Consider the following 288,358-nt stretch of genomic DNA (forward strand, 5'->3'; position numbering starts at 1 on the left):
AATACACAACAAACGCACCCAGGAAACTACGAATAGAAGCAAGGATTTGTACACTGAATTCCCCTTAAATACATTTAAATCTCGCGCCATTGCGTGATGACGTAATCACGCCAGCGTCATTGCGCACCGAAAACCAGGAAGTGCTTGCCGCGCACCCTAAGGCAGAGCATCGCTGACAGCCAAGGAGGGAACACCACTAGGCAGGCGTCCCCGTTGGAGGCGCGGCGGGCATCCCCTCCGACTACCAGGGTGAGTGTTTGTTACAGTAACTATCGAGAATCCTGAAGGTAAAAAACATGTTCCCATTGGTAATGGGACCATCTGCCATTGACTTCTACATGATTTTGACAGGTTTAAGCTTGAGTATTTTTGGATTTTTTGCCTCTAAAAATTAAAGTTTATTCCCTTTAAAACCTCAACCAGAAACATTTGAGCTTTAATAAATAGGCCCCTAAGTAAGATGATCCAGGTGCACCAGCCCAGCTAGGGGAGCTTTAATGTGTAGAAAAAGTAAGAGATAGGTGAGCACAAGGATTCACAAAGACCACATAAATAATTTAAAAAGAAGGTGAGGGTTGGGAAGTGCTCTAATCCAATTGGTTGATATAAAGGTAAACACTGCATAATAATATAATTTTTCTGTATTTTTTCTCGCACATAAGATTGCTTTTTTTACTGGTAATGCAAAATGCATGGCAACATTTCCTGGCAAATGCATGGCATGTTTTGCTGCAAAACCTTAACAGGGAAAAAGTTTGCTCATCCCTAGCTATAAGTCCACAAGATAGTCGGGTCCTTTAGCTCAGGACGCATTGGCACAACATAATAAATAGCCATGGGCCCTAAATAAACAAGGGGTGCAAAGAATAGTAGCTATTGTCAGTAGATACACCGTCCAGCACTATTTACAAAACGTGGATTTGAGCCCAGTGGGTAAATTTAATTTGATTCTTCAAGTCCATTGAGTTTTTAAAAAAAGTAATCAAGTTCAGAAGCAGTAATTATATAAAGTAATTACAGAATGCCAGGCCCGGATTTGTGGCAAGGCCACAAAAGCTACAAAGGGCCTGGCCTAGGGTGGCATGCCAGCCACATTCTAAGGAGTACTAAAGAACTCTCCAAAGATTTGATGAAAGTGAAAGGTGTGCATGCAAAGGCAGGTGGCTGGGGGCCATGAAGACCATGAGACCTAGGGGTGCTTTAGAAGTAACTCTGGCCTTGCAGAAAGCAGTGGTACACAAACAAAAGGGCCCATAATGTATGGCTTAGATAAACAAAGGGCTATATTATGATTAGGTATTGCTGTAACATAAATTAGGCACTATCAAACCAGAAAAGTACAGTAGCTCTCCAAAGATTTGATGAAAGCAAGGGGTGTGCGCGAAAAGGCACGTGGCTGGGGGCAAGAACCATGAGCCCTAGAGGTGCTTTAGAAGTAAATCTGGCCTTGCAGAAAGCAGTAGTACACAAACAAAAGGGTCCATGATGTATGGCTTAGATAAACAAGAGGCTATATTCAGGGTCGGACGAATTTTTCTTCTACGACCTCTGACAAAGGGGGTCGCGGCATTAAGAGCCACAAGAGCCGGCCCAATCAGACACTGGCTATATTATAATTAGGTGTTGGTGTAACATAAATTATGCACTCATCGAAGCAGAAAAGTACAGTCATAGTTGTTGCTTCTATTTTTACATCTAAAGGGAGAATCACTTGGGGTATTGGAATACACCAGACAGAGATTGTTCCAGTGCATGTAATTTAATGCAGGGAGGGTCTGTTGTTGCTTAGCAATGTGATGTCATGTTTGACCTGTAACCTTGTATGATTTTCCTCTTCCTGTGTGTTCTATGAAAGTTCCTGTTGCAGACGGTTATTCTGAAGTGTTTATGCTGAGTTCTATAAAGCAACCAAGTTACTGTTCACACAGAAGTTGGTGTGTCTGTCCTCACTTACAGAGAAGCTGCACATGCAGTTCAGCTCAGCTCTCTACTAACGTGGGGATCAGCAATAGTCATCATATTAGCTTGGGCTGAAAGTTAAAGAATAAAACATTTAAAAAAAAATGAATGTAAAATGGTTCAGGGTGCTCTTCTAAGTACCTTTACAATTTATATTAATGATATAATTATGTTTTAGTTTCATATGTATTAAACTGTTAGGATTTAAAAAAAACTGCCATATATTGTACATACTGTTGTACAACTGTAAAATGTTTTTTAAAAATATTCATCACCCTAAATCAATTCTCCAATTTTACTTTGAAATTCAGTGATATTTTCATTTCAAAGCACTGAAGCTCTCATCTACCTGGATACAAACACTGGTTTATCTGTTTTCTTCCATAACATTCAGTACTGTCTTATCTGCCATCTGCACTGACCTTGTCCTGGATATTGAGTTGGATTTGAATTTTTCTTGCCTTGACATTGACGTAGATACAACCCTGCCAACAAACAATGCTATTGAAATGGAAATACTCTAACCATTATTATTATTATTATTATTATTAACATGGATTTTTAGAGTCCCAACATATTCCACAGTGCTGTAAAATAAATGGGTTTATACAAAGAACATGCAGAAGTACATACATAGCGGCCAGTAACCAAAGTTGAAGAGGGCCCTGCCCAAAAGAGCTTGCAGTCTAACCATTAGTATATTTTTGTTACAGAAGTTGAGTTTTTCAGCATGAGAGAGGAAGCATTTGCTGTACATTACAATATCCAACTGCTATTACTGGGGATATTGGATGTTGCTACAGTGCTAACGAGAAGTTACTGGGCAATATACCATGATTTTTAAGGTCACCATTCCCAACTTCTTTAAGGCCACTACAACATTTCCCATGCTACTAGGCAATAGATTGTGCCAACTAACTGTATTCTGTCTACACTAGAAATCTCGATAATGGACAGCACCTTTTTATGAGAATAAAAAGCCTTTATTGTTACATGGCTACGACCAACGATACAGTAATGTTTCGAGCCACATCCTGGCTCTTTGTCAAAAGAGCCAGGATGTAGCTCGAAATGTTACTGTATCGTTGGTCGTAGCCATGTAACAATAAAGGCTTTTAGTTCTCATAAAAAGGTGCTGTCCATTATCGAGATTTTTGCTGTACTGAGTGGATTGTGGCCACTATCGGAGCGTGCACCTACGGAGTGGAGGAGTGTGTGCTGACTTGTATATCCTTCTGTCTACACTAGTCCCAGCCCATTCCCCTCAATAGAAAAAAATTCCGAAGACATTCAGTAACAATAATAATAAAGGTATTGGATCCATTATCCGGAAACCCTTTATAGAGAAAGCTCAGAATTACAGAAAGGCCACCTCCTATAGACTCCATTTTTAAAAACAATATCCTTTGTCTCTGTAATAATAAAACAGTACCTTGTTCTTGATCCAAACTAAGCTATAACTAAGCCTTATTGGAAGCAAAACCAGCCTATTGGGTTTATTTAATGTGAAAATGTGATTTTCGACAAGTAGATTTAAGGTATGAAGATCCAAATTAAGGAAAGATCCATCATCCAGAAAACCCCAGGTCCCGAGCATGCTGGATAACAGGTCCTATACCTGTTATAGTTCTCTAAACTAACTAATAGCTTGGCATCTATTATTAGGAATATACATATATCTGTTATCATCTGTGCTATAACACACATCTATATAAAGTACCCAGTGGAGCTTACAATCTATGGTCCTTACCAAGTGCACACATGCTCAATCACTAGTGTATATTTAATCTAGAGACAATTAACCTGCCTGTCTGTGTTGGTGTAAATGTAGAAACCAGAGTGCCTCCGGTTGGGGAAATCCAATAAAACATGGGCAAAACATACACAGACTCCATCAAATAGTGCCCCATGGAAATCATATTCTTTTCCAATAACCCACTACATAGAAGTATTTTTTTAGTATAGTTCTTAGAAATCACAACATGTTGGCAAATATCATTATCTAATCACATAAGGAATTTGAGGATTTTAGACATACATTTATACTATACATATGTATATATTTGTTTTTATAATATTTAATGACATTGTTTTACTTTAGTTTTAATATCTTGCCTGCAGATGGTGAGTCAGGTTTTTCTATACAAGGAAATAATTAGAAATAAAATAAAATCCCTCCAAACAACCTATATCCGAAATTCAACTACATTCTAATAGTGACAATTCCCCTTTAATCTATTATTCATAAGGACAGAATGAAAAAGATACTTCAGCAATGACTTGAAAATTGGTTGGGAGTCAAGTTTTTATGTTCTGCTAGAATCTAGCCGTTGCATTCTGTAGGCATTGAAGGAAGTTATTAGCTCATCAGGATGCTCAGAAGTATGTGAAATTAAAATCCTTTAAGTGCATCCATGTTTATGCAAATACAGTTATGCAGACAGGGTTTAATAGACTGTAAAAAAAGAACCAAAATGGGAGCTGACAAACCATTGCATGAATAAACTAAACATTTCTTCCTTTCTTTAAAATAAAGGCACTCATATTAAAAACTTTTTTTTAAAACAAACACCAACAGTTCAGTTGCAAGTATATAAAAATATTGCACAAAACATGGCATAATCTAGTAAAACTCAACATGGCACTAGAAAGGCAAATGCTACAGACTATTTTGGACATGCAAGTTTGGACATGTAGTAGGTTCCAAAGCAACACTGAATGAGAACACAAGAGCAGCTCATACACAAAGGGGAATATTTATTATGCAAAAAAAAAAAATGGCAGGATAATACACCACACCACATGCCATGTAAAAAATGGCATGAAAACAGCGTAAAATGTCAACTGTTTTTTTTCCAGCAAATTTCATAATTTCAGCATAATAAATAGGCCCCAACAAGTGCCCTGCAAACTAATGGCAAAGTATATTGCCCTCTGTTGTTGTTCTTAAACAAAAAACCTTATAAATGAGTTGCGACACACCAAACTGCATTGTATACAATGATGCCAGTGCACTGCTCAAGTTTCAAATTAAAGTTCAGTTGATGAATTCTAAGGATCCTCTGGTTCTAACAAATCCTCTCAATCCTCCTCAAATTGGGGGTCATCTTTGACCAGCCTCTCTCCTTCTCTAACCATATTAATCCTACTACCAAAACCTGTTGCTTCTTTCTCCGCAATATAACCAAAAGCCACCCCTTTCTTTCAGAAACATCAGATTGGATTAGTGGAAGAGTCTATATGCCAAGGACTTCCCATACCAGTCAGTTGAACTGAAGACTCTGCTCAGATGAGTAGTGAAATGTCTTCAATGATTACTCAGCAAGTCCAGTTGTTTTAGAATTACTTATAGTAGATACTAATCTATGCCCTTATCCTATCCCGCTTAGACTATCTCCTACTAACTAGTCTCCTGACTCCTATCTCTCACCCCTCAAATGAATTTTAAAGTCCACTACCAGGATCCTGGTGCTCTCAACTAAGAATGAACCTGTTCAACCCCAACAAAAATCCTTAGCATGGCTGTCTGTTAATGGACAAGGAAAGTTAAATGAAAAAAATAGGCTAGAAATGTTGTACATTATGTTTTGGCCTCATCTGCCAGTCCCAGACAACCAAAGCCCTTTAGCAGGGAAGATCTGTGCCTCCAAAGATGCCCCAGTATTCCCCATCTTCTTTTCTGCTGATTCACTGCACATGCTCAGTTACTGAGCTTAGAGACCGACTCAAAATATACAGTACACATAGAATATAAATGTCACGGTATAAGGCTGATTAGTAATTAATACAGATAATTACTACATGGCAGTACAAGCCAGTGCAACTAGTATCAGAGTTTAATAATCAGCCTTGTAGCATCATCTTATATGACAGGCCAACCTAATTTTCTTCTTGATAATTTGCGACAACCCCTAAGCTTAGCTTCTCAACAGCTGCTCAGAGCCCACTAAGCATGTGAGTCTCACAGACACTTTCCAAAATGGTGACCCCTGTGACAAGTTTGAAGTTCTGGATCATTGCTGCTATTGACAAGCTGAAGCTTTAGGCTGGTGCAATATGTTCAGTGTATAAAACATTGCATTTTTAGCCCTATTAGGGTTTAGTTCTCCTTTAAGAAAAGGATATCATATAAAATCCTTATGCTAATATTCAAAGCCCTTCACGCCTCTGCTCCTCACTACATTTCTTCACTTGTCTTGCTGTACGTTCCTGGTCGTCTCCTTTGCTCCTCCCAGAGCAAAGGAGACAACATCCACATCCACTGCTACCTGTCGTCTCAAACCTTTCTTGCTGCTCCTCTGGAATTCCATCTCTGAATTCCTCCTTAAGGAGTACTCTCTCAATCTCTTCAAAAAAACACTAAGGGGCACATTTACTATTGGTCGAATATCGAGGGTTAATTAACCCTCGATATTCGACCCTCAAAGTTAAATCCTTCGACTTTGAATATCAATGTCGAAGGATTTACCACATTTAGTTTGATTGAAAGATTCGAAGGATCGAAGGTCGAAGTAGCCAATTCGATGGTCGAAGTAGCCAAAAAAAACCTTTGAATTCTAAGTTTTTTTCATTCTAATCCTTCACTCGAGCTAAGTAAATGTGCCCCTAAGAGTCTACCTTCTGGAGCACTAGAACGTTTCATCATTTTTGACACCTATTCACATTCACTACACCTATTACTACACCTCATTTATTTTGTCCTTTATTTATTTTAGCTCACACCTATACTTTTACCTACTTATACCCATACTAACACACACATATATATATATATATATATATATATATATATATATATATATATATAATATATATATATATACACTTTCCAAGTAGTGCACTTATATTTACAATTTTACTTTGCCTTCGCTATTTTTAAAAAATTTTTTGGTTTGGGCAATCACTCGCTCTTAAAAGCTGCAGGTTAGCAGCGGAGGAGGATCTAGCCTTCAGACTGAAACCAAGGTTCAGCAGACATTTACTTCTATTAATGCTACTATGCACGATCCTTTATACTATGATCAGAGGTAAACAAGTTAGGGAACACCTTGAAGTGGTATTGTGGCTTATCAACTTTATGATCATAACTTTGTAACTAAAAACCCCTGTCTTTGTTAACAAATGCACTTGCATATATACTGAATTACTTAGACAGGGGCCCAGGGAATGTGCATTGATTAATTTGGCCAAGCCAGTAGCACTTCCCTACTTACTTTAATACATTTTTAATAAGCATTATGAGTGCTCGCACAACCCCCCTTTGCACTAGAACGTTAGTCGAGTCCTGGTAACTATTGGACAACGCCTTTACCTTGTGAACGTTTTCCCCTTCAATTTGTGCCTGTATGTTAGCCATCCACCCACTTAGACTGTAAGCTCTATGGGGCAGGGACCTCTTCCCACTGTGTCTCTTACCACATAGCACTTAAGCTCTGTGCCCTTATATGAGCTCTGTGTACGGTGTATATGTTTTGTACTTTTATTTATATTGTACTTTTATACATTGTATGGCGCTGCAATTCCTTTACAGCACTTTACAAATAAATTTATACACGCATACATAAAAACACTTAAATAGCTAAATGAAAAACAAATATTAAGCAGGGGGGCTTTAATGCAGAAGAGAGGCTATTGGAATCGTAGACTAATGTCACACACGATTTACAACTAAAATTGCCTCCTGCTTTTCTCCTTTTGACTTGAATGGGAATTGCCTGACAATGTCAGTACACTCTAGTGAGGATTTTGGGGCTGACAACCACTTTGTAGCTGTCAGGTGTGCCTATTATAGTCAATAGAAGTCTTATTTTGTTCCTGTAGTGTTGTGTTGGTCACTGTAGCTATGATCAAGTTAGGTATCTTTGTTAAGAGAGAACATGAAGGAAAGTAGTAGGGAAGAGTTGTGCTTTGATTCACCCATTTACATCATTTTGATACATCTATTACTATGGGTGTATTTCATGAAATAAGTGTGCCAATTTAAAACCTTAATATAGTATTAGTTGGAGTGTAACTTACAGGGCTGGGTCTTCCCTACTGTGTCTTAACAATTGCAACTTTATTTTTGACATAATTATATATATTGTATGTATCAAGAAAACAACAGGTTTTTGCTGAATTTTGGAAAGTGCCAGATAAATAATAATCAGGTGTAAATGCTTTCTAGTATTGCTGTGGTTTCAACTTATTCCAATGTACAGTAGTGGAGTCTTGAGCCTGAGCAGTTCTCAATATTTGCCCAGCCTCAGCTCCTTCTACCCTAAAAAAAATCCCATTGACTCCAGAGGGCACCATAGAATTCTCAGAAAATTAGATGCCTGAAGCAAAAAACACACCTTGAATTATAGGAATCTCTGCTTATCCTATTGAATCTTTCACATCAATAAACTAAAGGATTTATGTAGTAAGTCATTTTCACATCAACATACACCTCCACTAATTTCAATTTACCCTTCACTCTTTTCTTGTCTCTTTTTAAAGACCATATAAAAAATTAATAAAGACAATTACCGTGCACAAATTTGGGGAAATGTAATAAAATTCGCAGAGAGCAAAACTTTGCGAATAAAAATTTGCCTGATGCAATGTAATATTCTTTGCTATGCTTTTATTGCATTGCTTTTATATTTAATTGCCCATTGCAAATCTTAATTGTGCATTGTGAACCTTTAACACCTGCTCTGGAGTTTTGTTAAATATTTTGTTGCAAAAAATGGATTACAATTGTGAAATTTTATTACGTACACTGCGAACCTTCGCAAAAGCAATTTGGTTCCAAATGTTGCAAGGAAGTAGTTGAGGTCTTTAATCAGTCAAAAACAAAGCAAACATGGTCGCTAACATTTGCAAAGGTGTTTGCTAACGTTTTTTGCTCTAACGAAACATGTTACATTCCCCCATTTGTGTTTTATGTTAAATCTACTTATTTTTTATTGTTTTTTTGTTGGCCTTATTTGTATGTAGTTATCGAAATATGCATTTATATCCCCCAGCAAGCCCAGCACAAGCCCATGGGAATAACTAACTGAGCTCTGTGTTATCATCTTACTGTATTCCATGGCATCCCTAGGGCTTTTGCATGCACAGATTTTTTTTCCTAAGCTAATATAAAGTTATATACCATTACTGTCCCCAAACAAAAGTGATAGATGGAAATGGCTCCAATTAGACAACATTACATCTATTTGGTCTAATCTCAATTAGGTTCTCATTATTTCAAATGTAAAATGTCACATTTTTGGCCGTGTGATCAAAGGTTTTAGCATTTTAGCTGTTACAGGATTCTGTTGCTAATGCCGGGCTGAAGCCTTTGACTGTGATGGAGGCTGTGAGAGAGATGTCAAACACTTTACCTTGTCTGGTTGCTAGGAGTAAATATTTATTTTCTATTCTAGCCCTTTACAAAGCACACTAGTTATTTTTAAAACCAAGTTATGTTGATGTTAATACTAACAATTGGAAAGGAACAGTATAATGTTCAGACTGACTCTTGGCAAACGTTCAATTATCTTTAACATGAAGACATTTACATTCAAGACTTATTCTTACATGCAGTGGCACTCTGGGCCTTGTTGCCATTTCTTTTCATGCGGAAACTAATACTAATAACCCTAGTATATATAACTGCAATGGCAGCCACCAAGTGCATCCAGATTTTCTGGATGATAATGTCAGGCTATTAGCTTCTCACAGTGACAAAAGCACCCCAAGCACCATGATTATTAACAGACACTGCTATTTGTACACAAGTACATGTTATTATTTTGAATATGATATGGTCAGATATACAATGTTATTATATTTAGTACTCACATAACCCTACTGATTTCTTTCACTCAGATGAATTTTACAGAATAGATTTAGTATGGATTTTTTTAGGATAATTCAAGTTGGAGTATTTATATCTAACCACTCAAGATCCCTGAAGGAGAAATATGTAGTCATAAAATGGTCGGGTTGGACTGCATATAATATGATGTTAAATTGCCTTGGTTTGTATTGCCATGGCAAGTGCAAGGGCACTAAAGGGATAACAATTGTGCCCCTACATGTAGCTATGGATATTATTGGGTAAATCAGACTTGAACTTAACTCAAAATATGTATTATTGTAAACATCAAAGACCACAGTTTATAGTTTTTGTAGTTTCTGAGATACTGTGTTTTTTGACTGCTGGGCAGGTTTTGGTCTCAACTGAAAGTCAACAACACTAGGATGAACAGAATGCAGAAAGTGCAGCAGGCGCAACCCCCCTTGCAACTGTAACAATGCTGGAATTCTGCATAATGGGGAAAAAACATGCTCATTGCCTTTGAAATTTGCTCTTCAAAAAAGCCTATATTGGCCAATCTTTAGTTACTTCATCATAAATTGCAATTGTATAAAACATTCAAGTTACATATCAGTTACAAGATGTCAGGGTTTTGGTAAATAAAAAGACAAAGATAAAGAGAACTGATCTCGATGTTGACCATGGACATTCTCTCTAGTGCAGAGAAAGAGAGGCACAATTGGAATGTCCAGTTATCTTCAGCGCTCTGCATCCAAGATGGCGATGTCCATGGCCGCACACTGATGTCATCACACTGTGTCATGGTGCAGCAATGCGTGACATCATCGCAATGAGTTTTGACGCAAATTTTTAATTAAAAGGATGCCAGAAACCCGGGTTCAATACCTAAATATAGGTCTTTTCTGGATGCTCCTAATTATTGTTCTGACTTGATTCACCAGTTTCTGATCTCCTGCTTTGACCTCATTAATCATTGCCTGCCCTGATCTTATTGCCTGAAAACTGACTACAGATGAGAGTGGATTGGACTTTGCTGCATTCAGCTTCCTCCTTGCCCCCGACTCCTACCATCTGAGCTGTTTGGCCATGACAGTTTTGCTTTGGGGACACAAGCGTTCCATATGCTTCTCTCCTCCTAATGAATAATAATGAGGTGGAGAGAAGCGTAATTTCTACCTGTGTGCGGCTACCCAAAAAATAGCAGAGCAGAGATCTGCCTGATGTACAGGAAAGCAGCCTTTTTTAAGTCGATCACCACATAGTCAGAAACGGTCCTTTTCAAGGCAGCACTGATTTCAGGGAATACACTTCTCTCCGCCTCATTAATATTCATTAGGCAGAGTGTGCCAAAAGCCTAACAATGCAACTAGAGGAGCTATACTGACAAAAGCGAATAGCATAGTGGGTCAAGTTAGAAAAGGAAAATGCTCTTAGTGGCCTTACAGAGTAGAAATCACTGGAGATATACACAGGGCAGGATTCAGTGTTAACCAGAGGGTGTCTAGAACAGAGCTGATATAAACAGGGCCATGGCATTTAAGTGTGAGACCACAGTAAGTTCTATGTGTATAGACCTAACAGACAGAGGGTATTAATTTGTGTCCTGTTATTTGGAGGTTCAATTGAGGAGCAAACATTTGCTGTACCCTACTTCAGCCTAATGTTAGATATACAGATTCTGGACTGTAGCTATTAGAATATTGGTTTAAATCAGATGATGTGAAGGATGTGAATTCCTCTTTTTGGTGAGGATAATATGTAATGATTCAAGATCTACCTCTGTGAGGTACAGTAAATTACTCATTTTGTAAATAGGAAGCAATGGTAGCTGGTTAATTGATTTATGCCTGTTATTTTCCTGTGATCCATTGTATGTTTCACCTGCAAGGGCATTTATTATCATTGGTATAAATTTTGTGGCAGGAGAAATGTTGCAGATGGCAGATTGGGATGATTTCTGCACCTAAGATCTCTGGTATCCCAAAATCATTAGTTTTACTCTCAGCAAGTGTGCAAGTATGCATCATTTTTTAACTTAAAATGTACCAGGTCACTTTAAACTAAATTTTCTAAAGAGGACAGCATATCAATAATTTAACAAGCTGTCTTTAAAAAAAAAGAAAGCTATAACTGTTTATGCTCAGATAAATCCAGTCTTCAACCCTTACACGCACATGCTTTACTCGCACCATGTATGTTATGCTTATCTAAAATATATCCAGTTTCCTGCATTTTTTTCATTCTGTAGGATCACAACTTCAGTTTATACATTATCTCCCTTCCCTACAATGTATGTTTCACGAAAATAAATTTCCATCCTCCCCAGCCAAGAAGTCTGGGTAAAGCTTGTCAGCATAAATTAATAGCAGTTTTACTTAAAAATTGACAGTGCTCTGATATCGGTTTTATCTTAAATTTCTAGTTACCATATACAAATCATAAGACAGTATCTTGTTATAGGAGCTATTGCGATGTGTCAGATTGTAAACCTGTTACCCAAACTGTGCCTTTCTTTGTATAGGTATCTTAGTGGCAATCTAGCCACATTTAAACTTGACTAGCAGACAAAGCAATGTTTGAAGATATTATATATGAATATAACCTTATCTCTGAGAATTTAAAAATGTTTGCCATTTACGTCATACATGTATGATTTCTTTAGTCACCCCTGGTTGCCTAAAACTAAATTATCTATCATAAAGCAAAAGAGAACGTCAGTCAGTAGACAGACTCCTTTCGACAATCCCACTGTATATTTATATAACATTTCTTTCATAATATAGATTTCCTTTGAGGTATACCAGTAGCATATGGTGTTGGAGATTGTTCACAGCAACTGCTTAACTATGTTTGCATTTCTCGGGGCACTGTTTGAATCTATTATGCAGTAACTAAGATATAATACTGAAGTCTACACTATCGTCAGACTTTAGCAAACAAAAATTAACTAGGATATTCTCCCTTAATTAAATTTCAGGGAGTGAATTGTAACATCAATGTGATTGTGTCGATACAACTAGTCTACCTTGATAATGTGGCAAAATGAGATGCATCAAGAATGAGGTACTTTTAGTTGACTATAAAAACCTGGAGAGAGGATTTATAAGGCCCTCCTCTTCTCCTGCAGGGCCGGCTTCTTCTTTGTTGAAAAGAAAGTTTGGTGTCTGAGGCCATGCATCGATTGTAGACAACTGAACAAGGTTGCGGTTAAAGGAAAATTCAACGGTTTACCAAAAAAAACCAATATTTCTCAAAACTGTATCTCGGGGTCGCATATAATTTAATTCGAATTCAGGAAGGGGATGAGTGGAAGTCGACCTATATCACTTGTGATGAGCATTATGGGTATTTAGTAATGCTCTTCGGCCTATGTAGGGCCCCAGCCATATTCCAAGAGTTCATTAACAATGTCTTACGTGACCTTCTGGGTAGGTATGTAGTAGCATATCTGGACAATATTGTGATCTATTCTTCTAGTCTAGCCGATCATCTGGTCCATGTCCAGGAGGTATTACAAAGACTAAGACAAAACCAGCTATTTGCCAAACTTAAAAAGTGTGTCTTTGAGGTCTCCTCTGTACACTTCCTAGGGTACATTATATTTGGCAAGAGATGGAGCCAACCAAGGTCCAGGCTATTCTAGATTGGGCACAACTCGGTTGCGCACGGTAGCGCATGTCCATGTGTGCGTCCTCGGTTGTTGTTGAAGTGGCCTGGGGGGCCCCCAGCACTGAGTTTTGTCTCCAGTCCTGTGTGGTTTCTAGTTTAGACTGTGGCACTTCCGCTAGCGTATTTATGCAGCGGTCGGCCATATCCTAAAGAGGAATCTGGATCTGTTCCTATTGTCCCCAAGGAAGTGATTTTAGCATAACATACGTTAAACTATGATTTGCTCTACAATAAAATAAATCTTTCCAGGTCATTCTGCTAATGTTATCAGCTCCAGATTTCATTGACGGCCGCCCCTAGGCCGCGCGGTCCGACCAGGCAGCCGCGCGGTCCTAGCGCCCACCTACACCTCCCCTTCCCAGCACGCCGGCGAAAAAACGCCGGCGCAGCTGCTGTAATTGAATGCGCACACGTCCCCATAATGCGGCTGGGCGGCATGCCGCCCCTATATTTTTGCCGCCCTAGGCCCGGGCCTATGCGGCCTTGCCGCAAATCCAGGCCTGAATGTTATCTGTACCAGATGCAACGTTATGGTATAAGAGCTGAGCTAGTTTATGTGCCTTATTTTCATGATAAGACATCCTAAACTTAAAAAACAATTACTCTAAAGTTTTCAGTTTCTGTGACCTTTTAAATTCAAGTGTCCTACAGTCTGAATCAGACTATTTATTGGAGAGTTGCATGACACAGGAGCAATATTGCTTTATCTGGCAGAAACAAACCATTAAATAGAGCCTTTATTGAGCTCTCACAGATTTGGCTGTGTATATACGTTTGTCTGTCAGCCTCAGGCTAGGCTAGAAAAACAATAAACCAAGTAGCATTTGTAGTCAGATACTGTATGTCAGATTATTGCTTGCATGTCTATCTATTTGCCTGAGGTCAGGCTAGCATTATCTAAAGACCAGGCTCAAATGAAAAGGATAAGCAAATCACTGAGGTACAGCTCCATTCAATTCAAGTACAGCAGGAACATGAAACAATACTTCAGTTTAAATGCCACACAATTCAGTTAACACAGCCTTATTACCAATGATTCATGAAGATGTCATTAGCTTACTGCAGAGAAATTCTTTACAAATCCTATGTTAGAGTCAAGAACAAATTAAAAGCTTCAAGGCATTCCATTTTGATAGATATTTCTTAGAAAGATTCACAGATTGAAAAAGTAAAAAGATTTAAAAAGCTTTAATGTCTCCAGGAAAAGTCCTTTATATTGGAAGATCACGTCAAACTCATCTGGCAATAGATAAAGGTTCAAACATGAAAATCAAGCTTATTAATTCTATTTGAGGAAGTACATTGTCAGATACAATCTATAGACCTAGCGCATTTTACTTTGTCATAAAGAGTAGCCACAATCAGCAAACTCAATCATTCTAGGGCACATCTAGGACCACTCAACACTACTATAATAAAAAAGGTTAAATATTAACATAGTTAAATTTGGCTTAAAAAAGGCAGTCAAGTTCAACCTCTCCAAATGGACTCCATTCCACATACAGTATATGCACACACTCATACTGACCTTCTATAAACACACATATAAACACTATATACGAGTATCTATGCTAATTGTAGATGACGTATCTCAAGAGCCTATGATATTATGCATGTCAGAGAAATCATCAAAGCCTCTCTTAAAAGCATTAATAGAATCAGCCATCAAAACATTATCCGGCAGTGAACTCCACCACCCCGCTGTCCTCACTGTCAAAAACGCTTTTTCAAGTTCTGTTTCTCTAATCTAAAGAGGTGGCCTCTGTTGTGTTGATCCTTCTTATGGGAAAACAGATCCCTCGATGTTTGGCTATAATGTGTCTGGCCTTCTAATGTACTTGTAAAGAGTAATCATGTCCCCTTGCAAGCTTCCTTTTTGCAGAGAAAACAACCTCAACCTGGACAGTCTACTCTCATAATTTAAATCCTCCCCTGTACCCTTAAGTTAATGCCCTTTATTTGCTTTAGTAAGCATGGAATGGAATGACACTGTTATGTTAGGCATGCCACTAGCAAAGCACACTCATTACAGGGTTGACTAAATGTGATTACTGAGAAGCTGGTAATTACTTCAAGAAATAAAGGTCCTTTTCCATTATGGATTTGCCTAGTGCAGTCCTATTAAGGGTATAAGTGGCTTGGATATTTTTACATCCCAGATGCATGACATTACATTTATTGACATTGAATTTCATCTGCCACTTAGCCGCCCTGATTGCTAGTTTGTCAAGATCCTGCTGCAAGTATACCACATCCTGGATGGAATTAATCTGCAAACACTGATACACTACTGACAATACCCTCCCCTAAGTCATTAATGAAAAAGTTATATAAAAGTGGACCCAATACAGTCCCCCGAGGGACCCCACTAAGAACCTTACTTCAAGTAGAGAATGTACCATTAGCAACCCCCCTCTGTACCCGATCCTGTAGTCAGTTTCCTATCCATGTGCAGACTTCTTCATTAAGCCCAACAGCCCTTACTTTAGAAAGCAATTGTTTGTGGGGCACTATATCAAACACTTTGGCAAAATTCAAATAGATCACATCTACTGCCCCCTCCCCTGTCCAGCATTTTATTTACCTAATCATAAAAAACAATCAAATTTGTCTGACATGACCTATTCTTCATAAGGATAACATTTTTAATGTGATCCCTTAACAAGCCTTCAAATAATTTGCCTACCACGGATGTCAAATTTACTAGCCTATAACTGCCAGGCTGAGATAGTAATCCCTTTTTATATATCCATAGGTACCATACCAGATGAAAGAAAGTATGAGAAAACCAAAAATAGAGGCTGGTCTGAAATTGAACTAAGCTCTTTTAGTACCCAATGGTGTATTCCATCTAGCCCTGGCGCCTTGTTCACATTCATTTTTAGCCACTGACTAGTTTGAGGTAAGCCAATTGTAAGGTGGGTCTGTATTCAAAACAAATGATCTTTGGACCTTTGGTTGGAGGAAAGATAGTAATTGTAAGTAAGAAGTGACACCTTCACTACTCTGATACCACACCCAGCTCAAGAAAATTTGCTGATTTGCTGTAACAACATGCAAGAGCTGCCACGCATGCTACATGCTACATACAGTGCACACTTGCAATGATACTGTAATTCGGGAAAGCACTTTCGGATACAAAAAATGGCAATTAGACCGTTAGATTTTTTTTTTTTTTGAAGCCTTCTTATAATTTGCTTTCTAGGTATTACAAGTAAAGTATTTCTTGGTAGTAATCAGTTTTTATTAAAATCTTTTAATATGAGAAGAGAGTCATACATGACACAATGTTGAAATCATTGTATTCTAAATCCATGTATGGATTTAGTTATCAGGAAAATTTGCCATTATTCTTTGCAGACTGGGTACAACAGCCCATTATAGCTGCCTCCATTACTACAGGATGGATTTTATTTATATCAATTGTTTTAGAGCTTCTGAATAATGCACACAATATTTGTAAGAACAGGGTAATAGTTTATTGCATTACAATTGATACTGAGCTCTTTTGTCTTATTTATCTATTTATTGGGGTTATTGGCTATTTAAAAATGGTGTCCTTATTGGAAGAAATAAGCAGTAGAATAGAAATCTCACATTAAAATCACACTTTATTTGAACTTCTCTTTAAAAACAATTTTAGATTTGATAGATTTGAGCAATAGAAGCTGTAACTGTTGATGTTGAAACAGATTCATTTTAACTTGTGTTGCCTAATTTACAGTTTTTTTTCCACATATTTGCGTTGTGCAGCAAAATGCATTTTCTACAGTTACATTGTTGTTTATTGATGTGTAAATCTCTGCAATAGGTAACACCTTTACACTGCCATGTGTAAACTGAGCTGTTGAAGGTACAGAACAAAAAAACTACCAAAGCAAAATAGCAAAAAATACATGTGCAATCTGTAAATGGCTATATTATTCCTGGGACAAATTCGAAAAAAAAACACGCATTGAAAAGAAAAAATGTAGCACTAATGAATGAATGTTAGGAAACTCTATTTTGGCATACAGAACCTATTCTTGTCAAGAGATTGAAGTGCATTTAGCAATTTTTTGCACTTTGTTCTAAGGTGCAGCTCTTTGTGCTCCTAGATTGGAGTACAAAGAGCTATGGCTCTCTCTGTGTTCGGTAGCCCTGCTTTCATTTGGTGCAGGAAAAGACGGAAAAGTGGCCTTGCAGCTGACAGAACTGTGTACCTCACCCAAAAGTATCAGTTTTCCTTCAGTACAAAATCTTTAACAAATATTTAAAATATCAAACATACATCTCCACAGAGAAATTATAGTTGAAGGTAGTGATATGACCACAAAAGAACCTTTTTTTTATCCATCATAACATTATCTTTGAAAGCTATTTATAATTTTGCCATAAAAGTACTTGCCTGATGCATTTACATTACCTTTCTTACCCCCATAAAAGTACTTGCCTGATGCATTTACATTACCTTTCTTACCCCCATAAAAGTACTTGCCTGATGCATTTACATTACCTTTCTTAACCCCATGTTCCTCTATGAGGGGGCTGCCATATTTGTGCATCAGGAGTCCGTTCGCACTAGAAACTCTAACTGACAGACTGAGATGGGACAGTCAGGTTGGCAAAACAGACAGGTTTAGGAACTTTAAGTAATAATTACTTATAAAAGCAGAACTATCAGCAAAAAATTATCAACATGACCTATATGTAACTTTTAGGGGCACATTTACAAAGCTCGAGTGAAGGATTCGAATTAAAAAAACTTCGAATTTCGAAGTGTTTTTTTTGGCTACTTCGACCATCGAATGGGCTACTTCGACTACTACTTCGACTTCGAATCGAACGATTCGAACTAAAAATCGTTCGACTATGGATTAGCGCTAAATCGTTCGACTTCGATATTCGAAGTCGAACGATTTTAGTTCCTAGTCTAATATCGAGGGTTAATTAACCCTCGATATTCAACCCTTAGTAAATCTGCCCCTTAATGTAGATTCATATTTTGAAAAGAAAATTTTTAGTGTCAGTATCACTTTACCTGCACTGTCTGTATGAGCAACTTATATTAAATATTATTTGATATGAAGCCATTTCATATCTACAGAGATTTGTTGCGATCATTTTGTTTTCGGATTTTGGATTTTGGCTGCTCTCTGTAGTTTCATATTGGATTTCTGCCAATATGTGGAAACTGCATGCTGGCAAAACAAAACAAAACAAGTAAAGCCCAATTCCATCACTCAGAGACAATGTATGACAGACTGCAATCATCTCAAAGCAACCAAGAAGATAAAATCATTCTCCCAAAGAACCAGACATAACAAAACTTTTCTTAGATTCTCCCAAGTGTAGTTGCATGTATCTGACTGAGGTTTATTTTTATAAAAAAATAAAGATATTGGATATTGATGAAATCTGTTTATGTGGTGTATAAGCTACCTTTGTATTCATGCACATGGCCAAAAAGTAAGGAGATCTTTAGGGTCTGGAGGAAAAAAGCTCTAGAGCAACTTGTCTGATCGACCTGCCATTCAGCCACACTCTCCTACAAATTACATGTTGCCTATAGAACAACTTTTCCAAGCTCCATATTGTCCTATCATAGATACAAGCTGCAGATATTCCCCACATTGTTGTCTGGTGGCATTGAGTAGGTTCCAGAGATGCTGGGGAATGATAATGTGGCTGTATGTGTGGCCATGCATATTTGATATTCTATCAGAAATAGTTGCGCTCTCATTTTTGGCTTAGTTTTAAAATATCTAAAATTTACCTTTGATAATGTATAATTAGAAAGAAAAAAAACCTCTGATGATTTCTGTATTACATTATTTGGATTTTGATTAATGAATGCCTAACTTTTAGGAAATATTTCTATTAGATATCAGTTTTGCCAAAATAATTAAAAGATGTGCTTCCCTGTTTTGTTACAAAATGCTGTCTCGTGGAGCAAGAAAAGCTGGGTAACAATACATATTTGGTATTACTATACTGTACTGTTTTCCAATTTTTAAAATATTTCACCCAACATTCTGGTTACAGTTAAAGTGAATTAAAAAAACAAAGTGCACATATAAAAACTTGTACCTAACGTCCCCCACAGATTTACCTTATTTTAAGCATGTTTTCCTGAAAAACACATTATACTTAATTTGGCTAATTTAATATAACATAGGTGCTACATTGAAGTCTTGCCATGATTAACTGTAACTGTGAACTTGGTGCTTATGTTTTAAATCAGCTTAAAATGCTTGCTTAGCAGTTGGCATGCATGTAGAAAATAGGCTGGCAATAAAGGTATGAAATCATGTGTGTGGGTGTTATCAAGAAAATCCCACAGATAAACTTTGACCAGAAATAATATGTCTTTTGAGACAGCATTTACAAAAGACTCTCATAGCCTGAGGGCACGTGCTGTCTTCTCTGAATTGCAGGCGGAAAACACATTTTATGGGGTTTGGTTCATGCAGAAGTTCAATAATGGTGATGTGACTAATAATAATGATAACTAATGATATTTTTTACAAGCTCTCTGCAGTCTCATGCCACTTCCCTGAGCAGTATTTTTGTGCTGACAGCATTCATCCATTCTTTATGTTTTTTTTAAACTGTTTCCTCTTCTTAAACTGCGAAACTGTGGGTCTTTCTATGGTTGGGTGTACATCATTGTTGCACGTTATTATTTCCTTTTCTTGAACTGGGTAACTATCGCTGTTGGTCGCACAATGTTGTAGGGAATAATTCAAATAAAAAACTAGTTTTTTTTAACTTTATTTAAAGTTTTTAATTGCTCGTCTCTTATATACAAAGTATGCAGTGTTTGGGAGCCTGGGAAGAAAAAAAAGCATATTAATAACAAATGATAATAATAATAAGTAAGGAAAAGTACTAATACTGATTGTGGAATGAACTTTGAATGTTGCATTTTTTTCATTTTCCAAAGGTTGTTTAAAGGGTACCCGTCACCCAAAAAAATATTCATAATCCTATTTTATCACAGCAGTCAAGCAAAATGAGCTTTAATTAAACTAAATAAATTATTTGAATATTGTCTCCTCCAGTCTGGGGATTCATAATTATAGCAAGCAGGCAGGAGTTATGTTGTGGACATAGTTATTAAGGCAAGCCTTGTATCATCTCAGAATCTTGTTTATGCACCAGAATGAGGGACCTGATGTCCACCCCCATGCCCAGGCTACACAATTAAACAGGCAAGAGAACGGGGGAATGTGGGGAGAGCAGCGATTTCTAGGAAGTGCTGAATGGAAAGTGAAAGTAATTGTCTGCCCCGCCTCTATGCCCAAGGCATAGAGGAGGGGCAGACAATATTTGATTGACAGCTGAGATGTTTAAATGAGCTTACAACAGCTATGACTGCTTTAATAAAAAATAGAAATTGGATTTCATGTTTAATTTGAAAAGGACTTTTATTATACAGATTTTTGTGTCTGGGTGACAGGACCACTTTTAAGTTATTGTTTATGTTGCTACAGTTAAAAATCATCTGTTTCGTGTTCCTCCTTTTTATTTCTGCTAGGATACACTGATTTAGCCACCCCTTTGGCCCCAGGAAAATGTATGCTAAAGTTATAGTTTCACAACTGTCTTCTGATCCATTTCAACCTCACAACTGTTAGGATTCCATTAACCCTTAAGTCAAATAAAATTATTGGTGCACTTAAAAAAGGTGGGGAAAGGAATCCACAGAGATTAGTAGCAGTCTTTTTATTATGGGATGTTTATAACTACAATAAAGCACTTGAATTGTTTACAAAGACCTGTAAGCTTTGTGTGTTTGTAAAGAGACATTGCCCGCAACTCCACACAGCGATGGTTACAGACACAGATCACGTATGTGGTTTTATAATAACTGCAGCAGGAGGATTTCTCTGATAACTCATTGCTGCTACTTCTCTTATCCTTTTATGTATTGTATAAAGCCACAATCATATATTTTTTTTCTTCTAATAGGGTATTCTACATAAAATATAAGCACACAGTTGTGCAACTTACTTAAATTACTGGACCCAAAGACAAACATATTTGAGGACCCCCTAAACTTAATATAATATATTCATAAATATATATCTTCCTATCAGACTGTCTGTGTCCCACAGTGTGCTCTCTCTATAGTTATACCCAGCACTGTATTTGGGCTCTTACTCACGGGCATTTCTTTCTGTGCTTTCCTGTGTTCAGCTTTAATGTGTTTCATCACAGGGGAGTGCAGGAAAAAATGCGATCAAATCTTTTTTTATGGGCCTGTACTCATACGGACACATGTAAGCGCTGAACCCAGGTGGAACACAGCATGTTGCATTCTACCTGCATTCAAAGCTTACACGCCTGTGTGAGTACAGACCTGGAAGAAATCTTTACCTTTTATGCACCGGAGGGGTTCCAAGGGGGGGACCCATCACTAGTGTAGACTGTGCAATTGCACTTTCTGTACTAGAAGAGCCAAAGTTCCAGTTGGAAAACTGGAAATTCAGCTCTTAAAATTACCAGGAGAAGCTTTTTTCCGCCCCTGGTGACGTGTAGGGTTGCCACCCGGCTGGTATTTTACCGGCCTAGCCGGTAAAACACCTGCCAGGGCCGGAGCCGGTATTACAAATTTACCGGCAATGTGGCTGCCGGTAATTTGTAATACCCTTAACAAAAGCCCTTGGCCCTTGGGTGGTAACTTACCTTTTCTTCCTCTTCTGCTCTTCTTGCGATGTGGCCCAGCCCCTTTTTGTGGCACGACCCCGTGGCTCTGCCCCTTTTTATGTCACGGCCCGCCCATTTAGTTGCCGCCCCCACCACTGGCCGGTAACAAAATTTTAAAAAGGAGGCACCCCTAGTAACGTGTGGAATGCATTAAAACTGAACTCAGGGGAGTGCAGGAGAAAACTTCCTTGAGCATGAGGCCTTTAGGTTCAGTGCCCCTCTTGGCAGACGGGGAGATTAGTCGTCCAGCAACAAATCTTCACTACTGTGGGTGATTAATCTCCTGAAATGCCTTCCCGCTGGCAAGAATACGAATCCGAATCGTTTCGGATTTCGATAGCAATCTAACTTCCTGAGAATACTAATTAATTTAGCCTGGAAGTTTCATGAATTCTCAGCTTATCATTGGGTCCTGGGAAATAATAAATGTCGGGTGGTTAGTATTGTCACAAATTGAACTTTTCCCTGGGTCCATGTGTATCCAATCGAAGCTAACATATTGATGCTATGTAGTACATAAAAAAGATACTGTCAATGGCAAGACAAAGTGCCCAGTAGTGCCATCCTTGAAACCATCCCAACTCTGAAAAGTGACTTTGTTTCAGAAGAAACAAAGCTCTGCAAAAGGCTTCAGTTCTCCAGCAGTAAAATTAATAAATGAGCATTCTTCATTTCTTGTACAAGTTTTAGAAGTAGAGTCTTGCAAGCTATATAGCCTATGTAATTTTTTTTACATTTTATTGGCTTTTGTCATGTACATTAATTTACAAAATGCCAGTAAAATAGTAATAGTATTTTGATTTAGAGCTTGCCATAAATATGTAATTCAAGAATGAATAGATCAGTTCTGGCTATTTGTTTCAGTGTTTACCAGGGCCCTATTATCATCACTGTTTTTTTTTAAGGATGTGCAAGTGCCAGAGGTAAGGGTTGTGCTCCATTAATTTTGTGCTTCTCTTTGAAGTCCCAACCCCATGAGACCTAAATGTTCTATTTTTCCTATCTGTTATTCCTCTAACAAAACTTGCAAAACCCAGAGCCCTCTGCCCTGATCTCCCTGGTATCTCTCATCTCAGCATGCCCCATGGTGGTCCATGGCACAGGTTTCCTCGCCAGCCTGACTGTAGGATCACAGCCTGCTAGCCTGGGCATAGCCCCACCCTCTGGCGCTTTCTCCATCCTGCCACCTTCCAATGCTCCAAGTTCCTACATACTTTCTGCAACTCTTGCTATTGATCTCTGTCCTCTTCAGTAGATTGAAACCATAGGGGGTTAGGAGGGTGGGATAACACACAAAAGCAAAAAGTTATCTGGCCCCTTCCCCCACATCCACAAAACCTGTTAAGCCAGGGGGAAGGGGCCCTGCTGACTCCATAGCATCAGCTCCAAGACCAATAGGTCTCATGGGCCTTTATTTAAATAATTGCAGCCTGACCGTATTATCACAGTCTGCTAACCTGGGCATAGCCCCAACCTCAGGTGCTTTCTTCATCTTGCCACATTCCACCACTGTAAAAGAAGTAACTACTAAAAACCAACTTTTCCTATGCAGCTCTTTTTCCCCCCACTGCGTAGAAATTTTTAAATAGCCTCAAAGTGTTCATTGCACCTCTGGACCCAATACCTGCTTGATGCTGCCATGTAGTTTGGCATTAAATACATCTAAACCAATGTCTGACAGGTGTACTACATCTGACCTGTATAAACCTGCACAGTCAAATTCTATTTCAGTGTGACTGATCGCTGAGAGCAAAATGGGACACTGGCTTATTCAATTTCTTCCTTACTTTTTCAATGGCTAGAATGGACCTAGTCCCCCTCCAGGCCTGTATTGGGATCATCTGGGACCAAATGAATTTTTCCTCCAGCACTAACCACCTACAGACCTCAGCTCTAATGATTAATATTAATTCAAGGGCTTTCTGGCTTGTGAGGTCATTGCCTGCTGCATGAACCACTATCACATCAGGGGAAGTTCACTTGGTTGTTGCAGTATAATCCACAACAGCTAATAAAAACCCTAACCCTCTCCAAACCCCTCCAGCCAGCCAGTATACTATCACTCTCTCCTGTGGAAAACCCAGTTAATCAGTGTACACTCTCTCTCTTGCTCTCTTTTCTGCCCAAAACACAATAATCCATATCACCTTCACTTTCCCTGCATACAAGTTTATGACAAAAGTTAGTTTCATAAAAGTTTCATATCCAGTGAAATCAATGTATCTACTGTACATACATTGATCATAGTGCCTTTACCAGACTTGATCCAAAAGGAATTATGCATAGCCCCTGACTCTGTTTCCTAAAGCAGTATACTACCGGGTGATTACCCCCACAGGAAGAACAGTCATGCTTGAATTTACAATTGGCTCCTCTTTCACATTCCTTTTCATAGAAACTCCAGTAACTCTTTTACTATTGTTCTGTCTTATCTTTCCTGCTTCCTTCCTTCTATCTCCCCATACCCATCGCATCCAGATCTCCAAATCATTTTGTCCAAAGCTCATCACATCGATACCTGCCAGTTTTTCCCTTAATTCCCTATCATATTGAGCCAATGAATTGCCACCATACATTGTAAATGTGTCATATTCTATGTACACAGTGGCGTAACTAGATATTACTGGGCCCCACAGCAAATTATTTTTCAGGCCCCCAAAATTTTTAGCAGTTGACTTGTTTTACCAATATTTATTGAAACTGTATATGAATTAGGGCTTCGTGGGGCCCCTATACCTCCTGGGCCCCCCTGCAGGCGCAGGGTCTGCTTCCTCTATAGTTCAAGATTGCTCTCTGTGCTCAGACACATACCAACTCATATATATCATAACCCTTTTAGTCAATCTGATATTGTTTTATTTTTCCCTTTAACCGCCTCATTCTTTTGGTTTCTCCTGTAAGCGTCCTTAGTTATTTTGCATATTTCTGCAAAATTTCCCATCTGGATTTGTTTGTTTTTTTTGTTAAATGCTTAGGAAGAACTCCCACAATCATACTGTATGTATCCCCTGCTGGTGATATTTTTATTTATTTTTTCTTCTCCACTGCAACCTCATTATCATTAAATTCTTAATCTCCTTATTTTTAAGAACCTTTAATATATTTTGCTTTAGAGTTGGGGCAGACAAGCAGATTCGGGGAGATTTAGTCGCCTGGCCACTAATCGCCTCTTCTGCGTGCCGACAATCTCCCCGAACTGCCTTCCGTCTGCTTGAATAAAGAATTGCCTTGCGGCGCTTCGATTTATGAAGTCCCCCGAAGTTGCCTCACGAGGGCAACTTCAGAAATTGAAGCACTGCGAGTGTATTAGCGCAGGCGATTTTTCATTCAAGCAGGCGGAAGGCAGTTCAGGGAGATTGTCCCCACGCAGAAGAGGCGATTAGTGGCCAGGCGACTAAATCTCCTCGAATCTGCTTGTCTGCACCAACCCTTATTAGTAACCCCCTTCAAATTTGCTATCTGATTCAGAAGACTCTGTATCAGGATCAAAAAATTCTTTTTTACTGTACTCGCCAGTAGCTTTTTCATTAGAGCCGGCGGGAAGGTAGGGGAAGGCAGTTCGGGGAGATTGTCCCCCTAAATAAGAGGCGATAGTCTGATCCTGATGGCCTTTGTCTGGTATTGTTATTCCCCATATCTTGATGTAAATCCTGTGTTGTACTGCTGTTCTCTCCTGAATCTGTCAGTTCTCTGAGCCCCGCCGTCCCCTGCTGTGCCGCTTTATCCCTTGCTTTGTCCTCCCACTGACTGTAACAATGTCCCCCTGCTCCTGTTGCTTGCATGAAGCTGTGAGTGTATCGGTATGCACAAGGGTGTTCCCTCTGCCAGCAGTGAAAGAGTGCACATTGCTAGGGGGCGTGTTTCCAGCAAGCCACACCCAGTACATACTGGTATTATACACATACTCACGCTTGCACAACCCAAACAGAGCAGCAGGGTGGGTGATGTGGCTGCAGTGTGTGCACAGGGAGCTGAGCCAGTGGGAGGAAAGTTGAAGGCACAGGAGACAGCGGCAGTTCCCTTCACTCAATATGTGCAAGCTGAGGGTGGCTGCGAGTTGCTAGAGAGCCTGGGCGGCTGCAGTTGGAACAGTGTTATTATTATTTGCTTGGATTGCAGGAGGAGGGCAGCAGGACAAAATGCCAGGCAGCGACACGGGTATAGCAGTTGACAGGACCTACTCGGACTCTGAGAGGCACCGGAGGTGCAAGATTAAGGTAAGAGTACTGATTCCTACAGCGGTGGTGGACTGCTAGCTCACTGGGCTAAACACCATTCACTGCTGTGCCTTGTATGGCTCCATTATATACTCTAGTACTGAGGGGCAGTATCTCCCTGTTTCACTCCATTATATACTCTAGTACTGAGGGGCAATCTCTCCCTGTATGGCTCCATTATATACTCTAGTACTGAGGGGCAGTATCTCCCTGTTTCACTCCATTATATACTCTAGTACTGAGGGGCAGTATCTCCCTGTTTCACTCCATTATATACTCTAGTACTGAGGGGCAATCTCTCCCTGTATGGCTCCATTATATACTCTAGATCTGAGGGGCAATATTTCCGTTTGGCTATATTCTATACTGTAATACAGAGGGGTAATATCTCCCAGTATGGCTGCATTTTATATTCTAGTATTAAGGGGCAATATCTAGCTTATGGTAGAATCCCATTGTATCAAGTGGATGTCACCTTATTGGCAATTGCCCACTGATTGCTGCTGGAATCTTTGGCCATAAAGTATGCACAGGGACATGCCATGGGCTTTCTAATGACATATTTTCCATGGGGCAAGTTTATACAGTATGTAGGAATATGTGAGAAGCTACACAGCCTGTCTCTGTAGTTTAGGTGTTGTAGGAGTTTTAGTTCAACAACACCTGGAGGGTTGGATATGTCAGGCATATCTGTACAGCTTCCTTCATGTACAAGCCCATGCAGGTTATTCCCTGGAGCCCATCTATGTGGATGCATGCTTACCTTTTACTCCATGTCCAATGATGATGAATAGTCAGTGTATACTTTATTCTGTGCACACTAGGTTTCTTTTAATGAAGGAAAAGGAAACCCCATGTTATCTCAAGTGCAGTAGAAAGATAATAAACACTACAGAGTCCAGACAAAAGAGCTTGCATTTCATGACTGAAGTGTTCCATTAAATCTAGAAGGTGACTTAAAGGGGTGGTTCGCTTTCAAACAATTAGTTGTTTTCACATAGATCACCAGAAATAACGACTTTTTCCAATGACTTTCTAATTTCTATATCTGACAGTTTTTCTAATATTGAGGTGTCAAGTGTCTTTTTTCACCTTCTGAAGCAGCCCTGGGAGGGGGGGATCGCCGACCCTGTAAACTGTTGTAAATGGATACATTTAGTTGATGCATTTCTTATTTTTGTCCCTGCTGAGCAGAATGTCTGGGTTTCATTGCAGGCAGCTGTTAGAATTGATATAATAGTTGCTAATACTCCAGAGATGCTGCTGAAAATCAACTAATTGTATCAACTAAATGTTGCAAAATTGTAACAGTTTAGAGTCTGCGCCTGAATTACTGAGCTGCCAGAGACACGAACATTCAACTTTAAACTTAGATTTTGGAAAAACAGTAAAAAAAATAAATAATGCAAAGTAATTGGAAAAAGTCTTTATTTCTGGGGAACAATCTAAAAATAACGGAATTGAAAAAAGTGTTTGGAAGTCGAACAACCCCAAAGATGCTTAAGATGCTTTTTTTCCCATTTGCTGTTAGGATAGTCTATATTTGTCTAAATGAAAGAGAATATATGAAACCTGATGTCCAGGATTTTTGATCTGTACCCCCACTTCATCTTTAGGTAATGGCCGGTTGTTATTGTATGTACTGTTTGAGATATATTGCTTTTATTGGCAAATGTCAGTACATTTTATATCCTTCATGATTCAGTTTTGCAGCTCCAGATTCTCACCTAGTGTTTTGCTTACAGTGAACTTTTAGTGTTTATGAAACATGGGAACTTTGATGGCTCTGGTTGTGCTGTCCTACCTTCAGTTATACAAAGGGCTAATAAACAGTGAAATGTATCAGTGATTATATATTGTTTAGGTATGGTTGTGCAGTCTTTGCTGTCTGTGAACTGTGCAGCTACTGGAGGGTAAAGGGCATAGTCCAGTCACTGGGTAAAGCATAATAATACTAATTTGTAACCGTAAACTTAAACTGTACCTTGACTTGTTTTATTAAAGTGCCCAGTAGCACCAAAAAATTGAAAATTCTTCATGCTGATTATAAATTATATTTTTGTCCAGCAGCTACATAGATTATGTGTCAGTGAAGTGTGTCAGTGAAGTGTTCAAGGCATGCAGAGAAGAAAAATATATTAGAATTAACAAACACACAGATGTTATTTTAGGCCTTTATAACAGAGGTGTAGTCAGTCATAGAAAATATTCTGTTTTGTCTTCCCCCGGTTTATTGCTGGTTTACTGCTTGGTTACACTGACTTAGCCACCCTAGCTGGCCCCAGAAAAAGTATGCTAGAGTTGTAGTTTCACTACTTTCATCTGGATTTCAATAACCCTAAAGTCACAGTCAACAAATTGTTAATTGGTACAAAAAGGTAAGAATAAAGACATTGAAAAAATAATTATTTACAATAAGACACAATTTAGTAATTCGATTAATTTGCCCTTTAGTTTTTTTATTATGGGATGTGTCCATTCAATATACATTATACAAAAAGCACTGAAATGAATTGCTCTTGTTACTTTATGAAGGTTTAACACTCTGATTCTAGTAGAAACACAGATCTGTAGGCATTATTTGTATGTGTGTGTGTGTGTGTGTGTGCCATAGCCCCTGGCAGCGATGGTTACTAATATGTCACTCATGTGTTTTTCTTTTTGGAATCTGCTTAGTTTTGATCTACGTAGTTTTGGTCCCATACACAAGTGAAGTTTTGGACCAGTTTGGCCAAATTGCTAAGCTGCCCATGCATGATTATTGGTATTGGTATACTATTGTGATTGCATTTGAGTTAAATGAAACTGTATAGTCTATGGGGCAGATTTAGTAAAGGGAGAAGTGGGCGTTGCTAGCAAAAATCTGCCAGAAATCTCATCCGCAGGGACAATGCCAATTTACTAACAGGCATAGACGAGAGTACTAACAAAGTTTCGCTAAGCAGAAATGAATGCTAGTGAAAGATCGATTTGAAATGCTCGAGCTGCCTAATTAATGCCACTTCGCCAGTGTTCGGCTGCCAAGATGCAACTCTGCATTTAATTGAATTTGTGTAGTGAATTTGTGCTTGACGAAGTGGTGTGAAATGTGGTCGATCATTTGCTGGCGAAAATTCGCCCTTTAGTAAATTTGACCCTATGTGTTTTGTAGGCTGTATTTAGGTGATTATCAGTTGGATGTAGCAGAAAGAAAGGCCAGCCATGCTTTATAATAACTGCCCTGAATATATTCCACCGATTAATAGATCAACCACCATGAAAGCTCAGATGAATTTTATTAATTCAGTGAGCTTTTCCCCAGCCTCTTATGAATGCAGCTAATTTTTAATGAAACAGGCACTTTTATTTCTTTGACAGCAATCACTGCTGTTCAGAGCTAAATTCAGCTTAGAGAGCAGTTTTTTTTCTAAACAGGGAACATTCCCTTAGTATGTTATTCTCAATTAGTTATCAGTGACACCTCCATGCCAGATAAAAGATGTTCTGCTGTACAGTGTCCAAATTGCAGCTTTTTAGCTATGAGGGTAGTGTAATAAAAATCGTAGTTTGTAGTAGGTCTAGTAATCAAGAGCAACCCATCAAATGTTGAGACCAGTAAATACTGCATGCTGATTTGTGATCATTCTTAACTAGACCTTGCATCAATTAGCAATCCTTCCCTTGGTTAGTGATATATAAAATAATGTCTCCCTGTCTTAACCTATTCAGATCAGCAGATTGGGTGCCTCGGTTCTAGAGTCTTTGTATTAAAGCTGCTGGTGCTATATAAATTTATGATAATTCCAGAACACACAGTATCTACAGTGCATTAAATCCCAAAAAAATGTTATTGGTGTAAATGTATTCAGAGTGAAACTCTGAGCACTTTTACGCCAGGGCTACACAGGGGCCAAAACCACTAACCAAAATCCTCTGGTTGATTTGTCTTCCACCTTGAATCAGCTTGGCGTAAAAAGATCCGGCCAATTTCGCCAAAGAGCCGTGAGTCTCTACATTTGGAGCTGATTCAATGTGGAAGCGAGAGGAAACTACTGTCCGTTGTAGGGCAGAAAACAGCCTGAGGATTTCGCCTAGAGGTTTTCAGCCCCCATGTGGCCCTATTATGCATCTATGTGAGATATTATCAGTTTTATACTACTAGGAATACTTTTGGCTCAACAGTTCTCTTTTAAGGAGTGTCAGCAGGGGTGCTTCGCCAATGAGGCGAGTTGAGGCTGTCGCCTCAGGCGGCAGCGCCCCACTAGGTACCAGGGGCAGCAAAAATGCTGCTCTTGGTACTTTAAGAGCGAATTTCCGGGGGAGGGGGGGCAGCAGCAACTGCTGCTGACTCAGGCGGCGGAGGGTAGTAGACAAGCAGTCAGCACAACGATTTTCACTTTTTTTTTTGTGGGTGGTGCATGTCCACCATTGGCCACTTTCCACTGGCACCACAAACGACAAAAGACTTCAGGACAGCACCAACGAATTCTTTTATATTAAAACGCCTTTATTCGTGTTTCACAGGGGCATCACGGCAACGTTTCAGGCCACATGGCCTTTTGTCAAGCTTACTGCCACATAATCAAAATTGGCCTTTTATACTCTATCTCACCACCCAGTGGTCTAAAAGTGTTAATACATTCACTTCAATAACAATCCAAAAATAAAGTGCATATTACCAAATATCAAGTGTCCATCATATCATCACATGTAAATCCATCGTAAAGTGAAAATTAGACAAAAAGTCTACAATATTAAGATCTGTAGAAAAGATAAAAATAGATATAATCAAAAAGGGGGACATTTATCGCATTAACAGTATTATCCCACACATCAGCAACTATTCAGGAAAAATATATTCATTTGTTTTAAAAGGAGGGAGCTGACATGTCTAAAATCATTATTTATGTACAACATTAAAACTATCTAAAAATAGGGCCCAGATCGTATTCTTTATTTAAACCGTATGGCTCCAAAGTCTCTAATTTCCTGATCCAGTATGCTTCCCTATACAAAAGTTCCTTCTGTTTATTACCTCCTCTTTGTTTAGTTTCAATAGTCTCTATTATTTGGTATTTTAACTGGTTCACATTATGGGCATGACCAAGAAAGTGCCCTGCCACTGCTTGTTCCTTTTTGCCTGTCTTAATTGCTGACTTGTGTTCCCTCATGCGTTCGCGGACCGTTCTTTTTGTTTGTCCCACATATGCTAATCCACATGGGCATTTAATCACATATATAGCATATGTTGAGTAACAGGAGTAACGGCCCTTGATCCTAATTGGATAACCCTTTCTGGGGTGGAACACATTCTCTCCTTGTTGGACATTCAAGCAGCAATTACAATTATTGCAGGGAAAAGTCCCCACTTTTCCGTTGGTTCTTTCACCAATTTTCGTCCTCTTCCTTATATCTGAATGTACCAACATGGAGCCCAATGATCTTCCTTTTTTGTATGCTATAACCGGCGGTCTAGCAGGCGGCGGAGGGGCCAGGATCACCCCTGAGTGTCAGTGACTATAATGGTAATATGCCGCTTTCTATGAATTCAGATAACCCTCTGGTTTGAGCTACAGTGGTCAGCCAATGGTAGCAGGAAAGATCATAATTGCTACATCCTATGGCCACCTAAACATTACCCAGTGTTTTATGAAGAGCAAATGATGCTACTGCTATAGTCTTTACTGCATCTTGAATAACTTCTGCCTTTTTTTGTTGGATTCAGAGGTTCATTTAGAAAGGAAATGCCATAAATTGATTCTGTTTGTGACAATGTAATCTAACTTTCCTGACTTCAATGAGCTGAGTGAAGCTTTCAACAACCCTGCAACTCCACCTCATCCCACACAAAATGTTCCCTTTAATTCACTAAACATGCTGTTAATTTAAAGGTTAGCTTTTTATAAGAAATGGAAATATATCCTTTAATGCGTTTTATCTCAATGTCAAAGTTTCAGAACAACCATGGCAGTTTGGTTCCATGGGGTGCAATTGTAGGAACAGGAATCAGTTGTACCATTTGGAACATTATATGCTGTAGGATCACAGGTTTACAGAGCACAAGGCTGAAAGTCATTATAATAAGTTTTAAGCTGGCTATGCATGGACTGATTCTTTGGATGTTGAAACAATTGTGGGGTGTGGACAAAATGAGAAGCTTGCTAACCTGTCTCTCCTAGATTTGGAGATCTGATAATAGCTGCCTACTATACAGCTCCACTGTCTTTATGTCCATGGATAACTTATATCATGTAACTATTTTATAGCACATACATGCCAAATACATAAATTCACCAAAAGATACTCCCAGGCACAGTGTATGTATACTAATAAATTATCTATTTGTGATAAACCAAGTTTTAAATTTACTTTTAAGGGTTGGGGCAGACGAGCAGATTCTGGGAAACTAATTGCCTCTTCTGCGTGGCGAAATCTCCCCTAACTGCCTTCCACCTGCTTGAATGAAGAATCGCCTGCGCTAATGCTCTCGCTGCGCTTTGATTTCCAAAGTTGCCTGAAGTTTCCTCCCGGGCGTCTTCGGAAATCGAAGTGCCGCGAGTGCATTAGCATAGGCAACTCTTCATTCAAGCAGTCGGAAGGCAGACTGAAGGCAGTTCGGGAGATTGTCGCCAGGCGACTAAATCTCCCCGAATCTGCCCGTCTGCCCCAAGCCTAAGGCTTACAAACCCAATTTGAGTGAGGGCTTTTAGAGTATTTTGTCACATTTTTTCTTTTGCTCCTTTGAGAACTATTCCCATTTAGAGATGTAGAAGTTATTCCTATGTCTGAAGTATACTTTGTCCCAAATTATTGTTTAGGTAAAGAACATTGAATATGCTATCCTCATTTGGGCTATGGTTCACTTGATAGACCATCATGGCTTTTACCATGCATAATAATAAGCACACATTTGCAAATATGTAAGATTCTATGTGCAGAATAATCCATGTAAGTGTTGCCTAATATTTATAGAGCCCTAAATATTTTATATATTATCTTTGAAACTGTATTGAGGGCTGGGCACTTAAAGGGATACTGTCATGGGAAAAACATTTTTTTCAAAATGAATCAGTTAATAGTGCTGCTCCAGCAGAATTCTGCACTGAAATCCATTTCTCAAAAGAGCAAACAGATTTTTTTATATTCAATTTTGAAATCTGAAATGGGGCTAGACATATTGTCAATTTCCCAGCTGCCCCAAGTCATGTGACTTGTGCTCGGATAAACTTCAATCACTCTTTACTGCTGTACTGCAAGTTGGAGTGATATCACCCCCCTCCCTTTTCCCCCCAGCAGCCAAACAAAAGAACAATGGGAAGGTAACCAGATAGCAGCTCCCTAACACAAGATAACAGCTGCCTGGTAGATCTAAGAACAACACTCAATAGTAAAAACCCATGTCCCACTGAGACACATTCAGTTACAGTGAGAAGGAAAAACAGCAGCCTGCCAGAAAGCATTTCTCTCCTAAACAGCAGGCACAAGTCACATGACTGGGGGCAGCTGGGAAATTGACAAAATGTCTAGCCCCATGTCAGATTTCAAAATTGAATATAAAAAAATCTGTTTGCTCTTTTGAGAAATGGATTTCAGTACAGAATTCTGCTGGAGTAGCGCTATCAACTGATGCGTTTTGAAAAAAACATGTTTTCCGATGACAGGATCTCTTTAAGGACCAGAAATGACTCAGTGGAAATTGCATTAGTCTTCATCAGTGATTTCAAGAATGTAACTTGCGAACATATCGTTAATCATCTTACTTGGTAATTCAGTCTGTATGATATGCTGTATAAATGGAAATGTCTACAGCACCTTCTCCTTAATTTGGTCACCCCAGGGCATCATTAATTCACTTTCCAAGGGAGAAGCATCTTCTCTTATAGGTGAACACACCAGGTATTATTTCCTTAGATCTCATGGGAGAGGCTGAACAGAGATCAGTGAGTCACAGATAATGGCTGGAATTCTAGTTATAGTGGGCTGAAAGAACAAATGTCCAAAGGCACTGAGAGAACAAAGACACTGTGAGCTGGAAAGTCTCCTCAGTCAGTCCCTCCCTGAAGGAGTGAGAATACAAAAGCCATACGGTTATTGTATATAGATTAAGAATTTCACATTTGCTAAATGCCATGTTGAACAATGCAGACTGAACACATTACAAGATTTTAGACCACAAACAGAGCAAATAAATCTGTAATTATAACATTCAGAACATGTATTGTTACAGTGTTGATAGAAGAAAAGAATGAACAGACATAGCATGAGTCAGTGTGAAGGTAGGAAGCAGCACTTTGTAAGTGGCATTTTTCTAGTGCAGATTATTGTTGGAGTTTAGGTGGCCATAGACGTTAAGATTTTTGTTTCATGATAAGCTTGGTCTTACAATAACAAAAATCTTTTAAAAATCTTAATGTCTATGGCTAGACCAGGGGTCCCCAACCTTTTTTAACTGTGAGCCACATTCAAATGTAAAAAGAGTTGGGGAGCAACACAAGCATGAAAAGGTCCCTTGGGGTGTCAAATAAGGGCTGTGATTGGATATTTGGTAGCTCCTATGTGGACCGCCAAGCCTACTTGCCACTATACTTAGTTTTACGTAATTAAAACTTGCTTTCAAGCTTGGAATTCAAAGATAAGCATCTGCTTTGAGGACCCTGAGAGCAACATCCAAGGGGGTGGAGAGCAACATGTTGCTCACGAGCTACTGGTTGGAGATCCCTGGGCTAGACTAACCTCAACATTTGTTGTCATATAGCAGGAGTGACGATATTTTGCTAATGCGAGGTCTTCTTTTAGTGATGTTGTCCCATTATGATCTACATTCATAAAATCATTGATAGCCTTCTGTTCCGTGGAACCACTAAGCAGTGAACAACACTGTAGCAGCAGGTTATAGCAAAATACATTAACACTGATGTTGGATTGATTTAGTCTTTCTTTCTTTTTTTTTTCATTTTGGCTTTCACAGCTGTTCACCACCAGTTAACTTTTAGTAAAACGTAGAGTGGGATATTCTGAGACAATCTGCAATTGCCTTTCATTTTTGTGGTTTTGGAGTTATTTAGATTTTTTTTCGGCAGCTGTCCAGTTTGCAATGTCATCTTTCTGGTTGCTATGGATTTGCTATGGTCCAAATTACCCTAGCAACCATGCATTAATTTGAAGAAGAGACTAGAATATAATTAGCGGAGGGCCTGAATAGAAGTATGAGTAATAAAAAGGAGCAATAACATATTTTGCTGAAAATTGCTTTTTGCACCAAAGATTTAGTCAAATTCCAAAATGATTTGGAACCAGCATTTGCATATTCAGATGTTGGCAAAACAAAACATCTGAGGGTATTAGTCAGCTTTTAGGGTAGGGGCAGACGGGCAGATTCAGGGAGATTTAGTCGCCTGGGGACTAATCGGCTCTTCTGCAGGGCAACAATCCCCTCGAACTGCCTTCTTCCTGCCTTCCGCCTGCTTGAATGAGAAAATGCCAGCGCAATGCACTCGCGGCACTTCGATTTCCGAAATCGCCCGAAGTAATTTATTATTTAAATTTTGTTTCCTTCAGTCTTTGAATTGCACAATCCAGCATGCAGGCATGAGCCATTTTATGCACACTGTTAAGACAAGTTGTGTCTCACCTCACAGTATTGTGAATGTGCCCGAATGGGGGACCTAATGCCCAAACACATTGCCCTACACAATTATAGTGTGTAATGAGGGAGGGGGAATGTGGGGAGAGCAGTGACATGTAGGAAGTGCTGAAAGGAAAGTGAAAGTAATTGACTGCCCCACCTCTATGCCTCAGGCATAGAGGCGGGGCAGGTAATGTTTGATTGACAGCTTAGATATTTAAACACCTTTATAACAGGTATGGTTGCATTCATGAAAAAAACTATTTGGGTTCCATGTTTAATTTGAAAAACGACTTTTGTTATACAGTTTTTTATGTGTAGGTGACCGGTCCACTTTAACAAGAGAACTTGAAATGAAATAAAATAAATCTTAGCTGTTCATTTTCCCCTCTTGGTTACAGTATAATTTGGTAACAAAGTAGATCAATTCGTCCAAATTGCTTGTTCTATATTTTGGGCCAAAACCAAACTAATATTTAAATATATTTATATTTTCAGCTGATGCTTTTAATACTTTAAATATTTTTTGGCTGAATTTTGGCGTCTTAAAATACCGTTACAATTTCTCCGTTATGGATGGGTGCTATGAAGTTGTACAATGATAATTGTATATATTATAGGTAATAAAGACTTCACTCAAAGAGAAGCAACTTCTTTCTAGGGAGTGAAATTAAATAAATTTATCATGAACCTCTGTCTGTTGTTTACCATGTGTATTTTTGATATTTTTAACACAGGAAAATGTGTCTTGAAATTCTTTTTTTTGTCAGGCCTTTTAATGGTTAGAACAGATGTCGTTTGTGATATTTTTACCAAATAGGACAGCTAAAACAACAAATACACGTAAATCGTGGATGAAACTATAGCAACTGCTTGTCCTGTTTTCTTCATAGATTTCTTCTGAAGTAATTTGCCTGCCTTTTTAAAATATTAGAGAGATTAAAAGACATTATAGTGGCAAGTAACACATTTTGAAGATAATACTCTGTTTTTTATTGAATTACAATGATACATACATGTTATAGCAGTGACATTTCTTTAAATTAGATTCCCTTGCTTGTATGTTTTTGATGACTGTGATATCATATCAAACAGTATCTCTTGATAATATTAGTTTTTAGAAACTATTTGCAATCATTGTAATTTAATCAATAACTGTAACAGCTATTAACTTTTAAAATAAACATTAACATCAAAATATGCAGCTTTATATTAAGGAAATTTCAATTACATTAAATTGTTCCAGTATCCTGAGTCATTTTTGGAGGATTTGAGTAGTCTGGGGGGAGCCATTTAGTTTGGTGTGGGGGTTTCTTTGCTATGAGTACACACACATAGTTATGTCAGTTCTAGCTTGAGACTGAGAAATCAATCTGCCAGGTCCAGCCAAGGTGACTATACTTTTAAGTACTTGTCCGAGCATCCTCTTCTGGTGTAGATTAGTTTGTAGAGAGGCAGGGCTTGAGTAACTATAGATTTTCATATGAGCTCTTGGGTGGTTTTGAATCTTTCCATTTGGTGGTGATACATTTCTTAGCATGGGCTAATAGTATAGAAATTAGTGTTCTTTCCGCCCTTGTTGGAGCTATTTCTTGCACTTGATTTAGCAGGGTTACCTGGGGATCTAGCAGTATTGGGAGGTCCATTATTAGAGAAATAATTCTGTCACAGAAGACCAAAATTGAGTCCGTTTAGAGCAGGTCAAAACCATGTGAACGAAGTGTGCCAGGACCCAATGGCATCTGGGGCATTTATCCACATAAATGGGAGAGGTCCTGTGGAATCTGTTAGGAGTGATTTAAGCCCTATGTAAAAATGTAAATTGTATTAGTCTGTCCACTGCAGAAACTAGATTGTCAAAAATTGAGTACAACATGTCTATCCATGCTTCTTCAGTCAGCATGGGGATATTCCTTCGCATTTCTCTATAAGGCTGAGTAGCTTGCAGTCATTCGGTCTGGCAAGGTTGGCATATAAATAAGATAGTGGCTTTTGAAGTGTGGAGTGAGCCAGTTCTTCAATTTTTCTGGGGGAGGTAACAATTGGGGTGGTGGGGAATTGGGCTTGTTCTGCGTGTCTTAATTGTAGATACCTAAAGAACATAGTGTGTTCAAAGGTACATTTGTGTGTGTTAAACTCCATTATGCCCCATATATGTAGAATAGCGCTTACATATTTTATCCTATAAGAGGCCCAAAGCTGTGGTTTTGGGATCGTTTCCAGATGTAATAGTTTCGGGTTGCACCAGAGAGGGGTGTATTTGGAGCAGTAGTTTTGCGGTGTGGGAAATAGATTTAGAGCTGTTTTCCATGACCATATAATTTCTCTCATGGCTGAAGTTGTTTTGTTTGTATATGCACAGCCTCTATATTGCAAGTTTTTAAGTCCTTCATATGAGCCCATGGTTTGAGCCTCTATCCTCATTGCTGAGATGGGGATGCCCACCACCAAGCAGGAGTTATTTTGGCTGCTAAATAATATAGAAAAATATTGGGGGCTGCCAGGCCTCCCACATCTGTGGGTAGTTGTAGTTTCACTAGGATAATTTTAGAGATGGATCGATTCCAGTACAGCTGTGTAAGGAGAGTTTGTATCCTGAGAAAGGTTTTAGAGGGTATTTTCCTGGGTGACTGTCTGAAGATATATATGAATTTTGGCAATATAGTCATTTTGAATAAGGAGATGTGGCCCAGAACTGAAATTGGAAGTCCTGCTCAGGCTTTGACTTTTTATTCCAGGAGTTTTATGAGTGGTTCTATATTTAGTTCTAGGAATTTATTTGTATCCACATGTATCATTACTCCCAAATATTTCAACTGGGTGGCCCACGGTAATCCTCTGGGGAGTGGTGGCGGCATTGGGTATTTATCTATTGCAAAGAGGTTGGATTTTTGCCAGTTGATTTTCAAATTGTGTATGTGTATTTATTGCCACTAGGTCTGTTTGAGGATTGGCCAGGTATAGTAGAGTATCATTAGCAAATAATGAGATTTTTTTGGTGAGTGGAACCAATTTAAATCCAGTTATACCATCAAAGTTACGGATCTTACTAGCCAGTGGTTCCATTGCTATTGCGAAGAGAAGAGGCGAAAGGGGACATCCCTGCCTTGTGCCCCTGTACAGTCTGAAAGGAGGTGATATGTTTAGGTTATTCCATATTATAGCTTCAGGGTCTTTGTATAGTGCTTGTATCCATTTTACCATGTTTGGTTTGAAGCCAAAGGGTTGTAGAATTGCCCATAGATATGGCCATTCCAAGAGTCAAATGCCTTTTCATTGTCCAGGGCACCTACCACTCTGGTGGCTGGATTGTCATGTTAGATATGTGGGTATATAATCTACGTAAGTTTATGTCTGTGGTTCTGCCTGGCATGAATCCCGACTGGTCGGGTGCTATGATGGTGTGAATAATGCGATTTAGGCATCTGGCCAAGACCTTAGCTGAAATTTTGGCGTCACAGTTTATTAGTGATATTGGTCTGTAGGAGGCACATTCCTGCAGATATTTGTTAGGTATTGACAGGACAATTATCTGCGCTCTTTGAGTCAGGCAGGGGTGACCCTTCTAGGATGCCATTATATATTGTTACCAGGTGTGGGATCCGCAGTGCTTGGAATTTTTTATACCACTCCATGGGAATACCATCGGGGCCTGGTGTTTTCCTGGAGGGGATGGAGTGAATAGCCTCTTGGATCTCTTTAGCTGCAATTGGATGTTCCAATGCTGTGCTGTCGGCAGCTTCTAGTGGGGGGATTTCTATTGATTGTAAGTAGTTGTTTATTTCAGAATCTCCCACTGTTACTTTAGTTTGGTAAAGATTTGAGTAGTACTGAGTGAAAACTGCATTAATCTGGAGGGGGTGTGTTGTTACAGTACCATCTGGTTGCTAAATGATTGGGATGGCTGCGGTTTGTGTTTTGTCTTTGCTCAATTGAGCTAGAAATTTACCACACTTATCACCCCATTCCATAATATTTGCCTTATGATACAGGATAGATTTTTTGACTTTTTCTGTTTGGCAAAAGGAACAATCTCAATTACTGGTGGCCCAGTCAGCCAATGTTTGCAGGTTAGGGTTTCGGACATAGTTTTGTTCTGCCAAACTCTTTTCTGTAGAGTTTATTTCGTAATTGTATTGGGAGTTCATTTATTTGATGTGGGACATATATTCCCCCTTATGTAGGCCTTTAGGGAATCCCAGACTATCGGAGGAGTTGAGGTGTTGTCCTATATCCTGATAAATTATTGGATGCTCTCCTTTATGGTTTCCTCAAGTTTAGTTTGGTTTACCCAGTATTGACTTGCCATGTTCTATCCTTTGCCTTTGGGCCCAGTTGTTGTTTAGTTAATATGGGAGAGTGATCTGATATGCCCCTTGGGAGTATTTGTGTTTATAGGGTGGCCATTGCTATTTCTGATGCTCCCAGGGCTAGGTCAACGCGGGACAAAGTTTTGTGTGCGGCGCTGTAACAGGTACATTGTGCCTCGTCTGTGTGCCTGGAGCGCCACTGGTCCGTTAAGTTAAAGGTATGAGCCCATCTAGTCAGGGATGAATCATGTCTTGCTGATTTCGGTAGCCTGTCCAGATTGGCGTTCATGACATTGTTGAAGTCCCCCATTATTAGTACTGGAGCTGAAGATAATGCTTTCTAACATAAGCTGCTTTGGTTCTTTACCTTTAGAATACATGTGGTGTGGCAATTGTTAGGCTCCGTATTAATCTATTGCCCGATGATTTAGATGTAAGGTGGCCATAGACAATTAAGATTTCCTCTACCTAGGACCAATTTTAGTGCGATCCAACTTATCCATCAAATTATCATGATGTTAGTGGGCACTGAACAATTGTGCAACTAAAGATTTTATGTCCGACATTGGTCAGAAAATCGATCGGTCAGGTTAGAAAATTTTCCTTCACAGTGGAATGTATCAATTGTCCAATTGTTTGCAGGGTTAAGCAGGCAGCTAGCCACAGTTTTCCTGGCTTTAAATATAAAATATCACTTGAAATTATCTTTTTAGTTGGTGGACAAATTGTACATTTAAACATTAGTTTCAGGGTTGGTCTTACGATAATGAAAAGATCTTTTAAAAATCTTAATGTCTATGGCCACCTTTAGTTGTCTATTCCCACATACAGACAGTCCAGAAGGACATGTATGTATTTGCACACTAGTACTTATGTGTTTGTGAGTGATGTTGATTTTTAAATGCATGTGTTGCATTTGTAACTGAAGAAAGCTCTGTGTTTCATCATAAAAACAGATACTTGCCTTTACAGTCATCGGCATGCAATATTTTACTGTTGATGATGATTCCATTGGTATGCTGAATGTAAGCACGCAAACCTTTTATAGGAAGTGATCTATCATTCCTACCAGCTCTAACAAGCAGTCATTGGCAATGTACTCTGTGTACTTGCACAAACTAAATCTGAGAGGCAACTTTTCAGATATATCATTCCTGTTCTATAATTGGTGGTTGAACTGCTTTACAGCTACATTTGTCTTTCTGCAGTACTAAATCAATAAGGGTGAAAATAGCATCTTTTTTTCTACGATTTTTAGGAACTGCAGCAAAAAGAAAATTAAACTTAAATTTCAATAAATCGGCCCCATGCTTGGATTTAATTTGACTAAGCACCAAAATTTGGCCATAGCCATATCTTCTTTCAGATCCATTCATCTGTCATAATCCATCCTGACTTTGGCTGTTTGTAAAACTTTGAAACCCTGCTGAAGTGAAAGCTAATCAAACTTCCCATGTAAGGCCCTCAATTTCACTCCCCCCCATGGGGTTAAGGCTAGGGCCACACGGTGCGATTTTGCCGCGATTCTGCGCTGGGCGAGTTGCGAGTTGCGAGTCGCTGCGGTTTTTAAGCCGAAATAGCTTTGCTAACTTTGGCGCTGGCGTCAATGCAAATCGCGGCGAAATCGCTGCGCTAATTCACACGCGGCGATTCGTTTTCTATTGTCGCCCGAAGTTGCCTCGCTGGGCGTTTCCGGGCGACAGTAGAAAAAGAATCGCCGCGTGTGAATTAGCGCAGCGATTTCGCCGCGATTTGCATTGACGCCAGCGCCAAAGTTAACAAAGCTATTTCGGCTTAAAAACCGCAGCGACTCGCAACTCGCAACTCGCCCAGCGCAGAATCGCGGCAAAATCGCGCCATGTGGCCCTAGCCTAAGAGGGGCTTATGGGGTGGTAAATGTTAAAGTGTGAAATAAGACATGAAATAGGCAAGATTAATGTACTCAATATGCAGGGTAAATGTTGGGTCTCTTGGGTATTTTGCTACTATAATTAACACGCGAAGGGGCATTATCCTAAAAAGGAATACAATTTGTGTCTGTACAAAATTCAGATCTTGTTAGCATTAGTTTCTTCTCCAACTATACTATTTACCATTGGGTTTCAAGACAAACATGAATAGAAGTATTCACTGACACACACAGACACTATATCTCTCTCTTTCTGTATCTTCTTTATACAGACAAAACTATTCCTCTGCCATTATTAAATGTGTTAATATTTGGAGACTGTTCTAACTGCCCACCATCAAGTCACTTGAGAAACATTTGCTGCCCACTCTGTAGGAAATTTGGCCTGAAATGGTTAGTTATACAGATGGTTTCATAAATAAAATAACCATTGGTACTTTTTCTTGTTTTTTTCTGAAACCATTTTTAGCCCTGAAAGCAGAACTGTTCCGAGTTATGTGGGGGTTAAGAAGTTACAGCTGCACACTTGCTCAGCCAATTTAAATGAATATTTTTACTTCATTTTTCACATGACTAGTTCCATATGTCATAAAGCTTGGTGCAACATTATTCCTCTTTCATTCTTGATATCTGTATTCTTTTTGCTGATGAGGACATTTTAACCTACAGGGAGTTTTAGAGCTGTAGCATTTATGTTCCAAAATACACAGAGCTGGTCTAAGTAATATTGTTGCCCAAGGCATTGCTGAGTGATCCCCACTTGATATCACCAGAATTTGCTATAGGTAGGGTTTTTAAAGGAGAAGGAAAATCATTTAATTATATTTAAATTACCTGACACTACTGGCTAGTGCTCCTATAAGCAGAAAACTGCACTGACCCAGGGGTTCTTCAAGCGAGCACCAAGAAGCGAGCTCCTTCCTGCTTTTTCTTTCAGCTCGCTGCTGTGCATGCGTAGTATAGTGAAAAGCTGAACTTTAATGAAAAAGCTGCCTAACTCATTCTACTGCGCATGTGTCTGCCCCTGGAAATGTGAATAATAAAGAAGCCATTGCAGTTTTCTGCATATAGGAGCACCGTGCCAGGGTGCCAAGTAGGTAAATACAATCACTTGGGGTGCCTAACTTTTGGCACCCTCAAGTATAAAATTACCTTCCTTTCCTTTAAAAATTATTTCTAATGTAAAGGGCATTTTGAGCACCATGGTACTATCTGACCGCACTACCCTGTGGTTTATAGGCCTAAATCCTATTCAGCCTCTGTAACTCCAGCCATAGAACTATAATGTCTCTTGGCTGTCAAGAGGTACTGAGAGACAGATTATTTGCAGTATCTTCAGGCACACCCAAGTTGTGCAAGTTAAAACCGGTTTAATTTGTAAACGTATACAGCCTAGTGTAGTGTTCTTTAACCTAAGTTGCTCTCTGGTAGTCTTTTTAATTAGTTGACTTAGGTACAACATATACTTTAACTAACAATTTATAACTGATGATTATAAAGCTTAAAGTGTATATTTACATAAGGATGTATTATTATTATTATTATTATTATTATTATCATTATTAAAGTTTATCATCTCACAGGATTGCTTTGTGATGTGATTGAAACTCCCCTTCAAGTTGAAGTGACATGCAAATGAAGGCTACCAAACTTATATGTAAAATAAATAACAATGTTCCTGTAAGAGTGTATTTTTAACATATTTATGATAGCATTTAAAATCATATAAAGAAAGCAATATTTTTCAGAATGTTTCCTTACTCTTCTCACTGTTGTGCTACTGTGAGGCCACTAGTAAATGCTGCAATTAAAGGAGAAGGAAAGGCATCCTGCACTTGGGGGTGCCAAATGTTCGGCACCCAAGTGAAATCCCGGGCCGGTGCTCCTATCAGCAGAAAACTGCATCGGCCCAGGGTTATACCAGCGAGCACCACTAAGCGATCCTCTTCCGCCTTCTTCTTGCAATGAATGTCCCTGGGCAAAAGCATGCACAGTTGAATGAAATAGCTGACTTTTTAGTTTAAAGGGATCCTGTCATCGGAAAACATGTTTTTTTTCAAAACGCATCAGTTAATAGTGCTACTCCAGCTGAAATCTGCACTGAAATCCATTTCTCAAAAGAGCAAACAGATTTTTTTATATTAAATTTTGAAATCTGACATGGGGCTAGACATTTTGTCAATTTCCCAGCTGCCCCCAGTCCTGTGACTTGTGCCTGCACTTTAGGAGAGAAATGCTTTCTGGCAGGCTGCTGTTTTTCCTTCTCAATGTAACTGAATGTGTCTCAATGGGACATGGGTTTTTACTATTGAGTCCTGTTCTTAGATCTACCAGGCAGCTGTTATCTTGTGTTAGGGAGCTGCTATCTGGTTACCTTCCCATTGTTCTTTTGTTTGGCTGCTGGGGGGAAAAAGGGAGGGGGGTGATGTTACACTAACTTGCAGTACAGCAGTAAAGAGTGATTGAAGTTTATCAGAGCACAAGTCACATGACTTGGGGCAGCTGGGAAATTGACAATATGTCTAGCCCCATGTCAGATTTCAAAATTGAATATAAAAAAATCTGTTTGCTCTTTTGCAAAATGGATTTCAGTGCAGAATTCTGCTGGAGCAGCACTATTAACTGATTCATTTTGAAAAATGTTTTTTTCCCATGACAGTATCCCTTTAAGTTCGGCTCTCCGTTCTACTGCGCATGCGCAGCTGCGCAACGAAATCGAAAGACAGAAGAGAAGCGATCCGTGGTGCTCACTGGTATAAACCCGGACCAGTGCAGTTTTCTGCATGATAGGAGCCTAACATTTGGCACAGTGCTAAGAGGAGGCATCAGAAAGTTAATTGACTTGACCAAGGACAGGTTTTGGTTTGTACAATTAATATTTTATGTAATTTTATTTTTTGAAAAGGGAGAAAAACAATGTAAGATTCTAATTTGCATTATTAATTACATTATAGTCTATTGGTAAACATAAATTGAATCAGGAGCTTTACTTATCTAACCAATGCCAATCAATTGAGGTTCTGCTTTTTTAATGGATTGCAGCCATACATGGTAATATTTAAAAGTTTAATAGTGACAGCTAAATAACAGGTTTGTTGTCATTAAACACATTTCAACACAATGAACTTCCATGTATTGTCATGTAATAAGAGGCAAAAAAGTAATTAACATGGAAAGAAATGATGGCCCACAAATCCGCCAACAAAGGTAATACGAATATTCCAATGACACACATTGATTATAAATGAAATGTATTTTGTGCTCATGCACAAAATACAGAAAAGATCCTCATGCACTTGGTGGCTTTTTCCCATGACAGCATGGTCTGATATTTCTGGTAAGATATGTACAGAATGTGGTCTGTTTTTACAAGATCAGTATAATGCTATAATACATACCCACCAGTAGAGCATCACAAATAATTCCAGTGCCTAATAAATGTACAAATCAACCTATTATAAAGCTATTGATTATTATTATGCTTTGTTTATGGTTGAACGCCAACTATTAATTTACTCCTTATCACCTCTCCTGGTAGATTTTCCCTATGTTGACTGCCCTTACAAAAGTTTTTTTTATTTTTCCTTAGGGAAGAGATGTTTGTTTGGGTTCCCTCCACTTACTGGTTTAACCAGTCCTGTGGAAGAACAAATGATAGGGTTGGAGTTAAAAACAATATTATTACAGGGCTCCAGTGCTGTAAGGCTCTGCTCCTTGATGCCTTATTTGACTGTTCCTGCCATTAAGTTGTAGGTTTGTTATTAAGTTGAATTTGTATGTAAGTTGAAACATATACATTTACTTATTAAATGCAACTTAATCTGGCCTTAGATGTAAAGATTTTTAAAAGATCCAATCGTTATCGTGAGACCACGATTATCTCGAAATGATCGTTTAAATGTACGATGTGTCCATCAACTAAAAAGACCATTTCAGCCGATATTGCCAGCAAAACTGAAGAGTAGCTGCCTGCTTGGCCCTGCACTGGGACCGATAAAGATTTTTAAACCTGGCCGATCAATTTTCTGACAGATGGCCGAAAATCGTAAGAAGTACAATCGTTCGAATCCCACTAACCGCACGATAATTTGACGGATTGGTCGGACTGCACTGAAATCGGTCGTTCACCAAAGAAGAATTGTCGCGTCTATGGGGACCTTAAGACATGTTTGTCTTAACATTGTACCATATTTATTTTTACCTTTCTGTGCACATTTATTTTTACCTTTTTGTGCTCTGCAGTAGACAACACACACCAGAGGGGATTGGAGCAGGTGGTACATTAAAGCTAAATGCTAATAAAAGTCAAGCAAACCATAGTATGTTACTGTAAGAGCCCACATTTGTAAGTGTGAGTTGTATGTAAGTCGGGTGTATGTAACTTGAGGACTCCCTGTATTTAGATTAAACCCATGTCTACTTTAAATCTTAACACGATTATAAATAATTCACCATTTATCAATTGAACTCCATCAATTATTCATTCTCCAATCAATTTGCAGTATCCTTTCATATAAAGCAGCTTATTATTCAATCAATCTGGGTTACTAGTATTTAAAACCTATAATGCTATAATTTCAGTAGTCAATACAATTTCAATACAATCTGTTTGTTAGTGTGTAACTGATTATTGCACTGCTAAAAGCAAGATTAGAGAGATCCCCCTAATGATGTTTAGTGTTTGTTAACCATTTATTTTTAAGGGATATTTTGATAGATGTATTTATCATATGTACTATAAGCATATTTAAAAAGTGTTGGCAGGTTTAGTTTGGAATTGAGTGCTTCTCGGCAGAACATTAAACATTTATTTCTATACTAAACATCCATTAAAATCAATCATCCCACCGCAACCGATTTGAGGCTTCTTCACTCAATGAATGTATGAAAGAGCATTTAATTTGTAGCTCTATACTGTGCAATATTCTAAGGTACTGCAACAGTTTCTTCTGGTTGTGATCATTGCCTGGTCACTATTTGGTGTAGTGGTCTTGTCATATGTACTATAAGGATCTCCTTGACATTTCCCAGTTTATTTAAACTTAGATGTTCTTCACTATGAAAAGAAACCCAGAATGGCACCCCAGAAGAAAATTCAATCATACATGAACCATGAACAACTTAAACAACTGTGTAACCTGGGACATGTAAAACACTTTCTATTTTCTTTGTAGTTAAAGGGTTTCTGTACATTAATAAACCATTAGCTGTCACTGGTACAAACTGGCTGTACCATAAGTTATATATCATATAATTATAACAATAGCATATATTTATTGTTGATATAGGGGCAGCCAATATATCACTATAGAATGCAATAGTTTCTTTTTTTTATTCTACTTCTACTATAAAAAACATTTTAAGAAAAACTAGTTTCAGTGCTTAAAAATAAATGAAATGTAGGACTTGTCATTCCGTAAAAGAGATTAAAGCTGGTCATAGACGTGCAGATTTTAGCCTTGTATCCGACGAATGATTGTACGTCGCAATCTTCCGAACTGCCACTAACCATTCAGATCAAATAGAGTAGTAAAAGAAAAAAATCAGATGATGTCCTGGCCTTAACACCAATCATATGAAAGTTATGTCTGACAAATAGCAATGGCAGTCACCCATTGATATAGCCAGATAGGCAATACATGCAAAGATATTTACTTGTAAGCTCAGCACAAAGGCTGGCTTAAATACCATGGAAAGTACCGTCCTGTGTTCTGTTCTTGCAATTGCCAAACGTAATGTTTGAATCAACCATGTAATTTTCCAGGAACTGTGTGATCAGCAAAGGGCAAAGGCTACTTTTTTTTTATTTAAACCATATTTTTATTGGTTTTTAATCACAATAAAAAGCAGCATAAAAAGAAAGGGGCAAAGACTACTTTTAAAGTATAAACTAGGTTTTATGCACTAGCACATTTATATAACATGCAGTATTTGCTAATTACACCTTTTCCTAAGTCAATTGCACATTTTTGTGCTTGTACTATAACTCCCAGTACCCCCCCCCTCTAATGTTGTGTTAAGCAGCAGACAGACACTGGTTTTATTATATATACAGTGTCTTTCTAAAAGTATCCCCCAACCAATTATGTTATTTTACTGCTTTATTCCTACATTGAAATTATTTTGTGTGTGAAAGCAGTGGAACTCTGTATTAATTTTCACATTATTGTATGTTAGACAAAAGGCTTTAAAAATCTTTTTTTAAGAGCTGTAATATGCTCTTTACATAGACATTCAGTACCAACACTTTCCTTGTTTGTAGTCACCTTTTTCAGCTATAAGATTTCAGTCTTTTGGAGTAAGCATGCATCAGCTTTGAAAAAGGTTTGTTCTGGAGGAATTTTTGGACCATTTTTCCAGGCAGATTTGTTAATTTCAATTCCTATTAAATAGCACTAGTGATTATATGAAAATCAGGTATTTGATTGGACCATTGTAGGAGAGTAGCCATTTTATGTTCTTGAACCACTCCAGTTACTTTTTCTTGTGTTTTCGATCATTGCCCTGCAAACTAATAATAATATATTTCTGCCCAAGCTCCAGCAGGTTCTTTTGCAGAATTTCCTTGTGTTTTGCACCACCCAATCTTCCTTTGTTGTCGCACAGAATTCATTATTGGGCAAATGTCATTTGTAGCACAGAAATAACTTCAAGGTGCCTTCACCAATGAACTGTAAAATATAGAAAAGGAACTAGAATGTGTCATTGTACTCGATTTGTATGTGTCACTGCATTCTGTCATGATTTCTCTGAATGTCCCTGTTCCATTAATCTTTACCCGTATGCACTTTTACCTCTACTGATCAAAAGCTAAATTATTAAAAACTGTTGATTTTTTTTCTGACAAACATATCCCAGCTGACAATAACATAGCACATGTAAGCATGTTACCATGGAAACCGTGAGTAGCTGGATTCTATTGGCCATTTTACATAAGGAGGCAGTGTGTTCAATTGGGGTTATGGAGAACACTTGCAAATTCCATATGAGACTCATGTTATCAGCAAGCCTATCCATTTAAAATGTGTATCCAAATATGTAATAAAAGATGCTAAGTTTGCCAGTGTGTAGTAACCCTTAAGGTGAACAGTAGATACTGCCTGCTGATTGGTTGCTATGGGTTACTGCATATCGGAAAACTTATAGGGGAATGTATTAAAAGTCGATAAGAGCAAAACAATTTGCACAAATAAGAATAAAAATTAGCCTTTTGCAATGTAATACTCTTACTTAAACTGTTATTGCAATGCATATTTTAATTGCGCATTGGAAATTTTAATTGCATATTGCCCACTTTTAAGAAGTACCAAGGTGTTGTAATCTTTTGGAGCAAACATAACAGCTTTTTCAGTAAGAAGTTTTATTACATCCACTGTGCACTGGTTGCTAAACAGTTTCTGGGTTCGCAAAAGCTATAATAAATTTGTGCAAAGGAAAACTTGTTCTCACAAAGGTATTACTTTTCTCATTGCGAATATTTTTTCCGTATTCTGTACAGAAGAAAATTGCTGCCATAAGCAAATTTCACTTTTTAGAATGAAACATCCAGAGGGATTTGCTCCTCCTATTATAAACCTAACGCGTTTCGGGATGAGATCCCTTAATCATTAGCCTATGCGTACAGCTACCTGCTATAATAAAATAAGCCCAGAAGTGCCATCTATTTCTAGTTTTTTAGACATTGATAGACAAATGTGTTCTGTTTCAAAATTAAGGTTACTTTAGTTCAACAAATCCTGATGATTGTATTGTGAACATAAATATGCAGATAATAAATTATACCTCATAATTTTACTGTTTGGTTAAAAAAAATAAATGGAATATAAATAGAGATAAATTCACATTTTAACAGTGGACCCTATTCCTCCTGAAAAAAGTGCCAGTAAAAAAAAATAATATTTATGTAAAAGTTTTTGAGTGAAACTATAAACAGAAGCTAGCTGCAAAGTGTAAAACCACTAGAATCTGCCTGCTCTTACCTAATCCAGTTTTGTTGCAATATTTATATTGCTTTGAATTAAACAAAAGGGAAAGCATTGTCCATGTTGCTAATGATCAGTTTTTGGAACATTTGGGGAATGTAGTAAAAGTCACAAAGAGCAAAGCAAATTGTACAAAGAAGAATATGCGCATTGCGAATTTTAATTGCGCATTGCCCACTTTTAAGAAGTGCTTGAAGATGTCGTAATCTTTTGGAGCAAATATAAACTTTTTCAGTAAGAAGTTTTATTACATTTACTGCGCACTGCCGCAAACTATAAAATTCGCAAACCTTCTTCCACTGCCGGAAATGGTCGCTAAACAATTTCCCGGGGTTTGCAAAAGATATATTTAATTTGCACAAAGCAAAATGTGTTTGCGCAAAGGCATAACTTTTTGCATTGTGAAGATTTTTTCCGTTACCGATTTATATTACATTTCCCCAATTGTGTTTTTTAAAGAAGCTACCTTTGTCTTATGATCCAAAATTTAGGCTGTTAAAAAGGCAGGGTTTTTTCAAACATTTGCATTCAACTCTATGTATATATCTATATATAATATCCCTACTTTCAATGAACGCACTTAATGATCTCTGTCAGGGTTGTAACTGTTTGTATCCCAACGCAGCGCATTGCTTGTCTGGGCAGAACAGGAAGTTGGCCTCTTTCTTTTCTGCCTCTGATGTTGGATTAAGTTCTTAAATGAGTAAACTTTTTTTATGACTACATTCTTCAACTGTTACTAAAAATGTAATGAAGGCTAAGTACCCGATAAGTCTATGGTACTTGTGCCCACTGCAGTGCCCTTGTGGAGAACAATAATGGTCATGATGCCATTACTTGCCAAAAGGTGGACACAAGTGATGAGTGAATTTGTTTCGTGAAAAAATTAGCAAAACGCATTAAGTCAATGGGCATAAAAGAAAACTTTCTACGCAACAATTTTTTGTTTTTTTGACGCATGCAACAATTTTTTGACGCATGCAACAATTTTTTTTAGCTCCAAATGTATTAAAGTCCATAGGCATTTGGGGGTGACTTTTTTGTCCAAATGCATTAGTCAATTGGGTTTTCTATGTCGCGGCAGGTTTTTTGTTGCAGTGTTTTTTTTTGTTGAGTGAGTTTTCTGCGGCAAATTTTTGCCACAGTTTCGCTAAAACATTTGCAGATGCCGATATGTGCAATTTCGCCGCAAATCTATGGCTGGTGACAGTGCTAGTGGACACTGTGTAGACTGAATGATTTTTGAATGGTGCCAATGACAGGCATTTAATAGATGTTGTGACACCAGTGTCCAGTGTTTAACATCACTACAATGATAAAAATGCCCTAATTCTGTTCTCTAGAGGTATGTAGTGTATGGCACATATAACAGGAATTCATTGCACTCATATTTTTTTGCCACAGGAAAATTTCATATGTCCCTTGTTGTACTAGGGCGCTTGTTTGGTAGGAAATCTTTACAATCATTGTTCTTTGGCTTGTCAATTTTTTTCTCCATTGTCTTCTTAATCTTAAAGAGATACACCAAATACCTTTTCCAAACTCTAAAATAGCCTATAAAAATGTAACTATTCTTAACTTCTATAAAGGATGAATCCAATCAATATTTGTGATTATTTTATCAATTATTTATTTATTAATTTATTACTTATTTTGTGATTATTTTATTTGTGAAATAATAGGTTTCCATCCCCTGTATATGTATGCTTCTAATTCATGTTTGAAATTTGATACAGTGAAGTGTAAAGCCTTGTGCTTTTATACAGGTCATGTAACGCCGACAGAAATTATGCCAGTAAGCACCGATTATAAATGATGACATCACTAAGCACTGGCTATAAGGATATAATTTACAGGATATTCATAGATAATGTGTATTACAAATACATTCATATAGAAGCTCACAGGTTTAGACCTCATGGCGCTGTGTAAATTGGTGTACTAAGATGTTTAAATAAAGGAAATGTGTTTTAAACGCTGATGTGGAAACGAGCGATTCTGTACTAAGAGGGCCCTGGAGTGCGCCGTCCAACCAATACATTACAAGCACGGGTTTATGACTGCCTATATTTTATTTATACATTCACTTTTATTCATTGGAAAATATATATATATGTATATGTATGTGTGTGTCATCAATTTGGCCCAAAGATTTGCAGCTATTTCAATGTGAGAACAACAAATAAATTTATTTTAAACTGATTTTAAACACAGGCTACCAATATGCATACAGGATACCATTCTCTGTCAGCCACAACTCTTTGTTCTCTACTGAAGGTATAAGATGGTAACTGTGTCCAGAGCAAAAAAGTTTAGCAAAGTGAATTGCTGGCAATACATGTTCCTTTGTGTCTTTACCCCAACGGTATTAAATAAGCCCTAAAACCTGAGTGAGTAAATACAGAACCATGAACAAAGAGGGAATACTAATAAAGGCATAAAAAGAAAGAAGCCTGTTGTTGTTAAGTTATTGTCTCTGACATTTTACTCCTTAGTGCATTTGTGCCTCCTAACTGCAAATGATGTATAATGTTTATGTACAATAAATACCTGTGAAGAGTTTCAGGAGAAAGCTAAATGCCATTTGTCTGCTGAAGCGCGCTGAATATAAAGTATGAAGGAAAACCTTTTACCAGCAGCTCAATTACATATTGTGTAAATGTTAAAATTTACTTCTCACGCTGTTATAGGCTAAGTAGCCATCTTTAACCAGATAGTACCTCCCTAAAAGATCATATTGATTCTACATTGGATTTCTCTGAATGTATGATAATGATTTTCTAATTTCTCCCACTACAATTTACAGTACATTCCTCTTGGGACAGATGATTGCAACTGGCAAATAACAAAATAATAATCACATCAAACTGCATTTTAGATGTGTCTAACAGAATTGCATTCCGGCAGGCAGCAATTACCGTATTATTTCCTTGGGCCTGGTTTCGAGTAGGAAATGACGGGCTAGAAAAATACAATTTTGTTAGGTTTTGTTCTGAATCTTGATTTTAATTAATTTCATGACCATTCCTATAATTTGCTGCACATCAACATTTGTCTGTTGTTTTTTCTCTGTTCCATGTAAGTTATTAGTTCTAAACTATAGAGCTGATAATGCAGGTGTGATAATCTCAGTATATGCTCCTCAAATGGTAATTTATGGCACTGGAGAAAACTGCAATTTGGCCACCTAGGTCTTTGCTAATACTAATCAAACTGTATTTATGGATACTGTATACATACTGTATGTGATTTTAATTGCTACTTGAAATTCTGGAATGCAAGCCCAAGTGGTGTTTGAAGTTAAGCGACAGTAGTGCTCCGATGGCTATTCCCAGTGCCATAACTACTGGACTTGGGGTACGACTGTACCTGGACCCACCAGGAATACTATAGCGTGATCCCACCAGCCTTTTTGGTAAGAAGGATCGAGAGTTTGTGTGTAGAGGAGGAGGGAGGTGGTTCTGGTGAAAAATTTCAACTTTGGCCCGTGGTACTATAGCTATGTTTAGTTATGTTATGTAAAGTTATGTTACTGCCCCTAAGTAAGTCAAATTATTATAGGTATAGGATCCCTTATCCGGAGACCCGATATCCAGAAAGCTCAGAATTACAGAATGGCTGTCTCCCATAAGCAGAAAAAATGTTATATGTTACTGGTCTTTTAAGAATTCTACTGCTTCATTATACATTTTACACATTTTATATTTTTGTTAAAAGGGGAGGGCAATATATTAAGAACAAAATGTCTTCATGTTCTTAATATATTGTGAGAAAGAAAGAAAGAAAGAAAGAAAGAAAGAAACCGAATATTCCCTAAATTGAGACAGGGCCACTGTTTTCTGATAGAAGGTGAGACAGGTACTAGAAAACATGACCATACAAGACCACACTTGATTATAAATGTTTTAAGGCTAAGCAAAATCGTTTTTTAGCGAAACATTATTAATTATTTTCAGTCATTTGTAAACCCCTTTTCTTTTGAGACAATCTTTTATAGTCTGTGCCTTTTATATAAGTTAAGCAATGCTAAAATCCCACCATCTGCCACAGCTCAAATTGCACTCTGAAAGGGAAGGATTTGATCTCTTAATAGACTCCTGTGTCGTATTCTAGATTTTTCGGAAAGATTTTATTTGAATGATTTAAAGCATTAGCATTAGATTAGATCTCTAAAAATACCAAAGCTCTGTATGGTATCTGTAGAGGAATCGTTGTTAGGGGAAGTATTGTAGACATATCTGACTGCTTTGTTTCTAAGGAAAAAACCTAATATGCCATAATGGATCATTTAACCTGATACCATTTAGACATTTTAGAAAGGAAAGCTTCCTTCTTTGAAACATTCTTCATAAGAACCACCCATCTCTGGAAATAAGAGCACAATGTATTCTGTATAAGAGGAACACAATATAGGTTGATTGTATCATGTCGAAATACAAGACAACTTCCCATGTTTAAATATGCTTCATGTACTGCCCTACACGGCCTAACACTTGTTGGCATTCATAGGAGCTGAGGGATATTTGAGGTCAGGGGTTTTACAGAAATTCCTTTAGAGTGCTGTTATCAGAATGTCTTGGTTGAATAACTTTTTAGTACACAAAGCTTATATTTAAGGAGAAATAAAGCTGGCACTTGGAAAGTGAACACAGAGCTTCATATGAGCCAGAGGGACAGGGACATGATTGAAATTGTAGTTAATCTATGTGGGATTATCCAATATACTATAGAAAAAGTATATTATACATACTGTATACTACTAGAAAAGTATATTTTTTCAAGAAACAGTGTGCACCCGATTCTTTAGGTGCAAGTTTGACACTGTGGAAATTCTAGAACTACCGCCACCTTCACCAAACTTTACATGACCCCAAAAGCACCTGCAAAAAGATAATGACCTCTATATTGTATAGAATAGGGTACAGCTAAATTCTAATCTCAAAACAATATTGTGCAGTGTGTGAGTTATATGTATAAGTAGTTGATATCACATGATGACTTGGCCATGGGTGACTGTGACACTAGGCACATTTTGAAGGGGTTGAAACCTTGTAATATTTGTGCATAAGTTATCAAATGGTATGCCTAATCAGCCTGGTAACTAGTCTTCTGTACTCTGTTACTATTAGGTTTTGGCTGCTCTCTGCAACATTTTTGGCATTTTGTGCATGGAGCAAATCACTAGTCTTTAAGTTATAACTGATCTTTTCACCCAAATAACTCCTAACCTGCCTATGGTAAGTGTGAATTGGTCCATTCTTATATTTTTCCATTAAAATAAGCAAAAGGTGGACCCATTCACACTTATGCAGGTTAGGAGTTATATGGGTGAATAGACTAGCATTTTTATTTGGACTATGGGACCCCTTTAAAGCCATTTCAGTTGTATCTTAAGAAAGTAATGCTACTGTCTCCATTAGCACTTAGGGTAGATTGCTTTCTGACCGGTTAGTTAAAGGGTCTGGATTTGTTCTAGAATGGAATGATAGAATCTGAAATGACATGTGTGAATATACATGAAAAATAAAGGTAAAATGGAAAAGATAAGATCATTTTGTTAAATGCTTATACATTAGTATGCGCTTCCAGGGTCTAGTAGGTTTACTTTATTACAAGCAACAAGTAGTGATTTGCTTGACTTGTGCTACATGAAAGCAATTGATGAATCCATTTTTGTAGGCCCTCTTAACATTTTTATAATTTTTCTTTTGCAATTGTACTGAGCTAGATCAGCAATTCTATAACTAAATAGTTGGGTCACTAATCCCCAAGGAGTAGGAGTGGACTCTTGTTGTGAGCTGCTGCACCCAGAGTCAGCTGTAAATGCTATTTATATCATTTGTTGTAATTGCTAGATTGATGTGTTGCCTTGCTATGACTCCTAGTTAATAATCCCCATGCTGCTGTTATGAACAGGATTCACTAAAACTGGAGCGCTGACAAAAACAGAGCAATATTCAGCTTTGCCCTCAGTATATAATGACTAAAATACAGTACCTATAACAACTTACTGCTTAGGGAACAAAGTTCACAGGGTTTTTTCAGATGGGGATAATACAATAAACATTTACTCTTTTATACTTAACAGTAAGAGCATTTTTATATGCTTCTCTTATTATGCATGAAAGATATTAGAACAGGATGCATATTAGCTTGTCTTCAGCATATCACATAAGCACACCTTTTTATAGACCTATAAGGGCTATTCCACACGGGGAGATAGCGACGCGTTTGCGGTCGCGGCGACAAAGCGCCGCGACAGTCGCCGCGACCGGCGCAGGCGACAGTTTTGTATGGGCGCCTATGTAAAAACGCCTGTGCTAACCACACGAGGCGATGCGCTTTTCAACAGTCGCCTGAAAATGCCTCGCCAGGCTTTTTCAGGCGACTGTTGAAAAGCGCATCGCCTCGTGTGGTTAGCACAGGCGTTTTTACATAGGCGCCCATACAAAACTGTCGCCTGCGCCGGTCGCGGCGACTGTCGCGGCGCTTTGTCGCCGCGACCGCAAACGCGTCGCTATCTCCCCGTGTGGACTAGCCCTTAGACATAAACTGAATGAGTCAGCTTATTGTCACATTTCCTGTATGTGTTCATCTTTATGGATATTGGTTTTTGTTATAACTGCGTTTGAAGCTTTAAAGAAATGGTTTAAATTGTGTTTACAAAGCTGATATGGTTTGCAGGCCCAGTAGGAGCCGTGAAAACATGTTTAATGTTTTTAGATAAGCATGCTGAGCTTGTTTCATTATATTCTTGGGAGGCAGGGGGGATTTCCAGTTGCCATTATAACACAGTTGCTGTTTACTATTGTTACAATGGTTTTCAACATAATCATGTTATTGGAACATCATTTTGATCACTGTTCTGTGCTAAATCAAGATCTTCAGTAAAAATGTAAATAAAAACATTAGCTGCAAATCTGTTGGTTTGACCATATGAAGGTTTTTTCCTATAGAGCTGTGAGAAGAAACTGGGACAGTATAAAAATATAAGATGTTATTAATAAAAGCAAAATGCCACATGGCAAAAGAATCGACAGCAGGGAGTCCAGAGATTTCATATAGGAAAAATATGGGTCAGACTTGCCAAAAGGTTTATAAAGTAAGGATCCTTTTTATGATCTTTTAGTATTTTAAGATAACCGTCAGGCAGATTGTACTGTAGCTGTTCCACCCCTCAAAGCTGAGTGCTTTTAGATACTGTTCCAACATTATTCACTAAGCAAGAGGCTTGAGCATGTTATGGCAAATGAGAGCGGTATATTGAAAATTTAAGAGATGAGCACTTACCGTATTCATCTCTCACTTGTACAATATTCCATTTTAATTTTGTCATACCATGTACCAGTCTTGTTTTCTAAAGGTAGGTGCTCCTCTGTTATGCATTGTGATTGTAAAGAAATACATTCAGCAACACTGTTAACACTGAAGCCAGAAATTTGCACTGTCTGCTTAAATTAAGTACTGTAAATGATCTCAAAGCAAGGGGCTTAATTCTATTACACTGGTTAACATCTGACTTTGGAGAACTAGACATTTGCAATGTTCATTTAGCTCTAAATGGATGATACTTTTTGCTGTTCGCTGTGATCATGGGCCATACTGTTAATCATGTGCAAAATAGCACTCAACAATTTATAAAATATAACATGACATAGGGTAGGGCATGTTTATTTAAGAGACTGCAGTTAGCAACCTCCTGGAAAATGCAGTCTCTGCTACGTTGTGTATATTCATCTTGTGTATATACCAATCACTGCTTCTGGTGAACAGGAAACCTATTTCCACTTCAACTTTGGTGTTTTCCTGATATATACAGTAGGTGTGCTTGTCTAAACCTTTTTTTCTTCCTAATAATATATTTATTTTTGGTGTTGTATGATTCTGTTCTTTTGGGCTTTTATTGCATTGTGTACTGGACATCTATGTGCCTTGCAGTGACATATGTACTTGGTAAGAGTAATACATGGAAACATCCTAAATCCACTTTGACTGTGTTATGATTCTGCCATCTGGGACTAATATTTTAACTGATCTTAATTGTTCCGTCAGTTAATGGTTAAGTTACATAGATGGCTTTGGTGTGGCAAATATGAATGTTTATCCACAAAAGAGGGTACAGTATCTGCTTATTTATATTCTCTGCTTTTCTCATTTGGACTCCTGAAACAATGTGGCAGAAGTCAACCGATTAACAGATCTAGGGGAGAACTGACTTCTGCAGATTGTTTAAAGAATCATAACCAAAGAACAGACTGGGATAAACAGATACCACTTTCAATTGCAAATAACTAAATCTATAATTAATGTATATTGGAAAGTATCTTAGAATTAAATTTTCTTACATTATGCATTATGAGGGTGAGCATCAATTTTAACAACTTTTAAGCTGTAAGAAGCATCCGAGTAGCTTTTTAAATTCATATGTAACATGTTTTAACAATAAACTGAATAGTCCGTTTGAATTCAGTATTGATAGAGCTAAATTTTAACATGCAACTATGAATATTCCTCATACTCCTGGTATAAGGGCCAAGTTCGGAGAGACGGGGGATTTGTGTTTTATGGGGCAACACCAATTTCATCCAAGCTCCTGATCACACCCCAGCTCTGCCAATTCTGCCAACATAAGAGTTAATTTCAGGAGTGTTTGGGGTTTTTGCAATTGTGAAGTTAATGTTAAAACTGGGTGTTTAATAAAGAAGACAAAATTGGGTGTCTCCCAAAAAAGTTGAATTGACATGTCTTTACAGTAACCGTGAAAAGCAGGGTTTGGTGCTTAATTCCTGATACTTTTATTAGACAGAGACATCTTTGAATGCTACGTGCATTCTGTCATAACAATTTACAAGTTGCGTTCTGTAAATTCCCTTTGGCTAGCATGTCTGGGTCATTTTAGTGCAAGTGGGTGGCACTGCCTTATTCTCTTTGTCTTATTGGCAGATATAGACAAGCCCATAGTTTTTATTAGCAAGTACATTTTTAAAGGAAAGATCTTCTGATCCTTTCAGCTGGGAGAGATGTATGGGAACATTCAGTTGTCTGTTTAATTGATTTTTCACCGAATGCATATAAATTCATAATGCTTTAAGAGGGTAAAATAATACCCTCATTCACAAGTTCCTTTTCAAGGAAAATGTATGAGCATTCTGTGCTGGGTTTTTTTCCGGAAATGTCTGGTTTCAAGTCATAAAATTCAATGTATGATGGCTGTTGCTTTTCGGTGAGAATGGCAAGTTTTAGACTTACTTACCAAGAAATTCCTATAGTGTCTTTGCTCTAGTCTTGTCATGTCTCTGCAGGTAAATGATTTGGGGATAGCTCTTATTAGGCACAAATACAACCGTTTCTTGAGCAGTTACATATGAAACTAGTCTCCGGAATCTTTAAAAACATATGTTGTATTTGAAATTTTCGTTTGTTTGTGAAACTGCAAATCTTTCTACCCCCCCCCCCTGAGCTGTATAGATGTGTACTCAAAAAATAAGTCTGATGATTAATAGTTCAGGGTGGAGAAGGTTTGGGGCAAAATGATTAAAATTGCTCAGATTTAAAGAGAAGTTTGCATAGTGATATCTGTGACTACTGTTAAAATTAGTGGGGAGCAATTCCAAGATTTTTAACCTGCGAGGAAAGGAATAGTTTTTTGCCTATTGAGTCAAGAGAGACCACATTTGAACCAGTGAACCTTTACCCTTTACGTTTGCAAAACAATTGGTGGCAATGGAATTTTATTCTCATTTTTCCACTTTTCTCCACACATAAATTGGGCGTGGGAGTATTGGCTTATTTATTTTAGATCATTTTGTTGAAAACTGTCTGATAAAGCTTGCCCTCTTTGATACATGTAAATCTTTTATCCTTAGATAATGAAAAGACTACTTCCTTTTGTTTTTATTCATCACAGTATTCTCTCTCCTAGGTGGACAGATCTGAAATGAACACCCTCAGCTTGCCTCTCAACATCAGACGAGGAGGATCAGACACCAACCTTAACTTTAATATACCGGAGGGCATTCTAGACTTTCACAAAGTCAAACTTACTACTGACAGCTTGAAGCAAAAAATCCTGAAAGTCACAGAACAGATTAAGATTGAACAAACTGCACGTGATGGTAATGTGGCTGAGTATTTAAAGCTGGTTAACAGTGCTGACAAGCAGCAGGCTGGACGTATAAAACAGGTATTTGAAAAAAAGAACCAGAAATCTGCTCATTCTATAGCTCAACTGCAGAAAAAACTTGAGCAGTACCACAAAAAGCTAAAGGAAATTGAGCAGAATGGGTCTGCTAATAAAAGCTCTAAAGACATTTCCAAAGACCTGCAACATTCTTTAAAAGATGTGACGAACAGTAGCCGCCCTTCTGGCCAAGTAGAGAGCAGTAAAATGGGTGTTCCTGGTGTATCATTGACGCCACCAATGTTTGTGTTTAACAAGTCCCGGGAGTTTGCAAATCTGATCCGTAACAAGTTTGGAAGTGCTGATAATATTTCTCATCTAAAAAACACTCTAGATGACTTTCATTCAGAAACGAATTCCAGAAACCTGAGTGGGAGTGCAACAATAGTCACCAAGCCAAAATATGCAAGTGACGATGAGTGCTCGAGTGGGACCTCAGGTTCTGCAGACAGCAATGGTAACCAGACGTTTGACATTGGTAGGACAAATGTCAGCGATAGCCATGGCAATCTCTCAGTGTTTCTAGAAGAGTTAAGAGAAATTAAAGAAGCCCAGTCACAGCTAACTGAAGATATTGAGGATCTGAAAGTACATTTCAAAAGAGACTATAGTTTGATTTCCCAAACATTACAAGAGGAAAGATACAGGTAACAGCTAAAGGTGTCTATACTTGAATGAAAGATTTGATTATTTTTCAATATGAATACTGTGTTCTTTTGCTGTTCCTTAACATAAGTTAAATACCAAAAGTTGCTTTTATCCATACCAATTTATAGACCTATGAGTTGGAGCTGTCGCATGCCTTGCTCTAACTGAGACATTCTACAGCAACTCTTGAAATTGCTGTTGAAGGAGAATAGATTCTAAAGGCATGTAATATACTACATTGTCTGGGCCGCTCCTGCCATGGGGCAAGGTGAGATTCTTGCCTCAGATGGCAGCAAGTGGCCAGTTGCAAGGGCCGGCAAAAAGCCGCCTCTTGTAACTTTAAGAGCCGAATTTCCGTTTTTTAACCTGGAAATTCATCTTCGCTAGTGCAAAGAGCGCAATTGCGCCTAATGCAGTAGCATTGCTGCTCCCTTTTGACCTGCTCTGACGCTGATTTCTAAGCATGGAGCGGGAGAGGGGAGGCAGCATCTGAACAGCCCCAGAATCGGCACTGTACATTGTTTTCCATTTTAAAAGTTCAAGTGTGTCTCTATACTCTTGATAAAAAAAAAAAACACAGATTCTGGGGTTCTGTGTCTATCTGTGAAATAATAGTTATTTTGGGGCTATTTGTGGCCCTTCTCATTGCCATTACTTGGGAGTGGTCTGCAATGATTCCAGTTTAATCACTGCTGTTAGTAGTGGCTATCAAAATAACTGGTGAACTTGTAGGCCTGAAGCTTGGCCAACTACAGGTTACACCCAACCTCTTAGCAGTTTGAAGGTCTTGAGGGTCATAGCTTGACAAAGGGCCTGCGTAGCCCGAAACGTTGCCTAAGGCATTTTAGTAAAGTTTTTCACTATTTTCAACAATACCGGAGTGCCGCTGCTTTATTTGATATATGCACAGTTTGCCCTGGCAGGGGGTACAGCTTGCACCTGGGGCTGCAAGGAGCCTAATCTGCTTTTGAAGCAGACTTGAACTACATCTGAGGGTCATAGGTAAGCTCAGATCCTGTGCAATGCAAATGATTTCTAGTTAATGCTGGGCAACAATTTTTTTTCATTTTCCCCATTTTATATTTCCTTAACCACTCACAGAGCATTGAAGCACAGCACATTTCAATATCTTGATAGAAGTTAAAACATATGATGCTGCATGTTCTATTTTTAAGCCAATGTGGGAAAGCAATTTCAGTTTGCTTATAGCTTGCTTCTGTATTTTGCCAGAGCAGATTACAGCCTCCTGACATAAGGACTGCAAGGGAAAATTGCTTCAGGATACAGGCAATTTTATACTTTTCATCATTTCTCAATGTTACACCATGCACATCTATTTTAGCTGACCTGCAATGCACAGATGTAATCTGCTTACCTGGCATTTTATTACCCCTTAAATTGGCCTTACAGTAGGAAGCTAGTCTGCATAAACCACCTTCTGTACATTGCACACAAAGAGAGTGCCTGTTTTATCACTGTGGATTTTCTTTGTACAACTAGTGCCTTATTTGAGATGGGAATTTTTACATATCTCTTCCTGTGTGACCAATATAAATAGTTATGTATGTGGCACACCCATGTGAATCTTGCCCATCAATCCATGCCTGGGATGTGGGATTGCATATTTGTGACAATTCCCATTTCCTGCAATGGGGAGTGATCGAAACTATTCCCAGCACTACTTTCAGAGAGAAGTCTCCATGACTAAATGGCAATCTATCTATAAATGTAAAAGTCTTTGTAGTTATGTTGTAGTTTCCATGGATCATGCACATAACCAGATATTCAGGGACTGTATTACAAAGAAAATATGTTAGCTGAACCTATGGCAGTCTTTCTTGAAGGGCCACATTTAGAGAGCTCTACTCTAACAGAAAACGAGGCAAGGTAATTTACATTAATGGATGACTTTTGGTTCAAAACCCTGCAGCCTTAAGAGATATTAAAAAGTAATGATCCTGCTATCATATGATCATTTTAATGTGATCTTTTAATTATTAATGTATGCAGTGGTGTGTAGTTTTCTGTCCCTCGGTCCGAGCTTTTATAAAATTAATTTTACAGCCCATGGCGCACCAGACGTCTGCTTAAGTGGGGTTCCCCAGGTAAAGAAATGTCTGGCTCATTTTGGGCAGCCTACCTTAGACTTAAATGACAACTGTCAGGGTTGGTCTGCCAGTAGAAATATTCTGGAGAAGGAAATGCATGGAATTATTTTTGGTAATCTTTATCTTCTATTCTTGTTTAAACAAATTCCCACATTGCATACTGTATAGCACTAAACAGAAATTTTGGAACATTTTTCTCTTTGAGGTTTTGCTAACTGTACACTGCTGGCCACTCAAATGGTGTGCCAAATCAGGCTGATTTAATCAATTCACCCCTGTATTGGGTCACATGGGGGACTTTGCAGACCCCCATGTGATCCAATCCACAATGTTGGTATATGAGTGTGAAAACATGGCCATGTATTGTTGGGAATGCACTTGGCATACAGGTCATCTATTCATTCACCCATATCCCAGTGCTTGTAAGGAAAATACTGAATTGGCAATTGAGGGGTTAATAGCAAGGAATATTATCAACTGACGTTTGCACACATGCTACAGGAGGACCCTTGTTTTATGCTCAGAGTAGCTATGTTAAGAATGTAACATATGCTTTTAATTATAATGTTCAAGCAGCATTCCATTCAGTGGGAAGTAGCATGACAATTCTCTGGAAAGCGTTCATCCCAGATTAAAGCTAAAACTCATAAATTAATAACAGTAATTATAGGTTCCCAAAGTCCAAATGGAGTATGTATTAAAATGTTCACGTGCAATTTTTATTAAGTGGATATGGATTTGTTCATTTTGCTACATAACGGAGTATTGCTGTAATCTATTGTAGAGCAAGGACAGCCAGTGTTCAACTCTCCATACTATTTGTGTGTCCCTAGGTACAATCTGAAACATTTGCACAGTATTGGCGCACATGCAATAACATTGTTTTTCACTTTCACCACTTGATAACTATACTCATGAAAAGTTCTGTATATGTAAGGAAAGAGCTGTAAAGTATCTTGACATATTGGCTTCAAGAAACACTATATTTACTGTATATAAAAACAAATGGCTTTTGGTATACCTCAGAATAAGTTCAACATTTTGGCTGATGCCGCCTTCTGCATTTTTGCAGAGATTAAGGAATTTGAGTGTTTTTGGGCTCTGAGATACACTGGTGCACTGCAGTGGGGAAAAAAGTATATTCAAGCATGATTTCCTACAATCTCTAGGTCATCAACACATTTTTTATTGTCCATCTCCCCATTACATTTGCTCCAGAGACCAGGATTGCAAACCATGTAATGGTTTTCTCTGAATTACCTATGCATGACAATTCACCAACCAGAAACCTTCCATACATGGATTTTCTCTGCCCTAATTCATGCCCTTCTGTGCAGGGTGAACAGTAAAGATTCCCCAATTTATGTGTATTCCTATTTATTGCCATAATGACTCAGACAATAAATCCTAGGGACTATTATATTGTATTAAAGGAACAGTAACACCAAACACTGAAAGTTTATCAAAGTAATTAAAATATAATATATTGTTGATCTGAACCTGTAAAACCTGTATTTGCTTAAAAACAGAGTACTGTAGTTTATATAAACATGTAATGTAGAAAATCAGATGGCACACACTCCAGCAGTCGTGCTTAATATTTGCAATTTATTGAGATCTCAATAAATTGCAAATATTTTAGCATGACTGCTGGAGTGTGTGCCATCTGATTTTCTATATTCCATGGATGATTAAAACCAAGGTTTGCAGCAAGGTTTCCAGGAATATACAGTATACACAATTTTGTACCACTATATATTGGACATTACCAGTTTATATAAACAAGCTGCCATGGGGGCAGCTATCAAGCTGGAAAAAAGGAGAAAAGGCACCGGTTACATAACAGATAAAACACCATTGTATTGCACAGGGCTTATCTGATTTCTGCGATGTGACCTATGCCTTTTCTTCTTTTTTTCAGCTTGAATGACTGCCTCTGTGGCTACACAGCAGCTTATTTATATAAACTATAGTAGTGTTTCTGAAGCAAACACACAACTTTTACCAGTGCATGCTAACAGTATATTATATGTTAATTACTTTAAACTGCGTTCAATTTTTTTTGGTGTTACTGTTCCTTTAAGAGAGGTGCTTTTCTACAAAGAATGGCTAACCTTACTACTTTTGCAAAATCAGCAAAGAAAATGACCTGCTTATTCAGTCTGTAGTCTGAACAATCTGATCAAAAGCCATTTACTGTAGCTTTATACTCCCTTAAGGGGTTTTCTGCCTAGGAGTTAGCCCTATAGCAAGTGTATCTTATAACATTTATAGATATCTTTTTTTGTTGATCTTGTAATATATATCTAAAGCCATGTGCTTTTGAAAGTTATGTATATATTCATGAATGTTATGAAAGTGTTCTTTTATCAGTGCAGTTGTATTTTTGCTTCATAGTTTTTCCTTGATTTTGACCTCTGCTGCTACTGTGACCCAACTTGATACAGCAGCTTGCAAACCAAAAGCCATCTACAGCCATATTATTTCAATTCCTTCTGTTATAGGGTGTGTGAGTTATAATAACTACATTAAAGCGTTTCCTCCCACACTCCAAAAACATACAGGCAGGTTAATTGTCTCCTGATGCAATGTTGTGTAGTGTGGGTTGTGTGAATGTTAGAGCATAAGATCCACTGGGACAGGGACTGATGTCAGTATTGAATTCTCTTTGTAAAGTGCTGTGACAATATACTGTATAAAGGATAATACAGCCAATGTGCTGTTTTTCATGATTTCATTTAGCAGAGGTCTTGCCTTTGCAGATAGATAATAATAATAATAATATTGTTTTGCACAGACTGCCTGTTCCAACTTATGACTCAGGGTTTGCATTATAAAGCAGTGTGAAAGTCCAAAAGTAGTTCTTAATGCTCTCATTGCAACACTGAAATCTTTGGATGGTTAACCACTCTGCCAGTAATCTAAAACCCCAGGTTAGAGAGTTGGAAAAAGAGTATGTATCAGAAAATAACTTCATGTTTACTGTACAAAGGTATGAAAGGCTTGAAGACCAACTCAATGATTTAACGGATCTCCATCAACATGAGACGGCCAACCTGAAACAGGACTTGGCAAGCATTGAAGAAAAGGTTGCCTATCAGGCTTATGAACGATCTCGGGATATTCAGGTATCACCTGATCAAATGCAGATTTTTAAATGACTGTTGTACATGTATGTCAGCAGCCACTTGTTTCTAATTAGTCACTTCTAGGGCCGGAAAATATAGCTGTAAATTTTATTTGGTGCTAAGTGAAATTTCTTTCAGCTTTAATAGTGAGGTATTTCTATAGTGAAAGGTACTGGCAATTAACAAAGTAAGAATGGAATGAAAAATATTTAGGCTTTAACTTGATATCACAACAATCTTACTATTTTGCCTTATCTATCAAAATATGTTATGTTGCTTATTGGAAATGTATCCAGCACTCCTGAATCAAGACACTGAAAAAGGCATTGCTTATCCTTAGGTATTCAGCAAGCATGTAACAAATATATTAGAACCAATTTACTTTATTATACTATGGGTGGTCACATCAATTTGTTTAGCCCTGAATATTTCTGTGCAATATATATGTCATATTATAGCCAAAAAAACAATAAAAAGGAATAATGTTTTACTCCAGATTAAAGAAATGAAAGTATAGAGATCTAATAAACAATACTGCACTGCCCTCTAGTGCTTATCAATAATCTTGCCCATCCATGGATAATTTGTGTACAATGAAGTCGCTCTTATGATTTGTGACTGAGATCTTTTTTTTTTTGGCATGTTCCTTATTAACAGCCTAAAGATAACATACAAAATAACTGTAATTTAGTTTTGCTTAACAAAATTCTTTAAAAGAAAGCTACACTGTTGAATTCAAGTTGAGTTCTATATAATATGTTGCTGTTATGTTAATAATAACTAGAGAGGTACATTTCCTGAAGAAAATGTGAGTGGTGCTTGCCGTGGCAAAACTCAGGCCCAAATCTGATTGGCTGTTGTTGCCCCGCCCCTTTTTTTCCTAATTGTGAACCACAGTCACTCAGTGACTAACATACCAAAGTTTGGGAATGCTGTCATTTAATGTGTAAAAATGGCAGCATTTCTATTTTTTTCTATTGAAAATCAATGAATGAAATTTGATTGGTTGTTGGTGGCTCCGCCCACTTTTTCTAAACTTGAAGTGGAAACCCCCAGCGACCACATTTGTGATATTCAAGGTCCCTGACATCAATACTGAGAGAATGGCAGCCTTCTTAATTTTTCCCATTAAAACCAATCAAAGAAATCTGATTGGTTGGTTTTGGCTCCACCCACTTTTCTTAATTTTAATCCCAGTCCCCCAGTGACCAACTGTGCCAACTTTGAGGAGGCTGCCATTAACCGTCTAAGAGCGGCAGCAGTTTAAAATTTTCCTATTTAATTGAATGGCTGAAATTTGATTGGCTGTTGTAGACTCCGCCCACTTTTTGTAAATTTTGGCTGCAGTCACCCAGTGACCCACGGTGCCAAGTTTGGGAGCTCTGGCTTTATTACTGTGAGAATTACAGCTGTTTACATTTTCTCATTGAAGTCAATAGGGAAAATCTGATTGGTTGTTTGCGGCTCCGCTCACTTTTTTGGGTCCCCAAAATAGGACAGAAAAGTCACAACACCCCATTCCCGAATAAGCTGAACGGTTTGACACCTCATTCATGGGTCTGCGACAAACTAATTATTCGATAAATTCCCCATTATAAGTCAATGGGGCAAATTTGGGGACCTCTCCTGCCCCGGGGGTAAAACTTATACCCTCGTGTGGGGTATCATCTGACACAGGTCGCAAACCTCTTCAAATGTGGTAAATTTAACGTTTCTACAAGATTCCCTCTCTGCGCTAGAATCCGTCAAAAGTTGGCCTCAATGTTAATCTATGGGACTTTTCGGGGTGGTTAATTGCCCCCACAAGGGGCAATTAACCACCCACCCCTTAGAAAAGTCATACCACCCCATTCCCGATTAAGCCGCACGATTTGACACCTCATTCATGGGTCTAGGACAAACGGTGCGGGACTAGTTACGCGCCAAACTTTCATACGGAAGAAGAATAAAAATAAGTTTGCAAGATAACAGTAGTGATGCTTTGCTTCGCAAGCACCACTAATAAGTTTGCAAGACTAGAGAGGTACATTTCCTGAAGAAAATGTGAGTGGTGCTTGCCGTGGCAAAACTCAGGCCCCCCCATATATGTTGGGTGTCTTGCCCAGTCGCCCCTGGTGCCTAGAGAGTTCACAAAGTCGGTAGAATCCGTATTAAACCGGTGAAATTTAAAGCCAACCAAATTTTACCATTGAAATCAATCCAAACAAACTGGCTATTTTTGGCTCCGCCCACTTTTAAAAATTTGCAACCCAGTCACCAAATGGACCAAGTTTGAGCACTCTTACATTAACAGTGTAAGAATGACAGGAATTTAAATATTCCCATTGAATAGCGTTAGGTAAAATTTGATTGGCTGTCTTAAGCTCCGCCCATTTTTCTGAATTTTAACTCCAGTTACCTAGTCATGGTCAGTGCCAAGTTTGGGGCCTCCGGTTTTAAAACTGTGAGAACGGCGGTAATCAAAAATTTTACATTGAAGTCAAGAGGTGAAAACGGATTGGCTGTTTATGGCTCCACCCACTTTTCCTAAATTTTGACCGCAGTCACCCAGTGAGTAATTGAGCCAAGTTTGGTACACCTAGCATTTAAACCGTGATAATAGCAGCAGTTTATCATTTTTCATTAAGGTCAAAGGCTGAAATCTGATTGGCTGTTGTTGCCCCGCCCCTTTTTTTCCTAATTGTGAACCACAGTCACTCAGTGACTAACATACCAAAGTTTGGGAATGCTGTCATTTAATGTGTAAAAATGGCAGCATTTCTATTTTTTTCTATTGAAAATCAATGAATGAAATTTGATTGGTTGTTGGTGGCTCCGCCCACTTTTTCTAAACTTGAAATGGAAACCCCCAGCGACCACATTTGTGATATTCAAGGTCCCTGACATCAATACTGAGAGAATGGCAGCCTTCTTAATTTTTCCCATTAAAACCAATCAAAGAAATCTGATTGGTTGCTTTTGGCTCCACCCACTTTTCTTAATTTTAATCCCAGTGACCAACTGTGCCAACTTTGAGGAGGCTGCCATTAACCGTCTAAGAGCGGCAGCAGTTTAAAATTTTCCTATTTAATTGAATGGCTGAAATTTGATTGGCTGTTGTAGACTCCGCCCACTTTTTGTAAATTTTGGCCGCAGTCACCCAGTGACCCACGGTGCCAAGTTTGGGAGCTCTGGCTTTATTACTGTGAGAATTACAGCTGTTTACATTTTCTCATTGAAGTCAATAGGGAAAATCTGATTGGTTGTTTGCGGCTCCGCTCACTTTTTTGGGTCCCCAAAATAGGACAGAAAAGTCACAACACCCCATTCCCGAATAAGCTGAACGGTTTGACACCTCATTCGCAAGCACCACTAATAAGTTTGCAAGATAACAGTAGTGATGCTTTGCTTCGCAAGCACCACTAATAATAATTATAGTCATCTGTGAAATAAACTTGACACATGTTTTAGCATAGGAAACATCCATTTTTGCCTTTAGAGGGGTCTAATAGACTGTAATGCTTATATATATATACACACAATGTCTTAGGGAGTCAAGGTTCGAATTTAAATTTTTTCCACTATTTGCATTTTTTGCACAAACACTCACAAATTAGAACTTCTGGTATTTATTAAGCAAAAAAACTGGAAAGTAAAAAATTGTCATCTAAAAGCTGGTGAGGTCATGTAAAAGTCAATTGGAGTTGTCCTATGCAAAATTCAAGGCATTTGGTTTTTAAATCAAGATTTTTCAGGTTTGTAAACTCACAAATTCATGTTTTAAGCCTTTAAACACAAGTTTTTTACATTTAGATTTTTTCAAAAATAGACGAACATTTGAGTTTTTCTAAATTGTGAGTTTGATTTTTTTTTATAAGCCCGCTAATGTTAAATATCTAAGAAATATCTCAACAAAAAAAGATTGATAGTAAGTTTCCTGAAATATCATTAACTGGATTTACTAAATAATCTGGTATTTTAGGCATATGCTATTTTAAATGAATTAAAACCAATTAAATTTCACTGTAGAATTAATACTTTATTTTAAACAGATTCCAGCTAGGGCATTATCTGCTAAGAATCCCCATACTTGGTTTTTCCCAAATCCATCTTAAATATACAAAATTGCACCATCTTTGGCAAAACCACCAAGTTTTCCTTATTGGAAACATTTGTGACCAAAGCAAGGACTCCTGTGTACACTCTCATTAGTGAAATGATTTCCTGCCCTTTAAATACTATTGTAGTACCTTGCCAGCTGTACCTGTCTGATACAGTGCTCTGTTAAGATTAGGACATACACAAATTTACTTTTGTTCATGTTTGTGTATCTCTTAGGAAGCGCTGGAATCCTGCCAGACACGAGTTTCTAAACTGGAGCTCCACCAGCAAGAACAGCTTTCTATACAGTCGGAAACTGTGAATGCCAAAGTACTCCTGGGCAAATGTATAAACATACTTCTCGCCTTAATCACCGTTGTATTGGTGTGTGTCTCGACTATTGCAAAATTTGTTGCTCCCATGATGAAGAGCCGCCTTCACATAATATTTACCTTCTTTGCTGTGACATTGCTTGCCATTGTTTGCAAAAACTGGGACCATATAGTATGTGCTATTGAAAGGACCATCATGCCAAGATGAACTCCGTGGCCTGTACATTCACTGCTTAAACTCACAAACTGTTTATTTCTGAGTGTCATTTTTTAGCAGGTGGGAATTTTGCTGCCTGTTGTCAGTACACTGTTATGTTTCATTATTTGTTGGCATGCACGACCTACCATGTTGCCTTAACATAACTAGAATCCATTTTTTCTGGAGAGTGTATTAAGTAGCAGTGGTACAAATCCATTATACAATCTTTTGGCTTACAAGCCTTTGTTGTAGTCCTAATATTTATTGGGGCTTTAAAAAGCAAACGTTTTTTTCTGTGAATTCTTGACTGTTTTTTCTATGTCATTGTTCGAAGAACACGTATTACAGCTATAAAAGCATAAATCTATATGGTGGCACTGGCAACTCAAACAAAATGTTACATTGTCAAAAATAGAAAAACTTATATTTTACGTTTTAAGGGACATTACTAAGAATATAATTGCTTTGCCACTGTGCATAATGGGGATGAAAACATTTTCATGAGATGTCCAATATAGCCTGCAATGTTTGTTTATTTGGCTTTTATTGCTCCCTAATTTGGAGGATAATTTGCTGCAAAATTAAAAAAAACTGTGGTAAATTAAATTGTTTTTTAGTAAAATGAATGGTATTCCCATACCCCCCCCCCCCAAAAAAATCACCTCTTAATTGATGGCAGTTTATGGGAAACTTGACATATATGTGTTATAGGTGCAATATTCTGTTCCTTTAAAATAGTTAAAATGTTACAAATCTATTTTTTATTCTAGTAACACCTTGCAAAAAAGCCTAAAAATACTTACTTGCCATCAATGTTCTGTGTACTATGTAGCCACTATATGTAGTAACTATACTATGCCTGTCTGTGCTCATGACCATATAAACTAATTCTAGAGAACAAAGGCATTGATATAGCATCATAAATTTACCCAAGCTCTATCTGGCATCTCTTTTGCCCAGTGTAGGCTGGTAGGCATTGTGCATCAGCCTTGCCCAGCTAGGTTGATACACACTGAATCTGCAAGGGATTTATACTGTGACATCAGTTAGCCAGAAATCTCCACAATACGTCAGTCTCGTTTCCTATATTGTACAATTTAAAGCAACCTTCATTTTCTCAGATACATTTTTCCTGTACTAATAGGATAGCATATTTTACTCTTTGTTAATTATGCTGGCTTAAATCTATGGTTATTCCATTAGAACTCCTTTTTTAAATGTATATGTTCTTGCTAGACACATTATGCAAAGACTTGTTATCCATGATACCATAGGTCCTGATATAACTTTTTTAAATGTGCTTTGGATTAATAGGAAAATAGAGTTTTAAAAGGGAGGGGGAGGGTTGATAATGAAACTAAAATCAGTGAAAATTTAAAATTTTTAATAAGAAAAACTTTATAAGAAAGCATACTGTAAAAGCTGCAGGCAATTTCTATTATATAAGCATCATTTCAATGTAATGTCTGTGTTTCCTGTTAAACTTGGTCTTTTTTTCTATGGTGGGAACTATTTAGGGTTAGATATGGAAAGGCAGAATTTTTTTTTCACTTGAAAAAATCCAAATATCGATCGTTTTACTGATTTCATTAATGGAAAGACACTAGTTTTAGAAGACAGTAATTTTATATACAAGCCTGTATGCATGAAACCACTTCCCCCACCCAATTGGTATCATTTGTAACATTCTTGTGTTCTGTCTGTAAACTATTATTGTACTGTTTATTAAATACCCTGTCAAACATAAAAGGATTGCACTAATGTACAGTTAGCTTGCAATATGCTTCGAATCTGAAAGAATTATATCCCAGCACTTGAAAAGGCGAATCATGTTGTGTTTTTCTTTCTTTAGAAACCACAAATTGCACATTTTTAAACTGTGAAAAAATAGAGCTTTTTTCCTTTATGCAGTAGCTTTTATGCAAAATAAAATGCTTTATTTTGAGAAAAGATGTTTAAACTTGCTGTGATTCTCTGTCAACAAAAAGGGACAATTTGCAATTCAAGCAGTAACAACACTGCGAAAGATGATGTACTATAATGTTTGTAATACTGAACTGTAACTGTCACTTGTCAGCCATACTTAAGATGGAATAATCACACTTGCACAGATGACCTCTATGTTTTGGGGGTTTTTTTTCACAGATCTTACTAAGGCCTCTAAATGTACAGAAATTCAATGCACTGTGAAGATTGGCCTCAAAGTTGACCTGTAACCCTGTGACTGGACGTGTAACATAATAGCCACACCACTACTTCCTGCTTTGCAGGTCTCTTGGTTTCCACTGACTGGTTACCAGGCAGTAACTAATCAGTGACTTGAGGGGTCATATCTGTTGCTTTTGAATGTGAGCTGAATGCTGAGGATCAATTGCAAACTCACTGAACAGTTATGTCCTATGTGCTCCCCCTTAAAGTCGCTGATTTGAAAAGCAGGAAGTTCTGTTCTGTTAGACATCAGCACTCTCCAGCCTTTATATATTACATTTTGGCTAAGTAACTATATTAGAAACATTTTTTATTTTGCACAGCCTACCTTTTTACCCTTTTTTATTTTTTTTTTTTTTTATTAAAACTGTTCCTTTAAGGACAGGCCAAACCTGGTTTTCTTAAGTGGGCTGCATTATAAAGATGGTGATAAAACTGAATTTGTATCCTTTATTGCAAGAAGTTGACAGATTTGATCTAAAGTTTAGTAAAGAGGTGGTATGAAGATGGAGCACCCCCATTCGTTGTGAAATTTGTAATACTTCTAAATGTATAATCTTAAAGTCATACACTGACTGTTTGCACTTTGTCATCTAGATTTAATTGTTCTTATCCAAATCAGACTCTGCTTTCATTCTTTATATTGCTAGACAAACCTATTTTTCCATCACATATGTAATTGACATGCTTTGTATAAATGTTTTTGTTGAACTGTATGATAATTTATAATCAAATTCAAGTGCCATTTATATATTCTGTTTTCAAGTAAACTCCTTTTTTTGATTCTGTGTACTTGTGCTTATAATATAGAAGCAATTGTGTGTACAAGTATCTATAAATCTATAGATGGATGGGATAGGTGATTGAAATTCCATTGGTACTTGAGGTTTACATTATGGGTTATTGTAGGAAGTGATCACGGTGAGCTTGGAGTGTGGTGTTAAAGGAGACATATTGTGTGAAAAACATGAATGTGCCAGTGCATATACAAGGAATAAGTATGTAGTGTTTTGGATTGATTTATGGAACATTTCTGCAAAAACCCAACTAGTCTGGTGATCCGTTCTGCTTTCTGCTGCCTCTTTTCCCAGGCTGTGCAGGGGAGCCAAGCAGCACTCAGCACTGTAGGATAGGAACCAATCAGCAACTAGGCTGACCTGATAGGGAACTGAAGCCTGTCTTTGTTTGTGTGAATGCAAGGTTGTCATTGGTTATCCCCTCCTACTGTGGCAAGGACTGTTAGGACATTCCCATCCCCTATTTGAAAATGAGAATGGAGCAATTTTTAAAGAGCACCAGCACCTTCTATTATTCATTATTGTCTACAAGCTATATGTTTCCTCATATATCTCAAAAGCATTATGAGGGGTATGGACAGGCACCATTAAGTTAGGAAATACCTCCCTTCCTATTGGCTAAAAATCAACAGGCACTAATAATAATACATTCTATAATTTTCACAAAGAATGTGATTAAACCTCTTTTCTGTATGGGAGTTTTGTCAAATTACTGCAAGAACCAGTTAGTTAACATCACTTACATTAGACTTTTTCTGATTCAGATTTTAGTTAGAATGAACGTGGATCCAAGTGGTAATGTTTAGTCTAAAATTTACCAGAGTAAAAAAAAGTTTGGTTTCCAGCACACTGTGTTGCCTGTGAGAGGAGATGAGAGCTCCTCAGAGAGACTGCTTTTGGTTAGAAGACACAGTATACTAAACAGATGAATACATTTGGGGGCCGATTCACTAAGGGTCGAATATCGAGGGTTAATTAACCCTCGATATTCGACTAGGAATTAAAATCCTTCGACTTCGAATATTGAAGTCGAAGGATTTAGCGCAGATAGTTCGATCGAAGGATAATTCCTTCGATCGAACGATTAAATCCTTCGAAACGAACGATTGATTGAAGGCAAGATGAGAGAGGGATAATGTGGAGCGGCGACAGGTATGCTTATCTCAGCTTCAGCACAAAATACCGACCATTATAGCCCGTTTGGATACATATCACTAAATATTGCAAACTTAGAATGCAAATTCTCCAGTTGCTGTTTTTAAAAATGTCGCTACACATTTTGTACGGCAGGTTTCACTGCTCTGTAATTAGTTGCGTAAGGAATTCTGACCACTACTGTACAATATCTCAGTCTCGTACCTCCTAACATTTTGGAAGTAAAAAGAGGGACAAAAAAAATTTTTCACACGTAGAACAGCGAAATGTTTTGACCATGCCCCTTTCTGTGGCCACACCCCCTAATAACCATGTTCATTTTGCAAAATTTGGCAGGTTATGAAAGTATGAAAATATTTCTCCTTATCTAAACTGTTTTTTTTGTGTCTCAAAATTGTTACAAAGTATCTTATTTGCACCTGTTCTGGGCTCTCTGCTAAAAGTCAAGTGAGAAACTTTATTTCTTTTTATGGCTGTTCAGTGCAGAGAAAATAGGGACTTTCCAGTACAAATGAGGGACTGCAATTTGAGCTGTCAAAAGAGGGACTATCCCTCCGCCCGAAAAAGGGACAGTTGGGAGGTATACAATCTACTTGCTTTCTCTCCCGCCTATACTCCCGCTACGCTTGCAACGTCAACCTTTCAGCGAAATAAGCCGCAGTGCGCCTGCGCAATTGTGTGGACTGCGTGACGCACGGGGGAGGGGTGGTGACACTGACCAATCACTGAAAAGAGGAAGCGCCATTTTTAAAATGTCAAGAAGCAAAGGAGGAAGTAGGGTTTCGGAGATTTAAAAGTTCCATTTTAATATGTCACGAGTCACGACTGCAGTCATAATGCTGCACGTACATAGGGAGTTACCTGCTCTTCTCGCTTTCTGACGGTGAGTAGATGCTGATTCACGTATTCACATTTACGTAGCCCTTTTCGAATCGTTTTTTCTTTGGAATTGGCTGTGGTGCTATGATCAGTCTTTATGGATATGGACAGAAGTGCTGCCGGGATAAAATGCAGCGTAAGGTGGAATGTATCGCTATCCTTGATCAGATCGATGTAGGGCGCCATGATGGTTGCTGTGGAAACGGGACGCCGCTTGCACTTGTTACTGGTTGGTGTCATGGGAAACTAAGGGCTGCAGTGTTATTGCCTCAATTGCCAGGATGTGGATGCAATGTCTCTTCTATTGGAGCCGTGTGAGTCCAGTGGTGGGTGACATCACATGTCAAATCACATTACACATGTTTAATGTTAAAAGCAAAATAAAACAGAACACAATACATGCCAATTCAGTTGGAGTATGAGGGGTGGGGGCAGTGGGGCTCACACATGGTAGATTTTACCTTCAGTAGCTCTCACACCTCATGCAAAAACATGAGTTAGTGCAGTTGAAGAAATGGCTGCATTAACTCATGAACTTCTCAGTAGAATATGTGAATGCACGTTCAAGAAATTAATTATAGGAGATAAATTATTTCCTGAACATATTATGTGCCAGTATGTGAGACTGACCCTCAGGCACATGTTCATTTACATACAGTATGATTTCCACAGCCCCATAAGGTGTGTCAGGCTATCGTTGAGTGTAAGGCATTTGAGTGGCCCATTCTTGCTTGGAGTCTCCAGGGGTGTAACTACAGAGGAAGCCCAGGAGGTGTATGGGGTCCCAGGAGGACCTAATTAAAGAGCAATGTCAACACATCTTGGTAAAACAATTCAGAAAGAGAACTATCAGAAGAGTTATAGTGTTTTGCACTATCCATTTACCCAAATACAAGAATGTGTGTGCTTCAACCACCTCTCAAAGACCCTTTTTGGGCAGAGTGCAGAGCAGTGCAAAGAGCCTTGCCAGGGGTCAAACATATAGTAGAGAAGAAATCATTGCAGCACCTCTTTGTTGCAAAAGTTAAAATGTTGTGTTTATTTGGTCAGTAACCAACAGGCAACGTATCAGGCTTAGTCTTGCCCTTGCCTCTCAAGCTTGAAAAATTTGCTGTGTGGCCCAGTAACATCTAATTAAGCCATTGGCAGTCTCACTGAATGTTTGGCATAAGCCAAGAAACAGAGCTCTATAGGGAATGTAGAGAGGCTAACAAATTACGTTTAGCATTTGAATATGGGAATTCAGTGGAAATATTAATATTGAAATTGAGTACAGGACAGACCTTTCCTAACTCTAGCTACAACATAAACCAAAAATGCTGAATAAGGGAAAAACTAATATGAAAACTTTCCATCCATATATATACTCCTCATTACAAAGCTCTATCTTGGGGCCTCATACAACTATATGATTGAGTATCTGACAAGAATTTACCCTGACAAGAAGCCCTGCATCTTCTTTCACCAGGACTGCTCTCTGTAATAAGTTAGATTCCTGGTAGAGCCGCCTGGTGATTGGAAAGGCAATCTATCCGTCCCCATGCAGTTCTGCCTGTACTTAAACTTCCATGAAAAAATGAGCTATAGGGAAAGCTGTGAGAGGGAATGAACATGCAGGCACCTTATCAACTGCCCTCCCTTCCAAAGTCCGCAGCTCACTTACAGCAGTGGGCCCAGTAATCCAAGTAAGTGCAGCACGTCTGGGTTCCCCTAAAAACCCAAAATACTGTCCACTGAACGACGGCCTTGCTTGTACAAATATGGTGGACCAATTTATCTGCACTTACCCCACACTACCTGCCATATATCACCATTCTTATGTGTTTTTTTCTGAGGGACTGGCTGCTTCCTTCCTGGGTGCTGTGACTGGAATAAAAAGTTGATTTTTATAGCTATCGGTTGGCTTTAGATTAAACACTTGGATCAAGTGCATCCTTTTTCCAAATGCCGCCACAAGTTGTGGTGTTAAAGTCTCCTCCTGTCCCTAACAGGACTCTAACCTGCATATGTAATAAAAGGCACCAAATTTGTTCAGTAGCAGTAACCCATAACAACCTATAAGATGTTTGCTTTTAAACAGGAAGCAGGTACCAGTATATTCTTCATTTTAGTAAAATCTATCTTGGACAACTGTTAAGTTTGCTCCTGTCTTATCAAAATTGCCTTATCTGTTGGCAAACTAATAATTTCGAGTTATTCTAAAAATCCATATGCTGTTTCTTGCAAATAATTATGGACGTATCTGGATATTTAGTTAATTGTTTTTTTCTTTTTTCTTCTTCAGGTAATTGAGTCCCTAAGGAAAATAGATCAGGGAGGAGAATCTGGTGCATTCACTCGTCTTTCTTTTGTTTGGCTTCACTCTTAACCCTTCCAGAAATGCTTCCTCAAATAAGCAGTACTCTTGCTGTTTCTGCAGCTGACACAGAAATACAGAAACTTCTCATCGATGAACAAATGAGATGTGAACATCACAAAACAAACTACCAGACCCTGAAGGCAGAGCATACCAGGTAGTGTAATATATTTTATGTATTTATTTTCATTTTTTAATGAAGAGTATGCATTTCTAACAGCAGCTCATTAATATCCCTCTTAATAGCTAGGGCCAAAACTGCACTTCATAATCAAGGCAAGGCTTTACCAGGAACCGATAAGGAGGCTACATTATGTTTTCATCCCTTGAATTAATGGCCTTTTTATGCAGAACAGTATTTTATTTAAGTAGTCGCAGAATGACACTGCCTGGAATTATTCAACTTCTCTACAAAAATCCCCAGATACTTTTCAATTAAGGAAACCCCTAACACACTGCTATTTAGTGTATAACTTGTATTTATATTATTTCTGCATAACCTTGCATTTATCAACATTGAACTTCATTTTCCAGTTTGGTGGCCAGTTTTCTAATTTAGTCAAAGTAGATTTTTCTTTTTTTTTTGTATTATCTTTTGTTGGATGCTGTGATTATAGGTTGCAGGACGAGTACATAAAGTCACAAAATGAGTGCAAGCGACTGTTGGTGGAAAAGCAGAAGACACAAGAGAAATTCCAGTTTATGCTTGCTGAGTTACAGCGGGAGCTTTTAGATAAAACACAGGAAGCTGAAGAGCTGAAACTAAAGGTAAGCACAATTGTATATATATATTTTTTTTATATACTTGTCTTCTGTAACAGTAGAGAAACAAAAAAAAAGTTAAATGTTAGTTTCTAAAAGCATATACAATGTACAGTGTATATAAAGGCATGGAAGAAATCGCTGCTAGAAATGTATTACTGTTCTTCACTTTTCAGGACTCAACCATTTCCAGTATGGAGATAAAGGAATATTACATAATAAAAGAAAATTTGTGTTTTATAGTGATAAATGGGAATTGGATGTTAAGACTTGCATTAAATTAATTTATTAAAAAGCTCCTTCATTTAAAGAATCTGGCCTTTGTAAATCATTAAGTTACATCATTTTTAGGTGCTGTCACCTCAGAAATTAGAACTACTAAAAATTCAAATGCTAGAAGAACAAGAAGCTCCAATGAAAGAACGTTATCGGCTGCTGGAGGGCGTGAGTACTAGTAGTTTTCTTACATAATTATTATATTCTTGTGAAATCATAATATTTTCATCATTAAAATTTTGTTTTGGTTTTATTGGCATACTTATAATTCCTCCATGCATTTCTCAGGCATACCATTCTACCATGGACTAAGAAATGTGTTTCTTTACTATAGGAAGCAGAAAAATACAGGTGCGACTATAATAAGCTTAGATATGAGCTTACTTTGCTAAGAGCAGAATTTGACCATCAAAAGGAAGAACATGAACGTGTTTTACAGGAACAACGGATAAAATATGAAGCTGAGGTAGTTATGAGGAAAAAAAATGTATTAGTTCATTATGTTTAATTTTTTATCGAGTTATTACTCAACATTTTCTCATAATTCTTGGAAACTTGTCAGATCCTTTTTAGTTTTTTTTTTTGTTAGTGAATTCTAGTAAACTATGCAAGTAATCCTTATGTACATTTCCTTTCCATTTATGAGAAGGAAACATTAACCATTTTAAACCATGGGCAAACTTCAAAAATTTGTAAATTTTTTTTATTAAGTTTCATTGTTTAGTTCCAAGGGCAAATATTGGAGTAGCCGAGGCAAACAAATAGTCCAACATTTTGCAGTGGTGTCTACATAGCAATCAGTGTGCCACTATTATCAGGCCAGCCCTGCCCACCATGTTGATGACCTCACAAAAGGGGCAGGGCAGGTAAAACCAACATCACTACTGTATACCAACTGACACAATTTGCAGCTCGTATATAATTCACTGTAGTTTAACCTTTCAAACTGTTTTATTTTTTATGCCAATTATTAGGTAGGATGATACAATCTTATACAGGGGTGGGATCTATTATCCAGAATGCTTGGGACCTGGGGGTTTTCTGGATAACGGATCTTTCTGTAATTTGGATCTTCATACCTAAAGTCTACTAGAAAATCATGTAAACATTAATTAAACCCAATACCCTGGTTTTGCTTCCTATAAGGATTAATTATATCTTAGTTGGGAACAAGAACAAGGAAATCATTTTTAAAAATTTGGATTATTCGAATATAATGGAGTCTATGGGAGACAGCCTTTCCGTATTTCGGAACTTTCTGGATAATGGGTTTCCGGATAACGGATCCCATACCTGTACGAATTTAGAAAAACTTGGATGGGTTTTTTTTTTGCAGGAAAACATATTGGACCTTTTCTCCAGATGGAACATTACGGATACAGAGTTCTTTGTTTATAATTTCTTATTTATTAAACAACCCATACATAAATAATTAGTTGTGTTGAATGTTTCCACAGATTTTACAACTAGAAAGAGAAAAAAAAGAGCTCCATGATCAGATCATGTCTGTTGATCCCTCAAGAGACCGCAAACGCGTGGAGGTTCTCTTAAGGGAAAAAGCTCAATTAAACCAAAAGGTAAAGAGCTTAGAAGCTGAGACTACTGAACTGCGTGCAGAAGTGGAAAATTGTGGTGATCAGGCAGAAAATGTCCAGAGAATACAGGTGCGGCAGATGGCGGAGACTCAAGCAACCATTCGCTCTATGGAGGTAAGGCTATTATTCTTAGAAAATACTTGCAACCCTTGAAATTAGTCGTTCTGTTTTCATCTTAAAAGGTTTGTTAATTTTAAAGAGACCTAGAAAGTGTAATATTTGACACCTGTAAAAGCCATGACCACTAACTATCCCATTATATTTTACATTTTACAATTTATTCAATTTTTATTTGTTTTTAACTTTTTTTAAAGCTTTCTTTTAAAGTTTTTTTTTTTTTTTATTATGATACTGTGCAAAACAATTTCATGTGTAATAACTATCACTCAAAATCTGGATTGTGAATTCTAAACTTTAAAAAGGCAAACACTTCTGTTTTTTTATTGGACATGAGAGAGTGACAGTAAATTGTTCTGTGTGCCCTTTTAATTTCCATATTAAGGTTTACTTGCCCTGAAAAAAATCCAAACCTCTTGTTTGTGTACTGTATGTACACTATTCAAATGAACACCTGTTTGGCTGAGCGACACTTTTTAGAGAACAGGAACTAAAATAGCACAGTGAACCTCTTCCTTGTTGGAACAGTGCAGTAATTGTTAAGGCTATACAAAACCAGCAACTCTCACATATAAGTCTGCTTACATCAATAAGAGCTGCAATGGCTTGTGATGGATTATAAACATCAACGTTTTGATAAAGAAACAATTTTTATATGTATTAAAGATCTTTAGTATTTCACATTGTTTGTATTTCACATTGTTCAAATGAGCAGCAGTATGGTTAATATTTGTTAAGGATGTGCCAAATCCACTATTTTGGTTTTGGCCAGCCCCCCAAATTCTTTTTGAAAGATTTGGCCGAATACCGATCAGAAGCCAAATCCAAATGTACAATGTAAATCAGTGGAGAGAAGGGAAGTGGATACGTTTTTTACTTCCTTGTTTTGTGCCGAAAAGTCACAAGACTTTAATACTCTGATTTGTTTTGGTCAGGAATAAAGATTTGTCCTTTTTCAGCTGGACACAGATTCGGCAATGTTTTTGAACATCTTAGCCTTGTTCTGAGGTTAACAAACAAGGGAAAGTTGTGCTCACCACTATTTTTTAAAACCATTAGGCGGGGGTGCAATGAGGCTGTGACCACAAAATACATATAGTCAAATACAAGAGTCCTCTGCACTCAACCCATTATCAATATATTTAAGACAGCGACATTTTGTGCATACTGCTACTAAAAATGCCTTACCCTTTAAACAAAACAGGGATTGTTTGTCCATATATTGCAATATATTTAAGCTGGCCAACTACGTCAAAGTCATCCCATATCTGGCCAGTCCTATGCTCAATTTTATCTGATTCATTAAGAATTCTATTGCTTCATTATACATTTTACAAAGGGACTAGGTATTACCTGCAACTTAACTTGCTGCTTTCAAAGTAAACCTCCATACTTGGCTGCCCTTTTATTAGACACCAGTGGGATCACCTGACTATAGCTGGGAAGGGTGGGAGCTACAACATAGAGCTGGTCACTGCTCCTGTATAAACTATAACAAACAAGGGAAAGTTGTGCTCACCACTATTTTTTAAAACCATTAGGCGGGGGTGCAATGAGGCTGTGACCACAAAATACATATAGTCAAATACAAGAGGTCCTCTGCACTCAACCCATTATCAATATATTTAAGACAGAGACATTTTGTGCATACTGCTACTAAAAAATGCCTTACCCTTTAAACAAAACAGGGATTGTTTGTCCATATATTGCAATATATTTAAGCTGGCCAACTACGTCAAAGTCATCCCATATCTGGCCAGTCCTATGCTCAATTTTATCTGATTCATTAAGAATTCTATTGCTTCATTATACATTTTACAAAGGGACTAGGTATTACCTGCAACTTAACTTGCTGCTTTCAAAGTAAACCTCCATACTTGGCTGCCCTTTTATTAGACACCAGTGGGATCACCTGACTATAGCTGGGAAGGGTGGGAGCTACAACATAGAGCTGGTCACTGCTCCTGTATAAACTATAACAAACAAGGGAAAGTTGTGCTCACCACTATTTTTTAAAACCATTAGGCGGGGGTGCAATGAGGCTGTGACCACAAAATACATATAGTCAAATACAAGAGTCCTCTGCACTCAACCCATTATCAATATATTTAAGACAGCGACATTTTGTGCATACTACTACTAAAAAATGCCTTACCCTTTAAACAAAACAGGGATTGTTTGTCCATATATTGCAATATATTTAAGCTGGCCAACTACGTCAAAGTCATCCCATATCTGGCCAGTCCTATGCTCAATTTTATCTGATTCATTAAGAATTCTATTGCTTCATTATACATTTTACAAAGGGACTAGGTATTACCTGCAACTTAACTTGCTGCTTTCAAAGTAAACCTCCATACTTGGCTGCCCTTTTATTAGGGCAGCACAAAATGTCGCTGTCTTAAATATATTGATAATGGGTTGAGTGCAGAGGACTCTTGTATTTGACTATTTGTTCTGAGGTTAGGAGGCCTGAACGAATACTGAACCGTTATTGACTAAACCTAAAAGTCTGTAAACTGTAATAGAGTGCCATTGCACACAAATTTTAAAACCAGTGCACACTGCTAATGGTGAAGTGCACAAAAATGCATTTGTATGTACATAAACCAGCACTTGATATGACTTCTCTACAGTTTTATAAAAACTTCAACAAATTCTGGTTTGAATGGATGGTTGTGTTGCATACCTTTTCCTTCGACCAGATTCAGCAAGTTCAAACTAATTGAATCGGGTAAAAATGTTTTTTGCACAGTTATACAATGAAAGTGGTTTTGACTCGTGTAATTCATGTGCGCTAAGCGGAAAATCTCGTTTTGGGTGCTTTGATGCCCACAGGGATGTATAATTTCCCCATGGAAGACAAAGCAGGCATGTGCCATTACTGTACAAGTTACCAGGGACAGTTTTTCGGCTCTAGTACAATGCCAACAAAGGCATGGTTCTTACCTTGCATCATGGCAGAAATGTTCCTGGGAGAAAAGAGTCCCATTCTGAGTACAGTAATTCTTGAATTGGTGAACTCAATCAATGCTTAACTGAAATAGAATATTGTTTTTTTTTTTTTAAGTGTACAAGTTGTTCTTTTAATACATGACTATTTTCTAATTTACTTAAAATATAGATTTATTTTGTCTAGGCAGAAAAACAGTCTATGAAATTGCAGCATGAACGTTTGGAAAAACAACTGCATGAATATACAGAGCAAAATACTATTCTGACCACAAAGTTGCACAAAATTGAAAGAGAAATAAATGCACTAATTAGCCAGGTAAGCATTTACTGTCTTCATTAAAACATCAAAACATTAAACTGGGTTGGAAGAAATTTTTTATGTTTACCACACACCAAGAATCTGACCATGTATAGCATAATATTAATTTTATCTTTTTCTGATATTGAGCAGTAGGCTTAAATACAATATCTGATGCTTAAAGGTAAACTGCCAATGGATAAGGAGAAAATTTGCCACAAGGACTGTGTTAATCTGCTAAAACTGTTGTAAAATATTCTCAGAATATTTGTATCAGACAATTGCATTTTTTCTTGCACTGCAATTTGTTAAATTCTGAAAATTGTCTGTTATAGTGGCCTGGAGTTGGAAAGCCATATCTAGTAACATGCAGTCATATTATGTATACTCTTTCATGTTACAATACAATTTAAAACTGCGTGTTTTCTGTTTTAATTAAATTCAACAGACAGATGAACTCAAATATTCCCATAAAATGGAAATTTCTAACATCAAGCTAGAAGAAGCAAAAACAAAGAATGAAGTGGAACGTGAGCGAGACAAAGTTCAGAATCAGCTGGATGGTATGACTTTTTTAAATTTATTTTTCAAAAAGAAGTCTAGACAACCAATTTAAAGTTTACTAACCCAAAAAGGCAGAGCTGGGTTGGCCCTTCCAGATATGTATCTATACTATCTGGCAGCACAACTGTGCCACCTAACCATGTGGGGGGAAGGATTGCATCATAGAGTACTGCATTCGCTTTGGGCTCAGTTGACTGGATTCACGGATAATCCAGTGAGCTGGATCCTAGGGAAATCTGTCACTACATCTCAAGCACTACTCTCCCCTCCCATCAGTTCCTTACGTAAGGTGTGGAAAATGGCAAATACATTTATTAAATCCCCTGTCATGGACCTACTTACACCAATATGGAATAACCATGACTATCCCCAGTTGGTAAAGTTAGGCCCAATGAGTCTTTGGTCAGACCGTGGTGTGACTACTTTAGGGGATGTGTGGCATGATGGTAAACTAATCTTTTGCACAATTGAAGGACCAATTCCAGATTCCACACAATCAATGGCTGACCTTTCGCAAGCTTAGCCGTGCACTGTGTCACAAACAAGCGTCAAGACGTATGACTGTCCACGCACTCCCTTTTGGTATACATCAAGAGGGGAAATACAAAAGGTTTGGTCACAATATTATATGCTAAATTGCTACAAGAAGTGCACGGAAACAACCTAGATGGGCTACAAAGTAAATGGGAGGTGGATGTGGGCCCAATCCTAGATGAGGAATGGCAAGAAGCACAGGAAGCCCCATAGTTAGTATCCCCCAATTATAGGTTACGGCTAATTCAGTTATATATTCTCCACAGGGCTTACTACACCACTGTCAGACTCTACTACATTAATGCCAACACCTCGGATGTTTCGCTAGGTGTGCTTTGAACAGGGGGACGTTGATACACGTGCTGTGGAGCTGCACTAAACTTATTTAATACTGGAGGGAAGTAATAGATACTTTAGAGGGGGTGCTACAGGTGACAATTTATCAGAACAGCTAAAACATGTGTCTTGGCCATAATACAAGACCTTAAGTTAAATCAATACCAGTCACTCTTTCTCCTTGAGGTGTTATTACTAGCTAAAAGATTAATCACTCAGAACTGAAGAGCTGTGACTCCTCCTACCTTCTCTACTTGGAAAGCAATAATGCAGGACACCTGCAACACTGAGACTTTAATGTACCTAAAAAGGGGAGTCCCCACCAAATTTCATAGAATTTGGGGTCCCTAGTCCTACATTTACCTCGAACACCCAAGACAACCTACAGCAGTTTAAGTCAAGCTATGACGGAATGTCTGATGCATGCTATGCCTTTTTCTCTTTGCTATATTTAGACGTGTAACATGTAACACTGTATCTTCCCTTGTTTTGATTATTTGTTGTAAATTGCTTGCTTTTATTCACTCAATAAACTACCCGAATTTGAAAAAAAAAAAAGGGGGGGTTACTAACCCAAAGTAAGAAAAATATAAACCACGGCAATGTTGCAGCAAATCTAAATTGCAACAGCCCTCAAATAATTTTCAACAATCTATTGTAAATTTCTCTTTGTAGAGCATGAAAATTGTTGGACACTTCATTTGGTGGTCTATAAATGCATTAGACAAAAATAAAATGGTTTCTACAGGCAAAAGTGTATATGGGGATTGTTATTGCTTGAAGTTACAGAATAAGGTAACATCTTCTGTACATATATGTAAAGTAGATGTTACAGACATACAATAGTAGAAATAAATAAATTAAAAACCAAGGATTACTTCCAGTAAAAAGAGTTAGTAATGAACCTAATTCTAAAACGTGGATTTAAATAAATGTTGATGGCTACCAATAATGATAGTGTTGACTATATCCAAAACTCTATGAGCTTATTTCATAAAGGGGTCTATGTTTTCCCCTTTAATGATTGCAGACAGGTAATTCAGGTATGGGACCTGTTATCCAGAATGCTCGGGATTTGGGATTTTCCGGATAGCGGATCTTTACGTAATTTGGGTCTTCAAGCCTTAAGTCTACTAGAAATTAATTTAAACATTAAATAAACCCAATAGGCTGATTTTGCTTCCAATTAGGATTCATTATATCTTAGTTGGGATCAAGTACAAGCTACTGTTTTATTATTACAGAGAAAAAGGAAATCATTTTTAAAAATTTGGATTATTTGGATAAAATGGAGTCTATGGGAGACAGCGGTTCCGTAATTCGGAGCTTTCTGGATAGCGGGTTTCCGGATAAGGGATCCTATACCTGTAGTAAATAACATTTTAAACCTGACCACTTTGAAAGCTAAATTAAAAGCTACTCTTATGACTAGCTATCTCGTAGACTTGTATTTTCTTTGTTAGTTTGTGCAAAGGATAAATTGCTCTCCCTGCCTAAATAAACTCTATGGACATCAAAGGTACTAGGGATGTGCCAAATCCTAGCCTGTTTTGGCAGGATTGTGATTTGGCTGAATCCAAGTGCTTGGCCAAACCAAATTCAAATCATTAGAATCAAGTGATTTTGATCACATGATTTTGAAAATGTTTGTTTTTTTTCCCCCCCCTCCGTTATGCTCATTTGTATATACAAATATACATTTAGTTCTGGTTTCCGCAAACTCCATTGTGGAAGATTCAGTATTTGGTTGAATCCAGAAAAATTTGACTCACTGCAGAGAAATCAGTCATTCTGTTTATTAAAGAGCAATATATTTATTTTAACTTGTATCATTTTGTCACATTCCTCCCTGCAGTATTGCACACTGAATATGGAATCCTGAAAGCAACACGGGATAGGCAAAAAGAAATGTTGGCAGAAAAAGATCGTGACTTGATACGGAAAGTACAGGCTGCCAAAGAAGCAGGATTCCAGCAGATTGGCATACTTCAGGATGAAAGGTTAGAGCCATCTTTTCTGGGGAGATTGTTCATAATCCGTAACATCATAAAAATATACTTGTGCAAATTATATTTTTTTTGTTTGTGCCTGCACTAAACCTAACCTTTTTGTTGGATGATTACAAGGCTAATCTCTCTCTCTCTCTCTCTCTCTCTCTCTCTCTCTCTCTCTCTCTCTCTCTCTCTCTCTCTCTCTCTCTCTCTCTCTCTCTCTCTCTCTCTCTCTCTCTCTCTCTCTCTCTCTCTCTCTCTCTCTCTCTCTCTCTCTCTCTCTCTCTCTCTCTCTATCTATATCTATCTATCTATATATATATCTATCTATCTATATATATATCTATATATATCTATATATATATATATATATATGACATGTAACTAGATAGGTGCACTCAGATAGTCATGGTGATGCCTAGGTGCTGGAACAAAAATTCATATCTATAAAGCAAAAAAACTTCCGCATACATAGGTCTTGATAAGTGAAAAAAAGCTGGTAGATTTATTTCAACGTTTCGGCTTACAAACTCATACATACATAGAGATATATATATATGTAGGTAGATAGATAGATAGATAGATAGTTAGATCTATATCTAGCATTGATGGTCCTCTTTTGGAATTACATTATATTTTCTGGTGGTACTTCACTTGAGGGTCTATAATTGTTATTGAAAAAAATAGTCCACACAAAAATTTTCATTAAAGGCTGGAGTTGGAAAATAGATTAGCTGAACTGGAGCGGTATAAAGTGGAGCATGACCACCAAAAACAGACTGAAATCAGCCAGCTAGAAGAGAAACTGTATATTGCGCAAACAGCAGAGGAGTCAACTAGAAGAGAGCTTCAGAGTTTAAGGTATGTATTTATATGAAAAAAATGTTATGTTGTTATAAAGTTTATAGTATGCTGAAGTATTGCATTAATGCCTTAATTTTGCTGTTTGTATACTATAAAGCAGCAAAATACATTTTCAAATCTGATGCCAACTCAAACAATGTCTGGCTGCATTTCTGCCATATGATTTGGGCAGATCTGAAAATTTCCCCAGAAGTCTGCATCAGGCCATGCTGGCTTTGCATAGGCACCTATTGTATATTTTTCCCCTGGAGCCATACGACTGAACTGAACATTTTTTGTATAATTTGTGTTGGCTGATAATTGAAGATTGCTGTTCACAACAAACTTTGGAAAGTAAAATGCATTATTACAACACATTTTAGGTCAAAACATCAGCAGCAAGTTTCCTATATAGAGCAGCTACAAATGGAGAAACTTGATGAAGAAGACATAAAACAGGTGAAAATCTGGGGTGAAACCCTCTGGTATTTTACAAGTAAAGAACTACTAGGCGAAGTTCAAATGAAATATTCTTTATAATAATAGGAAATGTCTATAAGCAGCCTTACTAGCCTACATTCTACATCTGACTCTTTACCTTGAGACAGCAGATTGCAGTTGAGCATGCACAGTGGGCGCTATTAGTTTCTGTTTACACCCCAGTGAATCCAAAATCCTGCTTTTGCATCTGAATTGTCAAAACTGTCCTGGCAAATTCAAGATAGTTGGCAAATGAGGATTTTCTGTAATATTTACATGTTGTTGGCCTCCCAGCATTCCTAGTTTGACTACAAACACTTTTCCCATCAAAACCGGTGCTTAAAGGCTGTGTTTTCATCTTAAACACACATGCACACTACCCTTTAAATGTAAAATAATTAAAGTAAAAAATAAATATGACTTTTTTGTAAAGAGTTAAACAGATATTTTATGATCTGTCTGTGTTTGTTGTATACAGCAAATAAATGATTTGAAAATACAAGTTACTTCTCTGTCAGAATCAGAAAATAGCTTGTTGCTTGCTAATGAAAAACTGCTGGAATTGGTGGAACGACTAAAACAGGAAAATCGTAGTGCAAGAAATCAAGTTGAGAAAACCCAAAATGATGCAGAAAAGTATGTCTTGTTTCTGTTATTTCTATTATTTTAGTATTAAGCAACTGAATTGTACACGCTCATTGGATCAAAAGCAATGATAGCTTGTTTGAACAAAAAGCCTTCCTAAAATAATCTTTGTCTTGTGTAGAACTGTTCTGAGCGTTGTTTTATTGTACAAATAATGTGTGTGTATTTGTGAACCTTTTCAAATTTTCTGTATTTTAATATGAATGTGACCTAAAACCTCATATGATTTGCAAGTCCTAAGGGTAAATGAAAAAATGTTACTGTAATCAGAGGTGGTCGACCATCAAAGATAACTCGAACTGCAGGGCGTCTAATAGTCCAAGAGGTTATAAAGGAACCCAGGGTCATTTTTAAGCAACTGAAGGCCTGTCTCACATTGGAGAATGTTGATGTTCATGAGTGCACCATCTCAAGAACAATGAACATCCATGGTGTGTATGGCAGAAAAGCAAGGAGGCCACTGCTCTCGATGTGGAGGACTGATGAAGTTACCACAAATGTTTAGTTGCAGTTTTTGCAGCACAAGGGGGTCACACCAAAATACTGAGTGAATGTAAGTGAATACTGATTCACTTACATTTCCTACAGGCAGATATGTTATTGGATCATTTTTTTTCAATAAACACATCAAATAATTTTTATTTCATTTGTTTAACTAGGTTTTCTTCATCTACTTTTAGGGCTTGTTTGAAAATCAGATGATGTTTTAGGTCACGTTCAAATAAAAATATTGTATATTCTCAAGGATTCACAAACGTCTAAGGTATATTAGTATACATGACTGCTAAACATTTAAGCATTAAAAAAGGCCAGCTTACTTCATTATCCCTCAGGTAAAGGGTTATGTTTTATTATTAGTATTTAATGATTTAATGACTATACATATGCTAGTCAGCATCAGAAAAATCTACTGTATTAATCTGAAAAGCATTAAGAGTAAAAAAAAAGCAAATCTCTGATGCGAGCAATATGCCACATTTCTATTTTTAAATAGGCAGAATTCTGTATATGACTAGTCACTCTTATACTATCTGTCACTGTTGCTTTACTTTAGATATCATTCTAAAATGCAACTTTCTGTCTACATGCAGAGAACTGGAGTCAAACCAAATAGAATGGCTGCAAGAAAAACACAAAATACAGGAAACTTTATCTGAAATGCAGGAAAAATACACCCAAATGAAAGAGAAACTGCAGAGGGCAGCAGCTGCCCAGAAGAAGGTAATTATGTGCGGTCATTGAGATTGCCGTTCCATAATTTCTAATCTCAGTATTTTATTTGTTTTTAATTTTTTTGCATAGATACGATTGTGGAACTTTGTCAGTAGTATTTGGCTAGTGTCACACTTGGGAAATCAGCCTACTGAAATAGTCCGGGCATCTTCATCCCCTATGCAGACAGTCATCTGCTCTATTTTCAAATCCAGAACTGTTGTGTCTGCTCTAAAGGAGAACTAAATTCCCCTCCTACATAGAGTCCCTATCTAATAGCCCCCATTCACCCCCCCCCCGCATAGTCCACTATTTAGAAAAGTGTTGCAGAAAGTCACACAGTCCTCCTCATGCAGAATTGTGCGGCAGAACTCACTGGCGCCTTAGCTAAGGGATCATTGACACTAAGTTCCCCCCCCCGCACATGTGCAGTTACAGCTGGTATATGCGCATACTGTGCATGAACTGAACACTCTGTAATTAGCCGAAGGGAGAGAAGGATCCGAATATACCCCTTCAGCTAAGCTCGATACTCTGTGTGACTTTCTGCAACACTTTTCTTAATAGAGGACTATGCGGGTAGGAAGCATGGAGGGGGGCGAAAGGGGGCTACTGGATGGGGACTCTCTCTTGGGGGGGGGCATTTACTTCTCCTTTAAGGATTTGTTCATTTCAGCAGCCCAAGCCTTTCAAGGTGTTGTCAAACAAGTGCTTTGGTGGAACAACCTCTGGTGTGATCACATCACACTTAATCTGTCATGGATAGGAATGTGAATATCCATCCTGACACCTCCATCTGTGCTTTAGAATCATTCAGAATTTAGTTTGACTGCATAAGGTTCACTCTAGGACCTAGATCCAAAACTGCATTTGGGATGAAATGCCGTTGGTGTTGGGTTTACACATTTTATGTCAATATCAGATAACCAAACTGTTGGCAGAATTTAGAAGATAAATTACTGTTCAGGTAAAGAAATTACAAAAAAAATAAATTTCTTACATTTTTAAAAATCTTTGTTTTGCAGAGGAAGACTTTAAATGAAAATAAATGCAGTAAACTTCAAAAGAAAATAGAATTATTGGAGGCAACAAAGGAAGAATTAGAGGCTCAAAAGCATGTGTTAAACAGGTACAAATAACAATTGGTTATGATTTAGTAGGAAGTCCAGTGCCTAAACAAGGTCCGAACGTCATTTCAGCACAGATGTCTTGTAGAGCCCTTGCAGAGATGAGCTTTACTAAAGTGTCTTGTGATATGCTCTGTTTTGTGACAAACATTCACTGGGGAAATGTTGTGCCCCCATTCTGATGTCCTGTCCCAAGATCTGTGCTCCAGACAGGTCCATCAGGTTGAGCCATCAGTTAAAAAAAATATTATCATCCTTTTCTTTACAACTGTAAACATAGTGACGATATTTGATGGTTACATTTATCTTATAAACATTTTATTACTATAGAAAAAATGTTCCCCACGAAGAATTTGTACAACGTCAGAAAAGGCTAAAAGACCTGCAGCGACGACATAATGAATTTCGAAGTCTCATTTTGGGTCCAAATATTCCAGCAGCTGGACTAATTAATCCAGTCAGCTTCCTTTCTTCCACAGTGGTTCCAGGTGCAGACCTCTCCTTTATTAATGCTCAGGTAATCGAATAGTTATGCTTCACATAATACTGTATATATACGGCTGTATTCAGAATAATAGCAGTGTGTTTGAAAAAGCGTATACAGCTCAAAATCCTTATAATAGCTTTTATTTCCATACACACAAATGCATTGGGAACACTGCACATTCTATTCCAAAACAAAATATAAAGAAAAATGTATCAAATTAGTCTTGTTGCTTTACAGAAATTTATGAAAAGGGAATATTAGGCTTTAAAAAAATGTCTGAATTTTTCTATAGAAACTCACACATTCACTGTATAAACCTTCTTTATAGCTTTCCGTTGAAACACTGAATTAATATTTAGTTGTATAAGCAGTGTTTCTGAGAACTGCTGCACATCTGTGTTGTATGGAGTAGACCAACTTCTGGCACCTGTTACATTCCACAATTCTTCTGCATTTCTTGGTTTTGACTCAGAAACAGCATTTTATATGTCACCCACAAGTTTTCCAATGGATTAAGGTCCAGAGACTGGGCTGGCCACTCCATAATGTCAATCTTGTTGGTCTGGAACCAAGATGATGCTTGTTTACTGGTGTGTTTGGGGTCGTTGTCTTGTTGAAACACCCATTTCAAGGGCATTTCCTCTTCCGCATAAGGCAACATGACCTCTTAAAGTATTTTGATGTATTGGAACTGATTCATGATCCCTGGTATGAGATAAATAGGCCCAACACCATAGTATGAGAAACATCCCCATATCATAATGCTTTTGCCACCATGCTTCACTGTCTTCACACTGTACTGACTTGAATTCAGTGTTTGGGGACGTCTGAGAAACTGTCTGTGGCCCCTAAACCATAAAAGAACAATCTTGCTTTCATCAGTCCACAAAATGTTGCGCCATTTCTCCTTAGGCCAGGATTGTAACCTCTTCAGCACGTCTTTTTTTCAACAATGGGACTTTGTGGGGGCTTCTTGTCGATAGCTTGGCTTTACATAGGCGTCTTCTAATTGCAACAGTACTCACAGGTAACTTTAGACCTTCTTTGGCCATCCTGGAACTGATCATTGGCTGAGTCGTTGCCATTTTGGCTATTCTTCTATCCATTCAAATGGTAGTTTTCCACTTTCTTCCACCTTCAGGTTTTGGTTGCCATTTAGCATTTGAGATCATTTTAGCTGAGCAGCCTATCATTTTCTGCACTTCTTTAAATGTTTTCCCCTCTCCAAGCAACTTTTTAATCTGAACAAAGTCTGGAATGACCCATTTTAATCAGATTTTCAGAGAAAAATGCACTATAACCAGCATGCACAACATTTGCTGCCTTTCTGTGTTTTAAAGGAATGACAATATAATGTACTGGTGGCCTGCATGGAAAAAAAATTGGTGTTTGCTTCAGAAACATAATGTAATAAAAAGCACTCACCCTGGTGGTCCAGTGGTGCGGCGGGGACACCGGCCACACCTCTCCTCTTCACCCGCCATCTTGGTTTCTTAGGGCGCGCATCTCGTTTATATTTACGCGGATGTGCTGGCGTAATTATGCAGGCACGCAAATGCGCGCAATGGAACACTATAAAATACCCATTTGGGCTTTCAGACCTTGCCGTTAAAGGTTTATCCTGGTCGTGTTAAGCTTTGAGCTATTTGATTCTGATCTGGCTTTTGACGATTCTACCTTTTGTATCCTGACCCTTGCCTGATTACCGACTACCTCTTCAGGCTAATCCTTCTGATTGACTTCCTGGTTTGACCCTTGCCCCTCTGCTTGTCTTGAACCCCTCACCTTGCACATCTTGTTTTAAGTATAGGTAAAGGGGAATCGCTGTATTTCCTGACAAAGCAAAGGAAAAGGGAACAAAAAACAGATATGCGTAATATGGTGCAGTATTTTCTGCTATTTTTTGTATAAATGCACCTTTAACTGTGCGTGATTTAACGTATATAAAAGTGCAAACAATGTGTGACAAAATTAAAACACTTCGATTGTGCGACTGTGTGTCTATTTTATATATATATATACACCACTGTTAGTTTATATATTAGTGTAAATAATGATATAAGTGACTAGAAAAAATTATTTTTACCAGTGAAAAAATAAATAAAATAAAAAATAAAAAATAAAAAAGCACAAAAATTTTTTTTTGATAATAATGTGTAAAAATACCCTTATCTCACAAACACCTCTTATAGTTAATATATTAACAAATTAGTTCTAAAGACACCAAATGGTAGCAAGCATAGAGAGTTTTGGTTTAATTGCTTAATTAGTTTCTTTTAAATGAAATCTTCACCCGGTGCTGATCTGGTGGTATATTATACTCACAGACGTGAGTGAATCTGCGCTTTTGAGAGAACAAGCCGTGTCCTTCCAATAATCATCCGGCAACCTTGTTTTAAGACCTGGCGTCATCTGAGTAGCAGAGGGCTCCTCCCGAGGCCAGAAGCACGAGCCGAGACCAGGGTGCTTGGCATCGGTTCTAGATTTAGTGCCAACATTTGCACGTTACTATAGTTTATATAAACATGGGGCTGTGTAGCCATGAGGGCAGCCATTCAAGCACAGAAGACACAGTAGATAACATATGTTCCTAAGGATCCCATTGTATACTACAGAACTTATCTATCTTGTGCCTTTTCTCCTTTTTCAGCTTGAATGGCTGCCCCCATGTTTACACAGCAGCTTGTTTATATAGACTATAGTTGTGTTTCTGAAGCAAACACACACCAGTTTTACTAGTGCAGAACAACAGTACATTATATTCTCATTACTTTAAAACACATTCGTTTTTTGGTGTTACTGTTCCTTTAAATAAGGGCTGTTATTGACACCTGTTTTTTCACAGAATGAATGTCCTCACTAATTGAACTCCACAATGCTATTATTTGGAAAACTTTTTTTATTTTGAACACTGCTATTATTTGGAACAAGCCTCAATTAATTCAATGAAACGGAATCAGCACCATGCATATCATGTCTGTTGGTTTTCTATTACTTTACTAAACCTACGAGTGAACTATTAGCCATGTAGAAATATCATTTCAAACAAAAACCGTGAATGATCAGGTTAGTGATAGGTACAGCCTATGATTAAGGGAGTTACTCCCAAAACACGTCAGGTGATGTCGGTCAGTGACCTGTTGGAATAAACCACCTTTTTATCTAGCCAGAGTGCCGCCTTTTCATCCTTTGAGCAACTATGATAGTTACATAGTTAAATCGGGTTGAAAAAAGACAAAGTCCATCAAGTCCAACCCCTCCAAATGAAAACCCAGCATCCATACTGATGTCAAACTGCTATTATTCCACTATACCTAGTCACAGTGTCACAGATGGGCATTTTAATTTCAAAAATTGTGGTAATGCAATTGGCCCAATATTATGGTCACAACTGCTAATAATATTTAAAATAAATTAAATTGTGTTACTAAAATCTGTTAAGAAGCCACAGAAGTCAGTGAGAAATTGTGTTTAACTTGTTTGAAAATGCATGGAAAATACACTTTCTGTTCATGATATATCATAAATATGTGCAAAATCACAGGTGAAGAAGGGAAAAAAGGATTGTGGGATAAGTTGCAGTTTTTAGTCACAATTTTTCCCCCGGAAATTCTGCGTAGTTTTTGATAAATGTTCCCAATACTGTCTGCCTGATTTAGTTTATTTCCTTTTAGTGTACTGTTTTTACGCTCATTGTAGATATGGAATAAACAACCAAGAAGTAAAATGTTTGCAGTACAATATATATTTACATTTATACAACATAAAATAGGAAGTAAGCAAGCCACTAACAAGTCTTTGCAGGATAATTAAGTGAAATAATGTTACTGTCTATACATTTAATACTTTAAACCAGTTTAAACTTGACAGGATACTGAAATGTTGATTGACTTAATACTTTTTTTTTGTTGCACCTAAGACCTGTGAGTGCCTTGATTACTTTATTTTACTATTATTACTTGAGATGAGCACCCAAACTATATATAATGCGCTGTGTGCCGGTTTTCCAACAGGATCACAAATGTGTACATGGGTAGAAGGATCCGCTTTCCGGTATTGTGAAAAAATATAAATTATTTCTCAATCACTGTGCATTCCTGTGGATTGCATTTTGTTTTGTTTTTGTGAATCCTTCTACCCATGTGTATATCTATAAATATTATATACACTCCATTAGATCTGCTTGTTTTGGCGAGTTCACCACACAAGCCAATCTTAACCTAATTTGTCCACCACCATGCTATGCAAATCAGAGTGGTCCTAGGCCGGATTTGTGGCAAGGCCGCATCCAAATTCGGTAAAAGCAGATCTCCCACTCGCCAATCTCCAGTTCTGTGCCACAGGAAGGGGAGACTAGTGGAGCCAGCCTAAGGGGGCCAGGTTTGTAAACTGGCACTAAGTAGTCCAATCATTTTGCTTGTAGGCCAAGGTTCAAGTCATCATGAGGGCCTACGAAGTCTCATTGAAAGAGGACCATGCCATTGAGGACCACGCAGTCCTTGTCTGGCAGGATTTCTAAACCTTTTCAATAAATGGCTGACCATATGTTGGCAACTCTTTTGTTCCAAGTATGGAATATGAAGGGGGAAAATATGAAAATACACTCCTTATTTAAAACGTGCAATTTCTGTTTGTTGATATCAGGAGGAACAGCACCAAAGGGAACTATCATTGCTTCGTAAGAGATTAGAGGAACTGGAAACTACTCAGAGGAAGCAGTTGGAAGAACTTGGGCCTCCCTTTGAACACAGCAAGCTTGAAAGCAGTCAGTCAGTATCACAAATTATTACTGTGGATGGAGAGGACTAAATGATTAATTCATCACCATTTTAAGTGTGTAAAGATTACAATGCAACACATTAAAGTTAAAAAATATATAAAAAAGCACTTCATGCCTTAAATACATGACTATCGATATTGATTGCACATTTACAGCTTTAAAAAGGGTAGTTCACCTGTAAGTTAACTATTAGTATGCTAGATAGAAGGACCAGTTCTTAACTTTTCAGTTGGGCTTTTTTTTATATTCTGTATTTTTTTAATTATTCGCTTTCCTCTTTTGATTCTTTCCAGCTTTCAAATGTGGGTCACGGACCCCAACAGACCAAAAACTCTTGCTCTGTGAGGCTACAATTTCAAACTAGAGAGCTGATGGGGAAAAAAAAAGAGAAAAAATAAAAATAAAACAAATAAAATGAAGACCAATTTCAATATCAGAAAAGCACTCTCAACATCATACTAAAATGTAATTTACCACATATTGTTTCATTTAATTTTCTTCTCAGTTTGTAAAAAAAAAAAAAAAGTTGAAAAAAAAAAAACCTTTCCGTTTTGTTGGACTGAACCAGTTGTGAATCACTAACAATGTACCTCAGAAAATTGTGTATTTTTTTATTTCTGTAATCTCTGTTCTAAATACTGTGCATATTTGTGTTTGCTGCCTGTTATTTATTAAGATGAATTAGGCATGATAACTAAAAACTGATCATACAATTTACACTATACAATAGGCTATAGCCCTTATTAGTAGGGGACTATTTTATATTCATGAAACAACGATGCAGGGGATACAGGTATAAATGGCCCTGGCCTAGCCACTCGCCAGTAGTAAATCCAAGAGAAAAAAAATTGCCGATACCTGTGTTTGCTTTCAACGGGGTGCTCCCACATTTATTCAAGGTGCTTCCAGACACTTTACAATTGATCAAACGTTTCGGGACCGCATGGCCCTTCCTCAGTCATCACTGAGGAAGCGCCATGCGGTCCCGAAACGTTTGATCAATTGTAAAGTGTCTGGAAGCACCTTGAATAAATGTGGGAGCACCCCGTTGAAAGCAAACACAGGTATCGGCAATTTTTTTTCTCTTGGACTATTTTATATTTCCATAAATAGACTGGAGTTTCGTTCTTTGTTATATTTATGTAATTCTAAATACTCAGCACATTATGTGAAAATAATAAAACTTAAAAAATCATTTTAAAAAAACATTTGTATTGCATTGGAATCCCTACACTTTAATGAAACCAGAGCCAATGTGATATTCTGCTACTCTCTGTTCACTGATATGGGATCCCTTCAATAAATGAATCCCTAACAACATATTATACTATACATGTATTACATACAAGTTCTAGTTTCACCCCGTCCGTTAATATAGGGCCTTTCTCTCCTACAAATGTTTGCAGTTTATGAAACCTCTATTTCTTACCAACATTTGGTATTGGGGCATAGTTTCACAGAGATCTTTACAGTCAATGATCTGTCCGTATCAATACTTAAAATAACAGAATGTAATCCACTCCAATGTAGTTTTATTTAGACTATATAAAATTAAATTTAAAAAAGTTATTTATACATACAGATTTAAAAAATGTTTGACCAAGGTATAGTCATTTAACTTGCGTTCTCTATAAATATATTAAGTACAAATGATAGTTTACTAGAACCTCATTCACCTACATATTTGTAAATAGCAGTTAGGACTCGCCATCATTTTGGTGCTGTGGTTAAAAGATGTTCACATACAAGCAACTGAAAGTCCTGAAACAATGGTCCCACTTGCTAAACTGTATAGCTTTTGTAGAAAGTATCTCGGACATCAGTTTTTTTTCAGGGAGAAATTCCTTTTAAAAGTGGTAACATTTTGGGGGTGATTTATCGATGTTTAAATTAGAATTTTTGGCATGATTCAAAAATTTTTGAGCAAAAACTCACAAATTTGATTTATATCCTCAAAAACTTGAATTTTGATATTTAAGCACAAAAAACTCAAATGTAAAACTTCGGTATCTAAAAGCGAAACGTCAGTGGGAATTGAACTAGGCAAAATTCAAGTTTTTTTTTTAATTTGTAATTTTCTTATTTTTTTGAGCTTGTAAACTCACATTCATGTTTTTTTCAATTGTATTAAATTGGGTTTTTATATTTGGATTGTTTAATAAATAAGACTTTCGAGCTTTTTGAATTGTGAGTTTGTTTGAAATAGAAAAAATACTCTGAAACCTCACAAATTCGATTTTTGATAAATAAGCCCATAAATATAAAAAAAAAAAGTATACATGCATCCACTGAGTGTCCATCCCTAATGAGATCTATCTACGTTTGAGGTAAATGTAAAACCCCATATAGGGACCGTGGAGATAAAATGTAACACAGGCTGTCTATATCATGCCATGGAAATAATTTCACGTAAGCCTAGGCAAACCCACTCAATTCATTATTCTGTACTTAATCTTTTTTTTCTCTCAGTTCCACATGCATTTCTTTTTATCTCCCATTAATGCTTTAATATGCAGGAGCTGCTTTTGTTCATCTTCAAATCCAGGCTCTTTTTCCAAAATACCCAGGACCTAGAAAACAGCAAGGGATGCCATACTGAGAACTTGAAATCTAGTGCATCACTACGAACAGCTTTCTGCGAATGTTTTTTTACAGATAATAGATTCCAAAAATCGTATACTATATCTCTTGTAGCGTCAAATCAACGTGTAATACTTAAGGACAATACCACTTGCTGATACCGCTCAGTGTACTTATACAGCTCCAACAAAGCCACATCTTCCTTAAACTCATTCTTGTGTTTCTAAAAAGGTAATATCACTATCAATGGCTTTATGTTACCATTTCAAATGCAAATCAACTACCTGCGTGAACTGACCTGAGTTTGACACCATAAAGGTCATACCTTTGATTCTGTGGTCAGGAACTCCTTAAAGGACCAGTAACATCAAAACAAAATGTAAAAAAATTCGTTAGTACACATCAAAAAATAAACACCAACACAAATTATACTTTAAAATCACAAAGCCTTTATTAAGAAATAACTTACAGAAACTGCACTTCCTGTCCTGTACAGAAACGGCGAAAAGGCGACCATCGATCCTGCTGAGCTTGATTTCTCCTCCTGGCTACTCATGGATGTGATGCAGTGACTGCCCGGGCCCCCTTCCTCCTCCTATACGATGGATGATGTCGCTGATGAAGAGAAGCGGCAGCCAGCGCAGGGGGGAGTAGTTATGCGCTGCCTGGGGCCTAATGAGACCACTGCGGGCACAATATTTAATGGTTTCTTAGTCCCGCTCCTGCTCTGTAAATCCGGTTGTACGGAGGATCTGTTGTACGGGGAGCTGATCATTGTGCTGCTGTCACTATGGGCATGGGATGATCGGAGTATCCTCTCTCACTCCACATGCTGCTTCAGCTGACCGCTAATAGAACTGCAGCAGGCCAGCTACGAATCCCAGCAGCCCTTGCGTCCGCGGCTGTGAGAGAATGCTGGGAGTTCAGCAAGTCGTGTGTTCCCTAGGAAACCAAATACCAACGTGTCAAGCACAATGATCAGCTCCCCGTACAACAGATCCTCCGTACAACCGGATTTACAGAGCGGGACTAAGAAACCATTAAATATTGTGCCCGCAGTGGTCTCATTAGGCCCCAGGCAGCGCATAACTACTCCCCCCTGCGCTGGCTGTCGCTTCTCTTCATCAGCGACATCATCCATCGTATAGGAGGAGGAAGGGGGCCCGGGCAGTCACTGCATCACATCCATGAGTAGCCAGGAGGAGAAATCAAGCTCAGCAGGATCGATGGTCGCCTTTTCGCCGTTTCTGTACAGGACAGGAAGTGCAGTTTCTGTAAGTTATTTCTTAATAAAGGCTTTGTGATTTTAAAGTATAATTTGTGTTGGTGTTTATTTTTTGATGTGTACTAACGAATTTTTTTACATTTTTTTTTGATGTTACTGGTCCTTTAAGTTCTGATGAGGACACAGGAGGTGCTTCTTTGATACCTTTATAATAATTTTTGAATTCTTCTTTAAACATTGCAATATCTTTAGTGTAAAGCAGTTTGTTGGTTGGAGAGGACTACAAAAAAATAAAAATGAGAATGCTTTGTAGGTAAGTATTTATGCCCTATATATACTAAAGAGAGGAATAAAGCCCAGAGGGCTAAGAACTTTAGTTTAGACATTAAGGGGCAGATTTATCAAGGGTCGAATTTTGATCGAATAGAAATCTAAGTAATAGCGCTTTCGAATCATACGATTCGAGTTTGAGAGTTTTGAACAAAAAAAAAATTCAAATTCAAATTTTCTTTTGAACTATTTATAAATCTGCCCCTTAATCTTTTATAATTTTTGGTTTCAAATGACAATACCCTCTTTATTTACTAAATTCTATTTTTATGGCAAACCACGTACAGTGTATTATGTACCTTTATGTTATTTGGTGTTGTTGAACAGTTTACTGGACACCATTTTTTTGCCATAAATAATTCCAATGCTTCCTGTATAGTGTCAGATTAACTGCGTGCAAGTCAGTTGCATTCCTAGTTAAAGGAACCCTGTAATTATTGGCAGCTTAAAACCCTTAATAACACTGCTTTCAGGAACATTTTTTCCTTCTAGCCTGATAAAAGATCAGCCAAGAGACACAAGTGCAGTGTGATGGTCCCAAATGTGGCAAGGTTTGCAGAGGGGAGTGGGCAGGTTATTGGTATAATAGGGTTTGGCCAGGGTGGATCAGGCACGTCCCATTCTACTTGTTGCCAGGGCCCACCACCCAGTGAAAAAAAAAATCATAAATACGGTCTCCCTGGGTGGAGGGACAGTTTTATGACTATAGCAATGGCTTACTAAAACCTCAGTACAAAATGTTAATGGGATTATGCAGCACCTGACTCAGTGCTGAGCTATAGCAAGGTATAGGCCTTTGTTAAAGGAACAGTAACACCAAAAAATCAGTGTTTCAAAGTAATGAAAAAATGTACTGTTGCCCTGCACTGGTAAAACTGATCTGTTTGCTTCAGAAACACTACTATAGTTCATATAAACAAGCTGCTGTGTAGCAATGGTGTAAACTAAAAAAAGGCTATATAGCACAGGTTAAATAGTGGATAACAGATAACAACATTATGTTCTACAGAACTTATCTGCTGCGTAACCTGAGCCTTTTTTCCTTTGAATGGCTGCCCCCATTGCTACACAGCAGCTTATTTATATAAACAATAGTAGTGTTTCTAAAATCCATAGCAGTTTTACCAGTGCAAGGGAACACTGCATCATATTTTTATTACTTTTAAAACACTTTAATTTTAGGATTTAACTGTTCCTCTAAAACTGCTTATACTACACTTACATTTACATATAAGTGCCCATTTAGTTGTCAGTATACTTTAGCAAGTGTTAACAAGAGTTTCAACTGCTAAAATACTGCCAACAGCATAGGATTTAACTGTTTTGTTCCAGCACAGAAAATGATTGGCCAAATCCTTTCTTTCCATGTGATTGCTGAGCAGCCCTGCACACCAACACCTCATACAGAATGGTATTTGATTGCTCAGTCTTATTAAGGGCTCATACTCACTTGCATTTCGACTGTGCAACATGCTGCGTCCCACCAGCCCCATTAACAAAGAATTGGATGCATTCAGGCTTGTGTTCCCCTGTGGCTGAGAGCTTTTAAAGGGAAGCTATACCCCCAAAATGAATACTTGAGCAACAGATAGTTTATATCAAATTAAGTGGCATATTAAAGAATCTTATAAAACTGGAATATATATTTAAGCAAATATTGTCCTTTTACATCTCTTGCCTTGAACCACTATTTTGTGATGGTCTGTGTGCTGTCTCAGAGATCACCTGACCAGAAATACTGCAGCTCTAACTGTAACAGGAAGAAGTGTGGAAGCAAAAGACAGAACTCTGTCTGTTAATTGACTTGTGACCTAACATGTATGGTTTGTTTGCATGCACTGTGAATCATACAATCTCAGGGGGCTGCCCTTATTTTTTAAAATGGCAGTTTTATATTTATGATTGCCCATTGGCACATACTACTAAAAAGTATATTATTATGAAAATACCGTATATACTCGAGTATAAGTCGACCCGAGTATAAGCCGAGGTACCTAAATTTACCTACAAAAACTGGGAAAACTTATTGACTCGAGTATAAGCCTAGGGGGAGAAATGCAGCAGCTACTGGTAAGTTTCCCAAATTTTCCTAAATAACAGATAGCTAGAATCGCAGCTGCCATAGAGCAGGACAGGACTGCAGCTTACAATGGGGATCTGTGCAGCAACTGGGATAGGAATGCTCTGTTATACAGATAGCTAAGGGGGGGGGGAGTGCAGGCAATCATTTCAGCAGATGTGCTCTGCTGTACTATGACTTATGTGAGATGGGAAAATAATGCTGCCAGGGATCAGTGCTGCAGGATGGCAGAGCAGAGTGGTGGGAGTTGTAGTTCACATCATAGACCAGGCACTCCACTCATCTCTCAAGCATTCGCTACCTCACATTCACTGTTAGTGCAAGTTGCTATCCCTGTACTTTCTCTGATGCGACAGGGAGTTCACCACATGGATACTGGCAGAGCGGTGAGAGAGAGCAGGAAGGGCCCTGCCAGCTCCGGAATACGTTTGATTTACAACAGCAGCAGCCCTTATTGCTGACAGGTCAGCTAGTGAGAGGGGAGGAAAGCTTCCTCCCCTGCACATAAATGCGATTGCCCGTGGCGTGCAAATTAGACTCCGATCTGCTTGTTTGGTGACCTTTATAAACCCCTCACAGTTTTTAAATACCTTGGCTAGATTATTTCAGGCACAGGATAGAATTTTAAAATTATCATATAGTGAAACCTACTTTTTCGTTTTCCCAGTGACCGCAAAAAATCCAGGAAGGAAATCACATCCAGGAGAACAAACTATATGGTTATGTAAAAGGGGGGGCTTCTCTTATTTACATCAGAGTTCTCTTGGTTTCCTGCATATATTTAGCTTAAGCACTATCAATGTATGGAGCCTGCCGGGCTCCGAAAAACGTCGATTTACAACAGCAGCCCTTATTGCTGACAGGGCAGCGAGTGAGAGAGGAGGAAAGCTCCCTCCCCTGCACATAAATGGGATCGCCCGTGCCTCTGAGCCTGCATTCACGGGAAGAATGTGGGAGGGGACGCAGGCAGGGACGGTCAGCCGTCTCTCTCCTTCAGTATCCAGTGACGTGGGAACTAGGGAGGGGGGACGTGATGAGGCCAGGTAAATAATCGTGCTTACTTCTGCGCATTTGCTTTAGCGATCACTTGTCTGCTGCTTGTACTGACTCGAGTATAAGCCGAGGTAAAATTTTTCAGCACATTTTGGGTGCTGAAAAACTCGGCTTATACTCGAGTATATACGGTAGTTTATTTACATGAAGCAGAGTTTTACATATGAGCTGTTTTATGCAATATATTTTTATAGAGACCTACATTGTTTGAGTGGTATAGTTTTCCTTTAACCAGAACACAGGGGAGTTCAGCCTAAAACTCAAGTGAGCACAAGCCCTTAATTGTAAAATAAATTGCACTGCTGGGAATCTCTCTCTCTCTATTAGAATACTTATTAGGATAGTTAGGGGCAGATTTATTAAGGTTTGAATGGTAAATTTTCGAGTTGGAAAAAACTCACAAACTCGAGTTGGGAATAATCCAAACTCGAATTCGAGATTTATCATACCTTGACACTGGGAACAACTCCGATTCGTTAGTATGCTACATTGACTACATGTAGATGTGAATGGCGGAGGTCCAGTGACCCATTTGAAGATGTTAATAGCCTTCCTGACATTCAAGGTTTTTTTTTCAGGGGAAAAAAACTTGATTCGAATTTAGTAAAATTAGATTCGAATTCTATTCGAGTTTTTGAGTTGGTAATATTAGTTTGAGTTTTCGATGTTTCGATGAGTTTTTTCGTAAATAAGATACTATTCGAGTTTCAAGGTCATTCGACGTACAAAAAAAAAAAAAACTCGACCTTTGATAAATCTGCCCCTAATGTTAAAGTCTTCCCAGCAATATTCTATTTGTTGATCAAAAACAGTTCTCTTATGTAGCCACAACATATACCAATTTGCATGCAGCAATTCAGTTAGTTATAATAATATATACTATCCTATTAGTTAACTATGTACAGTGTGTAGCATATATCTTATTGGTTATAACATACAATGTTACCTTTCCTAGTTGTTGCTCTGTAGTGGAAAAGCTATCCACGAATGCCTGTGCAATGACTGATAGCTTTCCAAGAGATGTGTCTTCTTTAGGCCAGACACAAACTGAGGGTTCTGCAGGATATTCACCCAGAAACGAAGCGGTAAGCTATTCACAATGGGGAATAAAAAGATCATGTAATACAAAGCAAAACAAATGCAAATGATATCATAGATCATTGCCACAAAGTAAAGACAAACATAGTACTGGCATTTGGGAAAGATCCCCTACGTGTTTATTGTGTCATACAAAAGTTCACAATGTTTCGGGGGCTGGCCCCTTCGTCAGGTGATGTGACAGACAATAATTACGGCTCTTAAGTAGCCTGAAGACCCACCCACAAAGGAAACACATTGTGACGTGATAATTAAGTACCACAATACCATATCAAAGAAAACATCCAAAAAAAAAAAAAATATTAAAGAATGTTCATTCACATAATAGATCCTTATATATGAGAAAAGTAATTTTTTTCAGATATATGTACATCGATCTGGAAAGGAATAAAAGGTACACAATACAAACAAGAACCAATTAATAAGTATACTCTCCCTACTATTGGTAAAGGTTAGCTTTCCCTTGACATAATTCATATCTGAGGATAATCTGTAAGGTATACAGATACAATAATCTTCATAAATCCCTTATTGATCCACCTGGGCGTCCCATAGTATCTAATATTGGATCATTATTACAACCATTAGCAATCTTTGTTGATGTACCCTTACAGGATATTCTTCCAACTCTAAAACCATGTCTTAAAGACACCACTGAATTCCTTACACGGTTAAAATCTATTTCTAGTGGCATTTAAAAGATACATTTATTGGTAGAAAAATATAAAAATATAGCTTCATCTCCATCCACCCTACGCATTTCACACCCTTCAGGGTGCTTAGTCATGGGCTCCAAAATCTATTTCTAGTGGCATTTTATGCTCCTTAGATGTTCTGTACGTGATCTCTACACCTCAATACCACACGAGGAAGGAGTGGAATGAATACATACTTATCTTTGCCAAACACAATTACCAACACATAAAATTTATTTTTTATGCACACTTCTATAGTCTATTCTTACTAAGAATGTCTTCACCTTTGATAAAAAATATTATTTGCAGACACAAGGTTGTGCAATGGGTGCAAACATGGTACCCGCCTACGCCAACATTTATATAGACCAATAGAGATTTTTCAGGACATATCCATTCATATGTGAGATTTGTCGATGAAAAAATGTACTTTTCTCATGTATAAGCCTCTGTTATGTGAATGGACATTCTTTGAAATCTTTTTTTTTGGATGTTTTCTTTGATATTTTTTGATATGGTATTGTGGTGCTTAATTATCATGTCACAGTGTGTTTCCTGTGGTGGGTGGGCATTCAGGCTACTTAAGGGCTGTAATTATTGTCTGTCACATCACCTGACGAAGGGGCCAGCTCTCCAAACGTTGTGAACTTTTGTATGACACAATAAAGTGATTGCAAGTGCTATTGAGTGTCAGTACTACATTTGTTCATTCCACTGGATCGTGGGGAGGGCCGTCTCCCCCAAGGACTGAACACCTAGCTACAGCTTCACGGAAAGCCAGTGTGTGCAGGCGGGTTTTTTGTCTATTCCACAAAGTAAAGACACCTACTGCCCATATACCAGCACTAGAAGTAGACACACTGGTATTCATGGGTCATCTTTTTATGCCAATCACAGTCAACCAACCTGGGAGACAAAATATAGTGGCTCCACCACTCAGCTCCACAGCCACAACAGTTATATTAGAGGCAGTCATGGTGATGAAGGGGTGACTGTGTATCTAAATCAAAAGTTAAAAATTTGTGGCGGGGTAGTTCCTCTACCCCTTTACTCTGTAAGCGGCGTTTAACAAAGCTATTTCATGCTCCCTATTTTTGCATTGGTTATGGTCTGTGTTCATCTTTTTGCTTACCTATTAGTTTTCCAAATGTGCAACACATCTGGGTCGGTTATTTTCTTGCTCTCTGCCTGGGTCTCCATGAAATCAAAGAAATATTTGACAGCTATTGGTGGCTTGCTGGCTGGTATGGTCCAAATGCTCCGTAACAGCCTTTCTACAGTTGAATGAATTGCAACCTGAGAGAGATGTCAAAACACACCATATGCAAATGTGTATGTGCATTTGAATGACGTCCGTGTTTTTATACAGGTTTGGTCTTATACATTCAGTGGCATGTATCAGAACAATATTCTGGGGGATGCTGCAAAATCTGATGCACTCTGTTGTAATTTCATTTAATAAAACATTGATAAGTTGGTAATATTAACACAATTATCATAAAATCATAGGCACTATACATTAGTAGTGTTGTTTGCAATGGCAACCAGATCAGTAATCCCTTATGTGTAGTTTCTTCCACAAAAACATCCCCAGTGCAGTTCATTGTGTAGTTTTTCTCTTGTGCAAAAGCAGCCAATCACTGTATGCAGTTGTTCTAACCACTTACTCACTGTGCTAGACAAACAGTACTTTGCTCTTGACTATAACTAAGCCAAGATAAATTCATATTGACGTGTATATGTGTCTTTAAGACAGACAGACTGTATCTGGGAGACCATAGGTCCAAAGCATTCTGGATAATTAATCCCATACCTGTATATGTTACAATACGTATGACAGTATATAGCACATTGTTATCATTAGCAGCATAATTCATTGAATGATGATGACCTTAGTGGACAGAAGCTCTGTCAGGTATAATTCTTTTACTTTAAATTTGTGTTTGCTTTTGCTTTCTTCGCCTTCCAGTTCCTCCGTTCCTTGAGAATTCGGTAAAACCTTTAAGAAAGCAATAGAAGAGGAGTCAGTAGCAAGTACTGAAAAAAAGTTACCACTTTTACTGAACAATAGCCTATCGTAACTATACCTGGTTAGATTTAGAGAACACAGCAACTAGGACACATAGATAGTCACTGTTTATTAAAATCGAATTGTTCAAACTCGGACGAATTGAAACAACCTAAAAATTCGAATCGAATTTTAATCGAATCTGATCAAACTCGATTCAAGTTTTTTCTCCGAAAATAACTTGAATGTCAGGAAGGCTGCAAACACCTCCAAATTAACCCCTGGACTTCCCCCATTGAATTAAACAGCAATTCAGCAGGTTTTAGGTGGCAAATAGTCTAATGCGAATTCTTAAAAGGCCAGAGTATGATAAATCTCAAAAATCAAATTCCACTTTTTAAAAAACTCGAATCAAATTTGTATAACTCCCTAGTCGAATTAGATATTTTTGACCATAAAAAAAATTAGACAATTTGAATTCGAATTTTCAATTCGACCCTTGATAAAGCTGCCCCTTGTGTTAGGTTTAGAATTTATTCATGGGCTGGGGCTTTTCCATAGGTTACAACAGGGTTCCCATCCATTCATTCCCATTTCTGGGGACAGTGAGATGCAGTAACTTTACTTCTGGGAGTTTCTGGGAAGGCAGATCATTTTCTTTAATGTTTGAGTGATTGGGGGGGGGGCACAATTTTTTTTTTTTTATGTTTATCCATTTTTGTCTAGTTGCATATGAGATTACAGTTCATTTATTATCTGACCAGTGATAGAAGTCTTGCCGTCCTTGTCACTAAATATAGGACTCCTGAGTGGCATTTCTATAAACCACTAATTAGTGCTTTAAAACTTGGAAAACCCTTTGGTTAGCGTACGTGAATGACCCTTTACTCTTTTCTGCCATGCATGTATGAACCTTCTATCACTTATATTTTAAGATCCCAAAGGACCAAGAATGTGTTTTATTAGCTACATGTATGCTTGTATAATAATGAAAGTAACCTAGCTGCCATCATTTTCTTTTCTTTTTAATTTTTTTATTGGCTATGTAAGTATACTTTTTTATGTTTATATATATATATATATATATATATATATATATATATATATATATATATATATATATATATATATATATATAAATTAAAAAAAACAATAAAACATTTCAGTTAAAAAAAAGAAACCCAGAAAACAAAGAAAAGTTAAAAGGTTATAAATATAAAGTATGCTGGTGTTATCTGCTTGGGATTGTGGTCTTGCTTATTATATTCATCATTTATTCAGCACTTTCCCTTCACAGGGATTCTTAAAGATACTGTCAAAGTCAAAAATAAAACAATTATAATTGTAATGCCCTACTATGATCAATAGAGGTCAGTGTACAGCCATAATGTAATAACTTAAAAACAATTAAAGAAAAAACTAAACCTCCAAACAATGTTGGTCTCTATAAAAATATATTACATAAAAGAGTTCGTGTAAAACCCTGCTTTTCATAAAAATATATTTTTTAGTAGTATGTATCGCCTTATTGTCTGCTATTTATAGAGCAGCATTTTACAGTGATTATTCCTCATTCACATCAATCCCTGCCCGAGTGGAACCTACAGTCTAAGGTCCCTATCATTTTCAAACACACTTTGCTCAATTTGATCAGGAGCCAATTAACATTTGTGACTGTTTTTAGAATATGGGAGGAAAACAAAATACTTGGAGAAACCCACACACTGGGGAAAATTTACTAAAGAGAGAAGTGCATAATAATTCGCAGGGAATGTGTATAGAAAATGGATCCGCACACACACTGGTTAATGCAGTCGGGGAGTATCCCCTTTTATTCAGCCACCAAACATTCAACGTTTCGGGGGGGAACACCCACCCTTCATCAGGAGGGATTGGTGAACTACAGGTATGCGGTAGGAGAAATTACATTGTAATAATTCGCAGGGACATTGCCAATTTACTAAAAGGTGAAGAAGACAATACAGTCTCTGTAAAGCACTGTACAACACAGCACTATATAAAAAATGGATGATAAATAGACCCAGATTTAAAAAAAGAAAAATAGTTGTATTACTTTGCCGCCACCTGCTGGTGCTACAGATTAATTCCCATAGTTAATTTAGTTATCCTGTTAATGGCATTGTCGGGTCTTATTCTCTCATACTCTGGGACCTATTTACTAACATTCAGAATTTTTGTCAATATTCCGACTTTCCCACGACTTTACGATGTTGCTGAATAGATATCTGGTTTTCATGTCTGTTATCTAAAAGCAGTGTCTGTCTGACGCTAAACATAAAATAATTTTGGGAGATTTTAGGCAATTTGTCCTAAATTATATTTTCTTTCAGTTTGCAAAAATCTGTTTCAAAGTGGAGGTTCCCTTTAAGCGATCATGCAATGTATGCACTAGAGGGCAGATTTATTAAGGTTCAAACAGTAAATTCAAATTTTCGAAATTTGGTCAAAACTCACAAATTCGAGTTGGGAAAAATCCAAACTCGAATTTGAATTCAAAGGATTAGAAAGATCTATTATCTGGAATGTGGTTTTCCTGGTAGGAACTATTTCCTTAATTGTGAGTAGCACGCCATACAAAAATTTTACTTTTTTTTATTTTTAAAAAAGGCAAAACATTTTTTGCAGTTAGCTTGGATTTATGCTAGATTTATTAACATCCAGTAACCTTTTAGACAATATTTGTAACATTTCCTAAATAATTAATTTTATTTCTAGTATAGTAGTCATGTTATTATTACACTGAAGGGACCACAGTAGTACAATATCAGACATTTTATGAAATAATTTGCCTAGTATTACCTTACAAAATATACCAATAAAGTAGTAAACAATATTAATTATAGTAAAGGGTCACCAAAACATCACAAGTCAATAACTATGCTCACTACCTTCTTGCAATGGGAATATTTCCTCAATAGGGTGAGATAAAGAAGTTTGTGCCCAGATACCCAAAAAGAGATTTATGCTTTAGGCAAGGCTACTGCAAAATGACTCAGTAATACTAGCATAGAACACAGGGCAAACCAAATGAAAGGAAAATACGTTTACCATTAGCTCAACTCTTCAGACAAAAATAGCAAACAAGCAAGATTATTTTTCAGCCAACTAGAACCACACACATATATCTGCTGTCAATGTAATTTGTCAGTTGTTTCATGGCAGAAAATCCCACCTGCAATGTTTCATGCCTCTGAATTGTATTAATATGATGCTATCAAAAGAAGGCCAGTGGATCTGTTTATTTCTTGTTTGGCACTATAGTAATAATTACCGTAGATTCTAGAATATCCACTGAAGCATGACATTGAAGTACAGTGAATGGCAAGTAAATATTTCTGAAAAGCATAAAACCTAGAATAATATTTAAAGGGAAACTGCTGTTGGTACAAACATGCAGCCAAACATGTTTTTTTGTTGCACCCAGATAAAAAAATCTGTTTGTTTAAATTATTAAATATATACACAACAACTATATGATATAGACAGCTTGTGAAACAGGTGTGCTAAACATCCACTTACAGGTTACAGGAATTTTGATATTAGTGACAATTCCCCTTTAAGACATGGGAAAGCTACAGAAGGTCTGTTCTGTAGCAAGATAAGGAGCATACTGCACATATGCTTTCTGCAGAGAACATTAATAAACAAGTCTTGAGCCTGATATAGTATGGGCTGGGGCTGGGGCTATATTACCTTTCTTGCTGATAAATATTCACGTTTCCTCAGTTTGATAACAATCATTTATGTCTTTCTCAGAAAATGTCATTTACCCTTATTCTACCTGAGCGAGTTATGCAAGGAACACGCAGTCCTGCAGAAGCAAATGCAAATGATTTACCAGCCTTTCTAAGAAAAGTCGAAGCTATAAAAGATTAGCTTTAATGACTAGTATTAAAGGAGTGGTAGGAGGTTATATTAAAAGGAGAGTTTTAATATCACATTAAAAGTATGATTTAGGGCTAAAGAAGGGAACGGAGAATGCCTTGCTGATTTGTTTAAAGCAAGAATTCTTAAGCAATGATTTGGGCTATTTGATTATATATCTTCCTCAAGGAAAAAAAACTACTAACATTTTGACACTTGTGCATGCAGTTTGATGCAGTTGCTCTGAAAATTACAACAGCATTAGTGTGAGATTCTTTTGGCACAAGTCTGCTGTGACACCAACCTATGGTGGGAACCTTGGAATTCCAGGCATATTTATAGTGTCAGTAGTTCTAGAGTTCCCCACCATCAATAGGCACTTGCTCACAGTTCAGCAGAAGAGGCAGGGTGAACACTATGGGGCACATTTACTTACATCATTCTTTGCACAACTATGTCAGACGTTTATTCGCTATGACTACGCGTATTCATTTAACTGCGAAAATTCATGTCAGCAAATGAACGCTGTATATTTGCTTGTGAAAATTCGGCAACACTAAAGTTTCTTTTTCAGATTTTCTAGCATTGCTTTCTTCCTAGCGAAACTTTATCATCATACTTACGTTTACGTCAATATAAATATGGTGGGAACATACATAGTAACATAGTAAGATAGGTTGAAAAAAGACACACGTCCATCAAGTTCAACCTTTTAACTTTTTTTTAACCCGCCTAACTGCCAGTTGATCCAGAGGAAGGCAACAAAAACCATCTGGAGCCTCTCCAATTTGCCTCAGAGGGGGAAAAAATTCCTTCCTGACTCCAAAATGGCGGATCAACTTGTACTATGAGCTATCTTCCATAACCCTGTATTCCCTCACTTGATAAAAAGCCATCCAACCCCTTCTTAAAGCTATCTAATGTATCAGCCAGTACAACTGATTCAGGGAGAGAATTCTCCCTGCAAAAAACCCCTTCCGAATATTTAGGAGGAACCTCTTTTCTTCTAATCGAATGGGTGACCTCGTGTCAGCTGGAAAGACCTACTGGTAAATAAATCATTAGAGAGATAATTATATGATCCCCTTATATATTTATACATAGTTATCATATCACCCTTTAAGCACCTCTTCTCCAGCGTGAACATCCCCAATTTGGCCAGTCTTTCCTCATAGCTAAGATTTCCCATACCTTTTACCAGTTTAGTTACCCTTCTCTGTACCCTCTCTAATACAATAATTTCCTGTTTGAGTGATGGAGACCAAAACTGTACGGCATATTCTAGATTGGGCCTTACAAGTGCTCTATACAGTGGAAGAATGACCCCCTCCTCCCGTGAATCAATGTCCCTTTTAATACAGCTCAAGACCTTATTTGCCCTTGATGCTGCTGACTGACATTGCTTGCTACAGCCAAGTTTATCATCTACATGGACTCCAATGTCCTTTTCCATTATGGATTGGCCTAGTGTAGTTCCATTAAGGGTATAAGTGACTTGGATATTTTTACCTCCCAGGTGCATGACTTTACATTTATAAACATTGAATCTCATTTGCCACTTAGCTGCCCAGATTGCCAGTTTGTCAGGATCATGTTACAAGGATGCCACATCCTGGATGGAATTAATTGGGCTGGATAGTTTTGTGTCATCTGCAGACACTGATACATTACTTACAATACCCTCCCCTAAGTCATTAATGAACAAGTTAAATAAAATTGGACCTAATACCGAGTCCTGAGAGTCCCCACTAAGAACCTTACTCCAAGTAGAGAATGTCCCATTAACAACCACCCTCTGTACCCGATCTTGTATCCAGTTTCCTATCCATGTGCAAACGACTTCATTAAGCCCAACAGCCCTTAGTTTAGAAAGCAGTCGTTTGTGGGGCACAGTATCAAACACTTTGGCAAAATCCAAATAGATCACATCTACTGCCCCCCCCCCCACTGTCCAGCATCTTACTTACCTCATCATAAAAATCAATCAAATTCGTCTGACATGACCTATCCTTCATAAAGCCATGCTGATTGCTGCTCATAATGCCATTCACTAGGACATAATTTTGAATGTGATCCCTTAACAAGCAAATTTTTAGCCGTTTCGTGAATTTCACAGAAAATGTGCACATTTTTCAGCGAAGCTAAATGGGACAAATTCGCTCATCACTAGATATGATGTCACTGACATAATAAAGCTGAGGCTGTAGCTTCATCTTTACAATTCACCAAGTAGAACCAGGCAACGTAGACTTTGGTGAAAAGGGTAACGTTTTGGAAATTCACCAGGCGAAATGGCTCGAATGTTCCTGAGATTGTCTTCTTCTCATTTTAGTAAATAGGCAATGTTGTTATGAATTGTCTTTTTGCAGAATTTTCACCAAAAAAAACATAGTTCGCCCTTTAATAAATGTGCCCCTATATCACTTAGTAGTGTAACTATACAGAGATCCTGCTGCCTTTCTGTTACCGGACAAGCATTTTGAGTCCCTGTTTATTGTGACTGCGACTGCTTTTATAAAAGACTTTTGGAAGCAGCAGAATGAATTCTCCAAATTGACTTTTTGTAATTTCTTTCATTAACATGCATCGACAGTATGCTATCTTTTTATTTTCAAATAAGGAATTATTCTGTGATTAAGTAAATCAAGTCTCTAGGGACTGGTTTATGGGCCAGGACTAGGCTCAGGTTGCTCCTGTATCCACTGCTTTCTCCATTTTCGTATGAATAGTTTATTATTTTTGGTTAGGATGCCATGCAATTATGTTTGTGTATGGCCTGGTCCAGAATTAATCATTGAAAAAAGCTTGCCCCTTTCCTGGCTCACGCTGGACTGAAACTTTATATTGTTTGCATCTCTGTCTGGTGTTAGAAGCCCCTGCTTTGGAAAATATCAATAAGGAGGAAATTACGCATTGAGCACTAGGCAGTTATGGGCACTTTGCCGGCTGTGTTTTTTGAAGCCTAGAATGTATGGCCAAGGAGGCCAAAATCACTCCAATAATATATAAACAATTCCATAATTTCAGTCAACAGTTGCCTCACAGCCACTATTCACACTGAATAGTGAATTAAAATACTGGGTAATTTAGCAGAAACTCTTTCCAAGAGCTTCTTAGAAAGAACCCATAATATATTTCCCTTTACATGGAATCCAAATACCATGAGCTAAAAGGAAAAATATACAATTTGGAGAAATTGCACAAATACAGAATCCATAAAACTTACAGTATATCTGCAAACACAGTTAAGAAAGCAGAAACGTGATGGGATTAACCTCTCGAGAGAAGGCATTTACAGCCAACATTAACAGCTAACATAGCACAGTGCTGACAGCTCTGTCTAATCTAATTTACTTTGGTTTCCTTTGCATCATCTGGCAGTTAGTAAGCAACACGCCCGATGTAAACGGTGATACCTATTAATCTGTGCTGAAAGGAATGTATGGCAATGAAAACTTATAGGGCTTAGCAGAGCTCACACAGCAGTGGTCAGCAGCTGCTCCATTACCAAAGGCAACCGAGAACTGGATTTATAATTTGGGAATGCAGTTTTACTATGGATCATGTTCCAAGGATCTGGATAGGGATACAAACTAGCTGTTAGATTAAACTTTCTGCTAGAGAATAGAGGATCACACATTAGCTAAAGAAAGGAGATAGTACTGCCAGGTCATAAATTGTCAGCGTCGAAAAACTACAATAAAATACCCATTGAGCCACAATAACTACTAAACTACTAAAAACTACTTCCTCCAGGCATGGTAGCTAATTCACAGAGTAATCTACAGCGTGCTTGCTAGGAACTTTAAAAATATGGCAAACCTGCAACGCCAGCAACAATACAGCGTTTGCAAGAAGGCTTTTCAAATTCATATTTAGTTTATATAAATGTTTATATTTTAACCTAAAATAGTGCATAACTACTGACTATCTGCATAACCCTGAGAAGAATGCCAGGCTACACATTTGCTGTTATTACTCCACCATAGTTAGACCCACAAGCAATATTGGTGGCAGAAACATTTTGTCATTTTGTGATTTAATTTTGCAGCAGGTAAAAAGAGAGAGTCTTTTCTGCATTGATGATGCCAGAGGGAGTCCAGGTAGCTGGACAACTTGAGCCAAGTGGTATTTCAGTGGTGGATGGCCACCTATGGTAGAATAACTCTCATAGATTGCTTGTAACTTTAAAGACAAAAATAGAAATTAGAGTGCAGTAAGGTGTGTTCCTGCAAAATACATTAGCTGTTCTGGCAGGCTAGGATAGGCCAACATTGGGTTCTTATATAGGGACCACCTCTTCTTTTAAATTAACCACATTGCATTACTGAAGGACCTCTTAGTCTAAAATGAAAATGACCATAGAATGCAGAGTACTAATATCTGCCAATTATTTTACAAAATATAATATTTGCTATATGTTGAATAAACTCTGTGGATTCTACCATCTTATCTTATGTGTGAGCTAGTATTTTAAATATAGTTTCCCTTTAAGGGGCAATTGAAGCAGCCGTTCCCCTTTAAATTAACTTGTATGATGTAGACAGTTACATTCTAAGATAGTTTTTAACTGGTCTAAATGTTTGTAGTTTTCAGAAAACAGTTCATATCACAAACTTAGACCAGCAGGGAACATTTGTGTATAGCATCTGGTATAATACCTCAGGTAATGTTTCTGGCTTAAGGCTAGTGGCACACATGGTGATTTCCCATACACAGCTGCCACAACAGTATTATTCTCTGTGGTTTTTTAAGGCATGTTTTTTATTCTGCAGCTTTGAATTTTGCAATTGAAAGAGTTTTTTGGTTGCAAGGGTTGAAAAGATAAACAGTTCAGAATAAAATAACTGAGAGGTAAGAATTAAAAATAATGAAACATTAGGCTTGAGTTTTTCTTTTTATGTATGTATTTAAGTATGTATTTTGGCAGGTTTTAGGTAGCATGATATTTATTATTTTCTTTAGAAAAAAGACGTGACAAATCCTCAATCGCAGGAAAAAATAAACAAGATTTTGTGTGTGTGTGTGTGTGTGGGGGGGGATTGCAGCAAACACCATCTTGCAAATTAATTAGGGATGCATGGAATCCACTATTTTGGATTCGGCCGAACCCCTGAATCCTTCTCAATAGATTCGGCCGAATACCGAACTGAATCCGAATCCTAATTTGGACCCTTAAAAAATTCTCAAAATAGACCAAATAGATCAGTTTAACATAACATACTAAAAGTAAATTTAAAGGGTAAACTGCGCCTTTATATATTTCACATAATTTGAAGGGCATGACTTTATCAAGCCCTTCTTTGGTGGCGCCTGAATTTATCAGTAACCATCACTAATCTGCATTTGCTACACCCAATCGGTAAAATAATTAGCTTCCCCTTATTCTTACATATTTGTATGACCATAAAGCACCTACATAAGACAACCCAATATTTAAAAAAGAAAAAAAGGTAATTTGAGCTCCAACCCAATCCGTTGATGTTCTATCCTCTCAAACCCATTTATTAAACTCTGCCGCCCTCTGATAAGTGCCATTACTTTCAAAGCTTTAGTATTTTGGACTGTGCTGTAAAGTAGTGGTATTCTAGATGTGTGTTATCCAAGAAATAACAAATAACATAAACAGAATTTTCTGAAAATGGGTTGTACAGAGATCAAAAATGTAAGATTAGTACAAGTAAAACTAGAATTGTTTAACAATTTTTGTTCTTTTCCAAGTAGTTTCTTTTATAATTCAGGGTAGATTGTCAATATTATCTGCATAAAAATTGTTCATAGTGAAAGGAGGTTGGGGTGCACAGTGTGAGCATTGAACTATTATAGAGCAATGCACAGTGTGTCTTGATACATGAATAAAGCCCCAGCAAGGACATGAACCTCTGCCTTTATAAAGCATGAAAGCAGGGAAGCTTTGAATTCTATGAACAGAAGTTTAACCTGAAATCCACAAATGACCTGGAAAGGATTAAAGGGGAGAACACAATATAATGCAGATAGTGTATACTAAAATCTATGTTGAATTCATTAGGTCTTGATAGAGTCCCTGTTCTGTGAAAACCAAACAAAGCATTTTGCCCTTGGCCACTAGTGATTTATTTATTTGTTTACTGTATTTTGTTCCCTTTACAGTGTCATGGAAATATGTGTCAGGTAATCCTTACACATTCACACAGTCCTGGGGTTGTGAACAAAAACAGAAGCCTAGGGTAATTGAAAAGGCTCCAGAATATATTTAGAACCTAAATATATCTTCCAATCCAGACCAGGCTTTCAGCGTATCCCTTCTAGAATAAAGGCATTTTTTCTGAGACTATTTCCAAGAAAGCATTTGATGGAGTTGGCAAGACTATTCCTGGAAATGTTCAATAGATCATCTTCTGGAAAAGCTCGCTGACTGATGGAGCTGAACAGATCTTGCTCCTCCCGCTGCATACCACTCATAGGCGTTATCAGGGTTTGAATTTTTTAGGGGCAGTGCTGCTTTATAATTCTATAGATATATTTATTAATGTAAAGTAAATTAGTTTAGGGGATAGTCACTTTTTCTTTGAAGCTCATTTCCTTCTGCGGATATTTCTATGGATTCTAACTGTGCACAGGCTGCTAGTTTGGCTCATCAACTGAATTCAGAGATTAATTGTAGGATTCTTTAGCCAGCAGTTAAATATCAGCCCTTTAGTCAAATGTTTCTTTCCAAACATAGCAAAATACTGGTTGAACTTTAAGAGATACATGAATATCCGCACGGTTATTTAATTTCTCTTTTTTCAGTAAGCATAGCAGACAAATTTTTTTCGACATTTATCATCTACTGTCTCTTTAAAAATTAGACCAACTATTTGCCATCTAAAACCTGCTGAATTGCCCTTTTAGCCTATGGGGGACCTCCTACAACTTATTTGGAGTCATTTGGTGGACTTTGGAAAATCTAAGTTTTTTTTTTGTTTATTTTAAATAATTCGAATCTAATTCAATGGAATACGATCCGAATTTGATTCGAATTATCTACAGTCTATTCACTCGAAGTAAAAAAAAAAAAAAAATGGAAATAGGTTTTTTTAAAAATTTGTTTTTTTAAAAAATTTTTTTTTTAAAATACGTTTCGGTTGGTCTTTTTTTATTCGAATTTCGAGTTAATGGGAGTTTAAAAAAACTCCCGTCACCTCGAAATTTGACCCTTGATAAATCTGCCCCTTAATCACAAAATTTCAGAGCTTTTAAGATATATATAAAAACCACAAGAGATTGATGGAAAAAACAGAAGTTTGAAATCAAAATATTAAAAATGAAGGAATACAGGACCTTTAAATACCACCACAATACTTAAGTGTTTCAAATATATTGCTTAATTATGTCACTTATGTCACATGATTCATTAAAACTTTTGCAGTATCACAAATAACACAGCCCCTATTGTATTATATTGTAATTATAATGATAGTGTACTATTGTATTCAAAATTAAAGTTAGAAGTCCCCTCATAGTTTTCTGGTGTGTATGGCCTGGACCTTGTACCTTTATATGGTCCTATAATAAAATTAGAATAGTGTCATATTTTAAACAAGGGGACAAGAGGTACAATAATCCACATATTAATAGACCTGGAAATGAATTGGTTTTGTGTCCTTCACTAGTTAAACGGATGTTTTCAAACATTAAGTGGATTTATAACAAAAAGGTGATTACAATTTGCAGCTTTGTGAAGAGGTAATTAGGGGCATGAAAATATATAAATTATTTCCTTACATTTTAAAGGCTTGTAAAGTGCAAAAGCCCTAATAAGGTTAAATCTATAATCGGATGCTATCGGATCTTGAAATGCATGGCCAAGCCAGAGGATCATTTAGATTCATCACATTTTGGGTAAAGTGAGGACAAAGCTGTTTCACTAATGGGAAATAGCCTGCAGGCTACACTCGTGCCAAGATGCAATTTACCACTTTGTACCTCAAAGTAGTTCTCTCAGCATCCATGAAAATAACTTTCTAAGAGCAATTTAGTATTATCACTGCGATATTTTCTGATTAATTTGCTGTGAAACAATTATCCTAAATGGTTTAATTACTTCAGAATGTTTCTTCTGCCTGACTTCAGATCAGCACAAAAAACAAAACAAAAAAACAAGAGAACGGGCTGGTAACTGGCAAATAGAAAGGAAATTGTTCAAAGGGCAGAATTCAGAACAGGCTATTATATATAATGTAAAACATACATGGAAATTTACATTACACAGACATCATTCACTCTCCAAGTTTGTGACATCTCAGCCTTTTACTAGCGTGAAACCGTTTCTGTTGAGCACTTAAAGTGACACCAACAGAAAACTTGTCTTTGTTTAAATGTAATGTAGCAGGAAATTGTATATATTAGGCTGAGTGCCTAGGGGCACTGGGTTTTCTGGATAACATTTTTTCCTATAACTTAAAGGACAATTACTGAAATATACTTAAAAATCAACTGACTTTTATGAAACCATAAACAGGTTTTTGTTGGGTAAGTCAGTGTTTTAAAGGGTTGGTTCACTTTTAAGTTAACTTTTAGTATATTATAGAATGGCCTATTCTAAGCAACATTTTAATTGGTCTTCATTATTTATTTTCTATAGTTTCTGAATTATTTGCCTTCTTCTTCGTCTGACTCTTTCCAGCTTTCAAATGTGGGTCCCTGACCCCATCTAAATTACAAATGCTCTGTAAGGCTTAAAATTAATTGTTATTGCTACTTTCTATTGCTCATCTTTCTATTTAGGCCTCTCCTATTCATATTCCAGTCTCTTATTCAAATCGGTGCATGGTTGCTAGGGTAATTTGGACCCTAGCAACCAGATGGCTGAAATTGCAAACTGGAGAGCTGCTGAATAAAAGCTAAATAACTCAAAAACCACAAATGATAAAAAATGAAAACCAATTGCAAATAGTCTCAGAATATCACTCTCTACATCAAGGGTGAACAACCCCATCAAGAGGCTAGGTTTGGCTGACAGAGCCGGTCAAGACCCAGAAGGGGTGCCTGTGAGAGTGATCCCACCTGACAGTGTGCAGTCCAGAGAATATAAAGCTGAAAGCCCGAGGAATAAAGCCCTGTTGGTGAACTGCTGTGCTGATGTATGCCGTGAGGAATAAGGGCTCTTACACATGAGAGTTTTTACCTGCGCTCCCCTGCGTTCCGTTTTTCTGCGTTCAGCCGCAGGGGAGCGCAGGAATAGACGCATTTAATTATTTCAAATGGGGCTGTACTCACACAGGCGCATGTAGGCGCCGAACGCAGGTTGAGACGCAACATGCTGCATTTTTCCTGCGTTCGGCGCCTACATGCGCCTGTGTGAGTACAGCCCCATTTAAATAATTAAATGCGTCTATTCCTTCGCTCCCCTGCGGCTGAACGCCGAAAAACGGAACGCAGGGGAGCGCAGGTAAAAACGCTCATGTGTAAGAGCCCTAAAGGAGAAACTGTTTGACCTTGAATCCCTGCCTGCTGTGTCTCCTTCCAGGTTGTCCCCCACCCGAAGGAAGGTGGTTCATCCATGTAACAGGGTTATTACCCAGGCCCTATTCTGGTCCATGTTTCCTAATTTACATTTGGGGGCAAATTCACTAACCTCTGGAAATTCGCCAGCAATGGCTTCGCTCACATCGACACACTTCGCCAGGCGAAAATTCACCAGGACAACACTAATTCACTAAAATGAGAAGTTGCGTCCAGAGCGCTGAACGATGGCGAAGTTTCGCTAGCGTTAATTCAGCAAGCAAACTGAAGGTGTGCTAGCATTGGCTAATCTGCATACGGAGGGTTGTTAAATTTCAATGGACATATATGTTGCAGCAAATACATTACACTACACAAGCCCAGGGAACCCAAATAAAATAAAATAAAGTTGTTATAATGCTCTACACATAAGCCCAGTCTATAGTTTATGTGCCATATGTTAGGAAATGTAGGGGGAAAGCCAGGTACCCTAAAAAAAAAATGTACGCTCTTTTGCAGCCTATCAGGAACTCCTATCTACTCTATTGCACTTCGCCTGGTCTGAGGTGGCGAATGCAAGTCTGGAGCAAGAGGTAACGTTCATTAAAATCCACATCTTAGTGAATTTGCGTAGTTACATCCATTCGCCAGAGCGAAAATTCGCCTGGCTTTAGAGTGCAAAGTAACGCTAGAGTCTATCTCCTTCGCTAGTGAATTTTCGCCAGCATTAGTCACTTTGCCCTTTAGTAATTTGCCTCTGGGTTTCGAGCAGAAAAATCCTCTGCAATATCGGTAAATTTACTGGCGGCAAAATTCGCGAATTCGCACCTGCTGAATAAATTCGCCCATCACTATTCAGGCCTAGATTCCTTATTTTATATCTAGCCAAGGCCCTAAATGCATGGACTTTGTTTATTCTCCCCTTGTTTGAATTGTATTTCTTTGGGTACTCTGGTTTCCAGGTAATAGATTCCTGATGAATCCGATCCTAGTGAGCGTGGTGTGAATATTATAACAAAATGACACTTTAGGGTAAGGTCACACTGAGCGTTTTGGGGAGATTTAGTCGCCTGCCGACTAATCGACTTGTCTTTGCGGCGACCAATCTCCCTAAACGCCTTCCCTCACTCTGTGCTGGCTAAAATGAAAAATCGTCTGCGCTAATCACACACGGCGATTCGTTTTCCAAAGTCGCCCGAAGTTGCCTTGCGAGGAAACTTTTATGATGTCATGAAGATTAATGATAGCCACTTTGTTCTATCACTGGATATATATATTCCTATGTCATAAATCATATCCAAACCCATTTTATCATGAGACGTATCCACAATGAAACCCCTTTTTAATTCTGGCACAAGGAGTAAACTTGCACCTACACAAATGTCATTTTAGTTTGCCACAATATCATATATTGGGCTAGATTCAATTAAGTGAGAAAAGGCTTATTATGTGAAAACTCATGGACAGGATTTCATCTGAGATGCAATTCAGAAAAACTTATCTCACGCTTTATTTCGTGAAAAGTCTATTGAAATCTATGGGAATGAACTGCAACTAAATTTAAGCTGGCCATAGACGCAAAGATCCGATCGTACGAATCAACGTACGATCGGACTTTCCCATCTCCCGACCCTCCACTAACCATTCAGATCAAAGTCTTTACCATTCCGATCAAATAAGAACAGATCACCCAATGTTCTGCCCCTGACGGCAATCTTACGATACTTATGTCTGACAACACTAGTGACAGTCTCCCTCTGAAAATCGTACGATCGGCAATACACGCAGAGATATTATCGGCAGCCGACAGAAATTTTCTAACCTGTCCGATCGACCAAATGACCGATCTCCGACGGACAAAACATGTCGGGACTCTCCACACACGGTCCGAAAATCGTACGAATCCACGATTTGCGTCTATGGCCAGCTTAAGACAGAAGTTTTCCCCCTCAAATTGAATCTCGTCCGAGAGTTTTCACTTGATAAACATGACATAACATTTTCTCACTCAACTGAATTTGGTCCATCGTATCTTAATACTGGGAGCTTTGCATGCCTGAAATGTTCTGTATGGTGTTTTGATAAGGACTTACATCTTCTCACTTGTGAATGTACAATTAAACCTGGTTTTTATGCTTTCCAGGGCACTGGGAAAAGAAACATAAAATATGGAAAAAAGTAAAATAGGGGTACATAAAATTAGGACTTTTAGGGGGTTAGTTACTAAAATCTGAAAATGTCTCCAAATGAATTACAGTATGTTGTCGTAAATGGGCACATTACAAAACACTTTAATCACTTAGGGGGCAGATTTATCAAGGGTCGAAGTGAATTCAAGGGAATTTTCAAAGTAAAAAAATTCGAAGTAATTTTTTGGATACTTCGACCATTGAATAGGATACTACGACTTCGAATTTAAAAAAACTTTGACTTCAATACTTTGCCAAATTAAACCTGCCGAAGTGCTATGTTAGCCTATGGGGACTTTCTACAAGCATTTTCTAAGTCTTTACACATGGGAGTAAAATCGTTTGATCGTACGCTAAAATTGTTTGAAACGTTCGATTCGAACGATTTAATCGTTGGATTTGACCAATTTAATCGTTCGATCGAATGATTTTACAGTGGTGTGAAAAACTATTTGCCCCCTTCCTGATTTCTTATTCTTTTGCATGTTTGTCACACTTAAATGTTTCTGCTCATCAAAAACCGTTAACTATTAGTCAAAGATAACATAATTGAACACAAAATGCAGTTTTTAAATGAAGGTTTAGGTTATTAAGGGAGAAAAAAAACTCCAAATCTACATGGGCCTGTGTGAAAAAGTGATTGCCCCCCTTGTTAAAAAATAACTTAACTGTGGTTTATCACACCTGAGTTCAATTTCAAAGGTTATAAAGCCATTTCTAAAGCTTTGGGACTCCAGTGAACCACAGTGAGAGCCATTATCCACAAATGGCAAAAACATGGAACAGTGGTGAACCTTCCCAGGAGTGGCCGGCCGACCAAAATTACCCCAAGAGCGCAGAGACAACTCATCTGAGAGGCCACAAAAGACCCCAGGACAACATCTAAAGAACTGCAGGCCTCACTTGCCTCAATTAAGGTCAGTGTTCACGACTCCACCATAAGAAAGAGACTGGGCAAAAACAGCCTGCATGGCAGATTTCCAAGGCGCAAACCACTTTTAAGCAAAAAGAACATTAAGGCTCGTCTCAATTTTGCTAAAAAACATCTCAATGATTGCCAAGACTTTGGGGAAAATACCTTGTGGACCGACGAGACAAAAGTTGAACTTTTTGGAAGGTGCGCGTCCCGTTACATCTGGCGTAAAAGTAACACAGCATTTCAGAAAAAGAACATCATACCAACAGTAAAATATGGTGGTGGTAGTGTGATGGTCTGGGGTTGTTTTGCTGCTTCAGGACCTGGAAGACTTGCTGTGATAGATGGAACCATGAATTCTACTGTCTACCAAAAAATCCTGAAGGAGAATGTCCGGACATCTGTTCGTCGACTCAAGCTGAAGCGATCTTGGGTGCTGCAGCAGGACAATGACCCAAAACACACCAGCAAATCCACCTCTGAAAGGCTGAAGAAAAACAAAATGAAGACTTTGGAGTGGCCTAGTCAAAGTCCTGACCTGAATCCTATTGAGATGTTGTGGCATGACCTTAAAAAGGCGGTTCATGCTAGAAAACCCTCAAATAAAGCTGAATTACAACAATTCTGCAAAGATGAGTGGGCCAAAATTCCTCCAGAGCCCTGTAAAAGACTCGTTGCAAGTTATCGCAAACGCTTGATTGCAGTTATTGCTGCTAAGGGTGGCCCAACCAGTTATTAGGTTCAGGGGGCAATTACTTTTTCACACAGGTTTGGATTTCTTTTCTCCCTAAATAATAAAAACCCTCATTTTAAAACTGCATTTTGTGTTTACTTGTGTTATCTTTGACTAATAGTTAAATGTGTTTGATGATCAGAAACATTTTGTGTGACAAACATGCAAAAGAATAAGAAATCAGGAAGGGAGCAAATAGTTTTTCACACCACTGTACTTTGATCGTACTATGGCCAAATTCGGTGAAAAATACTTCGACTTTGAAAGTATATGGTCCAATTTCCAAGTATTTTACACTTTGAAATTCGACCCTTAATAAATCTGCCCCTTAAAGTTAATGTCTTGTTTCAATGCTTTCGCAAGCGTCTTGACCAGAAGTTATACAAATCCAAGCATTAAGTGTACGTCACAGCCACACTTAGGGGTATATTTATCAAAGAGTGAAGTTAATAGTGAAGTTCCGCCACTAGAGTGAAATTCCGCCACTTCCCATTCATTTCTATGGGGTTTTTAAAGGCGTATTTATCAAAGGGTGAAATTTCACTTTCACCCATTGATAAATACGCCTTTCAAAATCCCATAAAAATGAATGGAGAGCTGCGGATTTTCACTCCAGTGGCGGAACTTCACTCTTTGATAAATTTACCCCTAACACTAGATCATTTAGTTTGCGCATTATTGACGCCCAAAAACTGAAAACGCCTGAAAACCACGAATTAACCTGATTATTGTACAAATTCCAGCCCAGATCATGATATCTTCCAATTGTTAACTGGACATCTGCCATTGAATTTTACATGAACTTGGCAGGTTTGAGACGGAGTAAATTTTTATTCTGATTTTTAGCAGCCTTGGGGTTTAATAAATCACAAAACATTTTTTTTTTTTCAAAGAAAAGATAATTTTCCCCCTTTAGTTAATAACCCCCTTAATGCTGAAAAGTTTTGAAAAAAAATGTTGACTGCAATTTAAATGTATCTATAGTCAATTTATTCTTTATGCATCAAGGTGACCTGTGCAATGCTGGCTTCAAGAGAGTACTAACAGCCCCAGTAGTGGGACAGGGTGTTGCTGCTAGTTTTTGTGCTCATATACGCAAGTCATGTCACCAGTGCTAACAACAAATAGTTAACCACATGTAAACCCTTGTTAACATGGACACGCATAATTCTGTATGGTCTTAGTCCCACATGTCGTTTTTGAAAGTGCTCACAAAGGATATGTTTTACCCACACAAAAAAACTGAATTAGAGGGAATGGTGGTGTGACTTATTTGCTGCTATGAAATATCAGATAACATTATACATACATCAGCCATTAAACTGTCTTACTGATCTACATGAGCTGTAGCCTAGCTGTAGATTTAGAGGGAAAACATACTACTTATCTGTCTCCTGTTCTTTATCTTACATAGTTAAATTGGGTTGAAAAAAGACAAAGTCCATCAAGTTCAACCCCTCCAAATGAAAACCCAGCATCCATACACACACCCCTCCTTACTTTTAATTAAATTCTATATACCCATACCTATACTAACTATAGAGTTTAGTATCACAATAGCCTTTGATATTATGTCTGTCCAAGAAATCATCCAAGCCATTCTTAAAGGCATTAACTGAATCAGCCATCACAACATCACCCGGCAGTGCATTCCACAACCTCACTGTCCTGACTGTGAAGAACCACCTACGTTGCTTCAAATGAAAGTTCTTTTCTTCTAGTCTAAAGGGGTGGCCTCTGGTATGGTGATCCTCTTTATGGGTAAAAAGGTCCCCTGCTATTTGTCTATAATGTCCTCTAATGTACTTGTAAAGTGTAATCATGTCCCCTCGCAAGTGCCTTTTTTCCAGAGAAAACAACCCCAACCTTGACAGTCTACCCTCATAATTTAAGTCTTCCGTCCCTCTAACCAATTTAGTTGCACATCTCTGCACTCTCTCCAGCTCATTTATATCCCTCTTAAGGACTGGAGTCCAAAACTGCACTGCATACTCCAGATGAGGCCTCACCAGGGACCTATAAAGAGGCATAATTAGTTTTTCATCCCTTGAGTTAATGCCCTTTTTTATGCAACACAGAACTTTATTTGCTTTAGTAGCCACAGAATGACACTGCCCAGAATTAGACAACGTGTTATCTACAAAGACCCCTAGATCGTTTTCATTTAAGGAAACTCCCAACACATTGCCATTTAGTGTATAACTTGCATAACTGGATTATAGCAGTGCCATTAATTAGACAGCACCGAAACACAGAAAAGGAAACAAAGTGTAATATTCAACAAACTGAGAATAGGTGTATCTGGATTTTACATGGTTGTTGCATATAGGCACATTAATATTTAATTGTGCCCTATTGTTTTTGTAATTTTTTTTGTATTTATCATTAAGCAATAACTATAACAACATATAAATGTATAAAACATATTAACATATACTGCATTCTTTGTACGAGAGATAATACATACTGTAGGCATATGGTATCTATCACCTCTGTGGGCAGTATGGTGGCCAGGGCCGCCATCAGAATTCGTGGGGCCCTGTACAACAACATTTTCTGGTCTCCCTACAAGGGAACAAAAAAACATTGGTGGTCAGGGACCCTTACAAGTTAAAAAAAAATATTGGTGGCCAGGGCCCTCCCAAGTTAACAAAAAAAATCAGAGGTCATAGCCTCCTACAATAAAAAAAAAGTGGCCAACGGTAAAAAAAAAAAAAGACCTGGTTTTTCAGTGGAACTGACCTTTCTTCTTTCTCAGCTCCTTTCTGGGGCTTTTGGCTCCTACTTGAGCACAGCCTGGCTCCTGCTTCGGCATGACTTGGCTCCTACTTCCACACGGCTCTACTTCTACATTGGCACGGCTAGGCTCACTGCAACTCAGCTCCTAGTTTGGTGCAACTCAGCTCCTAATTTGGCAGTTCAAGGGGGGCCCAGCTAAACCAGGAAATGGAGCACGGCCAGGCCCCCCTAAAAAGAGAACTAAACCCCCCGCGATGTCAAGTGCCCACTGACCCCCCTCTGTTGGCCCCCTCCCTGCCTCCCCCCTGTCTTACCCCAGAATTCTGTCCCCTCTTGAAATAGTGACTGCACATGCAGAGTGAACTCATGGGCACCATCTTCTTCTCTTTGGTAATCTTCGTGTCTTTTTCCTCCCCTTCCGCAATTTCTGTCTCTCTTTCGGGGCATGCGCAGTTGGCGTGAACTGGTTAATTGCTACAACTGCGCATGTGCCATTACGCCGCTCACTTCACGGAGATTACCAAAGAGAAGAAGATGGCGCCCGTAAGCTCCACTGCGCTCACTCTGCAGGTGCGGTCACTATTTCAAGAGGAGACAGAATTCTGGGGTAAGACTGTGCAGAGGGGAGGCAGGGAGGGGGGCCAACAGAGGGGGGGCAGCGGGGACTTAACATTGCGGGGGTTTAGTTCTCCTTTAACATATTGAAGCCTTCAGCCTAGTACGATTGTCCCCCCTGAAGGTAGCACTGTTGGCTTTGTCAACTGTGCAATATGTTTGTGCTATGTAAGTAGATAAAAGCATAATAATAATGCTAGCATGTGCCTCCATTGCAGGTGGACAGATGAGAACAACTTGGGTATTTCAGACACATTACAGAATTTTAACTGATTACATTTAGAAAGGTTCCTAGTTCCACAACTTATATTTGTTTTTTTTTCATGGTAGTTCCCCTACCATGTTGCAGGCATTATATGAGCCTATTATTAGGTTTATTGTACAATGGAGGCCACAGGAATTTATAGTGGGAACAACCATTAGTGCTAATAAAGGGTAGTTTTTTTCTCTTTTTTTTTGGCAATGATCTATTTTTAAGTGTGAGAGCAACTCCTTGGTCTACTTTTGGTTAATGTCATTCAGGTCTTCTCTGTTTTTGAAAGACTGTTTTGCACACTTCTGTGTTTGTGTATTCTTTCTATTTATTGTGCAGTGTATTTATTGGTGACTGAGAATATTTATTTTAAAGAACAATTGTCACCAATGATCTAACCCAAAGTTAGTAATTAATAATGGAATATATTTAGACTTCTGTTCCCCACATTCAAGAGAAGAAAACATTATCCCAATCCTACAAAATCAAACCTAAATTGCAGTTTTCAATGGAATTAGGCCAATAAATATTTCCAATTTTGGCATTTTGGGACCATTGCTTAGACCAAAACAGTGTAAAAAAAAACAGGAAAAAGTTGGTCCCTCTATATAGTTTGTACCTGTGGTCGTTCTTTTTCGTTTCTGAGTATCCAAGTATTTATTTGGAATGGATGTTTTTACCAGAAAGTGACTCCAATCCTTACTATATGATGGATAGTCCATACTTATATCTGAAATCATATATAAGATACAGATGAAATAACATAAAATATCATAATTAGTAAATGGCATTAGACAAAGTACTTTACACATAATTCTAAGGTCTAGTCATTACTTCACGTTTACACATTACATGTACGTTTTCTCAAACAACTTTGTAGCTATCGCAATAAGCACTTAAATATTCTCATACCCTGCACATTCTTTTCTACACAACGCCACAATGAAAGATAATTAGGCCCGTTTATCAAAGACAGAATTTATCTCAATATTTTCAGAAAAAAAACTCTGGCCAAATTCGCCCAGGTTTTTTTTCGCCTTTTTTATTATTACACTTTCCGAAAATTTTGTTTGCGGGGAAAACACGGGGAAAAACGTGAAAACTACGAATCGTACAAATTTTTCGGATTTTCCAGGCGAAAACTCTGATTTCTTCAGATTTTTTCCAAAAAACACGAAATCTTCGGATTATTGCACGAAACCCAGGATTATTTGGAACCTCTCCCATTGATTTATATGCTATCTTGGCAGGTCTGAGATGCCGGATTTTCTTTACTGAGTAATAGGTCCCAGACAGGGAAGTCCACTTATTTACTAGATTTTTAAATCAGAAAGGCTTGCAAATCATTTATTTTCTAAATCACAACTGGTCAGAAAAATGCTTGTGCTTGGAGAGACATATGAACTGAATCGATTAAATTATATATATAAAAAAAAAAGATCAATGAGGGCTTTGTGAAAAAATACATACAATGATCTTTGTCTCCTCCGATCTCGGTTAAGGGTGTATAACAGTGGAAGACCCCAGGTCACCTTACTTGCAATCCACTTAGAAAAGCAATTTTCACAATCACATACTGATCATGTCGGTAAGGAATTGGGGATACTAAAAAAAAATAAGCCCATGGCATAGGAAGGGGGAAAAGACAAGCTTCCTACAACTCATAGATTTGCATAGCCCTTATTTGTATGCAGCCCACACAAATAAGGGTCATTTATCTGTCTGATAATTTCTTCAACTGATATCAGTCTAAAGCATACTATTTCTGAAATACTGGCAAAATATTTTTATCATATAATATATGTAATACATAAAAAATATGGTTACCGGACCAACAGCCATTTTGGTTTAAAGAGATTCTGTCATGATTTTTATGGTGTAGGTTTTATTTCTAAATTACACTGTTTACACTGCAAATAATTCATTCTTCAATATAAATTTAATTCCTGAACCAGCAAGTGCATTTTTTTAGTTGTAATACTGGTGTGTAGGCAGCCATTTTATGTCATTTTACTTGGTCATGTGCTTTCAGAAAGAGCACTTTAGGATGAAACTGCTTTCTGGCAGGCTGTTGTTTCTTCTACTCAATGTAACTAAATGTGTCGCAGTGGGACCTGGATTTTACCATTGAGTGCTGTTCTTAGATCTACCAGGCAGTTGTTATCTTGTGTTAGGGAGCTGCTATCTGGTTACCTTCCCATTGTTTTGCTGATGGGCTGCTGGGGGGGAGGTGGGTGATATCACTCCAACTTGCAGTACAGCAGTTAAGAGTGACTGAAGTTTATCAGAGCACAAGTCACATGACTTGGGGCAGCTGGGAAACTGCCACTATGTCTAGCCCCTTGTCAGATTTCAAGATTAAATATAAAAAATTCTGTATTCTCTTTTGAAAAATGGATTTCAGTGCACAATTCTGCTGAAGCAGTGCTATTAACTGATGCATTTTGGAAAAAAAACACATTTTCCCATGACAGTATCCCTTTAAGTTGTTAAACTACAAACTAGAACAAAATGTTTTTTACTTTGATGCTGGGGTCTCCCTCAACTCCTTTGACAACAAGCATAACAGGACTGAAGAGGGAGGATAAACCACCGAGTGGAACTTGCCTGTAATAACACATTTATATAAATAAGCACTCAAATGGTTTTGAACATCAAATAGTCAGAAGAGATGGAGCAGCGGGCAGTCTCAATTACAGAATATTGCTTGTTTTCTTGTGCACCTCATCTGTACTGTTTTCTACCGTGTTATTGTAGCGTGTCCTCATTTACCCTTTACAAGTGAACTGGTGCACATGCCAGCAATTGAGTTTCAGCTACAGTTTTTAAGATAGGAAATTACAGCAGCTGTGATCCTACTTGCTCTGCACACTCCAGTGTATCTGAGAGGCCCTCCTTCCAGTTCCTGGAATGTCCGACTGAAGCTGGCCTGGGGCCCACGCTGGGGCAACCTGCGCAGTTATTAGAAAGCATACGGAATACATGCACTGTTCTCAGAGAGAAATAATAAAGGGTAATGAAGAAAATTGTATATACAGTATTTGATTAACTAACTGAACATATAAAACTAAAGTAACTAAAGAAAACACCTCTCATATTGATCCAATACATTTTGTGACACATGGAAATGCATTTGTATAAGATCTCAAACATTGTATTTAATGCTACCAATGTTTGTGATGCAGAGAGTGCACGACCTATGGACATGGGTTTTTTTTACCCACAGTGCATTTGCCCAGGCTCCGTCAGCTGCCTTTCACGTGCAATAACGTTTGAATAAAGCATTGCCCAGATAAGGCCCCCATCTTTGAATTTCTGTTTATTCTGCTAATTTTTTAGCAACAATACTTTCACCAGTTGGCAGTGCTAAGATATAAAAAAGTGTATTATATAGGACGAGGATAGAACAGCTACAAATTTTATATGAGGGGAAAGTCTGTGGGGCTGTACAGTAGGACATTTGCCTGCGGTCCTGAAATGGATTTAAAGCAGACCTGGCAATTTGATAAAACTTACTCTATCCACAAACAAAGACCTGTATGTTTAATATTTTGTTCTGATAACATGAACACATCTGGCCATATGACACTAAGAGGCAGATTTATCAAGGGTCGAATTTCGAAGTTAAAAATACTTCGAAATTCGACCATCGAATTGAAATACTTCGAATATCGAAGTCGAAGTTTTTTTCATCAAATTTGGGTATCCTGTGGTCGAAGTGAAATCGTTCGATCGAACAATTAAATCCTTGGAATGGAACAATTCGAAGGATTTCAGCGAACGATCGAATGATTTCACTTCAACTTCCAAAAACGTAGAAAAATGCTCTAGAAGGTCCCCATAGGCTAACATAGCACTTCAGCAGGTTTAATTTGGCGAAGTATTAAAATCAAAGTTTTTATTAAAGAGGCAGTACTTCGATTATCAAATGGTCAAATATTCAAAATATTTTACTTTGAATCGAATTCGAAGTCGTAGTATCCTATTCAATGGTCGAAGTATCCAAAAAATTACTTTGAATTTCGAATTTTTTTACTTTGAAAATTCCCTCGAATTCACTTCAACCCTTGATAAATCTGCCCCTCATACTTAATTGCTTTTCAGCTTATTGCTTCCCACATTACCACATATAAGGTCTGTATACATTTTGCCCAGTTTAGTTGTAAGCTTCATACCCATTCATTATACGTAATTTTTTTTTATTGAAGTCAGTTACCAGCATAGAGCCCTGTGTGAGCAAGAAGTGAGTTTTTATAGTAGGTGTATATTCAATGAAATAAAAAAGCAATTGTTAAAGATTAGCATAGCTTACTCTGTGAAAATCCCTGCCAACTAGGTATATTTACTGTAAAGGGTGTGGAAGGAAGAAAAATATTTGTATGCTTTTAATAGTTAACTGATAGCCTTCAAATGTTCTCCATTCACACATATGGTAAGCACAGTCCATTCCATAATTACAATTTCCAAATTGTCATAGCTGCTGCTTTCTCCTCTGTCATCATTGTAAGTACATGATCCACTCTTTAGTATTTAGCTGGGACAGTTCCAATTCACTAACCTCAAAGGGGTGGAGCTACCAGCAAGTGATGGAATAAAATTAAAGGAAATCTATACTTTTATATCTATACTGTATATCTATACTGTATTTATACAGCTGTATCGATACAAATGAACACTTAAGCAACAGTTTACATCATATTAATTGGCATAAAATCTTACCAAGCTGGTATACATATTTAAGCAAATACTGCTTTTTTACATCTCTTGCCTTGAACCACCATTTTGTGATGGTCTGTGTGCTGCCTCAGAGATCACCTTACCAGAAATACTGCAGCTCTAACTGTAACAGGAAGAAGTGTGGAAGCAAAAGACAGAACTTTTTCCCTTAATTGGCTCATGTCACCTAACATGTATGGTTTGTTTATGTGCACCGTGAATCAAATAGAACAAATAAAGTAATATTCATTTGGGCAACACTTAAGTTTTCAGTCTGACCCTGATCCAGCATGTCAGTTTTTAATAAGACTAGATGGCTTTTGGCTGATTCTAGCCGCTTTCCTAACCTGGACATTTATACAATATATGAATTGAAAAATACACCCAGGGAATTATGGGAGTTGCAGTTTACATCTAAAGCAGTGGTTGACAAATTGTGGGATTGGTTCCTCTTGGGGGTCAAAACCAATGGAAGATGAAATTTGAGTGTGAATGTTATGGCATAGTTTCATAAATCTGTAACCTTGTTTTGAGCTAAGTGGGGCTGATAAAATGTTTGACCACAAAGGATGGCCTAAAACCAAAAAAAATTGAATTCGATTTTTGAGATTTATCAGACTCTGGCACTTTAAGAACTCTAATTTGACTATTCTCAACCTAAAACCTGCCGAATTGCTGTTTAAGTCAATGTGAGACATCCAGGGATCAATTTTGAGTTGTTTGCAGCCTCCCTGATTAACCACAGGGTTAATTTCCCCTTTCGATCGGAGGCTCATGGTTGAGATACAGGGTTTCCTAAGGGGCAGAGCCCTTGTGATTGGTGCAGCATGGCTGATCCCAAAGGCAGCCACAAGGTGTCGCTGCTGCTCCCTATAAAAGGAGATTGCCATGTGCTCACAGCCATTACTGCTGGAGGATTTCTGCTGATTTGTACTTCACTAAGGAGTTAGTGAGTTCAGCTGCCATTATGTAGAGGCATGAAGGCCTCTGAGGCTGGGGTAGACAACCCCATGCCTGGGAGCTAGGCCAGGAGGGTCTGAAGCTCCGGATTTTCCAAACTGAATGTGAAATGCTTGCGCTATATACATTGCTGGGAGCTATAGTTCAGCTATGGATTCAGCAACAGTGTGCTCGCGCTATAGACAGTGCTGGGAACTATGTCTGGAGGATCAAGCAAGCTGCATGTGCTTCATGAAATGGATTCATCGCTGTGGATGCCTGCTCCAGCTCTGTATGAACCTACCCCTATCCCCAGCGTAAGGTGTGCCCCGTGGAGTGTAGAAAAAGAGAGTATCCAGGATGGTTTCTGTTTATAACACAGGCTGTTTGTAGATGCCTGCCACAAGGGAGCCAGTACCTAACCGGAGGGTCATTTGGGCTGTTAGTGCTGCCTGGGACCAAGTGTGCTCATTTGGGATAAGGGACTGAGAATTTAATCTGCAAATGAGTAGTGCGTGACTTTGCCTGGCATGGAGTGCCAGGAAATGGACTGCCACAGGTTCCCAGGGGAATGGGTTATATTTGTATGATGTAAATGCCTTTTTATTTACCCTTTAATTTACACTTTCTTTATATAAAGTTGTTGTTTTTTATAAAAGCAAAGTGTGTGTTGCATGTTATTCCAAATGGGCCACCCGCAGGTGTATTCCTGGATCCCATTAGGTGGAGGCACTGCCTGAGAGGAATTCCCAGTACCCTTTCACCTTGCAAAGGGGATTCAGGACCTGTAAGTCGGTAATAATGTACAACGTTGGCACCAGGGGGGTTGCCAAGAGGGTGTTACACTGACATTCGAGTTATTTTCGGAGAAAAAACTTGACTTGAGTTTGATCTAATTCGAATCAAATTCGATTCAAGTTTTTGGGGATGTTTAAGTATTAAAAATGTGATGTGAGTTTTGAATTCTTAATTCGACCCTTGATAAATGTGCATCTTACAGTATTATTTTTGTACATAATACATTTTGCTAAGGTAAATTATTGGAAAGTATGTTATGCAACATGTTGCATCAAGCAGGGATAAATGTGTTTCTTAGGAACTGTAGACTATAATTATAATAAATGTCAAAGTAAAGTGAGAGTCTGGGGGAAAAAATAAATAATACCAAAAGTAACATCTAAAAACTCTTTATGTTTTGATCAGACCTGTGTATTTGTCCTGGTGATATCCTTATTATTATATTTCTCAGGCGACTAAAACCAGTGCCTTATGAACTAACGTCAGCACTGACAACATTTTTTTCTTTGTTGTTTGGAATTATTTTCCCTTATTAAAGATGCCAAGATTTTTTATTGCAGGGATTTCCTTGTTAATTGCCGGTGTTCTCCATATAGGCGAGTCATCAAGTGAAGGCATAGTTATTATGATCAACTGGACTGAGATCAAACAGCTTCTTACATGCAGGTGTCATAACTGGGAATTAACTTCATTTGCAAGTTATACTCAGTAGTGACATTATCAATACAGTGAAACCTCAATTTTACATCCCCTGAATTTAAGTTTCCCACACTTTACATTGTTTTTTTGTGGTCCTACATATATATGATGCATAATACATTCCCCTGATTTTACCTGATTTATATTTACAATATAAAAGAATTACCTGTAACCTGTAATACGTTTTTCCTTCAATGAGTAGAAAAACTTATAGTGCTATTGCAGCTTCACATGGGTGTCTTTAGTGCTCATTTATGAATGCAAGTGCAAAGTGCTACTTTGAATGCAAAACTGAGTACACATTGATTACATTCACATAAGGTACTTGCAGCCATACAAGCGCCTAGAGTTTATGGGTGCAAGTAGCATGTGGCTAGTTGTGGGGGTTCAAACTGTGCCAGTCTACCATGTTCTAATGCAGGTATGCCCAACCTTTTGAACCCGTGAGCAACATTCAGAAGTAAAAGGAGTTGGGGAGCAACACAAGCATGAAAAATGCTCTTGGGGTGCCATATAAGTGCTGTGATTAGCAATTTGGTAGCCGGTATGTGGATTGTCAACCTACGTTGAGGCTCTGTTTAGCAGTGCACCAGGTTTTTATGCAACCAACACTTGCCTATAAGCCTGGAATTGAAAATTAAGCACCTGCTTTGAGGCCACTGGGAGCAACATCCTAAGGGTTGGAGAGCAACATGTTGTTCACGAGCTACTGTTTGGGGATCACTGCTCTAATGAATAACACGCTAGTCATGGATGGTATGAAGAAATTCCAAAATTTTAATAGCAGGCTTCATCAATAGCAGCAACTGACTTGTGAATAGGGCACTAATGCCGTTATTAATGCCCTGTGCCAGAAGCAAAGCTATTCCAACTCAATACAGGCTATAGACTGCACTGCAACTTGCATGTGACATGCCAAAATGGACAGCCATTCTGTCATCAAAACAAGCAAAATATAATACAGACTAGCATGCTTGCAAAGGTAATCTCTCTAAAGGTGTCAATAGGCGTTAGAATTACAATCTTTTGTTTTCAATACTAACTGCTGGAGCTGAATTATCAAATATACATGTAGAAACAATAGAATTGTACCTGTATCAGATGATTCAGCACTAACAGTGGCTGATGTTTGTGTGCCTTCAAAGGCGCCCACTCAAAATTTTCAATGATCAAGGCTCGTCTCCCGCAAAAATCACCAAATATCTTTTCGTATGATATTATCGGAGTGCCTATGGCCACCTTTACACAGATTACAGCTGATAAAGATATGATGATAATCATGAATCCAAAGCAGCACTTTTATAAATTAGCTCCACATAGTAACCATTAACATAAATATTGTAGCACAGTAGCTGGGGAGATACTGTACAAATTATGAGCACAGGAGCTGTGTTCACTGTAGCTGGAAAAACCAGTAACAATGTGAATTATATATCTATAATTTCCTGGGTTCATTTATCCTAATAGGTCCAGATTCAATTCAGTGAGAAAAATGGTTTATCATATGAAAACTCATGAATGAGATTCACATTTGAATTGAATCTGGCCCATGGTGTCTATCCAAAAGCAGGTTTTCCATATACAGTATACAAAGGCCCTGGCCTAGGGCAGCATCGGACCTACATACAGTTTCTTTTGATTCTGTTAAATAACCTATGTGGCAGACCTCTCCATGTCATTTTTCCAATTCTTTAAAGAGGCCTAAATCCTAAAGTCCTAAATCATTGTTGCTATTGAGAAGCTGAAAATTTTAGCTGTTACTCAGTTGGAGCTCACTATATAAAATATGTCATTTTTGGTCATATTCATTTTAAGGTTTTAATTTTCCTTTAAAAGGGTTGCCATATTTTGATTAAATTTGTCTGTATTAATAAATAATCCTCAAAAGGCTTGTGTATCTCATGGCTAGTACACACAGCTCTATTTATAAGGAACACTTTTTAGTTGAATTCTATGTAAGGCTGTATATCACTATTAAAGGGAAAATATACCATGTTTGTAAGGATAGTTATCTGTTTAAAGAGGAAGTAAAGTCTAAAATAGAATATGGCTAGAAATGCTGTATTTGGTATACTAAACATAAACATGAACTTACTGCACCACAAGCCTAATCAAACAAATGGTTTATGCTTGCAAAGTTGGACACAGGGGGTCACCACCTTGTAACTTTGTTAAACATCTTTGCAAGACCAAGACTGTGCACATGCTCAGTGTGGGCTGGGTTGCTTAGGGGTCATCATAAATTATCAAAACAGCACAAGTCAAATAATATCTGCCAGAAGCTGATACAGCAAGACTGATTAATAATCAGAATAGGCAGACTGCACTGGGTCCTGTGTAGCATTTAATCTAATGTGGATTTTATAGTTTTTGTATTGTTTAATACAAACTTTCTCCAACTCTGCAGAACCAGTGGCTGCAGCAAAAAATTCTCCAAATAGAATCCCAGTTTATCTGTTTAAATCTGGCTTCATGATCTTTGTCCCTGCAGCTGGAGTTGGAAACAGTAAAAGGGATGTAAAGGCAAAAATAAAATCCAATACAAATCTCTACACAGTCGCAGACTGCTCTACAGGGAAACAAACAAAGCTGCTTGAGTTGGGGACTGTCTGACAATTCCTATTCATCACAGGAAATGAAGGGAGAATTTCACTGCATACAGTCAGGTTTCTTTTAAAAACTGTACACATTTTTTAATTAAAGTATATTGGAGATAGGTTTCTCTTTCATTAAAGAAAGTAAAAATGGGATTTTATTTTTTTGCCTTTACATGCCCTTTAAAGGACATGTAAAAAACAGCACACCTGCGCTGTAAAGTCCATGCAATGAAGAATGCTGGCTTTCACAGGCAGAATTTACTGTGATAAAAAGTCCTGCTTGGATTAAGCACTGTAATGTTAATCTGAAATAGGAGCAGCCAGATAGAGCTACAGTTTATGTGGAATTCAACAATACCATCTCTTTAATGGCTGCTAGAGTGGAGTGTGTGTTTAGTAATTTGAGCTGAGAAGAACTGGGCATGCTCAGTAGCCCACGACCAAAGTAAATTCCTCAGGGAGGGGCCAAGTGGGTTAGATGAGGAGAAAGAAGAGATTGTTCTGCGGCCTTACTGTAAACCTTTTCACAACCAGAGTGACAGGTATTTACACTTTTCTAAAAGGCTGTTCCCTGATTACATTTTTGGAGGGGGTGTACATGTCCTTTAAAGTAAAAATAAACAACTTATGACAACATTATGCACCATTTTAAGGTGCACAAACACACGCTGCTAACCATTTCCCCTGTAATTGCTTCCAAGTGCAGTTATCAGGGAAATAATAAGTGAACCCATGTAGCACAAGAATAGCTGGTTCACTGCAGGGGCATACATAGGGCGCACATAGGGCGCACATAGGGACTCCTGCGCAGAAAAGCGTCTGGGAGGGGGATGTCAACACTAGAGGGAACAGACCCTGCGGTGTGGGCCCTCCTTTTCCCCGGGCCTTCCAGGGACTGCAGGGTCTGCCTCCTCTATGGTTACGCCAGTGGCTCGCTGCAAGCTGAGTATTCCGGTCTAGCTAGTCAAACAAACTGGAGTGTAATGGAATGTCATTTACTTATTAAACCTTGTGTATCATATCAGATATTTTCAGTAAAGGAAAAATATTTTTATTACACTCTGTGGAAGAAGTTCCTTTTGTTATCACAGTGTAGTAAATATTTGTTTTTTTGAGATAGGCATAGCACTCCAAACAAATGCTGCTAGCATGGGAGGCAACATCTGCCTTGGCTGGAATATACAGCACAACTAAACTTAAATCTATTTATTTTTATAGCAGTGACCTTCTAGACCCTCTTGATGCTGACTGAGAGTGGCAGGTTCCAGCTACAGACCCAGACAGCTGCTCCTGTGTTGTTCTGGTTCATATTTTGCTTCCCTTATTACTTCTCTTAGAATCATTATCAGGGAGATGGTAAACAAAACGTGTAGGCAGACCTTTGTGTACTTTAAATGGTACATACTAATTTCTGGTGCCAGGGCTACTTCAAAAAGATTAATGAACTAACCCCCTAAATCACTGTTATGATGCAAACAAAAGGTTTTACTGGGGCATATTCTTCAGTACCTCCATTTCTCAGGATTTATATCTAGCCAATGTTAAGGGGCACATTTACTAAACTCGAGTGAAGGATTAGAATAAAAAATACTTCGAATTTCGAAGTACTTTTTGGCTACTTCGAACATCGAATTGGCTACTTCGACCTTCAACTACGACTTCGAATCGAACGATTCGACTAAAAATCGTTTGACTATTCAACCATTCGATAGTCGAAGTACTGTCTCTTTAAAAAAAACTTCGACCACCTACCGAGCACCAATGTTAGCCTATGGGGAAGGTCCCCATAGGCTTTCCTAGCAATTTCTGATCAAAGGAAAATCAAAGGAAAATTGTTTGATCGATATATTAAAATCCTTCAAATTGTTCGATCGAACGATTTTTCCTTCGATCGTTCGATCGAACAAATTGTGGTAAATCCTTCGACTTCGATAATTAACCCTCAATATTCGACCCATAGTAAATGTGCCCCTTAGTGTTCCCTGAACTGGTATATGATCTGTTATCCAGAATGCTTTGGTCCTGGGGTTTTCTGAATAACAGATCTGTTATTTCGATCACCATACCTTAAGTCTGCTAAAAATCATTTATACATTATATAAACCATAGTTTGTTTTGCCACCAACATGGATTCATGTAGCTTATTTAGAATCAAGTATGAGTTAGGTTTTATCATTAAAGAGAAAGGAAATCATTTTTAGAAATTAGAAGTATTTGCTTAAAATGGACACTATAAGAGATGGCCTTCCCATAGAGCATTCTAGGTAATGGGTTATTGGATACTTCATTTATTTTGAAAATGTTTTATTTGATTTTCATATTAAACAAGTAATAACATTATGACAGCAAATATTATGCAGATGAAGAAAGACATGTATTCAATATGATGGCATAGTGAGATTGAAAACGGAATACAATTTTAAGAGACTGACAACAATAAATTGAAAATAACAAAAATGAACTAAACCAGTGGAAGTAAACATATTGAAAGAAAGAAAAATGTCCATTCGTTGATTGGAATGTCTGAACACGTAACTTACAAATGAAGAAACCGTCCTATTTGTTTACCTGAATTAGAATTACAAGCTTCAAGATAAGGAGACCAAATCAGTTTAAAAGAGTCTATGGAATTATTCCCTTTGGTTTTGGATAATAAGGCTTCTTGCCAACTAAGCTGGTTCATAAAAGAAATAGCATCTGCTAACGAGGGGGGTTCTTTATGTAACCAAGAATTAAATAAAGCTTTCTTGGAAGCAGCTAGGAAAAAAACTGTCAAAAATGTATCTTCATGGGAAATAAAATTTGTGTTAGGAACTGAAGAACATAACATATTATCCAGATGCAAAAAAACAAAGTACGGAGACAATTTAATCTGTATCTTCAAATGATAATTCAAAAAACCAAAGATTTCCCTCCAATATAGGACAATCTTTGGACAGGACCATAGATAATGGAAAAGTGATACATTAATTTCATCACATTTAGGGCAATATGAAATAGGGCTATTAGAGGAATTTTTTGAAAACAGTTTCCCATAGCCTAGATGGGCAAGCTTAAAATGTTGTATCCTCCAATTCTCTGCTAAAATTAATTTATTATAATCCCTAATCGATTTGACCAAATCTGAGGGAGTTATTTGACAATGTAAAAATTCAGACCATTTAGAGGAAGGTTTCGATAACGGGTGTGAATCTGAACTATAATTATTCAAAAATTTTTTAGAAAGAGAGCTAATAGAGATCAAACCAGGGAATTCCAAAAACTCTGCCAAATCGTCTGCAAGCTTGTGCTCAGATAAAACCAGGTTGTTATTATTATGTAGCAGAGAAAGACCACATTGACACGCTAAATAATAATATCCATCAGAATCCTGAAGCTTGTATTGTTCTTTGAGATTTGACCAGGGCATTAAGGTTTTCTTAAGCGGATCAAATATATCTTTTACCAGAACCAGTGACTTACTCTTAATTGAAAATATAAAAGTATCCGACTTTTGATAATCTGAAGGTTTGAGTAAGAGTTTGGCTGGCATGTAAGGGGTTACTGTATAGCTATACCCATGACGAGAGAATAAATGTTTCCACACAAATATAGAGTCGCGATAGATAGGATTCCTCTTAAAATCATAAGGAACATTGCTCCATTTACCATGCAAAACAGATAATATATCAAAAAAGGGTTCATAAAAAAATTTCAATATCGGGGTTTGTAAATTTGTTGCCTTGAGAGATCCACTCAATAAGATATCTGGTGAGGGCTGATAAATTAAAAGCTCTGAAATCAGGAAGGTTTAATCCTCCAAGCTTAACTGGAGCTCTCAATTTATAGAGAGCAATTTTTGCCTTTTTACCATTCCAAATAAATTTAGTTAAAGCCGAGTCAAGTTTCTTAATATCGCAGTGCTTTATAAGCAAAGGGAGATTAATTAATGGATATACTAGCTTGGGAAATATCAAGGATTTAAAAAAAAGCGTGCGTCATTTAATATTAAGGGGAGAATTGGCCCATTTTTCACACATGGAAAAGACCTTTTGACAGGCTCGGGTAATATTCAAAGAATATAAATTATTGAGATCTGAAGGAATTATTAATCCTAAATATTTAATTTGATTCTTTGGGTTTTTAAGTTGGAATTTCTTAAGTAGTGAATTGGAAAACGAACCATATATATTCATTATTTCCGATTTCTCAGCATTAATTTTGTAACCAGAAAAAGACTGAAAGTCTTGAAATAAATCAAAAACAACCTTTAGTGAAGACTCAGGATTTTTTAAAATTAATAATAAATCATCGGCAAAGGCTAATACCTTAAGATGCCTATTATTAATAGTAATTCCTTTAATTAACTTGGATTGTTCAAGGAAACGAATTAAAGGTTCTAATAAAATATTAAATAAAAGGGGCGACAAAGGACAACCCTGTCTTATTGGATACTTCAGAACACCTGTACTTCAAAATACAGTACAATTCATAATTTCCCTGAAAAATAGTCTGACAAGGATTCTAAAAACAGCAGACAAGGTTTTGTTCAAACGATCTCCACCTGTGTAGCTGCTCACTTTCCTTTATAGGTCACACCAGTCAGACCAGAATAAATGCTTTAAACAATAAGGTGTAGGATGGAGCACACGGTAGGCAGACTCTGCTGCAGAAGTCTTTTAACACAAAATGTTTTGGATCGGCAAGGATCATTTTTTACACTTGAAAAAGTATCCTTACTGATCTGAAACATGTTGTGTTAAATAAAAATCTTCTGCAGCAAAGTCTGCGTACTGTGTGCTCCATCCTACACCTCATCGTTTAAAGAATTCTAAAAAGTAACACTTCCCCAATCTACATGTCGCCGGGTAGAAATACATTTCATTTGCAATAGTCTGAATATTTTATAGTCATAAAAAGAGCATATGTTATAATTTCAGACACGAATGGGAATTTATAGCATATATCTTGTTTCTGCTGTAAACTGATATTAAAGACTACATGATTAATTTGCTTTTTAAATCTATATGCTTAACTTTCAAAGATAGTAGCTTTTTCATTTCCTGGAGATTTTTCTGAGAATTGGTTCTATTTTTACTGCAATTCAAGTTGAGCCAGGAGTTATATATTGCTCTAACCCAAAACACATTTCCCACCTCCATTGTTTTCACTCTTGTGTGCGATTTTCAATTGAAATGCTCTTGAGGTAAATTGTCTTGTTACTGGAAATGCGCCTTCTAGGAAAAGTAAAACATTAATCACTCAAATATATATGAGTAATTGTCATGTGTGGAATCCATTGCTGTATTTCATCTTCATGTAGAATATATTTTTTATGTGTTAATAATCTGGCAATGCATACTTCTCAGCCCATAATTATTTAACAAAATCGTCATCTCGTTTGGTGAATCATTGATTTCAATTTTTGGGAAATGCAAAAAGGTCAATATATGTGAAGAGGCAATAATATTCTCTGCCTTGAATTTTATTTATTTAATTTTTAAATAAATTCACACTTGATGCATACATTATTTATTAAGCTGCAAATTGCTGTTCCTAGTTTATTTAAAACAACGACAGCTCTGGAGTATAATTCACAGATTTGAAATACTTGTAAATCAGCCATTTACTTTTAGGGGCAGATTTATCACGGGTCAAATTTCGAAGTGGAAAATACTTCGAAATTCGACCATCGAATAGAATCCTCCGACATTCAAATTCGAAGTCGGAGGATTTTATTCATCGTACGATCGTATTCCGATCGTAGTACGATTGTACTCCTATCGTACTTTGAATCGTACGATTCGTATGATTCGAACGATTTTATCGTACGATGGTATGATTTTCCTTCGAATATAAAAAACTTTGAAAATCGCTCTGGAAGGTCCCCAGGCTTAAGTTGGCGAAGTATTGAAGTCGAAGTTTTTTTAAAGAGACAGTACTTCAGTACTTCAATCATCGAATGGTCGAATAGTCGAACGATTTTTACTTCGAATTGAAGTAGACGTAAATTCGAAGTCGTAGTATCCTATTCGATGGTCGAAGTATTCAAAAAATTACTTTGAATTTTTTAACTTCGAAAATTCCCTCGAATTCACTTTGACCCTTGATAAATCTGCCCCTTAGTGCCCTTGCCAAGCAGAAAAATGACATGAAGACCAACAACAGCGCCAGTTTCTGTGTCAGCTGCCTGTTTCTTAGAATACAATGGTTATGCTGCATTGCTGGAGAACAACAGGGTAGGCAAGTGATGAAGCTAAAACAATATTCCCAGAACCTCTACACTATGGAGGAATTATTAAAGGAGAAGGAAAGGCAAACCATAAATAGGACTCTAATCAAAGTATTGTGGACATAGAACTTACCTAGCCTTTTACATGGTTTCTCCCTGGTCTAAGCTGGAAGCAGTAACGCTCATAGGAAGACTGCAGCGTTGGACTCGGGTGACGTCACGCTAACACAGTCTTCTTCTTTCCTGCTGCCAGAGGCAGCCTTGATGTGCATTGTGTATAATTTAGATCCACTGCGCAAGTACTGTGGGCACTGCCTTTCTCTTATTCATGACGACACGCATGCTAATCTGCATATGTGAGTATCATCATTGACCCTGAAGCACACGCCCCCTGCCCAATCACATTCTAAGCGTCAAGTAACGTAGGAGACGCTCTATCTTGGCAGTACAGTTTGTACTGCCAACAGACAGCATCAAGCTCTTGCGGTGCGCTGCGAGGGGACACACATTTTTACTTAGCAGGCTATGGTGAGGCAAAATTCAATGATTATTAAATAGCTTTATATGTATTTAACGCTGGATAGAAGATTTATTTATAAAATGAAAATACATACTGAAGGAGCGCTCCTAGTTGTTTTGCACGTTTGTGATAATCGTTGTCTTCTTGCTGCCACTACTGAGCTGCTGGCGCTGAATCCTAATGAGCGCTACAACAGTAGTGACGTGCTGTAGGGGTCAAAAAAAACGTTTTACGCGCATGCGCCTTAAGGAGAATGAGGTGAAGGAAGCATTTGCTACTTTGATGGCGCCTGCAATCCAAAGAAGGACATGGAATATACATAATTAGAATGGACTATGTGATTTACTACCCTAGCAATTTAGGAGGTCTTGGGTTGTACATTACAGGGAGATAAGTATTTATTTTTTCCTTTCCTTCTCCTTTAAGAAATGTAAGGAAACCATGGTTCCCCAGTCATCTTCTCCTTTTCCAACCTATGGTTAATAGGTTGGAAAATATATAGTAACAGGTTCACAGTAAACCGTATTACTAGATCCGTAATCCCAAACCTGGGCTCCATTTTAAAAAGAGTTTTTGCTTCAGAATTGTTGGAACACTGGAAAATGCAGGAGAAGGTATTTTCTGGAGGTTGCACAATTAATATGTGTTAACACCAGAGATTCCCACTGATACCAATGCAAGTTTGTATATTTGTCTCCCATGGGTAACGCAGATATCCCGTGGCAACAAATCTCCCCATATGCCATCATCCTAAAGTGAATGGGAGGCAGCATTTGACATTTTGCCCATTTCCCTATGGGACGGTTCCTGTACTAAGAAATGCATTTTGGAAAAAAAAAAAAAATTCCCCAAGACAATTTCTCTTTAAGTTCAAGTTAAGAATCAGTTCCCTTACAGGCTTATTTTGGAATAGAAATACTTTTTCACTGTTTCTCATACACACACACAAAAGAAACTCCTAGGGAATCACCTCATGATTTATAAGTCTAACATTTTCCAAAATCCTGGCGGTATCTAAGCATAGCTCAAAATGCAGTCAGAAATTCCTCACATACCACATTCTTGTAGAGTGATCTTGATACTTGGAATTTCCTACTCGCTTTTTTATTTTATCAGCCAGTTTTTTATCTTCATATTGTGTCAGTCCATTTTACAGAACAGTAGTGGATACCTCACATTTTTTGGGATCCTGTTAACACATGAACTTATTTCAGATCACAATACAATTTATTTTTAAAAAAGAAATCAAACTTTTGCATTAATTATATTCCAGTGTTAAAATGTTCAAGCTGTAGCAACATCACTGGTGTTGTTTGAGGAATACTTTGCTAGGGAGTCAACCTTTCCTTTTTAATACACAAGAGCCATCTTCTACTTTTACATAGTAACATAGTAACATAGTAAGTAAGGTTGAAAAAAGACACACGTCCATCAAGTTCAACCTTTTTACTTTTTTAACCTGCCTAACTGCCAGTTGATCCAGAGGAAGGCAAAAACACCCATCTGAAGCCTCTCCAATTTGCCTCAGAGGGGGAAAAAATTCCTTCCTGACTCCAAAATGGCAATCGGACTAGTCCCTGGATCAACTTGTACTATGAGCTATTTCCCATAACCCTGTATTCCCTCACTTGCTAAAAAGCCATCCAACCCCTTCTTAAAGCTATCTAATGTATCAGCCTGTACAACTTATTCAGGGAGAGAATTCCACATCTTCACAGCTCTCACTGTAAAAAACCCCTTCTGAATATTTAGGTGGAACCTCTTTTCTTCTAATCGGAATGGGTGACCTCGTGTCAGCTGGAAAGACCTACTGGTAAATAAAGCATTAGAGAGATTATATGATTTTTTACTTTTACTTTACATATACATTGTGTACACCATGATAAATGTATACAAATCCGCTATCGTTGTATAACCATGTAAAAAGAAAATACTTTTTTATAAAAAAAAAATATATGCGGATAATAGTGGATTATTTTTTAAAGTCCAATTTTTTATGGTCAGACTTTTAAAGGGGAAAAACACAATTGTTTTGTAGAAAAAATAGATTTTTTAAAAAAGTACTCAAACTCAAACCTGACGAGTTCATGTAGAAGTCAATGGCAGATGTCCAATTGATATCCTGATCTGCGCTGAGTTTCGGTGAATATAAGAATTGGTGGTTTCAGGCATCAAATCCAAAAAAGTCAGGGTTTTAGGTGCCAAATCGGGAAAAGTCGCAGTTTTCAGCAACAAATCTGAAAAATTTGTACAATTCAGATTTTTTTCAACGTTTTAACAAGATTTTACCAGCACAAGAGATTTTCGCACAATTTTTTGATAAATAGGGGGAAAAGTCAGTGTGGATTTGATCAGAATAATTTTCAGAAAATAGAGAGAACTTTTTGGATTTTGATAAATAACCCCCTAAAAGTCCCCATGACCTTCAGCATTGTGTTTTTTATGGTCATGGAACTCCTTTATGACTTAAATTCTAAAAAAATATTTTAGAATAGGGGTGCATTATTCACTATATACTGTACATTACCACTTAATATCATATATCTGAATCTACATTGTGTGAAAACAACATGGCAAATGCACCCTAATGTGTTTTCATGTTATAGAGCCACATAGGAAAAATAAAAAAGTTATTCCTGACATGAAGGGTCATTTGTGTAAAGAATGCTTGAAGGGTTCACTAGTTTGTTATTAATCTTACCAGTGGGACACAGTTTTCAATTCTGTTGATGTTCTTGTTAGATTTGAAATATAGTTCACATGTATTCCTTATACATGTTTAAACTGCTTTTTTGTTGTTGAGAAAATTAGATTTTATATGTATGTATTTATTTCTAGGAAAACATTAACTGCTTCTCTCACACCAAAATATTTTGTTTGCATACTTGAAAACTAGTCGATGCAGTTTTTGGTTCTAATAATTTGTTGCAATTTGCACTTATTGATATCACGCAGGACAGTATTTAATAAGATTCTTATTACATGTTAAGGTTTTTTTCCCATTATAAGACAATGAAATATTATATAGTAATGTCATCACCAAAGAAAAAGGAGACATTCCACTCTTGAATTATACCAAAATATTGATATGGTAAAATAAGGTCCATATAAACTATATATTCCCATTCCCATGTGAACTTCTCTAGAGCTAATAATAATTTTGTTCCCATTCATACAATAAAATAATAATGCAATGCAATAATAAACCTGTTATATTGAAACCAGAATGTCTGTAAATGATTAATTATGGGTATATTTTATAAGTTATTGGGGCTAACAAAATGGCTCAACTTATCCAGAAATTCTGGAACAAACGTCCAAAACTACACAAGCTTCTATTTATTCTTCAGTTGGTGTCTGATTTATAAGTTTGAAAGCATAAGAAAATGAAACACCTACTCAGTGCTCAGTGTCACTGCTATTTCAATAAAATATAATAGTTATATACGCACAATATAGACTATTGAAAAGTTTTAAAAACTGCATTACTTGCCATAGTCTGCTTGCAGTCAGTTGCATCCTTTGTCCATTCAGATTAAAATGCATTGGGAAAAACTAGGGGGGCTAGTTACTAACATTCATATGTATCTTTTTTTTCCACAAATCTTTAAAAAAACATGTTTTTTCTGTATTTTTCTTAAACTTTAAAAATGTGAGATCTATTAAGTGTAAAAACAACAATAAACTGAAATACAATACTGTGCCAAGTAAAATCTGTCCAGGTCCCATAGAAGCAGCTGCACTGATGCTATTAGACCATTTTTAATCAATTCAGACTTTTTGTGATTGGACTTTTTCTATTCAGTATTTTAATAACTTTCATGTCATTTGTGGTTTTAGAGAAATTGAGTATAATCGTGGTTTCAGAAATCGCTAACACCACTACAATTCGGCCTTTAATAAATATAAGGTCTTTGGTTATTAAAACCATTTCATGACACAGATGACAAATAACAGATGGCACTTTCATCCAACTAAATGGTTAAAATACAAAATGTACATTCTGTTTATGCATTTGGTGCAAGGGATGCTTTGGGCATGATATTTATTCCCTTTAATTAAAATAATAATCTAAAAGACAGTAGCATGATGTACATGGCTCCTTTGATCTATTACATTCTGCCTCTGAGTTATAGATTTGTACAGGAAGATCTTTCATCTGTTCAGTGAAAAATGCAGGCAGCACATATTTAATCTAATTATGACTCTGAATTTGAACATCTTACTGTCAACATCTTACTTTTTATAGCAAGGATTCTAATTTCAATCCTTGCTTGCTTGTTCTGTATAAGAAACACCCCAATTTTAATTATGTATCTTTCTGCAGTATTTGCACAATAAAGCTTGGAGCAGTCAGCATAATGATGTGTATCTTTATAGTAGTATCTTTCTTTATGCCAATGCAGATAGCAAATAAGGGCTACAAATAAATGTGTATATAAAGGACTCGTGTTTCCAGCTAGGGGAATGGTTTTAAAAAAGGTATAGAAGGACTGTGCATGTTTCAACTAGAGAACCGACTAGTCACTCTTACACTAAATTCTTCTTGTTGTGTCATATTTCTAGGAAGAAATGTAGGATGTATCACAGCCTGGGTTACAGTTCAAAATATTGATTATATTTTTAATTAAGTTTTAATGAAGAAGAGATGAATACACAAACACGTTTTGAGCTGCAATGGACTGTATGACTTATGTGAAGTTTATTTCAAAAGCTGGTACATTTTTATTTGTAAACAGATGGAATTATAGTGTACATCAAGTGACATGGGCTGCTGTAAACTAGCTGCATATTTTAAAAAGAAAATCAAGCAACAGACACAATCCACATATATATTTAATATAGCAAGCACATGGCAAGTGTCCAATGATAACTTTGCCTCTGTCTCAGCCAAAAATCCCCAAAACTCACACAGAACATTAATTTAGAATGATCCACTACCACTAGATCCACTCAAATTATAGTTCTGAAAATGTTGCTTTCAAATATTGTCTAGTGTAAAAGCAAACATTTTAAGTAATAAAGATACATTAGAAAAACATAAAAAAGTGTATTACACATCACCTATACAATAACTATTTATATAAAATCTCCTGACTTTTGAGTTCAGTTATCTACGTGGGGTTGTGTTTAAAGCATCACATACCAGCTTGTCTAGTGTGTGTTGTACTCTACATGCAAGATCAAACCAACCACCCCCTAAGATAATACTGCCTGTTGACTGAGAAAGTTCAACTGTGTTAGGCAGTTTCAATCCCTGCCAGGCAAGAGACACGGGTGAGCCTATGTTTGATTTTTTTTTATAAGGTAAAGCATGTCTACTTGATCCTGTTGTTCACCATATGAAGCATGCGCATTACAGCTAACATAAATGGAAGAGTGTTGAATCCTATAATCATAGGGTACTGCCAGTGCTAATGTGGATGGGCTGTTTGTGGGTTCCAGCTCAATAATCATCTGTATATGTAAATAGGCTCAACAATCTATGGGGCAGATTCACTAAAGGGCGGAGTGGCTAACGCTAGCAACCTTTCGCCAGCGTTGCCACTAGCAGGGACATCATCAATTCACTAACAGGCGCAGGCACCAATTCGCTAGCGAACGGGACTGTCACTAGCGTTCATTCACCAGGCAACTTTTTGCTCTGTCGAACGATTGGTTACTCCACAAATTCACTAAAGTGCGGATTTTAATGAATGTTACCTCCGCCAGAGTTGACTTTGCCACCTCAGACCAGGCGAAGTGCTAAAATGAAGCTACATCTTCCTAAATCTTCTGTCACTAATATCATATCTTGTGTTCCGAAAATGCATTAAAGTTCAAAAAATGTTGGCAACTTTTTTTTAACCGGGATTGGCTGCAAAAGTCCTAACAGACTTTTTTTGGACATTTTATAACATATGGAACATTAATTTTACAGTGGACTCATGTGTAGGGCATTATATTAACTCTCTTGTCTTTATTAAGGTCCCCTGTGAATTTTCACCAGCGTTACTTCGGCAATGCGAGCAATTCAAACCGAAGATTTGATAGTGTTCATTTCGGCCTAGCGGCAAATTCACTAGAGGTCTTGCGCTCAGGTTAATTTGCATACGGCAGGAGATTTAAAGTTGAATGGACTTCTTTATGTTATATGTTGCAGCAAATACTTTACATTTCCACCGTTAATTACACATGTCCAGGGAACCTTTACAAAGACAATAGAATTGTTATAATGCCCTACACATGAGCCCACTGAATAGTTAATGTTCATATATGTTAGAAAATGTATGGGGGAAACCGGTTAAACAAAAACATTTTTTAGGACTTTTGCCGGCTATCACTCTGGGAAAAAAAAGACGCCAGCGTTTTTTGGACTTACATGGATGCATTTTCTGCTCACAGAATATAATGTAAGTGACAGAAGATTACAGAAGATCTTGATACTTTAATGCACTTCGCCTGGTCTGAGCTGCCGAAGCCAACTCTGGCAAAAGGTAACGTTCAGTAAAATCGGCATTTTAGAGAGTTTGTGGAGTATTGTTTGTTCACCAGAGCCTAGTGATAGATGACAGCTAGCGACAGTCTCTTTCGCTTGCGAATTGGTGCCTGCATCATGTCCCTGTGGGTGGCAATGTTGGGGAAAAGTCTCTAGCGTTAGCCACTTCACCCTTTAGTAAATCTGCCTAATAAAGTTTCCAAAAATGTCCTCCCCTATAAACAAAATGGATTGTTTGTCATTATAATTCAATATTTATTATTTGGCCAACTATAGCCAAAGTCATCCCTGGTCCGTTCAGTTATTTGCTCATTTTCACGATTCACTATGAATTTTAGTATTTCATTATGCATTGTATGGGGACAATGTTTCACCAGCAACTTGATTTTAAAAGTTGGGTGAATCCAACTTTTCCCTTTGCTATTAGCAATAAGTGCATTGGCTGGGCAACATTTTGCTTATATTAATTCTTTATATATCAAATTACAGTATATACTTTATATTTCTTATGTAGTCCTCCATGGGCACCTTGTGAGGAGTTAAAAAAAGATTGCAATATTGCTAGTTACACCCTTTAATGATGATTCACAAACCAAACAATCTTATTTGAATAGAAGCTGATTAGGGTGTTAGGCAATGTGACTGGCTCTAACAAAGTATACTTTCAAGTTTTTATTTTATACAATGGGAAAAGAGTCAGGACAAAAAAGGAATCTATGAATGCTTTTTTTTTTTTTAACTGGCACAATAAGTATTGTTTGAGTTCATTTATCCTTGACCTTGTGCAGAAACCATTCTCCTAATGTACTTTTTTATTTGGAACCTGGAAAATGACTTAAATACTTTGGTATGTTTTATTTGTGGTTATTCAGACAATGTTAAACCTTTCATCGAGAAGTTGAATTCATACTAAGGGGCTGATTCACTCAGCTCGCGTGAAGGATTCGAATGAAAAATACTTCGAATTTCGAAGTATTTTTTGGGTACTTCGACCATCGAATGGGCTACTTCGACCTTCGACTACGACCTTCGACTTCGATTCGTTCGAATCGAAGTAAAAATCGTTCGACTATTCGACCATTCGATAGTCGAAGTACTTGCCCTTTAAAAAAAACTTCGACCCCCTACTTCGGCAGCTAAAAGCTACCGAAGTCAATGTTAGCCTATGGGGAAGGTCCCCATAGGCTTGCCTGTGATTTTTTGATCGAAGGATTTTCCTTCGATCGTTGGATTAAAATCCTTCGAATCGTTCGATTCGAAGGATTTAATCGTTCGATCGAAGGAATAATCCTTCGATCGATCGATCGCAGGATTAGCGCTAAATCCTTCGACTTCGATATTCGAAGTCGAAGGATTTCAATTCGAGGGTCGAATTTCGAAGTATTTTTTACTTCGAAATTCGACCCTTAGTGAATCGGCCCCTAAGTGTTTATGACTTATTCCCTTGGATGAATAGAGAGCAAGGTTCTCTGTACAGAGCTGTGCACCTAATGAAGGTAGACTGAAAAAAGGCAAACAAAGAATTTATTCATTTTTTAGCAAATTTGTAGCAAATAAAAAATGCTTTCATAGCACAAAGTCTCATAATAATAATAACAACAATAAGAAATAGATGGAATCTTGAAAGACGGTATAAGTTCATACCTAGAAATGAATCTTTAGCATTAGGGTTATTAATGATATCAAATTGCAAGGATGCGTTATTCTGTGTACAGGTATGGGATCCATTATCTGGAAACCCATTATCCAGAAAGCTCCGAATTACAGGATGGCCATCTCCCATAGGGGCAGATTTACTGAAGGTCGAATTGTCGCCAGCGACCGCTTCGCACACTTCTCACCACTTCGCCAGGCACAAATTCGTTACCACTACACTAATTCACAAAGTTGCATCCTGGGCGCCGAACACTGGCGACTTTTCGCTAGCGATACTTCTTCAGTGTAAGCATTTCGTAGCAAAGATTCGCTAGCGTTTGTTTATACATAGTCGCTAGTGATCTTACTCTTAGATCAATTTGAATAGGGTGGGTGCATTAAAGTTGTATGGAAGTCTTTATTAGAGATGTTGGTACAAATACTTGAAGTGGAAACTTTTTATTACAAATGTCCAAGGAACCTTAATAAAAACAAAATAGATCATATAATGCCCTAGATATGGGCCCGCTGTAAAATTAATATTCCATGGCCCTCAAATGTCTGTGGAAAAATGTTTACCCAAAAAAGTTTAATAGTTAGGACTTTTTGCAGACAATCCTGCTTAAAAAAAGGAAATGTCGCCAGCGTTTTTACAACTTTAAAGGAAAACTATACCCCCCTCTCTATAAAAAGATATTGCATAAAACAGCTCATATGTAAAACCCTGCTTCATGTAAATTTTCATAATAATATACTTATGGTGGTTCAAGGCAAGAGATGTAAAAGGGCAAGGTTTACTTAAATATATATACGAGTTTGGTAAGATTCTTTAATATGCCGCTTAAGTATTTATTTTGGGGGTATAGTTTCCCTTTAATGCATTTTCGGCAGACAGGATATGATGTAAGTGACATCAGATTGAGGAAGATCTAGCTTCATTTTAGCAGTTCGTCTGGTCTGAGGTGGCATTGTGCAGGTGGCATTGTGCAGTTGCCCATTTTTTTTGTTTTATAAACATAATCTGAGTCATAACTCAAGATTTATTACGTAAAATTACAGTATATGCTATGGCATTACATAAAAATGTGCAACACCAAAAATAAAAGACTCAAGACTTTTAGATTGCAAGTTCTTGCCATCTTTACTTCTTATATTGGTCATATTTTTGAATGTAACATGTATGTTCAATGTATACACCCATTTATTGTACAGCGCTGTGGAATATGTTGGAGCTTTTTTAAATATGTGTTAATTGTAATAATTATAGTAGTAATAAAGTTTCACTGTGCTATGTGGATTCCATAAACACATTCACCATATCATCTTTAATAACTGAGGTTAAGTTTGTGTGCATTGGATATCAAAGTACAAGGTATTATACATATTATATTATCTTCTAGTAGAGGCAAACAAAATGTTTGATTTCTTGACATGAAATTTACAGTAATTGCTTGGTTAGTTGAATCAGCTCCCAATTCTCTACACCTGAGAGTCTGGGTGCATGTACCTTGAATGGCCACTTCCCAATTCTCTTGCAAACAATTCCTTGAAGTACAGCACCACAAATCTTCTTTGAATAAAAATGCCTTTATTTGGAACACTGGCAGGAACTGGATAAGTGATGTTTCAGGCTACACAAGCCAAGCTTGAAAAAAGACTGTGTAGCCTGAAATGTCTCTTATCCAGGTCCTGCCAGTGTTCCAAATAAAGGCATTTTTATTTAAAGAAAATTTGTGGTGCTGTACTTCAAGGAATTTTTTGCATGAAATTTACAGTAATAACATTTTATTGGGGAAATATGTTTCATTAGAGCTACTGTATACAACAGAGATGATTTTTTTTCTCTCCAATAATAAAGAAGAATGAATTGGTTCTTCCTGTAAATACCTTTCAAATTCAAATGGCGTAGAGCAGGTTTAGGCAAGTAGCCTATTGACATAGCAATATATACACATTGATTTATGTATTCCATTGAAAGAAACCCCATGTAAATGGGAACTAAGGGCAACACTTTTATTTGTGCCAACTGATGATTCACCCGTTTAACTACCCTGAGAGTTGGCACATACAGACTGTAAATGCCATTTTGGGTGTGTTCACCTTTATTGAAAGGTAAGTTTGCACAAGCATTAGAATATTTGTATTAAAGAGATTATATGTACCTGAATGCTGCATTTCCTGGCTGGCATTCTCTTGGGCTCACACTCTACAGGGATTAGTTAAGAATAAGTGGCTTGTTTTCAGAGACCCTTGTTATGCTTGACTCAACAGCAAACTGCCAAGGTGGCATTAGCCAAATGCAAAACTGCCAACTTCTTAATAACTGCTCATTTAGTGCTTCAATTAACCCATGTCTAGAGCTGTCCCATGACAAAAGATTTAAATCACACCATTACCTTTCAGTTTAGTTATGCATAAACAACAGCTTTTGTTTACGATGTTGTACATTATTATCAATAATCCACATATTATTATGAAGTGAATTGGTTTAAACCCATTTGAAATGTGGGCCAGGCAATTTGATTTATGAACTCCCTCATTTGTGGTAAAATCACCAGTTTCACACATACAGCCTTCCTGGTTTTCCCTATAAATTAAATGAGCAAACAATGATGTTGCACTGTTAGTTTGAAGCGTGCACAACAATAGAAGTTCATTTTACTTCCTTTTGTTCTCCTTGGATTATGTGTGAAAGAGGTAGAGTGAGTGTATAGGGGCACAATTTGAAAACTGATGCAGAATTTGGGAACAGAGAGATATTGCTGGACTGAGATTAGGTGTCAAACACTGTGTGAGATATGGGGTTTTTGAAGGAGGTCAAATTTTCTCTTACTCATAGGAGGAACAGTGAAGAGTGGAATTTCCTGCTAACATTTTAAAGAAGAATTAGAGCATTCAGAAAAAGCAATCTATCATCAGAGTACTGCTTTATTGATATTTTTATCGTTTATATAGAACTGAATAAAATTAAGTGACATGGCCCAGCATAAGTCTGTATTTATCAATTAACTTCAACTGTATCAAGGCACAGCTACGGTGGATATCGCCAGCCAAAGAAAGGTATCCATATATAGGTATGAGATCCATTATCCGGAAACCCATTATCCGGAAAGGTCCAAAGTACAGAAAGGCCGTCTCCCATAGCTTTTATTTTAATCAAATAATTCAGATTTTTAAAATGTAATCCTTTTTTCTCTGTAATATTAAATACCTTTTACATGAACCAAATTAATATATCTTGTATTCTTATTAAAGTAAAAACAATTGGGTATGTTTAATGTTTAAATCATTTTTGACTAGACATAAGGTATGGAGATCCAAATTATGGAAAGACTGATCCTGAGCATTCTGGATAGCAGGTCCCATACCTGTAACAGGCTGCTGGGAGCATGACATAAAAAGAATATATGTGCACACAGCCTGCACTGCTGACCTCCACGCACATCTGATTGAAGAAATTGACATGTGCAGGTATGTGCTGGCAGTTGGAAGGGGGCAGAGGGGGATTTGTGGCTTGGGTGGGGGGCCTGGTCCCTGATGCAGCAGCCCCGGTGGGCACCCCCAGTCCGATAATGTCCTGCCACATAGTTCCAGGGTTCTGCTGTATCAATGGCACACTGCACATGATTCACAAGAGGGGACAGAGCAGAACAAGCAGCACCAAGTACAATTATGTGGAAGTGCTAGATCAAGCAGTGCTCTGGATTTGTATGCTGCACTGACTCCATAATAACTTTGTTCCATATATGTCTTCCCTGGTCTGTCACAGCTTTTTGTAGAGCATCAAGACATTCCTGTTTTATACCAATATTTGCAATTTTGCTTGCTGAAAAGTCACTTTTCCCACATTTATAAGTATACCCCATATATTTTGAAGTTATCCCTATGTACATGGTCTCTGTTATTGGTTTACTCTAATGTCATTAACAGTAATGTAATGTCATTCCAGTCCGGTTAAAAAATGATTTTGTTTAAAAGTCACCAGATGAATATCTGTAGTTTATGGCTGCCCTCTGTTTTAATGGACTGGCTCCTAAATTTGGATTTAAAAAATAAACATGTCGTGTGTTTACTGCCCACAAGAGATTGTTAAGACGTGACACAAGTAATATGCCAAGGCTGTTTGTGAAAGTGGGTTATATAATATCACTTTTTTTATAGCTGAGGAAATCACACTTTCAAATTTTTTTGCTATATAACATGCAACCAGAATTAGTAATGGAATAGAAAAGTGCAATTGGTTAATTACCTACATGTAAATATTTCAGTACCATAAGGGTAAGGCCAGACGAGGAGATTCGGGAAGATTTTGTCGCCTGGCCTCAGTGAGCAACTTTGGGCGACTATTGAAAACGCATCGCCGCCTGTGCATTAGCGAAGGCGATTTTGCGCTGTAGCCTATGGGGAAAAGACGCTGAGGCAGCTCGGGGAGATAGTCGCGCAAAAGACGTGGCGATAAGTCGCCAGGCGACAAAATCTCCCCGAATCTCCTCTTCTGGCCTTACCCTAAAACAGTATTTTTCTCTGGTTGAATAAAGTATTAAAACACATTTTTTATATATATTGCTTCAGTGCATTTATTTTACATATGAGAATACATTTGTTATATAATTCAAAGCATAGCCCTATTTTGCTGAAAGCCTAGACCCCCATAAAAGCTAAATAGCATAAAAACCTTAAATAATAAAAAAAGAGAACCAATTGCAAATTGTCTCAGAATATCACTCTCTACATCATACTAAAAGTTAACTCAAAGGTGAACAACCCCTTTAATCTTGCTGTATTCGGGGTACTGTGGCTATACAGCAGCTTGTTTATATAAACTAATGTAGTCTTTCTGAAGCAAACACATATCTTTTACCAGTGCAGGGCAACAGTACATTATATTTACATTGAAACACACTTTTTGCTGTTACTGTTCCTTTAATTATCCCTTTAGTAAACCTGGTGTAAGGTAGTGCCACTATTGCTGCAACCTAGTTATGCTACTGTTGAACTCTATATTATTTGCTAATTATGTTTATTAACTCCTGACTAGTGATGTGCGAATAAATTCACCAGACACGAATTCGCTGCAAATTTCCTGTTTCGCCGCAAACAAATTAATTTGCGAACCTGCGGCGACAATTCACTGGGAAAAATCTGCTGCCTCAAAATTGACGCACCTCAAAATTATTGATGACCATTGACTTTGCGTTTCATGCGTTTCACAAACAGATTCGCCTATCCCTACTCCTGACCTGTTACTGACTTTCCTGATCTCTGCCTGCCCTGTGCCTCAACTTTCAGTACAGATTTATTTTAATCTTTGGATAACTTTCAACTGGACTTATGCCTATTATACTTGCTTTTCAGTGCCAGCTTCCTACTTCAGTCCTCACCTACTGGTCCTGGTGGCCTTTGGGACATGGCATCTGGTTATATTAATTGAAAAAAATTGAAGCTTAAAATAGGGGGACTATTCAAGAGGAAAAGGGTTATTTGTTTTAATGCTCCTTAAAGGGATCCTGTCATCGGAAAACATGTTTTTTTCAAAACACATCAGTTAATAGTGCTACTCCAGCAGAATTCTGCACTTAAATTCATTTCTCAAAAGAGCAGACAGATTTTTTTATATTCAATTTTGAAATCTGACATGGGGCTAGACATTTTGTCAATTTCCCAGCTGCCCCCAGTCATGTGACTTGTGCCTGCACTTCAGGAGTGAAATGCTTTCTGGCAGGATGCTGTTTTTCCTTCTCAATGTAACTGAATGTGTCTCAGTGGGACATGGGTTTTTACTATTGAGTGCTGTTCTTAGATCTACCAGGCAGCTGTTATCTTGTGTTAGGGAGCTGCTATCTGGTTACCTTCCTATTGTTCTTTTGTTTGGCTGCTGGGGGGGAAAAAGGGAGGGGGTGATATTACTCCAACTTGCAGTACAGCAGTAAAGAGTGATTGAAGTTTACCAGAGCACAAGTCACATGACTTGGGGCAGCTGGGAAATTGACAATATGTCTAGCCCAATGTCAGATTTCAAAATTGAATATAAAAAAATCTGTTTGCTCTTTTGAGAAATGGATTTCAGTGCAGAATTCTGGCGAAGCAGCACTATTAACTGATTCATTTTGAAAAAATTATTTTTCCCATGACAGTATCCCTTTAAAAGCATATACAATAAAAATTACCATAGAAATAAATGACACGTTATTACTTTTATTAACACACAGTAATCATTTTCAATCATTCCACTGCAGTGAAGCCCACCCTGAACTGCAGTTGGTTCCATTCCTATTATTTTCCTTTCTTTTGGCTCTTGTCCACCAATCAGATCTCCTGCTTGTTTTTACATTCTTAGCCATAACATGTTTTGTTTTCTGAGAAAAAAGATTTCTAGGAAACTGTTTCATATGGAGTAGACATTGGTTGCGCCAATCCAGTGACAGATTGTTGTTTTTACATACCTTAGTACATGTAAGTAACTTGCAGTTACATTTTATATATTTTCCACACTTCCTAGAAGTTTATGTTGTTTTTTCTACCCGGTAGTAATTGACACACCTGGAAACTTTCTTACTGAACTCGCCACTGAGATCATGAATATATTAACCCTTAGAGCCTATTTTTGAAGTTGAGTAAAAAAAAATCGATCAAATCTACTATTTGTCGGTATCTAAGCAGCTGTGTCTAAAAGTAGATTTATTAGTCTATGTATTAATTTTAGGCAATGGCATAGGGCCATAAGCCATTGTAATATTTTAAATGGCATAGAATGTAGTATCTCAATTATACATATAATGTTCTCCCCTTAGGAGAAAACAAATAAAGTGTACTAGTTACACTTTGGCAGAAATAAAGCAGTAATTGAAAGAACAGTAATTTGTCTTTTGCAGCAGAATCGTTTTTCAAATTCAGAAGTAGCCTGTACAACTCTCATCACTGTGTTTATGTACAAGGTTTATAAAGGACTTGTCATAGGTGGGTTTTATTGGGGTGACAGGACCCAGATCTTTTTAACAGTAAAGTTAGTATATTTTTTTCAGTTACAGTTTTAGGATTTTTGAAGAGATCTTTTCATTATAGTAAGACCAAGGTTATCTTGAAACTATCATTTAAATGTACGATTTGTCCATCAACTAAAAAGATAATTTCAAGCAATATACAGTCATATGAACATTTTTCGGAACCCCTCTTAATTCTTTGGAGTTTTGTCTATCATTGGCTGAGCTTTCAAAGTAGCAACTTCCTTTTAATTTATAACATGCCTTATGGGAACAGTAGTATTTCAGCAGTGACATAAAGTTTATTGGATTAACAGAAAATATGCAATATGCATCATATCAGAATTTAACAGGTGCATACATGTGGGCATCCCAACAGAGATATTACATCAATGCTTAGTTGAGCCTCCTTTTGCAAATGTAACAGCCTCTAGACGCCTCCTATAGCCTTTGATGAGTGTCTGGATTCTGGATGGAGGTATTTTTGACCATTCGTCCATACAAAATCTCTTCAGTTCAGTTAAATTTGATGGCTGCCGAGCATGGACAGCCTGCTTCAAATTATCACATAGATTTTCCATGATATTCAAGTCGGGGGACTGTGACGGCCATTCCAGAATACTGTACTTCTCCCTGTGCATAAATTCCTTTGTAGATTTCGAAGCATGTTTAGGGTCCAACCCCTGCGTAACTTCAACTTTGTGCTTGAATGCTTGAACATTATCCTGAAGAATTTGTTGATATTGGGTTGAATTCATCCGACCCTCGACTTTAACAAGCCTCACTAAAAATCTTTGTTTAGAAAACACCCAAGTACTCAGATGTTCCTGGGAAATGAAAGACACACCATAACGTATCTTTTTTTTTGAAAGTGGAGTAAATTATTATGCAGGCTGACAGGGGTTCCCAAACTTTTTCATATGACTGTAGTCTAGTTGAAGCCAGGAAAACTGTGGGTAACTTCCTGCTTGGTCTTGCATACAATTGGACAATGGATACATTTTGCTGTGACAGATGAACATTTTGTAACTTGGCCTATCAATTTTCTGACCGATGTCAGACAAAAATTGTTAGATGTGCGATTGTTTGGTGCCTACAAACCCCACGATAATTTGACGGATATGTTGGATCACACTAAAATTGGTCGTTCGGGAGAGAAAAACCATAGCGTCTATGGCCACTTTTACATGTTTTTGCTTATCTTGATTGGCCAGCTTTGCAGGTTATAAATATATAACGTAAATGGTTCGGGCATGCACCAAAAATTTGTAAAGACCCAGGTGCTGAGTTATAGTTCAACATAACCAGTAGGACACAGAACTCTCAGGACAAGAATCTTCTATTTTTGTGATCCCACCAATGAATAATGCATTATGGATTGCCCTGATTTTACATTTTCTTGGATTCTACACTATGGGGCCCATTTACTTAGTTCGAGTGAAGGAATAGAGGAAAAAAACCGTCGAATTTCGAATGTTTTTTCTGGCTACTTCGACCATCGAATTGGCTACTTCGACCTTCGACTACGACTTTGACTTCGAATCGAACGATTCGAACTAAAAATCATTCGACTATTCGACCATTTGGTAGTCGAAGTACTGTCTCTTTAAAAAAAACTTCAACCAAGTACTTCACCACCTAAAACCTACCGAACATCAAAGTCCCCATAGGCTTCCTAACAATTTTCTGATCGAAGGAAAATCGTTTCGATCGATGGATTAAAATCCTTCGAATCGTTCGATTCGAATGATTTAATCGTTCGATTCGAAGGATTTAATCGTTCGATCGAACGATTTTTCCTTTGATCGTTCAATCGTAGGAAATGCGTTAAATCCTTCGACTTCGATAGTCGAAGGATTTACATTCGGCAGTCAAATATCTAAATCTGCCCCTAAATGTATCTGGTCCCCTGAAAAACCCTGAAATAAGAGATTTACTGTATATCAATAATCTGAAAGTTAAAGGTGGGTCCAAAATATATTATTTATAATATACATATCTCTAACCCTTTCTACCATGTACTTGTTCATTCTTAGCGAGCACAAGATATCTTTTGTTTTTTTGAGAGAATGAAATCCTGGAGCTCTGGTTGTGGTGCCAAGATCTGCAGGGGACACTGTTTCTATGACCAAAAAAATATAATTCTTTTTTGAAAGGGCCTCAGTAATTCCTAGAACTAGAGGTCTGCTTAAGTGTTTTTTCCTTGAAGAGACTGTTTTTTCTTTGTCACGTCTATCTCACGTTAGTTAGATTTGTTTCATTTGTTTGTGAGCTGTCTTGCTAATGCAATTTTGATAACATTTAGTTGTCTAGTCATTTAATTAGCCCTAACATTGCCCATAAAAAGTCTAGCATTTCATAATTTGCTCTCTGTATATCTAAGTTCTGTTTTTACTGAAGATGGAAAAGCTCTTAATTTATATACAGGGGAGATTCTGGGGCTGCTGCTCCTTGAGGCGCCCAGATGCCACCCCCTTTCGCTCCGTGCTTAAAAATCAGCATTGGAGGGGGGCAGCATCGTTAGTGCAATGAGAGCAACAACGCTTTCTGCTCTAGCAGAGCCGAATTTCTGGTTTAGAACCCGGAAATTCGGCTCTTAAAGTTAGGCGACTTTTTGCCACCCCTTGCCACTGGCCGTTCATTGCTGCAAGGCAGGAGCGGCCCTGTTTATATAGACTATAGCACACAAATTAGCCACCATCAAAAGATTCTTCTAGTTACCATTCAATGCAGAACTGCCACAAGACACCCTAAACACAGGATTATGGGGACTCACCAATGGTGAGCTTCTGTGCTTCCACCAAACCATTTGGGCCCAATTTAACCCCAATCATCAGGAAGACAAGGTATTCGAATGAAGAAAACATTCAAGAGTTTAGGAATTCTCACGTGTTTTTAATACCTGAATGATCAAGCCCGAAGGTTCCAGTATTCTCAAAGCAGCCCCTTAGTGTGCTAAACTCATTTTAGCTCATGGACACAATATCATGAGGATTCAAGTAAATAACAGCTGTAGTTGATTTACAGCAACTGGCACTCCCATTTTTCTGTTGGCATATGTGGGAGTTGTAGCTCAAAAGCAGATGAAGTGCTTCGATTTTTCCATCTCTGAATTGTTATGGCTAGTGATGGGCGAATTTGGGGCATTTAGCTTTGCCGAAAAATTCACAAATTTCCCTGCGAAGTTTGCAAAATGGAGAAAAATTTGCAAAACGGCGCCAGCGTCAAAAAAGAGACACCAGCGCCGTTTCAATAATTTTTCCCCGTTTCGCAAATTTTGCAGGAAATTCGCAAATTTTTTTTGGCAGTTAAAATCTAGCCCATCACTAGTTATGGCCTAGATTTAGGGGAGAAGAGGTTTGAATGAACATTTCTCATGCATATATCCTTATAAAAGAAGTGGGGAATGAGCATGCAAAAACTAGCAGTCATGTAAAATTTCAGCAGTTAAGAAACTACAAATCCCATCATCCCCGCACCAGGTGAACTGATGGGAGTTTATTTACCATACCTCCCAACATTTTGGAAAGAAAAAGAGGGACAAAAACATTTGCTACGAGTATCGAATTTTTGGGTCACGCCCACTTTTGTGGCCACACCCCTAATTACCATGTTCATTTTACAAAATTTGGCAGGTTATGAAAGTTTGAACATATTTCTGTGGTTTTCTTCAGTTATTACTGTTTTGCTAATGAAGGTGAACTGCCCTTTAAGCTGTGAGTCTAACTCGTCCCAAGGGACCTCCTTATCTAAATTGTTACAATTACTTATTTGCTTATCCCAAATTTGTTACAAAGTATCTAAGTTGCACCTGGTGGCTGTTCTGGGCTCTCTGCCAAAAGCCAATTAAGTCAGAAACTTTTTCTTTTTCTGGCTGTGCAGAGAAAGTGGGGACTTTTCAGTACAAACGTGGAACTGTGGGTTGAGCTGTCAAAAGTGGGACTATTCCACTGAAAACGGGACAGTTGGGAGGTATGATTTACTTCTGCCCTTGAATATGCTATAATATTAATTCTGCACATCGGTGATACTCATGGATTTCAACGGCTTATTTTTGTGACAACGTTATAAAACTATTGGTGGATTGCAGTAAAGAACATCACAAATCACAAAAAACACAAGAAAAGAAAATAAATGCAAAAAAAAAATCACATTTTGCTAGTTCTCCCTTTTGCGATAATGCCTTTTATCTTCTCCTTAAAAATCCTCGCAGATTTACTTTATAATAACTATTTCTTAGACCAAATTCACCGTTTTTTTTAAAAGGTATCAAACTAAAGGCATATGCTTTAATAAATCCTTTGTGTCATGCTTTGAGAAAGCAGCACAATTCAGTCTTGGCAGTCATAAAATAAATCTATTTATTACCCCCTAACTTAGGTCATTTACTCCTGTGATCTATGATTATTGAAGAGATGAAATGAATGTGTGCATAAGATCCCCGTGTGGCACTTGGCTTTGGAATAACGGAGAGTTAAAAGCCTTAGGCTTATAGATTCTGGATAGCTCATTTCTTAGTCCCTGGATTCTTGGAAAGCGCAAAGAACATACAAGAGGAAATCAGGGACTATATGTATACACATATATATGCAAAACACCCACAGCTGCTGTAAACTGTATATAATAGGCTTCTTGCTTCTCTAACAGAGCAGCCATATGGAGAAACCCTGTTACATACATTTGGTATTATTTTTAAGCTGTTGCTTGACTCTGAATTTAAAATTTCATCTTTCATTTGATCCGAAAGACCACCAGTTCTCCAAGCCTAAATGAAATCATAAACCAGACATTATTAAATTGTATTATTGTGTATTTTTTTTTTACTTATGTAACTAAGGTTCCCCAGGGCCCTGGTAAAATCATTGTGTGCTCCCTGAAACTTTGGAAAGGCAACATACACCACAAAAAGTTCACCACTCAGGGCCCATAACCACTACTTTATTAATTTATGCAGCTAATTTTAGCATTATTTCTTGCACTTTTTTTTTTGTGTTCATTTATGTTGTAGACATACCATTCTGTACATCTTGTGGAAATGACCACACTGGTAAATAGTTTATATATTATAGTAGTTATTAGTGTTCTGCAAATGTACAGTATTATTAATTATAATTATGGGCAATGAATTAATATCAGTAAACTAATTGTATGCTGTACTAATGAAAGCCCATAGAAATATTCCTTCACACATTACAAAATGTAACTTCTACACAGCAATATTAATAGAATATAATATGAGGAGAGGGGAATGCTTTGGCCTTAATTTACCTAAGGAAGGCACAGTGGGACTCCATATTGTGCTCCTCCTAATCTTAACTCCTCCCTGTGCTATCAGGCATGGTACTTATTTTTTATGTAAATATTTATTGGGTCTGTCAATGAATACCAAATTCTATGGGGGTTATTTATCAAAGTCCGAATTTATCTAAATATTTTCTGCTACAAACTCCGATCAAATCTGCTTGGGGTTTTTGTGCCTATTTATTATTACATTTTCCTGAAAATTTGCTTTGCAGGGGAAAAAATCAGTTTTTCCAGATTTTTAATACGATTTTAAAAATTTTTTTGGGATTTTTCACCCGAAAACTCTGATTTTTGCCTGAAAACTCTGAAAACTTCGGTGTATTGCACGAAACCCAAATCATTGGGACTTCTCCCATTGACTTATATGCAACCTCGACAGGTCTGAGATGCCAGACTTTCTGATTCATCCTCAGGGCTTAATAAATTCTGAAAAATTTGTGATTTTTCAAAATTCCCATTTTATGCATTTGGAGTTTAGTAAATTACCCCCTAAAAGTCTTTTATCTCAGTGTACCTGTACCTCAATGTGCCCTAATATTGCACCATAGTAGGAATGAAAGCAAATGATTGGAACCATAGTTTGCCACTAAACATGTCCCATATTTTAAATCCCTGTGTTGGAATGAAATTTCTTAAGAGGAACTTTTAGAAATGATGCACTTCAGTTGCTACCAATGGTTTTTATGGCTCACGAGGAAAAGCACCAACAACTTTATAGACATTTCTCAGGTCCAGTTAAATCAGGCCATCATTTAATGGATGTTATTGTGTTTACAGAAACCACTAAAATCCTTCTCTGGAAAGCAAACACTTCTATAACGTACTGTATGCATGCATCTCTTGGTTTGGCTTGTATCATACAATTATTCAATCAGATTGCTAGCAATGTAAGTTGTTGCTATAGTTACCACCATCGCTTTTAAAATGAGTTTGTCAAGATACATAGAATTTAGCTCATATATGAGAAAAGATGGTCTGGTGGGCAGACATTGTACACTACACTGGTAGTAAGGTGAGGACATTAGAAAATGGTATGTAGCATCTGTTGTAATAAATAAGATCAAACGATAAATTCCTCATCAAAACAAATGATGTGGACTTTATTTATAGGATACTGTCTGAATCCTGATTTGAGTTTTTAAGCAATTTCTCTTTAATACAAATGGCAGTAATTTATATATTTATGGGTATATCAGAACTAGAGTATTTTTTATTGCTAATGTTATTCTTAGAGGACAGGCAATGGACTGGTTTAGAAAGAGAAAATTGTTTCAAGTGCCGCATATTCGGTACAGGTATGGGATTTATTATCTGGAAACCCGTCACCCAGAATACTCCGAATTGTGGGAAGGCCACCTCTCATAGACTTTTAAGCAAATTATTCTAATTTTTAAAAATTATTTTCTTTTTCTCTATAATAATAAAAAAGTAGCTTATACTTGATCCTAACTAAACCACAATGGTGACAAAACAATTCTTTTGGATTTATAAAATATCTAAATGATTATTTAGTAGACTATTAGACTTTTAGGGGGTTATGTAATAAAGGGCACTAAGTTTGCCCAGGAGCCATAACCCATAGCAACCAATCAGCAGGTAGAATTTACTGGTCACCTGTTTAAAGCAAACATCTTATTGATTGGGTAAAGGTGGCCATACACTATAAGGTCCACGTGTAACAGATCGGGTAAGGAACGGATCGTTCTCCCGATATGCCCACCAAAGGTAGGGCAATATTGGACTAATCTGATCATTCAGCACTAGGGCCAAACAATAGGATTACAATGATGGGAATGAGGGCTGAATCAATAAACCAACGTGGTCCTCCATCAGGGGGAAAATCAAACATGCCCGATTGATATCTGGCCTATTTTTGGCCAGATATCTGTCAGGGCAGGGGGGGTGTTGGAAGATTAGCTGTCGAATTGGTCTAAAGGACTCGAATCGGCACCTTAAATCTGCCTATGTATGGCCATCTTTATGCCTCCTGGGCACACTTAGTGCCTTTTATTACATTTGGGGGTCTTTTCCCTTACGGAAGGACCTCTTATCTGGAAAACCCCATGAAGCTAGGTGCTTCTTAATTGTGGGATATTGTGGGATACAATCCAATATCAAATTGTAAAAAGGAAAGGTTAAATAAGCTGTTTTAACCCATTTAGTTCATTAATTTGGCAATTTTTGCTAGACTAATATAGGGAATAAAATATTATAGTTTTGAGAACAGACGTTCTGGCCCATGATAGTTTATTATTGTGAACATTTTCCACAATTTTGTTACTATTAACATACATTTTTGCACAGCCCAGTGATAACAGTGTTGATAGTACTTGTAAGCATGGACATTAATTTATTGTGAAAGGAAGGAACATTTCAACTTCAACATTAAAAATGGTTATTTGACGTAAAATATAAAAATAATGGAATTACTTACCAAGGTATGTTATGTTAAGGCAACATTTTTAGGAAAGCAACTATACAGATCTACATGAATTTGTATGTGTTTATATATAAAACATAGAAAAAAAAGAAGAAAAATTGATCAATGCACATTCCCTGGTCCCCTGTCATATCAGTAATCTATGCACATGCATGTATTTACAAAGACAGGGGGTTTTTTAGTTACAAAATTATGATCATAAGATTGATAAGCCACCATACCACGTCAAGGTAAAAACCATATATAAAACATGGTTGTAAACAAAATAGGATGCAACAAAGAGATTTTGTGCATGTTGACTAGAGGCAACTTTGTACACACAGCGGTTCATTTTTAACAGAGGGCAATGATTCCTTTATTTTTGCTCGACAAGGATACTATTTAGTGATTACTTCAGAGGCAAGGCATTTCCATTGACTGACCACAAAAAGTTGAATCATTTTCATAGGACTGAGAACAAACTGTAATACAGAAGAAAATTACACTGTTTAATTTTTTTGTTATAAAAGATTGTTTCATAGGAAAACAAATTAAATGGAGGACACTACCATTGCCTAGCGTGCAGGAGATACATTTATTAGGCTAATCATTCTAACATGTTGAAATAAAACTTTGAAAAGCATATCAATAATACTACAAAATCATTTTGGAAAACATGTTGGTAGATTTAAATGTGTTTACCAAAGTCTGCACCATCATAAAAGAAAATATTTTGTGTAAAAGATAAATAGACTGGCAATATTTTATCTTTGGACCTCTACTCACTGTCATCTTCATTTACAAAAACTTTGCTTAAATCATTGTATTTATTGAGATATGCATGAATGAGCCAGTCTGATGAGCCCTTTCTGAAGACCACAGCAGCCTCAGACATGCCTTTTCAATGGAAAACAATTTCTCTACATGTGGCAGGTATATGAGAAAGAGTAAAATTAATTTCAGACTCTAGTTAGCAAACTCCAGCCCCAGAGAATTCATAGAACCACAGTAGCTCATGAGTAAACGCCAATAGGCACAAAATGAGTTAGGCCTCTGTTTTCCTTATAAATGAGTATGGATTTCTAACTTTAAGCACTATTTTTATTTTTGGGGGAATCTCACATTACATCTTCATGTTCATTTTTAAATGGTATAAGCCCATTTACCAGGGTGTACAAGATTTACCCGGCCCTGAATATCGATTTGTTAGGATGCACACAGGGTCAGACTGGGCTGGCGGGACACCGGGAAAAATCCTGATGGGCCCCGGGCCCCCACCAGCCCAGACCTGCTCCTGATCAGCAGGCCCATGGGCATCCAGGAGGGCCCTTTGCGTTGCAGCTCCAGTGGGCCCCCAAATCTCCAGTCCGACCCTGGAAGCACACAAAAGCTCTGAACCTTTGTGTCTATTCTAAGCTGAAAGAGAACAATTTACATTGTCCAGAAGATATGTTCAGGATATACAAAGATTTTTGACAATGCTAACATAAGTGTTTTGCTAGAAGGGTTTTTTTTTCCAATAAAAACTTTGTCTAATGACAAATTGATCCAAACTGTATTTATATTTATTATCTTTTGCATGCATTTCCATGCTAAAACATTACATGGGATTACCCTCCGAGAAAATCACAGCAAATCATACTTACTGTGTATATACATGCAAGACTTGCAAAATAATTCTGTTTGCTGCAAGCACAGGCTTGCACTTTTAAGAGATTATCTACTTCCTTCCTTTCTTTGCTGAACTTAGCCCTCAAATTACTTTGTAATTCTGTACATATGGACTACACATACTAGCGACGGCTGTCCCAGTTTCCCTTGCTTCTTGTGCTTATTTGAACTGTTCAAGTTCTTATTAGATCTGGCAGAATGTCTCCGCACACAGAAGCAGATGCAATTCAATCAGTGTATGTCTTGATTTAATTGATGAAATATGAAAAGGGCTATCGAGTCCAAAATTCCATAAGGTTGAAAATGTCTATAATGTTCAAAGAGATGATGGATAAACATTGTTTAGGTATCTGTAAAGCAGATGTTGCTTTTGCACCGTTTAATACACAAAAAGTAAAGAAAAGTAAAAAAAAAAGTCAGTCCACTACATTACAGTTACATTAAGAAGGAAAAACAGCAGCCTGCCAGAAAGCATTTCTCTCCTAAAGTGCAGGCACAAGTCACATGACCAGGGGCAGCTGGGAAATTGACAATATGTCTAGCCCCATGTCAGATTTCAAAATTGAATATAAAAAAATCTGTTTGCTCTTTTGAGAAACGGATTTCAGTGCAGACTTCTGCTGGAGCAGCACTATTAACTGATTCATTTTGAAAAAAAAAAATGTTCCCATGACATTATCCCTTTAAAACTACAGGCATAAAAAAACGGCAATTTCAATTTAAACAGGTATGGGATCTCTTATCCAGAAACCAGGTATCCGGAAAACTCTGATCTATGGACCATCTCCCATAGACTCCGTTCTAAAAAATAATTCACATTTTTAAAAATGATTTTTCTCTGTAATAATAAAACACTACCTTGGACTTCATCCTAACTAGACTGCATAAATCCTTATTGGTGGCAAAACCATCCTATTGGGTTTATTTATTGTTTATATGATTTTTCAGTAGGAATAAAAGGAAAGAGCTTTAGCTGAAAAACCCAGGTCCCGAGCATTCTAGATAACAGATCCTGTACCTGGATAGATAGATAGATAGATAGACTGAAGACAAAAGCAGCGCTAACAACAGCCTGTATTTTTTCTTCTTCTCCACAGTATAATTGTTGTAATACACAGATTTACATTTGCTTAATATCATTTGTTTGACAATAATACCCTACTGTGTCAGAGTTGTGCAATCAATACTGTATCCAAAGTCTGAGCTGGCCTGACGTGTTAGGAAAACTGAAAGATGAAAGACCAAAAAAAAAAATCACGAGTTTTGTCGACAAAAGGATTTAATTGAACCCAGATTATAGTTTAGCATTGCAGGATTGATTCCCAGTTCTCCACTCCCTGTTCACTTTAAACAGTTGTTAAAATAAAACAATAACATCATTTCTTTCAATACATCTGTGATTTCCACCAAACATCTGATAAAAGAGTTGTTGTGTTTAACAAACTCTCAAATCTACTTTTTCGATACATAGGGCTAATCTTAAACATGCTCATACATGAGGGGTCATTTGCTTAACAAAAGAGCTGTCTCTTTTTGTAAGTGAGTATCCCATTATTAAGAAATTCCTGAAATGAGTCTCAGTTATGGTTCAAACTATTGATTGTTATTAATAGTTCCCTATTATTGCAGTTTATAGATTAACAGTAAGTGGGTAGCTAGTAGAACTGGTGGCACAGTCTGCAGGAAGGCATGAGAAAAGCTGATAATAGCATTATAACATTTTATTATTCTTTAGAGGGAACATAAAGCACAAAGTCATCTTGTCAACGTTTGGCAAATGTTTCTCATCAGGTCATAGGGTTTCAGCATACAGTAAAATGGATACACAGAATACTGGGATGGGCTGCAGATTTCCTAAGGGGTTTTGTGCATATTCACAGGAGAGATCAAACAAAGCGAGTCATTAAATATTTAATTAAGGGAATTAATGGAAAACAAAACCTAGGGTTGCCACCTTTGCTGGGGCTGGAAGACAGGCAGGGGGGTGGGGAGGATTATGCTAGGGGTTGGGTGGGGCGGTGACATAAGGGGCGGGACTGATGACATGCCAATCAGCGATTAAGTCCTGTAGAAATTTCCTAATTTGGATATTTGGACAGAAAGGTTTCATACGGACAGCCCTTCCAAATACCAGGCTGTCTGGGTGAAATCAAGGACAAGTGGCAACACTAACAACACCCCTGAACTTTCGGGCGATCAGAGACTAACACACAGAACATCAAAATGGTGTCTGGAAGGTGTAAAAATCATAATATTTACTGATATATATGCCAATTTGACAATATTCTCTAATATAACATATATACATGCTATCTGTTGGTTAAGAAGTTTAGTAGTGGTCAAAGCAAGCCTTCACAATGTGCCTTAAATGAGATCTAATTCCAAAAAAAAATAATTTATGCTACCTTACTCAGGGTACTTCTCTGAGCAATTTAAATTCATTTCCTGATTTTAGTGGTTTCTGAGATATTTGCATTTTTAAAATGATAATAGCAGGCCTTTAGCCTTGATGCGTATAGACAGAGTCACTGTGGGCCTTCAATAAGCTGTCGAATTGAAGCCTTCCTAGCAGTATAAAACTGTGTAAACGATGCAAACTACACAAATGCTTATATGATCACTCTGGCTAAGTTTACACCAATTCATTTCAAGGGGTTTAGATTCCCTTTAAGGCACAGATATGCCACTTTGTGCTTGGTATCCAATAATAAGGTTATTAGGTCACTGCTATTGAAGGCAAGTTGGTGAACAGCACTGATTACATATGGTTTCAAGCATTCAGAGTAAATGCAATCATTGTTGCCCTTCTAGCTGGATTTATCCCAGAACATTTCAAGTGAAAGTGAACCCCAGTTATTTCCATTTTCATGGGGTGCACAGGTGAGTGAATGAAAATTTTCGCAAATCCATGCTAGATTTTTGCCATGCTTTTGTGTATACCAAAAGAAAAAAATGCAGAGAAAATACACCAACCTTATTATTAGACTTTTTGTTAATATAAGCTGCACATAATTTGCAGGCTGTGCCTCGTCAGTTTAGGCAATGTGAAAAAACTTTACTTTTATTTTAGATTTGTTTTTGTTAAATCCCCCGCTCAGTTCCCTGATTATTAAAGTACCCCTATTTCTGCTTGTTTCATTTGTTGGTTTAATACATAGGACAGGACATTTTACCAAGTTGACAGCAAGATGCTGGTTAGTAGACACCCACAGTGTTCTGTTCCATAATGAACATTTCCTTCACATAGAAATATCAGAACACACCCTTGATGGGGTGTTTTAATATTATGACAAATATTTTTTATTGCCTTTGATATTGCTTTGTTTGCCATAAATATTTCACATTTTATTCTACCTCTGACACAAGTGGGCTATGAAAAAGTGTTTTCCTTGGGAGTAGTGCACACCCTTCCCTACCTGCCACTCCTCATTGGCATTAACTAGAAGAGGAAGCACTTCAGCTTTCTAATGTGTAAATAATTTCCAAAACAAGTAAAACAATGCCACTTACGTCATCCTTGCAAGAGGATTTATACTCTGCCAACCAGTAAGTATAACAAAATCTACATGCAGTCTTTTCCAGTCAGGAGTGTACAGCTTGTGAATTTAAGAGAGTTTACAGGCCAAGAATTTTGCAAGCATTGGATCAAATATAGGTGTGCCAGGTGAAATGACATTTCCAGATACTGCTTAGAGTATTAAAGTGATACTGACACTAAAAAACAACTAAAAAATATGAATGTTCATTAAAACTTACCTATAGGTCATGTTGATCGTTTTTTGCTGAGAGGTTTGTTTTTGTAAGTAATTGTTAGTTGAAGTTTCTAAACCTGAATGTTTTGCCAACCTGACTGTCCCATCTCCGCTTGTCAGTCTGTTAGTTTCTAACGGACTCCTCCTGCACAAATATGGCAGCCCCCTCATACAGGAACATGGGACATCAGACAGGTAATGTAAAAGCATTGTGCAAATACTTTATGGCAAAGTTATAAGTAGCTTTTAAAGGCAATATTATGATAGATGTAAAAAAAGAGTTTAATTTCTGGTGTCAGTATCTCTTTAAGGGTATTTTTTACTTCCTGTCTTATGATGATCACCAGACAATAAGCTTGAACCAATTTTACAAGTGGCCACCATGTGCACCTGTCTGTATCTAAAAGTATATCTTCTAGACATGCCAAATTTAGAAGTCTGTTTATATTGTCGAAGTACTGCAACAATATGCTGGGTGCTGGTGGATTTGTTCAAGGCAGTTTACTTCTAAATAGTTAATTTGATTGGCCACCAGCTGTAATCTCGGTATCAAAACTTTTGCCTGCAAGTAGGAGTCTATCCTTGATGCATACAGTTCAGAGTTACAGTAAATATAGTGTCATCATCAACAATGGAACAAAGAAGCAGAGGAACACTGAATAGGGAAATCTGGTTTTGAATGATTACTATTGTTAATTATTTCAATATTTGTCTCATCAATATTAGGAATGAATGTATTAATGATTTGTCTTTGATGTAATTCCCTGTACCATCTCTGAAGGTATTACTAGCTGCCTGAGCTTGCCATTTTAAGACTTACCTATTGTAGTATTGTCTATGTCTGGCTCTACACAACCTTCCATATCTCCTCCAATAGTTATAATATAGTATTTATGCTCTCTACAGTAAGCTAGCAGAAGGTATGGTCTTTTATTCCTGTAGTGTGAGCAGGCACACTTACTCAGCTTTGTACTGCTCTGAGCGTAGCATTAGTGTGAACAATCAATTTGGTTAGCTTGTAGCCTGTATAAAACAAATGATGCCAAGTTGTAGTGTGTGTGTGTGTATGCGCTTGTGTCGGTCTGTGTGTATACAGTACACATAGAATATAAATGTCACAATAGAAGGATGATTAGTAATTAATACAGATAATTACAACATGGCAGCTCATAAACCAGTGCAATTAGCATCAGAATATAATAATTATCCCTGTAGCATCAGCTTATATTACAGGAAAAACTACTTTTCTGATCATTTGCAACAATCCCTAAATTTAGCTTCTCAACAGCTGCTCAGAGCCCACTGAGCATGTGAATGTCGCAGACACTTTCCAAGATGTCAACCCCCTGTAAAAAGTTTGAAGTCCTGGATCATTTTGAGAAGCTGAAACTTTAGGCTGGTTCAATAAGTTCACTATATAAAATATGAAATTTTTAGCCATTTTCATTTTTAGAGTTTAGTCCTCCTTTAAAAGGGAGGCCAGGGTGGAACAAAAGAAGTATTTCACTGGCTAGGCCAGTAAAATACCAACCATGTGCCAACCCTACCATTACATCAAACATAGACAGTGTGTTATTGCATTAATTAGTATGCTCATACTGTTTCTTTATGTTTGTATGCAGACTTCTGCAATGTTTTCTGAAAATACTATTAAGCCATGCGTTGTGCATCATGTTTTATCTTTTATGTGCATGCATTCTATATCAGCAAGTTTTGCTCATATCTGATTGCACTGCCACAGGTAAAATAAGACATAGCTGACTTATCTTCTGTAAACTGGGAGAGCTGTTTCTGTTACTCCGTGCCCCAGCACTTGCTATTTCCTAGAGAATGGATTCTGAGAAAAAAGAAAGAGCCTGAGTTCCCTGGAAACATTAAACTAACACATGGGACCTATAAATGAAACAGCAGACATTTCACTGCTTTACCCTTTACCATTTCCTGATTTCCTGGAAAAATTGGCATGATGCACTGAAATGGATTATTTTACATGACTGATCAACCATGCTAATAATGTCATTTTTCAGTAAAATGTATGCTTCTACTTTTTCTTTTTTCTCTCTCTCTCCGTCAGGAGATTAAACAGCATTGAGTGTTTACTTCATGAATTCCTGAAAAGAGCTGCAAAGAAATTCTGTAGTATTCTGCTAATGCGGATCTCTGTACAAGTGAACAGAGCAGATTTTTTGGTTTGAAATGGCCTTAAAAATAGAACAACTGTAAAATGAAATGCAGTACATAATGTGCTAGGCATTAAATGCTCGGAATTAAGGGCTGAAGCGTACTATAGTTAATGACATATTTAATTAGATCCAAATAGGCAACTGATATGTTAGAAAAGCAGACATTATCCCCCCTAGAGTGCAGTTAAATGAGGGGAGGGTAAAGTACTTTAATGGGGCTATTTAATATAGATGAATTGTTTTTGTACATTATTTGCCTTTTTAAACTTGGCATGAAGTTGCAGCAGTTTAAATTATAGCAAATGCTTCTAAAATAATTTTACAACATTCTTTGGAAATTAAAGAGACACTGACAGCTGCAAACATCTTTCAACTGTCATAGGGATCTTCACAATTTGGCTGAATGTTGCGATTTTATGCTCTGCCAGATCAAATACAGAAATCAGCTTATACTTATAACAAAAGGTTTTTGCTTTATACTTTACCCTTCCCCTTTACCCTTCCCCTCAATAGCAACTTTCCATGGGAGTTTGCAAGAACTGAAGTAATCATTGACAACTTAAAGGGGTTGTTCGCCTTTAATTGAACTCTTCGTATGATGTAGAGAGTTATATTCTGAGACCATTTGCACTTGTTTTTAATTTTTTATTATTTGTGTTTTTTGAGTTAGCTTTTTATTCAGCAGCTCTTTAGTTTGCAAGTTCAGCAAAATGGTTGCTAGGGTCAAAATACCCTAGCAACCATGCATTGGTTTGAATAAGAGACTGAAATATAAAAAGGAGAGGACCTGAATAGAAAAGACGAGTGATTAAAAATTGCAATAACAATACATTTGTAGCCTTATAGAGCATCTATTTTTAGATGGGGGTCAGTGATCTCCATTTAAAGGAGAACTAAACCCTAAAAATTAATATGGTTAAAAATGCCATATTTTATATACTGAATTTATTGCACCAGCTTAAAGTTTCAGCTTCTCAATAGCAGCAATTATCCAGGACTTCCGACTTGTCACAGGGGGTCACCATCTTGGAAAGTGTCTATGAAACTGATATGATCAGTGGTCTCTGAGCAGCTGTTGAGAAGCTAAGCTTAGGGGTCGTCACAAATTATCAAGCAGAGAATGAGGTTGGTCTGTAATATAAGATGATGCTACAGGGCTGATTATTAAATTCTGATGCTAATTGCACTGGTTTCTGTGCTGCCTTGTAGTCATTATCCGTATTAATTACTAGTCAGCCTTATACTGTGACTTTTATATTCTTTGTGTACAGTATATTTTGAGTGAGTCCCTAAGCTCAGTAAGTGACAGCAGCACAGAGCATGTGCAGTGAATCAGCAGAAAAGAAGATGGGGAGCTACTGGGGCATCTTTGGAGACACAGATCTTTACTGCTAAAGGGCTATGGTTGGGGCAGATGTGTAAAAAAATAGCATTGAAATTTTTTTGCATTTCCCTTAAAAGTCCTGATACCACATGTCAAATCACATATATTTATAAAGCAGTGTAATTATCTTATGAGGATGTGTAGCAAATTGAGCAAGCTTGAAGCAGCGTTGTAAATACTGTTGTTTATTGGCAGCACTTTTTTAAACAGCATTTTCCGCTACTTTTTTGCCACCTGAAACTCGCTTCAGTGGTTTATACATTATAAAACATGATACTTTATATATGTTGATTAGTTCTTTATTGTGGATGAAGAATAGTTATTTTACACTGTCTTTTGTGGGGTAACATATTTTACACACCTTTGTAAACAATTTGTTGCATGTGATTTTGTCATAACTGCTGCACATAAACATTTACACACATTACTGGAAACATAGGCCACTGGGCTCCATCGGTGCAGTGGCAGTCGACCCCCATCATGTTTCAAACAACCCCTTAGAAAGAAAGGTCACGTGTTTTTCATGGAAACCAGCAGACGCACAGGAAATATATGGTCTTACGTAAACAAGGATGATTAGATGTATTTTTTTGTAACTATGCAGCTGTAATGGATGAAACAGAGGAAATGGCCTGTCTGAGTCAAGTGATAAAGATATTCATTATAAAAAGATTTTAAATATAGCTGATCACAAGGGGAAAAATGAAAAAGGTATAGGACATGTTATTGAGAAACCCAATATCCAGAAAGCTCCAAGTTATGGGAAGGCCATCTTCATTTTAATAAATAATTATAATTTATCAATTATATTTCCCAATCCTTTTAAATCGCGCTTTTTTAATAATAAATAAGGTCCATTCATGGATTCTAGTTTGGTTAGCCTTTTTTATTTTAAATACTTGATTTAATTTTGATTAATAAGGCCCCCCTTATATTGGCAATTACTGGGAATGCTTCAGTTGAAGTGAGCAATGAGCAGCATGGTCACACTAATATATAATAAATATATAAATGTGGCTGAATAAACAACATTATTATAAACAATAGTCTTATATTTTATTTAAAAGAAGAAAATTAGAAGTATGGGATCCATTATCCAAAAATCCATTATCCAGAAAGTTTAGAATTACAGGAAGCCCATCTCCCATAGACTTAGTCAAATAAATCACATTTTTGAAAATTATTTCTTTTTTCTCTGTAACAATAAAACAGTACCTTGTACGTGATCCCGACTAAGATATAATTAATCCTTATTGGAGGCAAAACAATCCTATTGGGTTTATTTAATCTTAAAATTATTTTTAGTAGACTTAAGTAGACCTCAAATTTTAAGTTTTTAAAGGGGAAAAACTCGAAGTTTTAAAAGGAAAAATCTTTTCCGAGATTTACTATGCTCTGAAGCTACTTAAAATTCAAATTGAAAATACTCCAGCTAAGACCTGTCAAAATCATTTAGACATCAATGTAAGGTGTCTCTTTAACTATTGGAACATGTTTAGGAACAGTTTAGGACTGTTTGCACTGGTTTTTGTTTCGATAATTTGATAAATTCATTTTTAAGGCACTTATTCAATAAAGTCAAGTTTTTAGAGAATGCATTTTAAAAAGTTGCAAAATTCAAATCGACGCTCAACTTTTTTCGAGAAGTTTTGTTGGTAAAATAACTGGATTCAGGATTTGGAGTTAAGTCGAATTTTTTTAACAAAGGGAGAAGAAGCCAACTTTTAGGGGCAGATTTATCAAAGGTCGAAGTGAAAATTCTAATTAAAAAAATTTGAATTGCGAGCTAATTTTTATGACTAGGGAATAGTCCAAATTCCATTCGAATTTGAAAAAAATGCGAAAATCGTAATTTCGAAATTTATCATGTACTGTCTCTTAAAAAATTTGACTTCGCCCATTCGCCATCTAAAACCTGCTGAATTCAAATTCGATTTGTACGTTTCAAATTCGATACAAAACTGACGTATTCGATCGAAAACTGACCTATTCGCCCAAAAAAAACTTTGATTTAGTTTCGGTTGGTCTTTTTGAATTCAAAATTTCGACGTTTTTTAAATTCAAAATTCGACCCTTGATAAATCTGCCCCATAGTGTATAACACCGTTGAGGATAAATTCCTTATCTGAAAACCCCCCCCGTCCAGAGCATTCTGGATAACAGGTCCCATACATGTAATATATAGTTCCCCTTAACCCTTGTATCTGTACTAAAAGTTTTTTACTCTGCTTCTGTGCAATTATATTTCAAAGGGGAAGGCCATATCAAAAAGACATTCAAGAAAATATAAAAAATGCCCATTAGCAGCTAGTCTGTTCTATTTGTATGCTTTAAATTATTTAATATATTATTCTAAAACTCTCCAGTGTGAAATGTAAACTGTTACATGGTTGCTAGGGTTCCGCTTACTAACTAGCAACTAATCAGTGTTTTGAATAAAAGTCAGATCTATAGGAGAACCAGAAGCACACCCCTGCCAACCACACAGAGTAAGGCTGAAAAAAAAGACAATATCAATGCCCGCACAATGCGAACATTTAAAGTATTTTAGTATTACATGTGTAAGGGGCACATTGAAAAAATCTTTTTTTTTATCATTGTTTCCATGCATTTTTTCCCATGAGTTGCAGAAATTACCCATAGACATTTGGGGGACTTTATTTATTAAAATCCTATTTTTTTTATGGTCGGACTTTTAGGGTAAACCACACCATTTTTTCCTGTATAATTCTTTTTTTTTTTGTGATGAATTAAACCCCGATGATGTTTAAAGTCCAAATAAAAAAGTGGAACAAAAAATAGGGGGGGAAAAGTCTGTGCGGATTTGCGGAGTAGTTTTCAGAAAAAAGTGAGAACTTTTTGATTTTGATAAATTTTCCCCAGTTTAATAAATCTTTTAGATTCTTGAGAAAAGTTGTGAACAGTTTATAAATGTGAAATCGATTCAACCTGAAGGGAAAAATGCAGAAAACACAATGTGACCTTTGCTAAATCTGCCCCTAAAGTGCTATTAAAGGGGTGGTTCACCTTTAAGTTAACTTTTGGTATGTTATAGAATGGCTATTTCTAAGCAACTTTTCAAATGTTCTTCATTATTTATTTTCTCTAGTTTTTTAATTATTTGCCTTTGTCTTCTGAGTCTTTCCAGCTTTCGAATGGGGGGGGGTCACTGACCCCATCTAAAAACAAATGCTCTGTAAGGCTACAAATGTATTGTTATTGCTACTTTTTCTACTCATCTTTCTATTCAGGCCTCTCCTATTCATATTCCAGTCTCTTATTAAAATCAATGCATGGTTGCTAGGGTAATTTAAATCCTAGTGACCAGACTGCAGAAATTGCAAACTGCTGAATAAAAAGTGAAATAACTCAAAAAATGATAAATTAAATTCAAATCGAATTTGACATTTTCCCTAGTTGAATTACACCAAAATAAACTCGAAATTCGAATTAAAAAATTTAAATTTTCAATTCGACCCTTGATAAATCTGCCCTTAATGGGCTAGGAGTAAGATCAAATTTGCCATCTAGAAAGCAGCACAATATCAGTGCGTTATTTCAGGTTATAAAGTCCTACCTATCCCATGTGCCAGCTAGGGAAGAAAATTAACTTTCCAGTTAACCACACAAAGAGGCAAACCCTTCATTCATATTTTCTAAAATAAGCATAGAATTTCCAGTGAAAAACCTGTGTAGTGAACCCCAAATTAAAGGGTGGAGAGTAGATAGTGAGGGTTTTATCACTCTGGCTGCAGAGTAGCCATGAAGCCATAATTATTTGGGGCACTAAACATTAGTCCAGAGGTAGTTGGTGAGCTTCCCTTCAGCAAGGCATTTGTGCTGAGGGATATGAGTGAAAGGACTATTGACACACACAGGTCATTTTGGCTATTGTGGTTCTACCAGCAAAAATCAGGGAGATCAAAATATATTCTCCCAATAGCCACTTTTCTTTGGCAACTGCCATAAGCAGACCATTTCACATTGTTTTCATACATAGTCTGTATTTTGAGCCAACAGTACAAGAAAATAAAACGATATGGTTTGAGGGCCCTGGTTCATAAACCCAACAAGAGTCTGTTATTTTTTTCTTTTAAGTAAAATGTTTTTATATTATAGTCCATTAATTTGACCTTAAATGAGCTTTTGTCCATGAATCAAACAACGTGGGGGGGACATGTGCGAGCAGCTGTCGCAGACCAGGTGGGTAAAGCCAAATAATTCTACGAATGCGATAGTAATTTAACAAGCATGCCATAAAAATCACACACATGCATGCAGAAATGAAATTCCAGGAAAGATAGTCCCATTTCTTCAAACTACCAAGCTGATTCCTTATGTTATAGAGTTTGTTTTCATTCAGTGAAGTTAATGTTCTTGTCCAAAGTGTATATAAGGCAATGATCAATGATAGTTTGAAATGGACTGGGGATAAGAGGCCACTCTTTCTTCCTTTACAGCTGGAAGTAACTGAATTGCATTGTTCAAACGTGTTACCCACACAGATCATATATCAGAATGTAACATATTGTGAATCTAATGTAGAACTGACAATAGGGGGGACATACAGGGAGTTATACACCAAAGCAGGTCTGGACTGAGTATTAAAATAGGCCCTGGCATTTCAGGTACACAGAGGCCCAATCAGCCCATATAGAGGCTCAATCAGCCCCCACCAGCCCACTAAATACTGACTTTCTATGGGACCTCATAGCAGCCCCTCTGGCATTTGCCAGAACTCACAGATGGCCAGTCCGGGCCTGCACCAAAGACCATCATTCCAGGGCCCCAGACAGTGATAGTTGCTCAACCTAAAACTTGCAAATGTGGTAAAGTAGCAAAAAAAAATTACAACATTTAAATGTCTGTCTGAGATTCTGGATGAAAACAAATGTTTCTAGAATATTTTAAAGAAGGAGTCTTGGCCAAATGTACATTTTTATCTTTCTTGTTTAATGCTAAATATGAATTTAAAATGTTTGGCTACACAATAATACTATTTTTTATAAATAATATTTATATTGATTCATAAAAATATAGCTTTATATAGATTTAGTTTAAAAGAAATCAAGTTTGCTTTGTTTCGTGATTCGAGAAAAACTTGCAGGTGCAATAATATGCATATTTTCTGAAACCACAAATAGGATTTATTAAATAAAGAAATGCAAATTCACCAGAACAACTTGGCAAACAAAACCCGGGAAGGTTGTATAGAAGTCTATGGGACTTTTTTTTATTTTAAAATAAACTGTTCATTACAGATGTGGAAAAGGGATGGAAAAGCAATGCAGTATGGGAATATGGGATTAAGACAAGGATTATATAGGAGCACTGCATTAAGTAGCAGGTTTTCATAATTTGCATTAGTTTACGTCTTTTGGTGCTGGGGGTCCATTTGTTGATCCTATTAGTCTCTCTAGTACATAACTATAGCACATGTGCAAGATTAAATTGTGTTTGGTGAGGAAACACTTCATCTAGTGGAAGGATCTGCAACATGTGCCTCTAGTGCTTGCTGAGCTTCCAGATTTATGCGAGAGAAACTGGAAAATAGTTGTAGGGGTTGGGTAAATTAGCCAACCTTATTAATAATGGCAGGCAATCCCCTAGTGTTATAGACGCCTAAATGGGTCCTAATACAGTTAACAGGGGACCTATTTTCTTATCCTGCCTTAAGCTATGCCCCTTGCAGTTCGCAAGTGTCCAGTAGATGGCACTGTGCTATAGTATAAAGGTCTGAGTAACCATGTGCTCAACGTCTATTTTGCTTTAGCCCTTACCTGAGCAGGCAGGAAGGGAATGGGGAGTGGAACCTAGATAGATCAGGTCTAGTAAAGGACAAGCTATACTCTATCATAGATCACTCTAGGAGTGATAGAAAGTTATTTAGTTGAGAAGCCTGAGGCTCCAACAAGGATTGTGATTGGAATTAAGATCCCAGGGTAATAATTGCCCAGAAGTAGGGACTAAGGGGCAGATTCACTAAGGGTCGAATTTCGAAGTTAAAAATACTTCGAAATTCGACCCTCGAATTGAAATCCTTCGACTTCGAATATCGAAGTCGAAGGATTTAGCGCTAAACGTTCGTTCGATTCGAAGGATTTTAATCCAATGATCGAAGGAACATCCTTCGATCAAAAAAAAGGTTAGCAAACCTATGGGGACCTTCCCCATAGGCTAACATTGACTTTGGTAGGTTTTATCTGCCGAAGTAGGGGGTCGAAGTTTTTTTTAAAGGGAAAGTACTTCGACTATCGAATGGTCGAATAGTCGAACGATTTTTCGTTCGAAACGTTCGAATCGAAGTCGAAGGTCGAAGTAGCCCATTCGATGGTCGAAGTACCCAAAAAATACTTCGAAATTCGAAGTATTTTTCATTCGAATCCTTCACTCGAGCTTAGTGAATGGGCCCCTAAGTGTACAGACTTAGGGATGTAGATATTCCCCGGGTTCCACTTAGGGAAAAGGCTGAAAGTTGGGGTACCTTCATTTGCTGCTGTGTATGTTCCCTTGCCTGCAGGGACTGAGCTGTTCATTGGTGCTTGTGAGTATATGCTATCCTCTGTTGCTCCTGTTAAGTTATGAATTCCTCTGTAGATCATTTGTTGAATAAACTATGTTCTCTGGTTAAGCATAAAGAACAACTGGCATCCAATTATTGTGCATAGCACTTTATTACAGTTGCACTACACCCTGCCTTCACACCATTGCAAGGGCTTAAACACTAAGAGAAATGTCTCATCCTGAGCACAAATATATGTTAGGGTAAGCTCATAGTATTGACGTTGCCACACAATTTATTATAGCGCTACATATTCATCATTGTTTCTAGCAGTTGGTCGACTCCAGAATATAGGTTAGACCAAGCACTGGCACAGGGGTGTTTCTAGCAGCTGGCACTACAGGGACACTATGGTGTACACTGGTGCTTTCTTTCTTTGTTTTATGTACAAACCTCGAGTATGCTTGTAGTTTTAAGCAGCAGATAAAGAGCCACAAGATGGAGAACTCTCTCATTGTGTCAGAATATTACATGCAGCTGGTATTAAATCCATGCATTTTATTACATAAATGCTTGAGATTCATCTGCACTCATATCAACAATTTTGTGAGGAGATAAAATATTGTAAAAAGTTTGCTCCATCAACCAATCAGCAGGTAATATTTTGCTGTATGAAAATAAACATCTCATTAGTTGCTATGGGTGTATAACTGAAGAAAACAAATGTACTGCTTGGCAACTCCTTCTGGCATCATATTTAGGATAAGTAAATGACTCATTTTGCATCATGAGAAAGCATATTCTAAATAAAAGCTGTGGATCATATCATGTTATCTCGAAAACTTTACAGATGTATTATTCCATATTATTGCATAACAAAAGACCTGAAAAATGTATTAGTCTTGTGTGGTTTTTACTGATTTTTTTTTACATATACCGTACATAACAGGTATGGAATCCCTTATCTGGAAAGCCGTCATTTCCCATAGAGCCCATTTTAAGCAAATAATTGCAGTTTTTATTGGTGGCAAAACAATGGTTTTTACTGGATATAGGGCTAATGTAGATGTTATGGGCCAGATATAGCTTTTCCTTCTTCTGATGTCAAGGACTTGCTTTGTCAAAAACATAGAAACCAAATCACAGTTATTTCAACTTTTTACTTTTGTTCAGTATATAAAACATGGCATTTGTAGCCATATTCATTTTTAGGGTTTAGTTCTCCTTTAAAAATGGTAACCCTACCCACAACTGGGACCTGATAAAGAGAAGAGGGTGAAAAGCAAAATAAGTGAACAAAATATTAATTAGTAAATATTTTAAAAGTTTAGAATTTGTTTCACAAGTGAACTGACTAAGACATAAGCAAATATTTTTAAAACTCTTCAGAAAGTGCCAAAACCCATAAGATTGTAGTCAAATAATGGATTGTTTTAGATTGTGTTTAAACTCCTCCAGACTTCTTTGTTATTATAAATAATAGCAAATATATAAGTGGCAAGCAAAGTTGCAGCCTGAGTCTGAATGTTTCTTAAAGATAATCTAAAACACTGAGGCAAATTGAAGAGGAGAGCTGGGGCCAGGGACAAGGGTAAAAGACTGGAATAGGCTATTGCATTACCAGAAGTAGTAATTACCAGTATTACCAGATTAGCTAGTATGCAATACCAACAATAAATAATATTTTCATCTTATCTTATTTTAAATGCTATTATTTAAGTTAATCTAAAACAGATGTACAAATTGAATGTGTGTATATGTGTATATATAATACACAAAAGCCATGAATATCCTGTAAATTATATCCTTATAAACGGTGAGTAGTGATGTCATCAGTTATAAACGGTGAGTTCTGATGTCATTTCTGTCACATGACTCACTGAAACTTGTGTATTATAATAAATAAAGTACCCCCAGTTGCAAAATATGAGGATATTGGAAGTTACCTCGGAGTTCCATGACCTGTATAAAATTTTTATATGGTCATGAAACTTCTCAGTAACTTATAATATCCTTATATTTTACAAGAGGGGGTACTTTATTCACTATATATATTGTTATTATTCAGTATTTAGGGAATGGTAGTTGCCTTAGAATAAGTTTAGGTTTATTTTAAAGATACCATCTCGCTGTATTTTCCTGCAAACAAATTTTCACCTAGAGGAATTTCTTCATGTTTAGATTGGTGAACTGCCATTGTAAAGGTAAAGCAGCCACTTTTGAATCTCAATATCTACATCACCTCTCCAATGTTAATTTTCACATACATTAAAATTATTAAAATCTCAATATCTACATCACCTCTCCAATGTTAATTTTCACATACATTAATTTTCCCCCACTGCCATTGTATGGGGAAAATATACTGGGGAATATTGACAGAGAATTTACACCAGGAGATAATTCATCACATTTCTCTTGAAAAAGAGTACTTACCATTTATAGTAAATATGACATGTGTTGTGAAAATACACCTGGCGAATCGAGGTGAACTTTGGTAATGTTAGCCAAATAAATTCAAACTTTAGTAAATGTGCTAACGATGTCCCTGCTCCATAGAGCTTATAAACTAAATGTGTGGGTAACTTACAGGCACAAATAGAAACAAATTGAGTACAGTGGTTGTCAATATACTATACAAATGTTATTCGAGTGCCCCATTAGTTAGTCCACGCTACAGCCTTGGTGGAGCCAGGTGCCACTATGCTTCATGTAAAGGTCAGTGAGAAAGGGTGAACAAGGGTGTAAAGTAGAGAGAAAGCAACTGGTAGAAGTGTAGTATCCCACTGGAATATCGTTTCCCAATCAGACATCACTAATTGAGGAAACTGCAATGACAGTAAGAATGGTTTGTAGTCTTACCAATCCCTTCCTATGCCCACCCCCCAGTGAAGAGGTGAGGGAATAGGCAGCATGTACCGAGTCCCAAGGCATGGCTGAAGGGGAATTGGGGGGGGGGGAGGATTTTGATTCCCTATGGTAGGCATAGTAAGCTGTGCCTGACCATTAGACAAGGTTCCACTTACCTTGGCCAGAGACTGGGCATGTGTCTGTTCAAGATTAACTGGCCTACAGTGAGACCAGTCCTGGATTGCTCAGGTACCACCCTTCCTTGGGATGAAGGACACAGAAAAATACTGAGGTGTCTGGTGGTGGGAAGAGGCTAACAAGGGTGGGAGGGTTTCATATTACTGTTCCCGTAATGGCATGAGATTTAACCCCATGTTTCCTTTGTTCCCAGGATGTGAGAGAAAGATAGAAGTAGTAGTATGTGCATATAGTTATCACAAAAATATAAAGTGTATGGATGTGGTCATTACACCCAGCACATTCAAAGAAATACAGTAACAGCTTTTGATGGGATTTCAGTCAGCTTGTCTGCTGACAACGTGCGCCATAATTCAAACATATTTTCAAAGAGGAATCTTACCAATATATTGATTTATTACTATTACCAGGAAAGGAAGGACCTAGTAACCTATTTTCAGATAAAATAAAAAGCTTTTCTCCATAAAATAGCCTTTTCTTTATATTTTCATGTTTGCCATCTATCAAATATCCCATTTGGTGAGAGATCATATTTAGACATCATCAGCATCTTTAAATGAGTCATGAGTCTAAAGCATATTGGGAAGATTGTTTCACATTTTATGATCCACTTGAAAAAATTCCCTCACTGTTTTTTTTTTCTTGCAACTTGAAAACTTTGTCTTTTATATGCAGCTAAAATATGTTAAATAAAATGCAGGAAAAAAAATGTTGGATACCGAGAGAGCAATACAATAAATATTGGAAACCAGTAAAATGGCCCCAAAGTGAGATTCTTGGTTTGAAAAAAATGGGGTATAAAAATTATGGACAGGGCTAGATGTCAGATATTTCATCTACCAAGCTGGTGAAATAAACCTCAATGACCATGACAAAAAGTTGACTTGGGGAATGTAGTTCCCCATTTTCATGAATGGAACATTCAAATAGTTGTTTTTTTATTACACATGGAACTGTGGATTGGGTGTTTTTTTTCATCAAAACCTTTAGGAACAACATGGCTCCTCATCAGTGCCATTTAATCATATCAGTATATACAAGGGTTTATTTGTTGAACACAATAAAGGGGCAAATGTTGTGGACTCACAAAACTGACAACACTGTTTGAAAGTAGGATTGTTTCCAGTTTCAGTTAGTTAATGAATTTACCAGAGTTATGTGGGACAATGAAACATAAATTAAGATGGTTTTGAGCAGGGCAGAGACATGTAGGACAATGGAGCTCACAGTATTAACAGGAAGTGACCCTGAAGTCCAGAGCAAGTATCATTTCTAAGAGGGGACATTGTTAGATATCTTGAATGAAAATCAGATGAAAGAAAATCAAGCAGGGAACTGTAATGCAATTAAATAAAGCTATGGAACTCAAGCCACTTAAGCAACCAACAGGCAAAAATAATAACAAAAAAACCCATAAAATGTTTCATACCCATTTTGTGACATGAACCAGAACTGCCAAAGGGCCATTCGAATAGCAACAATAGCAGTCATTCAAAGCAAGAAGCTCCTCATCAAAGGGTCAGTGCTCTCCAGTATAACATTTCCAGACATTTTAATTTCAAACCTACTATGTTTCCGGCTTTTTACTCTGGGTTTCATCAAATTACTGGACTCCAGCCCAAAAACTGTTTAGATTTAATGTCTTACGTAAAAGTCACTCCCACAAGACCTCATAAAATTATAATTCCCCTTAATTCTGGCACGTAATCTACCAATATCACTAGGCATATAAAACATTCAACTCTTTGACTTGATGAGTGTTGGCTTCAAAAGCTAATAGGCTGGAATGTGCAAGATCATTGCACTGCATAGGAACCTGAGACTTGTGACTCACAACTTTTGGCTTTGGTATGCAAAAGCTGGAGACCACAATCTAGACCATGAACATAAAATGTACACTACTAGAGAGCTTGAATATGGAGCAACAGATGACATTCCTTGTTTACCCTTTTCCCTACACCATCTTACTTTTCAAGTTTAAAAAGAACCTTTTTGAAAACCCTCCTGAGAGTTCCTTTTTTTTTTTTTTTTTTTTAAATGGGCTGCCAAGTAGACCTGTTCATGAATTAGCAGCCAGAGCAGTTTTTATATGAACCTTTTGCGTGTCTTTATAAATTATATGTAATAATTTCACAAGTCTAAACAAAAAACATGTCTAGAACTTGAGGTGATCTTGCTATTATGCCTTCTAGTTTTGGGGAACCAATAAGTCATTTATCCGTCTGTGAAAGGAGAAAAAGTATATGGAATACTGACTAAGTGAATTTTATGGAAGCACTGTGAATGTCATGGGTTAAAGGGTAGTCCACATTATAAAAACAGTATGTGTGGAACACGTTATAATAAGAGAAAGTGAAGGGTTTATCTAAAACTACTGGAAGAACAAGAATAGAGAGGAATTCTAAAGGAAAATGGTTAAGAAATAGTAGTCTTCTATGTTAAGTTTTATGTTTCATGAAAACCCCTTGTGTATAAAAATCTTTGCTTCTCTCCACCACAACAGAAACAATGGGGGTGATTAACTTTTTGACTGGGTTGTAAGTGCTAAAGCACTAAGTGATGCAGGAGCATGCTCCCTAGTGTTTATCTAACAAGCACTTGCGCCCCAGGAATTGCTGCACTTTGCTTCTTGCTCCTTCTCCTCTGCTCCTTTTGCGCAGTCACAGGTATCAGCACTCTGAAACAACCAGCAGCAATTTTCAAGAAGCAAAGGCAGAATTCAAAAAGTGGGTATGTTGCACCTGCCACACAGGTTGTAAATGTCTGTTTTTCCACTGAAACCTACCCTTGGATGTTCTTTTCCCACAACCAACTATATGCTGATTAATAGTGGTGGCAGAATCAGTTGGTTTGCCAAAATCCAATTTCTTTTACATGTTTATGAAAAGATATACTGAGCTGCTGACAAAGAAGCTTTGCCACTAGGAGAGGGATTCTTTTTTAAAGAATTACTGCATAACCAGAAGCATTTGTAAAATATTTGCAAAAACCCAAATTACATGTTCTTTACTTTTAGCAGACAGCATAAAAGAAGGGGAGAGATTTTAAGCACAAGCTGATATACAAAGATGAATGAAGGTGATGGTGAACTGAAACAATAGCAAAGCAAGTGCAATTTGCACAAATATATTGCTGATTGCCTTCTTTTCGTGAATTGCATGCAAGTTTCAGGGTTAGGATGCAAGTCCGATTAGGCAGTGGTCGTCAAGCTTTTTCAGTTAAAGCCAAATTTGAAAATCCAATTTTTTCCCAGGGACCACTTTGAAGGTTCAACCTGTGGTCAGGGTCCCCTGCTTAGTTTATGAAATGTGTACAAATATAGGAATATATCTGTGTCAGTCAAAGGTTTAAGAATATCTAGGACAGAACATAGATCATTTCAAATTTCACTCAAAGGGGTATATTTATCAAAGAGTGAAGTTAGAGGTCACCCAGTCCACTACAGTGAAATTCCACCACTCTCCATTCATTTCTATGGCATTTTTAAAAGAGTATTTATCAATGGGTGAAAGTGAAAGTTCATCCTTTGATAAATACGACTTTCCAAATCCCATAGAAATGAATGGAGAGTGGCGGAATTTCACTCTAGAGCACTGTGGAGATCTCTTACGTCACTCTTTGATAAATATACCCCTACCTGATCTCCAAGATGAACTTTCAGGTGTATAAAGGAGAGCAGATGGCCATTCTGACCTTTTATCTGGGCTTTCAGATCTATCAAAACATTAGAGCAAAACAATGTGTCTAATGTGTGGGTCCATGACTTTGGTCATTGCTTTTATTAATTACTTACTGGTTTTTGAAGCAGGCTTGTGTTTGCAATGCTACAGCTACAGTATCATTTAGATGAATGTAAGGAAGAATAACAACACTACTACTGCTTTCTCTGTTCATTAACATGATATAATATAAGCATTCATCTGCCGCATTGTTTCAAAAGAAAAGATGGGCAAATTTGCAGCGTTTCACTTATTATAATAGCGATAAAAGACATTCCTTTAAGACTGTATAAAAGAACAACATTTAGAGGCCCATTTACTAAGGGTCGAATATCGAGGGTTAATTAACCCTCTATATTCGACCATCGAAGTAAAATCCTTCAACTTCGAATATCGAAGTCGAAGGATTTACCGTATATACTTTGATCGATCGATCGAAGGAAACATCATTCGATCGAACGATTAAATTCGAAGGATTTTAATCCATCGATCGAACGATTTTCCTTCGATCAAAAAAAGGTTAGAAAGCTTATGGGGAAGGTCCCCTTAGGCTAACATTGTAGCTCGGTAGGTTTAAAGTGGCGAAGTAGGTAGTCAAAGTTTTTTTTAAAGAGACAGTACCTCGACTATCAAATGGTCGAATAGTCTAACAATTTTTCGTTCGATCCAAAGTCGTAGTCGAAGTTTGAAGTAGCCTATTCGATGGTCGAAGTACCCAAAAAAAAAACCTCGAAATTTTTTTTTTTTTTACTTCGAATCCTTCACTCGAGCTTATTAAATGTGCCCCACAGTATTAAGTACATCCACAGTAGAAAATCTTTTCTAATAATATTTTTTTTCTTGAAGGGGACCTGTCACCCAAAAAAATTATTCAAAATCTTATTTTATCACATTAGTCAAGCAAAATGAACTTTAATTACACTGTATAAATTATTTGAATCTTGTTTCCTTCAGTCTGGGAATTCATAATTATAGCAAGCAGGCAGGAGCCATTTTGTGGACACTGTTATTAAGGCAAGTCTTGGGTGACAGGTCCACTTTAAAACATAAACTTTAACAGCTTTGAAGAAGAAACAATAAGCAGTGACTTTCTAACGAATATCCTAGCTGCTGGCATCATGAACAAGCTAAACTGCACCCTAATATAAAGAGCCTTGCAGAGGGAGTATGCTGGCAGTAGGGTTAAGTGTATGTAAATATTTTGCGCTAGCCATCTTGCAACATACTTGTATAGTATGAAACATTTTCCTGTACTATGGTCAGATTTCTCAGAATGCTAGAAACAGCGATTCTAAGAATTTTTTTCTGTTTCCTTCACAAAAAAGGATCTGTGGGTTTCCAGTTATTATATGTTACCTTGTTTTTTTTTTAATAACAGAATATAGTTACTTGAAGTTCACATTTCCTGTCAACATTTATATGAACTCAAGAGGATTCCTCGTACCTTCCATAACAACAATGTGAAAACCGAATGTAACTGCTGACTAATATGTGTGATTATCAGTTGGAATAATGTATTTTTGTCTGCTGCCCCATTTGGCAGCCAGGAATGTATTTTTATCTTTGATTTTAATTAGGAAGTGGAACACATGTAGCAGACACACTAGTATCAGTCAAATCAATATTAGTAGCTCTGTCAAATACGCAGACCCTGGTGTACTGCAATCTTCATAATGAGTTTAACAGAAAGAAGCCCTGCTTACTGAGCTGTCCAGCTGCTGAATAGCTTATAAATACAATATATTGTTAATATGCATTCTCTAATAAAGTGTCAAGAGCACCTTTCATTTATTGATGGAGCCCATTTGATGTATGTGGAACACATCTGAGAGTGGACACACATTTCTTCACAAAAAGACTGCGTGTACACTAGTGATGGGCGAATAAATTTGCCAGATGCAAATTTGCAGGAAATCTCCTTGTTTCGACACCGGCGAACAAAGTCGCAAAACTGGCAAAAAATTAGTCAGCGAAAAATCCACTAAAAAATTTGCCCGTGTGTCAGCATAGTTGCACGCATAAACGTTGTTGCGCCTCAAAATTATTCGGACGCCCATTGACTTTAATGCATTTGGCCAAAATAGGCACGTGTATAACAATTGTCGCAGGTGTCGAAATTAACACGCTTCATAATAATTTTGACGCCCATTGCCTTCGATGCGTTTCGCAAATTTTTTCAAATTTCGTGGGAAATTCGCAAATTTTTCAAATTCGCCCATCACTAGTGTACACCCCCCCCATACTACAAAAGAGGCAGCACTTGTGCTTTGCAACCAGAGGTTATATTTAGTATTTGTTATTGTTAAATACACCTAGTGGCATCATGCCAGAATAACTTAAATTATTTGGTGAATTGGGTTTGTATAGCCTCAGCTATTAGCACCAAAACCACCACACTGTAGGTTTTGTATGTTTTTAGTCTTGGTTCCAGCATCCACTGAAAAAACACACACAACATAACAGGTACAAACGAATCATCTTTTAGAAACTTCCTTCGACCATGCCACGTGTAAAATATGATGAAAAGGGAGAGGAAAAAATGAATAAACTGTTCTGGCATGCAGTGTTGCAGAGTTCCAATACAGGTATGGGACCTGTTATCCAGAATGCTCGGATCTTTCCATAATTTAGATCACCATACCATAACACTACTAGAAAATCAAGTAAATATTGCATAAACCAAATAGACTGGTTATTTAATTATATATTAGCTTGGATCAAGTACAAGGTACTGTTTTATTATTAAAGAGAAAAAAAAATAAAAAATTTGGATTATCTGGATAAAATTATGTCTATTCTGAGATTTCTGGATAATGGGTTTCCGTTATCCATACCTATACATCATACCCCCTGTAGGGACCCCTACTGGGTAATCTGCCCTGCAGCTTTAAGGCCCCCACCTTTTTTCTTAGAGTGATCTGCCAGGAGAGAATGACACTCCCCTGCTACACTGCTATATAGTGTGTGTAGGGAGTGGCCACTTCCTCTTTGGCCTGTGGATGGTGATCCAGCTGGGTGTGCTCAGGGGAGCCTGGGCACAGCTAGGCCCAGAAAGGCCCATGTGCTTTGGAGAAGAAGTCGGGGACCAGGTAACCCCGTGAATGAGGAATAGTTACACTAGGGCAGACTTGTTATAGTCTCTCTAGGAGAGAAAGGCAGAGAGGTGAGAGAGAAAGAGCAGCTGAAGCTCCAACAAGGATTTGCAGTAAGGGAGTAGCTTCCCAGAGGCTTTATGTGTTGCCTCCAGTCAGGGACCTCAGTGAAGAGGGACTGTAGGGTAGAAGCTGCTTTCCTGACAACTTCCAGGAGGGAATGTGTGTGAATACTGCAAATGCCTAATGGAGACCTTTCCTCTGTGAGAAATGCCTAATGCCTGCAGCTCTGTGTGAGAAATGTGCTATTGCCTCAGCTCCTGCGTGAGTACTAAACCTGTGGTCACTTGCCTCGTGCATAGTTAAATAAACCGTTTTCTGTTTTACTGCAAGAACCTCCTGGCGCTCATCTTTTGTTGTATGCACAGTAGCCTGGGGGGATGTAGTTGCACTACACCATAGAGGGAACACTTCCACATGGCGAAGGCCCTGACCCTGTTGTGTGAAGTCGCGTGTAACCCATGCTTCTACTGCTAGCTGGACAGTTTAACTATTTGTGTGCTATGCAGCCCAAATAGGTGTTACACCCCCATACTGCATTATACTGTATTGCTGATTGCCAGCTTAGCCCGCATATGTAATAAAAGACACTAAGTTTACACAGGAACCGTATCCCATAGCGACCAATCAGCAGGTAGTGTCAACCATTTAAAAGCAAGCATCTTATTGGTTGCTCTGGGTGACTGCTCTTGGGCAAACGTAGTGCCTTTTATTACATATGGGGGTAAGAGGGCTACATGATTGGAGATAAGTGAGAGTTTCTGAGCAGTGTCCTCCAATTTCCTCCACCCCCCTTCCGGGTACCTTTTATAGACCCACGCCGCCCCGCAATGACGTCACAAAGGGGGCAAGGAAGCACGTGTCTATAAAAGTTGAACCCGGAAGTCGGCATTTATAAGGTCGCGGGTGGAGAGAGCAGCCAGAAGAGCTCAACCTGGACCTGCCAGTGACCTGGAAAAAGGGGTGCGAGGTCGGCGAAACACGCCCAAACCTGCAGGTCCCGTGGGTATCGGGCCGGCCCGCACATCACTACTATGAATGCCTTAATGAAAAAAATAATTTGGGCTTCATGTTTAATTTTAAAAGAACTTTTCATATACAGATTTTTTTGTCTGGGTGACAGGTCCACTTTAAGACATTGCTCCATGATATATTGCCACATATGACAAATATACAGTATGAATTCCGTTGTCAAATGCAAGTAACATAATCTCCAATTTAAAGGAACAGTAACACCAAAAAATAATAGTGTTTTGAAGTAATTAAAATATCATGTACTGTTGCCCTGCATTGTTAAAAGTTATTTATTTGCTTCAGAAACTCCACTATAGTTTATATAAATAAGCTGCTGTGTAGCCATGGGGGCAGCCATTCAAGCTGAAAAAGGAGAAAAGGCACAAGTTACTTTGCAGATAACAGATAAGCTCTATAATAGAATACAATCGGATTCTACATAGTGCATCTGTTATCTGCTGTGTAACCTGTGCTTTGAATGCCTGCCCCCATGGTTACACAGCAAGTTGTTTATATAAACTACAGTCATGATTATAAAGCAAACATACAAGTCGTACCAGTGCAGGGAAATATTTAAATTACTTTTAAACACTTTCATTTTTGGTGTTACTGTCCCATTAAAATGCTCATCTTATTAGTTGAGGGGGCAGGCATCAATTGACCCAAAACATGTCAATCATGACATGTTTTGGGTCACAAAGACCCTTAAAACATATTCCCTTTTCTAGAACAGCTGCTCTGCAGTCATTTATACCCAGTTATAATAATTTTAGGATTTGTAAGAATTCATTTGTTTTGGCAAATTGATTTTTTTAACAGAGAGGCCATCTTTACTGTTTGACCAAACTACACTAGAAACTGTTTATTGCCATGGCCAATAGTAAACCTGAGAAAAACATCTTGGAATATACCAAGGGGGTTATAAACTAAACTCCATTTTTTTGTGGTTGGAGTTTTATAGGGGAAAAACAATTTTTTCATAGAAAACAAACTTGAATTTTTCGTGATTAAAATTAAAAGTCAAATAAAAAAGTACTCCATCTCAAACCTGCCGAGGTCATGTAGAAATCAATGGCAGATGTACCATTTACAATTGGAAGATATCATGATCTGCGCTGGGTTATCCGATTAATTAGTAGTTTTCAGTCGATAATTCTAAATAATCAGAGTTTTCTGGCGTCATTTTTATCAAGTCTTTTCCATCATCAGATTTTTTTCTAATACATTTATTGATAAATATGGTAAAAATGTGCATAGAAGTTTGGTTGAAGTGGTTTTAAGTATATAGTGAAAACATTTAAAATTATAATAAACAATCCACTAAGATTTTAAGTAAATGCTCATGTTCAGGGCCCTGTGAACTTGTCTAACCTTTGCATTTCTCCAATAATGTATTGCACAGATGTGAGAAAATTCTTGGCACTTTATGAAACACCTTATTCCATGTGTTTTTACTCCTTATGTTTCTAAGATAAATATTGTGCATTGTGTGACCTCCTGCTTTTATCCACCAGTTCCTTGATCCCTTAATATTTCATGGGGGAAAAAAAGTAACTCCTGAGTTTGGATAGCAATTGGGAACAGTAACTGTACATTTAGAAACAAAAATAAAAGGTTTAGGAAGAATGTAGTAAAAAGCAAAAGGTTTGCCCACATCAAGTAACTAATAAGATATTTTCTTTTCAGTGGTTAATACTACAATAGAATAGAAGTCATGGCTGTTCCCATACATTGAACTGATCAGAATGTACGTGGTGGACTTTTATGAGAGGGGCCACACAACGGTGTCAGGCTGCCAGTTGTACATCACTGATCTAAATGGTTTAAGTGTGAGATTTATTTGGGGTGTGTGTGTGTGTGTATATAAACAATGCAGACAAACAACACTCACATGACTTGCAGAATTAGTCTTACAAATGTTTATTTTGCTCATCATTTCTGTCCCCCACAGGGACCTTTACCTCTGCGATGGCAGGGAAGCAGAAGAATAATATACAAGAGTAAGTGCCCCATGTAAACAGACCCTTGAGGCTTTTATGTACATACAGGGCCGGATTTACATAGCTGGCACCCCTAGGCCCACTGCCATTCGTCGCCCCAATGGGGATTGACGTACAGGAAATGTTAAAAATTATCGTATCTCCTGCACCCCCCCCCCCTTTTTGCACAGAAGGGTATAGACCACTATAGATGTTGGTCCTTTTATAATCAGGTCAGATTAATTCAGCTCCATCTAAATTTCCACAAAGTAACTTGCACTGTGGCAAACGTAACTAAAATATAGATTATGGTATCTTAACTCAGCATAGGACAAGAGGGACTCAGAGGTAGTACAGTGATTTTAATTTTTTTCCCCCAAGGTGGCAGTGGCTATCAATCATTTTAACCTATTTCTGAACTGACATTTGACACATTGACAGGCTTTTGCTGATCAGTTATGGAGTGCTCAAACCCTTAATGACACACACAAAATGGGTGCCAGGGGCTTAAACTGGATGATCTTTGCCTGCCCTTCAGTTCTTGCATTCCATGTAAAATAAAACCAGTAGCAATCTGATAAAAGTGAAAAATTAATCAGTGGTTTATTAAGCCCATATCCATACAAATTAAGGGCAACGTTTCGGGCTCCACTGAGCCCTTTATGAAGCCTAATGTGCCAAATGCAAACACAGTGTTATATAAGGTATAAAAGTGGGATGGACTTGAAACCTCACCCATTCACAGTAACATCGTATAAAATGTAAAAATGTGTAAAACGGTGTAAAATTAGTCTCTAAAAGTCCATATTGTAGTCCAATCTTGTGAATCTTCATACGTAAGTGGATGTACATGGTGATGGATAACAAATGTATTGAAGTGATACATAAATGGTCTGAAGTTACCTGAGACGCATTCAGACTGATTCTGCACACCAAACGTATGCATAACTTGTAGTCAGCACTCGGTTGACTTCATAGACCAGTTAATAACCTTACAACAAGAAAAAAAGTGTATTATAATGATGCACATTATAACAGTTATATTGAATCAAAAATGAGTAATTGTAACAGCTTCCAATACTTTGTATGCAAAATATGACTTACTTAAAAATAAACATTCCAGGGGTATATTCTCTATTTATCCCTCGTGGCCATATTGTGTCCAATTTGTGTATCCAATACATCTCCCGATATTTCAACTGAAGCAGCCTATTCCCGCCTCTCCTTGGTACATTTACTGTTTCTATCACTTGAAACTTAAGGTGACTTATAGAACGTTTAGCCTGATGAGAATGATATGGTACTGGTAAAGTGGTCATTTTTTTACGTATTGTAGATTTATGCTTTGAGATCCGATCATGGATTTTCTGAGTGGTCTCACCGATCTAAATTAAACCACAAGGGCACTTTAATAAATAAATAATGACAAGACGAATCACAAGTAAAAAAATCATTGATTATAGATCGTTTCCCTGTGTGTGGGTGATACAAACAATTACGGAGTTGCATTGAGTACAATGCAGGAAAGGGGCCATATTTTGAATGTTGTAAAAATCGTTGAGTATTTCTCTTATGGAACCCAATGTCTGCTTTGACTAGCTGGTCGCGTATATTATTACCTCTCTGATAAGCCATAAGTGGGGTTTGTTGGAATTAAGGTATATGAGGAAGACAATTCTGTAATAAATGCCAATGTTTCTTTATTATACTTGACACGTGTCCACTCGCTGTTGTATATTTACTTACAAACACCATTCTTTCACCTTCTTTTTTAAACTGATTATTAGAATCTAAAAGACCATTTCTGTCCACATAATTGATTTTCCCCAATCCTTCTTCAAATACCTTATTAGGGTAACCCCTTTGTGAAAAACATTCAGTCATTTCCCTTGATCTGGTTTCACATTTGGAATTATTACTTACAATTCATTTAACCTTTGTGTATTGTGTTGAAGGTAGGGTAGGGAAACTTTGAAAATGTAACAAATTGTTCTTGTCTGTTTCCTTTCTGTACAGGTCTGACTCAAGTCTCGTGCCAATTTTAGTTAACTTTACATTAAGAAAATTTAGTGTTTCAGTGTGACAAGTGCAAGTAAATTTCAAAGATGTTTCAATATTATTTAGTTCTTCCTGGAACATATTCAAGCTCTCAGTATCTCCATTCCATAGGATCAAGAGATCATCTATATAGTGTAAGTATAAGAGACAATGTTTCTGGTAAAGACGGCTAGTGTAAATAAATTTCTATTCAATGTATGCCATATATAAATTAGCATATGTGGGTGCTACATTGCTACCCATAGCTGTACCCCATTGTTGAATGTAATATTGGTCTCCAAATAAAAAATAATTTTGATGTAATACAATCTCTAAAACATCAATAAAAAATGTGTTTGTAATTCAGTGTAATGTGTTTGGTCAAGGTAATGTCTAACTGCTCTTACTCCAGTCTCATGTATAGACTTGTCACTTCAAAGCTGCTTAGTATTATTGTGTGTTCCGGGAGTTCAAGTGTGTTAAGTATATTCAATACATGAGTTGAATCCTTTACATAAGATTTGGTTGCCTGTACCAGAGGTTGGAGTATTTTATCCAAATAAATAGCAAGTGGACTTAAAACCGAATCAGTGCCCGGCACTATTGGTCTCCCTGGGGGGGTATCGAATATTTTTATGGATATTTGGTAGAATGTAAAAAACTGGTGTAATAGGGTCTTGTTTTATAAGGAATTCTTTTAGGTCATCCTCAATTAAACCATTGTCAAGGGCTTCATAAACAATATTGGATATATACTGTTGTATAGCTGTTAATGGGTTATTTGTTACAGCTTTATATACTTCTATATCAGATAATGGTTTAAAGGAGAAGGAAAGGTACAGAAGCAGTTTATTGTCAATAGATTAGCCAGAATAGTGCAAGCTATAACACTATTTATTCTGTACAATGCTTTACCATACCTGAGTAAACACCTCTAGACACTGTTTGTTTAGGATAGCAGCTGCCATATTCATTTGGTGTGACATCACATCCGGCCTGAGTTTCCCTGCTCAGTCATAGCTCTGGGCTCAGATTACAGCAGGGAGGGGAAGAGGGAGAGGAGCAAACTGAGCATGCTCAAGCCCTAGCCCTCGAGGTTTAAGATGAAAACAGGAAGTCTGATACATAAACCCATCTATACACAATAGAAGGAAAAAAATGTGTTTCTTTTGACAGAGGACTGGAGTATTTATATAGACCTTTCTGATAAAGCTTACTTAATTTTAGCCTTTCCTTCTCCTTCAATGATTTCTCCTATATAATCCTTTGTGTTGAGTATCACCAGTGCTCCCCCTTTATCTGCGGGTTTTAGTTATTTCTTTGTTCTTACTTAACTCATTAAGACATGATCTCTCTTTGTATGTAAAATTAATCTGCTACCCATCCAAGGATTACGTTTCAATTTACTTTTGAAATTCTCTTTATCTTTAGTTACCAGTTTAGCATAAGCCTCTACAACATTATAGCTGGATGGTGGTATAAACATGCTTCTATTACGTAAGCCTGATTTCTTTAAAGACAATTGTGAGTGGCCTAAACCAGCATTGCTAACTTCCTCAGATACCTTATATTCACAGGCATTTTGGCAAAGTGACTTTTTAGACGTAAATTGCAGAAAAAAAATTGTAACTCAATATCGAACATAAATGTGTCACAGCAATGTGTTGGACAAAAGGAGAGTCCTTTCTGTAACAGTCAATTGTGTGGCAGTCAAAACCATATTAGAGACGTTTCTGCTGATTGTCCCGTCTGGCTGTTTTTTTATCTCTCACCATGTACATCCACTTAGGTATGAAGATTCTCAAGATTGGACTACAACATGGACTTTTAAAGAGACTAATTTAACACAATTTTAAATGATGTCATTGTGAATGGGTGAGGTTTCAAGTCCTTCCCACTTTTATACCTTATATAACACTATTTGCGTTTGGCACATTAGGCTTGATAAAGGGCTCAGTGGAGTCCGAAACGTTGTCCTTAATTTATATGCATTTGGGCTAAATAAACCACGGATTAATTTTTCACGGTTATCAGAGTGCTACTGGTTTTATTTTACATTGGCAGGCTTTTGATCCCCAAGAAAAAAGTACTTTGACGTTTTTCACACAGAGTTTTACAATACACATTTTATTTAATAGGTTGAAATTTATTGTTTTATAGGTACAGCAGAGAATACACACTTTTTAAATAGACATGTTTGTAAAAAAAAAAAAGAAAGTTCTACACTGTAGACAATAAAAGAAACTGCTGATATTCCCAGCAGATTACACTAAAACAATGCAACTTTATAGCTGCATTCACATAGATCCATGAAAATTCATGGATTCTGGTAATTACTGAATATAGTGCCAAGAATTTGTAGATCTATAGTGCTCAAGTTGAGCCTCCAAAACAGACAGATGCAAAAACAGACAAAAATATAAGGTTATCTCACGCTTACGCAAGCCTGCATATGTTGTAGTTGAGTTTAGTATTAAAAATGTGCAATAAATGCTTATGTATTTTTTTTCTGAAAAATATAAATTTCCATTGACAGGGGAAGTGGCCCACACTTACTTGGGTAAACTGTTTCCAGTCCAGAGAAGGCAAGCAGAAAGGTTCAAGCCCATTCCAAAGCTTTTGCTTAAGCTTGCAAATAATTATGGCATTTGTAGTGCCATCATCTGCAAAAGAACAGAGTCTCACTATTGGTTCCTACTGCCTCCCAACCTTAAACAAATCAGCCAGCAGCCTCAGGTCCCCTCAGTGGTAGGCTGTGGACTGCATCTTTCCTCTGCAGAGAAGGCAAGCAGGAGTTGCACAAGATCAATTACAGTTATCAGTGACCAAATCTAGGCAGCAATACATTCAAACTGGTCATCCACAGGAGTTATTTGTAGGGATGCACCAAATCCAGACTTTGGTACAGGATACAGTTACATTTTAGCAATTCTTTTAAAGATCTGCATATGACTATTATTACTTTAATGTTCTGCGGAGCCAAATCCAATCACTTAAAGATTATGGAACTTTAAAGCTCTGGACAAATGAAATGTATTTTTCGTCACACGTGATGCAATGTGTTTCCTTAATTAGCAAATTAGGGCTTGGATTTGGTTTATTATTTGGCCAAACCATTGATTGATTATTGAGCTAAATTTAAAAAGGATGGCTTCTGTAGCGCTTTTGAGGGAGGTTGATGCGGTTCATCTTGGGAGGGAACAATAATATTGTTTACTACATTGTTAAAAAACAAATATAATTTGTACCCAATAGGGAAATTATGCACCTTTTAACATTAGAATGGATCGAGTTGATGTTAAAACTGATGTTTTCCCCCGTTTAGAAACATTATATTTTTGCCTGTTACGGTCACTTGAGGGCTACAGTTCATATTTGCTACTGAAAAGCATTTTATCCAAGTGCTTCAGTATGCATTTTAATATTAGACTCCCCTTTAAACGGCTGTCTACTGGAGCTTTAAGAAACGAGGCACCTAAAAGTAGCAAACTGTTCAATAACAATCAAAACTCCACGGTTTCAACATTGTACATAAACTTCACATGAAGAATAAAGTCTTTTTACACAAAGATACATAGTACGATTCTACTGTCATAACCACTCATTATCAGTAAGCACAGCAGCTTTCCCTAGTAGTAGCAAACTGCTGGTCTTGGCAAGGTAAACACTATTAGGCATGACATTGTACATTCCATGCAATGCCTTCTTGAGTCAGAAGATTTCCCAGTGCCCATCTCAATGGATGTGGAAGGTGCCTTGTGCTGATAAGCAATGATAGTAAACAATAGCCACCATTGGTAAGCTTTTGGAGTTACTGACATACTACTGTGCAATTCAACCAGACCCAACACTAAAGGCTAAAACAAGCAAGCTGCATGGTATGACTGTGGGGCTGGGCGTTCTCTGTTGCCCTTTAGTCTTAAAGGCAGTCTTTCTCCATTGCATGCACAAGACTATTTTCCGAAAGCTTGCAGATGCAATTAGTGAAATCAAATTAAATTAATTCTGTTACCTGAATTTGACAGTAAATCTGAGAACACACATACATACACACACACACACACATATATAAATATATATATAAATATATATATATATATATATATATATATATACAGATGAACTTTATGCAAAAAAATGAAAGACTGCAACATATGGATCAGTGGACACCATTACATTTGGTATCAATCTGCTGAGAGAGAGAGGCATTGACACCTTATGTCTTTCTCTTATGAAGCACAACTCAGTTTGCATATCCATATTTCCTTCTATTAGATTATAGGCTACAATAGCACCAATATTTAGAGCAAGGCACAAAAATGCAAGTTTCAGCTGTCTGAGGCTTCTGTGCCATTGTGCATATACATGTACTTTTCTAGTTGCCTTATTTTCTATTGATAGAATGTACAGTTCAGCATGCAAGCTACAACCATGTAATTTTATTATACGCCATCCTGATTTTTGGCACTCACCTTTAAATATGTTGTTTCATTGTTAGAATATGATATTGTTGTGTATATGTGGTACATATATACATATACACACAAACATGCAGAGAAATGTTTTCTGAATACGGTAATTATTTCAGCTTTGCACAGTAGACAGACAAAAAAAAACCTTGATCCCATTAGTCACGTATTTGATCCCATCAGCTAAATTTCGATTTTCTGAGGCAATTTTAGTGCAACAATAAAGACCCAGGGTCTGAAATTACTGGCTGAAAGATGGGATACACAGTTTCTTTGGCACCGAAGTGAACTTTGGCCACTTTAATCCATTATTGTCAGGCAGCATACACGCGGAAACACAGGAACTGGAAAAGCAAAATACTTTTTGGCCTGTCAGATTATGCATTTGATCAACATCCAATGCTCAAAAATCAGAGCATACTGATCCCCATGATTTCATTGAAGTGAAAAAAAGTAGAAGATAAAGTGGATTTAAGAAGTGCTGCAAAAGCGATGTGTTTTGTGAAGTTTTTCATTGCCATCAAGTAAATTCTTACTGAAATGAAACGACACTGATCATTTTAACCACTTAGAACGGTGCAGGTAACTGATAATTAACTTTTTTTTTTCTATATTTGGAAGAAGATGTTCCCAATGCTTAACTGATGTTCAGCAAAACATCTATACATGGTAACGGTATTCTGTAATATACTCTTTCAGTCTCATTGGTAATGGCAATTCATCGATTTTGTTGGTACATTTGTTGACAGTCATTCTACAGAGATGCTGTAAGGACGGAGTAGATGTGTATAGTGGCTTCACCAGCCACAGGTGGACTGTTCTGTTTGGAAGAGTTTCAGACTCTATCTTCTTATTTTTTGACAACAGAACATAATATTCGATAAGATGGACAACACTGTCAAACTGTTTTAGTCTAGATCTTACACAGACTACTGAGTCCAGTCGGAATTTCCCTTCTCGGTATTCTATACGTAAGTTGGTTGGCCCTGCTGACGTTTTAACGGAGATTGTTAAAAGATAGTCTGTATGTGAGCTGTCTCGAACCAGAAAAGTTCCTTCTGGAGCATCTTGCAACTTTTCCTTTGCCTCATCAACAGTCATATTTCCCCAGTACCAGCCTGTTAAAAATAGGAAAAGATTATAAAAAGTTTTCTTAATGATTATCTTATAGTCTATGTAACATAGGTAAAAACAATATTTATATATATATATATATATATATATATATATATATATATAGATATATAGATATATAGATATATAGATATATAGATATATAGATATATAGATATATATAATACACAAAAGCCATGAATATCCTGTAAATTATATCCTTATAAACGGTGAGTTCTGATGTAATTTCTGTCACATGACTCATTGAAATTTGTGTATTATAATAAATAAAGTACCCCCAGTTGTAAAATATGAGGATATTAGAAGTTCCTGGATATTAGAAGTTCGGCCTTCGGCCTCGTGTTTTTATATGGTCATGAAACTCCTCGGTAACTAATAATAATAATATCCCTATATTTTACAAAAGGGGGTACTTTATTCACTATATATATATATAATTGTTAATACATCAATCTTTTGCATTGAACCATCTGTAACATCAAAACTAGCTATCGTATAAGGTTTTACAAAGATACACCACAAAATGCAGCATTTTTGAAAAGATAATAGCATTAAAGGGATACCGTCATCGGAAAACATGTTTTTTTCAAAATGAATCAGTTAATAGTGCTATTCCAGCAGAATTCTGCACTGAAATCCATTTCTCAAAAGAGCAAACAGATTTTTTTATATTCAATTTTGAAATCTGACATGGGGCTAGACATTTTGTCAATTTCCCAGATGCCCCTGGTCATGTGACTTGTGCCTGCACTTTAGGAGATAAATGCTTTCTGGCAGGCTGCTGTTTTTCCATCTCAATGTAACTGAATGTGTCTCAGTGAGACATGGGTTTTTACTATTGAGTGTTATTAGATCTACCAGGCAGCTGTTATCTTGTGTTGGGGAACTGCTATCTGGTTACCTTCCCATTGTTCTTTTGTTTGGCTGCTGGGGGGGGAAAGGGAGGGGGGTGATATCACTCCAACTTGGAGTACAGCAGTAAAAAGTGATTGAAGTGTATCAGAGCACAAGTCACATGACTTGGGGCAGCTGGGAAATTGACAATATGTTTAACCCCATGTCAGATTTCAAAATTGAATATAAAAATATCTGTTTGTTCTTTTGAGAAATGGATTTCAGTGCAGAATTCTGCTGGAGCAGCACTATTAACTGATTCATTTTAAAAAAAAAAATTTTTCCCATGACAGTATCCCTTTAAGGACTGAACTCCAAGGTGTCTTTTGTCAGATCATCTCAGATCGACAAAACGCAGGAGACAAGTCGGATGAAGTTGCAGGCAAAATTGCATTGGACTGAACGAAAAGTAGCAAGTAAGAACCACACGATAAGACTGTCGGATGAAGACGCAGCTTTCTGCAGTCACATCTGACAGTTGTGTGGTTTTAGATGGAATGTAGTTCTTTACCTGCTACTTTTCGTTCAGACGGATTAGATTATGCTGCCTGCAACTTCATCTGACTTATCTCCTGCGTTTTGTTGATCCGAGGTGAACTGACAAAGGCGCCCATGGAGTTCAGCTCTAAGCGTCTCCTCTATGCATGTACTCATATCTTTGGATCGCTCTCTTGCAGAATTGTGCAATAGCTGCCAAAGATTTATATTGAGTTTCTGTACAAGCTAAAAGTACATATTTCCACTTCTGCGGAAAGTTCCATTTTTCAGCTACATTGAGCTGGTCCTACTCCAATGATATCATGCCATGCCCTGGGCTGTAAAGTCACACCCTTTAAGCTTTTTGCAATAAGATTATAACATTATTGAAGTCCCGAGGGACTTGTGGACCATCTGCCAAAGAGATGGACTGCTTAGCCAAGACTAAATCTACAAGCTGAGACAGAAATATTATCAAAAGTTTGGAAAAATACAGCAACATAAAATTATATTTATGAATCTCTTAGTTCATACCTAGTAACATTTGAATTTTGATAAACAAGACAATTTAGGCAATGCCTAATCAACTCCAACCACAAATGGTGTGGCCAGCAGTCACTGGAGACAAGTCTGTAATGAAACAGGCATAACCAGATTAATCTATATCAGCATAGGTATTTGTATATAGGCTACCCATTACAGATTTCAAAAAATATAGAAAGAGCAGATGGAGATAGCCAGCAAAAAATTAAAATGACGTAGCTAATTTTGATTGAAAAACCTTAGTCTTTCTGCACGTGTGCTCATTCTGTCTAGCATTGGCTACTTGGGGTTTAATCTGTTTTACATAAGGCCACTACAAAACAGGATCTGCAACTGCAAGATTGACAACAAGAATGGAACTAGAACAGGATGCTTGACAGCAATATTACAACTGGGTTCAGCAAACTGTGGGTTTCCAGCTGTTAACTACAACCTCCAATGTACAGTAGAATCCCTCCCATTTTATGTTTTTCAGGGGACCAGGAAAAAATGGTGTAGCATCCAGGGAAATGTTTGATGCATAAAATATAGGTCAGTCAGGAAAAACAAAATGCCCAACAAATGGTTAAAATTAGGGGATGTAAAATTGAGGTTTCAATGTATATCATTTATTTGTTGTAGTTCAGTGAAAGAGATCCAGGATACTGATCACCAAAGTAAAACTAGCATTCTAATTTATACAATAAAATTAGATTTTTTTTTCTTATATAGGGACAGAAATTGCTGGCTGTAAACACACCATGCAATTCAGTTGTAAGTGCTGGGACAAGGGCAGGAAGCTTGTCTATGAAAACTGCAAGCATCTGAATAAATACCTGTAAGTGGCCAGATGGGGGCAGTAAGATTTAAATGTGTTTAGAAGGACAACAAAAATAATTGTTTTACATTCCTAAAAATGCTATTTTTAAAAAAAGACAGGAAAGATGTTTTTAATCACCTGATACAAAATGTGCCTTCTTTGATAGTTTTGCAATCATTATTATGTATGTACTTTTTTTTTACATAAATATACTTTTAGAAAACACAACGTAATAAAAACATCTGTCATATGATCAGCTCAGAACTGCGAGAGCATACACCCAGAGGCAACAGTAACCAGCCCAACCGTCTGGAAATCTTTTCATCTAGAATATAGCGTTGATGCTTATTTAGCGTACAGAAATGTCACGCAAGGTAATCGTTACTGGTACAAAAGCTCCAGGAACGCATTAGCAGTGGTCTCTCTATGGCACACAAAACCTAATACAGCACAGGACCGTAGTATTTTCTTATAAAGTCCTAATGGAACGCCATTTGAGAGGTCTAGTAATCCTCAGCAACAGTCAGTCTTTAGCATTTAAAGGAACAATAACCCCCCAAAAAAGTGACAGAAATATAATGTACTGTTGCCCTGCACTGGTAAAACTGGTGTGTTTGCTTCAGAAACAATAATATAGTATATATATAAACAAGCTGCTGTAGCCATGGGGCAGCCTTCAAGCTGGAAAAAATGAGAAAAGGCACAGGATTGACAGCAGATAAGCTCTGTAGTATACAATGAGATTCTTCAGAACTAACCTGTCATCTATTGTGTATCTTGCCCTTGAATGGCTGCCTCCATGGCTACACAGCAGCTTGTTTATAAAAGCTAGAGATGTGTTTCTAAAGCAAACAACAGATTTACCAGTGTAGGGCAACAGTACATTATATTTAACAACTTTAAACCACTTTTATGCTTTGCCGTTACTGTTCCTTTAATGGCCTACTGCAGGCTGGGTAATGAAAGCAATCATCAGATGGCTTGCTATGGGTCTCAAAACCTGCCCAAACATTGTTTTGTTATTACATTGCCCCACATGGTGTTTTTCGGTGGCCACAGACGATACAATAAAGATTGTTCCTGGAAAACATCTTTCCAGGAAAGATTGTTGTTTCAATACAAACGCGTAGAGCTAAATTGTCAGATATACAGGTAGAAACAATAGAAATCTACTTGTATCTGACTAATCAGCCCTAACAATGGCCGATGTTTGCGTGCCTTCAAAGGCACCCGATCAAAATTTTCTGGCCAGCCCGACTGATGATATCCAAATCTTCTGCCAATATTGGTCGGCTCCTCTCTTACCATACACAAACTGAATATCATACGAAAATTAGTTTCATACAATATAATCGGTGTGTCTATGGCCACCTTTATTACAAGCTATCACTGTACTACTCTGCTGTATATGTCAATACTATAAAACACAGACCTGAAGCAGGTCCGTCTGCCCTAGGCCAAATGACCTCCCCTTGTGCATGCATGAGTGCGCGCATGCATATGATCTACAGGTAGAGTGGGCAGCAACTGTGCAGCGATGAGGCTCAGGGCTAGGGGTAAGCGATGGAAGAGGTATGTGCCTAGGACCCCCATCTTTGCACCTTAGGCACGTGCCTCTTCTGCCGACCCTTATTTACAGCCCTGACCTGAAGCCTTGGATAATGCAAAGCACAGGCTTAGCAAACAATAGTCAGTTAGCTACTGCTGTTAGAATACTAAAAACAAACATCTCATAATTTTCCAGGGCAAAACTTTGCCCATTTAGGTACAGAATTGCTCACATGGGCAAAATTATGTCTAACAAATCTTAGTAATTTCTTTTTTTTTTTAATAAATAATTATATTTACTGTAGATTACTGCACCCTTTAATATACGCATTTCCACCCCAATTTTATCTCCGTTTTCATTCAAGTCATCCTCTCCCTCATCTACCCTTAATAGGGTTACCACCTTTGCCAGCCGCTAAACCAGAACAAAAAGGGCTGGGCAGATAGCATTGGGGGTGGGGCAGTGATGTTAGGGTAGGCATGATGATGGCTTGCTATGGGTATCAAAACCTGCCCAAACATTGTTTTATTACATTGCAAAGCACAGGCTTAGCAAACAATAGTCAGTTAGCTACTGCTGTTAGAATACTAAAAACAAACATCTCATAATTTTCCAGGGCAAAACTTTGCCCATTTAGGTACAGAATTGCTCACATGGGCAAAATTATATCTAACAAATCTTAGTAATTTCTTTTTTTTTAATAAATAATTATATTTACTGTAGATTACTGCACCCTTTAATATACGCATTTCCACCCCAATTTTATCTCCGTTTTCATTCAAGTCATCCTCTCCCTCATCTACCCTTAATAGGGTTACCACCTTTGCCAGCCGCTAAGCCAGAACAAAAAGGGCTGGGCAGATAGCATTGGGGGTGGAGCAGTGATGTTAGGGTAGGCATGATGATATCAGAGGCAGGCACAATAATGTCAGTGGAGTTAGGACGCTGGAATGGGGATATTGCATCACTTAGATGCAACTGACTGGATTTCAGTCCAGTATTCTCAATGTTTTAAATCAGAGTTTAAGTTTTGAACAGACATCCCTTTGAAAAACGCAATGGCTAGCTATAAAAACCACATGGCTAGCAACCCTCTCTCTATCTATAGTCTGCCTGATGAGTAAACAGGCATGGGATCTATTATGCAGAAATCAGTTATCCAGAAAGCCATGAAATACATTTTGAAAATCCATTTCTTATTTTTGATTGATTTGCTTTTTTTGTTTCTGAAATAAGAAATTGATCTACTCTTGATAATAACTAAGCCATGTATCTTTTAAATGTTTTTCATTTATTGGGCAGATTATTTTTCAGGTTTCACAAGGCTGAAAACCAAACAGAAAGTTGAAACCCGAACAGGCCTTAGAAAAACCCAAACTGTTCGGGTCAAAACCGAACAGATGGCAACCCTAGCCCTTAATACTTTCATATACCAATAACAGTTGTCCTGTTGGTAAGCATACCTGCTTAGATACTATTAAAGACCTCATAAGCACACCTCATAAGAAAAACTTTAAATATCAAATTGCAACACTTGTGGCCACTTAGACCACTGGTTATTTCTGTCCTATGGCACTGGAAAATGCTGCAAATATCCCGGCACCCATGATTATTGACAAAAAAAGAGCTAGATCAAGATCAAGGTATAGGTATAGGACCCATTAATCGCAAACCCATTATCCAGAAAGCTCCAAATTATGGAGTTAAATCTAATTTAGAAACGATTTCCTTTTTTTCTGTTAAAAAAAAATACATTTTACTTTTGTTTCAGCAAGAATATAACCCAATGCACAAAATGATCAATGCAGAAGTTGTTTGGTGAGATGGGAGCGGAAGAACTTGACCACTCAAAGCCCTGACCTCAACCAAACAGGACTACTATGGGATGTACTGGAATGCCATTAACAAATGGGCTGGGTTTCACATACCTCCCCCAATCTCTCCATGATAACCTACTGGGCTGTATTATATAAAGGTGCCCAAGGGCCTCAAATCCAAAGCAGTTTTCTGCGACAGAGGGCAGCTTTAAGAGAGCCTATAAAGTTTAAAAAAAAAAAAATAGAAATTCTCCCTCCTGCCTCCAGATACTTGCCTACTAAACCTGGCAGCAGAAGAGAGGGAGCAAGGGGGTACCTGGATGGGAGTTAGGCGTAAGCGTGGTAGAAAGTGATGTAAAGCGCATGATTTCACTTCCTACCAATCGCGCACACTACGTCACTTCCTGTGAATGCATGTTGGGGCTTGTGGGTGTGTACATTGTTTAAGAAATGTTTGATCAGCCTATACCAACTGAATTGTGGTTGGTACAGGAAATACCTTTGCTAGTAAATTTTTTGTACTCCCCCAATGCATACTGTGAGATAACCTACAGCGCTGCTCTGGCTGAACCCACAATATCTAGCATCAAAAATAGAGATGTCGCGAACTGTTCGCCGGCGAACTTGTTCGCGCGAACATCGGGTGTTCGCGCTCGCCGGAAGTTCGCGAACGTCGCGCGACGTTCGCCATTGTTGGCGCTTTTTTTTGCCCTCTCACCCCAGACCAGCAGGTACATGGCAGCCAATCAGGAAGCTCTCCCCTGGACCACTCCCCTTCCCTATAAAAACCGAAGCCCTGCAGCGTTTTTTCACTCTGCCTGTGTGTGCTGAAGAGATAGTGTAGGGAGAGAGCTGCTGCCTGTTAGTGATTTCAGGGACAGTTGAAAGTTTGCTGGCTAGTAATCGTTTTGATACTGCTCTGTGATTGGAGGGACAGAAGTCTGCAGGGGTTTGAGGGACATTTTAGCTTAGGTAGCTTTGCTGGCTAGTAATCTACCTTCTACTGCAGTGCTCTGTATGTAGCTGCAGTGGGCAGCTGTCCTGCTTCTGATCTCATCTGCTGACTGCTGCAATAACAGTAGTCCTTGTAAGGACTGCTTTTATTTATTTTTTTGTTGTTTTACTACTACTACTACTACTACTATAAGAGCCCAGTGCTATTAGTCTAGCAGTGTTGGGGAGTGGGACTGGTGTGCTAATCTGCTGCTCCTAGTAGTTCAGCAGCACCAACTTTAATTTTTTTTTTTAATATTCATTTTTTTTTTATTTTACTTTTTTTTATTTTACTACCGCTGTAGTAGTGTATAAGTTGACCTTTTAGGCATTATTTGCCCTGTAGGCATTATTTGCACAGTGTTTTCTTCAACCCGCCATCTAGCTGTGTGACCTTGTTCACATTCTGTCTAAATATCCATAATATTACCGTCTCCAGAAAAAACACCGGAGTGACTTTTTTCAAGCTGCCATAATATATTTTACGTAATCCGTATCCACCGCTGTAGTAGTGTATACGTTGACCTTGTAGGCATTATTTGCACAGTGTTTTCTTCAACCCGCCATCTAGCTGTGTGACCTTGTTCACATTCTGTCTAAATATCCATAATATTACCGTCTCCAGAAAAAACACCGGAGTGACTTTTTTCAAGCAGCCATAATATATTTTACGTAATCCGTATCCACCGCTGTAGTAGTGTATACGTTGACCTTGTAGGCATTATTTGCACACTGTTTTCTTCAACCCGCCATCTAGCTGTGTGACCTTGTTCACATTCTGTCTAAATATCCATAATATTACCGTCTCCAGAAAAAACACCGGAGTGACTTTTTTCAAGCAGCCATAATATATTTTACGTAATCCGTATCCACCGCTGTAGTAGTGTATACGTTGACCTTGTAGGCATTATTTGCACAGTGTTTTCTTCAACCCGCCATCTAGCTGTGTGACCTTGTTCACATTCTGTCTAAATATCCATAATATTACCGTCTCCAGAAAAAACACCGGAGTGACTTTTTTCAAGCAGCCATAATATATTTTACGTAATCCGTATCCACCGCTGTAGTAGTGTATACGTTGACCTTGTAGGCATTATTTGCACAGTGTTTTCTTCAACCCGCCATCTAGCTGTGTGACCTTGTTCACATTCTGTCTAAATATCCATAATATTACCGTCTCCAGAAAAAACACCGGAGTGACTTTTTTCAAGCAGCCATAATATATTTTACGTAATCCGTATCCACCGCTGTAGTAGTGTATACGTTGACCTTGTAGGCATTATTTGCACACTGTTTTCTTCAACCCGCCATCTAGCTGTGTGACCTTGTTCACATTCTGTCTAAATATCCATAATATTACCGTCTCCAGAAAAAACACCGGAGTGACTTTTTTCAAGCAGCCATAATATATTTTACGTAATCCGTATCCACCGCTGTAGTAGTGTATACGTTGACCTTGTAGGCATTATTTGCACACTGTTTTCTTCAACCCGCCATCTAGCTGTGTGACCTTGTTCACATTCTGTCTAAATATCCATAATATTACCGTCTCCAGAAAAAACACCGGAGTGACTTTTTTCAAGCAGCCATAATATATTTTACGTAATCCGTATCCACCGCTGTAGTAGTGTATACGTTGACCTTGTAGGCATTATTTGCACACTGTTTTCTTCAACCCGCCATCTAGCTGTGTGACCTTGTTCACATTCTGTCTAAATATCCATAATATTACCGTCTCCAGAAAAAACACCGGAGTGACTTTTTTCAAGCAGCCATAATATATTTTACGTAATCCGTATCCACCGCTGTAGTAGTGTATACGTTGACCTTGTAGGCATTATTTGCACAGTGTTTTCTTCAACCCGCCATCTAGCTGTGTGACCTTGTTCACATTCTGTCTAAATATCCATAATATTACCGTCTCCAGAAAAAACACCGGAGTGACTTTTTCAAGCAGCCATAATATATTTTACGTAATCCGTATCCACCGCTGTAGTAGTGTATACGTTGACCTTGTAGGCATTATTTGCACACTGTTTTCTTCAACCCGCCATCTAGCTGTGTGACCTTGTTCACATTCTGTCTAAATATCCATAATATTACCGTCTCCAGAAAAAACACCGGAGTGACTTTTTTCAAGCAGCCATAATATATTTTACGTAATCCGTATCCACCGCTGTAGTAGTGTATACGTTGACCTTGTAGGCATTATTTGCACACTGTTTTCTTCAACCCGCCATCTAGCTGTGTGACCTTGTTCACATTCTGTCTAAATATCCATAATATTACCGTCTCCAGAAAAAACACCGGAGTGACTTTTTTCAAGCAGCCATAATATATTTTACGTAATCCGTATCCACCGCTGTAGTAGTGTATACGTTGACCTTGTAGGCATTATTTGCACAGTGTTTTCTTCAACCCGCCATCTAGCTGTGTGACCTTGTTCACATTCTGTCTAAATATCCATAATATTACCGTCTCCAGAAAAAACACCGGAGTGACTTTTTTCAAGCAGCCATAATATATTTTACGTAATCCGTATCCACCGCTGTAGTAGTGTATACGTTGACCTTGTAGGCATTATTTGCACAGTGTTTTCTTCAACCCGCCATCTAGCTGTGTGACCTTGTTCACATTCTGTCTAAATATCCATAATATTACCGTCTCCAGAAAAAACACCGGAGTGACTTTTTTCAAGCAGCCATAATATATTTTACGTAATCCGTATCCACCGCTGTAGTAGTGTATACGTTGACCTTGTAGGCATTATTTGCACACTGTTTTCTTCAACCCGCCATCTAGCTGTGTGACCTTGTTCACATTCTGTCTAAATATCCATAATATTACCGTCTCCAGAAAAAACACCGGAGTGACTTTTTTCAAGCAGCCATAATATATTTTACGTAATCCGTATCCACCGCTGTAGTAGTGTATACGTTGACCTTGTAGGCATTATTTGCACACTGTTTTCTTCAACCCGCCATCTAGCTGTGTGACCTTGTTCACATTCTGTCTAAATATCCATAATATTACCGTCTCCAGAAAAAACACCGGAGTGACTTTTTTCAAGCAGCCATAATATATTTTACGTAAACCGTATCCACCGCTGTAGTAGTGTATACGTTGACCTTGTAGGCATTATTTGCACACTGTTTTCTTCAACCCGCCATCTAGCTGTGTGACCTTGTTCACATTCTGTCTAAATATCCATAATATTACCGTCTCCAGAAAAAACACCGGAGTGACTTTTTTCAAGCAGCCATAATATATTTTACGTAATCCGTATCCACCGCTGTAGTAGTGTATACGTTGACCTTGTAGGCATTATTTGCACACTGTTTTCTTCAACCTGCCATCTAGCTGTGTGACCTTGTTCACATTCTGTCTAAATATCCATAATATTACCGTCTCTAGAAAAAACACCGGAGTGACTTTTTTCAAGCAGCCATAATATATTTTACGTAATCCGTATCCACCGCTGTAGTAGTGTATACGTTGACCTTGTAGGCATTATTTGCACACTGTTTTCTTCAACCCGCCATCTAGCTGTGTGTATTATCGTTTCCAGAAAAACCAACTGAGTTTTTGTTGTTGTTGTTGTTTTTTAAAAAATAATGCCAGGCAAAGGCAGGCCGCCACGCAGAGGCCGTGCTAGGGGCCGTGCTGCTATGCAATCCTGTGGCCCTAGCAAATTGCCCAGTTTTAAAAAGCCAATGACCCTGAACTCCCAAAATGCTGAAGAGGTAGTTGACTGGCTTACACAGCACACCCCATCCTCTACCGTTTCTAACTTTACCACAACATCCTCCTCATCCTCCACTGCTATGGCCACCCCACGTAACACTTCCTCCACCACCGGTGCCCCTTCTTCACTGGGGTCAGAGGAGTTATTTTCCCATGAGTTTCTTGAACTGAGTAATGCGCAACCATTATTGCCAGAAGAAGATGAAGGAGATGAGGACCTTACACCAGATTTAATTCTGGCAGAGAACACGACAGAGATGGACATAATGAATGATGAGGAGGAGGTCCCCGCTGCTGCTTCCTTCTGTGATGTGTCAGAAGAAATTGATGCATCTGAGGAGAATGATGATGAGGAGATTGATGTTTTGTGGGTGCCTAGTAGAAGAGAGCAAGAGGAGGGTAGTTCAGATGGAGAGACGGAGAGTCAGAGAGGCAGTAGGAGAATAAGACTTAGAAGAAGCAGGGAGGACAGCCCGCAGGGATCAGTAGGGCAACAACATGTATCGGCACCTGTGTTCAGCCGGCCAACGCACCCGCCATTGCCGCCAATGCCGCCAACTTCTACTGTTACCGCCAGATCGCACACTTCCAAAAAGTCAGCAGTGTGGGATTTTTTAATGTGTGTGCCTCTGACAAAAGCATTGTAATTTGCAATGAGTGCAGTCAGAAACTGAGCCTTGGTAAGCCCAACAGCCACATAGGTACAACTTCTATGCGAAGGCACATGAGCGGCAAGCACAAAGCACTTTGGGAGCAACACCTCAAAGGCAACAGGCAAACTAAAAGCCACACTCCTTCTGGTCCAGCATCTTACTGCTCTACCTCTGCTCTCCTTGACCCGTCTGAACCACCCTCCACTCCGCCTTCCACCTTGACCACCTGTTCCCATTCCCAGTCATCTGCCACCAGCCAAGTTTCTGTGAAGGCCATGTTTGAGCGTAAGAAGCCAATGTCTGACTGTCACCCCCTTGCCCGGCGTCTGACAGCTGGCTTGTCTGCACTCTTAGCCCGCCAGCTTTTACCATACCAGCTGGTGGACTCTGAGGCCTTCCGCAAATTTGTAGCAATTGGGACACCGCAGTGGAAGGTACCCAGCCGCAATTTTTTTTCTAAAAAGGGAATACCACACCTGTACCAACATGTGCAGAGCCAAGTTACCGCATCTCTGTCACTTAGTGTTGGGCCAAAGGTCCATATGACTACTGACGCATGGTCCTCCAAGCATGGTCAGGGCAGGTATGTCACCTACACTGCCCACTGGGTGAACTTGGTAATGGCTGGGAAGCAGGGAATGGGTAGCTCAACAACAACAGTGGAGTTGGTGTCACCGCCACGGATTGCACGCGGTTCTGCCACCACCTCTACTCCTCCATCGCTCTCTACCTCGTCTTCTTCTTCTTCTTACTCTGCTGCTGGGTCCTCCTTCTCCTCCTCCACACCTGTGCACCCCCAGCTCCCCCTAGGCTATTCGACGTGCCAGGTACGCCGTTGTCACGCTGTCTTGGGGATGACGTGCCTGGAAAGCAAAAACCATACCGGATCTGTACTCCTGTCATCTCTGCAGTCACAGGCCGATCGGTGGCTGACCCCACACCAACTGCAGATCGGAAAAGTGGTGTGTGACAATGGAAGCAATCTGTTGGCAGCGTTGAGACTAGGCAATTTAACACATGTGCCCTGCATGGCACATGTGTTAAATTTAATAGTCCAACGTTTTGTCTCCAAGTACCCAGGATTCCAGGACGTTCTCACCCAGTCCAGAAAGGTGTCGGCCCATTTCAGACGTTCCTACACAGCCATGGCACGCCTTGCTGACATTCAGCAGCGCTACAACATGCCAGTCAGGCGTTTGATTTCTGACAGCCAGACTCGCTGGAATTCAACGCTCCTTATGTTGGAACGTCTGCTGCAACAACAAAGGGCCGTCAACGAGTACCTTTTTGAACTGGGTGGTAGGACTGGATCTGCACAGCTGGGGATTTTTTTCCCCCGTTACTGGGTGCTTATGCGCGATGCCTGCAGGCTCATGCGACCTTTTGAAGAGGTGACAAATATGGTCAGTCGCACCGAAGGCACCATCAGCGACCTAATACCCTTCGCTTTATTCCTGGAGCGTGCCGTGCGACGAGTGACAGATGAGGCTGTAGACCAGCGTGACGAGGAGCTGGAAGCGCACGATTTCTGGTCGGAATCACCAGAACGAACCCAGGCACCTGCTGCAACGCAGGGAGAGGTGCCAGAAGTGGAGTCAGAGGAGGAAGGTGGCTTTGTGGAGGAGGAGGAGGAGGACCAACAGGAGCAGGCTTCCCAGGGGGCTAGTGGTGACCTTTTGGGGACCCCTGGTCTTGTACGTGGCTGGGGGGAGGAGACCGTGGATGATGCAGTCCTTGATAATGAGGAAGCGGAGATGGATAGCTCTGCATCCAACCTTGTGAGAATGGGGTCTTTCATGCTGTCATGCCTGTTGAAGGACCCCCGTATCAAGAGGCTTAAGGAGAAGGACCTGTACTGGGTCGCAACGCTACTAGACCCTCGGTACAAGCATAAAGTGTCAGAAATGTTACCAACATACCACAAGTCCGAAAAGATGCGGCATTTACAAACCAGCCTGCAAAACATGTTGTACAATGCTTTTAAGGGTGATGTCACTTCAGGAACTCATCAACATTCCAGGGGCAGAGGTGCCAGTAATCCTGCCACGAGCACACCTGCAAGGACAAAGCCCTTTGGCCAGTCTGTAACGTCAGACATGCAAATGTTTTTCTGTCCAAGGCAGCGCCACAACCCTTCTGGATCCACCCTCAAAGAACGCCTCGACCGGCAGGTAGCGGACTACCTGGCATTAACTGCAGATATCGACACTCTGAGGAGCGATGAACCCCTGGACTACTGGGTGCGCAGGCTTGATCTGTGGCCAGAGCTGTCACAATTTGCCATGAACCTCTTGTCTTGCCCAGCCTCAAGTGTGCTCTCAGAAAGGACCTTCAGTGCAGCAGGAGGGATTGTAACTGAGAAGAGAACTCGCCTAGGTCACAAAAGTGTCGATTACCTGACCTTTATTAAAATGAATGAGGGGTGGATCTCGGAGGGTTACTGCACGCCGGAAGACTTGTTCTGACTTCTATGCAGCTGTCCTTCTCTTCAAGCCTCATGACTCCACACACAGCTGTCCTTTAGCGTCCTCCTCCTCCCTCCGCCACCGTTACAAACTAGGGTGCAAACCCTACTGGTTTAATTTTTTCTGGCCTCTGTGCTTCAGTGGCTGCAACCAAAAAAACTGGGCAAACAATGTCTACAAGGTCAACGTATGGCAAAAAATGACTATTTTCAGCATTTATATGGCATATTTTTCTGGCAACTGTGCTTCAGTGGCTGCGTCCAAAAAAATGCATATTTTCTGCATTTATATGGCATAATTTTTCTGGCCTCTGTGCTTCAGTGGCTGCAACCAAAAAAATGCATATTTTCAGCATTTATATGGCATAATTTTTCTGGCCTCTGTGCTTCAGTGGCTGCAACCAAAAAAATTTATATTTTCAGCATTTATATGGCATAATTTTTCTGGCCTATGTGCTTCAGTGGCTGCAACCAAAAAAATGCATATTTTCAGCATTTATATGGCATATTTTTTCTGGCAACTGTGCTTCAGTGGCTGCGACCAAAAAAACTGGGCAAACAATGCCTACAAGGTCAACGTATGGCAAAAAATGACTATTTTCAGCATTTATATGGCATATTTTTTCTGGCAACTGTGCTTCAGTGGCTGCAACCAAAAAAACTGGGCAAACAATGTCTACAAGGTCAACGTATGGCGAAAAATGACTATTTTCAGCATTTATATGGCATATTTTTTCTGGCAACTGTGCTTCAGTGGCTGCGTCCAAAAAACTGGGCAAACAATGCCTACAAGGTCAACGTATGGCAGTTGTTTAAAGAGAACAGTAGATTACTAGCCAGCAAAGCTACCTAAGCTAAAATGTCCCTCAAATCCCTGCAGACTTCTGTCCCTCCAATACAGAGCAGTATCAAGCAGATTACTAGCCAGCAAACTTACTATCATCTGTCCCTGAAATCACTAACAGCTCTCCCCCTACACTATCTCTTCCAAGCACACACAGGCAGATTTTTCAGATACATTTTTGCCCTTGATCCCCCTCTGGCATGCCACTGTCCAGGTCGTTGCACCCTTTAAACAACTTTAAAATCATTTTTCTGGCCAGAAATTTTTTTTTTAGATGTTAAAGTTCGCCTTCCCATTGAAGTCTATGGGGTTCGCAAACCGTTCGCGAACCGCTCGCGTTTTTGCGCAAGTTCGCGAATATGTTCGCGAACTTTTTTTCCGACGTTCGCTACATCCCTAATCAAAAACTAAAAGTGAAACACCTTTTATATATACAAAAATTTGATGCATCCTTACATAGTTACATAGTTAAATTGGGTTGAAAAAAGACAAAGTCTTGCTAGTGTTTAGTAGAGAGAGCATACATTGCTACATGTCTAGCCACAAAAGTACACATACACTCATATGTAATTACAAGTGTCAAAGTGTGCACTTCAAATATTTCTAAGCAGTTGCATGGTAATACTTCATTTATTGATGGGGCAAAATAGCATGTTGAGTCAGGCATTCATATAACTTGGAATGCTCTTAAAATTAGTCAAGGTCAATTAAAAAAGTGTAGCGCCTCTTTTCCATGTAGCAGGAAGGAGAACATAAGCCTACAACATGCAAATATTAACCTGTTGTGTGATTATCTGTGTAACTAAGCACTCTTAGGGGGTTATTATCAAAATATGAAAAGTTCTTACTATTTTCTGAAAACTACTCTGAGACCAAATCCGCACTGACTTCCCCCCCTAGTTATCAATAACCCCCTAGTTATCAATAATATCTGTTCATTGTAATTGAGCTAGATCAAGGTTTGCCCAGTGGGTGGCAGTGTTTAAAAGTATAAAAGGAGAACACACAATGTGCTCAGGGCTCTCTTCTTGGATCCCACCTTACAGGGAGGTGGGTAAAGAAGTGGGTCTGATCAGGTGACAGGCCCCAAGGTAGGGACAGTGTAATTTAGTGTCAGAAGTTTATGTAAGTGTCGCTCTAGGAGTAAAAGTTAGAGGCAGTTATTTAGCAAGCAGCTTTCTGGCTCAAACAAGCACAAACAAGGAAAATAACAAGGAAAATAACGGAGGTTAGCACCCATGCGATGATCAAGCCGCCAGACAGGGACACAAGTGGGTGAGCTCAGAGGCAGGGAAAGAAAAAGGAGCAAGATACCCCATGGGATCCCTAGTGCTGGGCAAAATCACCAAGACAGGCTGCACTACGCCCTGAGAGGGATTTACTACTACTAAGTATACCAAGTGTAAAGGATTTCCACTATTTGCACTGAATATCTTTGAAGACATGCTGACTGCTGTGAGACAGAACCACTGCCATTCTTCAATAAACAAGTTACTTAAAGGAAAACTATACCCCCAAAATGAATACTTAAGCAACAGATAGTTTATATCAAATTGAATGACATATCAAAGAATCTTATCAAACTGGAATATATATTTACATAAATATTGCCCTTTTACATCTCTTGCCTTGAGCCACCATTTCGTGACTCTATCTGTGCTGTCTCAGAGATCACCTGACCAGAAATACTACAACACTAACTGTAACAGGAAGAAGTGAGGAAGCAAAAGGCAGAACTCTGTGTTAATTGGCTCATGTGACCTTTCATGTGGTTTGTATGTGTGCACAGTGAATCTTACGATCTCAGAGGGCGGCCCTTATTTTTTAAAATGGCAATTTTCTATTTATGATTACCCAATGGCACATACTACTAAAAAAGTATATTATTATGATAATGGTTCCTTTACATGAAGCAGGGTTTTACACATGAGTTGTTTTACTCAGTATCTTTTAATAGAGACCTACATTGTTTGGGGGGTATAGTTTTCCTTTAAGAAACTCTCTGGACTGCTGTCACTTTCATCCTGGTTGGGAGTTGCCCACAGCTTAAGGGTATCCAGGGTACATGGTCAGCAAGTTACACTACTCACACACTTCTCAGGCCCACCCACGGGTGTGCTACACATGTAAATTCTCATCCTCTAAGGAACATGGCCGCACTGGGATTCGGCTGTGGGTCAACATATACTGTTCGGAAATGTAACTCTCTGATGTATATTTTCAAAAATGAAAACTAAAAACGCTGCCTGCTTTTTTTTTTTTTACTATGTATTTCATCCAAGTAATGCTCTTTGTCAGAAATTTGGTTAAAGTTTTTAGTTTCATTTTCAAATGTTGCCTTGTTTTGAGCAAGAAATAACAAAAACATACAGTAGATGTTTCCTAACACAACAGGAAAAGGTATATTCAGTCCTATTCATTGCACCAATGTTAAAAAACAAGGAATGCTGTTTCTTTAAGCCATTCATTTTTATTGTTTTTAACAAACAGTGTCTCCTCATCCTGAAAGTTGTAGGTAGATGTTTCCATGGTGGATCCCAGTCAGCTTGTCATGTTAACTAACGTGCAAAAATACTTGGCAACACAGACATCCGTTAACTAAAGGTGATATATAAAAATAGATGGCATGTGAGCTGTGACGTGCACTCTATCAGAGATAAACTGAAATATGAGCTGCAAGTAAGGCAGGCAAGGCACAGGATGTCATTTTCATGCAGCTCTCCGTAAAAGAGGGCGAGTGTGTGTTGTGTGTGTGTGTGTTGTGTGTGTTGCGTGTGTAATGAGACAACAATGCAAAGGAAACAATTAGGAATATGACACGGCTGCTAGTCAGCTGCTCATAGCCACGTGCAAGGGTGGAACATGTGTACCAGAGGGAGGGGGAGGTTGAGTTTTCATTTCTCTCACCTTTTCCTAATCATATCTCCTAAAATATTACTGCAGCTTACATATGCCTGCCAATGTTGTAGTCCTTATTCTACAGCTAACTGGCTATATCAGTTCTAAAAACCTTCAGGGGGGGGTTATCTATGAAGCAGACCCTGCAGTTGGGGGCCCCTATCCCCCACTCCCCCCGTGTCTGTGGGGGGTCTGCTTTCTCTATAGTTACAGAAGTGTTCACAGATATAGTTAATCTTAAAATATATTTATTGTACTCAACCGAGTACTTCTGTAATATACTTTAATGATTTGTTAAATAATTTTAAATATTTACCAATTTTTTTATTTTCAAGATGCTGTGCCAGCTCTATGCAATTCCTCCTATGGGTGGTCCCAGCTTTATTAGAGATGCATAATGAATATTAGAGTAAAAACCAAACAACAAAGCTAACAAGACAAGAAAAACTATGTTGGCTTTTCCGCTTCACATTTTATCCATTGTACGCAATGTTGTAGCTGTAAATATATGGTCACTTTATAAATTAATAATAATACATTAATAACATGCGCTCTTTGCAATTCTGTATAGTTGTATAGCAGGCTTTCCAAAATGAGCAATGCTGTATCTATTCACACAGTTTGCGGTGGGAAACCCTGGAGCTACCACTACCTCCAAACCAGGTGGTAACTCCAGGGTTCTCACAGTTGCCTGTATCATTAGGTGCAGCACAGATGTGCCAAAAATTTTGGGCACACAACTATATTATTTCACTAAAAATGACTGAAAAATTACTGATACCAGACATTTTCAAATTGGATCCGATTCAGATGGAATTGCAACTGGGTCAATATTAATGCATTGACCGCGATATCAGGCAAATCACCCCTAGATGGTTATCATGATGGTAAAACTTTGAATTGTGAAAAAAAAAGTCAACTGCACCCAAAACCGCCCACTGCTGTGCTATAAGTAAATGACTTGATTAGAGTTTTAGGCAGCTTAGCAGCCTGTGTCTCATTGGGCCCTCCGCCACCAGCAGTGGCATAGTCTGCTTACTGTATAGTTACATCCCTGACTACAAAGTAGTACCCCAGTATGATAATTCAGCATGTTTTGATCACAAACTGTAGGGAGAGCACAGTGTTATGTGTGAGAAAGAATTTAGCCATCAGGGAGAGAAAAAGAGCTTTGCGTCTGTGAGTAACATTAATCGGTTTAATCCTTCAGCAGCAGGATGCTGAAGTGCAGAAGCCATACACACAAAGGATTCTCACTGGAGGCTCCTGCTTAAATATTTCATTTAGCTCATGGATCAATATGGTTGGCAAAGAGATCAGTAAAAACTGCCTGTAATCTGAGAGCACCTGCAGCCCTACTAAGCTCTTACATTTTTCACCAAAGTACCCATTTACATAAGGGTACGACTCCACGGGCGATTTTCACACGATCCAACGTGCTGTGAAAAAACGCATGTGTCACGTCGGATGCGACAGAAATAGGCAATAGCATGGTCGGATGGTGTCGCAGCATTGATCCAACGCGACTCTCTGATGCAGATGCAGCGTCTGCATATAAGACAGTTGTGTCGTATCGACGCTGCGACTCCATATGACATTTCCATCTCTTACCTTATTTCTTTCGCATCCAACGTGATTTTTTCACGCAGAAATCGCCTGTGAAGTCCTACCCTCAGTGTTTCCTCCACTGAGTCGCATAATTACCTGCCCTTGTTCTGTAATGTTGTTTATCTTTACTTTAGGCATACTGATGACATCCATCCTTAGCATCTATTATGACCTCTTCCAAGTCTAATAATCCCTCCTTAGAAGAAGACAGCAGAAGACAAGGAACATGCATGTGGCCTGGTGCTTTGTTCAGTAACAGAATATTTCTGCTGAACAACCAAAGTTTAGACCAGGGTTGCCCAAAAGGTAGGTCAGGATCTACCAGTAGACCTTTAGCTGGTGAATAGTAGATCTCAAGACACTGTCAATAAACAGCTCGTCTAGATCACTCTCCTATTTCATATTTCATTCAGATATTTTTTATGTTCAGGTTACATAAGAAATAGTTGTTTGTTAAATATAGCAATATACATTTTCCCATAAATCAATATTTAAGTAATATTTTCCACGGAACAGAATGCTAACAATGCTTTTATGGATGTAGATCATAATGGGACAACATCACTAAAAGTAGACCTCTCATAAGTAAAGTATGGGCACTTCTGGTATAAACCAAGAGACCATGCTAATTTAGTTCTTTCCAGTTGCTATACACAATTTTGTGGAAACGTTAATATAAAGGACTGGTTAATAAAAAAAATCTACAAAAATATTTCGATTTCAACCATTTTATGAATCTTTAAAATAAACTGTAATTGGTGTCAGAGCATAAGGCATACAGGCATCCTCATTGATTGCTGCAAGAACAACATCTTTTTTCTTGCAGCATTCAAGGAGGATGCCTGTATGCTTTATATACTCTAACACCTTAATTTTAGCAGCCTGCTATACAGCTTACATTTATATCTTATTTCCTAGCACTGACTGAGGTCAAAATCCCATGACTAGATTATGTTTACGGTGGTTCTAGAAATCAGTTTTAAAAAATAGAATGACAAAATTAATCTTTCTTGGACTAGAATCAGGGACATGGTCAGACATGTGAGAAGACAGCGTATCTTTTCCCAATTTTTTTAAATTTATTACAGGCATATTAGAGATGGATGCTGCTGCCCAGTCACCTCACAGTGAACAAATCATAACTGAACGCCTGCCACATATCAGTGTGATTATTATATAACAAATATTGCTTTGCACCTTCCCATCCCTCTTAGTCCAAAAACAGTCACATGTCTACCCCACAACATAACTTAATAAATATCATTAAGAAAGAGAAAGTAGTCCAGATTAACACCATTAAAAATACATTAGGTACCATAGCAGACTGCTGCTTTTAGACCAAAAGAGGAACTATCTAGGTGCGACTCTTAGATTTATTGCGGCAGTAGAGTCTAAGGGGCTGATTCACTAAGCTCGAGTGAAGGATTCGAATGAAAAATACTTCGAATTTCGAAGTATTTTTTGGGTACTTCGACCATCGAATTGGTTAAATTCGTTCGAATTCGAACTAAATCGAACGAATCGAACGAAAAATCGTTCGACTATTCGACCATTCGATAGTCGAAGTACTTCCCCTTTAAAAAAAACTTCGACCCCCTACTTCGGCAGCTAAAAGCTACCGAAGTCAATGTTAGCCTATGGGGAAGGTCCCCATAGGCTTGCCTGTGATTTTTTGATCGAAGGATTTTCCTTCGATCGTTGGATTAAAATCCTTCGAATCGTTCGATTCGAAGGATTTAATCGTTCGATCGAACGGAAAATCCTTCGATCGATCGATCGCAGGATTAGCGCTAAATCCTTCGACTTCGATATTCGAAGTCGAAGGATTTCAATCCGAGGGTCGAATTTCGAAGTATTTTTAACTTCGAAATTCGACCCTTAGTGAATCGGCCCCTAAGAGTCGCACCTAGATAGTGCCTCTTTCGGTCTAAACACAGCAGTCTGCTATGATATTAATATTTTAGAAGTTATATGCTGCATGGTGGATTACCATTGTCTATGTATATAAGGCTGATACCAGTACACAACAACACGCCACCATATTTTGTGGGATTGTTCTGCATATACTGTATATTGCCGCAGAGATTTGTTTTAAACCCACTATCCTGTGGTATCTCGCCTCCCAGTACCTAACATATTTTTAATGGTGTTAATCTTGACTTCTTTCTCTTTCTTAATGATATTTATTAAAAGTTATGTTTTAACACATGTTGTGGGGTAGACATATGACTGTGTTTTTGGACTAAGAGGGATGGGAAGGTGCAAAGCAATAGGTCAGTTCTTTTTCTTTTCTATATTGTTTTAATTATTTGACCTTGCACACCATCGGTTGTTTTCTATTTGATGGGAGGTGCTCCAATACTCCTTACTTATTGTTATATAACAAAGATACTGACATATTTAGTTTATATCCCCTTTATTATTTACCCAGTTTTTATTTTTACACTGAACTGTTCCTTTAAACAGTACTTGTGTACCAAAATACATAATTTACCCCTTGTTATAAATTATTAGGATATCAGAAATTACCTCAGAGTTCCATGACTTGCATAAAAGCACTCAGCCTTAAGTATTCCCATTTCACTATGTAATATTCTTCCTTAAACTATTATTGCATTGTAACATTTTAACTGTGCATTGCAAATTTTAATTACGCACTTTTAAGTGGTGCTTGAAGGTGTTTGGAGCAAACAACTTTTTCAATAAGAATCGGGTTTGCAAAAGCTATATTAAATTCACACTAAGGAAAATTTGTTGAGGCAAAGCATAACTTTTCCCATTGCAGATAATTTTTTCCATTACCGACTTGTATTACATTCCCCCATTATTTGGACATGGAACTCCTTTTTGACTTCTAATGCTTATAATTTACAATAGGGGGGTCATGACAGCCAAAATAGTAGCACGTGCCTATTTGCATAAATGAAACAAAGAAAAGAATCCAAGAACTAGTAATAGAACTGTACACATTTTTGGCTAATGTGTTTCTTTATATTACAAGAAATAACTGACCAGTTATACTAGAGAAGCAGAAATCAAAAGTCCTTCCTAGCTGTCTGGCAAAAGGAAAAGTTATACTCACCAGTTAACATTTCTAAATTACAGACAGAGGGTGTAATGGTGTGACCACATAATTCATAATGCAGAAAAATAAATCCTCTGCCCATGCCAATATCAACATTTAGACATAGCTCCCATTGTCCCTTCTTTTGTGGGATAGTCTCAAGTGAATGTGAAAAGGTGTAAGGCTTTGGGAAAAGGTTTTTAGGGAAAATCTAAAGTTTAAGGGAAATCTAAAACGGGAGACCATGAAGAAAACAAATTCCTGAAATAAGTGATATGTACACCAGGCAGTGTCGGACTGGGACAACAGGGGCCCACCCAAAAACCTTTGACTAGGGGCCCACCAATTAATATTAGACCAGGGGCCCACTTTTAGTACTATTATTCTTCCTCTCCTCACTCAACCTCTATTCTCCTAGTCTCTTTTCTTTACATACTATAATCTGTTATTCCATCTATTTAGCCACTTTGTTCTCATAAAAATAGGGAACAGCTATGAAATAGGCCAAACGTTTAGAAGCATGAGGGCCACTGACACTTGGGCCAACCGGGACTTTTCCTGGTATCCCGGTGGGCCAGTCAGACACTGGCACCAGCGATTGTCCAGGCACAACTGGGCATTGTAGAGTACAACAGGGGTTATTAATTGATGATCAAATGTTGCATACCTCCCAACATTTGAAAAATGCAAAAAGGGACAAAAACATCAGGTGCATAAAGAGCTGCGGAAATTTTTTGACCACACCTATCTTATAACAACACCCCTAAGTACCATGTCCAATTTACAAAATGTGTCAGGTTATGAAAGTTTGAACACATTTATGTGAATTTTAGGGCCATAGGATGTGTGTTAACAGTTTTACTAATGAAACTGATCTTTAAGCAGCAAGTCTCAATTCTCCTAAGAGACCTGCTTAGCTTAAATAGTTACAATTGTTTGTTTGCATATCTTAAAATGTATCGAAAGTGCAGCTGCCACAAATTCTGGGCTCTCTGCCAAAAAGCTTCAGAAACTTTGAATCTTTTTCTGGTGTCAGTGCAGGAGATCAAACTGCGTGCTGAGCTATCAAAATCGGGACTGTCCTGCAGAAAACAGGACAGTTGGGGGGTGGGAGTATGCATTAAGATATTTAGCCAAATGACCTACATTTTAAGCAAACCGGGGATTGCCTCGCAAGCAACTGTTTAAGCATTTTCTCTAACAATCTCTTTCAAGTTGTAGGGTAACACCCACTCATCATGATAGGGACTTGTCCTAAATAACCACAGCACATAACCACTGCTAGAAAAGACAGATGGCTGAAGTTTCTAATGATAACCTTATTCTGTGACCACGTCAGTGTTTTTTTAACCACGTTTTTTTTTTTAATTAACTGGAAGCGACATCCTACAAATGAAAGGTCAACCAAAAATTCAGGAAGTATTTCAATTTGTCCTAGATATGACACACCCATCATGTCCAGTCCATGCCTGTTATGCCCCAGCCACTGCCCTTGTGAGCATAAATGTAGTTAACTACCAAAATATGTAGATGGGTTGACAAGCCTGCGATTTTCCACAGACACAGGATACAATAACGGTCTATAAATTAATATCATGCCTTTGTGTAACAAAAACAAAGTGTTGATGTGTAGGCTGGATACGAGCAGTGGACTAGCAGTGGACAGGCAAATGCTTGACTGTGGGTAGTTTAAGCTAAGTGTTCAAAAACTAAATTTTTAGGTACACTACATTTTTAGGTACACGAACCAAGGGATGCAAGAGTTAAATCATACATCAAGAAGCTTGTTTTCTTTAATAAATTATATTACATCTCGATAAAGTCTTGTGCAAACAGGTCAGTGCAATATAAATAAAGGATAATAAAAAAATCAATCTATAGGTGTAAGCTTTTGAAACACCCCATTTGCCATAGTCCTATAAGTGTGCTCAAGAATGGGTAATTTACGGACCCTTTAATGATTGATCAAATTTAAAGTACTTTGCTTTCAGAGGACATGAAAAACATTCTTACAATTCATATAAACGATGACTACAAAAGGACTTTGAAGGCTGATAGCAGACAGGCAAAACACATACTGTGCTTCTGTACATGACGATGGTCTGGTTTTTTTTGCTATGCAATCACTTATGTAAGACCAGCATGTAACACAGTGTTATTTCCTGCTTCATTGCCAGATTAATTCCAGCTTGGAACAATCTGGCCCTATAACATAACACAGTATCATCATGTTAATAGACTACAGCCCATAAATTTAGCCTTAGTAGAATTAAACAAAAATTGTATTGACTGAATGATGAACTGGTAAGAACTTGTAAAGTTACTTATAAAGACATTCTGGCAACAAAACTCATTTCTTCTATAACTACCCTATTTCAAACTTTTTCTGCACAGCCTAATATTGACAACTACAAGATCAGACTTTGTTTCATATGGATACCAAAGCTGAAGCGCCATATAATGCTTCCTTTCTATTCTTATGTTAATGTTTAACGGGTAAGAGTCTGTTGCAGGGTGGTCCAACGCCGTCTGGACTAGGTACCCAACCCAATTCATACAGGTACAATTTAGCTACAACCCTTACCTCACATCATACTAGAGATTGTCAATGTGCTATGTCTAACCCTTATTCCTGTATTACGATATGAAAGAAGGACATAAAATTGTTAAAAGAAAAACATAAATCAGAGGGCACAAAGTACTTTAGCTACCAATTGTAATTTGTTAGGTTTCTAAGGGGCAGATTCCCTAAAGGGCGAAGTGACAAAAATTTGCCAGCGTGACGTTATTTCGGTACTTCACCAATTCCCTAACGGGCGAAGGCGTAACTTCGCTAGCGATCATTCGAAGGAACATAACTCCGCAATTCAGTTAGATGCGGATTTAACTGAATGTTACCTCTTGCGCCAGACTTGCCTTCGCCAATTCAGACCATGCGAAGTGCAATGGAGCGGATAGGACTTCCTCATTTTTTTGTTGAAAAATTTTCTAAGTACCAAAATAACCTGGTGTCTTACATTTTCAGGGCTATAGCCTGCAAGACCGTAAATTTTTTTTTGGGTAACCGGATTCCCCCCTACATTTCCTAATAGATTCCACATAAACTATACACTGGGCTCATGTGTAGGGCATTATAACAACTTTATTTTATTTTATTAAAGGAGAAGGAAAGGTATTTTACAAACAAGGTTCAGCATATTAGCTATAAAGTGGAGAGTTACTTACTGGAATCCTTGCTCTATAGTGTTTTCACCATTTCTGCAATCCCAGATCATTCTAAAAATTTTGTCAGTTACATAGAACCAAAATGCTGTCCCTCTCAGTATCCTGATGTTCTCTAAAAGGGCTTGCACATGCACAGTTTAATTTTTTAAGCCCTGCGCATGCGCAACAGAGCCTATACTTCCCCCATGCGATCGGCAATAATTATGTCACATAGTAGAAGTCAACGTCATCGTTGACCTCTTGTTTCACTTCCCTTCAGTCTGCATCACCAATAGGAACGATCGCTACGGGTTGCTATAGCAACGCAATTGTTCCGTGTCAGTTCCTGCTCTTTGTATGGACTGTCAGAACGCTTGTGGATGTCTCTGGGTCGCTAGTGTTTTTGGCTCTTCAAATAAACAACCATTAAGTCTATCTGAGGTCTGTTTTCCGATCAGTCTTATTTCTGTATTTATTTAATTAAATAACACTCCATTTTTTATACCAGATATGTGCAATATAAAATCATTATAATCAATATGTAGTCTGAAAATAATTTTTTAATCAATGAATTGATTGTGTATATACATTAGTTCATTATTATTAAATTAAAATTGTCATGTAATTAATAAATAGTAGCAATGAATTCATTAAATAACGCTCCATTTTTTATACCAGATATGTGCAATATAAACCATTGGTGGACAGTGTAAGGCTTAATTTGGCAGGGAAAGACGCAGCAGGGAGAGAAGCAGCAGAGACATGGCTTCTTGAGCTAGCTAGCTGTATGTGTGATGCGAGAGGTCAAGGGGAGGACTCAATTTAGCGCATGCGCATTTGAAACAGGGAGAGAGAGAGGACATGACGTCAACACGGTCAAAATGGCGGCCACAAAGATTAGAACATAGAAAAACTTTGGCGTAACGGTATGAGAGCTACAGACCGATTTGGGCAGTGAAAATAATGCGGTTCAGGAGGGGTGCACACAAGCAACAATTATAGATGGATATTGAAAATTACCTTTCATTCTCCTTTAAGGTTCCCTGGACTTGTGTAATGTATTTGCTGCAACATATACGTCCATTCAACTTTCACTTCCTGCCGTATGCAAATTAGCCAACACTAGCGCAACTTCGCTTTGCTTGCCACAGTAACGCTAGCACAACTTCGCCAGCGTTCGGCGCCCTGAACATAACATTTTAGGGAATTAGTGTTATCCAGGTGAATTTACGCCTGCCGAAGTGTGCTGAAGTGAGCAAAGTGGTCGGTAGTGAATTTGCGCCACTTAGGTAATTTGCCCCTAAGATCCATTGCCATTCATTTAGGATATGTTGTGGTCATTTAGCATAATATATGCTAAAGAATTAAGTTCCAGTTAATAAAATGTGGGAACCTAACCATGAAGCTTTTTTTTCCCATTTGTAGGAGGAAAAAGGATCTGAAGAACAAACACTAGTGTTTAAACGTTTGGAATTTCAAAGAAATTAGAATCAATTTTTTTAGTCAATCCATTAACAGTGTCATAACATTCTTATTATTTCATATCTTCTATAGCTCGTCTCAGTGAGGTCAGGCTTGTAGGCCATTTTTACATGTCTAATTGTTAGCCACTGCAGACTAGCCCATTAAAATCTGCAGTTTCCTATTTCTTCCCCAAACAGGGTTTGCATAACTTAGATGTATGTTTTAGATCACTGTCATGCTACATGATGAATCATTAATCATGCTTAGCATAACAAATTTTTGGGAGATTCCAAACCTTTGACTGCTAGTATATTATAAAATAACCGCCACAAAATTTCCCATAATATATATTTTTTAGATTTCTACATTTTACTAGAAATATTAATGCAAGAGTTAGGTTATATTTCCATTTTTACAATATCTCGTCTCTATTAAACCAAATGTAAAGCAATTCATGAAATATTAGTCCCATAAGTACTGTATACAAAGATTTGTTTTTAAACATGATGTAAATGGTGTATAATCACTGTAAGTTCTGTGGAATATATTGACGTTATATAAAGGATAATAAGAATAATGTCCCCCCTTAAAGATAGCAAAGCCTTAATAAACCTGCATGACAAATTAATGCTTCTTAATATCCATAGCATGGCAAAGAATATCTTAAAACTAGTAGAACGTTTTAGATAGAAACCCACTGCATGTCACTGTCTTTAGAAAGAGAGTACTGATTGGGAATACCACCCTGAGCCATATAGGAAGTTAGCTTGGTATGCTGCTGTCTCTGCTCCAAGGAAACTGGTGGGAGAAGGAAGCCAGTTCTGTAGAATGTGGATTATGCTACTTGTTTATTTATAACTCCCTCGCCAGGCATTCATTTGATGCCAAGAAATACATTTCCTAGAAAGATAAAATTCAATAGCCCAACAAGTTATTCTAGACACTGACAAATGCAAGATTCTGTAAGCTAGGAACAGTAGAAAATACAGTATAAATCAAAAATAACTTCAAAAAATAGTTCCTCAAAGTAAGAGTATAGAAGTTTAAATACTTGGTTTTTATATTGATAAATTATCAGTTGTAAGAGCAATAAAAAATGCAGAGCTATTCTTCTGTATCTTTCTTTCGTAAAGAGATACAAACATCACAGTATATCGGTTTTGCTAGTTTTATTTGCTGGTTATAGCTGCTGTTTTTAATATTTGGTGCATAATGTAAAGCAAGAGAGATAATCAATTTTATTGGGAGGTTGAAGAGTGAAAGTACAGTAGCAAGTAATAGGGTGAGCAGTCCACCATGAATAGAGAGCAAGTCATATTGTATATTTACTAGAGCTTAGCCACAATGCACTATTGTTTCACTATTGTCTATGAATGGGGCTGAATGTTTTTTTGTTTCTTTTTAATGAGGATCAATACAGTAATTCCCAATCGTGTAAAGAGTATTCAGATAAATTACCAGGGCAGAATAATGTACATTTAATGATTATTATTATTAGGAAATTAAAGAGAGTATTCGATAAGCCTATTGTGAGATATTGTGGGATTATGGCTTTTTTTGTTTTTTTTTATTATATTCAGATACACTCATACTCTTGCAGGAGACCAAAAAGATAAGAATGTTTCACCTTCAAAATAGGTGGGCATTAACTCAACCATGTCAATACGACCAACATGCCTTGAAATGGTACCATACACTTTTGTAGCCCAGCTAGTCTGCTGTACCACAATAAAATGATCTTGTTATATAGTAGTTTAACAGCAACTGAAGCCCTTTGGCTGTATTATTAGAATATTTTTCCTGTGTTTATCAATGAAGATTGATGTTTACATTTCTTGAAAAAAGCAAGTTTGGCTGTTGCTCCAAATGTTTATTACTGGTTTTCAAATAGGTTGAATGAGCACAGTTCTACTGCAGAAAGATAGTATTTAGGGTCAGTCTAAAGCTCCCCATAGACGCGACGATTCTTCTTGCCGAACGACCGATTTTAGGGAAGCCCGATCAATCCTTCAAAATTATCGTGCGGTTAGTGGTATTCGAACGATCGTACATCTTACGATTTTTCGGCCGACATCTGTCAAGAAATTGATCGGCCAGGACAAAAAATCTTTGTAGGTCCCAGTGCAATCTATATGTTTGCAGGGCCAAGCAGGCAGCTCCCCTTTGTTTTCCTGGTAAATTGGTCTTTTTAGTTGATGGTAAATTCGTACGATCGTATGATCGTACGATCGTTCTGAGAAGATCGTGGTCTCACGATCAGGATCTGATCTTTTAAAAATCTCAACATCTATGGCCAGCTTTACATGTATAATTCAGAAGCTGGGAATTCAAAAGTCTTCAGAGGTTGCCAAATTTCTATAATTTAAGGCACGTAAATTATGAAGCAGTTGGCATCGAGTCCTGATGGGTTCAAAAATGTGGATAAAGAGGGGCACCAGAGGGAGAGATCTTAATTTCTGCCCTTTCAAGTATAAGGGATTACAAGAAATGGTCAAAAGACCTTATTAACTAATACAAGTACAGTGAGCAAAAAATAGACAAATAATTTTTTTTTTAACAATAATGGTGTTATTCTCATTTTGCTTGCAAAAAATTATAGCTGAAAATTTGCACTTGTAAACAGCTACCATGCAATGCATTTATTGCAAGTCAGATGTTTATGTAGGTTTAAGAAGTATCCATAGTTTAAGTACAAAGCATAAGTATAGCTGAGTGAGTAAAAGCAAGTGTTGTCCCTTTATGAAGAGCATTTTAGGGGATTCAAATGTTGTGTTTTGCACTTGCGTTTGTAAATGAGCCCTGTGATTTTGAATGCATTAATCCACAGTGGAGTATTGAGGCTGTTGTAAAGGAGGTGTGTGGCAACAACCTTTTACCGATTACAATATCACCTTGCACAGTTGGTTTGTTTCTATCTTATCTAAAAAAAGATTCCAAGAAAAAAGGAGGGTGCAGATGAAAAACCCCATGAGCTGCCACTGGTGAGTCATATGGTGTAGGATAATGGTTTTCTTCCTGGTAATGCCAGGGAGTATTCATTGAAACATTCCCTGACCTAAATCAACTTTATTTGAGCATGGAAACTTAAATGCTTTCATGAAAGGGTAGGCAATGGCATCACAAGCACCTGGGACAAGGGAATACTGCATATTAGTTAATTTGATCATATTATTCTTTACCAGTCAGGCAGGAAGAAACATCTCTCAAGGTGGGTCATTGTATTTAAAATTGCATTAACTGTATTATAGTATGTTAAGTACTGCAAAGCAATTCAGATGCAAAAATAATTAAGATGGTTGCTGCCAAATACACCACAATTACATGCATACGCCATCTAAATGATTTGCCTAGTGCAGAATGACGAAGAGTCATAGTGGATGTCTTTGAGATGAAATCCACCCTGGCTGCTATGTTTATTTTTATAAGATTTGAGAATGATTAGTTCCCATAGCAAGCATGAACAAAAGCTCAAAGAAACAAAGAGGTTTAGATTTTAAAACATTTTCTAAGAAACAGATTAAGGAGAAATCTATTTTTACCCTTGGTCCCAAATTTGATCGATAACAGTCTTTATAATGATTCTGTGCAATCACTACATGTACTGGTGTTTCAGGAGTTTTAACATAATGTTTTTTGGCTACTTTAAAATGTGGCCCTTAAAATGACCAAAACAGCCATAACTCTCAAACTGTCAAAAAGTTAAACTCCCACAAGTTTTCAGCTGACTACGTTTGACTACTGCATCATACTTCGTCTTTAAACCGAAAGAGGCATGAGACCAGTTAGCCAGAATGCTCTAGAAATGCGGTTTTCCAGATAATGAATATTTTAGTAATTTGGATCTTCATATATTAGGGGGCCCATTTACTTAGCTCGAGTGAAGGAATAGAGGAAAAAAGCTTTGAATTTCGAATGTTTTTTTTGGCTACTTCGACCTTCGAATCGAACGATTCGAACTAAAAAATCGTTCGACTATTCGATAGTCGAAGTACTGTCTCTTTAAGAAAAAACTTAGACCCCCTAGTTCGCCACCTAAGAGCTACCGAAGTCAATGTTAGCCTATGGCGAAGTTCCCCGTAGGCTTTGCTAGCATATTTTGGTCGAACAAAAATCGGTCGATCGATGGATTAAAATCCTTCGAACCGAACGATTCAATACTTATAAAGTATCCCTCGCCCCCAAAATCAGCCTACTGAACACACTTTTTATTACCTATTGTTTTAATCACGAAATATCTGTGTGGTTAATTATTGCACTAAACTGGGCAAAGACTGAAACTTTTCAAACGTCTTTTTATTAACGTATATTTAGAGCGCCAACATATTGCACAGCACTTATCCCATTTTCTGGTTGTACAGAATCATTTTTTGAGAAGAAGTTAGTAAAGCAATTTACCAATCCACAAATAAGTCCTGAAAAGTATGCAGCTTTGGTAAGGTAGGGTTCTTTTAAATACAGAAATCATCTGTTTAAACAAAAAAAACAAAGGGTGAGAAGATTATTTATAGAAAAACAAAAATGCTTTTTAATTAATGCTTAATCTTTTCTAAATAAATGGGAAAATATGGATTTTTTAATTAAAAGTATAGGCAGCATAGGCTTTCAACACAACTCCTACATCTTGTGGTCATGATGAGCAAAGGAGTATTGTACTGCAGTTACAGACACGAAAATCTTGGATTTTTTTCCCTTTTAATTTGTGGACATCTGAAAATGGTTGCTGGCTGTTCCAGTTCAGTTACAAGTTGACATCCCCACACAGAATTCTCAAAACCCCCTGGCTTGTGTCTATCCTTTAATGTCATTCTCGATGTCTCATCTGTACAGTGATTTCCCTAGCCTACGCCTGTCATAATTTCTTTTTTTTCACAACGTTTACTCACCACACTAATGCTCATGCAGCAACTGGTTAGTTTAAGCCCATGTTCAGTATGAAAAAAACTAGTCACGTAAAAAAAGAGTGGGATGAAACTTCCAGGAAGTTGTTTAATGGCTCAGTACTGGGAAAAGAAATCACCTTACATAAAATGTTCCCTCAATACCAAGTACTACTTGGAGTTTCTTCGAATTTCCTAAGGACAAGATCGGTTCCTCCCTTTCTTCAGTAATAATATCTTAACATGAACTTCACCTTCTGGTTAGAGATGGAAAACACTAGCCAAGCTAAACTTGTGCTAATGGCTTGCTAACAAAAAGCAGACAGAGGCTTTTTGTGGTTGGGTTTTATAGAAATCATTACGTTAATGAGGCTATGGCCATGCCATGTGCAAAATTATATACAGATAAAAAGCAGACAAGACCTATAGGAAACATGGGTAAGGGTCACTTAACCTTGCCTTTTAGTCATAGCTAGTCCTTACCCTATAGAATTACATGGAACAGCTGCCATTATAAAATCTTGCAAATAAACAAATATAATGTGATATCAAATAGGATTACAAATACATGCATGGGAATACTTTCATATAGTGAAGTGGAAGAGAGATGAAAGGCAATCCGAAGCGATTACTTTATAATAAATAACAAGTCTTCTACAAAGAGAAAGTGTACCTATACAGACATCTTCGGTATCTCCGGTATATTTTGCCCCTACTTCTCATACTGTAATATTGCACTGCAAAGGGTTTGATACACAAGTATTACATCATTTATTGTTTTGGTGCCCTTCTCTATAGTAATGACATTACAGCGCACACTGTGATTACTGAGTTCCCACTGCCTTTAATGTACTAAAAGTTGAATTTCCTCTGAAAGCCTTTGTGCAAAAAACAATTTGGGATTTTTAACAAAACGATCAAAATGACAACATTCCTGTCCTCCTGAGCAATTCAGCAATGCTGCATATATTTCAACATAATTAGCAATACAGGTATGGGACCTGTTCTCCAGAATGCTCAGGACCTGGGGTTTTACTGGATAAGGGGTCTTTGCATAATTTGTATCTCCATATTTTGTCTGCTAAAAAATTATTTAAATATTAATTAAACCCAACAGGATTGTTGCACCACCAATAAGGATTAATTAATATTAGTTGGGATCAAGTACATAGTACTGTTTATCATTAAACAGAAAAAGGAAATAATTAAGAATTATTTTAAATGAAATGGGAGTCTATGGCAGATTGCCTTCCTGTAATTCAGAGGTTTCTGGATAATGGGTTTCCAAATTACGAACCCCAGACGTGTTTAACCAAAGGGATTTACAGTTTTGCTAATGAAGGTGAATTGCCCTTTAGGCTGCAAGTCAGTTTCCCCAAGAATCTTAAATTGTTACAATTGTTTCTTTGCTTATCTTAAATTGTTACAACTGTTTCTTTGAATATCTTATTTTAAATCGTTACAAATGTATCTAAGTGCACCGGCCATATATTCTGGGCTCTCTGCCAAAAGCCATTAAAGTTTTAGAAACTATCTTTTTCTGGCTGTTCAGTGCAGGAGATCAAAGAGAACAGTCACATTTCAGTAACAATCTGCAGGCTGAGCAGTCAAAATCAGGACTGTCCTGCAAAATACGGGACAGTTGGGAGGTATGTCACTTTATTTCCATTTGACAAATTTAAAATGAGTGTTCATATGCAGTTTATTTCTATGTAACTAGTACAGCAAAAATAAATAGGTCTAACTCCTCATATCATAGCAATGTTCAAGTGGTAGCTGCACTTCATACGCACCAACACCAAGTACTGGAAGGGGTTGCTGTAATGTTGGTCACATTCAAATTCATCTCTACGGAGCAGTTTAAGAAGTAATAAAGGTATGGGAATCCATTGTGCAGAATGCCCGAGACCTAGAAATTTTCTCTTTTTTTTTTATTAAATTTTTTTTAAACGCATTTTTCAGATCACCATGCCTTTAAACTACAAAAACAATTAAGAATGAAAAAATAACAATATAATTGCTAATCCACTTATACAAATTTATGACAGCTTTGCTTCCATCAAGTACAAAGTAACTTGTACCTGATGGCAACTGAGCCGCATAAATTCATATTTTCTATAACCAGAGAAACTTAGTGGGAGATGGCCTTTCCAGATAATGGATTTGAATTATGGATTTCTAGATGATGGGTCATGCACTTGTGGTTTTGACTCCCGAAACAATGTAGTAGGAGCCAGTTAATAAAGAGCCCTGGAGGCAAACTTCAAGTCAGAACTACAGAACAATTACTTGTTTTGGATGGAGTTCCCTTTTTTAAAAAATATGAGATACATGGGGCACATTTACTAGAGTGCAAAAAGCAGATATGATGAAAACACTACGGGGCAGATTTATCAAAGGTCGAGGTGAATTTTCAAATGAAAAAAATGGGAATTTCGAGAAATTTTTTGTGTACTTCGTCTAGGGAATAGTCCAAATTTGATTTGGAAAAAACTCGAAAATTTGAATATCAAATTTATCATGTACTGTCTCTTTAAAAATTTGACTTCGACCATTCACCAACTAAATCCTGCCAAAATTACTGTTTTAGCCTGTCGGGACCTCCTAGAACCCATTTGGAGTCAATTGGTGGACTTTGAAAAATCAAAGTTTTTTTTACGAATACGTACCTATTAGATCAAAAACGGACCAGTTCGACCAAAAAATAAAAAAATAAAAACTTTGACTTGATTTCGGTTGGTCTTTCTTGAATTCAAATTTGTTTCAATTCGAAATTCGACCCTTGATAAGTATGCGGCTAAATATATTTATAGCATTAACCTACTTTTCTTCAGATTTTCTTCAAATAACTATCACGATCATTTATTTATATGGAGCCGAGGCATTACATTGATATTAAAAAAAAGTTCTTCACAATAATAAAACTATTTGTCAGGAGTATTGCCTGGAAAAAATGCATTTTTACAGATTTTTCTCTTTGCTGTGTTTTACTAGAAAAAAATATCTCCACCCTTGCGAATTCCATGCATTTGTAAGAGAGCTTTCTGGAGAAGACTCTCCTTGGGAATTACACCCAGAGGTTATACATTATATTTCATACCCTTTAAAGATAAATGCTGTTTATTCCCAAGCTAATTAGATATTTTTATTCCAAGGTGATCCCAATCATTAAGTCGTTAAGATCTTCTAACATTCCCTGTGATAAATGGTTAAATTGTCAAAAAGCTTTGTTTATCAGATTTCTGGGGGGTTCTGCCAGAATATTACAAGGAAAATAAATGCCAGTGCTAATTCTCCTATCATAGTTTCTGTGCACAATGTAACATCTATAATCTCTTTCAGTAACCAAACATAATTTCAACACTGTTCATCTGTCTCTTCTGTGCTTTGACTCACCGTGGCTAAGTTTTGCTTTTTCCAGAAAATGAAAGTAAATTGTTTGCCAACACGAAACGCATCCCTGCAAAGCTAAGCAATTCCAACACACTGCTAATTAGCAGTCAGAAAAACGAACAAGCATGCACCAATAATTATTCTTTTCACTGGTTACTTTTAATGGCGTAAGTATAGGATCTCTTATCCAGAAACCCATTATCAAGTAAGCTCTTAGCTATGGTAAGGCCATCTTCCATAGAAACAATTTCAAGCTAATGATTCTTATATTACTTGTATTCGTTCATATGAGACTTTGTGGCTTTGCCTTAGTGGATGACACTCAGCAGCTCAATGCTAATCTGTTCAAGTGAATATAAACTGGCATCTGTGCATAATGCTAAAATAAAATTATAGGACTAAAAAAAAAAAAAAAAAAGACTCTATATGCTCTATAACATTTCATGTGTGGTTAACATATCTGCAGCATCTGACAATTAACCATTATAATATAGCCAATAGACAATGCTGATTTAAAGGCAAATATAAACTATCAATTTAGTTTTGTGCATCTTCCAGTTCAGTGTGAGGGCATAGTCTATGCCAGTGATCCCCAACCAGTAGCTCGTGAGCAACATGTTGCTCTCCAACCCCTTGGATGTTGCTCTCAGAGGTCTCAAATCAGGTGCTTATTTTTGAATTCCAAGCTTAGAAGCAAGTTTTAATCACTTAAAAACTAAGTAAAGTGCCAAGTAGAGCCTCTTGTAGACTGCCAATCCACATAGGGGCAACCAAATAGCCAATCACAGCCCTTATTTGGCACCCCAAGGGACTTTTTCATGCTTGTGTTGCTCCCCAACTCTTTTTACATTTGAATGTGACTCATGGGTAAAAAAGGTTGGGGACCCCTGGTCTATGCTGTAAATTTAATAGAAAGGAGTTTTCTTTTATTTCATACACAAGTTTTGGGCAGTAAAACCCTGGAAGGGATAATTAAACCAGGTCTTAAACTTCATAAACATAGTTTGTGCACAATACATTCCTTCTCTACATATTTGTATTTTGGAAGGGTTGCTTGCCTCGGCTGAGCATGTATCCACAAACAATGAAACAGTACCATCCAGTGGGCAAAAGGATACAGAGAGTCTGTATAAAACCTTATCCAACTTATAATATTTATTTAACTATGGGCACTAGCAGTTTCAGCATATGCACTTTCCCAGTTAACAATAGTTAAGTTGCTTGTTTAGAAATCCAATTTAGATTTTTAGAAGGCGCACACCAAATTTCAATTTAATAGTGAGGTGCTTGTCCCATGAAGCACCGCCCAAGTAGAGTCTCCAAAAAAATCAATCAAAAGATAAATGTAGGGACTGCACATTCAAAATGGCATAATTTTATTACATTTACAAAATTACACTCACATATTCAGCTATGGCCCAGTATTCGCCCTACGCGATTTGACCACAAGAGTGATCTTCATCAGGGGCAAAATCCATAAGTTATTACAAAAAGGATAAAAAGGCAGAACGAATGTGTACAATAAACAGGTTTAAATGCCTTTGATATGCCTCCCCATACGCATGGACAGTGGTGTGTGACGTCACATCCGCCCCTAGAGCAGAAGCGTGTGACCCAGGAAGTACGTCGCGATCCAAATGGAACGCAAATGCGTTTCAGCAACACCTATCGTGAACGTCACTTCCGCCCACTGCTAAAGAGTTATGGGGAAGATCCTGCTGCTTATCTTATGGAGCACAATTGCGTTCCAGCGTCAATAGAACCAATTGAATACAAGGAAAAGGTGGTATATACTGAATTAATCAACAGAGGTCTCTGAGGAAGTGCGTAGACACGAAACGCGTCAGACCTCGGACGCTTTTACATATACCTAATGTTCAAATAAAGTTTATACCTTTTAACTATAACTCCTGACTTCGGCGGTCTGTGTGTGGGATCCGGAGTGCGCTGTCGCAAAAAGATTGAATCAACAACTTCCACTTCATATTTCAAATAATTTCGAAATAATTACAATAAGCTACAAGAAACTTCCTCACCTCTTCTAATTGTCATTCCAATTGCAATGAAAAAACAAAAAAAAAAAAAAGGTATTTAAACCTGTTTATTGTACACATTTGTTCTGCCTTTTTATCCTTTTTGTAATAACTGATGGATTTTACCCCTGATGAATAGCTGAATATGTGAGTGTAATTTTGTAAATTAATAAAATTTTGCCTTTTTGCAATTTTGCAGTGTGCAGTCCCTACATTTATCTTTTGTTTAGAAATCCAGTCAGACTTCTCAGACTGGGGTACAATATACTGTAAAAACAAAAGATTAAAAAGGTTAAAGGAATGTTAACACCAAACAAAAGCATTTTAAAGTAATTAAAATATAATGTACGGTTGCCCTGCATTTGTAAAATGTATGTGTTTGCTTTAGAAAGTCTACTATAGTTTATATGAACAGGCTGCTTTGTAGTCATGGGGGCAGCCATTTAGGCTGCAAAAGGAGAAATGGCACAGGTTACATAGCAGATAACAGAAAAGCTTTAAAATGGAATACAATGGTATTCTTCAGAATGCATCTTTTATCTGCTATGTAACCTGAGCCTTGAATGGCTGCCCCCATGGCTACACAGTGCCTTGTTTATATAAACTATAGTTGTGTTTCTGAAGAAAACACGAATGTTTTACCAGTGCATTATATTTTTATTATGTTAAAACACTTTCATTATTTGAGGATACTGTTCCTTTAAGTACATACTGCTGAGTGCTGCAGCCCAAAATCCTTCTAATCCTGAGGAACAGTAGTTGTAATACAATATTAAAATGCAAATAAAGCTCAATATTGTGTGCATGTTTCTGTGTATACATACAATAAATACAAATACCACCCTTCACATTTGAACTTGGTGCAGCTTCAGTTGTGGTGCAAGAGAGAGGCGGCACATGACAGCCAAGAAGCAGACGACTAGGAAGACAGAGGGTGCATACCAGTAAGGGATACTATAATCCCAAAATATCCCAACTTTAAAAATGATTCCAGCTTCATTTTGATACACATGCCATTTTCTGTAACTAGATACAGAATATCCATTTAACTGGGCTTCTTTCTTATCTCAGCTAATCTGTTCATTTTCTCCGTTACAGACTTAAAATCCTACTCTAACGCAAGAAATTGATTTTTTTTTTATGTTGGATTTTATATATGACAACGGCGATCAAAATTTTTTTCCCATAAAGGTAGCTAGAATATTACCAATAAAACAAAAATATTGAAACAGTGATTGCACTTTGATAGGCAAGAACATATGTGACATTTTCAAAATGTATATAAAATATTCTCCATTATACAGCGTAAACTATAAAATGTCAAAAAAGGTTTAAAAAGTCGGGGTAAAAAAAATAAAAAAACAGCATGCCTGCAAAGTTCCAATTTTATGCTTTTGTGTGAATGAATACTATAGGCATATTTATTTACACATTTTTATATATTTAAGATTAAGATCTCACCACAGTTTGTCAAAAGGAAATTTGTAACTTATAGGGGCTTTTAAGGGGGTGTATTTTTCAAAGGGTAGAAATAGGAGGAGCTCTGTTTTTACCCTACATTTCCCTATAAAATTATATGCAAGTGAACAGAGAGTTCTGATATCCATTACAAATTACCACTTTTCAACTTTTTACACCAGCACTCAATGTAAATTTCTGGGTTTCACTGAATTGCTATAAAAATGAATTAAAAAAAAAAAAAAAAAAGTATGTATTTTAGCAAATTAAATCTCACACTTGGCTACACATGTGCACCATAATATACAACGTGATGTATGGCATTTTTCAACAATTCTTTCTCACACCTTTATAAATATGCCTCATTGTTTTTCAGTCACAAATACAAACTACATTTCTTGATGTTCTTGTCCATTGAGGTTCCATAAAGTGGGTGTAGGAACCCCTCAATGCAAACTAAATAAGCAAATTCTCACAAGGCTATTCCACTGGGTAGAAACATTCTCTATGCATAAGTAAACCCCATTCGCAACTCTCCATCCCTTGCTACACAGTATTATGTGTTCTGTTGCACTGATCTGAATTTGATTACAAAACTGTAGTGGATTATTTTAAATGTTCAGACTGTGTTTCTGTGCATGTTATTTGAACTCCATATATCTGAAATACTGTATGCACAACACTTTCCAGAAGAGATCTTTATATCTATATTTCAAGTATAAATATTTTATCAGATAAAGATTGTCCTCTATTGACATTGACAGCAGCACAAGTGCACAAATAAATAAATGCCGTATTTAGTAAGATTTTGCTTCTTTTTTTATGTTGTTGATGTTCCATTCTACACTTTATAAACTGACTTAGCATTTACAAGCAGTGGTAACCATACATTTAATCTGAGAACAATTTAATGGAATACAGATGTGTTAAATGACAATGACATCATATTCCTAATATCCATGGAAGAAACTGACCATAAGGATGACATGCTCCATAAAACTAAGAAAAAGTCACTGCCACAACAAGAATCAGTGGTTCTAAGTTCATGTTTACAAGCTCACAAAACTGTACTGTGCCAATACACAAGCGGCTTCAAACCCCTTTTTCTACCACTCACAAATATAACTGTTGTTGATCTAGTTTAAGGCTGTTAGTTAAGTGAGATAACAGCATTAAAGGGAAACTCAAACCAGAAACAGTTTTTTGCATAATAACAGAAAATGTATTTGAAAACCTTAAATTCACACGAATTACACATTTAAGTGGTAAAGTGTCTGTTTATAACTTTCTGTTCTCTGGGTCAGACCCTTGAAACTATGTAAAAAAATAAATAAAAAAAAATAAAAGCAAAAGCTAGTCACGTATGTTAATCAGCTGGCTATTGCTACATTGTTTCAGGAGTCAGAACCAGAAATGCTGACATTGTAAACAGCCAGACCATAAAATGATTTCATTAACATGGAACAGAATGTTGATTTAAATTACATTTTTATGTATTAAATGATGTATTTATGATGCAAACAGCTATTTTTTAATGGAGAAACTACTAAGTGCTTTTACACATCAAATTGAGCATACAATTGCATTTATATGCAACTTTTTAAATGCAACCAAGTGCATTGTTCTATTTTATTGTATCATGAACATCCATTCAATGAATGAAAATGTAACATGCTGCATTAAAAAAAAAACCACAATGTAAATACAGCTGCTCTAAAACATATATTTGGATGCTGGTGGGTACAATTAGGCAGAATAAATTGGAACCAGTGAGGTCATATGTTTAGGTGCGCTCAAACCTGCATCCGTAACTTAAGTCAAACACACCAAAAAAAATGCCTGTAAAAGCTGCATCATTCAGCCTCAACACGTGGATTTTAACCCCTACAGGTTTCAAAGGCAAGCATTTATATAGATTATTCTGAATGCTGCCATGGGGTATTGGTTTTCCTTATAATTCCTGATGAGGATTATTCAGTGCTATAATCATGAAAAGGTTAATTGCTCTATTTACCTGTAACTGGTTTTCCTGATCATCCCTGGCAGCATAATAACCACCTTTGGGAATGGGAGAGAGCAAACCCAAAGGTTATTATGCTGCCATAGGGATGACCAGGAAAAAAAATTACTTTAAGTGTGAATTCTTGTTTCCTATCCTAGTCATCCCTGGCAGCATAATAATAACTTTTGGGTATGCTCTCTCCCATACCCAGAGTTTATTATGCTGGATGACCAGGAAAAGAAAATGATGGTAAGTATGAAACAATTTTCTCCTTTTTTTCCTGAATCAGATTGCCTTGCACTTAAGAGCCAATTACTTGTGTTCTGACCTTTGTATAATCATCAGTTTACATATCAGCCACATTTAAAATTGCAGGATTGTGCAAAAAACATAAAACAGTTTATATCCTTAATACAAATATATACAAAAAAAAAATAACGCACTCCATGTACAGAAAAATTAGACCCAAGTGCTACCAAAAATAGCTGCATTATCCAAAAAATCAAAGGAATAGGTGCACACTGGGATTTATTTATCTGACTGTGTATGGGGGCTTCCGACGGGTCTTCCCGATCGATATCTGGGCACGATATCGATCGGGAAGGTTTGATTTTTAACCGACCGACCCGTCTGAGCCCCTTGGCGCATCGTAATTCGATCGTTCAGCCATACGGCCGAACGTTCAAATTACCCCCGATATAGCCATGCCGTTAGTGGCATATCGGGAAAGATCCGCTCGTTTGGCGATGTCGCCAAACAAGCGTATCTTTGAGTCTATGGCCACCTTAAGACTTTTATCCAGACCCAGATAGATAGATAGATAGATAGATAGATAGATAGATAGATAGATAGATAGACAGACAGACATACACACATTGATGTGCGGAGCTGTGCCCCACTCACTGTGTGCATAATATAATTAATGCATAAATGGCATTTCCCAGTGATGTTTTGATAAACCACTTGTCTAATATTCTGGGTTCTGCTGCCAACTGTACACATCTTTAATCTAACTTTCTGAGCTTCTCCATGCCAAACATATGTCTACTCACCACCCACCACCACCCTCAGTCACATTAGGTGCTGTGCCAGACAGAGGTATAATATGTAACAAGCGCATATCGGAGGGAAGGCATGTAACACACATCAATATAAAAACTCAAAATAACCTAGAGAACATTTCCAATTCCAACACCTTATGCAGAATGCCTGTGCTATGGCACTTTTAAGATAGGCAAAGGGATTTATTTCTTATTACCAGTATAAAGATTTTGTAGCCACGTGTTCATTTCACATCTGTTTGGTGTCTTATAAATGCCAATAATCAGAAGCATGCTTTCTAAGAAAAGAAGTACAGGAGAGCTTTCAGCTCTGCCTAAGCACCGACCACCTGTTTGCACAGAGTGCAATTATAAACTGTGTATTCAATCTCAGCATCCAGATTGCACAGGTCACAAACACTGTCCTGGAAATAAAATTGACATATAGAAAAATAAGAGTTTCCTTCTTGGCACCAAAAGTCTCACAGTTGTAGAACTGCTCTGATTTTTATTTAACAGTAATTAGATGTTAAAGGGCAAGTTAACCCCCCCCAAAAAAAAAACATTTGCCTAATAAAAGAAAACAATTCTAAGCAGCTTTCCAATATACGTTAATTAAAAATGTTCAGTGCTTTTATGGGTGGTTTTCCGAAGTCACATCACCAGGAAACTTCAAGCGACTATGGAAAGACAAAGCGATCCAAGTACCATCCCACCAGGCAATTTACATTATAGCCGGTGGGAAGGCATTTAGGGGAGATTAGTCGCCCGAAGAAGAGGCAATTTGTCGATGGGCGACTAATCTTCCCCAGTAGCCACGTCTGCCACCACCCTAAAGTTAATTGTAAAAACATTAAAAGGAGCATTGGCTTAACTTATGTCTTAACTCCTGGTTGTTACATTTTAAACATAGAAATTATTATTATTATAATAAACCACAGTATGAATGTAGATAGCAAAGTTGCTGAGAACAATGTTTCCTTTTACTAAGCATTTTTTTAGTTTGGGGTTGACTTGCCCTTTAATTGAATAATATAACTGGTTATGGTGGCAGAAAACGTGATGATTTCAATCTAGTGGTGCTTAATGATTTCCCAAGCAGGAATATTTCCCAGAGGTGACAGCTAGTTTATTATGCACCAATTTCTTTTCAAAGGCATTTTACTTTCAATTTGTTACCCAGATAGTAAAACAGGCATTTCCAATGAAAGAATACATTTCCCTTAAAAACTATTTTCGCACAGTAAAAAGGGGTTCAAGTTTTGTTATTGAGCATTACTGTAAACAGACACCTAGACAACATACCGACATAGGCTAACTGGATTTTCTCCAAATATTGCACACTAAAATAACAGCACTATCTGTGGCTGAAAGGGTTGCTGCAGGTGCCTATAAATGACATGACTAGAGACCTAGTTGGGACCTACCCGATCTCCGGAGCTCTCCCATAGACTGAGCGATGCGATCCTCCCGATCTCGCCCCTCCTTGAAGCCCCCGGGAGGTGATGAGCCGCTCTCCCCGGAGCCGTTTTGTATGGTACTCGGGCTGTCTGACGTCTCGGCCGATCTCAGGGTCATTTGACAGTCCGCTGCGCTGAGCAGTTCCACTATTCCCAGAGACGCAAACACGGGGCCTCCAGGCGCAGTGCAAAGCGCAGCGCTACGAGCATCTAGAGTGCATGTCAGAAGCGCAGTTCCCCTCGCTTGGCGTATCTTGGAGATCCAATCCAGGATTGTTCACCTGCAATCACACGCAAACAGACGCTTTAGCGATCAGTAGCAAAGTGGGTCTCGGAGGAGGAGGGAGAAGCTTATAGAAATTACCTTCCCAAAGCTGCACTTTACCTTCCATTCTATGCGCACCCACTGGCCATTCTATGCGCACCCACTGGCCATTCTATCGGCACCCACTGGCCATTCTATGCGCACTCACTGGCCATTCTATGCGCACTCACTGGCCATTCTATGTGCAGCTGGCAAGAAGAACAAGAGACTATGGCACAATGTACAAACTGACAAGAGCTAACCTGTGCATCAACAGCTAGACTATAGACAAGTCAGTTGCTCTAGTAATAATGAAGCGTAACTATGAAGCTGAACAACGCCTGGTGTAGAAGTAGAAATAGTAACAAGAAATCCGTGCAGCACTGCCTGACGCAGTCTAGACACAGACCGGCTGCGTAATAACGCCAATAAGAACAGCGGCGGCGGCATCATCCCTATGTAGTAAATGTGCTGCATTTGCCCATCACCCAGCGGGCACGTTGTACTGATTTGGGAGCAAAGCAATTAATCCATGGCATTGGCACTTTGCCCGTTCCGTCCAATTCAGATGAAACAACACTGGCTCGTCCCTAGCTTCCAATGACTGACCCCATTCTTCCAAAACCTTACAAGTCAATGAAAGAACTTAGCAACTTAATGAAAGAAATAGCCGAGGATCAAGCCTTTCTCTCTCTCCCCGATCTTCAGTTCCCCCCAAAAAAAGCACGAGAGAGACATATGGCCAACTCACATTTAAAGTTTCTGTTACATTATGATGTTGCGATAACATTAAAATAATCGCAGATAATACGTCTGCAAGAGAAGCCCCTTTCTTTTTGAACGAGAAGCATCGATCCTGCTGAATTCAAACGTAAACAAATCTGCCTGTAAATAATGGAGCAGGTCAAGTCGTACTAAACGGTGCTCCTCCAGCAGGTGATTGGATGTGACAGTTCTGCAGTAGGGATGTAGCGAACCGCCGTTTTGGTGTTCGCGAACGCCGTTCGCGAACACCGGCAAAAAATGCGAACGGTTCGCGAACCGTTCGCGAGCTTCGAACACCCGCAAAATCGTTCGATTCGAACGTTCGAAGGATTTTTCGTTCGATTCGAACGTTTGAAGGATTTTCATCGTTCGATCGAAGGATTTTCATTCGAATCGAACGGTCGAGGGATTTTAATCGTTCGAACGAATGGAAATCGTTCGAACGAATGGAAATCGTTCGAACGAATGGAAATCGTTCGATTTTAGCGGTCGAATGGTCGCGAACTCAAATTGCGAACGTTCCCAAACGTTCGCGAACATTAGGCGGACGCGAACGGTCGAGGTTCGCGCGAACTGTTCGCTACATCCCTATTCTGCAGGGGGCACTATCTTCACCTTCCTGCCTGCAACCCTCCTGCTGTCCCTTTCATGCTGGGATCTAACACAACAGGAGGGTGACTGGCTGGGAATCCCACATCACATGTCATCAGTCAGGCACAACGGATTCCTATAGAAGAATTAGACGCCAATACCCTGTTTTCTGCAAACAGGGGTGTTCCCAAAATTGATTCCATGGTGCTCCAGACACTTTACAAGGATCAAACGTTTCGGGACCACCTCACCAGGAAGGGCAATGTGGTCCCGAAACGTTTTGGGAACACCCCCGTTTGCAGCATAAATAAATCAATACATGAAATAAATAGAATACATTTTGGGAACAACCCATTTGCAGCAAAAAAGGTATTGGCGTCCAATTCTTCTATTGTATTAGTGCTGGCGTGTGGCTAGGCCAGTGTCTTTCCCTTATCCCCTTCATTGGACTTGGAATTGTAACAACTGATTCCCACCTGTTTGGGGGTCTCTGTCCTGATCTGTGAAATGTTGTATCTAGTACAGCAAGTACTGAATAAACATTGTAACTAGTGCAGCAGCAAGTACTGTAAAATAGTGAATCAAGTGCAGCACATACTTCATATCCAGCAACAAACACCTCTGGGCTGTCTAGTAGGAAAGCAGTCACTAATTGTGTGTGTATATATATATATATATATATATATATATATATATATATATATATATATATATATATATATATACACATACATACATATATATATATATATATATATATATTTATTTATTTTTTCTAGACATATCTTACCTTGTGCTCTGTGGTGATACGTTCCTCATTGAGGAGGTTCCACAGCTCTGCATTGACTTCTTTTTAGTCTAATATTGTACAAAAGATCCCAAGGATGTGACTTAAACATTAAATATAAAGCTGGAGGAGTGGGTGCAATTCCTGGTTCAGCTCCCTCCCTTTAATCTCATTGGATTGCCTTTTTCCCCTAAAATATTTTGGTTTCTTAACCGCCCCCCCGAACAAAAAAAATCCGCCTCCTATTAGTTGACTTATATTGGGTTGTAGGGCGGCTCTGAGCTGTAGAGGTGTTGAGACACCGTGGCGCCTGCCCCCCAACTCTCTCCGGTCTGCGTTTTTTCAAAGTCAGTCTGGATTGAGTGTGTGCGTCCGCGTCTGAGTGTGCGTCTGTCTGAGTGTGTGCGTCTGTCTGTGTGTGCGCGTCTGTCTGTGTGTGCGCGCGTCTGTGTGTGTGTGTGCGCGCAGCTCAAGATGTTTTCTCAGTGTAGAAATAGAAAGCAAGACACACATACATAAATACACACAATGAGTGATGTACACAGTGCACTGGACACACACACACACACACACACACATGCAGCGAGCAAGGTGAATGAAGGCTGGGCAGCTGCTCCTACACTATATGCTCTCAACTGCCTTTTGCAAATGGGGAAAAAACAAATCCGAATGATTGTAACGATGCCTATAACTAGCGCAGCCTGCATGTCCCCCCCATTACCGTGCGTCCTCCTCCTGTGCGAATCTTTGAATGTCTCCTCTTCCCCCTCCTTCGCCTCTGATCTGCTCGCCTGTCTCTCCCTCCCCATATCTGGTAAATGCAAAGGCCGCTTTCCAGGAACTTTCCAGGAATTGGCCCACGTGACCAGTGTCTCCGCTCTCTGCTGCCGCCCCTGGAAATCTCTGCAAAGTGCATCTTCTCCTCACAGACATATAGATGCGGGCTGACGCCTTTTGCCAAAGGGGACCGGGAACCAGTTCTAGTGTTTTTATATCATATTTCTGTCTAGCAAGTGACAGGCATTGCTCCAGGCGGGAACACGCGAGGAGCCGACTTTTGTATAGCTATTTTATTCCTCAGCCATTGTGACTGAGGGATTCCAGTCAGTGGCTGCTATAAAATAGCGTGTACGGAAAGCACATGCAATCATTCTGCGGATCAAACTCTGCTCCATTTCTGCTTCCCTAAAGTTCAGATTTTGGGCACAAAGCTCATCTGAGATCAGACAGATGCATTTAACTACAATTCCCAGCCCCACGTCTCTCTTTTTTACTTTTAAGTTTTGGTTTGGTTCTTCACCTTTGAATTAAATTTAAATTAAGCGAGATACTTTGCAACTGGCTTTCATTTTTTTTTTATTAATTGTGTTTTTTGAGTTATTTAGCTTTTTTTATTCAGCAGTTGCTTGCTACGGTCCAAAAAAACCCTAGCAACCGTGAATTGATTTGAATAACAGACTGCAATATAAATAGGAGAAGCCTAAATAGAAAGATGAGTAATAAAAAGTAACAATTACACAAAAAAAAGTGGCACTTTACAGAGCATTTGTATTTTGGATGGGGTCAGTGACCCCCATTTGAAAGCTGGAAAGGGTCCGAAGAAAAAGGCAAATAATTCAAAAACTAAAATGAAGGCCAAATGAAGTTTGCTGAGAATTAGCCATTCTACAACATACTTAAAGTTAACTTGAAGTTGAACCACCCCTTAAAGTTATAAAATGCCTAACCCCAGTTACAGAAGAATCCTTTGTAAAGCTAGCAATGTCCTAAAATTATGTATTAATAGAGAAGAACACGAATGCAGCTCTCCGTGAAAACTCCCAGAAACCTTTGTACTTTGCTGGGAAGTGGAGCATGCTGCAGGCAAGGATACACACACATTTTGCTCTTGCCTAGAAGTCATAACAAAACACTTTAGAGTGCGCATCTTTTATTGGATCGAAACTTCATTCTAATGGTCTCACATCTCATGGCCTCAGATAGAGCCAGGAATAAACAGGCCCTGTCTGCACTTCATCCAACAACTGCAGGCTTTCTAGGAAGCTGCCTGCTCTGTAATAAACTTCTCTGTGCACCTTAGCTGGCGGGGTGCCTAAAGCAGCTCTCAGTGTTTTTCCATGCAGAAACAAACCTCAACAGGCTGAATGCTCCTATACATCTCCCCCTCTCTATGCTCTTGTGTGGGTTCCTCCTTCAACATCATCCATCGTCTCGTATACACTTCTTTACGCACAGAAAAATGAAACCTTTACAATGGTTTGGCAGAAAAAGAAATGTTTCTAATATTCAAGGCAATGTCTGAAAGTTAAACATTTATATACAAATAATTCCTGGAAGTTTCCGCCCTTGTTACGTCGCTGAGCACAAGACACAGTATTACCAAGTGTGTACTTTACGCATTTTTTGACTGCAGTTGTTTTGGATTATATTTTTTAAGTGGTTTAGCAAAAGGGATTATTTTATCCTTTGAAAGGTATGCAGCACAAGATTTAAAGGGGAAAACAAACATTAAATTATTGTTTTTATTATTTCTTTAGTGTTGTTGTAAAAATACGTTCAAAACTTCAGCAAAAAAAGTGTGTGTGTCTGTGTATATGTGAGGAGACAGCTCACTGGCACAGAACCTTTCCAACAAGGAACAATTATTTTCTCAACCATAACTATGAGAAAGCCTGGAATTAGGGCATTAGTACCAGAGGGCCACTTTGGGGTAAAAGCATAGTTAAGTATAGGTATGGGATCCATTATCTGAAAAGCCATTATCCAGAAAGCTCCAAATTGCAGAAAGGCCCCCTCCGATAGACTCAATTTTATTCAAATAATCCTGATTTTCAAACATGATTTCCTTTTTCTCTGTAATAATAAAACAGTACCTTGTACTTGATCCAAACTAAGATATAATCCTTACTGGAAGCAAACACAGCCTATTGGGTTTATTTAATGTTTACGTGATTTTCAAGTAGACTTAATTAATCCAAATTACAGAAAAAATTGTTATCCAGAAACACCCAGGTCCTGAGCATTCTGGATAACAGGTCCCATACCTGTACCAAGTCAGGGCAGACTCTTGGAGTATATAACCTTAGTAAAACAAATCACAGTAAAGTTTATTTTATAATTGAGGCCTTCAGTTGGAAAAGAACTGCAACTCTCAACATTCAACAGTATTGTGGTACTTGCTGCATTTCCCATTGGCTACTACTAGAAACAGTCACTGGCTATTTCCTACATTTTATCAAATATTGGACCACATTTCAACTTCATGGAGGACCAAGTCAGCCAAATTTGCCATATGTGACATAGTTTAGCAAAACATTTACTTATTATGGCTAAGGAATGCAATGCTCACTGGTGTTACTTCTATTCTAGAAGGGCCAAGGGAAACAAGCTGAAATGAGAATTATTGCCACCTAAATCAATAACAGGTAATGGCAGCTTGTTCCCTCATCAGTGTGTGTTGATAAGGAAGTACTCACTGCGATATTTTCAAGCAATAATTAACACAGCACAGTGCCAGATAAATATTGGTTCACTGCCAGTAGCCTAATCCACATTAGAAAATGTGGTAATCTTTGCTTTGGCAATCACAGGTCATTTACATCATATTAATATTAATAGGGCAGGAAAAATATAACTAGTAAACACAGCATGCTTTAGCCTGTGCTCCCTGTCACATCACCAAAACATTATTGATTTTATTTGCATAAGTGGCCCCATAGCCAGCCCCAGGTTTGGACTGGGATTCACAATAGGCCCTAGCTTTGCAAGTATACAAAGGCCCAGTCTATGGCATCACTGTCTATATAGCATTTTACAGCAGCCTCTCGGGCATTTGCCAGAATCCACAGATTGCCAGTGCGGGTCTGGCCAGCCAAGAGCTTTGGACCTCTTCATTGTAATAATTGAAAAACATTTAAAAACATTTAAGCAGTTTTAAAATCTAGCCCAGTAGCACCCGGATTAATTTATTTCACTTTCTTTTAAAATGTCTTGTGTACATTTGCAGAGAGATTAAAGGGCACCTGTCACCCTAAGAAATAATTCCAAATCATTTTCTATTTATATATATAGGGACGGGGAGGGAAACCGCAGGACTTTTTGTCATATAACAAGGAAATAAAAATGTTTTCCCCTTCCCACCCCTAATTTGCATATGCAAATTAGGATTTGGATTTGGTTCAGTATTCAGATGAATCTTTCATGAAGCATTCGGGTGTTCGGGCGAATAAAATAGTGGATTATAGTTCACAATTATATTTATATAAACATATGTTATGGTATATATATATATATATATATATATATATATATATATATATATATATATATATATATATATATATATATATATATATATATAAAAAAACCTTTTTTTTTTTCTATTGTGTTTGTCAAGCAGAATAGACTTTACTTACACTATATTAATTATTTGTTTCCTTCAGTCTCAGATTTCACATTCGCAGCAGCAGGCAGGTGCCATTTTGTAGACACTGTTATTAAGGCAAGCCTTACATAATCCCAGAATCTTGTTTATGCACCCGAATGGGGGAATCTGATGCCCATGCCATGCACTTGCTACATAATTATGGTGAGTAGGGAGGGGGAAATGTGAGGAATGCAGTGACATATAGTAAGTGTAGAATGGAAAGTGAATGTTATTGCCTGACACACCTCTGTGCAGTGTCGGCCTGGGGTGCCAGGGGCCCACCAGAAAACCTGAGATTCAGGGCCCACTATTATACCTCCTCTCCTCACTCAACCTCTTTATTCTCCAAGTCTCTTTACTCTACAGACTACTCTATTCTTCCATTATTAAACCTCTTTGTTCCCATAAAGAAATAGACCAAATGGCTATAAGCAAGAGGCCCACTGACACTTGGGCCCACCGGGAGTTTTCCTGGTATCCCAGTGGGCCAGTCCGACACTGCCTTTGTGCCATGAGGCATAGAGACGCGGCCGACAATATATTGACAGCTGTGATTTTTGAATGACTTTATAACAGGTATAGATATTTTAATAAAACAGGTCCTCTGTAAGATGCAGATATTTTATCATCTAAACTTTTTTTTATAGTCAAAATCATTACCTCAAAATTGCAGCTGCCTGAAAATAAAATTATATAAACTCCTATTTGACAGTGTTTATTAATAACATTAGATAAACTCCTATTTGGTACAGTATTTGTATCTGCAAAAATGGTACCAGCTGGGACAATAGTGAGAACAACTTGCTCATATCATATCATATAGCCAATTTTTTAACTGACCTTGCTATGATTTTGTTTTCGATTGTTTGTCACGATATTCTTTTAATCCCCTGTGGTACCATTTTACCTCTAAGGCAATTAGGCAACTATAATGTAGAGATCAATTACAGGGAGAAGCAGGCGAAAATTGTGATACAAGTCATATGGGCTTTTGTCATTCTAATAAGCGCAATCATTCGATTCACACTGAGCTTCATGTGTCATTTGTAAGATCAAGCTAGGTTAGTAAATGGCTCGCACTATACAAGCGTTTCACAATTTTCTTACCCTAAAATGGATCTTGGATTTCATGGATTTTCCTTTACTAAATACAGAGAACATTAAGGGGCCGATTCACTAACTTCGAGTGAAGGATTCGAAGTAAAAAAACTTCGAATTTCGAAGTATTTTTTGGGCTACTTCGACCATCGAATGGGCTACTTTGACCTTCGACTATGACTACGACTTCGAATCGAAGGATTCGAACTAAAAATCGTTCGACTATTCGACCATTCAATAGTCAAAGTACTGTCTCTTTAAAAAAAACTTCGACCCCCTAGTTCGGCAGCTAAAAGCTACCGAAGTCAATGTTAGCCTATGGGGAAGGTCCCCATAGGCTTTCCTAAGTTTTTTTGATCGAAGGATATTCCTTCGATCGTTGGATTTAAATCCTTTGAATCGTTCGATCGAAGGAATAATCCGATCGATATTCGAAGTCGAAGGATTTCAATTCCCAGTCGAATATCGAGGGTTAATTAACCCTCGATATTCGACCCTTAGTGAATCAGCCCCCAAGGGGTAATTGAAATGTTTTTTTAAAAATGAGGAAATATCAATCAATTCACTAAGTAAACAGGAATTTTTTTTTATTGCTAAATCCATAAAAAAACAAATTGTTCATCAGCACCACTTGGACCATACATATCAAATAGGGATGCAGCGAATCCAGGATTCGGCTCAGAATTCGACCAAGATTTCCAGCAGGATTTGGATTCCGCTGAATCCAACTGCCTGGCGAACCGAATCCAAATCCAAAAAATCACATGGCTTTTCATCACACAAGCAAGAAAGGCAAAAAAAAATTTAGGCGCACGCTGCATGTGCGGTGCTCTTTCCCTTTTGTTTCCCTAATTTACATATGCAAATTAGGGTTCAGCTTCAGTTTGGTATTCGGCCTAATCATTCACAAAGGAGTCAGCCAAATCCAACTGCACTGCTTGCTGAAAGCAGCCTGCCATCTTCCTGTGTCTGTGCTGCTAGCTCATGTTCTTGCTAAATATAGTTTCTTCTTTTCACCATGCAATACAGTCTGCTGTATTACTGTTGACTTTTAACCCACAGGGCAAGGCAACCAAAATGTGGCTGAAAAAAAATAAAAGTTTTATAGGGACTTATATCACTTTCAACTGCAGAAGGTAAGCTATGCAAAATTACTGCATCATAGTGGATACTGTAGGGAATATAAATATTTAGCATCAGACAAGGAGATTTATTTTTCAATAGTAACTTTGGAAATTATGAGAAGTATTTTAAGAAGTGTAAGGCACTAGGTGTAAGGAAGAGATGAAAAACTGTAGTCAGAGTATCAGACAGCTGAGCACAAATAACATTTGCAAGTATGTATCATGGAGTAAAAGGGAACCAACTTGCATGACTTTATGTTGAGACAGGAGCTGATTTAAGGGCAGGGAGTGTAAAAGATATAATAAAGCTATTATACTGGGTAATAACTGATATTGTTTGCATACATGCCATATATAACTTATACTTGGTTCTATGTAAGTTCCAGTAAGGGGTAATAACTTCCATTTAGTGTTATGTCCCTGTTAGCTTCACATCACTTCCAGTTGGGTTAAATTGCTCTCTACAGCATTTACAGTTAGTGTTACACTACATTCTATTTGTGTTACATCTTTTTCTGTTCATGTTATATCATTTCCAGTTACATTATTTCAAACTAGCTCTGTGTCACTTACAGTTGGCTCTGTGTCACTTCAGGTTAAAAAAGACCCTTAGGCTCCAATGGGTGAAAAAAATGGTTGTGCATCAAAAATGTTTGTCGCCCGTAGACTTCAATGCATTTGGCAAATGTTAGTGTTCTGTCAATTCGAATTAGTTTTTAATTAGTTAGAATTTAGCACAAGATCACATCCAGTTAGTGTTTTGTCGTGTCTAGCAACAGTAACTATATTTCCCTTTCATTTAGTGTTATGTCACTTCTAGTTACAATAGTCCTACTTCTCTTTTCCGTACATCCTATGTCACTTTCACTTACCTATTTTTCACTTCCAGGGACCTTAGTTCTTAGTTCTAAGACCATGCGGCTTAGGGAAGCCCTAGAGGGAAATACGGGCTGGAAAGAGCACCCAAAGCCTATGCATGGTTTCATAGATAACTAGATTTAGGGATAGACAATAGTCCATCAAGAACTAAAGTTCAAGCTTTTGTTTCATTTGTAAGTTTGTCATCTCTAATTTCTGATGTCTCCCACCCCTCAGCTTGTTTTTCATCTTTAATGTTTTCATATTTACTTTTCCAGATAAGATTCATGCTTATAATTCTAAACCTTGGATAAATTAGGACTAATTTAATTGGTCATACATGTTTATTTGATCACAAGGAATCTTGCTGATATCGATGGCGGTCTATGCTCAACTTGTCATGTTCCTCGTAAGAAATATCCTGTGCCTAACTCAACACAGTGTATGTGCAAAACTCACTCAAGGATGGTGCCTGAGAGAATCAGAGTAAGCTATAGGATTTATAGTTTTCAATGTCTAAGGTCCAGTTTTAAATAGAGAGGTCAGGAAGGCTTAAGATATTCTTTTATAATACACAAAAGCTATGAATATCCTGTAAATTATATCCTTATAAACGGTGAGTAGTGATGTCATCAGTTATAAACGGTGAGTAGTGATGTCATTTCTGTCACATGACTCACTAAAATTTGTGTATTATAATAAATAAAGTACCCCCAGTTGTAAAATATGAGGATATTAGAAGTTACCTCGGAGTTCCATGACCTGTATAAAAACACTCGGCCTTCGCCTCGTGTTTTTATATGGTCATGTAACTCCTCAGTAACTAATAATATCCTTATATTTTACAAGAGGGGGTACTTTATTCACTATATAATATGTATCTGAGAAGTACATTATTATTCCTGGTATGCTAATTGGTATATGTGTGTTAAAGGGCACCAGTTGGCAAAAAACTAATAGAGCCTGCACTCTGGTTGGGGGTAACAGTAGTTTTTTTTTTAATTGCCCCAGGCTAGTGTCAGGCCACCCACACCGGGAGGGAGTTCCCGGTAAGAGTGGCCATGTTGAAGCACACGCATGCGCATAATGATCGAATCTCACAACTTGTGTTATGTGTGATGTCAGAAGCACATTATGGGCAAGCGCTATGCACAACATGGCCACTTGCACCGGGAGCAACTGCTGTTACCCCAAACTGGAGTGCAGGCTCTGTTAGCAGTGTGCAGGGCTAAAACACTTAGGGAATTGTTTCTGGTATTACACCAGAACCCACATGTTATGTTTTTCAGGTGACGAAAAAAATTGTGTAAAATCCAGGAAAATGTAAAATCAGGGAAATACATTATGAATTATATATTGTATTGGTGGAACTACAACAATGGTGTAAAATGCAGGAAGACAAAATTAAAAATAAATTAATATGTATAAAAACAATATTTGGTCTGTAAACATGAACCATAAAGATGACTAATGCAATATATTTGTGAGCAGGTGCTATGAAACAAACTTTAGGCATAACACCTAATAAAAGATTGTATTCTATTTCTTACACTATATCTTCACAGCTCTTACAACATTTTTAATATACATGAAAGCAGCAAAATGACTTGGCTTTAAAGTGAGAAAAACCAGAAAGTGTTGGTGGGCAAGGTTTATTATAATAGTGGGTGTGGCTTATAATTGTTGGCAGGGCTTAATTATTTATATTTGTTTGCACCTACCATCCCTCCACCTATTTCACCCTAATTTAAAGAGGTTGTTCACCTTCCAAACACTTTTTTATCAATTCTTTCATTTTTATATTGTTCACCAGAAATAAAGACTTTTTTCAATTACTTTCCATTATTTATTTTTTACTGTTTTTCCAAAATCTAAGTTTAAAGTTGAATGTTCGTGTTTCTGGTGTTTGAGTCTGGCAGTTCAGTAATTCAGGCGCAGACTCTAAACTGTTACAGTTTTGCAGCATTTAGTTGACACATTTCTCAGCAGCATCTCTGGAGTATTAGCAACTATTGTATCAAGTCTAACAGCTGCCTGTAATGAAAACCCAGAGATTCTGCTCAGCAGGGACAAAGATATGTATCAATTAAATGTATCCATTTAGAACAGTTTACAAGGTCGGCGACCTCCTTCCCAGAGCTGCTTCACAAGGTGAAAAATGACACTTTACACTTCAATATTAGAAAAACGGTCACACATAGAAAGTAGAAAGTCACTGGAAAAAGTCTTTATTTCTGGTGATCTATCTGAAAACAACTAGTTGTTTGAAGGTGAACCACCCCTTTAAGCACTGTTTGTATGTATATTGCAGAGATGTCAAGTAGGGATGATTATATAATCATCCAGTCCTACAATATTTTTGCCCTAAATGGTATAGGTTAACGTCAGCCAAAGTACTGCAGCCAACTGTAAAGTGCCCTTGAACACCTACCACTAGTGATAGCGAATCTGTCCTGTTTCGCTTTGCTTAAAAATTTGCGAAACATCGAAAAATTAGCGAAATGGCAAATAGTTTGCGAAATGTATTGAAGTCAATGGGTGTCAAAATAATTTTGACCAGCAACAATTTTGATGCAGGCTGAGGGCAATCATGTTTGTGTCTGTGCAGCCATAGACCATTATTGCTAGAAGAGCAAACTGTATTTTAGACCAGAACAGAGAACACTGGCAGTTAAATGGCGGTAGTGAAGTGTATACATTGGCAAATGTCTATGGAGCTGTTCCACAATTAAATAAAATGTTTTATTTTCAGATATAAATGTAGACGGAAATAAAGAAATTGTTGGTACAAACACAAATAATCCAGATAAATAAAAATACTAGCAATATAAAATTTAAATCAGTGATGTTTTTTGGTGTCAGTTTTTGTAAGCAAATATATTTGGTCTTTGTATTAAAGATTCTCTTCTATTCTCCATAGCAGACACTAACATAGACTAGTTAAAATATACTGTATATAAGACTTACACAGTTATCAGGGTAATTTCTAGCTTTTATACATATCAGAGTTAAAGCTACTACATGAAGTTGTTCATTGATAGCTACTCTATTTTACAGGCTCTTACGTACTGCAACTGTCTACACCAGTGATCCCCAACCAGTAGCTCGCGAGCAACATGTTGCTCCCAAAAACCCTTGGATGTTGCTCCCAGTGGCTTCAAAGCAGGTGTTTATATTTGAATTCCTGGTTTAGGGTAAGTTATGGTTGCACAAAAACCAGGTGTACTACCAAACAGAGCCTCCTGTAGCTGCCAGTCCACGTAGGGGCTACCAATAGCCAATCACAGCCCTTATTTGGCACCTCCCGGGAACATTTTCAGTGCTTGTGTTGCTCCCCAAATCTTTTTACAATTGAATGTGGCTCACGGGTGAAAAAGGTTGGGGACCCCTGGTCTACACCATTTGTTCCTCATAGTGGTAAACTTAAATTGAACACATTTGAAGATGGTACATTTGAAGAATACATACTTGTTGCTTATTGAGATGAGCAAACTACAGGTATGGGATCTGTTATCCGAAAACCCCTTATCCAGAAATCTCAGAATTACAGGACGTTCATCTCCCATAGACTCCATTACAAGTATGGGATCCATTATCCAAAAACCTGTTATCTGTAAAGCTCAGAATTACAGAAGGGCTGCCTCTCCTAGACTTTCTGGTAAATCGTTGATTTTTACACACAAAATGGAAAATCTGACGTCTGTCCAACAGAGGTGCTCCACTTTGATCAGAACTACTTAAAGGAACAGTTCAGTGTAAAAATAAAAACTGGATAAACAGATAGTAAGTGCAAAATAATTTTTTTTTTTAATATAGTTAATTAGCCAAAAATGTAATCTATAAACCAGATGTCTAACATAACAGAACACTACTTCCTGCGTTTCAGCTCTCTAACTCTGAGTTAAGCTGGCCACAGACGCAAAGATCCGATCGTACGAATCATCGTACAATCGGACTTACCCATCTCCCGACCTGCCACTAACCATTCCGATCAAATAAAGTACAAAAGAACAGATCAGCCAATGTTCTGCCACTGACAGCAATCTTACGATATCTATGTCTGACAAAGCTAGTGACAGTCTCCCTCTGAAAATCGTACGATCGGCAATACACGCAGAGATATTACCCGCAGCCGACAGAAATCTTTTAACCTGTCCGATCGACCAAACGACCGATCTCTGCCGCACGAAAAATGTCGGGACTCTCCACACACGGTCCGAAAATCATACGAATCCTCGATTCGTACGATCAGATCTTTGCGTCTATGGCCAGCTTACAGTCAGTGACTTGAAGAGGGATCACATGAGACATAACTGTTCAGTGAGTTTGCAATTGATCCTCAGCATTCAGCTCAAATTCAAAAGCAAACAGCTGATTGGTCACTGCCTGATAACCAGTCAGTGGAAACCAAGAGAGCTGAAAAGCAGGAAGTAGTGGTTCTGGCTATTATGTTAGACATCCAGTCCTTCCAGCCTTTATAAATTACATTTTTGGCTAAATAACTATTTTTTTTATTTTGCACATACTATCTATTTACACAGTTTTAATTTTTTACTGAACAATTCCTTTAAGGCCACAGCATGAACCAAAAGATCCCTACCCAGAGCAGACCCATTCAGCCTGCACTAACCATACAAGAACACATAACCTGGCAAATATATTGGCCAGGTTAAATAACAAGTCATGGATATTGAAATGTATACATTTTTAGTGTCAGGAAAACAAAGCAAGGGCTAAATAGTTAACATCATTTTCTCTAATGCCTAAAAAGTACTGTACCATGCTGGCTGATGGTCTCTTCTGTTAACTGAAAGCTGAGGTCTAAGAAATAAACACTGACTGAAAAATAATATAAAACAATGCCAGGCACCTAATTGGACCTAAACACAGAATATTTTTATACAAAGGGGAGGGGGGGGGGGCAACAGATATAGACAGACTAGATATAGGATTGAGCAATTCAAAGCAATACATTATATATATATATTTTGTTAGCAACATGCCCTAAAGGCCTTCTTTCCGATCCCAGATTCTTCCACATGATCTCAGAATGCCCACAAATAGCCTTTTACTAGAGTAGTAAATGTTGTTCATTAACAAAAATACCTATAAAAAATATCAGATGTGTGTTGCTGACAATATTCTACTCCTGAATGGAACTAGGAACCTAATGGTACAATGTTCTATGCTAAGATATGAATAGTAAGCAAATGAATAAGTTCTATTTACTATCATGTAATAAATGTTGTAAATCAGCAATCTGGAAGGCAAAGAAAGGAAATGAAGAGTTAATTGCGGTGGAGGTGAAAACTAACCCTAAAAAGTTAATAGTAAAAAGATGCAGGTTGAAAGTGTTGCCCCATTAAATAATGGTACCAGTATGGTTGTAACAGATACAGAAATGGCAAAGTGTATACAATAGAGGAGTCTGAGTTCCCAGGCTCACTTTATAGCTGCACTAATGGCTCAGCTCAATCTAGTCAGTGGCTGACTCAGGATATGATTCATAAAGCTTTAATAAAAATTTATGTAAACAAGGCTCCAGGGCCTGATGGCATACACCCCCATTGCCAGGATCAGCCCGGGACTTGAACTCTGGTTGTGCTGTTCTGGTCATTTTCAGCACTTATCTCATGAGCCACTGGGGGCTCTCGGGACAGGTTCTGAACTCTTGTGTTTAGTGTTTCTGTTATCTGCCTGTTCACAGTATGTTTTCCACCCACCTCGTTTACCCTCATGTGTTTCCCATTCCTAATCACCTTCCCTTTATAAACCCAGCCCTGAGTTTTGCTCAGGGCTGAGTCATTGAATGTATTCTGTTTGTTCCTGACCTGCCGACCTAAACCTTGAAAACCTTGAAAACCTTGAAAACCTTGAAAACCTTGAAAACCTTGAAAACCTTGAAAACCTTGAAAACCTTGAAAACCTTGAAAACCTTGAAAACCTTGTTTCCTGAGTGAGTACCTTTTGTTCCTGTGTTCCCCATTTTTTCCCTCACCATGTGGATATCTTGATTAGCCTTTTTGCCTGTTCCTGCCTTTTGGTTTCTGTGTTCTGACTGCCAATAAACCTATTACTTTCATCATCATGTCTTTGCCTCCAATCACCTATGGCTACACCCCTGGGCTCCCACCATATCCACTCCCCATGGAGTGGCTATCCTCGGTTACAGCGGTTCCCCGTTGTGACCCTTACACCGGGTTCTAAGAGAGCTTAGTTCAGTTTTAGACTAGCCCCTATTTTTGATTTTCTCAGATTCACTTTCATCTGGTATGGTGCCTACGGAGAAAACCTAATGTTATTCCAATATTTAAAAGGGTCTTACTATCTCAGCCTGGAAATTTATAGGCCAGTTAGTTTGACATCTGTGGTGGGCAAATTATTTGAAGGCTTGTTAAGGGATCACATTAAAAATGTTGTCCTAGTCAATGGCATTATGAGCAGCAATCAGTATGGCTTTATGAAGTATAGGTCATATCAGACAAATTTGATTGCTTTTTATGATGAGGTAAGTAAGATGATGGACAGTGGGGGGGCAGTAGATGTGATCTATTTGGATTTTGCCAAAGCGTTTGATACTGTGCCCCACAAACGACTGCTTTCTAAACTAAGGTCTGTTGGGCTTAATGAAGTCGTTTGCACATGGATAGGAAACTGGCTACAGGATCGGGTACAGAGGGTGGTTGTTAATGGTACATTCTCTACTAGGAGTAAGGTTCTTAGTGGGGTCCCTCAGGGCTCGGTATTGGGTCCACTTTTATTTAACTTGTTCGTTCATGATTTAGGGGAGGGTATTGTAAGTAATGTATCAGTGTCTGCAGATGACACAAAACTATCCAGCCCAATTTATTCCATCCAAGATGTGGCATCCTTGCAACACGATCTTGACAAACTGGCAATCTGGGCAGCTAAGTGGCAAATGAGATTCAATGTTGATAAATGTAAAGTCATGCACCTGGGATTTAAAAATATCCAAGACACTTATACCCTTAATGGGACTGCACTAGGCAAATCCATTATGGAAAAGGACCTTGGGGTCCTTGTAGATGATAAACATGGCTGTAGCAAGCAATGCCAGTCAGCAGCATCAAGGGCAAATAAGGTCTTGAGCTGTATTAAAAGGGGCAGAGTCACGGGAGGAGGGGGTCATTCTTCCACTGTATAGAGCACTTGTAAGGCCCCATCTAGAATATGCCTTACAGTTTTGGTCTCCATCACTCAAACAGGACATTATTGTATTAGAGAGGGTACAGAGAAGGGCAACTAAGCTGGTAAAAGGTATGGAAAATCTTAGCTATGAGGAAAGACTGGCCAAATTGGGGATGTTCACGCTGGAGAAGAGGAACTTAAGGGCTGATATGATAACTATGTATAAATATATAAGGGGATCATATAATAATCTCTCTAATGCTTAATTCACCAGTAGGTCTTTCCAGCTGACACAAGGTCACTCATTCCGATTAGAAGAAAAGAGGTTCCGCCTAAATATTCAGAAGGGGTTTTTTACAGTGATGATACATTTACTGGCTGATACATTAGATAGCTTTAAGAAGGGGTTGGATTGCTTTTTAGAAAGTGAGGGAATACAGGGTTATGGGAGATAGCTCATAGTACAAGTCGATCCAGGGACTAGTCAGGAAGGATTTTTTCCCCCTCTGAGGCAAATTGGAGAGGCTTCAGATGGGGTTTTTTGCCTTCCTCTGGATCAACTAGCAGTTAGGCAGATTAAAAAAAAAACTAGGGGGTTGAGCTTGATGGACGTGTCTTTTGTCAACCTTACTTACTATGTTGCTATGTTTCCTACAACATGAACTGAACAGCATAATGGTGCAGTCAAAGCTTTATGGAAGCTGAGTGTTTAATGTGAGGTAGATTATCTAATAAAAAACAAATACTCAGAATCTTTGTGGTCTTTGTAAATGTTATTACAGTTGAATTTACTACAGCACGTGGCTCTAATAAGACACACCCTCAGGCCAAGTGCACATCCTTCAGAAGGGATGCCCCAAAACTTTAAAGCAAAGCTACAAATACACAGATGAAAATTAAGATTCCAGTGTAATTCAGTACTCTACAGCAACGCTGCATGTCCTGCAAAAGTCTGATATGATATTTTTACATTTCACTAAACAAATAAAATCTGAAAATAAAGCCACATTCAATTTAATGTCCATAGGTGCACAACCAATACAAATCCTTAGTCCAGTAAGCCATCTATATAATGAGCTACTTATCTGAAAGCCTAACAAATGCAGCAGCTGGGAGGAAGGGAGGGGTTTGTTTATACTGAGGACTGCTTAGAGGACTAGTTATTTGTTTTGACTCTGCTCTTAAAGGGATACTGTCATGGGAAAACTTAGTTTTTTTTTTTTTTTTTCAAAACACATCAGTTAATAGTGCTACTCCATCAGACTTCTGCACTGAAATCCAATTCCCAAAAGACCAAACAGATTTTTTTATATTCAATTTTGAAATCTGACATGGGGCTAGACATGTTGTCAGTTTCCCAGCTGCCCCCAGTCATGTGAATTGTGCCTGCACTTTAGGTTGGAACTACTTTCTGGCAGGCTGTTATCTCTCCTACTTAATATAACTGAACCAGTCTCAGTGGGACTTGGCTTTTACTATTGAGTGTTGTTCTTAGATCTACCAGGGAGCTGTTATCTGGTTACCTTCCCATTGTTCTTTTGTTAGGCTGCTGGGGGGGAGGAAGGGAGGGGGGTGATATCACTCCAACTTGCAGTAAAGAGTGACTGAAGTTTATCAGAGCACAAGTCACATGACTGGGGGTAGATGGGAAACTGACAATATATCTAGCCTCATGCAGAAACGGAACTAGAGGGGGGCGGGCCCTGGCGCAGAACGCGCAGCTGGGTTTCCTGCCCCCCTCCATACACCCGGAACTGGCCGGGAACTGGCCGGGGGGCCCTGAGGGGGTGCGGGCCCTGGCCCGCTCGCACCCCCCTGCTCCCCCAGTAGTTCCGCCCCTGGCCTCATGTCAGATTTCAAAATTTAATATAAAAAAATCTGTTTGCTCTTTTGAAAAATGGATTTCAGTGCAGAATTCTGCTGGAGCAGCACTATTAACTGATGCGTTTTGAAAAAAAACAAGTTTTCCCATGACAGTATCCCTTTAAGAACAGTAAGTAGACTTTACTTTCACTTTCAGATTTTGTCTTATTTAGTGTAAGAAATAACAAAAATCATATTTCACTTAAAAAGAGCTAATATCAGACACACTGAATGCTTCCTACGTGAAAGCAATAATGTGATGAGGTAATCCTCATGGTATTATTCAGAAAAAAACAGGGAATCTTTCTGGTACATCTGAAAATTTTTAGAGCTTTTACTTCATTGTTTTTATATAACTACAGAGCAATTTTCCATGCAACCACCCAGGCATCAGCTACTGACTTACTACATGGCAAACAAAGGCGGTTATCTCTGAAACAATTAGGGGCAGATTTTTCAAGGGTCGAAGTTTCGAGTTTTTTTTTTTTTTTTTTTTTTTCTCAACATTTTTATTGGGTTTTCAAAAATATACAGAAATACTTTTACACAGCGTAAATTGAGTATGATTAAACTATTTGAATGCATTTAACGTGCTGTTTCTACTACAAAGGAATAATACAATTGTGACAACATGAGGATTATACTTGCCTCAAATAAGAGTACATATGACGTATATAATAATGTTTAGTTACCAGATCTACTGTTTAAACTAACAAAAGCAACACATAACTAAAACAAACCTATACCTCGCATGGTGGAGTTACAGAAACACAAAAAAAAAAAAAATTTTTTGACACAGTTAATTATGTTGCCCAGACATTAGGATAGTTAAATCAATAATAGCTCTTGAATATTAGTTTTATATTTAGAGTCTATTTGATCGAAATAAAGAGACCAATCATTAGAAAACATAGTATTAATGTGTGGTTCTTCAAATGTAATTTTTATGGCCTCTTGCCAGCATAACTGGTTTAGATATACTAAAATTTCTTTTAAGGAGGGGGTAGACTCTGAAATCCAAAACAGAAATAGGGCCTTCTTTGTAGCCGCCATAAACCGTAAAATTAAGTTTGAGATCAAAACAGGATCAGATTTACAATGTTTACTCAAAGAAAAAGGGGTGCCAATATTCAAAAGGGCATAAACTGGAGATATAGTTAGATTTATTTTCAACTTAGAATTAATAAAATCTCTTACTTTTTGCCAAACAAGAGTAATGTGAGGGCAGCTCCAAAGATAATGAAAAAGGTTTACATTTTCTTGATTACATTTGGGACAAAACGAAACCTGACTTAAACCCTTATAAGAACGAAAAAGTTTACCATAACCAAGATGGATTAATTTGAAATGTTGAGATCTCCAATCCTCCGAGAAAAAGCATTTATTAAATTTAACCAATGAAGAAGTTAACTGAGTAGGGGTAATGTCCCTTAACAGGTAGTTTGACCATCTCAAAGCCGTGTCTGAAAGGGGGTGTTTCTGGTCAGAGGGGGGACCCCAAAAAGTGCGAGCCAAAAAGTTAATGTTTAGGAGCCCTAAATTGTCACTCAGATTGGTTATCGCCTCCGCTATCCAATGTTTCTGGATGGCAAACCACTTTTTGTTAGAAACCGAAAAAAATGCACTTTTAATAATCATATATTGGAAGTGGTCAGATTTTCAAGTTTGCCTGATTTTTCAGGACTGCCCAAGTAAGGAGATTCCCATTTATAGGATCAACTACATCCTTAATCAGAAAGAGATGACGTTTCTTGAAATGTACAAGACAGGAAGTATAACCAGGTTTAGTTTTACCCCAAAGGAGGTGAATGGGCATAAAAGGGGTTAACGTATGATTAAAACCATGACTAGAATGTAAAAGTTTCCAAGTAAAGATTGAGTCTCTATACAGTGGATTTAGTTTACATTCAAGGGGAATGTCTTTCCATTTCAAGTGAAGAATCTCTAGTATATGAGTGAGATGTGGGGAAAAGTTCCAGAGCCGGGTTTGTGAATTTTTCACCACCTAAGACCCATTCCATAAGGTATCTTGACATTGAGGCTAAATTAAAAGTTCTGAAGTTAGGCAGCTTTAGGCCTCCTAATACATGAGGAGCACGTAGTTTGGTTAAGGAAATTTTAGATTTCTTACCACACCAAATAAAAGAATAGTTTTTTTTTTTATGGCTAGGGTTGCCACCTTTTCTTGAAAAAAATACCGGCCTTCCTATATATTTATCTTTTTTCCCTATTAATAACATTGGGATGAACCACAATTTGTACCGGCTAGGCCGGTAAAATACCGGCCTAGTGGCAACCCTATTCATGGCCAAAACTGTCAAATTCGACTATGGAATTGTTAAAATTTGATTCGCGTTTTTTGTAAAAATTTGATTTTCGAAATGTATCATACACTGGCCCTTTAAGAACTCAAATTCTATTATTTGCAACCTTAAACCTGCCAAATTGGTATTTTAGCCTATGGGGGATGTCCTGGGATCAATTTGGAGTTGTTTGCTGCCTTCCTGAAAATCCAGGTGTTTTGGAGAAAAAACTCAAATCGAATTATATTTGAGTTTGTGGGGCCAGGTACAAAAAAAAAATTTTTTTGTAATAAGTTGCAGTTGGTCAAATTTCGAGTTCATGGGAGTTTAAAATAACTCCCATGAACTCTAAATTTGACCCTTGATAAATCTGCCTCTACTGCTGGTTTACTAAATAGCAGAAAAATGTGAGCTACGTTAAATAATGCACATGTATAACTTCCACAAAACCCTGAAACTACTTACTGCCGTGGCAGTTAAATGCCAACAAGATAAAGTACACCTTCAGCCTTGATCTCTGTAAAATCTGGTTTAAATAGGTGCTATTGAAATGTACTGCTCCACTGCAAGTGACAAGGAATTAAGGACTTTGTAATGACTGCAGAGATCAGAGAGGCTTATTCCTAGCCATTCATTGTTTGATCAAATTTTAAACAAATGAATCAAGTTATCACATTGGTTTGCGTTTATAGACAAATAGCTTCGAAATTGTCAGAGCTTTCCAGGGATTGGATACGTTTCAGGAGTATTATCCTGGACAAATTCATCCTCTCCATCAACACAGATCTAAATGCGTGAGGGACTAATCTGTGCTTCTTGTTGGCTTTAATCCAGATTCTGTTCTAGAGGCTTATACTGTGTACTTAACAACATAGGAATTTGAAGTGTTCTGTATTTATAGCTGCACAAATGAGCTGGCCCTATTGTCCATCTATTTATACCTTTTCTATGCAAACATGTCCCAAATACTGCCATTTTACAAAGTCCATTGGCAGGATATTCAATGTGTCCATGTAAAGCAGAAAAAACTATTTATTTTCCCTATAGCCTTTAAAGTAAATAAATATTTTATAGAATTACAGTATGTTACCTTATGCAGCACAATGGGAATATTACAGAGCTGAATATTGTGAAATATAAAATGATTTACTGACCTAAGAGAAGTCAGCAATCATTGTAAAAACAAACAGAAGCATTGTGAAATATAGGTTTCAGTAAATACCTTCAAGGCTACATCCCAGCTTTGGTTATACTTTTAAAATACTTTTATAGCGATAAGGCTCTTACCAAAAACAGATGCAATAAAATAATCTGAAAAGTTTGTGTGAGTCACACCAATAAACAGAGGTAATCATGGGTCATAGTTAGATATAAATGTGGGGGTTACTTCTGGCCATTTGATTCAAGCTAAGAGTGTATTCTTTCACATGCCAATATGTAACACATTTATGCATTTTTTAAAACTCCATTGTAGGGTTGTTGCACTTGTAGCATATAATTGTATTGTTTTTTTCTAATAACATTAGACAGAGAGTTCATGCCATTCTCCATTAGTTCAAAGTCTATAGGTGGGGGGTTCTTTAAATGTGATGCATTTCCTTAAATAAGAAAATGCAGCACAAATGTTTACAGCGAGTGACCCCCCCCCCCGCCCACATTATTCTCAGCATTTTCTAATATACTATACTGTATATATTGGGTCACAATCTCATGTGAATCAGTTATTGTTCAGAATATTATGTTTTTTATTCTATTTATTCTTCTATGTCCTGATCACCAGTGACAATAACCAAAGTCAGGGGAAAGGGTTGACATCATCTGAGATTAAATAAAAAGAATTACAATTCGGTCTTTGGTCTGCGACACCTGGTGGCAGCACAGAATAAATACATTCTTTTTTTGATTCATTTAAAAGTACTCCAACATTCTAAATAATCCATGTTCAGTGTTACTGCAGACCAGTCTTTATCAGATCTGTAGTAAGTGTGTATCTGAAAAAACAAATAAATAAATATTTATTTTATAATAAAATAAATTCTTCGATTCCAAAAGGGCAGCCTCGTTACTTAGTTTTGTACTAAGGGGTCCTTTTACTAAAGCGCGATAAATTTGTCTATATTTTGTGCAAATATTTTTGTCGCCAAATATGTTTTCGCCAGTTTACTAAGCTGCGGTAAATATAAATTTGCAAATTTTCTTGAGCAAAAATGTTTTTACAACAAGAATATTCGCAATATTTTACCGCCACCTATGTAGTGGCGTAAAAGTGTTTTTTCACCAGAATATTCTCAAGGGGCAGGAAATATCCCATAATACTGTTTATTTTACCCATCATTCTTTGCTGACAGGAGACAGATCTGTAGCTATTGCTGACAGGATGTTTTGGCTTCTGCTTCTATCTGTTGCAACAGCAGCAGTTTCAGGTCAGAGGCGTATTATTGGCAGCGGCATCACAGTCCAAGGATTCGTCAGCCTCTACGCTTTTTTGGTTTCATTGTGATTGGCTACATTAAACTGTGCATTTCTATGAAGCAAAGAGATTGACTGGTATCATTTCTTGTTCATATGATTCTATTGGCAGAAGGGTTTATATGATGCAGACATGTTTGATTGGTGTTACTCTGGTAATGTCATTGGATGGTCTAATCATCAGTCAATAAAGTTTGAGTTTTGAAGATGCATTTCTGGCCATAAATATCACAGTAAAAAATTGCCATAATAACCGCCATAAAAATTGCCATAATAACCGCCATAAAACAAGACTATTTTATAGCAAATATTCGCAAAAACGTAATTTGTCCCAGAAAATTGGCAACTCGCTAAAATTACCACTAACGTAAGGAGGTTCATTATAGTTACCGCAAGTGATTGCAATGACTTCTGAGCAAATCGCTGTTTAGTAAACTTAGTCGCTGCGAATATTCTGGCGTAAAAATATTCTCAGCAATAACATGCGGAAACTTAAAGTCAGATTTACCGCACTTTAGTAAACGGACCCCTAAGAGTTAATGCCAGTATACTTGTATTTTCACTTAAAAAGGCATCTGTCCCTTACTTAAAACTAAGAAGCCTGTTCTAAGAAAACAGTCTTGATTTGGAAAATAACTTTCTATGCTCTCTTTCATTGTGATGTTGTTTTTTTTTTTTTTATATCATAAAAGCAGTGATCGAAATTAGACATCACTCCACATCAAATGGATTTACTTTGCTGCGTTTTGTGTTTTTGTTGAATTAAAGTATATTGCTCAAACACACTTGGACTCAAATTATTATAAACATTTTTCTCAAAGCTCAGATACTTGAAAGGGCTTGCTTTTCTCCTATTCGCTGTTAATGTGACCTGCTGGTGTATTGTAATATTATTTTCTACTACCTAAAATCGCCAACCCTTCACCTTCTTCACAGGTGACAGTTTCAATGTGATTCAAAACCTGGTTCTGTCACTTTGCCCCTGTCATGGCCATGCTGTTTTCTGCAATGTCAGTGTTGGTGGGGGGGGGGGATGAGTGCAGAGTTCAGGGAGGCCAGAAAATTGCTAAATTAGGCAGCACCACCAGACTTTGGATCTTTGTGGGTGAGGTAAGGGTTGTAGAGAACCCTTGAATTGGAGGCTACAGAAAGTTGGCATATGAACAGAGAGTGAAAGATAGAATTTGAACTAGAAAGAAAGGTGCTACGGGTATGGAGCAAAAAGCAAAAGGGGATATTGATATATATTGAGAAAAAGGGAACAACTCCGAATATAAACTATATCAACTCTGAAAGTCTTACTTTTGTCTAGTAATGGTTAGGTTTAAAATGTCCCAGCCTGACAATTATTTCTGCTGTCAGGATCCCCCATAGTATAATGACATTGTCACAGTAGTATGATGACATTTTTGTCTTGCATATTAGCAGCAGCATGCACATTCATAGGGAATATTAACTGGCAGCTGCAGTACTTCCCCGGCATCTGGGGACAAGATTGCTCAGTTGTCCTCTGTGCCCTAAGATATGTGGAAAGTTATTAAATATGTAACCTCTTAGCCGGATGATTATATTTTCTGCTAAAAGTGCACATAACTGTCCTTTTTTTAAGATGCAATAGTATGGACATTGGAATGGCAGATATATATTCATGGCAGGGCCCCTTTACTGGAAGGGTCTATAAGCTGTTAATTTTGCAATAAGTGTGGGGACCACCCACTTAAAGGAGAACTAAAACTTAACCAGAGAAGTAGACTAGAAATGTTGTACATTATGTTTTGGGCTTCTGTACCAGTCCAAGGCAACCACATATCTTTAGCAGTAAAGATATGTGTCTCTGAAGATGCCCCAGTAGCTCCCCATCTTCTTTTCTGCTGATTCACTGCTCATGCTCTGTGCTGCTGTCACCTTCTGAGCTTAGGGACCCACTCACAATATACAGTAAACATAGAATATAAATGTCACAATATAAGGCTGATTAGTACTTAATATAGATAATTACTACATGGCAACACAGACATCAGTGAATTTAGCATCAGAATTTAATAATCAGCCCTGTAGCATCAGCTCATATTACAGACCAACCTCATTTTCTGCTTGATAATTTTTGATGACCCCTAATCTTAGCTTCTCAACTGCTGCTCAGAGCCCACTGAGCATGTGAGTGTCAAAGACACTTTCCAAGATGGTGACCCCCTGTGACAAGTCTGAAGTCCTGGATCATTGCTGCTATTGAGAAGCTGAAATTTTATTCTGCTACAATAAGTTCAGTATATAAAATATGAGATTTTAACCATATTCATTTTTAAGGTTTAGTTCTCCTTTAACTTACAGGGCAGCTTCCACTATTTGCTGAAAGAGTTAACTGAGCACAAGCTCAACAGACAATCAGAAAAAAAATCACTGCATACATTTAGAACAGAGAGATGAAATGGTGTATGGAAAAACAAATGCACCCTACATACCCGACTGACATCTCTCAGTATAGTTGATGAAGTACAAAGTAAGCAATTCAGGACCAAGAATTTAAATGCAACAGATGAGGCCACACCTCCAAAGCGATGAAGGACTGAAATTTCAGCACTGTGATTAAATGTTTTCCAACTTGCTCTTAGCCTCCGCCTTCCTACTAATACTGAAAACATGAGTCAAAGTTGTCCAAACAGGAATGCAGGTGGATCAATAAGCGGATAAGTACTTCAAACCAATCCACCTTTGCTACTAGTCAATTTCCCTGGGATCTCGTAATTCTCGTAAATCATAGCTAATAATCAGTATATTCCTTCCCTGTATTTGTATGCATGCATAACACCTGGAGTGTCCAGTGGCACCTTTTGCATTGCCACCAGGATGCACTGTGACTATACATCATGCATATTGCATGGGTGGTCTATACTAGTGCAAGCCACTATTGTCTAAAAAGAATATTTGACTGCACATGAATAATTTTGTATATATTCTCATTTAGAGCTTGCCTTAAAATGCAGTGTATACTCGCCAACAGTAATCTGGATGTTCAGCAAAACATATTCCCATCATTACTTATTGGGACATGTGAACTGTATAAGCTTGGCCCTAATCCTTCTTAGGATTCACTTGTAACTTAATATGCAGAGATCAGTTTGGTCTGGATTCCAGCATATCGTATATTAATTCTGGGACTAAAATCAAACACTGAAATATAATATGTTGTTATAATATAGAATGGCCTATTCTACATTATAAACATATTCATTTGATTCCAGGTTCACAACAATTGCTGATCTTTGAGCTTGTTATTTAAACCTGCTTTTTGGTTCAGGCTCCCACCACAGATTTATCTTATTTATCAGGCAATAATGAAAGCCAAAGTAAATAAACACTACTACCACTGCAACTCACATGGCAGGAAACCATTGGGATCCTAATACACAAGGGCAAATAGAGGTTCTGTAAAAAAACAAGATTTGCTCATCTCTACAGCATAGTTCTTAAGAAATAATCTTTTAATTGATGGAAGTAAAAAAAAAAGAAACAGTCGTCAGCGAAGCTACTTTTTACAAAATTGCAGCATATTTTTTTTTTTTAGAAAAAAGTCATTGGATTTATAACATTGAAACCCACACAGCTCAGCACTGGGATTGTTGCTGTTTACTTGGTTTACATTCTGGCCTTTTTGGTGAGATAATTAGCCAGCTTTTTTGAAGAACCCCCAGCCTCTAATTCAATACAACCCCTATGACTAGTATGTCTCCAAGGACCACCAATATAAATAAATATTTTGGAATTCTGTTTTTATTGGAACATTAAAATACTTAAGTGAGTGTATGGTTACAGAACACCAAGGGGGTTATTTTTTTAAATAGAAAAAAGTCAAATCAAACTAGAATCACGATTTTACCTTATTTATTATTTAAAAAGCAAAAATTAATCCGTTCGGGGAAAAACCAAAAAAAATCATCCTAAAAATCTCATAGTATGATTATTTTGCTATTTTTTTCCTGAAAAGCCAGCAATAGTCGGATTTTCGGGCTAATTCCAGGGCAGACCCCAGAAACTTCCAAATAACATAGGGACCTCTTCCATTGACTTATATACAACCTCAGCAAGTCTGAGATGGCGGATTTTCAGATTCAGACTTTTTGCATCTTCGGGGAATAATAGATCTCGAAAAAATTCTATTTTTTTTTCCACTAAAAACTGATTTTATAGTAAAAAAAAAAAAAACTATTTCAAGTTTTTCTATTGCATGGTGATAGTCTATTAAGCAATTTTTTTGGGCTTCTTCGACCATTGAATGGGCTACTTCGACCTTCGACTACGACTTCGAATCGAAGGATTCGAACTAACAATCGTTCGACTATTCGACCATTCGATAGTCTAAGTACTGTCTCTTTAAGAAAAAACTTCGACCCCCTAGTTCTCCATCTAAAAGCTACTGAACTCAATGTTAGCCCATGGGGAAGGTCCCCATAGGCTTTCCTAAGTTTTTTTTTTTTTTTTTTTTTTTTTTTTTTTTTTTTAATCGAATATTCCTTCGATCGTTGGATTTAAATCCTTCGAATCGTTCAATTCGAAGGATTTATTCGTTCGATCGAAGGATTATTCCTTTGATCGTTCGATCGCCGTTTTTGCGCAAAATCCTTCGACTTCGATATTCGAAGTCGAAGGATTTTAATTCCCAGTTGAATATCGAGGGTTAATTAACCCTTGATATTCGACCCTCGGTGAATCGGCCCCTTAATAATAAGGGTCATTTACTTACAGCACTGCAGCGGACTATGCTTTTTTACCATGTTACCTTCTTCCAGGGAAAAATGTTGTTACCATTGATGCAGTTTCACTTGCATGTCAGCACAAATTGGATGTGATTGCGCTGAAATGAATTTGGCATAATTTCCAAAGGATGACTCTGGCGCCCAATTTGTTTGGTGCAACTGGGCTGCGCCTATTTAACTACTGCTACCTGGATCAGTGGTAGCTTTGGGGTTTCCACAACATTCTGCGTCAATAGATCCGGCTGCTCTCAATTCAGAACACGAAGTAAGAGGAAGACAGCAGTGCCGAGTGCAACCATATGGAAATGCAAAGAGAACATGTTGCTACAATGGAATATTTAGAGCAATTGACAGCGGGAAAAATTGCAGTCCTGCAACTACAGTATGGTTCATGAAGTAAATGACCCCTAATGATTTCTACTTTCCATTGGGATAAACACTTGTAAAAATGGAGGGTACCCATCTGGTCACATTCAATAGAAATGCCTCAGTCTTTCAACCACCCTTATACCTTCCTAAATACTGGGTGCATATTTCCCCACCCTGGCAATGACACCCACTAGTAATGATCCCCTAACGAAGGACCCTGACAATACAAGTAATGTTGGGAAATTTTGTTATCAGGAATGTTACTTCTTTTGCATTTCAGTATTTTATTTTTTGTTTGGTTCTAGTTACAAAACATGTAAATAACAAAACATGTTAATTACACTAGCTGTTGGAATTTGAAATATTTTGTTTTCAAATATTTTGTTTTCTGATATGTCTTTGTGCTATTGTCACTTATATTTAAAATTAATTGAAGGGAATGATATATATATATATAGTATATGGGTAAAGGTTTTGCCAACCTTTAGTTCCTTTGGTCCCCTGGGCATAACTTTGTCAGCTAGATTGAGTCCTCAGTTATAGAACGGAAGCTATTTCCTTTTCCTGTGTGAAAGTATTCTGCTGGTCGTTCAGTGACTGGCCAGTAGATGTCACTATTCTATTTTTTAAAAGGGGGAGGTCCCATGTGCTCAGTCTCTTTGGGCTGCACACTTGCTGGAGAAAGTTGAGTGGTGCTTCATAGGGCCTGGAACAAAGGAAGGTTCCAGAATAGGTGAAGTAAATGCAAGCGCATTTCTGATATAGTCACTCTAGGAGTGAAAGACTGGATCAGGAGTTATTTAGAGAGCAGCCAGAGGCTCTGACGGGGAGACCAAGTGGGTTAGTACCCTGTGGTGCCAGCTTAGGGACTCGAGTGATTAGGCTCAGGATTAGAGAGATCCTTGGAGCAAGGGACCCCTGTGAGATTCATCTGCAGTGGGGATTGTGCACCACAGGCAGGCAATGACACCTCTGAGGTGTTGTGAACACTCGTCCTGAAGCTTGTGAGTTTGCACTGGATGATTATTTGTTGGAAGCGCTTACTGATCACTTGTGTGACTATGAACAGCACCCACCTAAGAGATACAGAGGTTTTGCATAGAGGTTGTAGGCATCTCAAATACTTGGAATGATGGTTTGGCTTTTGTCCCTTGTCTGCTACACTGGCCCATGATTGGCTAACAGTTTTTAATTTCAGGATTTTTAGGACTGGAAGTTGATTGCAGCCAGATTTACACAAATTCACCCACTGTAGGGGTCAATTATGACCACAATTGTGTTGTGCCAATTTCCCACTAATCAGTTGCACATAGTACCCCATTCAATAAAAGTACTTGTGTCAAAATATACTCTTTGCACTTTCATATAGTTGCACTCAGTCCTTTCTGTCTCCTGTTCCGAAATGAGTACAGTTGTACCTATTGATGCAGAGAACCAGGCTGTTGCTCTGGGGGTTCTCTCAACATCCATGTACTTGTATGTAAAGACCCACTCGCCACTTGTGCAGCAAACATTGGAAGCCACTTCAACTGGAATTGGAATACTTTCTGCGCAAATTGCATCACATTTTCTAGAGCAAGTGCACATTCATTTTAAAGCATTGGCTAAAGTGCATCTCACAACACCCCATTGCAACCGCAACAATACTGGAATTCTAGGGAAAATTATGTATTGTGAGAAAAACATAGCGAATGCAGTCAAAATTGCAATTCAATTACTGATGTAAATGAGACTGTGTCTGGCTCCTAGAGAATCTTTACATCAGTTTTAGGAATGTCTGTCATAATTTAATGCCTTGAGCGCTTTACATCTAAACCCTGTACTAAGTCAACTGACTTTTTCTTAATTTTTTTTATTGTCCATTTTGGTTACATACGATATAAATTCTCCTAATAAAGTGTATAGCTGATTATTAATTAACAAGCCTTTATTTGTATATTCTTTATTGTACTATACTTATTTTATAATAACTCTCCACTGCACATACATGTCACTTCAATACAGCATTAAAGTCTGCCTTCATTTTAGGAATGCTTCCCTTAAAATGTGTAATTTCCATTTATGTGCTAGTGAGTCATTTTTGTGTGTACTACATTTACCTGGAATCCTCTGGACATGGACCAGAAACAACTTGACAAATATTTGTTTCCAAGAACACAGGCTTCCTCTCTAGGCACCAAAGAATTTCTTTGCAATGATCTTGCCCAGTAAGACACAACACAATATTAACACACAGCACAGCTTTAAATATTTTTTATTTCAGATACCATCTCATTAACCACATGCTCCAAAAATGAGTATCACCTTTTGAAGATAAATGATATGATCTGCTCATTTGGTCCCTTTGCGGGGGGCTGATCTGATTATCAGATTAGGTCCTCGGACCAACATTCGGATCATAATTTTCACTATGACAGCCATTAGATGGGTTCCTCGATCCAACAGAAAAATCCTCAACATCTGGCAAATTTTCTTGCAGATATCAGTTGGGTAGGTCTGTTGGAGGGCCCCTTACATGGGCAGATAAACTGCCAGATCAGTCTCAAGGGGCCAAAATTTGCAGCTTAAATCTGTCTGTATAGGTTGTTCTATTGGTTTGTTGTTAGCTGCTTTTATCAAACTCTATCTAACCTTTAAGTTTTATATCTTTATGTATTCATGTTACATTTTATGTATATCTATTGGAATATAAAGACAAATGTATGACTCTTGCATGTTAGACAAGTTTTAGTGGATATTTAAAGAAATATTGTTATCTCTAATGGCAAGGGGGTCCTAGGTTCGATTCTGCTAGAAATGTGTATTTTCACCCCTTACATGGGTGGTTTCTTTCCAGGTACTACTTTTACACTACAGGTTACCTCCTACATTCTGTGTGGTGATAATAATAATAAAAGTGCTTTGGACTATATCTAGACTATATAAATGAATAATAATAAGAATTTTACTCAATTAAAAGTCATGGAAGGAGTTTGTAAGAGGGTGAAAGGGGTTTCACAAACTTTATTGTGAGGTAATTCATACATTGGGCCACTAGGAGAGTAAAGGGAGAGTCCTAGAGCAGGGATCCCCAACCTTTTGAACCTGTGAGCAACATTCAGAAGTAGGAGTTGGGGAGCAACACAAGCATGAAAAATGTTCTTGGGGTGCCAAATAAGGGCTGTGATTGGTCATTTGGTAGTCCGTATGTGGATTGTCAACCTAGATCGAGGCTCTGTTTGGCAGTGCACCTGGTTTTTAGACAACCATAACTTGTCTCCAAGCTTGGAATTTGAAAATAAGAAGCTGCTTTGAGGCCACTGACAGCAACATGTTGCTCACGAGCTACTGGTTGGGGATCACTGTCCTAGAAGTAAGAAGGGTATAAAAGCAGGCAAGGCACAAGGCCAGGTGTGCATCATGGGAAGAGATTTACTGAATCAACATCCGTGAGAAGAACAACACCCAGAAATATAGTGAGTAAAGAAGTGGGCAGTTCAGCCAGCATAGGGTAGCTGTGTAATTGCACAGGTAGCAGCGTGTGACAGATCAGCTCAGTTAGCATAGGGATCTAAGGATTAAATAGGTATAGTTTCCTAGGGGGTAACCCGCCAGCTAGGACTGAAGAGAAAAGGACCAGGGTGTTGTAGCACCTGTATCATCAGAGACCGTGAATGTGTTGGGACCCATTGAAAGTCCCTAGCTAATCTGGTGTCTGGGCTCAGCTCTGTAATGGGGAACTTGGTGACAATGATGAGGAAGAGGACAGTTTAAAGGTTGTAAGTAAGAAGCTGAAATTGTGTAAGGAGCATATTTATCAAGGGTCGAATTACGAATTGAAAAAACTTCGAAATTTAAAAAGACCGACTGCTATTAAGTCTAAGTTTTTTTGGATCGAATAGGTCCGTATTCGGCCGAATCGAAGGAATAGTGCATTCGATTGAATTCAATTCGAAGTTTTTCCCCAAAAAACTTAGATTTTTCAAAGTCCACCTATTGAATCCAAATAGGTTCTAGGAGGTCCCCCATAAGCTAAAACAGCAATTCGGCAGGTTTTAGATGGTGAATGGTCGAAGTCTCTAAAGAGACTTGTCTAAAAAGATATGTTTTTGTAGTTTGTAAGAGCAGTTATTTGTGCATGGTTCTGGTAATGCCATTAAAAGAGTGCCTAGCAGTAAGATAGGCTATAAAGAATACATTTGCTGGTTAGCAACGAAAGTTCCAGACTTGGTAGGTCCCATGTGCCAAGTTTAGGAGTAAGGACATAGACCTTAGAAGATAAATAGGGGAAGAAGGCTCTTCTCTGAGCTGTCTAAAAGGCAGGAATATAATATATTAACAGCGATATCATCATGAACAGATTGTTAGGCCTAGGACAAGAGAGCCCATTATAAATCATCTCAGGTGGGGAGGTGACCCTAATTTTTTGTTTGTTTGTTTGAGTTTTGTAGGTGCCAGCCACAAGAGCTGAGAGCTTGGTAGAATTCCTTTTGATAGGTACAGTGTTCCAAGTTCAATAGTCCCAGGTAGGTTGATCAGCATACAAATTACAATGTATGACTGTTAGTTTGTGACTAAATTATTGCACTGAGGCTCTAGGAACATCATTGGACATTCTGTAAACTGATTGTTGTTCCAGAAAACTCGTTCTTCCTTCAATGGCTTGCAACTTAAATCTCTATCTTGCTGGCCTGATACCTCTCCAAAGTTACCCTTACATGCTGCCTGATATTCAACAAATTCTTTATTTTACAAGTTTTATTAAGTCAGCCCTCCTTTATTTATAAGACACTTCTTGTTTACACAATGTACTACAACAGCACACTGTTGCTATATGTTAACAAATAGAATATAAAAACAATTAAAGTCAAAAGAAGGTTGTAGACTTAAGCAACAAGAATTCACACTGATTTTACTTACTGAAAGTAGAAAAACTGCTCCGTGATTGCTTTCACGATAAACAGCTTGTTGCAGCTGTTAATATTTTAGAGCCATTCTTCAAATGACAAGAAGTGACTCTTATTGTGATAGCGAAGAACGTGCTTTTTTTAAATTCCTGCAAGTAGGCAAGCAAACTTTTTATTATAAATTTTAGTCTTTTAACTTGGTAACAAAACATAAATCACCTGAAGAACAAAGTCCGAATAAGCTGGGACTTGCATCACCTAAAGCCCAGAGCAAATATATTGAGATATTTCTTGCTGAATAAAATTTTCATTTTCAAGGAGGCCGTGATTATGAGGTAACTATGTATAGTTGTCAGAAAGAATGCTGTGCCTACAGACATTTCACGCAAACACCAAACTTCCTGCAGATTTGATTTTCTATTGTACTGTTCTGTCCTAAAATAATAATTTAGAAAGCTGCTAGTAACTTTTTTGCAATTTAAAGCATTTTTTTTCCTCATTTATTCTAGAATTATATATATTCAATTAATCAATGAATACAGGCTACTAACATATGAATCACACCATATTATTTTTATTATAATTTATGTATGTAGCGCTGACATGTTATCCAGTGCGTTGCACAAACTGTTCATATTTCAGACAAGCACCTGTCCCAGTGTAGCTTACAGTCTAAAGGGGATCTAAAACCAAAGTACGAGAGTTGTTTAGTCAAGTCTGCCTTTAAAAATAAAAAAAAAGAATGTAAAAGTACACAGAGGTATTTAGAGTTTACATGAATCAATTTTTCCTTTTTTAGATTAAACCCCCTTTAAGGGTAAAATAATCCATAGCCACCCACGAGAAAAAGCAAAGTCCATGTACTTTGCTTCTATGTCTATACTTTATAAAGGGGTTGTTCACCTTCAAACACTACTTTTTCCAATTACTTTCTATCAGGGTCATCATTAGAAATCACGGGCCCCATACAGCAAAATTTTCAGGGTCCCCTGGGCCTCGCCCACCCCAAGCCCCACCCCAGATCCGGCCCACTCCACAACACATTTTAAAGACCACACAGACATCAGCGCTAAAGGTAACCCCACCACACACAAGTAATAAAAAAGCTATTGATGGTCAGGGCTGTGGTGCCAGGGCCCCCCCATAAAAGTTTTTTTTTTTTTTTAAAAAAAAACTGGTAGTCAGTGCTCCCCTACAAGTTAAAAAAAATAATTGGTGACCAGGCCCCCCTTACAAGTAAAAAAGAATTGGGGGCCCCATAGAATTTTTTTAAAAAAACATTGGCACCAGGGCCCCCCTTACAAGTTAAAAATAATTGGGGCCCCAGAGAATATTTTTTTAACAAAACATTGGTGGCAAGTGCCTTTAGAGTATTCAAATAATACATTGGTGGCCAGAGGATTAAAAAAAACACACACACACGGAAAACAATTGAAAAAAGTCTTTGTTCATGGTGAACAATCTGAAAACTCAATGGGAAAAAGTGTTGGATGAACAACCCCTTTAACACACAAATGATAGATTATACAGTTTATTGTGCACAAAGCAAAAATAAACCTGTTATCCAGGCTACAAAGGGGTTACAATCTGCCTCTAAATTATACATGACCTTTGCTATAGGGTGTCACTGTTCCTCTAGCCTCTTTCCTATGTCCGTGGGAACTCACTGCTTGTATAAAGGTGAGATTATGTGGCCAAAGCACATTAGGAAGTTGGTCCATGTGATTTGAAAGGAACACATTGCAGTTAGGGTTGCCACCTTTTTTAAAAAAATGTACCAGCGGGAACTAAAGGGGCGGGCCGTGATACAAAAAGGGGCTGGGCCTCGGTGGGTCATGCCACAAAAGGGGAGGGCCACATCACCAGAAGCCAGAAGATGAATAAAATCTAAATTACTGGCAGATACATTGCCGGTAAATATGTAATACCGGCAGGGGCATTTCTACCATGAGGCAAGGTGAGTACCTTGGTGAGCATCTCCCCAGAAGTTACCAGGGGCGGCAATTTCGCTCTCTGCGCTAGCGATGCATTTTAAACGTTGCCTCAGGCGGCGTTACAGGCTGGAGTGCTCCTGAATACCGGCCCCGGCCCTGGCAGGTGTTTTACCGGCTAGGCCGGTAAAACACCGCCCATTGGCAACCCTAATTGCAGTTCATTTATTTCCAAAAACTGCTCACTGACATTCCCATAGACAGCCATTAATAGTTTGTTTTAATCTTGTAAAGGTCCCCATAGGCTTTCTAAGCTTTTTTTGGTCGTAGAAAAATCGTTCGATGGATTAAAATCCTTCGAATCGTTCGATTCGAAGGATTTAATCGTTCGATTGAACTAATTGCGGTAAATCCTTTGACTTCGATATTCGAAGTCAAAGTATTTACCACCCGCAATCGAATATCGAGGGTTAATTAACCCTCGATATTCGACCCTATGTGAATTTGCCCCTAACTCTGCAACTTGTTCTATGCCTAAGGGAAAGAGCATTGGGAAAATTAACCTTTTACCAATCTGGTTTTAGCAGCAGCTCGTAAATCAATATTCTTGTACTGGATTCAAGAGAAATTTCCCGATTTAAAAAAGACATTTTATCATATCTAAAATCTCTCTGTCTACAAAATGCTGTCAGTTTTAGATATGGAAATTTTGCAATTAGAAAAATATTTTAACAATCGGTCCCCTTATTTCGATACTTTAAATTCTAATGACAAACTGATGTTTAATAAATTCATGTATACTCCTGGAGAGCATTCAATTTACTCCCCTTGATGTTCCATAGGTTACTTATGTTTTCATCATTCATTTCTTTTTATGATAGAGAGGAAAGTGTTATTCAGTTTGAAAAATTGTCCATTTGCAGTTAGTTCTGAAATTTGCAATGTTTTCTATATTCCATTTTACTTTGCATTGTAATCTATTTCTTTTTATCCTTCATAAGTATGCTAAGTTACTTTTGTTGTGCAATTCTTATGTGCTGTATTTGTCACGGTGCATTTTCAAATGCTAATAAATATAATTGGAAAAGAGAACAAGTACAGCTCTGTATTTTATGTATGGCTACGGATAGGTACCTCACTTGCTGTAACTTATCAATGTAGGATATAGGTGGAGGTAGATTTTTCGTTATTTGGAATGCTAATTAAAGACACTGGGGACACTGTTTATCAAAACTGGGCAAATTGCTGCATGAATTGTTCTTTTTGCAGCTGGCTTTAAAAAGCTAATTGGTTGATTGCTATAGGTAACTGCCCATGGACAAATTTGCCCAGTGTTAATAAATGAGCCCCATAGTCTACACAAACTTATTAAGAGTATCTCACAACTAAATTCATGTGTAATACCTGGGGTATACATGGTAGGATAATTGCAGGGCCAGTTTCATATATAATACCCCAGAAAACATAGCAGTGTAAATAGTGTCAATTCCATGTTTAATAACTTCAGGAACACATGGCATCATAAATATGGTGCCCATTCCTGATATTAAAAGCTCATCCTGTCTGTTGTAAAAAGCGTATTGTGGCGGTTTAAGGTGGCCATAGACGCAAAGATCCTATCGTACGAATCGAGGATTCATATGATTTTTGGACCATGTGTGGAGAGTCCCGACATTTTTCGTCCGGTGGAGATCGGTCGTTTGGTTGATCGGACAGGTTTGATTTTTTTCCCGACCAATCCCGCCGGAGCCCATTGTGCTCTCATCGTAATCTGATCATTCGGCCATAGGGCCAACGTTCAGATTACCCCCGATATAGCCATGCCCGTTAGTGGCATATCGGGGAAAGATCGGCTCTTTTGGCGATGTCTCCAAACGAGCGGATCTTTTCCTCTATGGCCACCATTAGTAAGTTTTCACTAAAATCTAACTATGCAAAGGGTGGCTAGGAAATCCTAACACTCTTCTACTCACTGTAAAACAAACTTTTGAAAAATGACTTCTCTGGTTTCAACATCATATACAGTATATCATAGGTCAGAAGTCACACAGCTATGAGAGTTCCAGCAGAAAAATGCAGCTGAGCCAGTTGTCAGAAGGTTCAACAGCAACCGAAAATGAAATAACCAACACTGAAAAATCTCTCTGTACATTCCACAAGGATGATGAGCTTTTGGCTCTTTCCATCCCACTTAACATAAGCACATAGGTTGCTCCAGCTGGATATTCTCCAGGTCCTATACTTTGGAGGAAACATTCCTTGTAATGATAAAATGTAACAAAATGGAAACACTCTGCCAGAAAATTTGGATATAAAACTCTGGATACATGTCTGTATCTGTGATGTTAAGTTGTTCTGGATATATAGCTGACCAAACACATATATTTAGCAGCAATTTGCTCAGTCTCCGCTAAATGGCCAAAGTTCATTAATCAAGGATTAGTTTCTCTCTTTGTTTTTATTAGGTTGTTAGGTTATCAGTTTAAAATAGTCATGCTGGGGAGCTTGGAGGGCCACTTCTTGGCTGTGGACCTTCAGCTGAACAACTTTTGTTTAGAATTTGGGGTTTATTATGCTTTGTGTTCGAAGTAGCAAACATATGTGCTTAGATAGTTTAGTGACAGACTAGCATTTCAGAGAGATTCCTACTTTCCAGTTACCAATAAAGCATGTAATAACAGACAGAGCAAACTGATATTTTTATTATAACATAAGTACAAAAACATCACATGCCAATTCAATATATCTGGAGCCATGTACAGTATGAAAATGTAATTTACACAACACCACCACTAGGGGACAGCCAATCACCGTTCTTCAGTAAAGGAAAAAACCTTTGTTTGCACATATCCTGGCGTGACTAAAGGTAACCATAGACGCACCTATAATAAATTAGTTTTGTACGATATTCGGTGCGTGTATGGTGGGAAAAGACCAGACCGATATCAGCAGAAGACTTGGATATTGGTCGGCTCGTCGATCGGGCTGTTCGGAAAATTTTGATCGGGTGCACCCAAACATCACCCATTATTAGTGCTGAATCGTCAGAATTCTATTGTTTCTACCTGTATATCTGACGATTCAGCTCTACACTTGTGTATCGGAACGAACAATCTTTCTTGGAAAGATCTATACCAAGAAAGATCGTAATTGCCACTTTAATACATTTGCTAAACTGAAAAAATGTAACTTCTGTTCTTTTCTCTTGCTTAGGGAATTTTTTTCATTGTACTGGCAATATATTTATTTTTAGCCTTTTCTAGCTAATTGTTGAATTAAAGTCTGTATAAAAAAAAAGTAAAGAAAATAATTTAAAAATACGTATTGATTTGTAATATTGTATTAAATGTAATTATACATAATTTACTCATTTTATTTAAACATTGCCATTCAGGTGTCCTATGTTCAGTTCCAATCCGGATACCATTTGCACAGTTACTGAATTCAGTCAGTTCCACATGTTCTTCCCCTGCACTGGTTTCCTCCAGGCATTTTAGTTTCCTTGTCCACTCCAGTAACATAAAGGCAGGTTAACTGGCTCCTGATAAAACTGAAAGTACTATATGTGTGTATGATATAGATCTTAGATTCAAATCTCTACTGGGGGAAGGACTGATGATGATTGTGTATAGTCTCTGTAAAGCAGTGAGTAACAAGTCAGCACTATATAAATAAAGATAATCATAGTAGCACCCAGGGTCAACCAGCACCCTGGCTCGCTGACCCCACCAGCCCCGAATCGCACTGCAATAAGAGAAATCCAGATATGTACACTGGGGGTTGTGCAGGGGGGTTGCGGCTTGGAAAGTGAGTAAGTGTATGGGGGATGAAGGCTGGGGCATAACTTCTTCAAAAAGGCAACATACCCAAACCTTCCTGTTATTCTTAAAAGGGGTCTATTTGCGATACATATATCCTTACACTTGTACACTTACTTTGTAATGATGATGACATAGGGTGAAAAATACATTTAATTAATTCTTATTTCTATACTTTTAGGGATCCCTGCTAAACCAAAACTCAACTTCATAAAAAGTTCAACCAATCAGTAGCATTTGTGAGGTGTGCAGTGATGTCACACTTTGATTGGTTGTTGAAAAGGTAGGCATGTATACTTCAATCCCTGTGCCCCAATGGGCTACTGGAGTTAACCGAAAATGTTGGCTTTCTTTTGCCTAAAGCAGATCACAAACTATTTCAGAGGATTTGTCCTTGGTATTAAGTTCAGTTCATGAACACTTCCCAGATATATCAATAGACACAGGACAATGAGTGCCGTGTGCCCCATTACATTTTAAATTATAAAACATTTAAAAAGTATTAGATACTTGCAAATTGTATTTTTTTGTAAAATATTTAGTATTGTTTCTCAAGCATTTAATATACAGAGAAACTGTCTTTTTTTTTTTTTTTTAATAAAAGGAGATTTTTAAAGCAGTATAAGTTATTGCAAGTATCATATTCCCTTTATATTACAGGCAAGGATAACATATTGATTAAGGGGTGTCTTGCAGTCACATGCTGTTCCATATTTCCAGAGTCTGGTGCAGTGACCTAGAAGTGGTGCTGTATAACAAGGTTATCCCAATGTATGAGGCCTCTGATTGGACAGGCCATCTAGATAATTATCAACCCCTGGGTTAATATCTATGGGTCCCCAGTCCTGCAGCTTTACTTGGAGCACTGCAAGAGCTATCAAGAAAAAAGAACTACAAAGGCAATCAGGCAAGGAGCTTCTGCATATTAAAGGGATACTGTCATGGGAAAACATGTTTTTTTCAAAACGCATCAGTTAATAGTGCTGCTCCAGCAGAATTCTGCACTGAAATCCGTTTTTCAAAAGAGCAAACTTTTTTTGTATTTAATTTTGAAATCTGACATGGGGCTATTAGACATATTGTCAGTTTTTTCCAGCTGCCCTAGTCATGTGACTTGTGTTCTGATAAACTTCAGACACTTTTTTTACTGCTGCACTGCAAGTTGGAGTGATA

The 288,358-nt window shown here is 37.8% G+C and overlaps 4 protein-coding genes and 1 long non-coding RNA gene across 12 annotated transcripts in view; 3 read left to right on the forward strand and 2 right to left on the reverse strand.

Annotated features, from left to right (window-relative positions):
* Positions 1 to 26,010: 26,010 nt before the first annotated feature.
* On the forward strand, positions 26,011 to 72,758 carry tmcc3.S (transmembrane and coiled-coil domain family 3 S homeolog). The gene is made up of 4 exons (XM_018256010.2): positions 26,011 to 26,328; positions 60,056 to 60,960; positions 66,062 to 66,197; positions 70,515 to 72,758. Exons 1-4 carry the CDS (start codon positions 26,251 to 26,253, stop codon positions 70,815 to 70,817), a joined length of 1,422 nt encoding a protein of 473 aa, XP_018111499.1. The 5' UTR covers positions 26,011 to 26,250; the 3' UTR covers positions 70,818 to 72,758.
* cep83.S (centrosomal protein 83kDa S homeolog) lies at positions 60,836 to 97,858 on the forward strand. Of its 6 annotated transcripts, none has more exons than XM_041587601.1 (17): positions 60,836 to 60,960; positions 78,132 to 78,360; positions 78,821 to 78,971; positions 79,317 to 79,409; positions 79,576 to 79,707; positions 80,699 to 80,950; positions 84,093 to 84,224; positions 84,655 to 84,769; positions 87,496 to 87,640; positions 88,343 to 88,492; positions 88,858 to 88,933; positions 89,433 to 89,590; positions 90,691 to 90,820; positions 91,837 to 91,940; positions 92,269 to 92,455; positions 97,070 to 97,194; positions 97,499 to 97,858. In XM_041587601.1, exons 2-17 carry the CDS (start codon positions 78,227 to 78,229, stop codon positions 97,548 to 97,550), a joined length of 2,136 nt encoding a protein of 711 aa, XP_041443535.1. In that variant the 5' UTR covers positions 60,836 to 60,960; positions 78,132 to 78,226; the 3' UTR covers positions 97,551 to 97,858.
* Positions 97,859 to 98,325: 467 nt separating this feature from the next.
* On the reverse strand, positions 98,326 to 146,985 carry LOC108713172. Of its 3 annotated transcripts, none has more exons than XR_001935124.2 (5): positions 146,608 to 146,985; positions 108,158 to 108,265; positions 107,399 to 107,562; positions 105,420 to 105,563; positions 98,326 to 99,775 (listed from the first exon to the last, which is right to left on the reverse strand). It is a non-coding gene; the product is annotated as an uncharacterized LOC108713172 (long non-coding RNA). The 3 variants fall into 3 exon arrangements; XR_005966679.1 differs by lacking the exon at positions 146,608 to 146,985 and adding an exon at positions 129,692 to 129,789; XR_005966680.1 differs by lacking the exon at positions 98,326 to 99,775 and adding an exon at positions 101,161 to 101,290.
* Positions 146,986 to 203,876: 56,891 nt separating this feature from the next.
* Positions 203,877 to 250,907, reverse strand: socs2.S (suppressor of cytokine signaling 2 S homeolog; the record flags this gene model as incomplete). The annotated part of the gene is given in 3 exon segments (NM_001095760.1): positions 203,877 to 204,396; positions 247,658 to 247,971; positions 250,859 to 250,907. Coding segments are annotated over 2 exon segments (609 nt in total). The 3' UTR covers positions 203,877 to 203,938.
* Positions 250,908 to 263,449: 12,542 nt separating this feature from the next.
* The window catches only part of angpt4.S (angiopoietin 4 S homeolog), a gene marked incomplete in the record, with an annotated part of 39,281 nt that continues 14,372 nt past the window's right edge, over positions 263,450 to 288,358 (forward strand). Inside the window, 1 exon segment of the mRNA NM_001130950.1 lies at positions 263,450 to 263,599.

This window comes from Xenopus laevis, chromosome 3S, assembly GCF_017654675.1.
Source record: "Xenopus laevis strain J_2021 chromosome 3S, Xenopus_laevis_v10.1, whole genome shotgun sequence".
NCBI classification, from domain to species: Eukaryota; Metazoa; Chordata; class Amphibia; order Anura; family Pipidae; genus Xenopus; species Xenopus laevis.

Bases quoted from the DNA above. Each gene is read 5' to 3' on its own strand.
- tmcc3.S (XM_018256010.2), top strand. From the start codon at position 26,251: ATGCCAGGCAGCGACACGGGTATAGCAGTTGACAGGACCTACTCGGAC. The intron at 26,329-60,055 runs GTAAGAGTACTG...TCTCTCTCCTAG, and splicing joins ACCGGAGGTGCAAGATTAAG to GTGGACAGATCTGAAATGAA. The intron at 60,961-66,061 runs GTAACAGCTAAA...TACTGTACAAAG, and splicing joins TTACAAGAGGAAAGATACAG to GTATGAAAGGCTTGAAGACC.
- cep83.S (XM_041587601.1), top strand. From the start codon at position 78,227: ATGCTTCCTCAAATAAGCAGTACTCTTGCTGTTTCTGCAGCTGACACA. The intron at 78,361-78,820 runs GTAGTGTAATAT...CTGTGATTATAG, and splicing joins CTGAAGGCAGAGCATACCAG to GTTGCAGGACGAGTACATAA. The intron at 88,493-88,857 runs GTATGTATTTAT...AACACATTTTAG, and splicing joins AGAGAGCTTCAGAGTTTAAG to GTCAAAACATCAGCAGCAAG.